Source organism: Epinephelus lanceolatus, chromosome 18 (assembly GCF_041903045.1).
Source record: "Epinephelus lanceolatus isolate andai-2023 chromosome 18, ASM4190304v1, whole genome shotgun sequence".
Taxonomy (NCBI): Eukaryota; Metazoa; Chordata; class Actinopteri; order Perciformes; family Serranidae; genus Epinephelus; species Epinephelus lanceolatus.
Genome location: NC_135751.1, coordinates 39,952,915 through 40,167,371, shown reverse-complemented (window position 1 = coordinate 40,167,371; position 214,457 = coordinate 39,952,915). Strand labels below are relative to the sequence as shown.

Genomic DNA, 214,457 nt, shown 5'->3' with positions numbered 1-214,457 from the left:
GTGAGAGAACTGAGAAAATAACATGTCCATCACCTTCATGTGCAAAGATCTGTGTCCAACCTGCCCACAGTTCAGTCTGTCAGGTGTACGCAGCTTGTTTGACAGGTGTTATGACACAGTTGGTCAGTCTGTCTGCTCGGCATCACATTCTGCTGCAATAAAAATGATTAAAGGTAGGGTCTGGAGGATTTTCCAGTTGCTGTTTGTAAACACACATTCAAATTCGGCCCCTCCTATCAGGCTCAACTCTCCCGGGTGTACGGAGCCCGGAGGTATGTAAGAAGGCTTCACAAAGGAGGTTCAGGCAACGCTCGGGCACGGCACCTGCGCTCTCTCATTGGCTGGGGAAATCTCCGCCCAGAAGCGGTCCGAGCTCACAAAAACATCAAAATACAGTTAAAAGGCAGGAGCTCTGCAAACGGAGTCACCACCACACATGAGTAGAAGCCCATAGGTGATGATTAAGCAGGATTTCATTTGTATATGTCTATATTATGTTTTGTTTGTAAATCCTCCAGATCCTACCTTTAAAGTCAGAAGAACAGACTGAAAACTTTATCTTAGGAGGTAACACTGATGTTGACACAGTTTTCCTTTGGAGAAATAATTTGCAGTTGGAAAAAAAAGGAATATATCACAATATATTTTATCGCAATATCCAGCATATTGCAATAATATTGTATCCTGACCTTGGTATTGTGACAATATCGTATCATGATAAGTATTTATATTTTTTAACTGCAGTCTATATTTATATTGTTTTCTTCTTTGCTGTTTTAAAGTGTTAGTTTGGATTCACCTAAGTCGCATAATAACACAAACCAACTGATCGAGGCGGTGGTAGACCAGCAGCTCCTGTGTTCAGCGAAGTAGAATTACTGTTTTTGTCGAAGGAGTCTGGCTTTGAAGAGAGCATAGATTTAAATTTAACTTTCAGTTTAGTTCCCGGTTGGAAAGAGCTGTCTGTCTGGGATGTAAAGAGCGTACCACTGGATAAATGAGACTTGATTTATACTGCACGAGTTCTGTGAGAGTTTGTAAAAGGATGTTGTGATGTAGTTTTGCTGTTGACTTCAGTACATCAAGAATTTCTCGGTTTTTGGAGTCATCATTAACCATGGAGGCATGCGAGAAAAATGAAGTTTTCTTTACGAATTCAACCTAACACAGGGTGAGTAATGGATATACAAATGGTGATTCAGGAGTGGAGTATTCCTTTAAGGCATCAGTTACAATCAGACCCAGATGGTTTTCAGCAGCAATGTAGAATGTGGAATATCTGTAGTAGTGTTGTCACGATACCAAAATCTTTGTTTCGGTACCAATACCAATATGAATTTTGATACTTTTCGATACTCTTCGGTACTTTTCCTAAGGAAAATCCTTTTGGATACAAACCTTTAGAACAATAAATAGTAGGGGTGTAATGGTACCAAAAAAATCATGGTTCGGTCAGTGCCTCGGTACGGACGTCACGGTTTGGTAACTCAAATGTCCCACCAAGTTTGTGTTGTCTCGTGTTGTCTCCCTTTGCGAGGCAGACTTTCTCTTGTCTTTTTTCATGTGCGCCAGCTGCGAATGTTGATACAGGTGTTGTCATACACACCACTTGCGCAATCTCTGCTCCAATAGGAACAAGAAAGGCGTTTGTGTGCATAAATGAGTAAAATAAATTAACTAAATTAATGAATTGAATCAATTTCAAAGTACCGGTATTTTCCAAATGCAGTATAGTACCGTTTGGAATACTCTAGTACCGCGGTACTATTTTAGTACTGGTATACCGTGCAACACTAATCTGTAGACATGTTATCAGAATTCAGATTCAGTGTGGGCCAGGTCATCTTATTCAAACAACGATAACACACCTGTAGATGATCATTTTACTTTTACATTTGATGCATTAATTACGCATGTTGCTAATGATACTTAAACAAAAATCAAATGCAGGATGTTTTTAATTAACATCAATTTAAAGACACTATAAAAAAGTGTATTTTGAAGAAGAATAATCCAGGTTGTAGCAGGTTTGTTTTCTCACTTTTTATGAGAAAACAAAACCTTAAAGGGACAGTTCACCCTCAGATCAAAAACCACATTTATCCTCTTACCTGTAGTGCTGTATATCAGTTTAGATTGTTTTGATGTGAGCTGCAGAGTGTTGGAGATATCAGCCGTAGAGATGTCTGCCTTCTCCGAGGACTGAACTACACTCACACACTCACACTGCATCTCTGTGCAGAAGGAAGCGTGCATCTACTCATGGACGAGAGGCTCGTGCTTGTGCCAGCATGAGATGTGAACATGAATGGTGTTCTCTTGAGCTGAGCTGCAACGTTAACTAGCTCACAGGCCAGTGGTGTGTTGTAGTTATGATGGGCCCCAGTGCGCCCTAGTTACTGGTTATGAAGCACACACACACACACACACACACAGAGATTTAGGCGTATATGTATATATTTTACTGCCACTTTCATGTTATATCCACTTGCAGATGTGCCCAGCTGGTCAGTCTTGAGAGATTTTGCGCCTAAACTAGCCGCTGTAAATCGCATCGTCTTGTTACATGCCACCATATTACCCAGCAGTCATCGTTACATATCTGTGTATGACAAGAACTACGAAAGAAAACAGGAAATTACTTAGTTAATAAGTTATAGATTGATACTACATTACAAAAACAGAAAATCATGATGGAGATGAGTTTGCCTTTTTAGGGCATTTATAGAAAATCGCACCATTTATGATTTAAGATGAGCTCCTCTTTGAACATGGGCGTATTTCCAGGTGGCAAGCAGGCCCCTCCACCCCATGGGCCCCAGTGCAACTGACCTTCCTGCACTGTCTGTGTTTACACCCCTGTCACAGGCGCTAGGTGAGCTAGCAGCAGATGCATGCTCCCTTCTGCTACGCTTGGCAGGTGTAATTTGGTAGAAAAAAAGGTTCCTTCATGAAAAGAGACACTGCTGTTGAGTTTTATTTGGCGCTTTGAGCACCACAAGCCGAGTGTCATCTAGCTCCATTATATTGGAGAGACGGCCGATATCTCACTCACACCCAAACAATCCAGACTGATTCATAGCACTACAGGTAAGAGGGAAAGGTACGGACTCAATCACAAACTCAGATGACTCAATAAGATATAAGATATTTTTCACTGAGCAATGCTTCCAGTTTTAGAAGCTGATCATATGTTTTATTGGAAAAATAACCAGAGACGTGCAAACTAACTGATCTCTAGCTGTCAGATAAACGTGGTGGAGTGAAATATGCACTCGTAGAAGTATAAAGTAGAGTGGAACAGAAACACTGAAGCAAAGTACCTAAAGATCGAGGTACATGTGTGTGTGTGGGAGTTTGTTCTCTGCCCTGTGGCCCCTGCCCACTGATGGACCAACTTGGTGTTTCTGTATTACCACCCCCCCCCTCAGGAAACGACTTATTGTGCAACCACATTGTGTTTTCACCTCAGACAAACTATTGTGACACTGCCACTGACACTATTGTTATTGTCAGTGCATGAACACAAGTGGAACATTTTGGTTTAATGGTTACGGAGGCTCGCCTGGCACTCACACGATCTGCCATTGTATTGTTACAATGAGCTGAATTTACATTCCACCACACAGCACTGAATGGTTGAACCGGCTCCTCTGGCCAGAGTGTAATCATATTATGTAACTGAAGTGCGTGTTTTGATTCATCTCCATCACAAACAGGAGAGCGTGTCGTGTTGGCAGGCACGGAGCATGGACGAGGCTCACGCACATTAAACTGTTTTGTTATGTCACTCCTGTGATTTAAACACCATCCTTTAGGTAATTGAGGAGCAGGCTTTTGAATAACAGTTGAATGAATCTCTCACACAGACAGAGATCGTTTCAAATCTTGCAGGCAGCTCCCATTTAGTTGCAGGGAGAAAAGCAGCGTGTAAATTGCTGCTTTGCAAAGACAAAAGCAACTGTGCAGTTTGGATTGTGAGATAGCAATCTTCCTCCAGACACAGGGTCAAAGTCTGCTCAGTGTCTCAGTAAATTTGTGGTACAGTGCATTATCTACAGGGAGATTTAAAAGTGCCTGAATGGATGCCTCGAAGGCTGATGTCTGCTGCGGATGTCTTTATTATCGCCTTTATATCAAAGGCTGTACTCTGTTCTGCATGGCCCTGAGAGCTGTGTGTGTGTGTGTGTGTGTGTGTGTGTGTGTGTGTGTGTGAGTGTGAGAATGTTCAGGAAACTTCTTTCACAATCATCTTCTCCCAAAAAGATGCAGGCAGCATGTTTTGCATCATGCTATTACAGTAACAGTTGTGTGTTTGGTGCATACAATTCCACTAATCGCAGCAATTATTCTGTATAATTGGATTGTTTTGTGTCCTTGAAGGATGTTGAGGACTTTTCACCTTTGATGCTGCACTAATTATTTGTTCTCCTGTTTATCCATGCTCCAGTTTGTTGAGCACACTCAATAACTCTCTGTCTCAATTATGCTAAGTGGCCGTTTTTTTTTTTGGTTTTTTTGGCTGGTTCTTGATTGAGATTCTGTGTTATTCTTTTACAACCCAGTCCCCAGAATAAATGTTTCTGCAAACTAAGCATGTGTTACATTTGTATGTTATTATTTATTTATTTTATTTTATTTTATTTTATTTTATTTTATATATTCATTTAAGTTAGAAGGGTCAGTGTACATTAATGAACATTTGCATGTAATGCCGGATTATAGCTCCAGGCTAATTTTCATCCGTAGTCCCTTGGCAGGTTGATCTTACAGAGAGTAAGAGTAAAAACGCATCAGTAACAGATACACTGAAACTTTACTTTATTTTCTAACAGTGCTGTGATAAATGTGTGGTTAAGTTTAAGCACAAAAAACACTTGGATATCGTTATGAAAAGATTGTGCTTTGGCTTAAAATGCATACTTTTTGTGACACTATCCTGGCAGGAAACATAGCAATGTCTTTGTTAAAACAACTGCTTTTTGAGGCACTTTCCCTGCTGAAACGCAGCAATGTCACGGTAAAAAACAACTGCTTGTCATGCCCCTATCCCGGCAGGAAATGCAGCCATGTCATAGTAAAAAGCTACAATTTTTTGTGGCACTATCTCAGCTGAAAACAAAGCAACATCATGGTAAAAAAACAACTGCTTTTCATGCCTCTGTCCCGGCTGGAAGTGTAGCGATGTCATGGTAAAATCAACCGCTTTTGATGCTCCTATCCCGGCAGGAAACGCATCCATGTCACAGTAAAAAGCTACCATTTTTGGCGGCACTATCGCAGCTGGAAATGCAGCAATGTCATGGTGAAAAACAATTGCTTTTCATGCCACTATCCTGGCAGGAAATGCAGTGATGTCACACTTAAAAAATAATAGCTTTGGTGACTCTGCCTTGGCTGGAAATGCAGCAAAGCATTGGCAAAACAAAACACCTTTTGGGACACCATCCTGGCATAAAAAATAGCGATATCTTAGTAAAAAGATTAAAGCTTTTGATGGGCCATTTTTGTCTGGAAACACAGCAATGTCTCAGGCAAAACAACCCCTTATTGTGACACTATCCCGGCTGGAAATTCAGTGATGTCTTGGTAAAATCAACCGCTTTTGACGCCCATGTCCTGGCAGGAAACGCTGCCATGTCACAGTAAAAGGCAACCACTTTTGGTGGCACTATCCCAGCTGCAAATGCAGCGATGTCTTGGTAAAAACAACTGCTTTTTAAGGCACTTTCTTAGCTGGAAAATCAGCAATATCACAGTAAATATACAACTGCTTTTCATACCCCAATCCTGGCAGAAAATGTAGTGCTTTTTTGGTTAAAACAACCACTTTTTGTGGCACTATTCCTACTGTAAAAGCAGTGACGTCTTGGTTCTATCCCCAGAGGAAACCCAGCAATGTCATGGTAAAAAATAACTGCTTTTGTCGCCCCTATCCCAGCAAGAAATGCAACAATGTCTTGGAAAAAAAACAACAACAGTTTTTGGTGGCACTATCCCAGCAGGAAACACAGCAACGGGTGGCTAAAAAACACTCACATTTGGTAACGAAAAAGCTGCTGGAATTGTAGCAATGACTCACTGGAAAACAACCAAATTTGATGTTTATTGGTCTCAAACAGAGGTCTGCAGCTTGGCAGGAGTCTCATCTTGGTGTCTCCACCATCCATCATCCCCTCCACCTCCTAATGACAGTCAGCTCGTATACTACATCACCCCAGAAACACTGATATGATACGTATGAAACGTACAAATGTAACTTGTCCATGGTTTGCAGAAATGTACATTTTACATTTGTACAATTTTTAGTTTTATCCTCTTATGTTATTTTGTGTTTTCCGCCCTTCATTCTTCACACCTACACCCTGCACCATCAGAGGGTAACCCCCGGACGCGGAGCCTTTATAGTTGAGCTAAATATGGATCGCCATTCCTTTGCACCTCTTTGTTTCCATCTTTAGCTGGAGGAGACGAACAGCACTGAAGGAGCAGAGGCATTGGCCGTGAACTTGGATCCCCCTCCCCCCATAAACACACACACACACACTGTCTCCGCATCACTCCCTCTCTTTTTGCACCCCATCCTTATCCCCACCCTACCCAACGTTTTCCCCCTTCCAGCTATGTCTGCAAGCGTTCCCATGGCAACTGTCGCACTGCCTGCCTAGCAACAGGCTTTCTCCTTTCACTGGAAAAAAAGGGGGGGAACAGAATGGGGGTTGTGGGGGTTGTGTGCGTGTTTTTTTTTTATTTTTTTGTGGGTGAGGACAGTAGTGTAACAGCAGCATGTTGCAGTAGATTCATTAAATCTCTTCTTCTCTCCTCTCCACACCTGCAGCGTCTGCCTGGCCTCTTACTACCTTTCCATTTCACCACAGGCTTCTGTAATTTACTCAGAGTCTCTGTGTGCTTGGAAAATCTGATTTTGGGGGGGAATTGTTGCCAAAATTAGTCTTTATAATCTTAAATTGAAGGGGGCTTACACGCAGGTAATGTAATTACAGTGTACATCTATTTTTGTCTCACAGCAGATTTGAAAAGTAAGAATAAATGTGTTTTATGCACAAGCAGATGAGATCACGTCTGTAATAATGAAATGATGAAACATGATTATTTCTCAGTACAAAGAAGCAGTGACCTGAAATTAAGGACATCTGTATTGTGTCAAATGCTTATTTTCTCCACATTCAACTGCCATTTTTACACCTCAGCTTCTATGTGCAAACAGTCATGTAGATAATACACGTGCACTGTTGCTGAATTTAACTTCACTCATCACCATGCCAACTAACCTGCAGGAACAATAAAAACTGCAGTGATCCATAGCATGATTAATATGATGTGGTAGATGGTGAAACACAGACACCGGGGCGCCACAGTGATGCCGAAGGTGTTGTCTTTGCTGCCCCCTGCTGATGCCAAAGCAGCATTCATTTTGAAAAATAAATTCCCAAATGAAGCAAAGGAAACCTGTGGTATCAGAAAGTTAATCCAAATTGTATTGAAACTTGCACCATGATGATGTATGTGCACTGACAACACATTGCAACACGCCCCATCAGATTCATCTATACATTCCTCTCTGACATGAATTTCCCTCCAGCTGTTATGATTAAAGCTCAGTAATAGGACTGTTGAGTAACAGCAGACACACCCACTGCCTCTGTCTCTGCCTCTGTCTCTGTCTGTGTCTGTGTCTGTCCGTCAGGCTGTGACGACTGTGGGAGAGAAACCTGACAAGTTTTCATTTCAGTTGTCAGCACTTGTCAGCCAAACTTCACCCTCATGTTGTTCTCTCATTATCTGTTATTTGGGGAATTATATGCCGGCTCAAATGAGCAGTTATTTGTGTTGGCTTTAGATGTTTTATTGCAGTATACTATTATGTATGTTGCATAACAGTGAGGCATTGTTTCGTCGGTGTTTAAAGGGGCATCACAGTGATTCAGTGCTGCACATCTATTCACAAGGGGCCAATTTTGTAAAATAAGAGTCGTTGAAATCAAAGCAGCAGATGCTAAAATATCCGGACTCTCATTCCCCAGTGTGAGTCAAACACTTAAACACTACACTTCCCATAATACAGCTCAGTGGCACCGTTCATTAAACCCCCACTGCCTTCTAAATGCCACCTTCTGAATAAATCCTCACATTTGACAGTGCTGCTGTAACAGTTTAACTTTCCGCTAACTGCTAACAGCTAACAGCTAACTGGAAGCTTCGAGTTCACAGCAAAACATTTCCAGCACTTCCTGCCTGAGACGAGTGCTTCAGAATAAAAGCACCAGTGGTTGCCCGTTGATTTATGTTATGACAATATTTTATGTAACTTTATTATAACAGTACTTTATATAGCTAACTTTTTTACAGCAGTACTTTAAGTATATCGTAACTGTATTTTATTTGATTTTACTATAACAGAACTATATTATATAATACTTTAACTTTATTAGACCTATACTTCTAAATTACTGTTAAAATAAAGTTAAAGTTCATTTAACTTTATAAGAACAGTAATTTATTTAACTTTAACTTTTTTTATAACAGTATTTTATTATTACAGTACTTTCTAACTTTTTTCTGACAGTACTTAATTTATTTTTTATTATAACAGTGTTAAACAGACTTTTATTTCCCCTTTTTACTTTTTAATTTCACTTTATTATGTCTTTCTTATAACATTATTTTTTATTGTAATTGCGGTTTATTTAGTAGTTAAGTATTTCAGTAGTCCAAATAAGTTAAGAGGAGATTTCAGTATATTGAGATATATATTGTGTTTTGAAATATTGCTTTAAGATTTTGCGGTAGTATTTATCTACCAGATTGCTCAGCCCAGGTTTCTACTTGTGTCAGATAAACCAAACTTCACATGTAAAATGAGAGGCTTTAAGTTTCCTCCAGTAATAACCAGCTCACCACCACGATGTTGAATCTGTCAAATTGATTTATTTTTAATATGAAAATGTACAGAAAGACAGCAGACGTTAAATTCTCATCATCACCACCTCAGTACAGATAACACGGCAGCAATAACACGTACTGAATGCATGAACAGAGACTGAAGTGAAACACCCAAAGCAGAACATGTTACAGTGTCTTTGCTAAAAAAATAAAAAGCTGCTTCTTGACATAATCGTGCGACACATAACAAGAGATGAGAAACAAGCGTATTATATAGTGTTGTGTGCGATTCAGAACAAACCAGGACTGGTGGAGGTTTGACAGCGAATAGTTTTATTCCTGTGTGTTTACTGTCTGTCTGCTTGTGTTTACAGCCTCCAGCACACCTGCCTCAGCAGCTGGAAACATGCACAGTAAGTCAAACCACTCACAAACTGCAAACACCTCCTGCGTCGTGACGTGTTCGCAAACTGCTGGCTGACTTCCAGTTGAATTTAACGTGGCTGCAGAACCACCAAAACCTGTTTCTGTTAATGATGTGAGGAGATTAAGTGAAGCTTGAGTTGTAATGGTGTGATGTAAACAGTTTGTGTTTGTGTGTAGTCGTCACAGTGCATGGAAACTATTAATACTACTACAGATAAGACTCCCTGTCTGAGCAACATTAACTGGAGGTGAGATTAAGTAGTTGTTGAACAGCAGGTGATGAGATGAATGTTTATAGACATTTAATACAATATCATACAGTATCTGAAATAAAAACAACATGTTGTTAAAAGTTCGTTAGATTTAAAGGTTGATCAGTCCTGGCGAACGTCTGTGCTCAGTCCAGCACTCCTGTTTTTGCACTCAGCAAAAGTTTGTCTGTAAAGTCCAGACACTCGCAGCCCTGTTCCTTAGTTGACTTTGGCCATGAGCTGCTCTGTGAAAAGCTTCTTCAGCTGAGCCACCTCCTCACTCAGAGAGTTGAGCTGAGACTTCAGGTGAGTGTTCTCGTGCTTATACTGGACCTCAGTCTGTCCTTGCGTGGCAGGAGGCTGGACACTGTAGGCGTTGTACTGAGGGGACTGTCTCCCCTTCCTGCCTTCCTCCCCCTCCAGCTGCTGCAGCCAGGAGCCGGTGCAGTGCCCCGCCGCCGTTTCAACCCCGCTCAGTCCTTTAAGGGACTCTCGCTGAGCTTCCCGTCCTGCTGTGGACAGCACAGGGCTGCGTCTGGCGCTGCTGTTGTCCCCTGCAGCATCCACCGCGTCCCCGCAACCGGGCGTCTTGAAGCGCAGCTTGTGAGGAAGGTTTTTCATCGGCTCAGCGTGGTCCAGCTTTCCCACAGTGGGTCCTGCGGTGACATCAGCAGGGGAGTGATGGAGGTCATAGCCGAGCTCCTCTGCTCTGTGTGGTGACAGCTTCCCGTGGTCGCTCAGCCGGTCCTCGAAGAAAATCGGACTGCCCACGCTGGAGCCACCTGGCGTGGAGAACCCAGAGTCCTCTGATATGTTACCAGCCTCCCTGGACGCCTTGGTGCTCAGATGGCCTGTCTGGTTGCTGGGGTGTGAGGCTGCAGAGCTGGGGAGACCTCCATCGCCTCTGTGGAGGTAATAGTGAGGAGTCAGGGTTTGAGCGGCGTGGTGAGGAGCTGTGGTGAGGGGCAGAATCGGGGCGTTGGAGGGGTCTTTGACCAGCCCGAAGCGGAACTTCAGAGCCAACAGCTCTGCTCTCAGACGAGCGTTCTCCTCCAGCAGAGCCAAAACGCGGCTCTCCAGGACCATGTCATTCACACGCCGCTTCTCCCGCGAACGCTTCGCCGCCTCGTTGTTCTTCCTCCTCTTGTCCCAGTAGCCCTCGTCCTTCTTATCAACAGGGATGAACTCCCGCTTGCGTCGGATGCTGGAAGAAGGACTCTCTTTGCGTTTGACGGCAGAGCTGCGACCCAGCAGGGAGCGGGCCAACATGCTGCTGGAGGTCAGGATGGACACAGCTTCATCTGTGAAAGACATTGGCCCTCCTCCTCCTCCTCCTCCTCCTCCTGCTCCGCCTCCACCTGGACTCACTGCTGCAGTTGACTCCAGAGTCTGGAGCACAGCCACGTCCTGCTGCCCCCTCATCTGCTGGGACTCTTCCTCGTACATCTCGCCTGTCAGGGGGGTGGAGTGAGTCTCTCCTCTGTGCTCTGTGCTGCTCGGCGCTCTCTGGACTCTGACAGTCTCTGGATGCAGCAACAGTGCCACCTAGTGATCACAGTGACACCACAGGAGGGATTTAGTTGTTATGCAAGAGCCATTACAACACAGTATTATGTAACCCCATTACATCTCTCCAATAAAACGGGAGCAACTTGTACCATAACCTCACAAACCTCATTATACGTTCAATATGGGACACAATGCTTGTTGTTAATGCAGTGGGCCATACCAGAGCTCTGGCATCACTATGAGCTCACAGCACCAGCTTTAAACACAAGGTGACATAAATACTGATCACAATCTGACATGAATCTATAAATAGCCTAACCTACATTCGTATTTACGACATAAAAACAAACATTTATGGGTTTAAATTTATGAGCGTGTCTTGTCCCTTGTTATCTTCCAACTGTCATCTTTGTTGGGCAGACTTGAGTAATGTTTCCGGTCTGTTTTAGTTGCTTCATCAGCACTGACCCACATGTCTGACGGGGACACGCTGATCTCCTGGCTGCTTTTACTTTTATCTAACCTGACCTCACTCTGCTGCTCTTCTTCACCACCAGTTTTTTTGTAGTTTTATTATCCCTGAACAAGGTGCAACTTCTGTCCTGTGGTACTTTATTTTTACCTATATTTAAGTTTTTTCTGTATAGGTCTGCAGTAACGTGATAAAAGCAAAGGCATGAGGAAATAAAATGCTGTTTAAGTGTAAAAGTTATTCCCAAATCAGGTTAAAATCACAACTGAATGCATGTCTACAAATGTGTTCAAACACTTGTAGTTGTAAGTGATATTTAATATAGTTTTAAACACACAGGCTTTATAGATTATTTTGGATTTAAAGTTCTAAGAGAACATGCATCATATTTCATGTTGTTTTGTTCAGCGAAATTACACTAAAGTGATTGAAAACAAATAAACAAACAAAACTTGAATCAAAAACATGGAAGTAATAATATTACTGATTATTTACCTGTGACGAAGGGTGGGTTTGGTGCGCGCGAGTCCTCGTCCCTCGTCCCTCCAAACGTGTCCGTGTGTGTTTGTCCGGTCTCGTCTCCCTCTCTGCTTTTAATGCTGCAGATCCACTCAGCGCTGTTACTTCATATTATGATCGGCGTGGCGCACCTCCACTCTGCTCCACTTGGAAAAACCGCAGCTCCTATTTGTAACGTTGAGTTCAGCTCAGGACGGTCCCTATCCTCACTTGAACCAGCAGCGGGGCCCTTTTTGTGTGCGCGTCTCTGGGACCGCCTCTCTCTGTGACACCCCCCCCCCCCCCCACTCCTGCCCTCATCATCCAGAGGAAAGCTCTCGCATAACATGGCAGTTCATCATCACCGCCACTGCCATCATCATCATCATCATCATCATCATCATCATCTTCATCTGACCTCCCTGGCCCCGCCCCCTGTGACAGGATAATCTTCTCACAACAATTAGGTAATGTTGCGCCTGTCTTTGTCCCTCAGGCATGGAGAGGCTCTTCCTGTGAGGCAACCGTGGAAGATAAGTTTATGACTCACTTTGTAAAGTGTAAAAAATGTTGTTGTTTTTTTTTTACCTCTTTAGAAACTCCAAAACACACTTAAGCCACCTTATCATTCTTCCTCTTCAGAATTCAGCCACAGAAAATGATGCATTGCGTCTGTTAGTCCTGTTTGGTCTCAGAAAATATGTTGCTATTCAGTGGATTTTCCTCTCCTGTATATCTGTGATTGTTGGTGACAGAACTTTTTATGCAGCACTACCCTTCCTAAATCCCGAATATGTCTATATTGATTGCTGTTTTTGATTTAAAAAAAATATATTATTTGTTTCTTTTTTTTGTTTGCACTCGTATAAAACTGCATAAAATCCCATTAATGAAAAAATAAAATGTTTCAGGAGAGGTCAAGAAGCTGCCGACTTAAGCAGGATATTTACTTGTGTGGCAGAACCTACCCCAATGCCTGCGCACGTCCCCTACACCGATGTGAGCCTTTATATGTGTGCGGTGGTGTGTCTGTGTCACTCTGCAGTTACACCTCCAAAACACTAGTCAGCTGTGATTCAAAACACACATTAAACATGTCTTAATAGAGACAATTTCAAACACAAGTACACAAATCAGCTTCACTATAACTCGCAGCATTCACAGACAAACACTTGTCTTTATCTGGACACATTTTCCCCACAAATACAACATGCTAATGTTATTAGCACAAGCCTATGGCATTTTACCTTGTATAAATTAGCCTAGCAGCTAGCAGACTTTTCCTCTTCTCATATGAAGCCAGGGACAACAGCAACATTTAACAAAGGTAACGTTACAAAATTCAGCTCCATTACAGCTCACAAGGTTCACTGACAAAACAACTGTCTTACACTAAACACGTTTTCCAAACAAATATAACATGCTAACGTTATTAGCACAATTCTATGGCATTTTACATTGTATAAATTAGCCTAGCGACTAGCAGAGATTTCCTCTGCTCATATGAAGCCAGGATAAATCACACACAAGACTTAAAAAGCTATTTTTGTGGAGGCTTTATTGTCTTCACAATTTATTGTTTCTTATCTGTGAAATTAAAGTAAATAAAAGCTTTGTTTCCACTGAGGGAAATGGTTTCAGCTCACAGAGACAGACAGGAGGTCTGCGTCACTGTGATGTGTAGTTACATGTCTGGGGAGGTGCACGTCAGACTACGCCACAGGTACAGCATCGATTCAATGCAGAAGTATAAATTCCACCTTATACAACTGACCTCAACTTGAGGAGAAAAACAAACAGTTACAAGAGAGGAGAAAAACTTAAAAGAACTAAAGTAAGATAAATGACAACAAGAAGCGCGTTACTGGAGTCTTAACAGTTTGTTCATAAACAGAGACATAAACATAAGTAACAATCAAATGTAGGATAATACAGTGTGTACATGCCTTTGTGGATGACTGACGCTACAATAGAATAAAGCTCATTGAGGTATATAAAAGCAAACATCCTGTGGGTTCACAAAACGAGTCTCCCATTCATTGACTGTTGAGCAGCTCCAGACATTACACCCAATGACATCACAAGTTTGAGACTGACCTCTCTGGTTTCTGGTTTTGAGAGAAACAGCAGACACATGTTCACAAATATTGATTAAACTCTCCTCGGCCATGGAAATAACTAACTGGAATTCTTAGTTTAAGTGGTGTTCCCCTTTAACAAATTATCTTGAAAAGGTCTTAAAAGCATTAAAGGTCTAGTGTGTAGCATTTAGTGGCATCCAGTGGCGCCAGCAGGATTATATTTCATAGTATGCACAGGAACTGCCCACCCACTTGTAGGGTTCATTTAACGCTTAGGTTCCCACGCATCATGAACTCAACATTAAGGTCATTAGCCTTCAAGCTGTCAGTGTCATCCTGAGATGCTGAGGTACCACATACCGAGGATATTTGCTCCTGAGACAAAACATCTAAGTATTCTGAGCATGCACAGCAGTCACTGATGAGGGTAGCTGCAGCATGAGATTCCTCCCGGGGCTAATTGCTTTGCAAAGCAGGTGGATCCTGGACATGTAGCTGGCTGCTAGCCTTTTCTTCACTGCTGAGGCTTGTTCGCTTTCTTACTTCAAAAGCCTGAAAAATGCTCAACTGTATACATTTGCTCATTTCTAACTACTTTTGCTTGCTAACACACAAGACAAGCAACACAGTATTGCCAGCTTCACTATAACTCGCAGCATTCACAGACAAACACTTGTCTTTATCTGGACACATTTTCCCCACAAATACAACATGCTAACGTTATTAGCACAAGCCTATGGCATTTTACATTGTATAAATTAGCCTAGCAGCTAGCAGACTTTTCCTCTACCCATATAAAACCAGGGACAACAGCAACATTTAACAAAGGTAACGTTACAAAATTCAGCTCCATTACAACTCACAAGGTTCATTGACAAAACAACTGTCTTATACTAAACATGTTTTCCAAACAAATACAACATGCTAACGTTATTAGCACAAGCCTGTTGCATTTTACATTGTATAAATTAGCCTAGTGAATAGCGAGTTTTCCTCTGCTCATATGAAGCCAGGATAAATCACACACAAGACTTAAAATTATATTTTAGTGGAGGCTTTATTGTCTTCACAATTTATTGTTTCTTATCTGTGAAATTAAAGTAAATCAAAGCTTTGTTTCCACTGAGGGAAATGGTTTCAGCTTACTTAAAGGAGGTCTGCGTCGCCGTGACATGTAGTTACATTTCTGGGATGGTGCACGTCAGGCTATGGCATAGGTACGGCATCGATTTGAGGAAGAAGTATAAATCCCCCAATACAATGTGTTTCGGCTGTGCAGCACATAGATATGCTAAGGGGTGCCCTGTGTGTCACAATGAGACGCCGAGGGAGGTGACAAAGTGTAGGTATTTAATGACCTGTGAATGAGAATGAGGTGTATAAAACATGACTTTTTTGGTGTAATAACAGTGGTCATTTACATGTTTTGTTCATCAGATCTGCAAGCTCAGTTTGTGGCATTACCTTTCTACATTTTAGATTTTAATAAGATCAGAAGGAAATTAAAATTTAAAGGCAAAAAATGGCAGATTTTGCAATTATAATTTGTACAACATTGGGACTGCATTTGATAAGGAAGAAAAGCCAATATTAAGAAATCACAAGTTTTAATATACAAATTGTAAAACATGGAATCAAAACAATCCAACTAACACACACACAGCAGAGGATTGCTTGTTGCTCAGGACTTGGAGGTGACAGAGTGCATACACATGACACAGAGTTCAGTAGGTGGGGAAGACAGGAGGTGCCTGAGGGGCCTAACAGGCTAATCCGGTATGTATGTATGTATGGTATGTATGTTACAAGCAGGCTCGAGGAGTTTTGGAGGATATGTTGTGAAAAGTGCCTCCTTCCAACACCACACAGTCATTTCCAGGGAAACAGGACTCATAAATAATGTTCTCAAGGCAACATAAAGATTCAATGAGGCCAGAATGCTGCCTGGAGCGCTGCTGCGTCAGTCTGGAACCCTGCAAAATTATGCAACGATAACATATAGCTCACAGCACATAATAATGCGTAATGAATAATAATTGGATAACTGGTCTGCTGGTTTTGACAGCACGTCCATGGTTCAGATAGTATTATCCTGTGCATTACACAACATCTGACTCATGATGTGTGACTGGTCCTCTGTAGTGCCTTTGAGTTGAGAAGATAACACCTATACTGTGTGTGTGTGTGTGTGTGTGTGTTTGCTGATAGCCTGCAAACACTTAGAGATGTATGCGGGGCAGCTGACAACATGTGTGCCGAATGTGAGAGCAGCATGAAGGCTTCGTCCCAAAGCCTCGGCTGACCTCTGTTTTTACTGTGCACAGGAGGCAATGAACTGCATGTACTGTATCATATCACATCAACCCTCTGAGCAAACATGCTCAAGTTGACAGTCAGATACACTCTGGACCCCTGGCCCCTTTGGCTCCTGATAGAGACAGGAGCCAGTGGCTGCACACAGTCACAGTGCAGTAGCTGCTCCGGACGAGGCTCTGTTAGTGTGGAATGTTCCACATAAATGTTGCATCATAGAAAGCACGCTTTCTGACTTTGGTTAAATTACATCACTTGTTATGTGCTGTTGTCAGTAATGACAGCAGGATAAGGCTGTTTGACTGTGTCTGTGTCAGATCAGTTTTTTTAATCAAAAGTTAAAGATAAAATGAAAAGTCTAAAATGACCTTTGGACAGAGACAGACAAGCTGTTGATAATGTAAGCAAATAAGCACATTTTCCAAAATGATGAACTTTTCCTTTAAAGGTTCTGCATGCAGCATTCAGAGCATTAATGTAGCAGCAAACATCTATTTGCTATGTAAAGATTAGAGCTGTAATCAACCAAAGGAAATCTTGGTCGATGGGGGAAAAAAATCTTCTCAGGTTATCTCAGATTAACGAAATCGTCGCAGCGCACTGAGTACTTTATGTGGTAGTATATTCCTGTCACAGGGCTCAACGTTAACACTTGTCCAGGGCAAGTTATCTCTCTGTTCGGGTGAGTGTCCCGAGTGAAATCTAAATGCGATCACCACTGTAATATTATCCGACAATAAAGTGCATATTGTAACACTTTTCCACCTGAGCTGCTTATGCGACTCCGTCTCCTGTTGAGAAGGACTGATGAGAAAACCCTGACATACTGGACACTAGAGAAGTCAACTTTGGGGTTGACGATGCCATATACAACATAACGTGACTACCATTAAATATCTCTGTAAGGCAGCATGCAAGAGAGAGAGACTTACTGTTTTTAGCCCAGAAGTTAATGTTGGCCATCGTGCTGCTCCAACAAGGGCTCTATTGCGATGGTTTCCTTTTCAGAAGCTTTGTAATCCAGCCTTGAACTGCAGAGTCTTTCTGGAGACTTAGTCAGATAAATCTATAGTGATAAATACGACACTGAATGTCTTCTTTTATTCATTTATTTTCTGGGGTTGCGGGGGGTCTGGAGCCTATCCCGGCTGACACTGGACGACCTGGACAGGTCACCAGTCTATCGCAGGGGTGACACATAGAGACAGACAACCATTCACACCTATGGGCAATTTCGAGTCACCAATCAACCTGTGGGAGGAAGACGGAGTACCCGGCCAAAACCCATGCCGACTCAGAGAGAACATGCAGACTCCGCACAGAAGGGAGGGGTTCGAATCAGGAACCCTCTTGCTGTGAGGCGACAGTGTTAACCACTGCACCACTGTGGGAAAAATGCTGCGCTTGTCACTGTCACCAGCCATCCAATCACAGAAGAGAGGGGGCGGGACAAACGCAGTGATTGTCCTACCAATGAGACCTTGGTCGGACAAAAGCATAACGACCAAACAATCGTCAGTTCGACCAGAACTTAGGCCCTAGTAAAGACAAAGTGGAGTAATGGCGTCCTGAGCAGAGAATGAAGTCGAATATCCCACTGGCGAGCTCATTGCAGCCACTTTGCATTGCACTCATAAGGCCATTCCAGCTGATCAGGCCTGTGTTGTTGGGGAAGCGTAGCACCCACCCTCCGGTTCCACCCTGGTCAACACTGTTAGGTCTGTCAGCACTGTTGCTGTTATGCAGCACAGTTTACGGAGTTAGTATCGTTAGCTGCTAGCTGTCGGCTCAGGCACCTCCATGTTGAGAACTGTGTCCAGACAACTTTGTCCAGACAGCTCCTTTAAATAAAAAAACCTGTACATGACCAGCAGATATCCGCTGGAAATGCAGCGACGTCTCCGTAAAAATCAACAGCTTTTCGTGGCACTGTCCCCAGTGCAAACACAGCGATGGGTTTCTAAAAAAACAAACACATTTGGTGGCTTAAAAGCTGCTGAAAACACGGGAGTGACTCCATTAAAAGTTTGTTGGTCTTGAACAGTGGTCTGCAGCTTGGCCAGAGTCTTGTCAGTTCACATACTACGTCACTTTAGAAATGTTTATAAGATACGTATAAAACATACAAATCTAAAGTATCCATGGTTTGCAGGAACATACAATACCAACATTTTTGCTCTGGTGACTCCAGCTGTTGGGGCTAACAACAGATTGTAAACGACAGCAGTTTAGCAACGTCACTGCAGAGGAGGACAGAGACTTACACCAGGCTGCATCGTGTACTGTATGTACTGTACATCCTCTGCGCCCACGACATCACGCTATACATGAAAGCAGCTTAAACTACATGCAGTGATGTGTCACTCAGGCTTTATGAACTTCCCGGCTCAATAAAATGGATCGCTGGCACAAACAGCAAACAAACTGTGCGCTGATAGTTGCATTTAATGGAGCGGGCCAATCTGCAGGCCAGGCTGCTGCCTTCAGGCACACTCACAAATAAGTGATTGGGAAATTACATCAGCGGAGTGTTGGCTTTGTCAGCCACTGGCACCTGCGGGTCTCGTAATCCAAAGAGCCAGAAGGCCCATTTGTATAAACAGACACTCAATTTAGCTGAGAGATGAACCTGGATGTTATTAAACTGTGAAACAGAAGATTTCATTGACTCAATAAAAGACTGAGGTCTCTCAGTTAAATATTTGAAATAACCAATATCACACAATGTAAAGTTGAGAGAAACTGACTCTCTACATTTTAGATTTTAGAAGTAAGTGAGAAGAATATAAAACAGAAGGTTTAATGATCACTTCTTGTGTTGAACGCGTGGATGTGTAGCCATTTTATACAAGAACATTTCTCACAAAATCACACTGTCCGTTTGATTTATGCAACAGGAAGTGGTCTTACACCATACATGTGGTTAACAGTTCAGCTTTTGAAATATGTGCATGTAACAGTTGAGAAAGTGGTTTTTACATAGAGTTCTTTGGAAATTAACAAAAAAGAAAAAAATGATAAAGAGGATCTTGACACAACACTCGTCTGCAAGACGGAGCAAAGATGGTATCGCAACATGACCTATATGACTGATGATGTTCATAAAAGATTTAAATTTAAAGTAAATGCATTACTGGATTCTTTTATCTGTAAATACTTCGGCATTGTTGCACTGACAGTTTAGTTTTTTATAATTTCATTACCTAATGCAAGCATCAGCAGGTCAGTCAGAACTGTGTCGCAACTGACTTAGTGGGAAAACAACATATAGAGAGGGGGAACCTCGTGAGTTCAACAAGTTCAGTCTGAATTCTTGACATTCTAGTTCAGCCTCTTATGGAACAGCTCACCTTGTAGCTCTGACCCTCAGGTGAGCGGGGCCAGATAAGCTGTAAACAGAGCATGTTGTCTCAACTGCAAAACACCTCTCAGGGGAGCTTGCAAATATTTAAAGGAAGACTTTAAGTCACTGTGACTGCCCAAACTTCTACACTGTAGATATACACAACATAAACGACAGAGTTTACAACATGTTCTCACACGCTGCTTTGTCAGTAGACATAGACATCAGAATATGTTAGGTAGCCTTCTGTATCTGTTTTGGACGTTCACAAACTGTGAATCAATTTATTGTTACACGCACTGTGTTTTGAAATGCATGCATTAGGGCCTAAAAGAGACCACAGAACGTCATCACACCGAACATGGATTTACAGCCTTGTGGCGATGTTGGAGTCATGTGACTGTGGTGTCGTTTGTTTATAGCGTAATGTTAGCTTACCTCTGACAATTTCAAAATTCGTGGTGTTTGTTTGTGAAGATTATATTGCTGAATAAATATAAAACATGTAAGTATCATAAACCTTAGTTTGCCACAAAACTTGTTCACGATAGTACCACTATAATTTTTAATATCATATGAAAACTTAATATCGTGATACTTGAGATATTTCGACTTGTTGACATAATGACGTCCTACTGTTACCCACGGCAACAACAAGCATGACTGAAAGCGAAATTATTCCTGACTCCTTGGTGGTTCCAAAAAGAGGAGCAGCTTCAGTAGTGTGGAATAAACTTTTCCTTCTCTTAGCGCTCAGAGGGAACTCATTCAGCGGCTCCTCTGGCAGCAGCACAGTGTCTCTCCTTCTCCTCTCTGATTCTGTCACAAACCTTTGGTGATGGAAACCTACGTGCATAAACTCCATATATGTGACTGTGTCATAACAGCCTGTCACAGGTTACAGCCTGATGGTTAGAGGAGAAATGGCAGAGCATAAAAACAGAGAAGGAAATCAGCTGTTGATTTATATATATAGATCCCAGGGGACATGTTTTGTATTTGGGAGCTGTTTAAATGTGTAATTTGTTGAACTATTAATATTGTGACAGAATCTGAATCTCACTCTGAGTTACTGTTGTTGTTCACAAACTAAAGAAATGAGAGATTGTTTTAGTTTTTACTGAATATTTGAAGCAAACTGTGAAACTATGTCACTAATTTAGCTCCAATTCTATTTTCTTAAATGAATAATATATTTGGTCATATCATCAAGAATATGATTATTGCAACAATACCCTGAAATATCGTGATATTATTTAAGAGCCACATCGCCCACCTCTATTCTGCAATAATCAAAGATCCAGTGGAAACATTCTATTGGCTTTTTGACGCGGGAACCAGCGCGACGTTAACTTCCACATCTGCCTACAACAAAACGTCATCCCTTCAGCACTCTATATGCACGGTGTAAGAATAAACCAACACATTTTACAGTAAGAAACGTTTTACTGTGAGAAACAATTAGCTTAAAGGCAACACAAAGGTAACAATTTCAGTTGTTCTTTGAGACAAACAAATTTTGCAGTCAAAAGTGTGTCCTAGCACATGTGTATTTACCTCCATCAGCATATCTAAGTATGTCCGTAAGCTCCGAAATTCTCATTTACATATACATTGCGACCGGTGTCTCATCATGTACGTGCACCATCTTGAAAATACAGGTACGTACAGGGACATACTTGAGAAATACGGAATTGCCTTTCGCGTTTTCACTTGTCGGTTTCTGGTTTCCGACTGCAGGTAGAGTGACGAAAAGCAGCAGCGAGCAGGCTAGTCACAAGTGCCGGTGCATTTGAAAAAAGGCAAAAAGGCAACGTGACCGGCAATTTCAAAAAACAAGGGTCAACATCGGGGTAGCCTTTCCCAGGTGGAGAGAGCTGCTGAAGGAGAATCACAGCTAACAGTGGCTAACAGCTGTTAGCGACCAGCACTGCAAACAGCGCCTCTAACAGCTGTTAGCGACGAGAGACAAGTCGTGATTGGTTTGTTTCGATTTACACCCGCCCCAACAGTGCTACATTGTAAACACAGCCAGCATGGTGAGGAGGGGGTTTGTCAACTCGTGTCGCTTGCGTCTGTGTAGGAGCCTGAATGAATACTCGTGAAGTATCGGATGACATGGTTTCATTAATGTTATCATAGCTTTTTGGTACACAGCGGCTACCGTTGTTGCAATACGCATTTGAAACAGTGAGGCGCTAGAGTGCACTATCCGTTTGATTGCAATATACGATCTCAACACTAGATGGGAGAAATTCCTACACAGTGCCCATTTAAAGTAACGCTGGGAGCGTGACCCAGAGAGAGAACAGCAGGGCAGCAGAACATGCGAAAATGGAAAATTTCTCTACAGACAAGCACACAGTTTAACAAATATGTTGGCTAATAATGTTTCCAGTAATTTATCATTTTAGAGCTAAAGCTATTAGTTGAATGGATTTGTTGTTTGTGCAACTAACATTTGAATTTTATTTTAATAGATGAATTGAGTCATTTTCCAAGCAAAACTATTGAACATTTACTTGTTCCACCTTTTTAAATATGAGGATTTGCATGATAGTAAACATCTTTGGGGTTTCGTCACGACAAGACACGTCATTTGTTTGACTAAAGGTTAGGCCTTTGGTCAAACAAATGCTCAGCTTTGCATATTCTCAACACCACAGACAACTTAAATAATTTTCTGAGAACTTTGTTAATTAATACGAAATCACACAGCTTTCAGGAGACTTCTAGATAATTACACGTACATTCCCCCGTACAGTATCAGCGACCATAGCTCTCTCTATTAATGCTTGTAAATCAATGGCAGATGTTGTAAAAGTTGTTTATAGCATGAACATGTATAAACTGCAGTCAGGATACTTTGCAGCCTCAGACTCTATCAGTTTTGCATCCTGGCTTTCTTCATAATTCGTCCGCTGTGGGATCTGCAGCAGTGGTGGGCAGCAGGATGGATATAAATATCCGTGCCCTGTTCTTGCCAAGTGGGTGGCACAGACAAGACTCACAGCAAGGCTGTTTACACCAGCTGACCGGCTTTACAAAAACAGCCACTGGGAGTCAGACAGATGAGCTGGGAGGTGTTAGCCAAAGTTGACGGGCACAGGCATGTTACGTAAAAGTGCCCTGCAGGAGGTGGTGGAGCTTAAAATACACTCAGAACTAGACCGCAGGGGAAGTCCGGAGAGCAGGACAGGGAAGGGAGGAGGCGGTCACTCCGCTGACACAGTTAGCTGCTACAGGAAGAAGGTCACATCAACAGCCGCGGATCACCTTCAGCTGAGTGTCACCTGTCACAACAGCACCACCCTCTCTGATTCTTTCTCCAGCTCCCGTTTGATTTCGCTTCGACACATGTTTTGAATGTTGCTCTTACATTTCCATCTCCTCTGTGCTTTACATGCAGTCTGATGTTTGTTTCAGAAAATCCTTTTGTCATGCTCGCCTCATTATGGCTCAGGAGAAAATCCCTCTGCAGTGACACAGTGTGCTGCACCAACATCAAGCTTACATGCCAGCTTGGCCTCATTTCACTGGCTATATAACGTTATCTAATGTGATAACACTCAGCGCGAGTCGACCGGCATTATGCAAGATAAGAGGAGCGGTCAGTAATATTAGGTATTAACAAATACAAATGGAGTTTCATAATTACCAAATCTAGCTCTGACCCCTGCACATGTTTATCACATCAAATCAGGTTATGTGTTGCTGCTGACCCTCCCTCTTCTACTCTTTTCTCTTGGCTCTGCTCCAACGCTTTCTACCATTACACAAACACACTGCCTTTTATACACACTGTTCTTGCAACATGTTTTGTGTCACTTTATGGCATGGCTGCAACAGTGAGGTGGGGGTGTGCGCTTATTTGCTTTCTTGAGATCTTAGCAGCCCAGTAGCCAGGAAAAAAATGTTTATGCTTCTGTAAACCATGAATGCATTACATTTGTATGTTGCATATGTATCATATCAACCTTTCTAAAGTGACGTAGCAATGAACTGACTTTATTATGGAGGAGGAGATAGCATGTCACCTAGGTGAGATGCCTGCCAAGCTGCAGACCACTGATCAGGACCAATAATCAACAAAACTGTGTTTTTTGCTGTGTTTCTTTCTTGAAAGGCATTTGCTTTTTGTACTGAGACATTCCTGCATTTCCTGCTGGAATGGTGCCACAAAAAGCAGTTGATTGTTAGCGAGTGGGGATAGTGCACCATAATGCTATTGTATTTCACAGAGATATCGCTGCCTTTCCTGCGGCGAACAAAAAGTGGTTGTTCTTAACCGAGACAGCTGTGTTTGCAGCTGGGTTAGTGTGACCAAAAGCAGTTAATTTTTTTACGGTGACATCCCTGGTTTTCTTGCTGGAATTGTGCCACTAAATGCGGTTGTTTTTTAGTGACTCATCACTGTTTTTCCAGCGGACATAGTGCAAAAGTTGCAGTTGTCAGCTGTGTTTCCAGCGGGGTTAGTATGACGAAAAGCATTTGTTTTTTTTTTACAAAGACATCGCCTGGTTTCCTGCTGGAATAGTGCCACGAAATGGGATTTTTTTTGTAGTGACCTGTCGCTGTGTTTCCATTTGATATAGTGCAATAAAAAGTGGTTGTTCTTTACGGAGACAGCTGTGTTTCCAGCAGGGTCAGTGTGAGGAAAAGCGTTTGATTTTGTTTCTGCTGGAATAGTGCCACAAAATGCGGTTGTTCTTTAGTGACCTGTCGCTGTTTTTCCAGTGGACATAGTGCAACAAAAAGCGGTTGTTCTTTACGGAGTCAGCTGTGTTTCCAGTGGGATTAGTATGATGAAAGCATTTGTTTTTTTACCAAGACATCGCCTGGTTTCCTGCTGAAATAGTACCACAAAATGTGGTTATGTTTTAGTGACCTGTCGCTGTTTTTCTCGCTGGCATAGTGCAACAAAAAGTGGTTGTTCTTAATGGAGGCAGCTGTGTCTCCGCCAGGGTCAGTGTGAGGAAAAGCATTTGTTTTTTTTACTGAGTCATCACCTGGTTTCCTTGCTGGAATAGTGCCATGAAATGGGGTTGTTCTTCAGTGACCCATAGCTGTTTTTCCAGTGGACATATTGCAACAAAAAGCGGTTGTTCTTTACAGAGTCAGCTGTGTTTCCAGTGGGATTAGTATGATGAAAAGCATTTGTTTTTTTACCAAGACATCGCCTGGTTTCCTGCTGAAATAGTACCACAAAATGTGGTTATGTTTTAGTGACCTGTCGCTGTTTTTCTCGCTGGCATAGTGCAACAAAAAGTGGTTGTTCTTAATGGAGGCAGCTGTGTTTCCTGCGAGGTTAGTTTGAGGAAAAGCATTTGTTTTTACAGAGACATCGCCTGGTTTCCTGCTTGAATAGTGCCACGAAATGCAGTTGTTTTTTTTAGTGACCTTTCGTTGTTTTTTTAGCGGACATACTGTAGTGCAACAAAAAGCTGTTGTCATTTACTAAGACATAGCTGGTTTTCCGTCTGATTGTGTCATAAAAAGGGGTTGTTTTCTTTACGGAGACATCGCTGTGTTTCCTCCCAGGATACCAAAAGCAGTAGTTTTTTTGTAGTGACCTGTCGCAGTTTTTCCAACGGGGATAATGCAACAGAAAGTGGTTGTTTTTTACAGTGACATTGCTGCATTTCTAGCTGTGATAGTGCCAAAACGTGATCTTTTCCAAACCAATACCAAGTGTTTTTTGTGCCTAAATATAACCACACATTAACCACAGCATTGTTGAAACATGTTTCAGCCTATCTGCTTCATAATATTGTGAAAACGTAACATATCCCTGGCTTTCAGAAATGTACAACGCCAACATTTATTCTGGTAATTGGAATGGATTTAGATGTGAAGCTATACATCAGAAACTGGTTAGCTTAGCATAGCATAAAGACTGGAACCAATACATGGTTTAAACAAACAAGATAAAACATGATCATTTTAACACAGACTTGTGGACAAAGTTAGGCTACCAGTTTCCCCCTTTTTCCAGTCTTTATGCTCGGCTAAGCTAACTGGCTGCTTGTGGTTGCTTCATGTTTATCGTACAAACATATGAGTGGTGTCAGTCTTCTTGTCTCAGCAAGAAAGCAAATAAGTGTATTTCATAAGCGTCAAGCTATTTATTTAAATGTCAAGTAAGATTTTTTTGGCCAAATCTGCTGCTTTGCTTCCAGGTTTAAATCTGGAAAAGTGTGTAAAAAGCACCAAATTTAGCTGTCTTGATAATTATTTTTTGCTTGGCTGGTGACTAAGAAAACTGCGGTTAAAAAGAGAGCTGTGCTCATGTTATGAATCACCGCTCCCCTGAGACATGTATGCAGAAACACATTTATGTAACAGCCTGTCTATACCACAGACACACAGTGGAGCCTCCATCCAAAGCTCATACACATGAGAGATGTATTGCGGTAGCTATAAATAGGCTATGACTCAGTTTGTTTGACTTGGGGGGCTGTTTCATAACAAGCAGAGCGTGTGCGTGTGTGGCATGCGGTTATATGTTTATTGATAATTTGTTGTTGGTGCAGTCTGTAATATACGCTCTCCTAACAAATGCTCCAGTCATTTCCTCGGATTACTGCATCAGTCATGACCTCAGTCTGCTCCATCAGCCAGGTGATGCTTTCTTTATCTGGGAAACCACAAGCAGGTAACCTCCATAACACCGAGCCAACACAGACCCTGCTGTCTGCTCTGTAATCAGACAAAAATTTCAGCATCATTAGAGCGTTGGCCCGCAACACACATTAGAGGAAACATTTGGAAATGCACTCAGACCGACTGTGAGGCAGAAGCCAAGAGCCTCAGACCTGCTTTCCTCATGCTTCTATTCTTGGGCTCTGAAATACGTCACGCTGTTTCCAAAGCAACCACTTTTGATCGTTTGAGGTGGGGGGTGGCTTATGAAATGCTCATAAAACAAATTACGTATATTGGAGGGGACGTGTCTCGGGGGAATGTGCAAGGATTAATCAAAATAACAGGAAAATGTGAGCAACATGCAAACAACTGTGGAAAGAATAACAACACTGACAGGGTTTAATTGTTACAAAATGTAATCAAGCAGATAGAGTTTGCTTTCTGCAACCAAATGTCCTCTCTGATTTGTCATGCTAAGTGACACCAGGACAGGATGGAGCTGTATCCCGAGGTGGTCCAGAGGAGTGAGTATCCAGACTCTATGTGACATAATGGTGATAGGTTTGTTTGTTTTTTTTTTCTGTTGACCCAGAATTCAGAGCAGCCGCAGCACGCTCCAGTCGGCTGCCCTCCCTGTTGTGTCCCTGTGTGCCTGTTACAGGCACTATTGATATGCAAATAAACAAGAACAAAGATAATGAATTTTATTTGCAAGTCATTTATCTTAAAGCAGAGATAAGTGTTTGTTTTTAGATAAAGAAAAACGTAAAACTTAAACAGCAAAAATAAGGAAAACTGCGATTAAGAATAAGGGACTGTATAAAAACTATTGTGGGGGGTGGGACTCTTAACTGAATCATATACTATAAAAAACAAAAACAAAATCCATCTCAGTGTTATCAATATTTATTCTCGACTCTCTCCTTGACCTAGGAAAATCATAATACCCTCCCTCTCAAAATAACAACATGGCATGCTCTATCAAAATCAGTCATGTGTCGCAGTGGCTCATTTCTACATTTATGACAACATCTTGATTTTTGGTCATCTGGGGTTTTGTTTGATTTTAAATTAAGTCTCAGCTTTTTATCGCCAAATTCAGACAATAAATACAACTTTAAATCTTGTAAAGGCATGATGATAAGCTCGATGTGAATTTACTCAGCACCACTCCCCCTCCTGTTATCTCCCTAAAATGATAAATGAAAGGCTAATATGTTTTTCCACCAAAATAAGCATGTGTACGCCAGTTTTTCAAACATGGAAAAACCTGCTGAAAACAGGTGATAGACCTGTCCATTTTTCTTCTGGTGTGTCATGTTCGACGTCACCAACAGGCTGGAATCAGGTTGGTAAACAGTAGATAGCAGCATGGAGGCCAGTTAAAATGTCACAGTGGTTACTAGGGATGGGTCACGATTTTCGAATTTCGAATAGTCGTTTTATTTTTGAAAAATCGATTTTTTAATGCGACTATTACTATTCGCCGTCTTATTTCCCCCCCTTTATTTGACATGCAATTCAGCTCCTGACTGCACGAGAGCAGTATAGGATTGCCACAGCGGTGTGAGATGGGCTACCAGCTAGTTTGATGCTCTTCTACAAACAGGAGAAACATGCAGAGACTACTACTCCGCGAGGAATGTCCGCAGTCATTCGGGCTTCCATTAGGGTGACCATATTTTGATTTCCAAAAAAGAGGACACTCGGCCGGCCACGAGATAGCCTACTTAAATGACACTCGCAGTTTATTCAAAGATGCCTTATAATTTTAATATATTTAAAATTTATATGTATGGATAGAAAATTCAGTTATATTACAAAATAATATCTCTCAAAGACAGAAATTCAGATAGGCCCCAATAGGGGACACATACACACACTAGAGTGTGGCGATCCAAGCCCAATGATACCTGACGGGTCGGGCCGGGTTTGGTCAAAAATGTAGCTATAAATTGTATTTGGGCTCAGGTCAGATTCGGTCAGCTTTCAGCGAAAATGTAGTATAAAAAATAATAAAATAAAATATAAAATAAATAAAATCCTATTGTCTGTCCTGTTTATTGCTTGGGCACTGTTATTTACGTGACACCACCTGAACATAACACACACAGACACACATTGGCTGTTTGTTTCTACCTCTCCCCTCTCTGGAAGTCTCGGACCTCCAGCCGCCCGCCTCCGCCTTGATTAAACGCTGAAAATAAAATAAAAGAGGGAGACAGGTTTTTCCTATTTTATCTTATTTAGTTTTATTTCTCCCTCTCCTCTCGCTGGAAGCGTCGGACCTCCCGCCTCCCGCTCCCATCTCAAACATGGAGGTCTCCCTCTCCGCAGCTGAGCACCCACGGTGCACGCCCGGCCTGTTAAATAGCCTGTAACCATAACAACTGTGTGACACAAACTCAGTGCTTTGGTCATTAAATAATGTCACGCTTGGTTCCAGTTTAGACAGAAATATGCTGCCCGTGCCGCACTCTAACGGCCAATTTCCACCAGATGCGTTCTGGCTCCGTCTCAGCTCCGGCACTCCGGAGCCCTCCGGAACAGATACGCAGGACTTCTATTTTTGCTGGACGCTGGAGCACAACGCAGCAATTCAGCACAGAGCAGATCGTGCGGGGCAGGAAGTCATGCACAGAAACACAATAAAACATCCGGTTAATTTTCAAAATAAAATACACAGTGTTCACAGCGGATCATATTTCCCTGCACTACACCTTAAAAACTACACAATGGGCAGAGGCAGGCCTGAAGTCAACAGGTCAGAGGTTTTCAGACGTCATTTCACCCCGTGAACACCATGGACGAGGAGATATTAATCATGGCAGTGCACCGAGATGTCTTCCAGCGGAGCTGCACCGCACCGCACAGCAAACGCAGCCGGTGGGTATTGACGGACGGTGGAGCACGCAGCGGACAACCAGCGCTGCCATTCCCCGCAACAGGGGGGCACGATTATTCAAAAAATTGTTGAATAGTTGCCACGATTTTCGAATAGTGTTTTTGCTTGTGCTGCCCATCCCTAGTGGTTACTTCTTTTTCATATCTATCTCAAACTTGGGGCTGACTCATTTGGATCGATGTTCGAGTGCTGCTGATGGAGACAGATTGTATTTTCTGGCGGCCTGTTTTTGCCAGCATTGCACTGGCAAAGGGGCTAAAATTAGCATGTCCCCACAGGTGTTGTATTTCCATCACATCAGAGCCGGAGCTAATAAATACCTGCGACTCCTGCAGAGTCATTTGACCTGGGATTGAATGCCCATTAGAACCATTCCTCTTATTTAAAATACCGAGATGTTACCAGGTGTTGCCAATGGCAACCTACTTCAGCTAGTTTTAGGCAGCTTAGTGTTGCACATCAAAACATGAATGTATGTGGGCATGCTTCACATTGTTAGCATGGTTAGATTCTTCTTACATTCTTCTTTGCTCAGTTTATTTTCCTGAATCCATGAACACTACAATGTAATTCATTCAGATTTAGTGACATGGTTACGTTAAACAAGATAGACAAAAAAAGTGCTGACTCCCTACAACTGAACCAGTCCTCAAGTTCAAATATGTGATTATTGATTTATTTCCCTCTCATCTGTCCATTACTAACTGTGTATGCTATCTTTATTCCATCAAACAGACCTCAGTTTGAATGACATACATAGTATTTTCTCATCCTCCTGAACCGTGTTGTTGGGTATGCTTGTTTTGGTTACCTTGCTGGCAACAAAATAAAAGTGACCTCCAAGCTTTTCTGGGTATTTCTCACCCTGGGCAGCCCCCGGAGTACGATATGTGCTCTAACTTTGGGGCCCTTTTCTCAAACTCATGGCTCAGTGTCAGTAATGTGACGTATTTGCTTGATATCTGAAGAACAAAAACAGCACTGATGTAATTAGAAAGCGAAGAATCTTCTCTTTTCAAGCAGTGCAAAACACTCAAAATGGATTTCAGAGTTAATGTGACAAAAAATGACATTTATGAAAAACATAACAAAGTCTCTAACTTTTAACTAAGCTGCTAAATAGCAACGAATGAGCTCTGTGGCTGCTGACAGATTTGAACACTACTATAATTTCCATTCAACTGCTGCTAAATAAAAATAAATATGAATTAGGTCAGCGGATGCTTTAGCTCGATGTCTCAAAATGAAAGCCATCTTTGTGATGTAACTATTTGACCGTATCTCAAATGGTGAGTGTATGTAAAAAAAGTTCTCTAAAAAAACCTCCCCTCTCTGACCCCGTCTTCCTCTAATAATTTCCACACAGCCACTAAGATGTAAAACGAACTGCAGCCAAGGCAATAAAACCGAGTTCATGAAAGTGTATTTTGAGCAAAGATTTAAGAGATTTGGCAAGTCAGGCAGTGCTTTGTCAGACGGAGTCTTTGTTTGTCCTCATGACTGAAAATTTACTGTAACTGAACAATGTTATCAGCATCGGTTATTAAAGATAACTCTGTGTGCTCTCAAATAACAACAGAAGCTGCTGTTTTATATGTGTAAACACACCATCTATCTCGTTCAGGCACCGATGTACGCAGTCGCCGTCCAAATGACTTTAATTCATAACAGTTATAAATCCCAGCGTGAGGAGTTTCGATGTCATAACACACACATAACACATCTGATTTGGTGTCAGGAGGGCAGACGGCTCGGATAGAAGGGGCTCGGGGCTATTGAATTATTCAATTTGAAAACAAAGGGTGTTTTGAGGAGGAGAGCACGGCCATAGCTGGTTATGTAAAGCATGCTGTGCGGTTGCATAATCTGTTCATAATCAGAGGGTAATACAGATATAGATGGCCCAGTTTCCACCTTGTTCATTCTAGCATGACAGTGGCACAGTGTCCTGAGTGCTCAGGTTCACCAGGGGCAGCCTTGGCAGAAGGTTTGATGATGTTGAACTTCAGCCATGACAACAGCGCTTGACGGTCACTTCCCATAAAAAGACAATGCTGCTTACTTTTTTTTTTGGACAGATGTTAAGGTTGTTTCTGGCGTGAGTCATAATTTTTTTTTGTTCGATAATCTCCCTGAAACCGTTCGCTGTGTCCGAGCACAGTATACATAGTACAGCCCCTCTGAGCCATGCCACACAGATTACATCCAAAGTAGACATGCAACATTAGAAACAATGCCTTTATATCTCCTCATGCTGCCCAGGCTCTTTGTGTGTATAATCCTTCAGTGTGCCACCCCCAAATCACACAGGATGCTCATGTCTCCCTTTTGTTTGTCTTCCTTTTGTGATCCTTGTTTTTGCAGCAGATACTGTTATGGAGGTAGGCTGTGGGGATGTCAACAAATACTGTTACATTATGTGGGTATGATGAACAGATACTGCAGTGCTTTTAGAAATCTGTGCATCTTATAACTTTGGATCTTGGCTCATAATCATCAGATTTTTCTATGTATAAAGTAGTTAATGCAGATTTGCCAAAATGTCACCAAATAGAGGAAGAAAAAACAGAAGAAAGAAAACAGGCGCCGGTAGTTTTCAGGTTCATGTTCAAACATTCAAGAAATTCATCCTCCATAACCTTTTATTAGTTTTCACCAGCGCAGTGCAGCAGGTCTTGTTGTTACCCCATGATCCAATATTGCAGACTGGCACTTTGAGTTGACTGTAAATGGGAAAATGTGGAGCTAAAGTTAGGGGCCGTCTCAAAATCTCATCATAAAAAGCCTTAAAATCTTCTAGGATGAGGACTAAAGCTGCAATCACGCATCCTCAGCTGAACTTGCACAGGGGACGCTTGGATATGTTTAGCCCCGTTTCCACTGAGCAGTTCAGTTCAGTTCGCATTATTTCTGTTTCCACAGTGAAAAGTTGTGGATGGTACCAATAGAACTGTTCTGCACTGTCCCCATGTGTGGTCCCCCCTCTGTTGGGGTACCTAGCACACAGATCTGGTACTAAAAGGTGGAGCTGTGAACACTGCAGTCTGATTGGTCAGTAGAGGACAGTCACTCTGCTCAGGGCTGAGTTGTGTCTGGTTTTGAGGCTCATGTAACCACTGTTCATACTGTGGAGAGTTTTATTAGTAAAGTGTAACTATAAAATGAAAGGGTGTTTTGCTGCCTCTCACAGCAGCTGGAGTCTGAGAAAAAATAACTTCATTCACTGGGCCGACTGCCGGCAACTTTTAAGGTGGACCGTTAACTTGTAATGTTACTCAATGCATGAGTTGACGAAGGAATCGCTAGGGTCTAGGTACCATGTCTGAAGGGTTACTGTTGGTTCCAGAGGTACTGTACTGAAAGTGTTTGGCTTGCATTAAGTACATTTGTTTATGTGTCTGTTCCAAACCCGCCTCCTGACAGGAGTTAAATCAGCTGATAAACTTGCTTGTGTTGTTGAGATTTGGGAGTTATGTGCGTTTGCTCCGACGTTGTTGTTTGTTTGAAAGCATGTCTATTGATGACGAGCACTCAGTCTCTTAAATTGTGATAAAACTCTTGCATACTGACATTCTTACTGTGTGAATGTAATGTCAAACTTCCCAATCTGGCTCTAGTTTTGTCCCCTGGGCAGTTTGAAAAGTTTTGACAATAGTAATACAGGATCAGTTTGAGACTCCATGGTTGTTCCTTTGTTTATAAAAGTCTTTCTCTGTTAGCTGCTACATCCTGCTGCGATCATGGTCTTTACAAAAGAAGACGCATAAATTCTTCTACAAGGCAAAAGCCTTTAATTTCACAACATGAAGAGGGTCTTGTTGAGTCTCGTGCTTCTATGTCTTACTAAAGTCAGGTACTCTGAAATCTGTTGTTCAAAGTTTACAGCATCTCCTTTTCAAGTCTGCATTAAAAAGAGTAGAACATAGATGATAGAGGCATAATGATCCTGCAGGTAAGTCTGGCTCGATTGTGAAGCAGTTCCTGAGTTTCTTATGATAATACAGAAGGATTTACTTCTAAATATTAATATTCTGTTACAGTTAGGGAAGCTAGAGTCACTTCATTTTGCTTTCAGTAGCCTGATACTCGTTAACCGGTACCTTAACCAGTTTAGTTTTGAGGATAGACACAAAATAACATGGTGATCCCTTGAGTGAGCTATCCATTTAGAGGTTGTGAAATTTTCCGTTACCTTCGCTGACAGACAGCCGGCTAGCTGCGCTAACATGCAGAAACATGGTGCCCACTGTCCACCCTCTGGTAAACTAAAGTTAGCCTTGGCTACTCTGACTGCACACCACCAGCTTGGTAGCGGCGCCACTCATTTGGCAATTAAGGCTGGAAACACCAGCCTATGGTGGTAGGACAGCGCTGAAAACATGTTGCCAACCCTCTAGTCTCCACCCAGGCCGCCCCAGTGAGTAAGTGGTTTTGTTTAGGGCCCCAAAACCCCTTTAGCATTGCTAACTATGTTAGCACTCCTAGCTGTGGTGACCATACACTGTATATGTACATGTCAGCTTCCCAAAAGTGAAGCTGAAATGTCTCAATTGCCCCCTGGTGGCTGGCTGCAGCATAGGTCCCCTCCTTATCAGTGAACGGGACATGGGACAAACTAAAAACTCAAAGTACACATCAAACATATTTTTCCCGAAGATGATTTCTGTCCTTTAACTTAGGTTTTATCACGCTGCTGTTTATTCAAGTGTACGTTTTTCTAATAAGTTTGGTTTTAAGTAGTTATTTAATGCTATAAAACGGGGATTTTAACATGATTTACAATTGTATGAGGCAGCTGGTGGGCTCATATTCAGCAGCGCTACTTGCGATTGGTTGGACAGGTGTATGGGCAGGACATTTGATACTGTGGAGACTCCGGCTCCAAATTACGTCACCAGAGTAAGATGGCAGCAGCTGCATCTGGGATATTTTAGCTTTGCTTCTATACAGTGAGAGTAAGTGGAGATGCTTATTAATCAGCGCATGGTGCTGACATGGCTAACGGTGCTAACAGAGCTAACATAGTTAACAATGCTAAAGGGGTTTTGTAGCTCAAAATTAAGCCACATTCACCGTAGCAACCTGAGGGTGGGCAAACGTTTTCACAGCAGCACTGTCCCACCATCATGGTTTAGGTGCCGCTAGCTAACTCCCACCTGACCCTGGTGCAATAAACTGAAGACTGGCAAAAGTAACCCAAAGACCAACGTGTGTAACCGCTCAAAAATATTCTCAGTGGTTAACTGATTAATGGTTAACTGTTTCCTTCCCTGGTTACAACCATAGTCATGAAACATTAACAAAGATGTTGCAACATGGCGTCTAATTAATGCTCATGATGTGAAGGTCAGAAGCCAGTCAGAGGAAAAACTTTCCACAGTAGGGAAGACTGTGTACTTTTCCTGACCTTGCATTTTTTAAATCTTTAATAAGTCTTAACTTAATCCTGATACAGGAACCATGCCGGCTGTATTTTCTAATGTTTACGTAACTTTCTATATGCTTTGATACAAAAAGACTTGACCGCATTTAACAAGTCATCCTTTCATTTTCATTCAGCACAAACATTAGTAACTGGTCATGCTTGTTTCATTCCCTTTAACAAAGAGGGAACTTTACAGGCTGTTGTATTGTCTGCAGTTTGTATGTATCTGACAGCCACTCTGTTGACAACATGTCTTGAAATGTCAGGCATTTTTGTTACAGACCTAATTCCCACCACAGCCCCCAGCACACTGAAAGCTCAGAGAGTGGTTATTGTCATCCTCATGGGAGGCTTCCTTTTTTGGTTTAACATTCACAGAGGATGTGATCTTCACTTTTATGTAATGCAGACTGCATCCTAATCCCAGCGGTGTTCCATACAGTGGATTGAAAGGATTTTCTTGAGAGTCAAGCGAGGATACTGTCATTCCTTTAAATCCTAAAATAGAATGGGAGGCAGTTCAGCGGCAGCCACAAGAGAGGCAAACCATGCAAAAAGGGGCTTTGAACACTTGGCTCAAAGAGCTTAACCCAAAGTGAACTGCACCCCTGATGCTCAAATCCAGCCGCCCAGCCGGCAGCCAAGGGACGGAGGGAAAATGTAAAAGATCAGAACCTCGTTCAGAGTGATCGATGAAGTGTTGTAGACCACTCTGCACCCTAAACTACTAAAGCAGCTTCACATTTTTCCTGCATTATTACACAAATTACGCAAGTATCTATAATTAAGGGAAGTTTTAGACTTTGGAAAATTAGTTAGCACTCAGCGCTGACAGGACCCGTGTCTCTCTCACACTCTGCCACCCTCATTACGAGAGGACGCATGCAGGAGTGTAATAATTATCCTAATCACTAACTGAGCACTTTCCTAAATCATCAATTATGCTTTCATGGAAGCAGATTTTGGTTTAAGTACCGGCTCCTTTTGTAAAGGCCAGAATTACAGAGTAGCTTGTGGTTAAGCCGTTGTGGCCCAGTCAGGAGGATATTCCACCCCAGTTTGCTTTGAACCTCGTCTCCCTCTTTTTATACAGTAGCTTTCTTTTGACTGAAAAGATGATCATCTTTGCAGAGCATTAGTGGACTGCAGAGTTTGTAGGGTCTATGTAGTCTATTTATATCAAATAGTTTGCAGAAACCAACCATTTCACTTTGACTCGTTCACAACTGCTCCTCAGACAAGTCTTCAGTGAAGCAATATCACACGAGGGAGTGTTTGAGGCCGTGTCCCTACAACAGAATCATATCCGTGCTGATATTTAGTACAACAGCACGACCTCGGGTGTGATATTGCTTTTATACAACAGTGCCGTTTATTAGTTAACAGTAATAAGAGCAACCAGTGTTTGATTACAACTGCACAAAAGCATGATCCTCATCACATAAGGTATATTGCTAGCAAAGCAGGAGATGGTCATGGCGAGCTTTAATTATGTTTAACATTAAAGAAATGCAGAGACTTTGCTGGCTGTGTTGTGCAAGCTAATGTCAAACATGATTAGAATGAGCCAGTGCATAAAAAACAAAAAACGGTTTTCTGGCAACATTATAGTAATGATAATAAAATAATTAACTTTATTTCTGTAGCACTTTTCTAAACCAGAGTTACAAAGTGCTTTACAGTGCAAGACCATACAGTATGAAAAGCACAGGAGTAAAAGAACATCATTCACAGAAATGCAAAATAAGAATTATACATATATATAAAATATAAACATGTACACACATACATACGTGTCTATGTAACCGGTGGACTCTAGTGATGTCTGCATTGTGTAGATACAAAGAGGCCCAGACCGTGGTTAACTTTGGAGGTGACATCCGTTTATTCCTCTCCTGACAACGAGCGGCAAAACAAAATCCTCCGTCATACCCAACCATACAAACTCGAGCCCTTACACAAATGAAGTGACACAAGATTATGTCAGCATAAAATGAACTTATAAACATATCTCAACAGCGCTAAAACATCGAAATTACCACAATGTGGCTTACCTCTCCCAGGGATCACAACAGCAAAAGGGGAGAGGTAAGGCAGGAGACACCCCTTTATAGGTGGGGCACCCCCAAAGGTGAATGTAGGCGTGCAGGAGTATCAAACGTTCCACATATTGACTATGGAGGCCTGAGCGTGTCGGGACTCAGCTGATTTGATGTTAAAGGGGAGTTTGTTCCATAACTTTGCTGCTAAAATAGTAAAAGCATGATCGCCCTTTGTTGTTAGCATGTCTGCAGCCAACTCGACTCAACAGCACTGACTAATGTTTTCACTTAAAACGATCACTTTTACGAAGGTTTATTGATTCATTTGTGAACTGACTTGTTCTTCCTGTTCACAGCTGTAATCCACCTGTGTCTCCTTTCATGGTGACGTTCAGGAGAAAATCTGTGCCACGATATTCTGCCACCCATCTCCCATCTGTTTCTACATTCTGTTAGCACATAAGATTGCACCAAGGTTACACCACTAAGATTATATTTTATAACTCTGTCCAAAGGTAATCAAAACTGCAAACTAGCAGCTCACTGTTAACACAATATTTCCCTTTAATTTAATGCACACAAAACCTGAGTTACAAAAACAACAAATCACTGTTTCACGGGGGCTCCACTGGTTACTAGCAACTTGTCATGTACTTTTTTGTTTTCATAATTCATTGATTATTGATGCTGTTCCATACCCATATATACAACATGTGGCCAAAAGTATGTAGACACCCCTGTCATGATGTGTACATTATGTCTGGAGTTGTTTTTTCATAGTTTGGGCCCCTTGGTTCAGTTTAAGTGATCGAATGTTAATTTTTAGACAATAGTGAGCTTCCAACTTTGTGTCAACAGTTTGTGTGTGTCAGTGTGCCCATGCACAGCTTCATGAGGAAATGGCTTTCCCAGTTTGGTTTTGGAAGAACGTGACTGTTCTGCACAGAGCCCTGACCTCAACCCCATCCTACACCTTAAGGATAAACTGGAACACTGACTGTAAGCCAGACTTGATCACCCAACACCAGTGTCGGACCTCACTGATGCTCTTGTGGCTGGACGGGAGCTAATCCCTGCAGCAGGTTCAAACATCTGAGGTGGAGGCTGTTATAGCATCAGATTGAGATCACTTAGGGGTGTGTTGCTCAGGTGTCCATATACTTTTGGCTATGTAGTGTATCAACGATGTAAGGTAAACCAAAGACATGACAGATTAACTGAGTGCTGTTAAAATAAATGGATTTTATAACAAGGTTTTCTGAGCAAATCCACAGTAAATCCTACATTTGCTGCTTATGAGCATCATGAATTTCAAATAAGCAACAATTTATATTACATGTTCGTAGATTTTCAAATAGCCTCGGTTATTCTGTAAAAGAAATTGTGCAAAAAAATATTTGAAGCTCATTTATAGAGACTTTCAGGGCTGATACGTGGAAGTACAAACATGCATAGTCTGAGTGGGCGGAAGTTTGCTGCAGAGATCAGCCTCTCATTGGGTGGAATGAGCCACCCGCTGAAGTCCCGCCCCACCACCTCCGGTTGTGTAGCAGTTTTCAACCGTTTTCAACACGTCCTTTACTGACTTTTGCGGTGTTTGATCTTGCAGGGATGTAGCCATTTTTCTGCCATGGTTCGCGTCCTGTAGGTGATATTTTTGTGGGCGTGTTACACCAAAACCTGTTTCCCCCCGGCAATATTTTTGCAAGCGCACCGTTGCTGTGGCATCGCCCAGAACAATTGTGATTGGTTGAAAGAAGTACAAGCAGCCAGGGCGTTTTTTCCTCCAATCTCAAAGTGAGAGTCGGCCCAGCCAGACCTTTCTTTTCTTGAGAAAGGTCTGGTGAGCGAGACTAAAACATGCATAGCTTCTGTGGAGCTGACATAATGTGTGGTCAAATTTGGCCACATTTCAAACGCATGAAGGAAACTGCTAATTTGCTTAAGTTCCTCAAAAATGAATTTCAAGAGAAAATCATTCTGCTTTCCAGAGAGTATGAGGTTACAACAGCTTAACCCAGAAGCTTTGAAAGCAGAAAACCCAAGGCAAAGAGACAACGAGCAATTGAGGCCATTCTGCAAACACACACCATCTTATCGTGCACGGCTTCTTTATATTATTGTTGACTGTTGTAATGTGGGATCATGGAATTAGACAAGTGAGTTTTCATTGTGCAAAAAGAAAGCGCTGGAGGGGGGGAGACGGGGGAGGAGGAGGAGGAGGGGAGAGGGAAATCGAATAGAAGGGTTTGTTGAGGACAATGGCTCAACTAAGCAAGGCCATCTGAGGTCTGTTTATTCTGTTCTTACCTCATGCTCCAACTACCCAATGTTTATCCATTCATTGCACTTCAGTAATTCAAGAAGAAGCATGGGCAAATCCAACACTCTGAGCACGTCCCTCCAATCTGAAGTTATGATGAAGTATGCACCCTTTCTGTAAACACAGGGCAGAGTGTTTCTTAACATGCTGTAACTCAGAGGTTCCAAAACTTCTTTAGTCTGATGAACCACACAAGTAGCCCGACATGTTCCGGATGTGTTTATTTCAATTGATTTCAAACTGGATTATGATTAACGCTTTTAATTATATAAGCATATTTATATTTTTTTCATATAATTAAAATGTTAGTGTTTAGGTTGGTTTTGTCAAGTTCACATTTCAACCATTTATACATTATTAATTTCAGCTTTTTATTTACTCTATTGATACATTAGCCTACATTTAGCTAACTATTTCAATTGTTTGTCCATTACTTTTAACAAACTGTTTTACGTCTTAATCCATTAGTTTTAGCTAGCAATTTTAATTGTTTATCCATTACTTTTAACAAACTATTTTAAGGCCTAATCCATTAGTTTTAGCTAGCTGTTTTAATTGTTTATCCATTACTTTTCACTAGGGATGGGCAGCACAAGCAAAAACCCTATTCGAAAATCATGGCAACTATTCGGCAATTTTTCAAATAATCGTTATCTAGAGTTATCTACAAGTTTACTGTACTGTTTGTCATCTACTCGCTTTCAAATGTCCGCCACGGACATTTACACAATGTCACGGATAAACATGAGTAAATGCATGAAAAAAAAAAACTTCACATATCACCTCTGATAATGGTTTATTCATTTAAAAACACATTGTGCACATTTAGCACACTATTTCATGTAGTTTTTATCTGCTGGAGGGGCGCCAAATAGAGAGTTGTCGCGCGACAGACGGGGGTTGTCGCGCTGCTCCCGCCGCTGTAATTGATTAACGGGGGGGGGGCGAGCTGCTACGGGACTCGCGCTGCAGACGTGTCGCGCCGCTGAGCCCGGCCGTACGGTCCCTCGCCGCCTCCTGCGTGCCTCGCTCTCAAATGACTGTGCATACTTGTTGTAGACTTGTGATACGCAAGCTTTGCCTCACAGAGTTTGCACTGCACCTCATTTTCGTTTATTTTGTCGAATTGTTCCACACAGAACTTTTTGATGACTGTAGTAGTCTCTGCATGTTTCTCCTGTTTGTAACTTTGTAAACTGTTTATCCACTACTTTTAGCTTACTAGCTAACAATAATAATGCTTATCCATTGCCTTTTCTCAACTGTCAGCTGTTTATTCATTAGTCTTAGCTAACTATTTTAACTGTTTATCTTACTTTTAGCTAATTGTGTTGTTTATCTGTGTTTTTAGCTACCTATCAACTGATCATTTATTTGTAGTTAACTTTTTTAACAGCATATCTACTTCTTTCACCTAATTAACTGTTTTTCTGTTAATCTTTTTTAACTTTTTAAACTTATTATCTACTACTTTTAGCTAATAACTTTATATCCATTACTTATAGCTAACTATTTTAATCACTTTAGCTAACTATCAACTGTTAAATTTCAACTAAGTCGGCTATTTCAACCATCTGTATCAGTATACTATACTTTAAGCTAACTATTTCAACCGCATTTCATTTTTAGCTAACTACTTCAGGCACTTATCCATTAATGTTAGCTCTATAGTTTACTTTAAGACAGCTATTTTAGCATTAATAATCAACTTTACTTTTAGCTACTTCACTGTTTATACTTTTACCGACTATTCAATCATTTATCCATATATAAGATATAACCACAACTACTATTAATAGTTAAATAACGTCATAATTCTTCTAACTGTTTGTCTTGAACCTCTCTGCTCACTTGTTAATTGTGCAGTCTCAGTTGCAACACACCTGGTGTTCAGGTGTCAGCTGACTCCATGTGGATTTAGATAAAAAAAATCAAATCTGGTCATTTCTCTCACAGTTTGGAATCACTGCTAAATCTTTCCTTTTTTTAAAACTGTAGCATCAAACATGTTTAGCCTTCCTGAGTGAGACTTCGCTGTGTGGAGTATGTGGAAGAGTTTAATTTGGAGCCAAGTAAGAGTTCCTTGATGATGGATCCTGACGATGGGAAGTAGTGTGGGTGGAAAGAATGAGTCATCCATCATCTGTCCATTGCATTCGGCTGCAGCCGTTGGTGCAGAGCAGAGTTGAGCCCTATCTCACATCGCTGAAGGAGCGGTGATGTCAGAGCTGTCACTGTTCTACTCTCTCATCAGCACCCACTCACAAAGCTCTTGGTATTTGTGTAATCAGGGCAGGCTGAAACACAATAATAGCACTGAGTGGCATGTATTGTCTTCATTTACCCCCCTCTGTCTCTGTATTGTTGGCCATATGTTGGCCCTATTTTCTAATAATTTTTTCCTCAACTGCCAATCTATTTTTAGCTGTTTTCTGGCAGGAAGCTCACATATAACTATGCCAAAAAGTTGGACTGAATGAACGATGAAAATTAACTTGTGTTTCCAAACATCCATCATCAACAGATTTGTTCCCGTCTCAAATTTCCTCCATAACACGCAGGGAAAGTTCGTTCCACTCTCGCTCTGTGTGTGTTCGTCTTATCCTGGTGATAAGTTGAGCAGAGTTTTGTTTCTTTGTCAGAACAACACAGCCCTAATGTGCTGTGTACATGACAGCCCTCATGAATGACTCAGACTGTAACATCTGAAGAAATTACCACCCACATGCTTTTGCTGAAAATGACGCAGATGTGCTCTTAAGCAACTTTTTTCTCTTCATGTTGTTCATGGAATTGATAAAAAATTTAGCTGCTGAATCCAGTTCTGTGAAGTGAGTGAGTCATCATTGGATAAATTACAAAGGTTACATAACTACTGTACTTTCTCAGCATATGTTTACCCTTTCTATCAACTGACTTCTTGGTATTTTATTAGCAATCCTAAACATGGATATGAGCAAACCTATATGTCTGGATAAACTGATATTGTGCTACACATTTGAGTCAAAAGATCTGGGGTTTATCGTCCTGCTAAAGATATGTCATTTATCTTTTGTGATGTTATTTTAAAACCTACCTTGAAATAACTGTTTACAGTAGAGCTTTCAATATTTGCATATCGAACATGTAATTTGATGCCCAGAGTCATGGCTAAGGACGAGTTGTTTTGATGTTGTCTTGGAATACAGTGTCTTGATTATTGAAGCTATGCTGCCCTCTTGTGGTGAATTACACTACATCTTTTCATCTGCACCAGATGTGATAACATGTATTGATGCCTCATGCTATCTACGTAAGTAGAATACTGTGACAAAGCATTGACCGCCTTTATTTAAAAAATAACATTTGATCAGTCATGTACCATTACCAAGATTACAGTTTACAACGGCATGACAAAATATTACATCATGTCCTCTGATGTCTATTCTAATGTCTTCTAAAGTCTTTAGATGTTAGATGAATACCTTAGAAGCTTAAATATACCACATGAACATACGGTGACAGACTGTTTTACCAGTCACCAGAGGAAAATGTTGGAATTGTGCATCTCTTCAAACCACGGATACATTTGTAAGTTTTATACGAATCATATCAGTGTTTCTAAAGTGACGCAGTGTATGAGCTGACTTTGTCATCAGGAGGTGGAGGGAGGATGGATGGTGGAAGGAGTGATGCCTGCCAAGCTGCAGACCTCTGTTTGCAACAAACAACAAAATTGGTTGTTTATTAGTGACTCATTGCTACAGTTTCAGCAACTTTATAGTCACCAAACGTGAGTGTTTTTTAGTGACTCGTTGCTGTGTTTCCAGCTGGGAAAGAGCCATGTTTTTTTTACCAAGACATCGCTGCTTTTACAGCTGAAATAGTGCCACAAAAAGTGGTTGTTTTTTTACCGTGACATCACTTGTTGTTTATTAGTGAATCCAGCAACTTTTAATCACCAAACATCTGCGTTTTTTAGCAACCTGTCACTCTTTTTCCACTGGAGATAGAGCCATGGAAAGCAGTTGTCAGTGGCTTCTCCAGCTGTGATTGTGCCACCAAAAGCCGTTATTTTTGCAAGATCGTTCCTTACCATGACCAACTGGTTTTTGTGCCTAAACCTAACCACACTTTACCCAAGTGTAATAACGTCCAAATGTAACATATCTGTGGTTTGCAGAAACATACGGTGCCAACATGTATTCTGGTGACTGGGTTGTATTACATAATGCTGTACAAATACAATAGACGTCTTCTACCCCACTCCAACACCTTAACTAACCACCCCATTCTCCCACTTCCACCAGTGGTGAAAGACGTACTCAGATCCTTTTACTTTACTAAAAGTACCAATACAGCAGTGAAAAACTACGGCATCACAGATACAAGTCAAGTCAAGTTCAAAATCCCACTTCAGCAAAATTATTATCATCAAAAAGTAGGTATTATAATATATATAATAAAAGGTATTGTATCAAAAGTAAAAAGTATAGTAAAAGTAAAATCAAAAGTACTTGTTCCAGAAAGAAAATGACCCCAGTAACTGACATATGACATCTTTAGATTGTTCATAATGATGCATCAATGATGATGTTTTAGCTTTTCAAGGTGGAGGAAGTTTAAACTACTTTACATACAGCTACAGTAGTATGAAGGGTCATGAGATAAATCTGAGGGTGGTGTGATGATGAATGGAGTTGGAAAGAAGAAAAAACAAAGTCCTCATGTACAAATTTTAATTCACATTTGGAATCTAATCTTTCTTTGAGTATGAAATATTGGAGGATTTTATCTCTTTGGGCCTTTTGTAAGAGGCCCTGTGGCTATTTTTGTAAGAAGTCACAATCACAATGCATTGTGTTTTATTAGCTCAGATGTTTTGTTTTAAAGTGAAATCTATGAATATCTTTTATCTCAAATTTGTTGTAACTCAGAGTGATGAGGCTGATGTGTCCTCACAGATCACACTGGGAGGTGTTGAAGACGTACAGTGTGTCCGACTCTAAATGCTGATGCTCAAATTGTCATAACAGCTCAAACGTAGGCCTTGGCTGTGTCTTCTGTCCGTGGGCTGTTGAGAACTGTAGCCAATTAACACTGGGAGATCCGAGCCAGGAAGGGCAGAGTGAAAGTCCTTCCTCCCTTGGCAGAGCCACTTGGCCTGACAGATGGTACTTAGACGGGCTAAGCTCTGTGCTCCTGTCTGCGGAGATTAGAAACCAAGCTCTCTCTCGTAAATGTGATGACAGATCAACTAAGTTTTCGTGAACTTTTTTTGATGCCCTCATTACTGAGTATTTCATGTTTAAATTTGGCATGACACAGTCTAGTCTAGTCAGTTATCAGGCTTATCCCCTGCCACTTAAGTTTACAATCTGTTTTTTTTTTTATCAATCCTGGAGGGTGCCAAAACAAGGACTGTATGTTTCATGTAGCATGGGGAAGCAATCTCTAGTACTACTTTTAGGACCTTTTAAATTAACAATGAACTGAAAGTGCTTTTGTTGACTAATCCTAAAACGGTAGTCTGGACAGGAACCCGAAGTTCTGGTGTCAAGGTGCTGCCCTTTAGTCGCCCGCCATCCTCCCCTCCTACCTCCTTCTAAGCCTATGCCTACTTCTGAGCCGGGGCTCAGCCTTGGAGATAGGGTGAGGAGCTAGGACATCCGGAGGGAGCTCGGAGTAGAGCTCCTTTGTGTTGAAAGGGGTCCGATGAGGTGGTTCGGGCATCTGATCAGGATTCTCCTGGGTGCTAGAAGTGTTACGAACAACAGGTAGGAGGCCCCGGGGCGGACCCAGAACACGCTGGTGGGATTATACAGCTCATCTGGCCTGGGAACGCCTCAGGGTCCTCCAGGAGGAGCTGGAAAGTGTTGCTGGGGAGAGGGACGTCTGGAGTACTATGCTCAGCCTATCGCCCTTGCAACCCAGCCCCGGATAAACGGATGAAAATGGATGGATGGATGGATGGATGGATGGTACAAAACAATGGTGATTTGTGGAAATAATCTTGTTGAACAAATTAGACTTCACTTATTGCTACAGGGCTTTTCTTTTCTTAATTTATTCAAAACCCAAAACAAAAGATCGGTTGGAATTTTGCAGTGGGAGCTCATAAAGGATGAAACGTACAAAATGACATCATCATTACATCATCGTATGCCAATTAAACCACCCATAAACAGTGTGACTACGGTAAAATAGCTGGTGTACATAACTCAGCTGACAGAGATTAAAAGACAAAATGATTACAGTGATACTTTCGCTTTATTTAGTGCTGAATAAACCTGATTTAAAGATATCAAAAAGGTATTTTTGACACAGATACAAAGCAGCATTAGAAGAGCCAGGAAGCATTAAAGCCGGAACTACATTCAGGGTTTTGATTACACTGATTAATCTGGGATTTGTGCAGCTCTAGCATTGCATATCATTGATACTCTATTTGTAGTGCTGAAGACATCAGGATGATCAATATCAGTTTGATGGCTTCCCGTTGATCAGGCCGGACTCCCAGCGCTGCCACAGAGGAGCCTTCTGACCTCCTGCTCTGTGAACCTTTGGCTCCTGCTGTGAGATGAGACAGAGAATAGAGCAGGATTAGTGAGAGATTAGCTCCCCTCTCTTGATCCTCTGAATTTGAGATCCATTTCAGATCTAATCCAAGCATTTGTATAACAAAAAGTATTGGGAAAATCTTTGATTTAATGTCTTTATTTTAGCCACTTTAGATTCAATACCCCATCGGCTACAATTACAATAACATATTCCAACTCTTTATGAGTGCTTTCTTAGGGATTTCACAATAATACATAACAATGGAAACTGTGAGATGCCAAGAAGAGTAATTTTTTTTTTATCATAATCCATCCTGTAGTGTTCCCCTGAATTAGCAATGATTTAACATGATAGCACACAGTGTTCTCACAAGTGTTGCACAATAAACACAGGTCTGAAATACGGATGGGAAAAACAAGACCGAAGCTATTTATAGTAATCAGACCTGGCACATCACCTGTGTCTGCTCAGATTTCATCTGGTCTTTCTTGGAGGGTGGCGGCCAAACCCGTTCCAGTTTCCCCCTGGACAGTTTCCTGACGTCTAAAGGACAGAAAGGAAAAAAAAGGAGCAGGATAATTTGAAGGGATTTGACTTCAGGCAGCAGTTTTCCATTAAACAATTAAGGATTTCACAGATTTAACCAGACTAATCCTGTTTTGTTTGTCTGCTCTAACGTAAGCACCAAACATTAGCATATTTGGCTAACTAGCTTACTACCCACAGTAGGGGAGTTACTTCCAAAGCTAGCAGCATTTTACACTACAGTATTCTCTGGGGTTACACTTTATGTATAGAAAAATAAAACAAAACAAAACAAGCACAAGTCTAATTGGCAGTTCCCAGATAGAACCAAAAAATAGCAGGTTTTCCTTGACATGAAGTGTGAACCATGACGACATTAATGGGCATGTCATATCCTACAGGTTAGAAAGAGAGGATGTAGAGAGCAACAACACTGAAGCCAGGAAAAAAAGTGTGCAGAGGTCGGCTGAAGAAACCCAATGCATGGTGACAATTTGGTCATCTCTTGAGTTTCAGGAAAAGCTAAAAGGTAGCACAAGAAAGAGTAAGGCCCTGATCACACAAGAAGCATTTTAGCAGCTGGAGGCACCTTTTTGTAATTGTTTTTAATGAGCATGAAGCTTTTTGCCCCTGGTTTTTGCGTTGTGACGTGTCTTGTGTTTCTGCGCTTTAGGCACTGGGCGTTATTGCTCAGCGATATTCGTGCTGAATGTTGGCAATGCAGGATGTGATGCACGGGGAAAACAAGATTGCTTTCTAATAAATATCTCGAAATATGATGCTATTGGTACATTTTCCATTTTTTTTTTTTGTTCCTTGCCTGTCTCCTAACTCACTGCCAGCCAGGCAGCCTCTGTCACGTGGGGCAGTTTGTATTTTCATGGTAAGGATCATATCATGTGAATGTTTTATTCCGCCATTCGCTTGCATCAAATGGAAGTGAACAGGAGGCAAATATTCCAACACACTTTTATATCTAAATACCAGAAAACAAAACAACATAGGCTATTTGACCACCCCCAAAACAACATACCTTCCTAATGGGCGCAGTTTTAAACATGTCATTACCATCATGAAATGGTAGCAGTTACACTGCAAAAGTTCGGGTTAGGTTTAGGCAGCAAAACTCAGTGGTTAGGTTTAAAAAACAACAACACATGATTTGGTTTAGAAAACTATGCAGTGTTGAAAGAAGTCAATGTTGACTTCGGGGCATGACAATGGTCTCCTGGGTAAAAGTCCTGTACTTGGCTGAACCATCCACCACCGACTTCTTTAAGGTTGATACAACATTACTCAGACTTATAGCTTTTCTACTACATCACCTCACTTCCTCCTCTGCTCTTGTAATAATTACTATGGCCTGTACATTGTAATTATTACACGGCTGTACAGTAAACGAAAGTATGAGTGATAAGCTAATTCAAGTTGACCTATATGGCCATTTTTTTTCGGAGAGAGCGGTCTGAATATTCACTGAAGTTAATTTTACGCATGTGTGACAGTGCCCTAAAGCTTGACAGGCATAGCAACAGTAACTAAGGTGGGTGGGGCATATCGTATGGTCAGTTTCAGCCTCTGTTTAATTGTCTTAGCAGTGCATTTAGCATGGTAAAACTTTAAGAAATGGGCGCTGCTTTGACATGAAGAAGGCTTTGATGTGACGTGATTTCAAACCTTGTTGTTATTCACTGTGTGTTTGACTCTATGAGGGTCACATTATGGAATGTCCTGTGGGATATCACAGTGTATCTGGGTTATACATTCTCATACAGTGTTGTGTCATGGCTGGTTAGGATAACACATAACAGCTTATTTGACCTTAAGAATGAGTCATTTCCTCCAGTTTAGCCCAGTTTTACCCCCAGACATATTATGTTGCTGTCACATGTAGCCTCATCATCTTCACCTTGGCTCACCCCCACACGTCATTATCCAGGCACTGTCGCTGAAAATATAACATGCTGCTACATAATGACACACTCCCTGGCTGGCTGAGCTGTTATGTCTGCCATCCATGCTCTCCTGCTGTGCAACAGCAGACGATAAAAAATGCACACAAACTATACTTTCAGTGAGACCTATCAACTGTCTGAAGTCATTTGTATTTACACAACACCATAAGCGAACCCAGACTGCCCCCGGCTCAAGCTGGAGTGCAGATAGTAGCCTTCATGTTGTCACTCAGCCCACTGGCATCTGCTGACTCAGATCAGGTCGCTGCTTGAGTGATGCGGTCTTAACCGCTTGTGACAGGGTTGACACTAAGTTGTCGATAAGACTCCTTGGATAACACTATGTGATGCTAATGCAGAGAGGCATTCATTAAAGTGCTCAGACTGACTGTCAGAAAGCTGCGATGTGCGATGAATAAAGATCTAAGCGACTCTTATTAGACATACTCATATTTACTAGATGCAGCTTAATAACCTGATTGAAATAATCCATAATGTTTTCATATTTTCCATTTATTTTTTCATAGCCTTGACAAAATGTGTCCCTGACGCAGACCAAAGGAAGACAACTCTAAGTCTGAAAGCACCCTGAAATGCAGTCTTGTGGGTTTGGCGCTGATGATTTCAGAGCTGTTTCTGGTTAAACAAAAAGGATTTTACTCTTTAACTCTGTAGGGATCCTTTCCATAAGTTGTCACCAACTTAAAATAACAATTGGAGCCTGTCAGTGGCAAACATGTGACAGTGCGCTCTAGGTGTATGGTAGCATTGGCCACCACTGTGTGAACTGGTGAATGTGGCATGTGGTCAGTGGTAAAGAACTTAAGCTGTGTTTCCACCAAGCAATACGATACAGTACAGTTCAGTTTGGTGCGTGTTTTTTTCTGTTTCCACAGTGAAAAGTTGTGGATGGTACCAACGGAGGCGTTCCTTAGCGTCCCCATGTTTGGTCCCCCCTCTGTTGGGGTACCTAGCACACAGATCTGGTACTAAAAGGTGGAGCTGTGAACACTGCAGTCTGATTGGTCAGTAGAGGACGGTCACTCTGCTCAGGGCTGAGTTGTGTCTGGTTTTGAGGCTCATGTAACCACTGTTCATACTGTGGAGAGTTTTATTAGTAAACTGTGACTATAAAATGAAAGGATGTTTTGCTGCCTCTCACAGCAGCTGGAGTCTGAGAAAAAATAACTTCATTCACTGGGCCGACTGCCGGCAACTTTTAAGGTGGAACGTTAACTTGTAATGTTAGTGAATTTTTGAATATCCCATGGAGAGAGATTCAAGATTCAATTCAAGATTCAAGATTCATCCCATCTCTCTCCAATATCCCATGGAGAGAGACTCTTACTGCAGCCTGTTTTATTTTGTTCTGAAAATGTTGGCATGCAGCCTCGTTCTGTGGACGATAAACCAGGTGCAGACTGATAAAGGAGGAAATACAGTGAGTGCTGGACGGAGCAGTGAGTGACAACAACCCCGCCCACATTTGCCGTGGTCGGAAGACAAGAAAGCTGCTATACAAGTCCACACGTCCATTTATCAGGTTGGAAAATACCCAACAATTTAGCCTCTGTGGTGCATATGGTCACAGGTAATACAAATACTCATCATCAGTGGTGGAACAAGTCCTCAGATCTACTTAAGTTAAAGTCGCAATGCAACAATGTAAATATACCGTAGTAAAAGTACAGAGAGAGGAACAAAAGTATATTTATTTTTGATGCATAAGTAAAAATAAAAGTGCTTTATTTGGAAAATGATATGCTCTTTGAGTGGTAAATTATACGTACAGTATATTAGACAAATGATACACTACTGATTCTTTAAATGTTTGCCTCTGAAATGTAGTGGAGTAGAAATATAAAGTGGCTTAAAATGGAAATACTCAAGTAAAATGCAAGTGCCTCAGAATTGTACTTAGGAGAAGTGCTTGAGTAAATACTCAGAGACCATGCAGACTGACCTGATTCGAGCGTTGGGTTGAATCGAGACTTATCTCCATCTTCACTGTTCTGCCTGTTCTCTCCGTACAGAGTGCATCTCTGTCTGCGCAGCTCCTCCTCTCTTTCTTTGGCCTCCCGGATGTCCTTCTCTACCTCTGGCTGCAGAGCCAGCGCTGGACGTAACTTGAAGAAGGGGTTTTGTTTGAGGATTGGAGATTCTATCCCCAGGTTTCCCTCCCTAGATTTGCTCCTGGTCTCCACAGCTGGCATAGAGACATCTGTGTTTATTGAGTCCATGCTTTTGTAGGGGCGTGTGTGTTTGTCTTGTTTTGCATAGGGGGCTAAACGTGTTTTGTCTCGAGAACCACCTGTTGGGCTCCTCGATCTTAAGATTTCAGGACTTTTCTCAGTCTCTTTACACAGCCTGAGGGAATGTGTTCTGGAAACGGGGCAACTTTTGTGTGAAAGCAACTCCAGGCTTCGAGTGCGCTCCAACACAGAAGGGTAAACATGACCTTTCATCAGTGAGGCAGGGGGTTTCCGGTTTCTTGTTGGGCCCCCCGTGTTATCCTGCTGGAAAGCCTCAAACAGCAGTTTGGTCTCCTTTAACTGACGGACTTCCCCTTTGCTGTACCCCCCTGGGATCTTCCCCTGGTTGACCAGCACCAGCTCTCTCTGAATCTCCTGACTTATCTCCTTCTTCATCTTCTGCTCGGAGAACTGCCAGTCAGTGCGCTGGTCTGGGTCGTCCTTAGAGGAAAGTGGCTCAAGCAAGATGTTGGTTTTAAAGGGAATCTCTAGCACATCTGGATTATCTGCGAGGTTGAAGACACCACCGGTTCTCTGCAGGCTCTGAATCGCCTGGGCTTCCTCGTGGATCTGCCTCTCCATGGAGGTCTCAGCGACTGAGAATCTGTGGCAGGTGGACACAAGGTGAGATGATGTTTGACGAGGGTCAATTGGAAGCAGATCTTCTGGTACACAGCTGTCTCTTTGATCACCATCAGAGTCTCCGCCCTCTGCTGCGGCAATTGCGTGATGCTCTGACTCTACGGGAAATGTAGACGAAGATTTTGTTTCAGCGTCCTTACTCTCATTCTTTTCATTCTCTTCCTTCTTCAGGTTCATCTTTGCTCCTTTATCCTCAGCACTGTGAATTCTACTCTCTTCCCTCCCATCCCCACCTGTCAGATCGGCCTCTCTTGCTTTCAGATCATCTACGTCAGTCCCAAGCATGCCCCTTGTCTCACCTCTTGTGTCTTCCTGTCGCAGCTGCACCAGTTGCAGGCGTTGAAGCAGTTCCGCACCTTGTTGGATATCAGTAGCTATTCTCCTGCTTCCATCCTCTTGCTCTTCGTTTGGAGCCATCTTTTCGTAGCCTTCAGAGATTGAGAGTTGGGACACTTGAGTTTCGATAGTTCCACTTTCTCTCCTCACCCAGTTATTCTTTGTCAGGGTGTAGTTCAAAGATCTGGTGTCAACATGCTCTTCATCATCATCATTGGACGCCTCTGTTGGGATCTCTGGTACCTGTGGCTGATTGGTTGCTGTGTCTGTCGTGTTTTGGCTGCATTCACAGAGCTCTGTTGGCCTGCAGGACTCAAAATCATCGTCACTCACATGGGGATTAGAAAGCTTTGGGGCATTTGTCTCCACATTGTCGTAGTCAACATCTTCTGTGGTTAGTTTTGAGTCTAGACGACCACAAATGTTGGATTTTGTTTTGTCTTCCTCTTTGTCAAAAAGCATCTCATTTTCAGAGTTTTCCTCATCGCCTGTAGGTTCCTGTTTTGGATATTGGTCACTCTCAGCTTCTGTGTTCCTCCAGTTCTTCTGCCCCTCATTCAAAATTGCAATATCCTCATGATTCTCATTTGACTCTTCGTCTCCAGTTGCGTTTTCCTGATTGTGTCTTCTGCATGGATCATAACATGCTTCCTCCATGGATGCTTGGTCTTGACGTTTTGATAGAGTGGAGTCCTGGTCTTTGGACAAAGATACAGTGTCCATAGACTCCTTGGATGCCTGCGCAGCACCTTCTATCACTTCATCCACGACCTTTTGTGCTGCCATTAAGTGCTTGTCACTGTGATGCCAGTCTAAGCCACTGGGATTAGCTTCAGCCTCTGTGGCGTCAGCTGCCCCTTCTGTAAGGGTCACAGTAGAATTATTCACCTCAGTATCTGTGCCGCCCTCTGCTGGCAGCAAAGGAGCCATGTAAGAAGGAGGAGGTGGGATGAAGACTTCATCTGCGCCTTCATCATCCATCACACTGTAGTACCTGGTGATCACTGCGGGGGCAGGGGGAGTGATTTCAGATTCATCTTGGGGCTTCTCACCACATGTCACCGATAGGCTCTCTGTGTGGTCTGTCACAGGGTGTGACTCCATCTTCATCCATAGACCACTGCCATCCTGTGAGACCAGACCTTGAGGGCTGGGTCTGGGATTTCTTGTTTCCATGGTTACGAGCTTATGAATCACTTAAGGGTGTTTCTTCTCTCCTCCCCTTTAAGGTCCTTTAAGTTAAAATATGAGACACAAGAAAAGTGTCACTGGCATTGATAATAAAAATCCTCTCTATCATTATAGTTTAATCATTATCATCTATTAATAAAAGTTGTAATGAAATACTGATGAGGACAGGTGATGAGCAGGTACCAAATTTGCTTTTACAAAACAGAACTCACTGTCAAGGACATATTTTTGAGCTGTGACATGATGGGCCCCTTTCTGTGCTGTATACTTTCATGTCCCACTTTTTGTGTGTGGTAATTTGATTAAACACAAATTAATTTAGGAATATGCAACATATATTCAATTAAATTCAATTAAATAGAACTTTTTTTTATCCCAAAGGAAATTCTTGTGCCAGAGAATGCTTCAAATTACACTAACAACAATTAACGTTCACAAACCAGCAACAACCAGAGCAACCAGTGGGTTCCCCTCGCTCAGGTCACACACTGGGCCTAGTTTTTGTAACAACAGAGTTTTAAATATCAGTCAAAACATACAAGATATAAAGTGTTCAAAGAGCAAAAAGCAAAAGCCAGTGCCTTACAGACTAACAACAGAAGTAAGATAAATAAAAGAGTTACCAAAAATGAACTACAATGGTGGAAAAACGCAGTTTGCGCCTGAATTTTTTTTTTTTTTTTATAATGTATATGATATTACAATGAGAGGTTACTAATGTCTTAAGTTAATATTTATTTTACTGTTAACAAATACTAATGCTATAATTGATGTTATTTTAACAGTTTTTAACAATATGCACACACATATTAAATTAAGTCTATGTTCATGGTTAATCATTTGTTTGTAAACCATCTATAAACATTATTTGGATCACCATGTAGGGTAGTAGTTTCAATACACAGTAATTACTAACCATTTAATAAGGTATTTTAATCAACAGTTGCAATTATATAGCAGTGTCCAAATGATGTTAATAGACAGTTTACAAACAATTCATTTACTATTACAAATACTTGACATAGTATAAAAAATGTTGTAATGTGTGCAACAATAAATAGTTAGAATAACATCAATTACAGCATAACTTATAACTAGTAAACATTCTTTATTATTATTTCATACTTAATAAAAGTTTAATTAACTATTGACCATTCATTAATGATGGCTATTACTGAAATTTTTTCTTAAAACCCATTTACGCAGTTTTCTCAAGGATTCCTACATTCACCAATGTTTTCTTATTTGTTTTTTTTCTTAGGTGAGAACAGAGTCGACACACACTCAAGAGCTCACTAACGCATATTTGAGGGCTGAAAAGTTTGTGCAAATTAATTGGTTATTGTGTTTTCTTCAATTCTACACTTGTGTAATATTATAGGATTTAAATAACATTTATATTTATATTATTTATAATATATTTTGCCTGATATAAGACAGGATTGTCAGTACACACTGTTTCCATCATTAATTTTATTTATTTTATTTATTTCACAGGGACAGTGCACAGCTGCTTAGCTGCGCCAGAGTTAGCTACAGTATAAGCTAATTTTCATCTGTAGTCCCTGGACATTATCATATAAAAAACACAATTACAAAACAGAACATATTTATGACACAACGGCTTCAGCAATAACAACAACACTGAGACACCACAACATCACTGTGTCCACTGTAACCGATTTCTTTGGGGAAGGGGCATTCGGTCTTTGATACCAATCACTAGAGACCAGTGGATCTAACGAAATGAATCTAATGTGTATGTTAGTCAACACACACACTGGTTTTGCTGGGATTTTAAGAGTGGAGCAGAGCAGAGTAAAACAAACTACCACGTTTGGTAACATTGAGGAGACGTGTTGATTTTGAACAGCCTCGATAGCAGCGTCTGTCTTGTCTATAGAGCTTGCTGTTGTTGTTACTACTGTTCATTGGTTGCAATGTACAAAGACATGGGATTCATCGTTATAAGAACTAAGGTGTGAACAATTCCGCAGTTTAAGAACATGTCATGATATTGAAGTAGACTTTTCTCAGTGCCTTTCTCGAAACAAAATTAATTAAAGAAAGCTATTCGCACATCCATCTGTCTCAGATGCAGGCACGTTGGAAACTATCACTTGAGTCATTGAACAAAAAAATCCTGCACACTGCTCCTGTTCAGCTTCACAGTTTATTAGTAACACTAATGTTTCGGTCCTCCTGGACCTTCGTCAAGACTGCTGCCACAACACTGAAGAAATACTTGGCAGCAGAGAAGTATACTGGATATTTAATCTGCAAACTCGATCTCCCAAAGGATTAAATGATGAGACACCACGGCATGTCATGCTCTAATGTATTTGGGATCTTAAGGGACCAATTTATATCACACGGCATAAGAGTTTACAATGTTGAACATTTGTAAATAGGCTTTATTGTGTAAGGAGCCTGAGGTTTTTCTTGTTCCCTTGTTCCTTGGTTTGTGGGGTAGGTGACATGTGGTGCACAGGCTGATGTCAGTTACTGAGAAACACACCCACACCTGTGCACACCTGTGAAATGGGTGGAGCAGTTTCTGTTTAAGCTCACTGTTGTTCACGGTGTTGAAGGTCCAGGAGGGCGTTAGTGTTCATAATAAATTGTGAAGCTAAACCTCAGAAGTGAAGCCGAGTGTTTACATCAGTGGATGTGTGTTTTGTCTGATCTTCTGCACACACACTAGGACGCAGGTGCATCTGCAGGTGACATGGTACACATGTTAATGCACCAACAAAGGCATCAAAGAATAAAACTGCAGGCTTGTAAACGTGGATGTAAACAATGCAGGTTTTTAAAGGAAGAGCAAGAAAAATGCTTGCAAATGTTTATGAGGACAGAAAAGCATTAAACACGTCTGTCAGGCCTCGAGGATACACAGTGTGTTTTGGTGGGTAAGACTCAATGTTATGTTACAAGAAAACTCCACAGGGCACCTTTAAGACCTTCACTTGGCAGTCGTGCTTTAATTATCTGTGTTCCCAAACAGTTTCTCAGTGACATGAACACAAACCAGTCGACATACAGTGAGCCTGCAGCTTCCACAGCCCCTGGACCCTGTTGGTTTAATCCAGCCTCACAGTTTCTCAAGATGTCTGTCACAAAGTCTGCTGCCTGAAGTCATCACGACTCTTTGGGGTGTGTCTGTGAATAATTGGGAGCTGCATCACTCTTCCTTTTATTTCCGCAGGGCGTACAGCTTCTGTGTTGTTTTGGTGACTTTTCTCCCCCGCTGTGACCTAGCACAGTCAATTCTGCTGACAAAGGGAAAGAGTAATCGGCTTTGCTCTGTCTGTTTTGGCACGCACACTGTGTACGGTATCTGCCAGCCCGGCCGGCCCCAGAGCCTCTCATCATCTCACCAGTTCGCCTGTCGAGAATTACGCTTTCCCATCATTCTGTCTGGTATAACAGACCTGAACTCATCAGGATAATGCCTGTTATCCGTGAGCCGCAGTGACTTGTACTGTTACTGTGATCAGACCTGGAACAACTATTCCTCTTTGACTGGTGTATTTACACTGACGCATTACACTGTGACACACTGTGATTGAATAGTTTATCACAACAAGTTCTCCTTAATGTGAAAATTATCCAGGTATTATCTGTTTCCTGAGCTGCAGGTTTAAATCTATGAGTCTATATTTACACCTGCATTCAGGAGCTTAATGCCAGCCACACCGCATTTCAGGATTACCAACAGCAGCAGCAGCACACTGTATATAAAGCTCAAGCAACAGGACATATTAATGCGCCTTAATGAGCTTAACCTGTTTATTCCATCCTCCTTTCAAGGAACATTTTCTATGCCGTTGTTAAACAGAAGGTTTATATAGATTATTTAAAATGCTATTTGAAAGGAGTCAAATACTTTTGAGTGACATGCAGTTTTATGATTCCATTATCCAATATTTAAGCACAGACGTGGTGCTGGCTGTGCGCTAGTACAACTTCAAACACTGTGTCATTAGTATGATTTATTTAACTATATTTTTAACTCGCTGTCAGCAGATAAAGCTCTGCTGTTACTATCAGGGAGATAAAGAGGTCATAGAAAAGCAAACAAAGGTAAACATGTGTAAAAAAGTCAGAGACCCACCTGACCACAGCGCTGCTGTCATGTCCTGTGCGTGATAGTACGAAGCGCAATGGAAATATGAACGATGCAGCTGATCTTCTTAGCACTTGTACCTTCCTGTCCTCTGTGTCATGTGAGCAAACAAAATCCTCTTCTACAGGGCGCTGTTCAGATGACCCACAGCAGCATCGTAGTGATACAACGGGATCTGCTTCAGTGTGTGACATGACAGAGGTGAATGGGCTGTTGGAAAGTGATGGAGAATATAATGTCATGATGGAAACCGAGGTGTGTAAGGAGTGTGACAGTCTCATACTGTTGTATAAACATCTACACACTATTAAACAAATCAGACACAAAGAACATATTGATTATATTCTGTATTCTTATAATCATATCGTCCAGCTTACATCCAATGAAATTAATCCATTTTATACCAAATTACAATGATAGAAATAATAAAACACTTAAGCAGATGCCGGCCTGTATCCAGGATTAAATTCCTCCAGTGTAACTCCACCTGCAATTAAACACTCTGACTAGCCGTATAAAAAGAAGTCATTAAAATGTTATTTTCCCACATTTTCTGTGGTCGTTAAACAGCTAAATTATATCTTTGGCAAATTTCATCTGCCTATACTATTGCATCAATGCATTTTCAAAGCCTTTACTACAGTGCCAGGAATATAATTCTGATGGGGAAATACTAAAATGAGTAATATACGCACATCATGTAGGTGCAAGGCTGTCAAAAAATGGCGCATGTGAAGAAAAAGTAACACCTGCACGCTAATGTTTCGAACCTACTTTGATCTTCATCAGGTCAAAATGTTTGAAAAGTTGACATCACATTTGTATTTACACGTGATTAACTATCTAAACCACACAGGGTGATAGAGCAACTACTGATAAGCAATTCACTAAAATATAAAGAAAAAAGTACACAGGGGAAAAACAGCAAAACAAAAAATTATTAAACGTATATCTTAATTTATGAGATATTAAATTATCCCATATTTCAGTTTACATCACCTGCGGTCAAAAATATATTGTATTAAGTTCGAGGCAAAACAGAAGAAATCTTAAAAACATATGTACAGAACTTGTGTCTATAACACCTTTCAAAAGTTAGTTAGGTCAATTCCCAAGATGGAAAAAGAAATCATGCCATCATGGAGCTTGTCAGCCTGTTGGTGCGCATTAAATAGCTGTGGTTACAGCTTTTCACACATTATGACTTGACGAAGATCCTAGTCAGATCAAAAAGCTGTCTTGAATAAATTTTGTTTGCAGCTTTTTCTCTATATATGAAGACATACTAAATCCTGCTCTTTTAATCTATGCTTCAAGCCTGAAAGAGTCCAGTTTAAGAGTATAATTTGACTTTCAGGAAAATAGGTTTCACTTTAGCATTCTTGCCAAGATATTTTTCATAAAATGGGGATCTAATAATTTAAAGCTTTTGACCAGGGATGTCAATGCTTGACCATTAATGCTGAGCATATTTTTGACCGGTTACGCATGTCGGCCTGTGGGTTAATTCACACAACACTTTTACTTCAAACAGGTCTGGTTGGAGCTAACGTTAGCTAATGCTACCGCTTATTCTGCGATTACTACTTCAAACACCGTCCTGACCCAACACTTGTTGTTGAAACATTGTGCCCGCTTTCCAGTCTTCCCCCAGGCGGCTCCCATGAGTAAGTGGCTCAGTTTTGTACCACAAACCTCCTTTAGCATTGTTAACTAGTGTTAGTTCTGTTAGCACAGTTTGCAGTGTCAGCACGGCTATTGGTGCTAACATAGGTAACAATGCTGTTATTGACTGTTAGCTCTGTTAGCACAGTTTGCAGTGTCAGCATTGCTAGTGGTGCTAACACAGTAGGTAACAATACTAAAGGGGCTTTGTGGCTCAAAATGAAGCAACTTGCTAACCGTGGGAACCTGAGGTGATACCGGTGGGTGGCTATCATGTTTCGCAGCAACGCTGTCCCACCATTAGGATGCAAATTTGCGAAGAAGGATACCTTACTCTGCCTTACTTTACCTCTGACTGGCTTACCCTGACGTTAACCTCAAACCTTAACCAATCCCGCTCCTGTTGCCTAAAACTAACCAATCCAACCAACGAAGGCAATGAGTACACTAGCCAATCATTGGGAGAGTAGGGCAGGTCATTCTCTCATCATCCTATGATTCGGAAATTTGTCACTGGTGTGGCTAACATTAATCATGAATGAGCTGATCTGCTAGCTAGCTCCTTCTTAATTAGGGTGGCACACAGTGCAGAGCATTCGAGGCTAACGTTAGCTAACCAGTGGAGACTGGAGGGTGGGCAGTAGGCACTGTGTTTCCCCATGTTAACGCAACAAGTCAGCTGTCTGTCATCAACTCCAGTGGCAAATAAAATAAAAGGCAAAACATTTACAGCACAAATTATTAAAATTTCACCACCTTTAACTGAATAGTGCTTTGAAACGCAGCGCTAACGCTAACTGAGTCAGTGAAGCACCTACTAAAAAGAAAGGCCTCTTTTAATTTCATGTCATTTTCTTTTTCTTGTGCAGTTAAATATTAACCAGTTAGTTATCAGTTAATGGGTGTCGGGCTATCAGAAGCAAAATGAACCGAAACTGACACCCTAATTTTGACACTAAAGTACATCTGAACCAGACTTAAAAAACATAACTTGTAAAATGCATATGAAATTGTAGAATGCAAACTCCTTAAATTAAACCGCCACATTCTCAGAAACAGCATTAGTTGAAACTAAGTGGTAGCTGCAGCCCTGAGTAGTAAGAAAGCACATTTTAAGAGTTTAAAAGGGTGTTACAAAGGTCACTCATTTTTTTACATTTTCAAATTAACACTAAACACATGAATCATGAATATGTTAATTGTTAATGATTACTGTTAGAAAAAAATATGCCCAAAGCTGTGAAATACACTTCTGCTGCTCTTTGGCTTTTTCTACTCTTTGAGCAAACAATATGAAACATATGGAATATTTTTGGCTGATAAGGCACAGAGACATTTGAGGTGAGAAGAATCTGCATGTTGAAATTCTCAGCTTTGTCCACCAGAGGGAGGAAGTGGATTTTAATAGTCCCTCAGAGCTGTTAGTCCACAGCTGCTGTAAAAGACCTACAACAAGATAAATGCCTTGCTCTTTGGCAGAGAAGTGATGGTGCCAAGAGCCAAAACACATTATAAGACTGCACCAGGTGGTGGTCTGTCACATCACTCACTACTGACACGATTAAGGCCGATGAAGGAGTCTCTTTCTTCAATCATTTCCTACATGACAGAGCAACACTGACAGGTCTTCCGCTTGGTGGTACCTCCTCCCTCTGCTGCAGCGGGTGGAGATAATTCATGCAGCCCCTTATCGCCTTCCTCTCCCTGGACTTTAACCCCGTTGCCATCCAGGGGAACTTCTTGAAACACTTTGGCCTCTTTCTCTACCTGAGGTGCAGCAGACGTTTCAGAGGCAGACGTCTCAGAAGCAGACGTTTCAGGTCCTATGACGTGTTCTTCTCCGTCCTCAGTGATCATCACTCGCTCCACAGTGATCATGCTGCTGTCACGGTCCTCCTGACTCTGAGCTTGGTCAGCGTCAGCGTATCCCAGGAACACAAGTGTGACGGGGCCTTCCTCCAACTTTAGATCCTCCACGTTCTCTACTTCTCCTGCAATGTCTCTGACCTCCACTCTGTCCTCTTTTTGATCCTCCTCGTTGCCCAAACTCACAGCACAGTCCTCTCCCTCCAGCTCAGCCTCAGAGTCGTAGCTTTTAGAGCTCTCTAACGGAGCATCGTCCTCCTTTGACACGTCATAATGGGTGGAAAAAGACAGGACTTTTTCCTGTGGGGCTGCATCTACATTCTCTATCTCCGGTTCATTCGGCGTGACTGTGACCTCATCCAGCAGTACTTTCATCCCGACCCCATCGACAATGCTCAAGATCTGCCCAAGCTCTTCAGTCGAGGGTTGACTCCCTGACCCACCGTAAGCATGGATGCTCTTCCTGCCATCATCGAAGACAGCGGTAGCCATCGGTGTAGCACCGGCCGGTTCAGACACAGGGGCCACTGACCTGACGATGGAAGCACCTGTCTTAGGGTCTCTCTCAACCTGCACAGCCACCATCCCCAGGACTGCAACACAGGAGAAATTATGGAGATAGAATATTATAATTGCAGTCCAGGACAATGAATGTATCATAGGTGTGTTTAAAAGGTGAGAGGTACAAAGGTTAATGCCAGGTCAGGATCAGAGCCGTGTGTAACTAATATGAGCCAGCACAATACATAGAGACACACTAAGTCAAACGCAGCCAGCTCTTTACTCCACACAGCCCTCCAACGGGCATAAAAAATTAACGAACAGAAATAACAAAGTGGGCTAAATATAACCTATAATCACCTCAGTCCCATCGTTAAGTCGTAGCCCGAGGGCAGAGCGACATTAAATAAAGGGGTCATCAGTTGCAGGAGGAGAATAGAGACACTAATGCAAATAACTTATTCTGTAGCCTAAATTCCTGCTTATCGAGTCGTATATTTAATATTTTCCACAGTAAAACATTTTGGTTCTGTTCCAGCACTGTTAAGTCCCATCGTCACAAAGGGCTGCAGTTAGAGTTCTGAGGACCTTTGAAAATTTACAGTGTTACAGGAGCTAATCTGAACTTTAGGGGACGTAAAACCACCAATTTCTGAGCCAAAAACACAAAATACATGAGCTCAGTGTTAGCTACAGTGTCAGTGATTCCTGTGCCTCACCTGATCGGCCGTCCTGCCCACTTTCATGAAACATCCTTTGTGCCATTTGTACAGAGACGTGATCCTCAGCTGCTGTATTCACTGAAAAAGAAAATGTATATGTTGGACTCTGTGTTTTTAAATTGAAGAAAATTTAAAATATATTCTTGCTCAGAAATTAGCAGATACTAGGGATGCATGATAATAGCAGCACGTCATCAGTATCGGCCGATATTGACTTTAAAATGAAAAAGAAACGGCCAACGTGCTTTTTCTTATTTTGCACAATGAATGAATATTACATGCGTTGAAAAGTATTGTAGTTCATGTGTCCATCTGCTGCTGGGCCATCACGATAAGAGTATGCATGTATAATATGATGTTAATTCAACTACAGAAGAGACTTGATGATCACTTAAATTAGGTGGGGAAAAAAGTGGATATATCGATATCAGTATCGGTTGCCAGTCAAATAAGTCCTTATATATCGGCATATCGGATATCGGCAAAAAATCCAATATCGTGCATCCCTAGTTTATGCCTCAGTATTAGTTCTAACTTGCTAATTATTTGGTGAAAATTGTGATCACCAGACAGGAGGAATTCAAGTTGTGTTCAGGGACACCGCCCCCTACAGTACATTAGTGTTCTCAACTTATGTACTGTGCACAAATGTGGGATGAACAAAACTGTGGCCGCTGATAGCACCATGAATTTCACATCACTTGCAGCCTCTATCTGCCCCGTCTCAGGTTCCCATAAGATATTACCGTAATGTTATTTCAGCAAAAACGCGCTCATGAAGTTTTGCAGCTGAGGGCAATTTGCCCTTTCGTAAATGAATTATCCATGTGACTAAATACAAGAACACAGGGGGCAGATCAATGGCAGAGAGAGTAAGAACAGCTTCAGCTCCTGACCGATGAGGTGCAGAGACTTCAGTTGCCACTAACTCTCTGAAGATCCTGTTGATTTCATCGTAACTGCATGTTGCCAGTAGTGCAAATCTCCGTCAATGGGACTGGTGTTGCAGTGACGCTCATTTGGATAGAAAAGAGCCAGTTTCGTGCCAAAGTTATGCACATTACCTGAGTTAAATACTTGGTGCAGTTTTGAATAATACTTTTCCCTTTTGTCTTGTTCATGCAGGTGTAGCAGCCCTAAAAGCAGAGCAGTCTGTCAGTGTTCAAGAGCTGCCATCTGATGACACTTTCCATGATGGAGCTGGTGAGCCTGCTTTCCTTTCTTCTATGTTTAAAGTAGAATAAAAATGTACAGTGGTTCTTCTTAAAAGGTGAAAAAGACAGATGTTCTGAATCACTTTATGGTGCAAAGAAGAAAAAGATGTTTTAATGTTTGCAGGGCTTTTGATGTGCATTTTAACAACGAAGGTGCCGTTCTTTTGCCTTTGAACTTCCTATCCACACAGGAAAGGATTAATAAATAAAACATATATCATATAAGTTGGGTGAAAGATCAGATTCCAGATGAGAGAAGCAAAACGTAGCTGATTTAGTGTTTTTGAAGAAAGTTAACAAACTGAATTAGCTGCATCATCATGATAAGTTACTGTCACATTTTTCACCATCGAAGGAGCGACTGCAGTGCCCAGTGATGAAGTTTTGAGCTAGTTAACGCCAAGTGTAACTCACTTTAAAGATCTTTTGTCATGTGACGAGGTCCAATCAATCACAGCCAACAGATATCTTTCCCTTCCTCCGTAAATATCAGTCTGATATATACGGAGAAGAAACTGTACATTTTAGTGCAGAGCTGCCAGAGCTTTACATCTGTCCCACAGAGTGCAGAGGTGCGACAGCCCGTTTTAATTAATATTATATTTCATTTATGCCAATATAACCCCCTAAATCCTACAATAGGCACATAGGTCAGAGACAAAATTAGAAAAGGAACAAAAGAGTAAAACAAAGCCCTGACAGTTTGGATAGACTTAATTCTGACATTGAATGACGTTTAGGAAAAGACAGTCATTGTTTACTGAAATATCAGTGACCATACTTAGTGTTGTTTCACATGCTTTCTGCCGTATGTCAGAGTCAGCTGTGTTGTTAAACTCTCACACCCTGTTTACTCCCAGTTTCTCTGTGCACATGTGGAAATGGGCTGAACTGGGTGGGGATAAACTTCTGCCCTTGCACAGCAGAGTGAGTCACATGCAGGCAGAATGTCAGTGATGTCGTCACAGTGAAAAGTAGAGCTGTTTCTCAGCTGCGGCTCCATTCTGTCATCCTGATTTAAATAACTATTCTTCACGCAAAGACTTAGTTATGGTAAATTATCATCCGTCAGCAGAGAATAGACTCTGGGCAGGCGCTGTCATGAGAGTGACAAAGAAGAGATAGAAGCTGATGGTAAGCTAATGATGATTACAGCCCAGCTGACTCCTTACCTTGTGCGTCCTCGTCAGTGCCAGCCTGCGGGCAAAGAAAGGAGACAATTTAAGTGCTCTCCATGGTCGGACACTTAAAACAGACACTGAGTCTGCAACTTTAAACACATGCCTCCCGTCCTCTCTGGAGCCCTCCCCAGCTTGTGCCCTGCCATGAATATTTCACAGTCATCATCAGAAGAGTGTTGAAGCAAGCGGAGTCCCATCATGGCCCAACAGCCATTTGAGTCCTGCTGGTGGTCGCTTGTGTTACACTGAGCTAAATGTGGGCGGTACAGTCAAGCAATACATTTGGTGGAGGGCTTGTATGAGGTACTTATCCATAGTCAGTGTGTTACCTACAGTAGATGGTTGGCATGCCTCCAGTTTGGAGAGGTGGGCGACTGGGCGGGGGTACCACCATGGAAGCTGAGCAATGTGCTGCTGTGGACGTATTTTAGCCACCTAAATAAATCAATTTAAGTTTAAGTGTACGCTATGTTTAGAATATTTTCACCACTTTACCATACTGTCAGACAGACCTTTCTGGAATCTATGCCCTTTTCAAAACCACACAGGAGTGGCTGGTCTATTGCTGCCTCCATCAATTAGCCTGTGTTATTATGTTTGGTGAATCGGTAAAATAGTGGTTCTTAAACATTTTTCAAATACACATATATTTTAGCCAAGTACCTTCGACCAGCGCAAAACAGTCAATATCAAACTGACTTTTCAGGTCACAGTGAACAGTTTACAGCCGTCAACATTTTTACTTTAAAAATAGTAATACTGCATATAAAGTCTGGTTTATTACATTTAAATTTAAATGTATTGAACTTAAATGGTGTTGAAATTGAAAGAGTATATGAAACAAAATTTTTGGGTGTGATTAAGGATCAGAAACTATGTTGGAGGCCACACATGGAACATATTAAACAGAAACTAGCTAAATCTATCGCTGCTCTTTATAAAACAAGGGAGTTGTTGAATAAGAAATGTTTGTATATATTGTATTGTTCACTTGTAATGCCATACATTAGCCTGGTGAAACCATCCTAATCTCGTGAGCTCATATTCTATTCCGCTCCGCAGATCAGTCTGGCCATGCAATCATAAAGGCGCATTCTGGCATCGGTTAAAGCTCACCGGGTCCATCACAACCGTTCATTACTTTGGGGCGGGTTATTTGAAATCACGTCATCAGAATAGGAGGGACTCAGTGAAAACCCAGTGGCTATTGTTGTTTCTCCGCTAGTTGCTCTCATGGAGGAGCAGGTCAGGGAAGCGACCAAGCTGGGAATCACAGCCATGCAACTCGGAGTCCACAGTGAGGAGGAAATCCGCAAAGACGGCAACACTCTTTCCCAGACATCGTCACAGCTCATCTTTGCTGCAGCTACAGTGGCGTTGTGCTAGCCTATGTCACACGTTTCGTTTACTCTGATTGGTTTTCCGTCTTTCCAATTGCGTGAAGGGGCACTTTGAGTGACAGCCGTTGATACCGCCCCTCAGGAATAGAGGAAATGTACACTCCGTGTCCAGACCCATTCGCGTTTTGCGAATTGGGTCTGGACAAGCCAGGCTAGCCATACATGTCCTACTGTGCAGAAATTTGGGGAAATGCATATAAAGCAAATATTGACCCTATAATTTAACTTCAGAAAAGAGCCCTTAGAGTAATACAAAAAGCAGGTTATCATGAATTTACTCATCAACTTCTAGCATCCCACACCTTAAAATTTCCAGACTTTGACTGTCGAGATATTTGACTAGATGATCATAGTTTACAAAAAATGTGATGCAGTGACGATTAGGGTTGCAGCAGTATACTGGTTTCAAGGTATACTGTGATATTAAAGTTTACGGGTATCATATTGTAAGCATTTGTTTGTCTATGATATTGAAAAAAAATGGTTTCAAGTTTCAGTTATAGTAATAAAATGTATGTTCACCAACAAAAGCTCCTCTGTTTCCATTCCTTCACGGGTCATTCTGACTAATCATATAATTATGTAACGATGAGGTTATTTTCTGAGACCGTTATCGTACCATGAAAATCTAACCCAGTTGCAACAATTTTGGTCGCAGTCTAGACCCCTTCAACTGATTTTTTCTTCTCTAAACTGTGGACGTGTCGGCCGCCATCTACTGCAGGTAAGCACTGACTGTGGATAAGTACCTCACATAACTCCACCTCAAAAGATCCAAACTATCTCTTTAAAGTTCACATACTGTGATGCATTTGCTGCAATGAAAGAAAAAATTAGGCTGATGTCAATGTATTAAATGATATTAAATATATAACATTCAAGATGCAAAACACACGCATTTACAGGAGTGTAATATTCCTAAAAACTTTATGACAACAAGGAGGACATTTGTTTCATTATTCACCAAATTCAGGATAAAATCCAGTTTAGATTTACTCATGCAGCGATAAATCATTATGTGGTAGCACTGTTCTCTATTTTTTTTATTCATGAAACATAATTCGAAGCGCTCACATCCCAGCTGTACGGGCTCGTAGATTATTTTCTGTTTGCTGTAATGTTTATTTATTTAACACTCGACTGCTTGGGATGTGGCAACAGGCCAACAGAACATGATTTGCATCTTTCGACCTCAGAGATCATTTTGCCCCCTATTTCATATTCTCCAATGCAGTAGTTTTGATTTTAAAAAGTCCAGCCTCTGAGGAGAGCTTTAGCTGAAGGGGAACATGGTGCTGTGTTTACTTACTCACTGCCTTCACTGCAGCTCAAATCAGAAAATATTTTGGGGCTATTTACTGTACGTCTCCAAATTTTCAGACCTCACATTGCAAGAAAACCTGGATATTGTCGTAAAGAATATGACACAACTCGCTTTATATTCAAGGCTGTTTTGTGGGTGTGTGAATTTATGGCACTCTAGAGACATCCGTCTGCCTGTCTCACCTGATCGTCGCTGTGTGTTCTGCCTTTGTCTGCGCCGTTGACGGATCTTTTGTTTTCTTCTTGGGAGGCTTATTCCTCTTCTCTGGCATCAGCTGCCTCCTCGTCCTCGTCCTCAGGCGTCTTTTGACTTTTGGCTTGTTCCCTGACAGTTCCCTGGTGCAGACATGATATTTGTTAACACAAAAAGATGCACATTAGAGCTCATGAAATAAATTATTCAGACCAGTGGACCAAGAAAAAAGAGACACTGTGAGTTGTGTGTTTATGTCCTTGGCTCTAATCCATCACATCAACTGTCACATGGCTGCCTCCTTATCTGATCTGGTCATGGTCGATATAGAAGTGTGTCTGTGGCGAAAATACTGTATTCCCCGCTTCATGGCAAATTATATCTTTAGAAATGGGTGTGTGAATGCTGCATATCTGTTATCTGTGTGCCAGCAGAGTGCAGACTAAGCAGACTTAAAACCACAAGTGTTACAGTGCCCCTCCATCAAGAGGGGCACTGTAACACTCAAACACTTCAAGGGTTTAAAATTGTGACACTTTCTCACTCTAACCTCATCACATATCGACGTTTGGTCATGGACTTTCCACATCAACATGTGACATGCAAGGTACCCTGGGTGTGTTGGTTGTTGGCGTTTTGGGACGCCGTGTCATTGTCTGTTTTGAAAATACACCTCCGTTTTCACAGGAAATGTACAGTTTCCATACAGTTTCTTTCAAAATAAAAGCACTACGTCAGTATAACAACGCAACAGACATTTTTTTTTCTTCAGCAACAAACACACATGGTTACATTCAACCAAAACATGCACGTGGTTGGGTCGCATAAAAAGAACAAGGTTTGACTTTACAATCATACAGGAAGTGCACACCGGCCTCCTGGGTGAAAGTCGGTGGTTGTTGGACTTTCACCCCTAATCCTACGCTGCTGTCCCGCCGCGTTATATCCTGACACCGCCGGGTGCCATTACACAATAACGGCGACCAGCTGCGTATCATGCCGACATAAAAGGACACCTTTTTTCGTTGGTGTCTGTCGCTGGAAGTAACTGCCCAAGCACCGGTATTTGACAACTCTCTGACATAGTTTTACAGCGTGTGATGTTCCTACTAAACGTGGCCAAAGTTCCAAATAATGAGGTATAAAATATTTAAGTAACCCCTGTCAGGCTCCAGACTGGATGTCTTTATTTGGTCATCTGCTCCAGGCACACTACTGCAGGTGTTTACATTACATACACTGCTACATGTAGCTACATGCTAACGTCAAGGAAATGTGGAATCTTGGTTGCTGATGTTGTTAATGTCTCCTGTCCTGAAGATTTGGGTTTAGATCACCAGTGACCCTGACATTAATGAGTTGCAAGCTGTCAAGATCGACAAGGATCGATATGTTAAGCTAACTTCAGTTTTGTAATTGTTCACTCCTTTGCCTCTGTAGAGTTTTTATTTACATGGGCATTTGTCTCTCATGTGTATTTATACATTTCTGATGATGAGCGACTGACAGGTGACAGATGGTTAGACCAGCAACTGCTGTATAAATGGCTATCCTTCCAAGATGGCGGCACCACTCCAGAATGCTTCCTGATTTCCATTGAAAGTATAATACATCCACATATTTCAGTCAGAACTCACTACTAGGGATGGGCAGCACAAGCAAAAACACTATTCGAAAATCATGGCAACTATTCGACGATTTTTCGAATAATCGCCCCAACTTTTTGATGACTGTAGTAGTCTCTGCATGTTTCTCCTGTTTGTAGAAGAGCATCAAACTAGCTGGTAGCCCATCTCACACTGCTGTAGCAATCCTATACTGCCCTCGTGCGGTTAGGAGCTGAATTGCATGTCAAATAAAGGGGGGGAATAAGACGGCGAATAGTAATAGTTGCATTAAAAAAATCGGTTTTTCAAAATAAAACAACTATTCGAAAATTTGAAAATCGTGACCCATCCCTACTCACTACATAAACATTTTTACATCAGTACGAATAGTATCCTAAGGCCTTTGCACACTGAGTCTGATGCGTTTTATTCGTTGTGAAAATTCACAATACGTGACAAAATTAAAAGATGCATTTCCTCCTTTGCCTCTCTCCACTCCACCTATCTGACTGTCACCACTCCCTCACTGTCTTTCATTTGGCACTGCAGCTGCATGAAGGGGCGGAGCTGCTCTGCACAACAACAACAAAAAAAAAGCTTTCAGGATCAGGACTAACCAAAGCAAATTAAACACTCTCTGTGTCTGGTTTTGGAAAGGTTAAAAAAAGACACCATCATCCAATTGTTTTGGATTCAGAGTATTGAGACCAGAAACCCAAAGCTTCACCGACCTGCTGTGCCCAGTGATGGATGCTAAGCTGTCATTGGACAGTCGCTGTTAGCGTCAGTTGTGTTAACAGAAAACAAGAGACATGACCAAAACAAACACATTGCACACCAAGCCTTCTGCCCGTGTTTACACAGAGCAGCAGCGATCATTCAGGGATCAGAACAACCAGCGAGCCACCTGGCAGCACTCCTCTGCCATTTTGGCTCCTTCACAGACCGAGCGAGGCCTGTGGTGCTGCCATTTTGGATCTTTGCGAGGATGAGTAAGGCCAGCAGACTGCTGTTGTCTGAGAGTGACAGTGAAAAGGTGTCACAGCTCTGTGCCACAGGCCCCTCGGCGCCAGTCACACTGCTCACGGAGCTAAGGTACAATCTGTCACTCACGCCTGGCTGTGGCTTGAGCCGCAGTGACAAACTGAAACCTGACAATGCCTTTTTTAAAAACACTTGAAGCTTTAAACTCTTGATTGATCCAACTCTGCACAGATCTGTGTGCATGTATGTATGTATGGGCTCAGTCTCAGTGGGTGGGACCAGGGAAACAAATAGCTGCAGTGGGGCTGCTGTGAACACCATCATCTACTCTGGGCCTAAGTAGCAGAAAGTGACAAATTCTGCCACAGAGATGAAAAAGGTGTTGTCGTATCTTCAGGCTAAAGTCATTCATCTGCAGCAGGGGGATGGTCTGTCCCTGCCGCGAGCGATGTGCTCACCCCGAGGCAACGGGTGGTTGGAGAAAGCACAAATGTGTTGCTCGCTGTTTGTGTGGGAGGCTGTTACAGCGTGCGCGATACAGCGCTGGCGTATAGACAACAAAGGTTGTTATGTTTTTATTTCAAAAGAGCATGTCCTGCAGGGAACAGTGAGTGTGATGCACAACAGCTCAGTGCAAAGAATCCTTAACGCATGTCAGAAAGATGTCCTTTTCTGCTTTTCTAGCATCACTTCCCTTCTTGCAGTTTCTCTCAGTTACTGACATCACATTCGTATTTTAAACGCTGGAACAGAGTTTTAATTCAATGTATTTCCACATGTAGGTCAGGTCAGTATAACAACAAGGGATCCCTGTGTGTGATGCAGGGAATCAGTGAGCTCTCTGCACATCACGCTCATGAAACTAAAAAACAACTTGTTTATATGAGTTAATCAGAGTCATAATGAAGTCCAAGTGACCCCGCCCTAAACACTAGAGCCGGGCGTCGGCTTTCAAGCAGCTCAGCTTGGCAGAAGTCACAACACATGACACGACAGGAGGGTGGGACACAGCAGCGGTCAGTTTCTAACATGAAGCAGCTGGGAAGGAGGAAAACAATGAAACTGAATGGGCGGATCCCAGCGTCCAGTTTTCACAGCATTTATAAGAAAAGAGACGTTTGTGTTAAAGGAATATTTAGACATTGGATTTGTGGCAGAGAGTTAGATGAGAGAGTTGATACCAATGTAGCAGGTGTTGGGAGGTGAAATCTGGTACCAAAGCTAGGCTAGCTGTTTCCCCCTGTTTCAACCCTTTATGCTAAGCTAAGCTAATCAAATGTTAGCTGTAGCTTCGTTTTTATTCAGTCCCTCCAGGATTTTGTGGGTTTGTTTGGGGCCTAAAATTTCTCATTTCACGGCAGCTTTTCTAAAAATATTGCGATGAACGTTGCAGTGTTTTCAGGCATTATTTTGTAAAGAAATTGCGCCATTGAAAAAGTGAAAATCGCAAAAGAAGTTGCTTTTTTTGTTGCTGTCGTTGGTATAATTCATTAAAAACCAAAGGCAACTTGTTTCACACCGCGTTTGAGACTTTTTATTTCTAAACTATTTTCTTTAACACACTCACACACAATTTGTCAAACAAACAGGGAAGCACTCCTGTATTACTTTGTGATTTAAATCACACTAACGTTACCACTAACCATGCACATCTAATCTAACTCGCCTTGATTCTTTTAGCATGCGTAATAGATGTGGATGGAACAGCTTCTGTTCCTGTGATTTGTCTTGTCTATTCAGGTGTTTCAGTTGTTCTCCAGGTGTGTTATGCACTAGAAGTGTTTGTATTATTTGTTGATAATTATAAGACGTTGATGCCACACGTGTTTGCAATCTTCTCAACCAGACACAAAGAAGTGAGTTTGATGACACATGGGAAACTACACTGATTGCTCAAATATACAGAAAAGTTGCTGTGATTGGAGAAGAAATCACGAGCATTGGTTAAACTCGTGTTAATTGTTACGACCGCACATCCTGGAGGAGCTGAATTATTGTATAGACATGACATCAATCCTCTCATCTAACTCTTGGTAACAGACAGAATAAGTGTGATTCCCAAAATGTCAAACTTTTCTTTAAATAGTTTGGAGCACCAAATGGAAAGACTTTGCTTCACTGAAAAACTTAAAACATTTAAGTCACTTAAATCACCTTTTTCTGGGCCGCCTTCAACCACTCCTCATCTGTCTCCCCCGTCAGCCTCTTCTCTTCTTCCTGCTGCCGACGCCTCTCCTGTGACAGAGGAAAAAGTTAAATCCTTGAAGAGGGAACGTGAGGAAAAAAGCAAAGACTCGTGGAGCGAGTTTCCTGTCTTCGTTGTTGAGGTGCGTCATCAAAGAGAGAGGTGATAAGTAGGCAGTTAAAGCGGAGGTAAACCAAAGAAAATCATACACCACAGCTGATAAGACAGGAGGGTAAAATCCACTGTGTCTACTTCAGGACCTCCACAGTGCCGTGCCTGCAGACCAACTCCCCTCACTTTCCTGCCACAGCTATCACAGAACATGAAAAAACTATTGAAAGTGACAGACTGTCTACTCTACCGTTAGATTTACATAAGTTGGAAGTCATGTCTGCAATCTAAAAGACACAAAAAAGACAATTTATTCAGTTCTCTAGGAACTTTATCACTACTCACCCCTCACTTAAAAGGAGTCTTCCTGCAAGTTATCTCTCAACAGCAGAGAAAACTTAATATTCCAAAGAGGTGAACTAAAACATCTGCTGTTTTTCTCCTTCTAACAACAGACAGAACTTGATCCAAGAACACTGTTCTTCTGGTGGTGGGTTACACCCGCTTTTTAATATAATTCCTCAGTAACACCCCTTTGCAGTCATGGTCCCTGAAGACAAGGACGTCTTCTGTGTGAACGCAGAGCACTGAGAGACACAGAGAGAGGGGGGGATATTTTTAGGATACGTGACCGACAGATTAAAGCGTGGAGATCCAGCTGGCAGAGCGCAGGGATGCCGAGAGAAATAGTTCAGTGACACAGCACATTGTATGCATGCTGACACTGTATCTGCAGTGTTAATGTAAGCCATAAACATGCCGAGGCCCACTCCAGGCCCTCGCTGGCTCTGCTGAAGTGGGTCACTTGTGTTCAGACTGATTTTATATTCGAGAGGTCAAGCAGGCTGCGCTCCGGCCCTCAAACCTTTCATTTCACAGATCAGTGGTTATTGGCCAGAAAAGTTAACTGGGGAATGTTCTTTGCTCGCTCACTTCAGGCGCTGCAGATCAAGTGAGACCGTTCCACCAAAGTGACGTGAAGCGATGTTGGTGTGGTGAGATTATTTTGACACGAGGTGAGAGTTCAAGTTGATTTAAGGCAGACTGAAGTGGACAGTGAAAGGGCAAAAGTAAAGACAGAAAGAAAGACACTCTCACCACGGTGGCTCGCAGCCTTTGCTGGTGCTTCTCTGCCTCGTCCATGTTGGACCTTGGAAGAAATATTAACATATATAAATATGTTAATTTTAAGAAAACATGGGAGAGCAGTCACCAAAATATACCAAACAGGGATGTTTGGACTCATAAAGTGAAGTAGTATAAAATGTTGTAATGCCAGTTTTCTGTTTCTGTGATGGATGCAGCCCGCTCTCATTCTGAAGTCGTCAGATAACGCCACTTTGTTGGTGATTTCATTTCACACACCAACACTAAGAGCCACATCTGGTGGCGCTATGATGCATCAGCATGGTACGTCAATTTGTAATGTGGCCAAACTGACCTTTTCGCCGTGTTATGATACACTGCCGGTCATCCGGATGGCACCTGTCCTGGCAGTACGATACGCAGACAGACGACATCAGGTAGAGACACTGGGTGCGGTTACGTGATGGCTTTTTATTCAGAATGAAATAAATCTGAATGAAATCATTTGGAATTAAAGTCTTTCCCGGTAGTTTACATGGGAAATATTCATTCTGAATGAGGGTTTACACAGGAGATCAGTTTAATCGCCTGTATTCAGGTCCGTGCAAGGTTTGAGGCAGGGGAGGTTTCTGATTGGATAGGGGGCGGGGCAGATGTTACGCGTTTACGTTTACCGGAAGAAAACACTGTAGTCCTCGCTCCGGATAACAAGATGCTTGACGACGCCATTCTTAGTGCCTTTTTCGGGCTTGTTTTGCTTATATTCTTGAAGCAGCAGTACGACAACAACCTTGTTCTGCTAATGCTTCATCTGTTGAGGAGGAGGAGGGAGGTAGAAGGTCGGAGAAGGGAGATAGAAGACCGTGCTGTGGAGAATGGAAACCGGTTTGTGCAACGAGTCCGACTGCTCTATCTCAGCCCGTTGCTATGCGCGCTATGTACGTCATGGCGCCAGAAGGGCAAGGAAACGAGCATGCGCAGAAAGACCGGAATGAACTTAAAGAGGAATGAGTGTATACAAGTGCGAAAAATTCTTTCATTCAGAATTAGAAACAGAATATTCCAGCCCCTTACATCGGATTGAATTTTCAATCACATTGGCCATTTTCATTCTGAATTAGGTGTTTACAAGATCACTTTTAATAGGAATGAACTTTCATTCCGAATGAAAAGGGAATTAAACTGTCCATGTAAACGCACTCACTGCCAATAATGACGTAAGCTGGAAAGTGGGTGTAAAGGGAGGTGGATGGATCTGACAAACCCTGGACTGTCATCCGAGAAGCTGGTGATCACTTCCTGTATGAATGTAGAGCAAAACCCATGAGGGTTTTTTAAACCTAACCACGTGCTTTTGTTGACAATGGTAGCAGCGTCCTGGAAAGTCAACAGCAGACGGATACTTAGCGCGTAATATCTTGATGTGAAAGGCCGTTGACAAAGCCGGGATATGTGACGATTTGGGATGAGAACTTGTTGGATTAAGTAAGTAAGTAAAATTTACTTATAAAGCGTTTTTCGCAGACAAAGGTCACAAAGTGCTTCACACACAAGACAGAAAACATAGGGACAAAGTGACTACGAGAGCCGCTTTGGTTAAAGTGCACAACTAGCAAACTATTTCTACACAGACAAAAAAAATACACAACAACAATAAACACAAAAAATAAATAAATACATAATAAAATAAACTAAAATCAGTTCAGGTGCACACAAGTTACCCAAACACCTGCAGGTGCGTCTTTAGCTGGCTTTTGAAAGAAACCAAAGATTAATGATACATTTTACAATTCTGGATACCCTCTCTAATACCACACTAAAAATCAAAAACAAGACAATAAATCCCCCGTACTTAAACATACACGTACTAGTACTAGTCTGAATGGGTTCACAAGATTTTGTGGGCGAGGAAACATATTAATATATTCACATATGTCTCCTCCATGGTTGTTTTTGTTTCCTAAGATGTGACGATTTTGGTAGACTGTTTGTCTGACTGTCTGCCCTTCCTCCACTGTGACTGGACATCAGGATAAAAAGTGACAGTGTTGAGTGCAGTGTCAAACCCAAAATTGAACATTACTCAACTGTCAGCAACTAAAAAGACTTAACATGTGCACATGATGATGAAGTTCTGATTCCCATCATTCCTTTGAACGGCGTGCTCTGGATCACCCACTTTTTCTCTGCACACATGCACGCCACAGAGATGAGAGGAAGAGTGTGATTCAGTGATAAGGCCTCACAGAGTTTACTGAAACAAAAAGGCTAAGAGAGGCGAAGACTCTGCCAGCACTCAGTATCTCAGAGCTGATCAGCGCGCCATAATAATGAGGAGGTAAATTAAAGGAATTATCGATCGCTGGAGGAGCACTCACTGAGACAAAGAGGAGGAGGAGTGATAAAGAGACTCTACTGTACTCCATAGATATTGATCACTGCACAGATTAAATATCGAAGCCTCTGCCAGGACCTGCCTCAGTTTAGACAGGCTGAGTGGGCAGCAGACAGCTGTGGATAGATATAGCTCACATTCCTCACAAAGTTGCACTCTGAACTCTCTTCATGTGGCGGTGAAGTGCACGCCAGCTCCACCTGTTGAAATCCTGTTGTCATACCTGCCGTGGCCCCGGGACCCGAGAGACAAAAGGGAAAGAACCTGAAGAAGAGAAACAAGTGAAAGAAAGAAGAAGAGATGATATTAAATGCAGATCACACTGTGAAGTGTAACGAAGTGATTCTTTAACCAGGTTATTATCTATTCAATTTAATTTTCTCCACAGACATTAGTGTATGCGCAGAAGCCTAATATAAAAGTAATGCTCCTCGGTTAATAATCCTGTGACAGACTTCCTGCGTGCGCGTTACATCAAAGCCTCTCACTGCAGAGCACCGTCTCTTTGAAGTCAGTGGACTTAAAAACCCCCTGAGATGTATAATAATTTACCATTAATGACTGTTTGTTAGTTCACCAGAGATAAGAGAAGATCTGCTGCAGGCCCCACTCAGTGTTTCCTGATGAGTCAATGTGCCGCCCAGTTAGAGAACACTAACTTCAGATCTCCATTTCATATCTGAAAATGAGCTTTTGGTGTGTTTCTGACCCAGCATGATAACTTCGGCTGTGAGGACAGGATGATATGGATTAGATATCACTGTGCAGGGGACGGGTCCTCAGTGGGAATAAGTATCGCATTAGGGTAATTACACAATGGGTGACTACAATACAGCGTACAGGTTTGGTTCACTACCTTTTTGACTTGTTTTCTTGTGACCCTTTTACAATATAGCGTATTTATGGATCCAGCATTTGATTAAAAAAATAGTGCTGACTATGAAAATGTTGAAAGAAATCATAATGTGGTGTGGCAGCAAATCTTTTTGATTCATAGCAATCCTGTTAAGTGCCAAAAACTGCAGTTTGTTGAATGGCCACTTGAGGCAGGCTCCAAGAGTGAGTCAATCCCCATACACCTCCATGTTAAAATGCTCAACTTTACAGCAGAAATAAACATGTTTACAGCCTGGTACAAAAAATATAGCTAATTTCCCCTTTCATGACAACTGAACGTGGGGTGAAGGGCGTGGTCACTTTGAGTGACAGGTGGCGCCATCACGGGTGGCTAATTAACCGCTGGCTATCTGCTGGGAGTCATCTCAGCTAATTCACAAGTCATTGAACCTGACCTCTCAGCCGTGTTTGTGCCTTTTGGATATTTTGTTTCGTGAGGGAGCTGGCACCAAGCGGGATCATGAGCAGGAGCAGCCAACACCACAGGGCTAGCCGAAGTAGCATAGCTTGTTAGCCTTAGCTAACTTAGCAGCTTTGAGCGAGCTGGGCGTGTTTAAGCAACCAGGCTTCATTTGGCCTGCCTCTTTGCCCATTTATGATTGGCTGGGAGTTGGGCGGAGTCAGGCACTGCCAAGATGGCGACAGCCACAACTTTGAGCTTCAAACCCGTTCCTCAGAAACCAGTGGGTGAAGTCACGGTGACTGCATCCATATTTTTATACAGTCTATGCTCAGGACACATTCTTTACTTTTTTGACTGCTTCAGTGGGTCCCAACACTGAAGTTAAGCTGTGGCAACTGTGGCTCAGAGGTGGAGGAGGTCGTCCAATAATCAGAGGATTGGCAATACGATCCCCGGCTCCTCCATTCCACATGTTGAAGTATCCTTGGGCAAGATACTGATCCCCACATTGCACCTGATGGTTGTTCCATCTGTGCGTGAGTGCATGTGAATGGTTACTGAATAGAAGGTGACATGTGACATGTAGTGTAAAAGCGCTTTGAGTGGTTGGAAGACTAGAAAGGCGCTATACAAGTGCAGTCCCTTTACCATTTAAGGAAGGAACCATTGGTGTACTGCAATAAGGGTTGGGTATTGTTTGGGGTTTTTCCAATAGTGATGCTGAAACAACACTTTTTAAACGGCACTGGTGCCTAAATGCCACCTGAAGAGGTTCTTTAAAGAAAATAAAGCACAATACGTCAGTCAACAACATCAAAGAACAGCTTTTTTTCTATTGCAAAAGCAAATTTGAACTTTTAATTGAATGATACATTAATTTTGAATAGTTTAAAGTATACTTAAATATGTAAATATTAATAAATACAAAACACTATTAACAATTTTACCTAATAAATAAACCGTTCTTGTTTAACGGCACTCGGCAGAAACACAGTGTGACAACGACAAAAGTAAAGGTCTGAGTGAGGTGGACAGGAGGGGTGGCGGACGGGTCCAACAACTACCGACTTTCACACAGGAAGACAGTGTTTGCCTCCCATAAAACTGTAAAGCCAAACCCTGTTCTTTATTGTGGAAGAAAAAAATATGTCATTTCGAGGTGTTGTACCAACGTAGTGTATTTATTTTGAAAGAGACTGTATGCAAACTGTACTTTTTCTGTGAAAACAGAAGTGTATTGTCAAACAGACAATGCATGTAACAGGCTGAGGTTGACACGGTGTCCCAGAACGTCAACGTCACAACCCAGTTTTGGTGGAACAGTCCCCGCTGGAACAGCAGCGATATCTTGGTAAAAAAAAAACAAAAAAAAACGACACTTTTGGTGGCAAAGAACAGTGGTTTGTAGCTTGGCAGGTGTCCTGCCTAGGTGTCACGCCATCCACCATCCCCACCGACGCCTGATGACAAAGTCAACTATTAGAGCTCTGTGCATCGACCCGATCTGTGGGCTGGGTTGGGCTGTAATTTCCCCACTATCCTCAGGCACGGACGGGTCGAGCTCTTCATAATAGACCTGCTATGGAACCAACTACTTATCACACCTAGGTGACGGCGCCACTGGCCACACACATGTGAGTTGTTGACGGTGACATGTGTGTGTCGGCTTCGTCGAGTGTACCAAGTGCAGCACGATGCTGGTATATGACAGCAAAAAGACGGCGACCTTGACAGTTAAGAGGCACATGACGAAAGCTTGCCATGGAAAGAAAGACGAGAGTGAGCCTTCAATGTTTGTATCCTTAAAAAATGTCGGGTTTAAACCGGGCTGGGGGTCATAATTACAGTTGAAGGGACAGGCAAGGCTCAGACAGAACATGCACGGGCTTGGGTGGGGTCGGGCTGGATTTTTTGGGCCCGATCTAAGCTCTATACATACGTCACTATAGCAATGTCGATATGATATGTACAAATGTAAAGTTGCAAAAACACACACTGCTGATATTTTTTCTGGTGACTGGGCTGTTTATAGTTATACTACTTTCTATGTAGTTTGTACAACTGGTTTATTGTTCATATAAACATAATAACATTCATACTGTTCTCCTCCGTATCGCCATATTGTTCATTCTGTGTGCATCTGTTAGGATCATTCATTTATATTTATATATGTCTTTAAGCACTTTGCTGCTGTTTGCTCTCTCTCGTTAGCTTGTGAGCTGCATTTTGTTGTCTCGCTTGACTCTGTGCAATGACAATAAAATTCAAATCCCACAAATCCCTGCTGCCAGGCTCTAAAATCTGGAGGAAAGCCTTCCCAGAAGAGTGGAGGCTGTTATAGCAGCAGATTAATACCCATGGTTTTGGATTGCATGGGTGTAGTGTTCAGGGGATATACAAGGTAGAAGTCCCGAGTCAAAGTGGAGCTGAGCAGAGCCGGAGTTAGAGGAGTAGCAGCAGGAGGATGAGTTGTAGCAGGAGTGACAGTGTGGAAGTGTTACTTTATAGTCTCACAAACAGAACTTTGTCAGTGAAAGCCAAGTGATTCGATACAAAGACCAAAGCACAGCAGAGATGAAAGGAAACACAAAGATCAAGACAAATTAGATCCGCGACACACAACAACATCCGCAGAGTCCACAGGTGGGAATTTGTGCGCGGAGTCTTTGTGACATATGAAGGAGGAATAATGAGGAGCTGAAGGAGGAGCACTGCTGGGACTTTCTGCTTGTTTGAATGTTTGGTTGAAAGAAGCTCAGTGAGAAACACAAGGTCACTGACAACCCCAGGGGAACTGCTATCTCCTCATGACAGCCGCCTCAGCCCATACATGCACACACACACACATATGCAACAACACCAAACAGCAGCGCTGCCTCAGAGTGAGAGAATATGGATATGATACTGTATGTGAGGTAGGTGTGTAGCCTGGAGGTTAATGAGATAAGAAACAGCTGACGGGGGTGGTTGATGTTTTGTTGGCAGTGTGGCCGGAGTTTCACAGACACCATTATTGTGGTATCTGTGGAAACAGGCTGATATGATGGATGTTAATCATTTGAGACCATATGTATCATTTCCTCTGGACGCACAGAGACAGTGAGACCGATGAGACCGATGACAAGGAAGGCACCGACTAACAGAGCGAGGATGAAGAGGTTTGGAGCATGAAAATGAAGAAAGGCAAACAGATGTGGACTGAATTCCACGGAGGTTTGTGACCCAGGAGGAATCCTCACGGTCAGAAGGACAGAACAGAAAGTCTCTCTGTGCATCACATGAGGCACATTTAGAGCTGCAGCCGTTTGGGAGGCTGCTGATGTGTTTCATGACATAACTGGACGTGAACAACACAGATGTAAAAGCAGGTTTCTGAGACCCAATACAGTCAATAAATCAAAGTATATATAACCAGTGTTTTGGGTGCCTGTTGGAAAAAGAGGAAACACATCTTGTATCAGTGCTTACAGGCTCCACAGGTCTTCGACATGCTCCACTCAGTAGCATGACACACAAGTTGACAGTGTTGCATTCCGTCTGGAAGTTATATAACTTGTGGTGGGAATGGATTTGTTACTGAAAGCTGGCAGACCTTGACAGATGGTGGAAAAGTAACTGAAACGTTTAAAATATTTGCAGAAAGCGGCGTCCTGAAACTTTCATATAGGAAGAGTCAGGATCTGGTGTATTGGAGAGAGGGCCTTCCCCAGCCCAGTCACCAGAGGAAAATGTTGGCATTGTTCGCCCATCACTTACGCCTCAGAGCGCTGCTGTCCTCCTTCATTCTTTGGTTACATCCTGTATTGATTACTGGAATTCTGTCCTCTTTGGTCTCCCTCTCAAGTGTCTCCATAAACTCCAATTACCAGAACCCCCTCCATATCCTCCTGAAACTCTGTGTCCTCACATGAGGACATCATGTTTTGGGTTTACTTGACCTTAAACTTCCTTTTGTTTAACTCAGACCTGTTGTCCTTGTTCGTGGACACTTTTTTGTGCCATCTAGTGGTAGTAAGAGCACAATACACTTATCCATGTGAAAACAAGATGGCAGCCATCTCTGCCAAGTCAGTCTGCAGCCGATCGTTTTATGTTTTAATAAGGCTTAAAGTCATGCACAGATAAGAGCGAGCCGCTTTGAGTGACAGACTGTATGCTGATGATGTCCTCGGCTTCTCAGTCAGATCCACCCCTCGCTTCTCCATAGCTCCACCCTCTCACCCAAATATGGTCACTACTGGCTCCAAAAAAGACAAGGCAGTGACAGCTGACACACCGAACTTGAGGCTTCAGAATGGGAGTCCACAAATCAATGGGTGACATCACGATAGCTACGTCTATTATTTTCACAGTCTATGGTGCAAACAGGTGAATTTGGTGCTCAAGGAATTTAATGTTCAATGCCATTATGAGACCAATCACTGCTGCACTGGTGAAGAATGCAGATGTACAGCTGAACAGTTTCAACAAGACTTCACTGCCCAACAGTCTTCTTGTGAAAAGTAGTGAAGATGTAGCACAGGCAAGCTATGTGCTAGCTCACTAAATTACTAAGCATGATAATCAGTTCAGTGATGGAGAGTTTGTGCAGGACAGCTTGGTGACAATGTCAGACATTGTATGCACCTGTGTGGCACTCAGTCGTTGAGGGTGCTCTCACACCTGCCCTGTTTGGTTCAATGCAGTCAAACTCAGGTTCGTTTGCCCCCTCAGTGTGGGTTGTTTGGGCAGGTGTGAACACAGCAGTCACACTCAGGTGTGCACCAAAACAACCGGACTGAGACCTTCTTGAAGAGGTGGTCTCAGTCCGGTTACAAAGGAACTCTGGTGCGGTTGGTTTGTGGTGAGAAGGTGTTCGGACCTGGATGTGAAGCAGCTGCAGTCACATGACACATTGTTTGGGTTAAACATGAGCATGATAGGCCTAGTCCACACGAGCACGGGTATTTTTAAAACCGAACTTTTTTTGCCTCCAGTTTTTAAAAAAATCTGCATCCATACGAGCGGTGTAATAAAAATACCAAAAAAAAAAAATTCCACTATCAAGCAATGTAATACACATGCCAAAGCAGTAGGTGGCAATATAACTCCTAACTGTAAGGTCATTGTAGCCAATCAGAAGGCAGTAAAAAGTCATTACCGGAAAAACAACAACAAGCGTACTATTATGCAGCAGGAGCGGTCTCCGTAATAGCACACTCTTGCGCCTCTCTTGCTGGATGTGGTTGAGTAGCGTTAGTTGTATGATACAGCCACAAAGTGCTGATATGCTGCTAAATAGCAGCAGTATTTTGTTTAGATCCATCCTCAAATCGTCTCTCGCACACACTGGATCGGGTAATAACACAGCTGTTTTCTGTTTACGTCGCACACTGTGACGTCATACAATGGAGACAAGACAAAATAACTCCAGTTATCCTGTCCATACATGACTGCTGACACCGGACTTTTCCAAAAAGTTCACCCTGGACTCCGGTTACAAATAACTCCGGTTACAGGGGCCCAAAACTGCGGTTACATGTGGATGAAAGGCCAAACCGTGAGCAAAGTGTCACGGTTTTATAAATACCCGGGTTGGTGTGGACAGCCCCTTACAGTCCTGGAGGATTATTAATGTGCACCTCCTCCTGTACTGCCTTAATATGCACATTCAGCACATCCAATGCATCAAAACATTGTTTTCTAGTTGGAGCCGCGCCAGCAATATAGTCCACGATGAGCAGCGCTAAAATCAACCTGCGTAGTTGTCCCTCCATTGTGACATTAGAAAGTGTCACATTTATCTTGCAAGTGTACTCTTCTTCGACGTTTGCTTTACTTCCTGGATTTTTCCCACATGGAAATTCTGACCAATCAAGAGCAGCTTTCTCACACAAGGCATTTGATCTGGTCCTCTTGTAAATGCTGCCGTGAGAACACGAACCAACTCTAGGCAATTATACAACTTTGGAACAACATGAGTCCCTGATTCAGACCAAAGCAAGACGACTCTAGGTCTGACAGCAGCCTGAGACTTTGAGCTTCCTTGGTATGTAGAATAAATATAACATGTAAAGTACAGAGATACTAATTCAAAAGATGAGTGTTAATATAACACACAGAAACAGGTGTGAAGATGTTAATGTATCGTGTAGTGTCAACAGGGTGTGGGAGTGAGGTGCCCGGGGCCCAGCTGATGCTGTCATGCATTAATCAGTAAAGAACAATACTCCTCTTCTATTTCAACACAGCTGAAGGACATGTTGCTAATTTATACATTATAAACAGGCAAAGCAGAGAATGTCAGCGTCTCATTTATAAACACAGTTAGTTAAACTGTAAACTTCAAAAAGAATTTACCCCTCACCATTAAAACACAGATGCAGGAAGCCTTCACCTTCCTCTCAGGGCCGGCGCTCTCCATCTCTGTTGGTTTTAATGTTTTCATACGTACTTTTCTATATAAAGACAGCCGGAAGCTGCTGGCTCGTAGACAGTGAAAATGTTTACTGAGACTTCTGACGCACAGTTAAAAGTGCACACAGAGCAGAAGAACACAACAGCAGGAGCACTGCAACATGCAGATAGGTAGGAAATGCGTTTCATGCTCAGCGCTCGCTCAGGCAGCGTTTGATGTTGACATTAACAATTGGAATCAAGAAAAATGATTATATGCCTTCCTCTGCTGGAGCTTGTGGAAGTTCTTGTAAATTGCAAGGGAGGTAAAATAAATGTGGGATATTCTGATATTTAAAATGTCTCTGTGGCCATGTCAGTGCCCGGTCATGACTTCTCTCTGGTTGGGTGGGAAATGCATTTTGTGCGAGCCAAAGAAAACGCAGATTCATGGATTTCAAAGTCTGTATTAGTTACGAGAGGGTGGCATCTTATCTTCTCCAACCTTATCTTCTCTCAGGGGGTTCAAAATGGCCTTTTACAGCTGTCACTTCCTTTTAAGGCGCGACTCACAGTGTTCAGGTCTGGTGAGAAGTGACGAGAGTGGGTGTGAAGTGTTTGAGCATCGGTGGTACACAAGACACGAGGCACTGTTTGCTTCTGGTTTCAGAAGGACAACTATAACACAAGTACCTGCTGTTCTTAAGAGGGAAAAGATATGATGATGAGAAACACATTTTTCAGAGTAGAGCTTCAGTGATTAGGGTGTGTCCATATTGCATTTTTGTTTGGCAGAAATGTGGTGGCAGGTTTCATTTTGACATTTACTGACAAAACTTTCAATCAGGAAAATAATGGGCTGATAATAATAATTAAAAAAAATATTAGTTTCAGCCCGACTCCAGAGCAGCAGGATCCTGAATATATGGTCATTAGGGCACAGAAAGGAATCTTGTATTCTGTTTCAACATTTTAAAAAGCAAAAACTGTGCCAACACAACCACGTGCCTTAATCATGTGCTGTTTAACATTCTCCTCAAACTGGAATCCCAGATATGCAGACCTGATTGAAATCAAGATCCCCAGTGGCTATAGCCAATATTTTTATAATAATCAAATGACTGTGTGATGTGAAAGGCGTTGCTTGTAGTGGCAAACCCACAGAGAGATATCTCGCCGTTATAGCTCCTCTCACAGTCTCCTCTTCTCAGAAAACAGAAGCTTGTGAGAAGTGACGGTGCCTCAGAAAAAGCCACAGTAGCCCTCTCCAAAGAGTGCAGGAGAAAGGCTCTGATGAGAGTAGCAGTGTGTATCACATAACACACAGTCATCTGACCCATTAATAATGTAAAGTATTGATTGGAGCAGTTTTATATTTAAAACCAGTCCAGCTGGGACATCACAATTATTACATAACACGCCTGAATGTACAATCAATCAAGCGATCATTTATTCTTCTCACGACAGGTCCAGTGAGATGTGACCTCATCAGCTCCTTCAACAGGTGCAAGTCAGTTTAGTCATTTTCTGACTCTTGTTACATCGTTAGCTGCTTTATAGTCGTCCATGTCTCCAGACTGGCTGCTGTGTGTGTGTGTTTATGGCATCCCAGATGGTTCTGGTAATCCATGGTTTCTGGTTGGGAATGATTTAACTGAAGTGTCTGGTACAGTTGCTTCTGTTGTTTCTACAAATTAAATCCACCATGTGTCCTCTCCAGATTCTGATTGGCTCTGTCTCTTGCATCACTGGAGGCATGCAGGGTAGCTTGTATACATTGACCTCAACAAGACAGCTGCATGGACGCTCCTACCAAATGCAGGCAGTGCTGCTCTACAGCCGCCTCTGAACAGCATATAGCTGTGATCCAGGGTGTTTAGTGCCCTTGTGGTGATTAAGTACCACCAAGATTGAAGGGATAGTGCACCCAAAAATGAAAAGTCAGCCATTATCTACTCACCCATATGCCGAGGGAGGCTCGGGTGAAGTTTTAGAGTCCTCACAACTCTTGCGGAGATCCAAGGGGAGAGGAGGTAGCAACACATCTCCACCTAATGGAGGCTGACGGCGCCCCAGATTTAAACGTCCAGAAACACATAATCGAAACCACAAAATATCTCCATACTGCTCGTCTGTAAAAATAGAGGCTAAAAATAGAGTTCAAATGACGTTTTTCCAAACAACTTTTTATATCGGGGCTTCAGGACACTTGGATCACTACGGACGAGCAGTATGGAGATATTTTAGTAGCTGGGTTTATGTATTTTTACCGTGTAACAAAAGCCTTGGTTTTCAACAGCGCTGTATGGACGCATCTCTGAACAGGAAGTAGGTGATGGACTGTGTTATTTTATTCACTCTCTCTCATAGTTGGATGGTATTTTTGTCGAGTTAAGTGTGTCCAGTGTTGGTTGATTTTTCGGCAAAGCGGGTTTCTCTGGATGGTGGTGTGTGAGGTGAGCCCTCATGTTCATAGTATCCCCAGAGTAGTTTATTTGCACATGACACTGCTTGCAAATCACTTGTGTCATATCCAAGTCCTTCTTTCCTTCTGTGTTAAAAAAGTCCAAATTAAGTCCAGACGTTTGATTTAAACACCGACGGCACATTTCTGAATTCTTTCTCCGGTGCCTCCATCTTTGTTTTAATGAACGTCCTGCCAAATGCTGCTGACTGTGACCTCTGCTGGTGGCGTACATGTATCGATACAATTTCGCCAAAATATCGCGATACCATGCTGTATCAATTTTTCCCTGACCCCTACCGAAGAGTGACTGGTAGCCACATGACACCAATGTCCATTGCCAAGCACAAAAAGCACCACCAAGACTTGCAAAGTGGACACAAGAGCATATATTTAGCCAAAATTTAGTGGAGCTGACTGGAGACGTCCACACTTATGTCTCAGGCATGCCTAGATTTTTAGGGGATTGGCAATAAATCCCAATATTGTATATAATGGAAACTAAAGGGCGAGAAAGCACAACAACAGGACTTTAAATACATTAATAATGTTATGTCAGGTGTCAGTTACTGTCACGTATAAAACAATGACGTAGCTCAAGCTAAACTGCATCAGCCCTGGAGTCCAAAGATGACCTCAGAAACACAGGAAATGGATCTCATCTTACAGTACATCACCATAAAACAAAGAATATTGTGTTTGGCACAAAAACCAACATGACCCATTTTTACAGCGTGAGTAATGAGTCAGTGTGCAGCAGTAACGGCATAGTTTTAGCGTCACGTCCACGGTGGATGTCATTTGTCAGCACTGCCAGCTTCCTCTCAGCTGATACCAGAGAGCCTCGGAGAGGGGGGGGGGGGGGGGGAGGGGGTTGACTCAGATCAATGTGCTCTGTGTCAGGGACTTCCCTGTGGCGCGCACACACACATGCATGTACACAACACACTCTTGCATTCATTCAATAATTCAGGTATTCTAGTGAGGCCACATTTCTTCCTCTCATCATCCAGTCTGTTTGTTGGTCTGCATATACTCATCCATACATTTACATCACATCCTCCTCATGCAGGTACTCGTGCTCTGTCTTGTTTCATGTGAGTGTTCTGTCTTTACTTGATGCTCGGAGGTCCTCCTCTACTGTCAGATGGGTTTATCTGTATATAGTTGTCATCTTGAGGCACAGATTGTGAGCCATCGTGTGTGTCTGCTCCCTTCAAAGGCCTGCGTGCAGCCTGATGTCAGTGTGACTTACTTCATCATTGGCTCAAATCAGCATCAAAGCCCCGGCAGACGAGGCTGCTGCTGCAGATGGCTGCTGTGTGCTCGGTCGCCTTGTTTGTCTGAGCGGCTCTGTCAAGTGCTTGTTAATTAGAAAGAAGGGACGCCCATGCTTCCCAGCAGGGTGAGTGCTGCCCCGCACGGCCTTCAGTATTTAACCCCTCCCCCTGTTCAAACAACACATCAGTGAATTATGATGTTGCTCACTGTTGCACGCTGCGTGCTGAGTACATTTCTCGCTCTCTCTGTTTTCACTTGCTCCCCTGTGCACACTAAAACTTTCTCAAAGCACTCCTCTGTGAGCATGCCTCGACGCTCTGATGCTCTCTCTGTTTTGCTAGAAAGAAAAATGATGTATTATCTAGAATGTGTCTCAAATCCTGCAGCCAGCACAGAGCTGAGGGGCAGCTGTGGGGAGTGGTGAAGCTGCGGTTGGTCCTTCTGTGCAGGGGTGTAGGTTTTGTTTCAACATTAGAGGGGACACATGTGTAAAGCGGGATTTTGCAGTGACGCAGACCTCCTGTCTGTTTCTGTAAGCTGAAACCATTTCCCTCAGTGGAAACAAAGCTTTGATTTACTTTAATTTCACAGATAAGAAACAATAAATTGTGAAGACAATAAAGCCTCCACTAAAATAGCATTTTAAGTCTTGTGTGTGATTTATCCTGGCTTCATATGAGCAGAGGAAATCTCTGCTCATCGCTAGGCTAATTTATACAACGTGAAATGCCATAGGCTTGTGCTAATAACGTTAGCATGTTGTATTTGTTTGGAAAACGTGTTTAGTATAAGACAGTTGTTTTGTCAGTGAACCTCGTGAGCTGTAATGGAGCTGAATTTTGTAACGTTACCTTTGTTAAATGTTGCTGTTGTCCCTGGCTTCATATGAGGAGAGGAAAAGTCTGCTAGCTGCTAGGCTAATTTATACAATGTAAAATGCCATAGACTTGTGCTAATAACATTAGCATGTTGCATTTGTGGGGAAAATGTGTCCAGATAAAGACAAGTGTTTGTCTGTGAATGCTGCGAGTTATAGTGAAGCTGATTTGTGTACTTGTGATTGAAACTGTCTCTATTAAGACATGTTTAATGTGTGTTTAATGTGTGTTATGTTTTACTGATGTTTTGGAGGTGTAACTGCAGAGTGACACAGACACACCACCGCAAAGTATAAATGCTCACAACAGCATAGGCTCTGCATAGAACCGACACACATGCATAAATCCCGCATAACGGAGTGTTTAAGGATCCTCCACCCGAGATCTTTAAGCATGAAACACGTAGTTCCCTGCATTATGGTGAATTTTCATGCACCAGTTTATGGTGTAAAAGTCCTCTGCTGCTTTCATGTTTTTATTGTATATTACTGAGGGGTGTGCGTCCCCTGCATCCCCCTTGAAATATACACCTCTGCATCTAATGGCTGAATAAGAATGGATGTGCATTGACAAAATCCATGCATACAAAAAAAGGCAAGTGTGACACAGAAAAGAGGAAATGACACATGTGAGGGAGTAAATCTGGCAATAAAACATTATTAATTTAGGTTGTTACCTGATTTAACTGTTCCTAATTTTTGGCACTTCACACAGGGATCTATAACATGCTTATCTAAGGTGCTTTTATGTACTTAATTTTAATTAATTACCTCTGTGCGCTGTGTATTTTTATTTTCCAGTGTTTGTTTTTTCATTCGAGAGCTACAAATCGTATGAATGCTTTAAACATTCATCTGTCAGCGTCCTTTTGTTTCAAGCAGAAGTGTGTAACTTCTTATATGGATCAAAGAAATGAGACAGGCTTTCGTGACTTTTGATGGGATTGTTACTTTAAAATCATACAACACAGGTATGGCCCCATATCTTAGTTATATATACTTACATATGTTTTGAAAGCCCTGACAAAGACCTGCAGTGCTTGAGTGGTTCCTGTTGATCCTGTTGTTTCCTGTTCTCTACAACCACCCGACACTTTTATATATAGAGCAATCAGTCGTCTCCTTTTTCTAGTGTTTTTGCAGAGAAGTTGCTGTGAAATTGCAAGGTCGCACAGAATTCACAAGGACTGGTTAAATTTGAGTTAATTGTTACAATCCCAACATCCTGGAGGAGCTGGTTAATGATGTTGTATATATTTTGTTCCCCCTGGACAGCGTGAGGCCGGCTCTTACTCACAAACTGTTGACTCCAGCCTCTGCAGTTTGACACTAGCTGCTGTCTCAGCTTCAGCTGCTGCACAGCAGACTTAAGCACGTTTGTGTGTGTGGTGTAAGAGCTCACACACTTAACGTGGTATGGCAGTGTGTTAAAGTAGTGGTGTCATAACTGATGCTGGGATCACCATGTTCACTCGCTCCTCTCTCTGCATCACCTCAGGCGGGCCATTATTCAAATGTTGCCACAGTTGGGTTCCATGTTCGTGCCTCCTCTGCTGTGACATGCCAACCGTGGCAAATTGAGCTCGGTCCAATAAGTGAACTAATATAAAGATAATGAGTGTGTAGAACAGATGAATACAACACTCTGCAATGATCTTGTAAAGCTCATAAAATCAGTTTCGATTATAGGAGGGATTGTTCAGCACTGCACTGAGGCAGGCAGATGTGTCCAGTAAAGTAGGCGACTGTCAATGACTGAAATATTAAGCAAAGTGATGTGTAGCTAAAGTCCTGTGACCGGTTGCATGAAGCTTCTTAATTTAAGATTGTCCTTAAAAATTAACTTAAAGGTCCAGTGTGTAAAATGGGTTGAAAACAGTGACATCAGTGGTCAAATTCTAGATTGCAGGGCTCACTCACTCACCCCTCCCGTCGGGTAAATGACGGTGGCCTCGTAGGGACAAAAAGCCTTGCGCAGACACGAGTTTTTCAGGAGTAGGTCTATCTAGCGACGAGGTTAATGTTTATTTAGAAATCTAAACCATGTTACGATATTGTAATGAATCCCTCACGAACAGGAGACCAGAGGAGCGTTCGGGAAAAAGGCCCGTTTATTTGAGCACTCCAAAAACTCCGGTAACACTCCAGGGGGTAAAAGACTCCGTCCCAAACTGTGACTCTTCTAGCGTAACAGACACACTCCATACACACATTCTCGTTTACAATACCAAGCGGGTACCCCCCTCCCCTCTCTGCTCCACCAATCTCCAGCCCACACACTGACTGACAGCGTAGCCGGTAAACAGAGCTCAGCTGTTTATTTAGCCTAGCAATATCTCCGGACTATAGCAGCTGCAATGGACGACTTTGAACGCGATTTTGAAGAGTTTCTTGTAGCGGACACAGACCCAGAGCCATACCTGTTTGAGCCGGAGCATACAGATGAGGAACTTGGGTGCTGAGCGGGCGAGAAGAGAGGCTGAATCCTCCGCTCCCATTTTGCTGCACAGAATGGGATTCGGTGCTACTGCTGCCATCGTTGGGGAGATATATCATCAGGAGGAAAAGCGCCGCAGAGAGTGCATCACAAGGAGTGAAGTTGCGTCTTCTTTTCCTCGCAGATGACGGTTCGGGTTCATTCTCTCCTGTTGCGTGGTAAGTGTGGTCCATTCCCAAACTTTATAACTAAAAAAACTTCCACTACTCTCTGTCGACGAACTACTAACACTCTCTGCTGTTTCCTCCTCCTTCTTCCTTCCTTCCGCTGTCTTCTTCGTTGGTTTATTTATACACGCGAAACGCGTTCTCTGGCTGGCTGGATTGTCCGCTCATTCTGCCTTACATACATGGCGGCGCAAGATGGCGACCTCTCTAAAGCAAGGCCCTTGCTCTATATATATATAAAAGCATAATTATAAGGCTACGAAAACCAAACAAATTTTATTTTATAGCCATTATACACTTACATAAACATATTAATGGGTAGAATATTAAGATTCAGATTCAGATTTTACAATAAACCATGCCAAATATTACACACTGGCCCTTGTAGGTTTCCTTAGAAAAAAATCTATTGAGCAAATTCTTGATAGATATTCAGACTGTTCTCATGCACTGTTTGTACGTACACATACAATAGTAATGCACCACGATTTATATGTAACCCTCATAATTATGAGGTAGTAATTTGTGTATATCTCATATAATTGTGAAAAGCTGTGGTCACGTGAAGGATGCACTAACGGGAGCAAAGCAGGACGTAGTATAACGAGCGAAAGTCAGCATTACGAGGCAGCTTGGGGAGGTGGAAGGATCAAACAAACACAGGACTTTCCCTGGTGTTGGGTTTCTTGTGTGAAACCAAGTGAACTTTGATTTAATTTTCAGGTAATTTGTCACTGTTTTTCTTTTCCTTAACCAAACCTACATGAAACTTTACACAAAGTACATAACTTGACAATGCCCAACCGTTATTCTTTTCCTTAACCTAACCTGTGTAATGTTACTAAACCTAACCCAAGCACATGTACTTGCCTCAGGGTGCTTTCACACCTGTCCTGTTTGGTTTGGTTCAATCAAACTTTTTTGTTTGTTTGTTTGCCCCCTCAGTGCGGTTCATTTGGGCAGGTGTGAACACAGCAGTCACACTCAGGTGTGCACCAAAACAACCGGACTGAGACCTTCTTGAAGAGGTGGTCTCAGTCCGGTTCCAAAGGAACTCTGGTGCAGTTGGTTTGTGGTGAGAAGGTGTTCCGACCTGGATGTGAAGCAACTGCAGTCACATGACACATTGTTTGGGTTAAACATGAGCATGTTACAGTCCTGGAGGATTATTAATGTGCACCTCCTCCTGTACTGCCTTAATATGCACATTCAGCACATCCAATGCATCAAAACATTGTTTTCTAGTTGGAGCCGCGCCTCGTTTTCAAACTGTATGGTTTGACTAAAATGAACAATGACAGCAATATAGTCCACGATGAGCAGCGCTAAAATCAACCTGCGTAGTTGTCCCTCCATTGTGACATTACAAAGTGTCACATTTATCTTGCAAGTGTACTCTTCTTCAACGTTTGCTTTACTTCCTGGATTTTTCCCACATGGAAATTCTGACCAATCAAGAGCAGCTTTCTCACACAAGGCATTTGATCTGGTCCTCTTGTAAATGCTGCCGTGAGAACACGAACCAACTCTAGGCAATTATACAACTTTGTGACAACATGAGTCCCTGATTCAGACCAGAGGAGACCACTCTAGGGCTGACAGCAGCCTAAATCTAACCTACGTAACTTTTCATGAGGTATGTAACTTGACGATGCCTAACCCTGATTCTTTTCCTAAACCTAACCAATGTAGCGTTATTAAACCAGGGTTTTCCACACATTCATGTATTTATGGCGGGCTGCCACAATTAAAACACCTGCCACCCCATTTTGATTTTCAGTTTTAAGTGTTGCAACTGTCGCAAACAGTTTCCTTAGCTCAGGAAATAAAAACTCCTTAGGTGAAATCCTTACAAGAAGAACTTCATGCAACCAGCAACAAGTTTGAATGTCAACATTATTTATCCAGATCATTTTAATTATCGTATGCCTTTTTACACAAGTTGTACATTCTAAAAATGTGCACCTTCTTGAGTCACATACTTTACTTTTTTTTAGCTCCTAAAAATAACCATGGCTTTGGTCAGAACAAGCTGACCTCTGCAGGACTGAATGCATCTCATATGCCGGCTCAGTGCTCACAATCCTCCTAATCTTTGTGCCTCCTCTGCTCCGTCTTTTTTGGATTCAGCTGAACTCTCTGAATGCATAATGACAACCATGAGGACCTGGCACCCAGACTTGACTGTCACATTATTATTAATCACACAAAAGCCTGTGAATTTTCTTTCAATTGATCTCTGGATTGACAATCAATACACAATGTTGCAGAAAATGAATGCTGGTGGAGCTTGTTATTTTTATCTTTGCTATTAAGACACAGCTGTGATGTAGCATTAGTTCTCACTAGATTTAAACCACACTGCCTCCAATCAAGCTAAAATAATAAGTGTAATCAGTGTTAGTCAGTAATGTATCAATAACTGTAATAACCATGTGGATGGTGACATTAAAATAATAATATATGAAAGAACATTTTGTCAGCAGCACATTAAAAAGACTGCCTGAGAGAATCGGAGTTCAGCAGATGAGCTCAACAGTCTGATCTCACTTTTCTGTAATAGTCTGACCTCCCCACCTCACACTCAGCTGTTTTCCAGACATCAGTCCACTCAATCAAGTCATAAGCAGATCTGACTGTAAAATATACAACAACAACAACAACAACTAAAGCTGATTAACACAAATACAATCAGACATCTGCTGCATGTTTGAGCAAACATGTGACAAATACTCTGTCACTCAGTGAAGACCTCGGTGAAGCTATTTTGGCACGTAGCTGACATCAGCACTGACCTCTGACCCTCCTTTTTAAAGCTGCATACTGGGACAAGAAGAACCAGGGTGGACGTTACCATCAGGGAAGGAATCTGCCTGGGGCCCTAAACTAAGAGAGCCCCTAATGACTATAATTAAACAGACAGTTTTTATTATAAAACACAAAAAAACTGCATGTTTCTGATATGAATGTAATGATTAAATGATATATTTTGGTGGTTTGAGTTGAAGGTGTGAGAAAGAATAGTATCAGTAACATTGTTAACACTGTGCTACATTACAGAGAAATACAAACCGTACTAATTGAACCTTCATTAATATAGGCCTATATTTTATCTCCAAGTGCACGTCACACACTGAGCGAGCCGCCTGTTAATGACGCTGTGGGCTAATGGGCATGTAGCTACTTCCATGTTTCAGATGATACGTCATGGCAGAAAATGTGATAAAATTGTGCATTTTTGTGCAGGTTAGGATTGCAACCACAACTGACTGTTGTACATATGTTATGTACAGGAGCAGAACACACACACACACTGCAGGACGGGTGGTGGTGGTCAGAAATCCAGCGTGAGCGGGATCAAGAAGATGGTCCCATGCAGGGCTCTAATCACAACGAAGACGACAACATGCTGATGCTAAACAGGTATGAAGTTAACCCTTTTCGCCACCTTAGTTGAGCATTTTTCTTACGCCAGGAACACCTCACTCTGCAGAGTCAGCATTCTACTGCTAGTTAGCTGTGTTTCATTAGCATTGAGAAGACTTGGGTCTGAATCAGCTAAACTATTCCAGTCAGTGTTAGCAACAACAACCTTGGCGAGCACTGATTTTCTGGCACCATGAGTGTTGTCTCAATATCAGCTAGTTTTGATCCAGCTTCATAAACAGAAATGATCACCCAAGCTAAACAGGCAGAAGAAGTCTTCTGTCCACCTCTGCTCTCTGGAGTGTAGATTTCTTTGCATGAAAATGACCAGCACGAACCCTGTACCATCTGTTGTCCATGGCAGGACAGTGTTGGCTTAGCCTGAGTCACGTTTGTGGAAAGAGTGCTGTGATAGACTTCTGTCACATGCCGTGACCTCTTCTTATAGAGTCAGGAGACCCAGCTTCATTTGAGTCTGACAGAAGAAGAACTTTTGGCAAACGTTCCTGCAGTTGGCTGAGCTGACCACATGGAATATGGGATAATATTAAGATCATTAAAACCAATCAGGCAAAGAGTAGGAATAAGGGAGGCCTTGTGTCTAGATTTGCCCAGGGCCCCTGAATCTCTAAATCCGCCCTTGCAAAGACCACGCAAAGCTTGTTTAACTGTATACAACACAATCATCTGTCTCTTTATTGTCATACAACAAGGTGTCTTTACCCGTACAGAAAGAGAGCCTTCAAAGTCATCTCAGCTTTAATCATCCATCTCCCATTTGCTTGCCGCTGAATAAAGCCCATCTTTGTGCTAAGACGCTATAAGCCTACCCTACCTCTCCATGGGATATTTCCCTCCTGCTGAAGGAAATCAAAGCACTGCTGCAGCCTACACGTTACAATCACACGCACACAGTCACCCACATTCTTCAAAGGAAACATATGATTCCACCAAATGTGCACACGCACTGATCCACCCACAGAGGGACGCGGCATGCTGACACTTAACCAGCTTAGAGCGCGGGCATGCAGCATGCACCGAGGCTGATAGACGTGACACACATGAGGGGTAATTATGCAGCATTGTCTCTCTGTCCTCCCACTCCCACTGCAGATTGAGCTGTGTCTTACTCTATCTGGCAGCGCTGCTTAATTCTTGTTTATTCAACATGGGACATGGAGTGCTGGGGTCACACACACACGCACACACACACTGATCTGTGAAGGAGTGTGTCTGTATGTATTGTAGCGCTGCACTGTGCTGCAGGCTGCCTGTGAGCTAAATCCACACACAGCAGCATCGCTCCAGGTAGAGAGATAAACAAGAGGCCGTGTTTAGGCTCAACAACTCTCTTCTGTTTCATATTTACTTCATGTCCATGTCTGAGGCTTCACTTCCTCTCCTCTGCCCTTCACATGTCCCCCGAGAGCGGCCATGTTCCTACAGTCAGATCTAATGGGTTCACACTGCATGAAAAAGGATTACCTTTTACTGAAGGTCAATATATGGCGCTAATTGCACTTTAATGGGGATTAAGGGAGCATATATAACAAGCATGTGTTAGCACATTAAATTCCATATGCTGCACATTGCTGATGACCATACCATCCATTTATAAATGTCCTACTTTCAGGTCATTTCAATGTGGTATGGTCATTAAACTGTAGAGGCTTGTTTCATAAAGATAATCAATAAAAGTAAATATGTAGTCCACCTATTTGATGTCCAGGTGTTGAGCCATACTTTACTTTGTGATTCACTCATATGATGTTTGGAAATATTGGGTTTGAATGTTGGTTTTGCTCGGAGCAAAAATTGCATTCTTCCAGGTAGATAGTATATGTCTGTGTGATCATCAAAATGCCTTTGAAGTAACATTCAAAGAACCTGCTGCTCCTAACAAGCTCACGCTATGTGACTGGCTCGCAGAGTAAACTAAGGACTTTCAGAAGAAAATGTTGGCGCTGTACATTTCTGCAAACCACAGATACATTTGTATGTTTCATGTCTCACATTAACATTTTACAAAGTGGCGTAGTATATGAGCTGACTGTCATCAGGAGGTGGAGGGGAGGGTGAGATGCTAACCAAGGTGCAGACCACAGTTTGAGACCAACAAACAATAAAACCAGTTGTTTTTTAGTGACTTGTAGCTGTTTTTCCACTGAAATGTGCCATGAAAAGCAGGTATGTTTTATCCAGACCTGTAACTCTACAATTCCAGTGACCATGCACGTTATTCATGTATATTTCCCTTTTAGAGGTTTGTGGTTTCCTAGTAAAGTTTTATTCTGCCTGCCACAGACACCAGTTCTCTTTTGGGTTGTTAGAAATCTGATCCTTTAACTGCTTCAGCTGGCAATAAAATGTGAAAGAGGGAGAACTATTTTGGGCAATAGCAAAGGTATTTCTGGCCTCTGCTGATGCGCCTTCTTTAAATAGCCCTCAGTGTCTGTGTTCGTCAGATCACTTCATATTTCTACTTCATTTATATTTCCACTTCACTTACTCTGCCTTGCTTCCTGTTTTAAGATGTAAGACAAACTACCATTGAGCGCCCTGTTAGAGCCTTAACTCCATCGTGCAGCACAGCGCTCAGTCACACAGGCCCTTAACCTCCAGAAACCTGGGATCCATTTAAGAAAATCATCTCACTCCTCAGCCCTGAGCTCATTAAAACATACAAATAGCTGGCAACTGGCCTGACCCATTTTTTTTGATTCAGGCTTGGTTTAAACACTGTTCTAGAGAGACACGAGGTGCAGAGGGGTTATCCAGCTAAAGGTTTAATTAGGTTAATTAAATGTAGGGAGGAAGAATAAACCTATTATCCAATCGCTTTCCGAATGGGAATGATCTCTGTGGCCATTACATTTTTTTTTTTTACCACAAAAATACTGACCGTCCATCCATCCTTTTTTATCTGAGTATCCGGGGCCGGGTCACAGCGGCAGCAAACTCAGCAAGGTATTCTAGACGTCCTTCTCCCCGGCAACGTTTTCCAGCTCCCAGATCCCGAGGCCAGATGAGATGTATAATCCCTCCAGCAGATTCTGGGTCTACCACAGGGCCTCCTACCAGTTGGACGTACCCAGAAAACCTCTGCCCAGGAGGATCCTGATCAGATGTCCGAACCACCTCAACTGGTTCCTTCCAGCATGAAGGAGCAGCGGCTCTACTCCGAGCTCCCTCCTGATGTCTGAGCTTTGCACTCTATCTATAAGGCTGAGCCCAGACACCCCATTTCCGCTTGTATCCACGACCTCATTGTTTTAGTCACTACCAGAAGCTCATGGACATATGATGGTTGGAATGTAGATGGACCAGTAAATCAATAGCTTTGCCCTCCAGCTCAGCTCCTTCTTCACCACGACAGTCCAGTGCAACCCCTGCATCACTGCTAATGCTGCATCAAACTTCCTGTCCATCTAATGTTATGTATTAATTGTTTTATTGTGAATTTGTGAATAGAGATAGAGAACTTGGATGACGAACTGAGCACTCTGTGTCTCCACTGCAGCTTCATTTTATCTGTATTTTACAGATTTGTATATTGTAGGGCTGACCCAAAAAATTCGAAGCTTCGTTCAATGGCATGGGATTCGATTGTTAAAAAAAAAAAAAAAAAAAAAAATCAAATATTTGGCCTTTTTTTCCTCCCATTTTTTGGGGGGGGGCCTTGAACGCAACACCATCTCCGACAAGGAAATAGAAAGCCTGACGTGCAATGAATGGAGACCTATTATCCTGCTTGAACACAGACGACTAAATTCTTTCAACAATGTGACTCAAAATAATGATTAAATAGATTTTATTGATGTAAGATAATATGCTGATGGTGACATTTTCCACTGGTCCGCTGCGCTCTGAGTCTGGTGTCAGTGACACATGCTGCTCTGACTCGCGCATCTGTCTGCTTGCGCTGCAGTGCGCACCGAGGGTTTTAATTTTTAGTATTAAATCAAAACTTAAACACTACTTATCAGCAACCAGAAGTGTTTTTTCGTTTGTGAATATTTTTATCTTAATTCTAGGGTTGCAAGAAACTACTTTTTTGCCATAATTTGTAAGTTATTAACTTTTTTTGACTCGATTTAAAGTCGATCTGAGCTCCCAAGCTTCGATTTTCAAAAATGAAGTCGAAGGTCAGCCCTAGTACTTTGTTGCTGTGGTACCATATTTTGGGACCCATAACACATTTCTCAGAGGATAAATATGGAGTCCCTCAAGGGTGAGTCCTGGGTCCACTGCTGTTCACTTTGAACACATTACCTCAAGGCCACAAAACACAGACATACAGCTGATGTTGTCACAGTTACACTGATCCTTGTCCTCTGGAGACCTTAACATTATTAAATTAGAATTGTGCACTCCATTGAATGCAGATCTCTCCACCAGGTGGCAACACAGCTGCTGGAGCTAATTGTTGCCACTCTATGCAATACGTATGGCGCAGCTTCTCCCAGTGGAATTGTTTGTCTCAGCCAAGATAGCAGTGAAGCTAACAAAAACAGGGAATATTTTCCATCTCGTGTCATGCTAAACTTAAATAGATCATAACATATTGGATATGGAATTAATCTGCAGATGCTTCAGTTTAAAATGAAACCAAACTTTTTTATGGATGTCAGTTTTGGTGTCACGACGAAGGCCAAAACTCTGAGGAGTCACCAGTCAGTGATGTTAGAAAAAGATGACTAAAACAAGACTTTTCAACAATTGCAAATCACCGCTACCACAAGCGGTCCTTGAACATACAGTCATAAGCGTGCATAGAAAATATTAGGTTGATTGGTTCAGTAGTATTTGAGATTAGCGTGGACAAAAAGATACACACATGATGACCAAACACGTGAAAAACTGGTTGAATTAATCATAAACATAAATAATTTTGTGTCCTACAACTTCTTGCAGCTCAATGAGGATGTAACCAAAATTCTTGTCATTAGTTTCAAAAGTCTGCAGCAAGTCCACATTTAGCCTCTGTCTGTCCCTGGGATGCACCACACAGGTCAGAAATCTGGGTTTTATCCTTGATCCTGACCTTAATTTCAGAGCCACATCACCAGCAGCTCAGTACTACATCATTTTTATCACTGAGCTAGAGTGGGCTCTGATCGCACATTCAACATCTGAATGTGTGGACAGTGTTTCCATAAATGTTGATTAATGAGTCCTGCACTGACCATATCTGCACTGCAGGCTTCCCCCTCATAACTGGGTCACCTGATGAGAGAGTAATGGGTCTGTGGGACAGAGAGCCTCATAAATTATGCAGAGTGAGAGAACGGTGAAAGACAAAGAAAGAGGTAGATGTATGACCGTGACAAGCAGCTGGGGGAGTGCAGGAGAGATCGAGTGTCTGAGACTATAATCCATATTCTTTGTTGGTCTGCAATGAGTCGAAAAGCGACGGCTTTGTTATCTGCGAATAAAACCAAACAACAAAATCAGGGCAGAGGTTTTGTGTCCCAGTGATGCTATCCATCATGCTACAAAGCTGATTCACGGGTCGGAAACTGACAGCTCATTGTGTGCTGCAGGCCTTTGCAATACTTGGGTCTTTTTTCAGCACGTCAGCCTGCGTCTTCTTGAACCATTTAAAGCCACATGATGGACATCCACAGCCTGGGAGGTTTGGCTGGGGCACAACACAAATAGGTGGGGGCATTTCAGATTAATACTGAATGCAAAACTGAGTCGTGCAATTGTCTGAGAAACAATCAGCTTCCTCAACACAGGAAATAACACATCGGAGCACAGCAAGGTGGAGAAGAGAAGTGATAATTGAGTTGATGCCTGAGCATCACCGGCGCAAACAGAAACTCACCTCCACCAGTTCAAATTAAATTACACCTGCTGCAAAAACTGGTTGAAACAACACATAGGCTATTTATAGTGAAGAAAGCAGTCAAAGTGAACTGTGGATCATTTTAGGGTCGACATCACAGTGACGTCAGTTTGTTAGCTGGAGGTAAACCTGCCTCTCCTCCACAGGGCTGTAGGCAACATGGGAGTTGTTGTAGGGATGAATAAGGTTATGTGTATTAAGGGTTATCATGTCCACCTCATCAGAAACTGGGGAGGGATTAAGAGGAATATTGGATTTCTCTGCAACGCTAACTTTTTAGCACATTAGCTAACGTTAGCTTCCATAGCAAAACAAAGTGTGGTCCTCCTTTGTAAGATTGGCTTCCTGTGACATCATCCATCCACTGAGTGAGAGCATACGGGTCGGCCAGCCTGGTCCCGTTGGTCAGTGTTTACTTATTCAAGTAACACTGGCGGTCCCAGAGAGTGAGTGACCTGACATGGTGCGTTGGTAAATTCAGTCTGACGCTCTACACTAAAATGAGAGCCCTGTTGATGGAAGAAACGCAGCGTTATATTTCTACATGAATGAACCAACGGTTAAGTTAATCACACATTCACTCCGCTCGGCGCTCTGCTGCTCCGTCTCCACAGACAGTGTCCAGAGTGCGCTCTGCCACTCTGAGAGAGTATTTCTGAATTCACTACTCGCATCATCTTCCTCCATTGTCTAAAACAAACCAACAGAACTTGCTACGCAGGGCTAGCCTCAGGAGAAGTTACCACAGCACATGACATAGACATAGACGCATCTAATTGTGATGAAATTTGTTGCCAACTTTTTTCATAATCAGTTTCACTCCATTTAATCGATTAGTTGTTGCAGAACTACGTGAAATGTGATAATTCACACACTAAGATGGTAAACAGGGAAAACATTGTATTGCATTCCACATCCTCAGAAATGAATGCCACAAGTCTGCAAAATGTAATTATGCACATGGACGATGGAGGCAGTTTATCAGGCCAGCAGCACACTCTTAACAACCACGGCCGCAGTGGCAGAACTTTTTTACAATGACATGATGCCACTTTTTTGGCCATGCCTTCAACACTAAGTGGAGTAATCTCCATTTACATCTTACAAAATCAAAACTTATCAAGGAAGATATTCCAGCGTCGGCTACAGATGATTTAGACCTGAATTGCCCTGAAGTGGATGTACTCTCTAATCCTCCAGGGACACACAAAGTATTCAGGCAATGTGAAGAATGCAGCTTATATCACAGCTGCTCGGCTAAATGTACCCGCTGATAGAAGCAGCATATCATTAGCCTCACTGGAACATTTTATGCTGCATTTTCTTTTAATTTGTCACCCATCTGTTGCTCAGCTATGACAGACCTGAGTTTTAAATTAACTTTACAAACAAGTGTTTCTAGTGAACTGACCTCAAACTCTCAGTTACCATTTATATAAAGTGGGATATTTATAGATAAGAAAGGATGTGGAAGTTGCTCTCTCTGTAATGAATGTGAAAACCACTGAGTATAAAACACTGGCGACAGCTAACCGAGCTTCTACCACCATCTCCTACCACTCTGTTACTTAGTGCACTTGACATTTGGCCTCACAACCCCATTATGCACTTGAGTGTGCCTGGCCAGCTATAACTAATAGGCATTATACATTAAAGAGCTGTGGGCAGTTCAAGTGTGATAGTTCAGATCCTGCCTCATTTTCAGTTAGATGCCCGTTCAGAGGATTTCATGGTGACCTACAGCCCACCACTTTGAACTGCCCGTGTAAAGCCCCGACACGGCAGGAGCATTTTTAAAGATTCTGTCCAGATGGAGCGTGAAGAACTGCTCCCTTCATCTCTCTCCTGCTCCCACCCCATGCTCTCCTCATCCTCTGCCCCCACCGCTGCGTGTCCTACCTAATGAGGCGCTCCGCTTCAGCATGTGGGTGTCTTATAGTGAGTCTCAGCAGCCTCGGGCGCCAATCTGGATGCTTGTAACACTGTCAAACCCTCAGCGTGCTGCGGATTTCACTCTGTCTCTCCGGCTGATGCCTGCACACGGCTCCAACATGCAGACACATACAAACACATACAGCGTCAGCACACACACACACACACTCCTCATATCTCGCCCACAGCTCTTTAAGAAGATAAATAATTGCTTCCCTTACATTGCATTTCCATGTAGGGAATCCTCTTTGTACAGTCCATGATAAGACAAAGATACTATCGCCCTTAACTGGTGAGGTATGTGGACTGTCAACAAACTGATATGAGTCTTTATAAAGCTTCGGTTTATCTCAGCTGTTTCACTGTGTGGTATTGATCTTTTCATCTAACTTTCAACACAAACACAATTAAATGCATCTCCCAAAATATTCTTTAAAATCTATTATGAACTTTTTATCTCTCAGTCCTTATTAAAAGCCACATGTTGTAAGCATCATCTTGCCTCCAATATTCATGTAAGCACAACAGTTTATGTTAAAGGGATAGTTTGTGTTACCCACAGTAGATGTCAGTCGGCATGCCTCAAGTGTGGAGAAGCAGACAGGAGTACCGCCACAGAAGCTAAGCAACATACTGCTGTGGACGGGGAAAACAGCAAAACGTATTTTAAGACACCTAAAACATCAGTTTAAAGGCCTTTGCACAACAAGTCTGTAATTTTCGACTGAAATTGTTGCACATTTAAAAGTAAATATGATCTCATGTTGTGTCAATCACATCATGTCATTAAAGTTTTCAGAACAGGTTCGATTTTCTGTGTTTTTTGCATCTGCCAAGTCTAGAGAAAGTTGTTCGACATGAAGAAAGTGTGGTGTAACCTGCGGGACACATTCATCTACAACAAGGGAGAGGAACAAGACACACAGCATCATAACTCAGAGAGCCTACTTTTAGTACGTCAGTCATATTCAGGTGCGTGATGATGAGGAGGAGTTATGGAGGTTGAGGGCCGCACACAGACAGAACGAAAGTGTGGAGACAGACGAAGGGCAGCTCAGCCCTGTAAGGTAGTTGTGGTGCCAAATGCAAGACACATGGGCAACAAGTGGGGACAACTAGGAAGGTACCTCCAGTGGAGAGAAGCAAGAGAGCAAATGTGTCTCTCCATTTCGTCTCATTTTGCAAATTTTTGCAATGAATAGAAAAATCGAAAACATCAAACTCTCTGTGAAAGTCTTCTGTGCACAGATGTGCAAAGACCATTAGTGTGTTCTATACTGAGACTGTTTTCGCCACTTCACATCACTGTCAGACGGCTGTTTCTCACGGGGAACTGAAGCCATGATATCGCTCTCTTCAAGGCCAGACTCCATTGAGAAAATCACAAATTTAACACCGCTGAGCGCAGCAGCTGCTGGTCTTCTGCTGCCTTGATCCGTTAATTAATTTGTGTTACTGTGTGACTTAGGTGTATAAAAGGGTTAGATCAGATTCACCAATATCACACAATAGCCCCTTTTTCACCACAGGAACTTTTTTAAATTTACCCAGAATTTTGAAAAGCCTCGGCGCATTTCCACCAAAATTACCCGGGGTAAAAACTTTCCCTCAACCCCAAACGTTCCCTGAATAAGGTACCTAGTAGGGGGGTAGGACTTTTCAGATTACCCGGAATTCTTGAGGGGCAGGGCTGTGTGCTGAGGAACACTGATCAGTGGAACACTCACTTGCAGCGTTCAGCACTTCCTGGCACGGGCAGCCGCTGCAAACTTTATTTCATTTCTACAGGCTTCACTTCGTTTGTGTTTTGATGGAGGATGAGTACCGAAACTCGGTACTAAATTAGCCCCGGGGCTAAATGATCAAAGACCATAGTATTTATAAGCGCTAACGGTATCGGTTCTCCTCTGCGCTGTGTGCCGGCGCTGAACTCCTCCACATACACACACACACACACGCCAACGCGACACAGTAACTGGTGAACAGCCGAGCAGTCACGGTGGAAACGAAGTGAAGATAACTCGAAAATTACTCGAGTTGACGGCAGCTACACTCGTTACTGTAAGTGACATTAACCCTTGGCGAGTAAGAAGCCAATACTTTATCAATACATGTGTTCAGCAAACACGAACATGTAAACATGTAGACCAACAGCTCCAGTGTTCAGCGAGCTTAAATTACTTTATTTATGTTATTTTTCTGAATGCAGTCTGGTGACATTGACAAGAGCTGAACGGCCTCCTTGTAGGAAAGCGTTTCCTGCAGCAAGGTCAAGTGGTGAATAAATTCTAACTCATAAAAATATGTTTTGCTTTTGTCACCGTCTGCAACAGTACCTAACTTAGCTTCTGTGTCTATACTCCAGTCTGCTTCTCCAAACTGGGGGTGTGCTGACCTTCATCTTTGTAATACACTGACTATGGATAAGTGTCTCATACAACGCCACCTCATAAGACCTGAACTATCCCTTTAAAGATGAAAGATGTTACTGAAAATCTATTTTAAAACGGGTTCCTGAGTGTCAGCCACACATCTTCTTCCCTGATGCCAACTTAATCACTATTTTTAACCCTGTTAAGTGAAGCTGCCGATGGATTGAGGAGAGAGGAAGAAAGCTGGTGAACACAGGCAGCAGCAGGAGCAGCATGTTTCTAAAGTTAGAGAGAGCCAAAAAGGTGGCAGCAGTGATGAGGATGATGACAGTGATGCTGATAAGTGGTGGTGGTGGTGGTGGTGGGCCTGAGCTGCAGCTACCAACTTTAATAAAAGCAACCAGACTAAACGGGCCTCTTTGTGCCTTGAGTGACAGACAGAGTGTCCCACAGCAATTTGTCTCCGAAACAGTCGGGTCATATTAACTCTGTGCTGCTGGCATGGACTGTTGTTGTTAGTGGGGTGTCCACTGGTGGGGATGCATCATAAGTCAGCCATGAATGACTTGTTGTTCACTGTGTGGTCTCAACTGCTTATAAAGCAGCTATTTTAGTTGCAGACTGTAGTTTGATTTGCACCACCAGTCTTGTATGTGTACAAGAATATATCCAGAAATGTTGGACTCCATTACACATTTATTCCTTTTATACTGTTTTCATCTTTGACAGGACATTCTTGCCTCCCACCTCTGTCCCCAAAATGTAAACTTTTAAAGTTTGAATTATTATCGAAGCAGGTTGTGTGTTTGTACAACAGTAACTTCATTTCCCTCCGGCATGCGTTAGTTGGAATAAATAGTCCAGAGGTTTGAGTGGCTTGTCAGAGTTCTTGTTGTGCTGGAAGTAGAGATGGATTTCGTAATGACACGTTGTCAGAAAGTTCACAAAATAATTTGTTGTTTAGCAGGAATAAACAGTAATGAATGTGTCTTACCTTTCACAGCTTGCAGGTTGTAGAGTTCACAGATATAAAATATTCAGTTTTGCAAACAGGATGCATATGATTAGCACAAATCTGTGCATCTAGTAGTCTCAGAGGTTGGTGTTTCCTTCATTATTCAGAGCCCAAACTGACCATAAATTCACACAGTGAGAGGTGGGAAAGACTTTTGCCTAGCAGGTGTGGGTAACTGGGGCAGACCAGACCAGTGGCGCTGCAGACTCCTGTCATTAAAGGGGAGTTACACCCTTTTCTCAAAATCCATATGTGTCATTCCTATGGTCTAAGACATTCCAAAAATATTCATAGAAATGAACAAGTCTTTCCCAAAGTGCTAAAACTCATTTTGCAGTTGAAGGTCAGGGGGACCTCTGACACTCTGGACCCTCGGGCTTGTGCTTGGTGGGCCGTTCAGTAATCCATTATGTTCGTAGCGTGGCAATTCTGTGAGAACCATGTCTCTCTAAAAAGTCAACTTTTCATGGTGTCAGAAAAACAGCTGTTTTCAGCTTTGTGACGATGCGTTTTCCAGCTGATCCAAGAGGGTTTTTAAAGATTTTTTTAGCTCAAGAAGTAGGAGAATTTTCTCAACACATAAAGGAACACTTCATCCCTCAGTTTATCACAAACACTCAACAACATCTCATCTGGAGATACACTATATGGACACAGGTTTTCGGAACGCCTGACCATTACACCAACAGGGACTGTAGTGACATTATATTCAAATACATCTTCTTTGATATGGAGTTAGTCCCCCTTTTGCAGCTATAACAGCTTCCACTCTTCTTGAACGTCTTTCCACAAGATTTTGGAGTGTTTCTGTGTGAATATGTGCCCATTCATTCTTGTAGCAGTCATGAGGTCAGGCACTGATGGACCGCTGGACGAGAAGGCCTGGCTCACAATCTCTGTTCCAGTTCATCCCAAAGGTGCTCGATGGGGTTGAGGTCAAGGCTCATCAAACCATGTCTTTACAGTCCTTGCTCTGTGCACTGGGGCACCGTTATGTTGGGATAGAAAAGGGCCTTCTTCAAACTGTTGCCACAAAGTTGGAAGCAAAGCATTGTCCAAAATGTCTTGGTATGCTGAAGCATTAAGACTGTCCTTCACTGGAGATGAGGGGCCGAGCCCAAACCCTGAAAAACAGCCCCATACCATTGTACCTCCTCTACCAAACTTCACAGTTTGTGCAATGCAGTCAGGCAGGTAACGCTCTCCTGGTATCCGCCAAACCCAGACTCGCCTATCTGACTGCCAAACAGAGAAGAGTGATTCGTCACTCCACAGAACACGTTTTCACTGCTCCACAGTCCAGTGTCGGTGTGTTTTACGCCACTCCATCTGATGCTTGGCATTGGACTTGTTGATGTGAGGCTTGCATGCAGCTGCTCAGCCATGGAAACCCGTCATGAACCTCCTGCTGCACAGTTTTTGTGCCAGTGGAAACTTGGAACTCTTCAGCTGCGGAATCAGCAGAGCATCGGCGACTTTTACGCACTGTGCGCCTTAGCAGTCATTGACCCCGCTCTGTGATTTTACATGGTCTTCCACTTCATGGCTAAGTGGCTGTTGTTCCTAAACGCTTCCACTTTCTAATAACATCACTTACAGGTGACTGTGGAATATCCAGCAGGGATGAGATTTCATGAACCATCTTTTGCAAAGGTGGCGTCCTATCACAGTCATGCTTGAAGTCACTGAGCTCTTCAGAACGCCCCATTTTGAATCACAAATGTTTGCAAATGGAGACCGCATGGCTAGGTGCTTGATTTTATACACCTGCGGCAACGGGTCTGATTGAAACACCTGAATTCAATAATTAACAGGTGTGGCCAAATACTTTTGTCCATATAGTGTACATGGTTTTTATTGGACAGGAAGGGGATTAAAAAAAATATGATCTGAAAAATAACTAAAGCTTTCAGATGAATGCAGTGGAGTAGAAGGTGCAACATTTACCTCTGAGATGTAGTGGAGTAGAAATATCAAGGGGCATAAAATGGAAATACTTCAGTACAAGTACCATAAATTTCAGTACAATAGGCTACTTGAGTAAATGTACTGAGTTACATATCACACTGAAAAGCCTCCACAACAAGTAAAAGTCTTGCATTTAATTTGTCACATAAAGGAAACTACAGCAGTATTATAAGCAAAATGTACCCAGGACCAAATGTATTGATCATGCAGGATGGTACTTTACCAAGTTTATGGATGATTTAAATTTAAGCAGCATATTTAATGTTGTGGCTGTTTGAGAATTTTAACTACTACGGTATACTACAGGTAGTTAAATCAATAAAAATGCATCATATTTATAAGCTCGTGATATGTTTTGTGTGTAAAATCTCAATCTAAAAGTAACAACTGAAACTGTCCCTCTAGAATATAGTAGAATGGGAAGTCACAAAAAATCCTGTCTCAGCTCTTCAACTTGTGCATTGCAGTTTAGTCCTTTTTTGCCTCTTCTTATGTCGTTGACTGCTTTACAGTCGTCCACATTTCCAGACTGGCTGCAGCGTGTGTGTTTATGGCATCCCAGATGGTTCTGGTAATCCATGATTTCTGGTTGTGGAACGATTTAACTGTTGTTTCTGGTACAGTTGCTTCTACTGATGATGGTGTCCTGGAACCTGTTCCAGCCTCTGATTGGCTCTGTCTCTTGCATCACTGGGTCATGCTTCATAGTTTGTTCACATATCATGACCTCAACAAGATGGAAATTCTACAAAGTCTACAGAAATTGTAGGCAGGTAGTGTACAGTGTGGTTTTAGAGCTTTTTGCTTCAAAGAACGACAAACAATCTGCGCAGTGAGACTGAACCAAAACAGTGAAGTGGTTGCAAAACCCCAACAAATAGCATAAATCAGTCTCACAGAGATGCTTTAAAATTGTGTAGAGTTCAGTGCAATCAGGTGATAATTTGTGGATTCATTGCAAGCGGCAGCCTCCAGGGCTGAAATATGATCCAACAGGGAAGTGCCAAAAACTGCAGTTCCTCCAATGACCACTTGAGGCTGGCTCCAACAGTGAGTTAATTCCCATAGACTCCCATGTTAAAATGCTGAACTTTACAGCACAAATAAACATGTTTACAGCCTGGTACAAAAACAGTTTTGGTCTAAATAGCTAATTTGAAAATTTGTGACAAGAGTACAGGGGGTGAATTTTAATATAGCTAATCTTTTTAAATTTTATTAAGGCTTAAAGTTGCACTTAAATATGGTGGGGCCTGTACAGAATCTTAATAGATTGTTAATAGATTGGCAAATTACTTTTGTTCTCTGATTGAATTTTCCAAGATTTTTTTTAAAGTATTCATGATTGAATAAAATATCTGATTCAAAGTTTCTACTAAAATCTACTAAGTAGTTCATTTAGCCTGCTTTAGGTAATTTTAGGTTTATTTTTGTTCAAAAACAGTTGTTATCATAAATGAATATTGTGTATCACATTATGAGCAGAAGAAAAAAAACATTCTGCAGATTTTCATTTTGAATCACAGCTGAAAACAACTGCTAAAAGCCAACCCTTGCTCCACCACTGCTCGAACCCAGGCTCTAAGGAAGGTTGCTCCTGCTACGTCCAATTTTTCCCAGTGGCCATTTTCAGTATTGCAGTGAAAAACTCCCCTGCAGCCTGAAAGGCATTTTCCCCTTAGCCCACCATTATAAAAGAGACATCAGAAAAACTGTTGACATTACACCTCGAATTGCAAACAAGGTCAATTATGACTCTTTACATTTTGAATTTTTGTTCCATGGAGGTTTTATATTTGTAAAACTTTCCTGTAGCCAAGAAAAATTATTTAAAACACACTACTGCACATATTCAGTGAGTCACATATCCTGGAAGTCAACCTGTTGACTGGTGTATGCGCCAAGTGAGACACTCCATTAGAATAAATATGGGCGCCATCTTGGCATCTGCTATCTTATTATTATACATCTATGTTCCTCTCCTCCAAATATGGTCACCTCTGGCTCCAAAAAACAAAAGAAAGCGATGGCTGAACTCAAGGCTTCAGTACTAAAGTCCACAAATCAATGGGTGACGTCATGGTAGCTACGTCCATTATTTTATACGGACTATGAGTGACCCCTCTCACATTACACACTGATATTGTAACGACTTTTACTGTAAAGAAACTGATTTTAGACACTTCAGTGTTGGCTGGTGGGTTTAAATATTAAGTCCCAGTCTGAGCAGGGCTGTGTCGTCAGCCTAATTTGCCAAATGTGATTTATTTTCATGCAGGTTTGCTACCTGTCACTTACATTACTTTGCACTGTCATCCGATGGAAACGAGCCTCCCTGTCACCAGCCTGGAGTCGCCTCCATTTACATCTCATTACGAAACGATCGCCGCTCTACCTCCATGTTCTCTGCTCCAGGACCCCATCTGGTGTGTTCACAATAACATGCATCATTTCCCCCCCGTGCCTGAGGGGGTTTATAGCAAGCCTACATGACCAAGGGACCACTCCGCTGTGTAAATGGGTGGGGGTGATAATAGCCAACTGCAGCAGGGAATCAAATCACATGAGATGGAATTTATTTTCCAATCACAATAAAAGAGGGGAACACCTGCTGTCGCCCCCCCCCCCCCCGCCTCCTCTCTGTGATATCTGCAGAGCCTCGCCCCCACATGCTGTTATGTTTATGGTCTGTCAGTGATGGCATTTGTCCATACATTCCTTATGAAGCAGCACATCTCTATGATAAAACAGAGACCTGGGAGAGGAGACAGAGTTATGAAACAATTTCCTGAAGAGAAATAGTTGAATTAAATGAGACTCTTGAGGAAACCACTCCTTGTGTTTTATGTGTCGGCACTTGAGCTGCTACAAATAGTCAGATATCTGAGTGATTCTGTTTGATGGCGTCTTTACTTTCTTACAATAGTCCCGTCCTATTTAAGCTGAAGTTTGCATCGGTCATGTTTGCATACCGTCACTTTATAGTACGTAAGTGTTCAGTTTCTGTCACATATCCACACCTGGACTTGTATCTACAGATTATTAAAAGTACTGTACAAACAACACTGAGTGTTAACACCGACAGACATGATGTAATAGGGATGATCTTGTTTAAAAACTACGAGCTTTGTCGAGTGTTAAACTGGCAGCATTAGCACAGGATCAAGTGGGAGGTGCAGACAAAGGAGAAAGCACAGTGTAGGAATGTGGTCCTTTGTTGTCGAGCTGATTAATGATTTGCCCCCGTAGACCACAGCTGGAGCTCCTGGCATAATGATACAGGGCCATATGGGGGGTTGCGAATGGAGAGCTGTGCAGGGATTGTGTGTGTTGGTAATAAGTGGGGGGTTAAGGTGTGTTTAAATGATGATATTGGACATTAGGGTTGTGTGCTCCTGTGCCTGATTTTGTCTCCTCCAGTCTAGACTGTTTGTGTGATGGATGTTGTGTGTGTGGCTGCGAGGTTTAGAGGTTATTCTCTTAGCTTTTACCAAAAGAAACAGTTTGACATTTTTGGTGTTAGATGAGAGGATGAATTAATCTCACATCTGTAGAGTAAATATGAAGCTTAAGAGCAAATTTACAATAACTTCCAGGTAGAAAACCCCTGCATCATGTGCATACAGTACGATCTTACCATTACTCTTTCAAAATAAAAGCACTACATTGGCACAACACCGAGAATTGACGTTTTTCTTCAACAAACACACATGGTTGGGTTTAGGATAAAAAAAAAAGGGGGTTGGCTTTTGAATCTTATGGGCCGTGAACACCGCTGTCTTGGGTGAAAGTTGGTGATAGTTGGACCCATCCACCACCTCTCCTGCCTGCCCCAGTCAGACTTTCGCCACCTTAACTTTCATCTTTCTCCCATCATGTTTTCCCCTGACGCCACCAGGTGCTGTTAAACTATAAGGGCAACCGGCCGCGTATCATGCTGACGTTAAAGGACGCCTTTTTTTGTTGGTTCCTGGCGCCACAAGTCACTGCCCAAGTGCCGGATTTCAACAACTTCGGAGTGAGACAAGCTCATCAAACAGCACCCTGGTTGCAACAGTGTGACATTTTCATGGTGCGATTAATGTCTCAGAAAATATCACGGTGGTACAGAATTATTATCATTATCAGTCAGAATGACCCTTAAAGGAATGAAAACTAGTTTTTAATCATTTATTCCTAACCATAACCAAGTGTATTTTGTGCCTTATCCTAACCACATAAAGCATCAGCTTTCAACATGTCCGCTCAACAATATTTTGCATATGTAATGTAACCGTGGTTTGCAGAAACGTACACTTCCAACATTTTTTCTGGCAATTTTGTTGTTGCCCTGCAGTCTCTTTGGGTGCTGCTGATGCCGGATATTGACGACCATCACCACCTTATTGTGACTGTTTTCATCGTGATCCGCAATAAAACCATATATCCTCCTAGTCCTACTTAAAACAAATGCCTAAGCTAAAGTAATCATTAAACAGCTGAAATATTTAATTGAAACTACATACAATAAGTTGTGTTTGATAACATCCAGTTTGAAATAAATTCAAGTGAACCCATTGGAACATTATGCATCTTTAAAGTGTTTTATTCTTAACACATCTGTGCCTCAGGCTCGTCGTCTCAACTTCAGACTCATCACATGTGGCAAAACTTCTCGCATGAATGCTCATCTGATGTTTAACTGACTCTGAATTGATCATGTGAATTATTTAAATGAGGCATGCAGTAAAGGTAAAGGAAGTCACCCAGCTGTACGGGGGTCCTGTGGATGCTTGTATTCATGCATACACGCAGTGCACATTTACAGTATACAAGCATGACTGGACTTGCATGAACGAGTTAATGTGTTAATGCATACAGTATCTATAACTTCCATCCCATTGACTAAATGTGTTTTGTGTGCATGAGGTTTCCGTGGTAACAACAAAATCACAAGGCTAGCAATGCTCAGCAAGACGTCTTTTGTATCCTACTGCCCTCTTTTTCTTTCTCTTGCCCTCCTGTATCCTTCAATCCTATAAATATATCCTACATCCTCCTCTCTGACTTTTATCTTTCCTTCAGTGAAGGGCAGAGTTTGGGGGGGTTTCCGTCGTAGATGTGAGGATGGTGCGATCAGCCAGAGAGGGGGATGGACAGAGAGATGGAGCAGGGTATATGGCCGCGAGGAGAGTAGACCCATGGGACACAGGTCCAATGTGCTGTAAACCATAACGGCCCCATAACAGGCAGATTTCTCATTTCCACAATGCTCAGGCCATATCTCATCTGCGCCTTGACAATCCCACAGAGACCTATACGAGGCAGGACAGCTCACTCAGCACTGGAGGAGGGGAAGCTGGACTGAGTGAGGTGGTAATTTGGAAGGAAGGAAGGGGAATGGCGATGAATGTCAGGGAATGATTATTTAGGGACAAGGCCCAAAAAACTGAGATGTGATTCCCTTCCGACTCGAGGATTAGGATTGTGAGCGTTAACTGATTTTTACATTTGAGCCGTGTGGATTTCCTTTTCTTGATCAACGATTTCACCACCACAAGAAAAGAAGCCACTGGCAGTTATCAGTGTTTTTTCCCTTTTTTCTTGATGTATTATTGTTCATAAAATATAGATCAGACACTGTGTGCACATAAAAAAGGCTAGTGGCTATTAATGTCTCTGAGGTAATGCTATATTAATGAGGAGTGGGCAGGGCAGAAGCCACCAGCAGCTTGGCGAGCAGAAATGCCTGATGGTAGCCTCTTGATTCATTGAGCACCTCTGGCTCTGTGAGCTACAGGAGTCAACCTGTCCTCCTGTTATTGTGTGCTTTATAAAAGGAGATAACACAGTGTGTTGGGAATGATGAGGTCCATCATTTTTCTTTAATGTGTCATGTTCCATAGCTCATCCAGTGACTTAAAGGGGCAATTCGTTTCTCAGTCTAGATTCTTTTGGTTATCAAGTGTTGGAGATATCGGCCGTAGAGATGTCGGCCTTCTCTCCAATATAATGGCTCTAGATTGCAATCGGCTTGTGGTTTGCAAAGTGCCAAGTCCCAAATTAGTATTATTATGTTTTGTTTTGTTTTTAAACTCAACAGCAATATCTCTTTCCAGAAACCATGACCCAGTTACTCAGGATCTATTTTCTTTCTACTGAACTACACACACCAATCGTATCACCACACAGGAGGAGGCACGTGTCTATTGCTAGTTCACCTAGCACCGCTGAGCTAGCTAACGTTAGAGCTCAGCCAAGGAAGACGCCATTAATGTCTACATCTTGCGCTGTCAAGAGCATGAGCCTGGCGTCCAGGAGTAGATGCACATTTCCTTCTGCGTGTTGTTAAGGTTGGTGGGTGTAGAAAGACAAAGATTTAAGATCAAGCTTACATTAGGGAGCAGTCACACCAAGATGAAACGCCAGAAACGCGACGCCATTGTTTTCCTATGATATGGCGCATCTGACCGGCGTTCAAGCATCTTTTTAGATGGGTGTTTTTGTAGATGCTTCTTTTTAAACACGCATTTTTAGACACGTGTAGACGCTGAAAAGTTAAAATATATTCAGCTTTTTGAGCGTCAGATGCCAGTAGCTAGCGCATTGAATAAGCGCTTCCAGCATTTCAAGCGTCTTTGAAGCGTCCGCATCTCTAGCGTCTCATTTCTGTGTGATCGCCCCCATGTCATACCATGTCAGAGTTAGACATGGTACCTCCATGTCAACCTCTTTGTAGTAAAACTAAAAGAAATATTTTTTTTAAGGTCAAACAAACTAATATGTGGCCAAATAAATCAATCTCTAATTCCTCCCATTGTACAAAAACAAAGCCAAGATATCCCAGATATGGGCGCTGCCATCTTGATCTGGTGACATCATTTGGAGCCAGAGCCTGCACAGTAGCAATCTCCGCAATATCTAGTTCCCACCCATAGTGCCATTAAACATGAGCACACCAATTTGCACAAACAGCTGTCAATCATGTGGTCAAATCAACATTTTTATAGCATCACATAACCAATTAAAACCAGACTTATCAGAAAAATGAGAAAAATGTCTTCCACTGAATATATTTTGAAGCCTCGAATTTGGTATTTTGGCCATTGCCATCAATGCTAATGCCAGTGCTAAGAACCAGTTTAACAAAATGTTCTTACTGGAAAAACGAACATCTTCTTCAAGGGTCTTTTAATACAGCCAAACGCTGAAGAAGTCTTTCAGCTGCCAAGACATTACAATTAACTTTAATGAAGTAAAAAACACACTGAAATACCGACGGGGGGTTATGCCATGATGAGGTTACATCACCAGCCTTGTCACAGTGGTAGCGACTTGTCAGCAGATGGCACCCACCTGTCACCCAGCAGTCACACCCTTAATTATGCATAACTTTAAGCTATAATAGCATGTGAATGGATGAGTTATATAAAAAGTCAACTCCCACACAGCTGTCATGAGCAGGAACTTTAAAGACCAAAACCATTTTTGTACCAGGCTGTAACCATCTTTATTTCTGCTGTTAAGTTGTGCATTTTAACATGGGAATCAATGGGGACTGAAGGTGCTGACACACCAGGCCGACGGTCGGCTGCTGGCCAATGTCGGGCCGTCGGTGAGCGTCTGTCGCCCTAGTTTTTGCGGTGTGTCCCGCACCGTTGGCACTCGTCAGACCCCTATCGGCGGTTTTTGGCTGATTGAGCATGTTGAATCGGCGGTGGAGTTTGTCAGTGAGAGAGATCACTCTGATTGGCTGTTCAGGTTTTATTTCCTCGCCCCTGTAGCAAGTGAATCTCCCTGTAGTGAAACCGGGGCTAACCAGTGCTTCCTCCTCAGGCAACGGAGAGCCAGGGCTAGCTGGATGCGGCTAGCGGAGCGTTAGCCACAGCATGACCAGACGGAAGCACAGCCAGTTAGCCTCCGCTAGTCTCTGAGCTAGCCCCGGCTCTCCGTTTGGATCCAACCGGAGCACCGAGCCCTGGTTTGCTATTCAGGTTAAAGTGGGAAGAAGCAGCGGGTTTATCGGGCAGCTGAGTGAAGTGGAGCCTGAGGAGGAAACACCAGGACCGTCTGGATGTAATAGTCCGTGGAGATGCTGCGGTGCTCGGCTGCACAGATAGGAAACCCCTCGGCTGACAGGATGTACCACTCTCTTTGAAAACCTTTTTTCTTCTTCTTTTTGGTTTATAACAGCAGCAGGCAACCGCTACCTTCTTTATCTCATGCATTCCTCGGACTTCCGGTTTCCGTTTTTGAGTTATTTCCTCTCACGCAGGCGCAGAACGTAGTGCTACTTGGCCGTCAGATGTAGTCTTTGTAGTGTGTTCAAATGCAACTGACACAGGACAACGTGAGGCGACGTGAGACAACGTAACCGTTGGCTTTCGTCGCCGCTAGTTCTTTGATGTCGGTTTGGTGTGTCCGCACCTTGACACTTGGAGCCAGCCTCAAGTGGTCATCAGAGGAACTGCAGTTTGGCAACACTGGTTTCATTTTGCAGCCTTGGAGGTTGCAGCTTGGTGCCAGTTCCTCCAGTGGTTGTTGAGATATTTCAAGCTGGACCACAGTGATGGATCAGCCAACGAGCACTGCCATCCAAAGAACCGTGCAGCCGAGCATGACCTAAACTCTTTCATCCAGTATAGACACATCCTCGTCTTTTGTCATTACTGCTATAAACACTGGTCTCCTCTCTGCAGCTGTCAGCATTGCATTGCCTCCACCCTCCACACAGGAGTAGTGCGTCAGAACTGGCATAGTTTTAAATAGCAGGGTGTGTGCCCTCAGCAGTCTCACAGCAGAAGATGATGTATTGTTTTAATAGCTAATTCTGCCTCCTCTATATCTCCCCATGACCACGGATGTTTTGACACACTGTTCCGTCTCAGCTCCATCTTTCATCCTGCACGACTCCAAACTTTCATTCACCTTCTGCACTGACACATTTCGCTGTAGCTACACATGCACTGACCGTCCAGCCAGTCTGACCACCCTCTGTGTCTCTGTTCCCTGCTCTGCCCTGTGATGTTACATATGCTCCAGGAGTGTCAGATCAATAGCCATGTATCATTAACCCACATCCAGGGTGTGCTGAGCTGGAGGCAGGCAGCCAAGCAGCCTTACACACACACACACACACACACACTGACATGTGCTGCCTTCTTTTTTCCCCCTAGTCTGCAGCATCCCTCCTTCTTTCCTCCAATGTTTGGGTCAGGTTCATGTCCTCTATGTCCATTCACGAAGAGGAGGAGAGGAAAGAGGGAAGTGTGGAGAAGAGGGGGGAGAGCGGAGGGAGGAGTGGATGGATGGAGGGAGATAAGGGGAGGGATGGACAGAGGGAGAAAGAAGGGGAGGGATGGAGAGGGAAAACAAGCTTTGAATACAAATGAGCTGACACACATAATGCATGCCCTCCCTTCCTCTCTCTCTCTTGCTCTCGATCACTGTCTCTTCCTCTCTCTCTCTCTCACACACACACACGCATGCACTCTTACTCCCTCACACACATGTTCTTGCACTCTCCCCCTCTCCTCCGTGTCTCCTCATTGGACCGAGCGCTGCTCAGGAGGTAATTTCAGCCACTTAATTTATTAGTCATCGCTGGTTGTTGGAACAAGCTAATTAAAAGGAGTGTGCGTGTAAAGTGTGTGTGTGTGTGTGTGTGTGTGTGGAAGATTTTGGAGACGCTGCCGCCGTCTCTCACGCTTCACTGTGGACCAGGAAGGAGCAGGGCAGAGTAGGGGGAAGAGAGAAGAAGAGGAGGAAGAGAGGAGAGACAGACAGCCGGGTGGAAGGAGATTTTCACACCACTTTACCATCATCTGATCTGACATGGCCACCGCATAGGAATCTGGTGCCACGGCAACCGTCAGCTCGGCGACGAGGTATCAGGGGTAAGGAGGGAGGGAAGGATGAATGGATGGACGGATGGCAGGTTTCCTCCCGTCTCCTTCATGCCGGGGTGATTTGAACTGCCTGGGGTGCCGTAACGGAGCAGTCGTGTTGTGGACGTCACTGTTTTGCATTTTCTGCTTTAAGTGGATGTGTTGTGATGTGCTTCTTCCCCGGGTCTTTGAGTGTGTGCCTGTGGGTGTGTGTTGTGGTGGGGGGAGTGTCTCTCTGTGTGTTTTGCGGTGGTATTCCCCAAACAGAAGCCCTAATTATCCAGCACTGGGTAAATCCTATTATGGATTTACGCTCCTTCTTGACTTGGTCCTATTAATAGCAGGCAGGGAATGCCGTGTAGTAAGAGGAGTGGGATGTTTGTTGTTTGTTCGTGACTCCTCTCAGGTGTCGGGATAGGTGTATTGTTTGTGGTTGTAGCCCGTGTGTGCACAAGAAGTACGGCTTCCTGCACTGCATGTAAAATAGACGCCTGAGTATGATGAAGCATGGGGTCTGAGTTGAAGGAAATCGGTGTGACAATGTCAGGGCAAAAATGCCCACACTGAACACACACATACACACACACAAAAAAAATCCAAAGCAGTATGAGAGCTGAGGGATGTGAGGCTCTGCTCAGATCGACAGTGACAGCACTGGGCTGCAGGTAAATGGTAAAAAAAAAAGATAATTTCCATTACTGGAAACACTGAAAAATGCTCTGCAGTCAAAGTCTTGAATATTTAGTTTATGAGAGAGTTATCTGTGTGGATGTCGCACACACAGACAGAAGACTGACAGTTGGTATTTTAACGCTGCATCGCTGCTGCACCTTCTCTCATGTTGCTGCTGCATGGATGTGGATTTATGCATTGAAGGAAACGGGAAGAGCATTGTTTGTCAAGGCAGAAATAACTGTAAAATCAAGCATGATCCAGATCCCAATTAGCCTTCGTGTGTGTGTGTGTGTGTGTGTGTGTTTGTATGTGTGTGCGTGCTGACATGCACAGTGTACTGCATGTCCTGGGGCAGGGTGGTGGACTGCAGAGGCAGGAGAGAGGACATATGGCTGCCTGGGTCTCTACCCTTTTGACTGGAGTCCTCAGGAGGCAGCAGGGGATTTAAATGTCCTGCTCTCCACGATGTGTGTGTGTGTACGTGCATCAGTTAGTGTGTGTGTGACTGTGCTAATTCAACTTTCCCCTCTGCAGCTCGCTTTGCTCCTCTCATCTCCACCATTTTGATTTCAGTTCCCTCATGTTTTTATTCTGATTGGTGTGTTGTGTGTGTGTGTGTGTGTGTGTGTGTGTGTGTGTGAGTGATTGTCTCCTTAGCTTTAGTCTCCGTCTTTCTTTGTTCAGCACATCAAACTACACACAGCTGTCTCATCCAGCAGCATCTGTCGCTGTTGACAGGTTGGTTTGGTTCTCTCTGATTGATAGATTGATTATCAGATTAGGCCCCTTTTGGCTTGGCCCCCACTAATCAGATCAAAACCAGCTGGACCGCCTCTTCCTTCCACATAGTCACTCACACATCAATGCATTTACAGCAGCATTTGGCAGTAACATTTTACTTATGTTGCAGTAATGTGATTACGTCTCAGCAGCTGATATCGGTTTGTGTCTCTGTGCTCAGCGGACTAACTGGACCAGGATCTGTTACCTTAGAGCAGGGGTTGGAGATGCAAGTAGGGCATTCAGCCTCCACCTATATAGGACAAATGGAACTTCCAGGAATTAACCTGTCCCTTTTAACCTTAGCTATAAGGACGGGACTTCTGAAGTGCTGCCTGGAGCCACTTGGCTAACATTAAGCCAACTGTTGGTGGTTGATGGTCAGGAGGTCATCCTTATTTTGCCACCAGTCATCAAATGCTTTGTCAGTGATTTCGGCATCAGACACCAGCGGCAAAAGCCACCTTTTACAGAGTTATTATAGGCCGCCAGCAGCTGGACGGCACCTGTCGCGGCTATTTAATATGCAGACGGGTGGCATGAGTTCATATGTGGTGGCATGGCACCTGTTGCAGGGGTATAATACACCTGTGGATGGCGTCAGTTTGAAACATAGCCAGGAAAGACTTAATATGAGGAGCTGGAAAGTCCCTATAGGGTGGGCGTAAGGGGTGGCAGATGGGTCCAACAAATCCTGGTCTTTAACCTGAGAGGCCAGTGTTCACTTCCTGTTTTGATGTAGAGCTAAACCGTGATGTTTTTTTGTAAACCTAACCACACGCTTTTGTTGACGTCCCTGCAGTGGTTGCGACGTTCTGGAACGTCAAGCACCAAGCAAGTAATTTGTAGACATGAAAGTCGAGTGGCAAAGTGGTGATATGTGACCACTCAGGATGAGAAGGTGTTGGATGTTCCCAGGGTCCTTCATGGGGTTGGAAATTAGCACCAGCCACCAACCAAATGCTGATGAAATACGCAAGTGGCTGTGAGATTTGCTTCACTCACCAGCCAAAATAACAATGGTAATCTACTGAGATGAACAAAAAGTTAATCTTGAACCCTGGTCTAGTGTCTCTTGATATAAGCTAGCACTGGCTAGCTAAACAGTAAAGATTGCAATAGAGCGAAGGGATATGGACATTTTAAATGCGGTTTGAATTAGGGCTGGGCAATATATCAGTTATATCAGTATCGTGATATGAAATTAGATATTGTCTTAGATGTTCGATGCCGTAATGTAGTAAGTGTTGTCTTCCTGGTGTTAACAGCTGTGTTACAGTGCTGCATGATGTCATTTTCTGATCTTACCAGACTGTTGATTATGATTTGCCTTTACCCACTTAGTGGTTATATCCACATCACTGATTGGTATTTATCAAAAATCTCATCTCAGTGCCAGTAGTCAACCCTACAACCACTATAGTCTCAATATTGATATTGAAGTATTTGGTCAGTAGTATCAGTGCAGTTGATTTTCTCCACATCACCCAGTCCAACTTTGGATGGTAAAAATGTGTTAAACCACTGTGGAGATATCAGTGTGTCTAAAGTCACGCTAAATTGTCTTGCCAAGAAATTTGAAGGCGCAGATTTCGAGAAGTATCAATAGACTAAAAGCTGCTGGTGGGTGATTTTGATGTTGATCCACGGAAACACATTGAACATTTGACCTAGGGAATAAACATTGCTGAGAACATAAAAGGTCATTAAATACCTCCAAGTCGTAAGCTAGCTTGTTAAGCCACAATGTCTTGTTTTCTATTTCTACACAGGTTTAAGGTCCAGTGTAAAGAATTTAGAAGCATTTATTGGCAGATATGTTATATAATATTTGTAACTATGTTTCTATTAGTTTAAAATCACCTGAAAATAAGAATCATTGTGTTTTTGTTACCTTAGAGTGAGCCATTTATATCTACATACAGCACAGGTTGTCTTCCACGTCATCCACCATGTTGCTCTACAGTAGCCCAGTGTGGAGGAGCCAAACACTGGCTCTATATAGGGCCATTTGTGTTTTTGTGCCTGCCATTGTCATTCTCCGACACGCTTGGCTCACAGTAGAAGTTTCAGTTCTGCAACCTCACCCAGGGGTGGAAATCCCGGGGGGAACGGGGGGACATGACTCTTCCCTCAGTAAAGCTGTCCCCCCCTAGAATCATTTGAGACACAATTAATAATTTTTGAACAATGCAGTAGCATGTATTGAAAGCACAATGTAAGCGGTGTCACTCACACAGATACAGTTTAACTTACACAAGTTACAACACATCCCATTTACTGTTCCAACAAGCCCCAGGCCCAGGCTGATAATATAAACTGTCTGCAACATTTCTCCTGTGTTGTTCAAAAGCCTACTCAATTACGAGTGCTGCTAAGCTAAAAGCTAATGATTAAGCTCAGAGTTTAGTGATAGAAAGGACAGGAGAGAAAGAAGAGGAAGAGGACAGGACAAGAGCAGTCAGTGGCAGAGCAATGGGTACCTGTCTGTAGGCTCTCCACCTGTCAGTGAGACAAACATCAAAGACGTGCAGACGAGGAGCGGTCATTACGCGCGACTATTACGCATGGTTGTGACGGAGCGCAGCAGCAGATCTCACAGCACACTGTTTATAAACCAGTTTACCAGTTTAATTGCAGGAAATGTTTAGTTTTAGTTTTAGTTTAGTTAGTATAGACATTCACTCTGCCTGTTGGAGAGATAGAGAGAAGATTAAAGCATCAAATTGCGGTAAAAGATGCTGTATAAAAGACAGGCTACAACTTTTTTTCCTTGTCCCCCCCTGGAATTATTCTCTAAAATTTTACTGTTTATTGTCCCCCCCAACTATGAAATTGGATTTTCGCCCCTGACCTCACCGCTAGTTGTGGGCAGCAGAAATAAGCTGTAAACGCAACAGTTGACACATGATAGCCTTTTAAGTGGATATAATAAACCTGTGAGCAAACAGTTGTTTAATTACACATCCAGCAGTTAAAGAGCAACATTATCATTTATTTTGAATCCTGTTTGTATCCACCTGGCGAATGCAAGTCAAGTATTCACCCTCTTTTAGCTCCGTTTTTGGTCTCTACCACAGACTGATCCACTGGCATGTGGGCCGTCCCTGTCTTGGGTTTTTGGAGCCAGAAGCAATGAGAAGTTTCCATATTTGAATGAGAGGGTTCAACTGGGGAAGACCGAGGGAGGAATCTGACTCTTAAGGCTCATTTATATGCCCTTTATTTATAAAAATATATACGTCTGTTTCAAACGTCAACGTCACTGCCCTCATACTTCCATGGGTCCTCTATGATAGTACAGATACAGCCAACAGATGGCACTAGAAGGCAGAGTCAAAGGTTTCTGACAACAACAAACATGATGATGCTGGAGGAAGTCATAATATTGTACCTTTAAACAGAGGCAGTGTTGTAGACTGCAGTGGTCTGTGCGGCCATTATATACATCCTGACATGTGGCTGGAGAATTCTCTTCACTGTTCTCACTATAGTTTTTTGAAACCCACAGATAGTGCAGCTTGGACATATCATCAGTGATGAACCCAGGGTCAGAGGGTGTTTCGGGTCTTAGATCATCATGCACCCTCACCCAGGTGACCCAGACGTGGGTGATCACTCCCTGGCTTGTGTCCAAGCAGCGTGCTACACCGTGGATCTGCCCTCTTGATCCACAGCCACCTGATGTTTCTGGTGGCTTTCCTCTCCTGCAACCCTCTGATGCCGAGGAGTGCCTGGTGCACAGAGTGCCCTGGGAAACCTCTGCAGCCCACCGTGATTGGCTCACAGCGGGCCTCTAAAAGCTCACTGTATTTGGCCGTCTTTTGCTCATGGGCCTCGTCCAGCCGGCCTTCCCAGGGGACGAAAATATTACGATAAATTACTATATATTAGCACAATTATTTAAATGTCTTCATCGTCTTCTGTGGTCGTATCTCGCTTGAACTGCACTACAGTGCCTCTGTGATTTCAGATGTTGCTGCTTCGTTTCGTCCGTATCTGGAAACTTCCAGAAAACGTGCACAAATACGACAAAATGAACGCAGATTACAGACAGAAGGCTCTGTCCATCTTTGTATCTAACGCTGAGCATAAATAAGCCCTCAGATTATTGTAATGCCTCGCAGACGGCTTGTCAAGTAAAGAAAATTAGCCATAGACACCAAAACGGTTTTTGTACCAGGCTGTAAACATGTTTATTTCTGTTGTAAAGTTAACATCTATCGGGACTGACTCACTCTTGGAGCCAGCCTCAAGTGGCTGTTTGAGAAATGGCAGATTTTGGCACTTCCATGTTCATTTTTCAGCCCTGGTGGTTGCTGCTTGGTCTCTACGAACTCCTGAGGAAAGTATCTGTCTCTTTAGCTGCGAAATGCTCCACTATGTTCAGAAGTGAGTCTGACTCTTTCTGTCTGCTGTTTGGTGCTGAGCAGTTGGTATTTTCAGTTTTTTCTCTGAAAACAGCTTCATGCTGTGGCCAAAAATGACACTTAGGAGCAAAGAGAGAACCAAAAAAGTAAAGTGTGAGTTGGACAGATGAACAAGAGCTGAAGCTCAGTAAAAAGCTCTGTAAAGACGAGGAGAGCAGCAGATTCGGTTCTATAGGTTCATTACTATAAGTAACACCTTTGACACTGTCACATTGTTTTAACATTGTCGCCTGACACATTGTTATTCTAAAAATATTGATTATAGCGGCTTTAAACTCTGGAGATGAATATGTCTGGAAGAGCTTTGCTAGTAACAGCACCAAAGTAATGAGTAATTGATTATATTTTTTAAGTAACTTGCCCAAGTCTGATTTTAATGCTCCCGACCTCATACGAGGACAGTTGCTTTAAGATCTGTAGAGGCCTCTAACTCAGTTTCCATGTTCTGCATACAGAGCAGCAGCCAGATTTTCTCATACTAATTAAGCTGCAAACTTGTCACCTAAATCAGCGCTCAGAACGCTTCCGAGAAAATTTCACTTACACCAAATGTGCGTGGGACAGCTCAGAAGTCTGCACACACCCCAGGAGAAAACAGGCTTTATAATTCCCATTGTTTAGGTGGAATCATCCCTGGTTTGGTGTCCCACTTATCTGTTATTAATCATCAAAAGCTTCCCCGCCTCATCTGTGGCCACCCGAGTGGTTTCTCCCATAACATAGTTTGATCTTCAGGAGATCTGCCACCACCAACCCACAGCTCAAGCGTGTACTTTCTCAGTCGGTGGCCCAAACTGTGGGTGAGAGCCTCTTTGTGCTGCCTCCCACTGAGGGAATGAAACACAGAGTAACACTTCCCATCAGCCTCTAGTGGAGAAGAAACAGGAACGATTCCTCCCTCTGTCTCTCTGTTTTTCTTTCCCTCACTGTTGGGTTCCTTTACCTGGGGCTTCTGCTTGTTCACCCTGACAGCTACTTTTTTTTTTTTTTTTTTTTTTTTGACAAGTCTCACACATACTCGCTGTACACATGCACACACACAGAGTCCAACCAAGCCTCTCTAAAAGCAGTCTTGGTTGGCACATTGCGTTGTTCTGAGGGCTGCTAAGAGCTTGGCTTCATGCCTTATTCATCCCTCAGGCCTATTCTTTCCACTAGCGTAGAAGGAATTAGGAGGAGGAAAGCTCTCTAGCACATAACACACCACTCACCAGCAGAATAGAGGTCAACCTGACAACTTCTTAGAAACAAAAAAATCGTTTTTTTCTATCTCTCCTGTCCTCTCTGTATATTGAGTGTGTGTGTGTGTTTAAAACCTGTCCAACATGTCAAGTCTCTGAAGAGGGAGTTTCTGTTCTAAGTTCAGCAGTGTGATGGATAAAAACCTGAAGACCAACACTAAACTTAGCCGAGAACTCTTACTTTTACTTTTGAGACTGTTTGCAAAGTGTAACACTGAGGATCGGTCGTGTGTATGTGTGTGTAACTGTTTGTCCACAGCCAATCTCACATACTACTAGACCCATCAGCCTAAATACTTCTGAGCACATTTATGACTTTATACTCAAGGGTCTCTTTTGGTTTTGGTGATGTACAGTTTTTTGCAAAACCTGTTTTATTGCATGTTTTATACAGACGCTTTTACTGTTAGTAAACAGTATGATGTTTTTTGTTGGGCGGGGCTTAGCTGGAGGCAAAACAGTTCTCCACAGATATTACCCAGCAAGCAATAGTTGTGATTTAAATTTAGTCTAGCTACATGTAACCCAAATCTAGCCAATTTAATTTTGAAATTGATTAAATGTAATTTTGGCCATTGCAGATGGTGTACGGTATGATATTCAATCACATATGGAGAGTCAACAGTAATTTAAATATGTTTATCTCCATTTTTTGGACATGGTCTCTACATAGCCGTATAATTGATGACGTCTACACTTTGGCTATGGTTAGACGTCTACCAAATTTTCACTGACAGCCCAAATTCAGCCGTGATTTAACCTAGACGTCAGGTCTTCATGTAGACGGCTATTAGACGTTTATTAAACCAAAAAATGCTTGCTGGGTAGCTAGCTGCACGTTCTGTTGGCTTGTTTAAGACAATGGAGGAAGATGATGTGAATGGTGCATTCAGAAATACTCATTCTGAGTGTGGGAGCGCACTCTGACACAAACTGGAGCGTTGATAAATTAGGAGCGCTGTCTGAACGTACCATTGGGTTATCCAGAGCAGCGCACTCTGGACACTCTGTCTGTGGAGACGGAGCAGCAGAGCGCCGAGCGGAGTGAATGTGTGATTAACTTAACCGTTGGTTCATTCATGTAGAAATATAACGCTGCGTTTCTTCCACCAACAGGGCTCTCATTTTAGTGTAGAGCGTCAGACTGAATTTACCAACGCACCATGTCAGGTCACTCACTCTCCGGGACCGCCAGTGTTACTTGAATAAGTAAACACTGACCAACGGGACCAGACTGGCCGACCCGTATGCTCTCACTCAGTGGATGGATGATGTCACAGGAAGCCAATCTTACAAAGGAGGACCACACTTTGTTTTGCTATGGAAGCTAACGTTAGCTAATGTGCTAAAAAGTTAGCGTTGCAGAGAAATCCAATATTCCTCTTAATCCCTCCCCAGTTTCTGATGAGGTGGACATGATAACCCTTAATACACATAACGTTATTCATCCCTACAACAGGAAATACTTTTTCCCTAACCTGATATGAAGTGTGCGCTGCACATGTGAGCATTTTTGATGATGGCCTCCGTCCAGTCCTTTGGTCTTATCACATTTAACCATAGTTGTCTTTGTTTTTGTTGACGGGCAGTGGCGGCTGGTTTTGAGCCATGACTCCTTCTATTCTGGCTCCCAATAACACAACAAGACAAACACATTTTAACACTCCTATGGAGCCTACAGCCCTGTGGGGGAGAGGCAGCTGCACCTCCAGATAATAAAATGAAATCTTTATGATGTCGGCCCCAAAAGGGTCTGCTGTCATTGACTGCTGGTTGGGGCCCTGAGTCCTAAACAAAATCATATAGCAAAAGGCATTTCTAGCAGTCAGAGAGGCTAAAAATAAGCCTTACACAGTCTCATGCAGGCCACATTTTGGCCTTTTGTTGTGGCTTAGTACTGACATCTATAGAAAAGTTGGTCTCATTTTGAACCAGAGCATCTGCAGGTTAATTCCATACCTGATATGTTATGATAATTAAATTTAGGAATGATACGAGATGAAAAAATCCCTGTTTCTGTTACCTTTGCTGCCATCTTGACTGTAAACCCTGGGTTCCACCTGCTCACTCTGGCCCCACTATCATCTCTTCTTTGTTTTGAAGGGGAGAAAGAAATTGCATCCATGTTTCCCTCACATGCATCTTTGTCCTTCCCACCAGGGATGCATGTAGAGACACCAGGAAACCATGCAAGCAGAGAGTAAACAAGGAAATGTGTTCGAAGAAATGAGACATCGTTTCCTTTGAAGCGCCACGTGAAGCGTCGCCCGTTTCTGATAACAGCTGTCAGTCGGCTTTATTAACAGCTGGAGAGACTTTTGATGGAGTTTGAGTCTGCAGACGTGTGCCCTGTGCTCAGTCTAATAAAGCAGCAACGTTCTCACTGGCAGAGCAACAGTGGGCTGTTTTCTCTCTGTTTAACACCTGCACATGAACAACAACCTGCACTCTGTATTTATAATATGTAGGGTATGTACTGTGTCCCGATTAGAGGCGCAGAATGCATTTATATCATTCATTCATTATCTGCATCTGTATTTATTGATATTCTGGTAGGGAATTCATCATTAAATAACCCAGGATATGATTGTGGCGTCTTTTTAACACTGAAAATGATTTATTAGACTAAATGTTTCAGGGAAAATTGAAATTATGCAACTCATCAACCCGACGCTCAGGAATCAGCCTCACATGTAACTGAATGGAAACAAGCATGAATGATGTAAAAAATGTTATTTGCTGACAGACACACTCTCTTTGACTTTGTCTTTGTGTTAAATGTTAATGGGGGAAATAACACGTTGTGAAAAGGAAAGCCTTTATAAAAAATGAAGAAAGTTTTCTGTCTTTTGTTGTTTAGACCTGCAGTTTTCACAACTGATGAAAACAAATAAAAAGTAATACTTGGGAGTGACACACTTGAGTTTAATCTCATATCTGTCTTCACTCCGGTATGATGAGCTGTATCAGATCAGTCCGATTCACTACAGCGTCAGATCAATACAATACGGGGGCATGTCTGCTGATAAAAGACTTCCGTAAAGGCTGCTATCATGTATCGTCACTCATCGTTCCTTAGAGCACAAATAAGAGCTTTGGGACGGTGTTAATGATTGCGTACTAGAACGACTTCCGGTTAAAAGCAAAGAGCATGGAAATGACAAATGAGAGACTTAGGATGTACTCAGAGTGTCAGAGGTTTGTCTCCATATAACCTGTCTACTCTGGTTACACCTTGATGATGTAACTTGCATTTTGTTTCCCCTTCATTCCACCACTGTCACAGGCCCCCAGACACTCCTGGTGGAGATCATCTCACTACTGAGTTTTCTCTTGTCTTCTTATTTTTCTTCCATTTAAATGTCCGTGGTGGCGAGGAGGAAGGCGGAGGGCACACTGTGCTTTGAGGTTCTGGCTAATGTTAGGTACATAAAGTTAAACTTGATTTAGCCGCAGCTGTGAGCCTTTGGCTTTGGTTAGCAGAAGGCTAAACTATTAGCAGTGTTTTCCCTCCATCTCTGAAACACTTTGCTGATGTTGAGACGTGTTTTGTTTCATTTATTGTCAGACTCTGTTTTAGGGTGCTTTCACACCTGCCCTGTTTGGTTTGGTGCAGTCAAACTCAGGTTGGTTTGCCCCCTCAGTGCGGTTCGTTTGGGCAGGTGTGAACACAGCAGTCACACTCAGGTGTGCACCAAAACAACCGGACTGAGACCTTCTTGAAGAGGTGGTCTCAGTCCGGTTCCAAAGGAACTCTGGTGCGGTTGGTTTGTGGTGAGAAGGTGTTCTGACCTGGATGTGAAGCAACTGCAGTCACATGACACATTGTTTGGGTTAAACATGAGCATGTTACAGTCCTGGAGGATTATTAATGTGCACCTCCTCCTGTACTGCCTTAATATGCACATTCAGCACATCCAATGCATCAAAACATTGTTTTCTAGTTGGAGCCGCGCCTCGTTTTCAAACTGTATGGTTTGACTAAAATGAACAATGACAGCAATATAGTCCACGATGAGCAGCGCTAAAATCAACCTGCGTAGTTGTCCCTCCATTGTGACATTAGAAAGTGTCACATTTATCTTGCAAGTGTACTCTTCTTCAACGTTTGCTTTACTTCCTGGATTTTTCCCACATGGAAATTCTGACCAATCAAGAGCAGCTTTCTCACACAAGGCATTTGATCTGGTCCTCTTGTAAATGCTGCCGTGAGAACACCAACCAACTCTAGGCAATTATACAACTTTGGAACAACATGAGTCCCTGATTCAGACCAAAGGAGACCACTCTAGGGCTGACAGCATCCTGAGACTCTTTCTGATAAGTTTGCCCTCCTTTCTTTGGGCTGCTTTGCAGTGTAGGTTTTGTTGCCGATGCTGGATTCTCCGCCATTGAATCAGGCTTTCACGTGCACACACATCTGCATTTGTAGAACAGCCAGTAAGAGCACCCTCTCTCTGAAATGATCTGTGATTGGCCAAAGTCTCTCATCACAGCCTAGATTTTCTTCAGTCCAGAGTCTAAAAACAGAGTCAAGAGGAGGTGTAGAAGTCTAGTTTTCTCTCAGTCCACAATATGCTTAATGTTTACGGTGGGATTTTTGCCCAATGATGTCGAAAGAAATCTGCCTGCCCCAGCTTCAAAGTGAAAATACACTCAGTCACAGTGGCTCATGCCAAATAATATATATTGCAGTCTAAAGGAATGGTTCGATGTTTGGGGAAATATGCTTTGGTGGATTACGCGCTAATGTCTCAGCTGGTTAGCTTAGCATAAAGGCTGGAAACAGGGGGAAATAGTTGGCTCTGGTTCTTTCCAGTGGTAACAAAATCCACCTACCAGCACCACCATTAAAACGTTATCAAAGCAATATCACATGAGAGGGAATACTGTCGTACTGAATATCACCACAGTTATAATTTAGTTGTTGGCACAGGGCTGCAGGCCACAGTGTACGTTTGTGGATGTTTTTCAGATTAAACAGTGTTTCAGTGTGTGGTTGGTAAATGATTATGCCTGGATGTTATATTGAGTCGTATTAAATAAAATGCGAAGCACAGACAGGCAGATAATGACACAGTTTTCAGAATGTATCTGAGTGATTTTTTTCTTACTCTGAGGGCAGCTTTGATGCATGATGCATCAAAATCCAGAATAAGTAAAGCGATTTCAGAGATGCATCAGTAAACTGTAGAAAGCATATAGCCCACAGTGCTAAGAAATGAGTTCACTTTTTGTGCATGTTTTAAATATTTATGGATGTAGCGTATGCAGTAGATAAACAATTGTATCACAGAAACAATGTGCTGAAGAAAATAAAATAAATCAGCTAACAGCAGTGTGGCTGTGCAGAAAGAAATATAAGACATCAAGGAAAGCCCCACATCTATCCAAAGCTCATTTGTCCTGATTGGATTCCACTTAATCTCACACTGTGGACTTGACCTCAGGTTGGCCAGCTGACTAACCGGCCTCGCCCTCTTTCTTTCAGGATAAGGAGACAGAGAGCTGGACAGAGGGACGCTCAGAGAAACAGAGAGAGGGATGGCAGTGGAGGAGAAGCCGGGTGTGAAGAGCAGCAGCTCCATCGTCCCCTGCTTCCTGTTTGTGGAGGTAAGATCAGCACAGACGCTGGAAGGAGATGTTGGCATTGTACGTTTCTGCAAACCACAGATGTGTTACATTTGTACATTTCATACGGATCATATCAGCGTTTCGAAAATGGCGGAGTATATAAGCTGACTTGGGGAGGTGGAGGAGATGGTGGATGGTGTGACACCTTCCAAGCTACAGACCACTGCAGACCACAGTTTAAGTCCAACAAACAACAACATAGGTTGGTTTTTAGCAAGCCACTGTGTTTGCCACCGATCATTGGTGATAGTGCCACAAACAGCTTTTGCTTTTTACCAAGACATCGCTGTGTTTCCAGCAGACACTGTGCCACCAAAACTGGGTAATTTAAGCCAAAATATGATCTTTTCAAAGGCCAATAAATTATCAGTCAAAAGTAGGAAATTTGTATTATTATTTATTATTCCGTTAGTAAGACTATAGCTGATAAATAGAGCCGATAATACAAAGCCAAACTGCTTTCACTGACTTAATGACACAGCATCTACACCTCCAATGAACACAGAGAAGAAGAAGGAGAGTCAAGCACAGCATGCTAACTAGAGAGCCAAACATGTTGTCACCAGAGTGGACAATTTTCACAGTTTTATAGGAAGACAACACGATTGTGCCAAAGGTCAGATCCCTTTCTGTTGCTGCCATTACGCTGGTTAGATGCAACTCTGAAGGACCGTCCCCAGAGCTGCTGCCTTCCTGATGAATAGTCAGTTTAAAATCTGCTAGGTTAGCTTGAGCTAACACTGAGCTGTTAAATGGTCCCAACAAACCACACCGACACCAAAACGGCTCAACTGAGTTGTTAAACCTGTTAATAACCCCCAGTAATGTTAGCTGTGTGATGCTAACAGTTATGTAACATACAGTGTCTGTGGTTTGTAGAAACGTACAGTGTCAACATTACTCTGGTGTTTAATTTGGGTAAGAAACGTGAATGAGCTGTTTTTTTCTTTCACACTGTGTCTGTGAATGAAGCCTGAGGATTCAGGTATTTTTTTAAATGAATGTGTGATGAGACCTTGACAAAACTGAGAGCAGACAAGAGCTCCTTCACAAGTACCTTTATCCTGTTGGCGTAAAATAATAGTGAGCGCAGAGCCAGGAGGTGTTTGCTGATCATATCTTTGTTGGCTATTTCCTGTTTCTCTGGGCTTTGACTCGTGATTTATCTCTGCGACTACCTGTCCTGTCAGCCAGGAAACACCTCTGTGGCTCTGAGATTTGACTCTCCATCCAACCCCCCCCAACTTGATGCACTTTCCTCTGCTCCAATCTCTACTATCTCTGCCACAGCGGTAAATATTTCAGGCTGAACAGTAGAGTTTAGGACAGCTCAGCAAACACGCTCTCTGTTGCTGACATTCCCACTCGGTGTCACACATCCTGCCCTGCTCCAGCACCAGGGGCAGCTGAGGCTCTGCAAAGTGGCTGCAGTTGTTTTGTGGCACGTTGAACATTTTCCAGCGTATTTGTGAATTGCATGATTCATTGAGGTGGTTGCGAATGTCACAGCACAGACAGAGTGGATTTTCAGCAGCTGCACTGTGGGCTTTGGAGCTGTGTTGTACAGATCATGCCAAAGGTCATCGTCTATGGCAGACCGAGAAACACACTAATGCACCACACACACACACACACACACACACCATTTCATCCCTTGTGGAAAGCATGCTCTACATTGTTTGTGAGAGCAGTCAGACAGATGACTCAGAGGGCAACGGAAGTCCCAGGGCCTTCACCAAATTGTAACTGAGGTGGAGAAAAGCATGAACGGGTGAAGTAATCAGACTGTCTGTAATCCAATTAGACAAACCAAGCAGTCCAGAAGCTCACTGGCTTCAAGTAAGTCAACCATCAGCTCTTCAGCTGGAGCAGCCCGTGCATTCAGAGCACTGTTCTGTAACAGATTCAGAGCGGAGAGGCTGTTTGCATCGTTGCTTGCAGGTGCATCATGATGTGATGCAGATGTTACATCACGTTGGATTTACATGTTTGCGCAAATCAAACTGTATTTTACTGTAAATATTTTGCACTGCAGGGCTCAACAATGACTGCATGAGGCAAGTAAAACGCCACATTGGGCTAGTACATCTATCAACCCACTTGCCTAGTTGGATTGGTGGTAAAAAAAGAATTTTTTCGGAGCTGATAGCTATGGAGGGGGCCTTCTTCCTTACTTCTCATGTCTGTTGAGAATTGCACATGCCTAGTACTAATCGGGAACTCATGACAAAATGGAGTAACAGGTAAAACCCTATGGTCAGGACAGGTTTTTATTTCATATTTCTTAAAGGGAGTTTGACGTAACATTTTCCACCAGGGGCAGGATGGGAAATAATCTCAAAGAGAATCTAGTTGTAGTCCTGTAAATTTTGACCCTGCAAGATCCCCAGTCTTTGCAAAATCGAAGCGTGTGACTAAAAACTCACATTCGTCACATATGAGAGGGCGTTGCATTTTAGTTTTGGCCCAATCCCAATTCGTATCTTAACCCTCAATCTTAACTTTCAAGCTCAACCCTCAAACTCACTAGCCCTTAAAAGTGTTAGGGCTATCCTGAGACTTCAGACTGTGGGGGGCAGCAGTACGCCAAAGCTCCGTCCAGTCTTTCAGTTCAAAAGAAGAAGAAGAAGAAGAAGGTACATAACGGTGCAAACGTTTCACGTATATTGATAAAACTTAACAACATTACCACTAAGAAAAATTATATTTCGTAACGTTAACTGAACGACAGCTAATGTTATGGTTTGTGTGCACCGCGACAGCTAACGTTAACGTTACTATCGATCGTTACCGAAAAAATGTGTTCGTGTTTATGCTACAAAGAGGTCTAAAATCCATAAAATGACATTTAACTAAGATATTACAATGCTTATCGTAATTTAAACTCATATTTGCAAGGAAAATACTCACAGTTATAACTCTTCTTTTTTCCGCTTTCCTGCACGGATTTTTGAGATTGAGGGTGAAGATAGGAATTGGGATTGGGCCTTAGTCTTTTCACATCCTCTAGTGTGTGGTCAGCTTTAACCAGAAGCAAAGACACTGAGGTGAAAGAGACACTCGTGTTATAAAAACACCTGGAAGTTAGTTACTGTAGTTTGGCCGTTAACCAACACAGTCAGCAGTTGCCGCAGCAGCTGTGACACACATGGAGGCAATTAGGATACTTTGCAACGGATTGCTTCGATTTGCGTCACTATTGTTATTCCTTCCCACAGTCATAACTCACTCAGATCTGAACACACAGACATGATACACATACATTTCCTGAGGATATCATCATCTCAGATGTCTGTCGGAAATAAAAGCCATATATCAACTTAGAAATAATATAAAGAAAACTTGTAACTTCAAAGCTCCCCAGAGATTCATCTAGTTTTTAAGTTTTCTTTCAACTCTAGGTAAACAGTGATGGTTGTCTTTGCATCCATGGGTTCATTGCAAATAATACCTGCTAATAGCTAATACAGCATACTTTTAATAGTGCCAGTTGTTGAAATGTTAACATATTTGAAGCAAAACATAGTATTTGTTAAACAGTACATCTGCCGTCTTGTCAAAATCCAGCAATTCCTGCACACAATCAGTACATTTACATAGCGTAAACTGAAATTGGATATGGGGTTTAAATCAGTGGTTGCAGGTCCTTCCATCAAAAAGTGTTTATATGTGTGTTTGAAATGTGTGATGGAGGTTATTGCTCTAATGTAGTTTGTGATCTTGTTCAAGATTTTAGCTCAAGTGTGACAAAATGATCTCTGACTGTAATTGGTTTCGTAAGGTGGTACAGGAATAAGTGCATGTGACATTGATCTAGTGATGCGCTGTTGCCTTGTGTTGTGACTTGGAAGTGGAGCACTGAGTGTAGGATTGGAGTTGTTGTTCAGGATCTGAAAATAGAATTTAATGAGTAGATTTTTGAGAAGTCAGGGTGTGAGAGTGTGAGAGTGTGGTGCAGTGATGAGTCCAAAGAAGAGGTTACCATGGATCTTGTAAGCTCTGTTGTATAGTCATGCTGTTGGTTCAGTGGTTTCCTTTGTGGTGAGGGACCAAATCTGGAGATGGTAGAATATTGTTGAGAGAATGATTGCATGTCAAAAGCAGTAGGGGTGAGATATGGCCTGATCTTGTTGTAGACATACAGTTTCTGGTTGAGCTTCTTTGTTAGATTCTGAATGTGGTGTCAATAAGTGAGATGTGAGTCAAGGAATACTCTACTTTCTGTTATGTTAAGTGTTTGATTTGCAAAATGAACAGGGTCAGACATAGATATTGTTTTTAGGAGACTGAAAATATATACATTCTGTTTTCTTGACATCGATAGTTAGAAGATTACATTTCAGCCAGTCATGTAAGGGGTTAAGACCACATGATAGTTTCAAATTTAAGACATCAGGGTTTGGATCAGAAAGAAAAATTACAGTGTCATCGCCATATAGTAAGCAATTAGAATTTTCGCACACATTAGGAAGTTCATTGATGTAAAGGAGAAAAAGAGGAGGCCCCAAAATGCTGCCTTATGGAACTCCCATATTACTAGTTAGAGATGTTACCTGATTGAATTGGGAGTCGAATTCCTCCTGCATGAATACAGTCAATCAGACCCAAACTGGCCGAGGCGCTCTGAGCATGCTCCACAGTTTCCGCCCTGGGCTGTGACCCGGAGGTAGAATACCATTAAATGCGTAACAGAAGAAGTCAGTAACACCATGGTGAAATCTACAGCTAGAGCCGTGTGTTTTTTAACAGATGAGAAGACACAGTTCACGCTGTGTCTCCTCATACAGAGCTGTAAAGTTGTCCACCATGGTACCAGTTTGCCACTAGCTAACCGCAGCTAACTTGTTTGGTCTGTGATGTCCAATGCTAACAAGCTGAAAGGGGGCAGATCACTACCTATTGTAGAGGAGTCTGACATACCTCGTTCAATAAATCAATTCCCCTCATGTGCTTGTATACTGGGACAAAGATAGAAGTCCAATTAAATGTCCTAGTCGAGCTGTAACTGCAGCTCAACTTAATGTGCATGTAAATGTACTGACCGTTCTGTAGTTGTCTGCCAGTAAATGTGTCATGAACTGAGAGGGAAGCTGCTGGTATATTTACCTGAACACCTCAGCGAGTCTTCACTGTCCACCTACACTACTGTACCTCTGTGTGTCTGGCCCCAAAGGACGGACCATCATACAATAGTTACACTAACCCGCCCCGCCCATGTGAGTGTGTCTGTGGAGCACTGGTCCCTTTGGTTATAATACACTGTAAAAGCTCTCCATTAGGCCACTCCGCCATATGCCTCCCACACATCAGCTCTCAGCCCTGAGGTCTCAGTCAATTCCCTCGCTAACTCTACATCTGTGTGTGTGTGGTAGAGAGTATTTCTATCTATTTGCACTGGGATGGAGAACCCGGGCAGGCAATCAGGGCCAGGGAAAAGAGGCCAGCAGCTGTTACCTGTAATGGAAAGCAGTGGTTTGTTTCTGCTGGTAGAGACGACAGCATGAATGTGTGCATGGAAGCTGGGCAAAGAGCAGGTATACCTACAGCATACATTAATGTAATATAGATGCATATATTGGTGAGAATAGGTGACAGGTGAATGATTTAAATCTTGTTTAAATTGCGTCGTAAATCACACAGTTTGCCAAACCCTGCCACAAGGAGTTACTGGTGTATGAAATGCCTTTATTGTCTGTGATCAAGTCCTATATTTTTTAAACTATGATAAACTCATCACATCTTTTGCCTTCATCCAGGCACAGTCTCACTTTTTCTTCCTCTCCTTGCAGTTCTTGTGCTCACACATGAGGAAATGTGGAACTAAGCATGTTAAACTACCCTCACGTTTTCTACCGACTGTGCTTATTATTCAGTGTTTAGTGCCATTTCTCTGAAGGGTGAAAATATTAAAAGGCAGGCAGTCTAATTTACTATGAAAACACAAGTGTAAACAGTCCTGAAATATTGTTACGCATTTAGATATAATCTGGCAACTCGACTCATGTTGATGCAAGTTGGAAATCAGGCCACTGAGTCACAGTGTGAACTGGGTTTGGAGGAGCTGATCTCATTACTGATGCTGTTGCTATGCAGACAACAACATCACAGTTTCCTCTCTTTCTATTGTAACATACTCATTTTCATTTAGGCAGTAAGGTTTTTGCAGAACAATGGTTTCTAATGTAAATCTGGAGTACAATATTAGATGATGCCTTCATATTAGAAAGATACGGCCCCTCCATTACACAGCTTTACGTCCATTAATTGTCTTGCCTGAAGTTAGCGTCTTTGAAGTCACCTCATGTTCAGTTAAGAGCTTAAATACTATGATGAGGACGGCAGAATATAGTTTATCATTAGCAGACAAATGAGAGTTTTCTGAAGCATTGACGTCACTGGATATGGAGGCAAATAAGAGACATAAGTGTTTGCATTTTAACAGCTACTGAATACTTAATATTAAGATTGTAACACCCCTGAAATTATAGTATTGAAATATTTTACTTTGAAAATCATGTCCCAGATTTTTTTTTTCCTGAATTCAACTCTTTGAAATTAAAATTTGAAATTTTTTAAAGATATTTTTTTGGGCCATTTTGCCTTTAATTGATAGGACAGTTAAGTGTGAAGGGGGGGAGAGAGAGAGGGAGTGACATGCACCAAAGGGCCACAGGCTGGAGTCGGACCCGGGCCGCTGTGGCAGCAGCCTTGTATATGAGGCGCCTGCTCTACCACTAAGCCAGCAGCGCCCCGAAAAATTTGGAAATTTTTTAATTTGCGGTTTCAGAAGCTGAGGTTTTGTTTTTTTTGTTGAATGTTTGCAAATTCAGATCCAAAAATTCAAGTTTCAAAATTAAAAAAGAAAAAAAAAACTTTAAGGTCACTCAAATTCAAATGGTCAAATTTAGATCTTAAAATTCTACTTAAAAGTTTGAGTTTCAATTTTCCGTGCTCCGATAGGCCAGAAGTTAGTTCAGCTGTTCGGATGTAGCTATTTGAATTTTTTCGAACTTTCTGGGATATTTTTGGATCTGAATTTGACTAATAGAATTTGAGCTGAATCTAATTTTATTTTTTAATTTTGAAACTTGAATTTTTGGATTTTCTGAATTTTATAGAAAATTGAAAAACTAACTGAATAAAATAATACATTAATAACATTCAGCTTTTGAAATTTCAAATGAACAATTTTCATATTTTAACTTCAGAGAGTTGAATTAGGAACAAATAAATTCAGATAAATGATTTACAAAGTGAAATATTTTAATGAATTCAGTGGTATTCACATTCAAGTATTAAGCATTCAGTGGCTGTTTAAATCCAAATACTAATGTCTTTTATTTGCTTCCATACTGTGAGGGAAAATCACAAACTGAAGGGGTGAAAACAATGAAGTGAAAATGGTGGAGTTTGACATCTGTGCTGTGAAGTCAGTGTGAAGTACAGTCAGCTACACAGCACTGACATTATTCATTTTGCACTGTTACTCTCCGATAAGCCATCTTCAATAATTTCATGCATCTTCTCTCTTTGAATACTCTGTGCATGTTCTGTTGCTGCCGTCCAGAAATAAAGGTGTTACTGAGCGTGTGTACTATTTCACACCAACACCCTGTTTCACACAGCCAGACACAAGGAACCACCTTGGATAGGTTGCCAGTCTGTTGCCACAAACACGTCCACAATCACACCCCGAGAGGCAATTCAGAGAACCCAGATCCCCAACATAACATCACCTACATGTGTGCCATGCATCCACGATGCAAATGTTGCTGTTAATCACAACATTACATTGATTATTGGCTGCGAGGTGCTTTAGTTGTCGGTGCTGCCAAATACAGCGAGAAGGATTCAGGTTCGATTCCTGGGCCTTTCTGCATCCTGTGACCCAGGAGCTTATGCTGTTTAATTTCTGGACACTTCAAGCTGCCCACAGCCAGCATGTGAAACATGGTCCGTCTGTGTGTGTTAACTCTGCCATAGGGACATGAGCGTGCCCCTTGTCTCTGTGTATGCAGGGCCACGTTCTGTTCCACGAGACTCAGACAGTAAACAGAAAAACTAAATTAAAAACCAATAAATGATTCACATAAGAAAACAATGAAAGACGATGATTGACGGGCTGTAACACGCTGAGTAACCCTGGCTCTCGCTGCAGCGCCTGATCTGCTTTATGAAACGTACAGAGCAGTGTACTATTAATAAGTTGATATTAGAGAAAGGCACTCCGGAGTGCACTGACAAATGTGTGCGAGGGAAGTTGGTCAGTAGCTGCGTACTGATCAGCAATGGAAGGGAAAGTGATGCGAGAAAATAATTGATATATTTAAAACACAGAGATACACATGCGTTACATACAGAAGAATAGTTTGACATTTTGGGGGAATTAGCTTCTTCCTGTTCTTGCTCACATCTCTTGCTGAGTGATACGAGAACATTAAAACCACTCTTGTGTGTGCATGGTGAATATTAGGAGTGTAATAATCCATTGATCTGCATCATTGAAACAATTCAGTGATCAACAATCCAATATCATCAATGCAAAATGAAAACATCTGTCCCTATCTTAAGCTTTAACGCCCAGTCTAGACCAGAGATTCACAACGAGACAAAATGAAACAAGTAACTACTTGCAATGCACCGTTCTGCAACGTTCTAAAAAGCTGCCAGTTCACACCAATGCAACAAGATGAGACGGTGTATCATCTCTGTGCAACGACTCTCTGTACTTCCATTCTGATTTGCAGCTTTTCAGGCTTACTTTGTGGCTGAATATATATACAAAGATACCCTGAAATATTTTGCTATTCTTTGAGGGCCATATCGCCGACCCCTATTGGCAGACTTTGTGATATCAGCAAATATCATCATCCAACCTCTGTTTCCAGTCTTTTGGCTAAGTAGAGCTAAGTGCTACCTGGCTTCACCATCATAATGAGCAGATGTGACAGTGGCACAGATTGTCTTCACCTGACTCTCTACGAAAAGCAAACATATTTCCTAAAATGTCGAACTGTTCCTTTAAGCAACAGTAAACAGAGAGTTGAGGCGATTCATCCCTGGCCTGTAATGAGGAAAGGTGTGAGACTGCCCATCAAACACGTCCCTCCACACCCTCAGCATTGTGTGTGTGTGTATGTGTGTGTGTGCTAAATGTGACAATGATCCATACCAAGCCAGGAGGACCTGCTCTTTTATTTAGCCCCACACCTCATCAGCAGTTACCATGGAAACCAATCAGCCAGACTCATTCTCCATCTCTGCTCTCTTTCTTCTGACTCCTTTCATCCTGCCAGCCCTAATCACAAGTCACAACCTTTTCTATCAGTGCTACCCACTCAGCCATCTTGTTCTGCTTGTCTCCTCCATTTTGCTCCATCATTTCCCATTTTTCAGCAGGATTCCCCGCCAGCTCGTCTTTTGTCTCCAATTTCGGGGCAGATCTTTCCCGGCCTTTCAGAGCGGCGCAGATATCGGCATCACCTTTCATTAATCTCTGATTAATCCTGTTTTAATGCGTACAAATGTGAGTCATCATCTTTGCTCCCCATCTAATCCAATTCTGTAAAAGCTGATGATACAATGAAATGAATTATTTAACCTTTTTACCCGGGGAAGCAAAGTAAATCAGCAGTCAGACAGTTTTTCTGTTTGCTGTGCGGAGGGAAGAAACTCTCTCCACCTTCACCCTAATACAGAAAATATAATTATCCTCTGCCATCTGGAACACACAAGCAAATTTGCAGTTAAAAAGTAATTTCTGTTTAAAGCTAATCTGCTGTGTGCTTCAGTGAAGAGGTGTAATGGAGAACGCAGCAAAGAGTCTCTGATTAGGCACTTATCCAGACCAGTGGAGGGGCGAACATAAAGCCCCATCCCACCACTGTAAATACTTTTCACTGCAGCTCTTGTCTCAGCTCTGCAGGCGGCTGCCACCCTCATGACCTGGGCTCAGATTTAGCACTGGCTGTGGTATGATTTGATACATATAAGATTTTTATCAGCCTAGATTTGCAATTTGGGCCTTTACATATCATCATATTAGGGACCGTGCAAAATTATTAGAGAGGGAGGAGGTATCATGAAAGATGGAGGGCTATGGATCTTTGCTGAAGGGAGGGCAGCGAGACTTTTCTTAAAAGAACAGGGGAGGTTCTTGTTTTATTTTTCTCAACCTGGTTTTATATTTTAATTCAGCCTTCCCTTGTGAATTTTTAATTATGTTTTTTAAAAGTATACAGCGCAGGAATTGTGGTTTACTGCTTGTAAACAAAATTGCAGTTCCACGATATCACGGTATTACAGAATTTATATTATTATCACTCCGAATCACCCATAAAGGAATGAAAATGTAAGGGTTATTTTTGGTTGAACAAACATTTTATTGCTATAATTCAGGGGTGTCAAACATACGGCCCGAGGGCCAGAATCGACCCACCAAAGGGTCCAATCCGGCCCACTATAGGTGACTTTGCACACCTGATATTGAAGCAGTTGTGGAGGCTAAGTGGTGCAGCTTTCAGGAGCAGGTTAAATGAGCATCATACTTCATGTAAAATGCTGCCTCTGAGGCTTTTCCACCCCGACCACAACACAGCTCTCTGAAAAAAACAATAAATACTTCCTGTGGCAATGTTTAAAGATATTGAACACCGTGAAAACTTTTGTCAACCAGCAGCTTCAGTGAGAACGAATCTGTATCAGACTTCGATTTAAAACACTTTGAGTGGAACCCTGCAGCTGAGGAACAGCCAAACATTTAGATATGTAGATGGTTTGTGAGGCGCGGATAACTTAAGCTGCTTTTTCAATAGCTTCCAATTTAGTTTGGCGTGGTGATGCCAGCATTACTGCAAAGGAGTGGAAATGTATGGACAAATGTAGTGACAGCGAATCGTAGACTGAATGTGGAAAAACTGAAACATATTGCTGAAATAACACTTTTTTCTCAAGATATCTCAGGCTGTCCATCATCTGTTATTAGATAGATAAATGCTTTTAAAATGTACTTATGCTTCTTTACACTGAAAGAAAATGAAAGAGAAAAGTTAACACAGAAAATTAAACTAATATGTACTTATATATTTGTATTTAAGTGTATATAATATTAATAAAAGTTAAACTATATAAAAAACAAAAATATATTTTCCTACAGTTGCTGAGTTGTGAGATTTATTGTTGAAAATGTAACACATTTACACTCTCCCGTTCTTCTCTGCATATTTGAAATGATAAAAATAACTATAATAACTTTATTTACATGGCACTTATCTAAACAAGGTTACAAAGAGCTTCACAAAATGCAAGAATATAAAACAATAAAATTCAATTACAATGATAAAAACAATGTTAAGAGAGTCAAAGAGCACAAAATGAAATCAAACACAGAAGAGTAGACACGTTCCTATAGAAATGTTTGAAGCAATGATTTAAAAACAGGTAAAGTGCTTTTAAGTTAGCGAGTTTCAGCTTGAGGATCTCAGGTTACGACTCAGCGGGAGTCTGAAGCTCAGTTATACATCTTGGGGGCTGAACCATGTTGAGCCTTAAAAGTAAAGGTGACTGACACCAGTGGAAGGAGGCGAGAATTGGGGTGATACGGGACCTGCGGTTGGTCCCAGTTAACATCGAGCAGCAGCATTCAGCCCCAGCTGAGGATTTACTAAGGTGTGTGAACAGAAGATCACAGAGGTCAAGACACAGACAGACAAAGGCATGAATAAGACTTTCTAGGTCAGAAAGAGACACCACTGATTTAACTTTGGTAACATTTCCTTGGAGGAAGTACCAGGATTTAATGAGATTGATGACATGTGGTTTAAAGTTCAGATGAGAATCAAATGTGGCACCGAAATTTCTGGCTGTAGATTTTATATTAGTTGCCAGTGGACCAATAAACCATTTTAATTTGCTTGTGATCGGGGCCAAAGATTATTATTTCTGTCTTGGTGGAGTTTAGCTGCAGAAAATTACAAGTCACTGATAGCAGTTAAGCACTCCATTAAACTGCTAAGGCAGCTGAGATTATGAAAAGCCTCATATATGTCTTCAAAGACCAATAAATGAGTCCATATTTCACAGTTCTTGTTTATCCAACAGAAAAATATTAACAATCCTTAACCGGTGCTTATGGCTTTAAACAAACATTTACAAAATGGAGGTTGGAGAGGCACCAAAGGTCGGTTCTTGTGGAATAAATAATATTAATGTATGGAGGTATCCATGCTAATGTGCTGCAGTTATTGCAGACAAGAGAAGGGTCAACTAAAATATTAATAATGCTAAAAACATGCACTTGTTTTTATAAAATGAAAGATCAAACTCTTCTCCAATATTCTTCTTTTCTAAATAAAGTTTTGTGTGTGTGTGTGTGTGTGTCAAAGTCTTTAAAGTGTCATTATGAGTTAGGGTGACTGTTTTATAAGATTTAATTACCTCCTGTCTCAAACTCTGAATCTCCCCTGTTACACATCCGCTATTATGTATCCCCTATTGGGTTAGTGTGGGTGTGATCGTTTCCTTTGCCATCATCTAAATTAAACCACATTTGAGCGGCCAATGTCTTAATCCTCCACTGTTTTCCCTGAGGTCCCTGTCTTGGAAACATGAAATGTGTGGATGGATATTAATCTTATGGAGGGAACATTGGTGTGGGTTTCAGTGGGGACGCAGGGGACACGTCCCCCTCAATATTTAGAACATGTACATTTGTCCCCCACCCCGAGTAAAGACATGAAAGTAGGAGAGGACTTTTATTTGGACAAAGTTAAAGACATTCACACATTTACTGAACATGTCTCCCTGGCCTCCACCTGCAAAATGTTTCTCAAAGAGACTTAATATTACTACAAAAAAACATAGAACAGCTACTTACACATGCAAAACAGCTGCAAAAAGACAGACAGAGGCTCACACGACTATGAAAAGAAGCAAAACAATCAAAAAGACACACAATGATTTCAAAGGGAGGCAAAGCAACTTCAGAGAGTCTTAAATGACTGCAAAGAGACAAAATTACCATTTAAAGGCACAAACTACTACAGTACGAGGAGATGGAAAATGAGTACAAAATGACACAAACGAATAGATACAAAACAACCACAGAGATGCAAAATTAATACAGAGCAACACAAAAAACTACAGAGATGTAAAATTACCACAAAAACAACAAAACAACCACAAAGCGATGCAAAATTATTACAAAAGACACTGAACAACTGCAGAGAGACACAAATAACACAAAGACCACAAAACAACTACGAAGAGATGACAAATGACCACAAAAAGACACAAAACTAATACAGAGATGCAAAAAGACCACAAAGAGGCAAAATGAATTCAAAAAGACAAACAAATTAAAAAACACAGAGAATGACCACAAACAACACAAAACAGCTACAAAAAGATGCACAATGACTACAAAACAATACAAAACTACAAAAACATGCACAGTGACTACAAAACAATACAAAACAACAAAACTACAAAAAGATGTGCAATGACTACAAAACAATACAAAACAACAAAACTACAAAAAGATGCACAATGACTACAAAACAATACAAAACTACAAAAAAAAAGAAACAGTGACTACAAAACAATACAAAACAACAAAACTACAAAAATATGCACAATGACTACAAAACAAAACAAAACTACAAAAAGATGCACAGTGACTATAAAACAATACAAAACAAAACTACAAAAAGATGTGCAATGACTACAAAACAATACAAAACAACAAAACTACAAAAAGATGCACAATGACTACAAAACAATACAAAACTACAAAAAGATGCACAGTGACTACAAAACAATACAAAACAACAAAACTACAAAAATATGCGCAATGACTACAAAACAAAACAAAACAAAACTACAAAAAGACGTGCTATGACTACAAAACAATACAAAACAACAAAACTACAAAAATATGCACAATGGCTACAAAACAAAAGTACAAAACTACAAAAAGATGTGCAATGACTACAAAAAATACAAAACAACAAAACTACGAAGAGATGCAAAATGACCAGAGGGACCCAAATCAATTACAAAGTGACACAAAATAACGACAAAAAGACAAAACAACTACAGAGATGCAAAATGATGACAAAAGGACACAAAACAACGACGAAGAGACACAAAATGACAACAACAAAATACTACTGCAAAGAGATGAGAAATGACCACAAAAGTCCAAATTCAGTAATTTACAGTTTTCTTGTTGGAGGGAGTGTGGTGTGGCTTCTGCAGGCCATGTTCATGTCTTTTGGTCTTGTCCATATATTGTATCCTTCTGGAAAGAAGGGCGTCACTTAATTGCTGAGACGATGGACATAACTCTTGATTTCTCATTTACCTGTTTTTATCTTGGAAAAATTCCTGAAGGTCTCAGGAAAAGGGACATATACCTCTTGAAGATCTTCATGGTGGCTAGTAAAAAAGCAATAACCAAATGTTGGCTACAGCGAAACCCTCCTGCCATGAGACTGTTGACCAACATTATAAACTCGTGGAATGGAGAAAATGACTTTTACATTGAGGCTTCAAAGGAGCAAGGATATGAATACTAGGAAAAATGGGATTGTTACATGCCGCACAAAGACTCTTAATAACCCCTACACATCTCAGTATGTCTGTGTGTTTATGTACTGTACCTGGGCCTATTTTGTTTTTGTTTATTTGTTTTTTATTGATACTGTACCAGCCGTTTTGTGTTTGAACAACAAAAATAAAAATAAAGTATTAAAAAAAAAAACAGAAACACAAAATGAGAACAAGACAAAACTACTACAAACTTCTCTACAAACAGAGAAGATGCAAAATGACCAGAAAAAAGACAAAACAACTACAGAGAGATACAAAATAAACACAAAAGTACTGCACAGAGATGAAAAATGAACACAGAGATACACTTAACAACAAAAAAGAGATGCAAAATGTCAACTAAATCAATTAAACAACTACAGAGACGCAAAATGACCTCTAAACTTAACAACTATAAAGAGACACAATTTTTTTTTTTTTAAAAAAGATGTAAAATAACCAGAAAGAGACACAAATCAACTATAAAGAGACACAAAACGACCACAAAAAGGGCAAAACAACCACAGATGACAAATTACTTCAAAAAAGAGACTCAAGATGACTACAAAGAGACACTACATGAACATATAAGCAGCTCTAAAGTCTGTGTGTCTTGTTCCTGTGTAGGAGAGGTGGTGGGGCCTTTCACGTGTCTGTGCTGCCCAGGGTTCCACTGTCTCATAATCTCCCAATCCACCCATTTACTGGATTTACACCAGAACTTGCAGAAAAGGCACAAACTGGTGCATAAAAAATCACCAGGCCTTTGGACAGGAACAAATGATCCTGCAGACATTGCTATATGTTAAGTGCTCTTACAGCAAAACCGTGGACAAATGGTGAAACCTGTGGTGTTGCTTTTCTTCTCCAACCGTTTCTGCAGAAGTTTCTATAAACTTGTATTCCTGTTCCCCTGCTGTAATGTAGGAAGGAGAGTGTCCAGCAGAGGGCGCCGCTGTAACGCAGCTGAAGCTCCCTCACCACACACAGCTCCACTGTTTGCAACTTGCTTTGAGCTTTTGAATGTTTCACATAGTTTTGAACCTGATCTATCAACAGGTGTTTTGACACAAGCATCACTTTTTTTATTCCTTATTTTTCTCACTTAATTCACTCTGACACTTGGGGGGGGGGGGGTAATTTCTCTCACAAGTGTCAGCACGCACACACACATACACACACACAGTCTCACAGCCTCATTAACACCTGAGCGACATGCTGAGATTAGACCCAACACATCAGCAACGTGTCTGTTCCTGCCTCCTCCGTCTTTATAAATAGGCCAGTGTGATTGATGGTGGGTAACACGCTGGTAACTTCACACCTCACAGGAAGTCTCCTCAGTCTCGCCAACAAAGACCCCTCCCCACCCAGACGTTCTCAAAAAGATATCAGGGTTCATTAAACGTACATAAAGACAAACATACAGGCTAAAACATGAGCATGTACAGAGTCTCTGTCTGAGGTGTGATCAAGCAAATTAAATCAGATGTAACAAGATAAGGTTTTTCTTTGGTTTCCAGCTGGTGAACTTCACAAGCAGGAGCGACTGCTTTAAATTGACGCTGTGATGCAGAACGAGCCTGAGAGACTTTCAGACCTGCACACTGATGAATAATAAGCTGTGTCCCCTTTTTCTCTTCATATCACCAAAGCTTTTTGTCTTTTGCCTCACGCCTGTCTTGTCACCTTCCAAGTATTTCCTCTGGTCTTAACTTAGCTTTTACACACAATAATTCTGTCGGCTCATCATCTCACAGCTGTGTTTGTTATCAGTTTGGTGGTTTTGCTGCAGGTCAATGGGGAAACTGTAGATGTGCACTGCATGCTGGGACCTTAGTAACCTTTGGGCTCGTGAAATCTTTTCATATCAGTTAGAGAACAATTTAAAAAACAGTCAAATTATTGAAGTTTGACATTTCGATATTATGAGATTGTCACCTACGCCGCCGCCTACTACATGATGTATTTATGATTAAATGCTCCCACAGCTTAAAGTGGCAATCTGAAAGGTTTCAGTCCTGCTTGACTGGGCAACACTGTGAGAAGTAGTTCTTCTGACTTTGGTGTGTTCATGAGCTTTTACTTTTTAATGTAGAAACAACACGGACGTTACAGAGAAGATGTTTGATATTATATTGCTCAAAGCTTGGAGTGTCTAACGCCAGAGGATCTCATCCGGCCCCTCGAATGACTGTAGGAATGAGATCATTGTACCTATGATATCCTTGTCTGCCTGTTTCATCAGCTACAAACGTTTCTTTGACGCTTCAAATAGAAGTTTCTCACTGTGAGTACCAACACCACTTACTTCAAAAAATACTTGTTCGCCATGTTCTGAACAGACACATTATAAACTCTGTGACTTTGTATTAATACAAAGGACGCATTCACACCAGGATAGTCCAGGGGACTCTGTTCAATTGGGCGGGGAGTGCCGAAAAATTTCACACCTTCATTTGGTTCGGTTCACTTTCACACTGCACTTTTTAAAGCGGACCAAACCGCCTGGACAACGTCAGGCAGTTACAACAGCTGCTCATTTGGGGGTGGTATTGCCTGAAACAACCACTGACCAGGAAGAAGAGAAGCATGAGGAAGAAGAAAACCCAGCTCATTGATTGGCCAGGAGCGAAAACAGAAATCCATCCCCTTCAGCGGCTTACTTACTTACTTATGCCTTACACCTCTTTTGGGGTATAGACCATCAACAAGGGACCTCCGGATTGCCCGATCGCTGGCTTTCTTTTCTATCTGCGACCAGGTGTATCCCATCTTCTTGATGTCTTCCTGCAGATCCCTTCGCCAGGTGTTTCTTGGCTGACGACCTCTCTTTCTCTTCCCTTGAGGATTCCACGTCAGAGCCTGGCTGGTGATGTTTAGTCTCTATATACAGACTCTACATTCAGTGAATGTAGAGTCTGTAGGCAAACCCCAGAGATCTTGCCTCCGGAAGAAGAGCGGAAGAGCCCTGGTTTCTGGTTGTAGGCTGTTTGTAGTCCGCGTGATATTGAGCAATCACGTTTGAGCCAGCTGCAGTTGTTGCCAGGTTAAACGGTCTGTGCGGTGAACTAACGAGGCGGAACATAATTGGCGTCACTGCAAATTCTGAATCCATCGCAATGGTTCAGCATATTTACTTTATATATAAACGGAAGTCTGAAACGGAAATTTGCCTCCTCCGCCCAAATCAAACCAGAATGCCAAAAAATCAGGGGTCTGCCCCCAGAGGCTGTATCGCCGTCTGCTGGAAGTCAGACGCCGAATACAGCCGATGGGTTCTGAGAATGGGTGATGTTTGACATTGGTTTTCGAAGAGTGTGCCCTATCCATTTCCATCTTCTTCGTCCGATTTCAGCCGGCTTGGTCAACACAAAAATAATGGAGCAATAGTCCTCTGACCATATGTCAATAACCGCCTGCACCTCCTCACGACTCCACGTCTGCCCACGAGACATTTTCCAACTTTTTCTTTTTTACCTCTACTTCCCCCGGTTTTGCGCTGTTAGCTTTGTTTTTTTTCCTACCCAAAATGCACTGCACTCTATGTCACTTCCTCTCTTTTGATTCACTGGAAAGTCCGTTTGCATGTCCCACTGTAAGCGACCAGGGTTCATTTGCAAGTGAACCGAGACCCCTAGTTTTCAAGCGAACCAGGATTCGCTCGTTTGGCACCAGAGTTCGAATGAGCGTTACACAACTCCAAACGATCCGTGGAAGCTGACCAGGGTTCATTTAAAGCGGACCAAATAGCGCCAGTGTGAATGCGTCGTAAGTCACATTTAATTCTGGAGCGTATAAACCTAACAGAAAAGTATTGGCACTCACCTCTTTTTATTTTTAAATCTTGCCAGTGTACGTGTGAGCCTGTCGAGTGCTCAAAGTGTCTCAGTTTCATCAGTGATGGACTGCAAGTGACTGATGTTAGATGAGAGTGAGATAAAGTCACAAAGCTATGACAAAGTTTAAATGTCCTTGTCCTAATGTTGATGGATAGCGAATTATGTTGGATTACTGTTTATTTATGTGCATATTTGGGATTTTGGGGTATATCTTTGAATACTGTCATGGACTTCAATAACCATGGCAACGATCAAACATTCAAAGCATTTGGGTTATTGCAAAAATAAAAGCCAACCCGTGTTTGCCAGTTAAATGCTAGACTCACAAGTCAGTCTTTAGACGCTTTGCTTAACTAAAGACTGATGACTTTCTCCCTGATTTTGTGTTTAGATGGGCGGATACAATTTCAGAGTTTAAAAAAACTCCCTACGTTGCAGAACCAATAGTAAATCTGCAGGGCGGTCCTTCGGTGGCTCGCTGAACTCTTGTGCTTGTAAACATAGTCCGACCAGAAACACGTGTAGCGGTACAAAATGGCTCAGCCGCGCTCACAGAAAACACGTCAAAGTTCAGTGGATGTTTGTCGCGTTTGCGGTGACACATTCTCGCCAACTAAAAGAAACAAACATAATCTTTTACAAGGCCATGACTCATCCGTCCGACCGGACTATAGAGGGAAAATATCTTTTCCAGCGGATATCTTAGTTACAACATGATTGAGCTAGCAAAGCAGTTTTGTGTTGCTATGTGTGGTATTTATTCAGTTTTGGGAAATCATGATGTCTAGAAAGCATCAGTGGCTGCAGCTGACAGGGACAGCTAACAGCAGCAGCAAAGCTAACATCAGGACGTCATCTGTTAAAAGCCTCCCATTGTCGGATACGACATGAAACTACTCCAGTTAGCTCAATCATGTTGTAACTAAGACATCCGCTGGAAAAAATATTTTCTTCACGGATGAGCACACGTTTGATAAAACAGAGTTTAATCTCTCAGCATCCATTTTCAAGCTCTCAAGCTGTGTGTTTGTTTCCTTGCGGACGAGAAAAGGGGGAGCGCACATTTCCGAGAAGGCGTGTCCTTTTCAAAAATGCAAGAGGCGTTGCTTTGTTGGCGGCCATTTTTGCCGGTGTGTTAAACACACTTTAGAAAGGAGTGTCCCCAGACTATCAGAAGTGGAGATCTCTGATTGTCTGGGGGTGAGACTAGTTAAATGCTTTTAATGTGGAGCCGCAGCAGCAGTTTGCATTAGTAGGAACGTAATACAGCATTTTTCCCATGAATGTCGCCCCGACACAGAGTCCATAATACTGCAAATATAGCAGCGATAAATAATGACTTAAGAGATATTTATTTAAAAGAAAATCTTCAAGACGTCTCAAACTTGAGGCATGTCTTGGATTAGCTCTTAACGTGAGTCTGTTTTTCTTCTGAGCAGCCATTGCTCTTGTCGTCCAGGAAGTGTATGTTACACAGGGCCTTGAGATCATATCCTTGGGATAATGTCAGTAAATTTAAGTATAATGAAGACCTCACTTATTCGGTGTGAATGTGCTGCACGAAACACAGACGTCGGAGGGTAATTTTTAAATCACATGATGTCCCCTCATAATACTAGAGCAGTGTGAATAGAGCTAAATAAAGTAACTGCTCCTTTGCATAGTGCTCTGTGCTCTGGCTACCTCCCTGACATTACTCATTAATGAGGAGCGAGTAACACACAGATTGCAAACTGTATGACTTGGCAGACAAAGGAGTTTGAGCTCGGGGCAGGTACCAGTTATAGCTGTTTTGCTGCAGTGTAATCTCTGTAATGTCCGTGCACAGGGTTTCCCCGTGGTGCTCTGTGCACTGCAGGGGTGTGAATGTGACCGCACTGAGGACATGCAGAGAGGTGGAGCCCGAAAACACTGTGTTGAAAGAACAGTGAAAGGCAGTGAACATGATGGCTGGCAGGAAATGAAGTGAGAGCAACAGGAGAGGTGTTTTTAAAAAAGGGGAAAGAGAGCCGGACTGGAGGATGATTAAAGCAACGCTCCTCTCTTTTCTCTTCTTCCCACTGGGCTCTACTTTCCCTTCAGCCCCACTCTGACACAAATACTGTATAAAAGCTCCCACTCTTTCTTTCTTTACATGTCTGCTCTCACCTCACCTGCCCAGAAACACACACACAGTCAGTCAGCTGAAAGCATGTAGGCCAAAACTCTCCACTGCCAGCGCTCCTCTTCTCCCTTTCCTTTCATTCCCTCACCCCGTCTCACCCGGCTCCCATCATCCTCCCACCCTTTCTCGCCCCCTAAACACCTCCTGTTCTCCCTCATCTTCTTTCTTCTCCCTCCCTTGCTGCTGGGACTACAACAGCTCTCTGAATGCACCATTGCTTCTGCTGCTCTCTGACTCCAGCTCCCTAACTACTCCCTGTAAACTTTTATAGACGATGAAACACTCCTCTCACTCTGTCTCTCTTATTCTCATTCATTTGTAAACAAGTGACAAAGCTCTCAGGGTCATTTTCATGTGGAAGCCATTTATTCAGCCCACAAAGCCCATTAATCACGTCCTCCTCTGTCAAAATACCAGAATAGATTGGGCGCACAAGCCGGCTCCAAACATTATTGTTTTAATGTAGCTGTTTGTCATCATTTGAGCAAGATATCAATAGAGAGAGTGATGGTGTGTTAGAAGGAGGGAGGAGAAGGAGGGAGGAGGCAGACAACAGATGCAGAGTTTTCCAGACCTTATACATTACTGTTTAAATTCAATAAGAGATCCCATTACAAAGTCATACAGGCTCAGAAATAATACCATTTTATTGAAACCAATGCCATTATTGATTCTGCATATCAGCCCCCATCTTCAGTGACTCTCCTATTGGTTCCTGATCAGTTTTCTGTGTGGAAAAACAGCGTACTGTAGCTACCCAGTGATGGCAGTGTCGGCAGCCGGAGTCGAGGCAGCTGATTTGGCCCGATTCTGGGGTGACATTCATGCCGAGTTTCAGCCGAGTCAGGCACCCGGACGTGGCCCAGCTAATTTCATCCAGCATGGTTAGGGTTAGTCAGATCCTGGGCCTGGTCATTTTGGCTACCTGGGTCTCAAATGGATGAAATGAGAGAATATTTGAACAGCGTTTGTTTTTCTTTACATTTTCTAAGTCAAAAAAAATCTGCTGAGCCTGCCTGCGTGGTGCTAATGATATGAGAACAGAATATTTCAACACGTTGTCAACATCTATGTTTATGAAAACAAAAACAAGAACGAACGTGAAACAGAGATGCATCTCAGTAAAAGGCGTCAACCTGTGGAACAGTTTTGATAGTGAAATGAAACTGTGTAACTCACTAAAGATTTTCAAAAATATGTATAAATGCAAGATCATAAATAATTATAAAACAGTGGTATAAGCACATTATATATATGTGTTGCAAATTATGGACAAAATCATGTGTTTGTATGTCTATGGATGTGTGTGTGTATATGTACATATGAATGTGTATATATGAGTGTAAATGTGTGCATATGTATGTATATGTATGTATGTATGTATGTACAGTATATATCAGTGTATATAAAGGTGGGCGTATATGCATTAGTTTGGTGTATGTGTGGATGATTGTATGTACGTGTGTAAAGATGAATTTCGATGCTGCTAAGCTGAGACTAGGTCAGTTTGAGCAACATTTTATTTTTTATTTTTTTTTTGTTTGTTTCATTCTCTAATATTTTCTTTTGCACTGTAGTGGGTCTTTGACATTGTGTTAAAAGGGTAGACAAAATAAGCCCTGGCTTCAGTCTGCACCTTTTGGTCTTTGTTTGGCCTATATGTAAGATGTTGTATTGACTATTGTTTTTTGGAATAATATGACCAAATAAACTAGTCAAATCAAATCAAACGTTCTCATTCCAAGTCGTCACATATCGCCGCTTTGTCGGTGGACTTTCACGTTCATATATTACATGTTACATATCCTCTTGATGCTGCAACCAATGCTGGGATGTCAACAAAAGCATGTGGTTAGGTTTGGAAAAATATTTATAAGGGAAGCAAACAGCGAGCTCCCAGGTGACCCATCACTGGCCCTAGCACCCACCCTATAGGGACTTTTCCTGCTTGTTACAGTACATCATCACTGGTGGTGTATCATCATGTATCATCATTTTTAAAGATTTTTTTGGAGGCATTTTAGCCTTTAATCGATAGGACAGACGAGCATGAAAGGGGAGAGAGAGGACTCGAACCTGGGCCGCTGCAGCAACAGCCTTGTACATGGGGCGTCTGCTCTACCACTAAGCCACCGACGCCCCCCATTGATGAATTAAGTGCATCATAAAGAATATGGCAGTAGAGACATGCTTGTTTTTCTTGAGAGACCACTATGTTTGATTAGTTGTCGTTTTATTGTGGATCTTTGTACATTGTATATGTTGTATTTGTTGCATTTTAATGTGTGTTGATTGGCTGCTACCTCGGCCATGCAGGTCTCTTGCTGTGGTCTCTGGGTTACAAACTGATGTCACCCAACGGCATATCATACCGTCACAAAAGGTGTCAGTGTCTTACGCCAAAATCACAAAGCGGAATGAAATTGGGCTGGATATTTATCCTCAGTATCATGTGCTGCTCAGTTGGGAAGCAGAGGCATTCGTGCGTAGAGTGTCAAATACATGGCGTTTCTGGAGTTTAAGTCCATTTTGTGTAGAGAGATGTTTCAGCATATTGCTGGTGTTTCCATCCTTACTTTAAATTACTTACAAGCAGCTCTGTTGTCATCTTTCTTTGTGAGATGAAGCCACGCTTTAGACCACATCTCCTTCTCCAACACCGCTCCTTTTTGTTGCAAGTTTCCAGCAGTGTGGACGCATAAGTTTGACGTCATTGTTTCGCAGTCACAAATGTCGGAAAAACATGGCGGCATCGATAAAAGGAGTCGATAAGCTCGGAGGCATATGATGCATATGGATTAGATAATTTGGGGTTCTTAACTGAAACCGGTTCTGTATTTCCATCCTTGTTCAAAAATCAAAATAGTATGGACGGGGTGCCAAACATCAATTAGAATATACCAGTATTTTAGCAACATATAATGAAATTTAAAGGATGGCATCAGGTATCATCAGACTACGGCAGAACCTAAAGCCTTTGAAACTTCCAGTGAGCCACTCTGAGCTGATCTATTTCAGACAAATCAATAATAAGATAGTGTCTACAGATCGATAAATGAGTACCTGCTGGATCATTAGCTTGTACTTACTTGCACTCTTAGTTGTACTCCACTGCAGTGACTGCACAAGTATGAAACATTAATCTGACCAAAGGTTTTAATGCAGCTGCAGAGGGATTGCACTTGTATGTTTTAGGTAAGGATATCTCTGCCTGCATAATAAATACAGTGATGAACAACGGGATAAAAGAACCACATTTGGGTCTTTAAATCAAGACTACTGTAAGTCGTAGAAGGTGTTTCAGACTTGAGGTTTGTAGACTACACTAGTGCAGCCACACTGAAATTTTATTACTAATTAGTTACACTACTTGTTACTGTAACAAACTGGTCCTGACTACTACCAAAATGAAACAGGAGCACTTCTATGACTGGAAACAGTCTGAGCATTGTTGTCAAATTAATTTCCCACAATTTTGGGGCTAATTCACACAGACATACGGCGTGTCTGCTTCACGAACTGGGTCCTTGTTTTGTTTCTGTCTCCCAGTCTGCTCAGTCCAAGCCTCAGCAGGGAGCCTCTCTTGTATTTAGAATGACAGATTAGAGATCGGCACAGACCACTGAGCTATTCCAGCTCCTGCTGCGAAGCTGTAATTAGCACTGACCGCCTGTCAGTTTCCAGTTCACACAAAATAACCCACATTAGGACGACAGAAGTTTCCTGTTTGTAGAACCGTGTCGGGGCTTTGCCTCTGTGTAATGGAAGGTAGAGAAGACACAGGAAGTGGGAGTACGCTGTGTGTGTGTGTGTGTGTGTGTGTGTGGGCGGGGTTGGTGGTGGTTCTGGCAAAGTGATGGTTGGTAGGAGGATTTTGGCTTCAAACCTGGTGGAGCAAACAGAATCCAGCTCACTATACAACATGGCGAGGTCACAGTACTACTAAGATCAAACATGTTTTTTTCTGGAATATGTAGCAGAGGAAACCAGAGACACACAGGTTGGTTAATAATTAATCATGTTGTTGTAGTGTGCAGTTTGTCGGAGCGTGGAGTGTCTCTGCTTTAACACTGAAGGACTTTATTCTTGAGCATAAGTCATGTCATGTTTATAGTGTTGACTGCACAACAGATGAAGCAGAAAAGCTGCAGTAAACACAAATAAATACACGCTACACACAGGACATGTAGTATAATACGTATATGTATAATTCTTATGACTGTTTCTTGATCTGCCAGCACACACATTTAATTAAAGGACATTTTGAGAAATATGCTCATTTGCTGAGGGTTAGATTAAAAGATTGATGCCACTCTCATGTCTGTACGCTAAATATGTACATCCCATTGTTCCGACCATATTAAACTCATTGTTCCCAAGTCCGTTCCGAAATCATCATGATGCCCTGTGGTTAAGGTCTGGTTAGGTTCAGGCAAAAAACCACTTGGTTAGGGTCAGGAAAAGATCATGGTGTGGGTTAAAATGAAAAAGAAAGTGACAAACACACAAGCCGTGAGCCTGCTCCGCCTTAAGCCTTTCCCAGCTGACCCAGAGCCGGTCGCGGCGCACCATCAAGGTAGAAATACGCCCGCCGGGAGCCGTTCAGCACCGCGGACAGTCGGACTAATGGGCTGTCGGACCAATGACATGGACCCGTTACTTTGTGACCTCCCATTTTGAAGCTTGTCTGTGGCATTTCTGTTGTCGCCATCTTGGATTTTTGGAGCAAGATATGATCATATTTGGAGAGGAGGGTGGAGATAACCCTAACACTAGCTGCTAGCGTAGTTAAAACAATACATTTACAGATATGTTTAACTGTGCTAATGCTAATTTTGGCAGGCAAAAAAACATTTAAACAAAATGTACTTGCGGAAAACTGAATGTCCAATTGTTAGAAGGTCTTTTAGTGCAACCAAAACTGATTAAGACTTTATTAGGGGCCGTACACATGCTCGCGAGGTCAGGCGCTGGGTGCTACTATTGTGTCTTTTCTGTGCCAGCTTTGAGGAGCATGGTGGCAGGTTGTGTCTGAGGTTGGTAAGCAACCTCAACAAGCGCTGTATCACAGCCTGTTTACCTGAAATCCTGAGTGCAGAGCTGATCTTCTTCCAGGAGCTGTTTTTGTGCAGGCCTATTGTCTGTGGGACAGATATAAATCTCTGGCAGCCCTGCACTAACATGATCAACTTTTCCATATTTATCACAGACTGATATACGGACTAAGGGAAAGATATTTGTCGGCTGTGATTGGTTGTTCCTTGTCACATGACATGCGGTGCACGCTGCGTTCCAAAAGTTGAACTCAGAAACAATAAATCAGAAACAAAACAATCAATTTGAGGGCGCAAAAAACACAGCATATGTACGACCCCTTCGGCGACCAAGGTCAGAGGTAGTTAGAGGTGGCTGTGGGTAAAGCACGTCATCCACTAATCAGACGATAGGTGGTTCGATCCCCAGCTCCTCTAGTCCTTATGTCAAAGTATCCTGGGGCAAGATACTGAACCCCAAACTGCTCCTGATGTCTGTTCCATCGGTGTGTGAGTGTGAGAATGGTTACTGAGTAGGAAGTGGCACGATGTATGGTAGCCTTGGCCACCAGTGTGTGTGAATGTGTGTGTGAATGGGTGAATGTGACATGTAGCGTAAAAGTGCTCTGAGTGGTTGGAAGACTAGAAAGGCGCTATACAAGTGTCGTTCATTTACCAGTTACCAAAACATTGACTGCTGAAATAGTGACAGCTAAACCGACACTCTGTGAACCTTTATTTTGGGGGTGAATAATGTCCCTTCATCATGCATAGTTCAGGTATTGCATTTCTAAATGTCGCGGTGTTATTTCTGTTTAAAAAGGTGATTCAGCGCCCCCTATCCAACGAAGGCGTTAACATAGAATTATACAAAATAAGCAACAAACTGTACATGGAAATAAGATTAGTTGGACTATGTTCACAGAAGGTAAAAAACACTTTACCTCTGTCCCTTATAATTTTGACATAAGAAATCCCACTAAATTATTAGGGAAATAAACTTTGATTTTAAGTTGCCAGAAAAAACAAAACTTAAGAAGTGTGCCCTGGTCCTCACCACTCCTCCAACAGCCAATTAAAAAACCACAGTGTCGTTTCTTCACTTCAGTTTCAGTTCAGTTGAAGTGGCACAAACCAGCAAAAAATGTGGAATCAAATCAAGCTGTGTCAAAGCTGCTCCAAAAATAGAGGAAATGCTGAACGCACTTACACTCAGCTCAAACCACCAGAGATCATCAGGGTGGTTCAACATTACACAACTACCCATAACCACTCTACAGTCAGTCACAGAGACACGCAGGGAGCGGCCAAAAACACACACACACACTTACACACAAACAACAGAGAGCTACAAGCTTGCCTTCGCTAACTGAGCAGGAATGGTGTCTTACTTTATTTTCACATTGAACCAGAGTGAATCACAGTCACCTGTGATGCTGTCAGCACTGTGGATATGGAGAGAAGCCTGAGTAGAAATAAGTCAGGAAAAGAGGACACGAGGAAAATGGAGCAGAGGAGGAGGTGGTAAAGTTTTTGGGCCACCACCCAGAGCTTTGCACCTGTTCCCTTTCACCCCTCTTCTGTCGTCTTTTACCTCCACCACACAATTACACCCTGTCTCCTTCCTCCTCCTCTCTCTTTGTATTGCCTCGTCACTCTCGCCTCTTTCTGTCCGTCCTCTGTCTCTGATTTTCTCCCTTTTTCAGTCTTTCTCATCTCCTCTTTCCTCCCTCCACCATCCTTTAACAATCCCCTCCTCTTTACATCTCCTCGGGGCTTCGTCCTCCTCCCCCAGGACCCCCGTCATGCTGGCCAGGTGCAGTGTAGCGTGTGTTGATGGCAGGCCTCTTAATGGACAGCATGTGTCTAACGGTGGACCCCTGTGCCTCGCTGTCCTTCTGCTCTAAATCCTCCGTCCGTAAAACACAAAACTGCTCTTTCAGGGAACATGGCTTTAACAGCGCCGAGGGACACGACTGGACCTCCAGAGAAAGCGATAGAGAGAGCGAACGACACAGACGGACAGATGGACGGACAGAGTGACCCCTTGTTAGAGCTTTGTTTTATATTCTGCAGAGATCTATCTGATAAAAGTGCAAAATGTCACATTTTAGCATGAATGATAAATCATTTTTTATCTTTATTTCAAGTATGATCAAATATGATTATCATTGAGAAAGCTGGTGGCTGCTCTGCAGAGTTTGTGCCTCTGGTTTAAACTTTGTGACAGTGTGATTTATTTACAGCACCAAACAGGAAGAGGGCAGTGTACCTCCAGCACAAACTGAGCTCAACCTCTATGTAATTGTGGTTGTAAGTGGAGTTACTGAGAGGCTAATGGGAAAATCCACTTTCCAAATGTTTACTCTCTTCAGTAAACAACAAAACAAAAAGCACTGATTGATGCCAGGATGAAGGGCAGAATCCTTTTTGCAAGAAAAAGCAGATGGGTCTCTGGCAGGGCTGAACGTAGGTTGAACTTATTGCTGGTACTCCTACCTCAACCTTCATCGCTTCATATTGTCCTCCTCCTGCCCCCAGCTTCATGTGTCCCTGAACACAAGCTCTAAGTTTTTTAAAGCAAGAAATTAGAAACATTTTACATGTACAGCAAATGATTTCTTTAAATGGACTAAGTGTCACAGAACAGACTGAATCACCGTGACGTGACATTGTGATTCGGTCTGTAATTTCTGAATTTCTGAATCTTTACCAAACTTTCAGAATCATGTTAAATGAGGAGAAAATTACAACTTAATTCATCGACACCAACTGAACAGTTTAGTCTCGGTCTTTGAATTTTAGGCACATAAAAAAAAACAGTTTTCTAAGAGTGAAGTTACTGAATATTTGGGGACACTACACTGTATAACAGAGAATACATTTTCCAATGAAAACTCTCCCACATTATGCAAAAGCACATTTTCCCAAATTAAGTGTTGGAGACCACTGATGTGTAAAGTGATTTTGGGGACACTACACTTAATAAGAGCAAAGTTACTGAATATTTTTCCCAATAAATATTCACTAAAATTATACAAAAGCGTTTTTTCCCCCAAACTAAGTGTTGTAGTAAAACCTGATCGAGACCATTAATGTGTGAAGTGGTTTTTGGGGACATGATGAAAGTGAAGTTATTGAATATTTTGTTGTATCTCGTAAGTGTGCAGACGGTCCCTGAACACGGTGGACGGCTCATTAAGATGAAAATTAGATTGTGGCTCGTTGTCTGTCTCACTACACTTGGTAAGAGGCATCTTTTGTGTTTCACTTACGAACTTTTGATCTGGGAAGTTTGAGTCTCTGATTATCTTTTCAACTTTAGTGAACTTTTTAGTTAGGCAGCTGCTGTCCCCTCTCCGTACTACGCTCTGGGACTGAATCTTTTAGTAGTAGTGGACCGTCCCAGTTTCCTTTCACCTGTGGGGTCTGGGTATTGTAGTCTTTAATTTTGAGAGACACCAACTTTAGCAATAACACTGGTGTAAGACTAAGTCTACCAGCATATTTATGTTTACCATATTGATGCATGTTTTGAAAGAGACTGTATGCAAACTGTACATTTCCTGTGAAAACAGAAGTGTATTTTGGACAACCAACACACGCAGGGTACCTTGGACGACATATGTGGACGTGGAAAGTCCATGACCAAACGTGGACATGTGACGAGGTCAGTGAGGATTGTTGGGCAGGGAGGCATCAACGAGAGACACAGTCAGGTTGCATTGACCATTCTTTTTTAATCTGTCTCTTGTATGTCACCTAAGCTATGGAACTAAAACATTTAATAGCATTTTGATGCCTTCATTAGCCTGTAGGTGTGTACGGTTCACTCTATAATACATTTAGTGTGCCTGCGCTGTCCTTTGCAGACGTAACCAGGTGACAACATTCAGGTCGAGTGGACGTGAGATATGCAGGTATCAAATTTTCCTTTTTAGATAATTGTGATTAGAAATAACACGGTGAACAGTATTGTCACAATATTGTACAAGTGCTTTATTATGTCATTACTTTGAGCCTGGAGCCTTTTCACCAAATGTGATATTGATAAGCAGCTTTCATAAGAATTATTTGGGGGCCATCTTATAACGCAGTGTCCAGTGCTCATCATACATTCTCGAGCTTGACAGCCCTGCTGTGGTTACTTGGCCTCCATGTTACCCACAGGAAGGCTCACCTTTGTGGCTAATCAAAGTGAAACTGCTAACGAAGACAGGAGCGCTGTGCTGTGTTAATGGTGCCCTCTGAAAACAATAATAGTTGCAGTGATGACATGAAAAGAAATTGTTTGGTGCTTGGACACTTGAAGACACACACAGCAGAAGGTAGCATTTGGGCTTCAGACTGCTGTACTGCATGTGCTGTGCTGGCTAGATGTCAGATGTACATTTTAGTCAGACTTAAGCTGCCTTACAGTCAGAAAGTCAGAGTTCGGAGTTGACCTCCAGGTGTTCCAGGTGCACAACAACTAACCCAAAAACATGGCTAACCCTGGCAAACTAATGTTTGTTTAGTAAGTGTACGAACAACAGAACTCTAATCGGCCTCCTTGCACATATAAACAAAACTGAGGCATTTTTAATTTTTTAGATAAGATAACTTTTAGAGATTGTTTACTGTAACCAGCTGCATGATAACATTGGCAGTGTGTTTTGACATCCGTTTACATGCAGAACAAGTTATATGATCACGAAAACAAACATGGTTAGGCGTCACTATATTACGTACTTAATGTAAAGTTACGTAGGTTAGGTTTAGGAAAGTAAAATTTGTAGAATTAGGTTTAGGAAAGTAAATATAGTTTGGCATTTGGCATTGTTACATATGTCACTTTACGTATGTAACGTAAAGTAGGGAATTAGAGTATTATATAATTAGTAAGGAAATTATAGTTACGTAAGTTAGGGTTAGGAAAAGAAACAAGGGTGTCGTCACGTTACGTACTTAACCTGAAGTTACCAACATTACGTTCAGGAAATTAGAGTTACATAGGTTAGGTTTAGGGAAAACAAACTTGTTTGGGCATCATCACATTATGTACTTAATGTAAAGTTATGACTTAGCGTAAAGTTACGTAGGTTATGTTTAGGGTATTAGAGTTACGTAGGTTACACTTAGGAAAGTAAAGTTTGTAGATTTATGTTTAGAAAAAGGAACATTGTTGAGCGTCATCACGTTACGTACCTAATCTAAAGTTACAAAGATTACGCTCAGCAAATTAGAGTTACATAGGTTACACTTAGGAAAGTAAAATTCGTAGATTTATGTTTAGAAAAAGGAACATGGTTTAGTGTCATCACGTTACGTACCTAATCTAAAGTTACGAAGATTATGTTCAGGAAATTAGAGTTACGCAGGTTAGACTTAGGAAAGTAAAGTTCGTAGATTTATGTTTAGAAAAAGGAACATGGTTGAGTGTCATCACGTTACGTACCTAATCTAAAGTTACGAAGATTACGCTCAGCAAATTAGAGTTACGTAGGTTAGACTTAGGAAAGTAAAGTTCGTAGATTTATGTTTAGAAAAAGAAACATGGTTGGGTGTTGTTACGTTACATACCTAAAGTAAAGTTACATAGGTTTTCTTTTCAGGAAATTAAAGTTCCATACTTAATGTTAAATTGTCCACTTAATCAGCATAATCTGACAACGTTAAAATAACTCAAAGCTCACTTGGTTTCACACGGGACACAAACATCGGCCTCCTCAGGGAAAGATGTTTGTTTTAGCCATCCACGACCTCATTTCATTCTTCATACTACTTCCTTCTTTACTCTCGTCAGTGCTTGGTCACGTGATCGTAGCTTTCGTAATTACATGGGTTATATATGAATCACTGGCTCATGATTACGTGGGTTATGTACGAATTCTGGTGCATTACTTGACATACTAACAGTGCATGAAAACAGCCTGTGTTGTTTAACATCAGACAACTGCTTCTTCATGAAGTCGGGGTAGATAGATTTTCCCAAGTTTACAAGTAGGAATTTCGACTTTTAGTGGTCTTCCATTTTACTTTTTCATGTAGGAGGTCAGATTGTCGAGTTTGGAATTGTCTGAAATGTAGTGTTAAATAACAGTTAAGTAGTCATCTCATGAAAACCTGTCAACCACTGTGCATGTCCAAAGCTTGTTTCTAATGTCTTTTAATTGTCAAAATCAACTCCAACACATTTTCTGTGTTTATAATAAATATCATGTGTACAGTATGAATATGTAGATTTAAAACAGAATCATAAGTGGCTAAAAATGCACAAAGTATTACCTCAGCCTCTCTGCTGTACTGGTACACATCACTCACCCAGATTTAGGTGCACGTTCATCATATAAAGTATGAATACAGTTCATCAAATATGGCTAACCTTGTAAAGCTGTCCGTCCCTGTTTATGAAGAAAAAGATGGATGGTTTGGATTTGTGCAGAGATGGCAGGTTTTCTATCCAGGTTAAAGGAGGGAGGGAGAGTGGATATATTTAAAGAACTGCGCTGAGCACACTGTGGTAGGTCCTTCACACGCCGTCGGCTGTTGCTGTTCCCTGGACTCGTTCCCACAGCGTTCCCAAAATGCTCCTCATCTATCTGTGCCGTGTTTTCAGTCGTCTTGATGTCACGGCTGTTGTAAACTCTTACTGCCTCTTGGCGTCACAGTCACCACGGCCGGGCACAGTTGATGTTGAAATTCAGAGACACAGATATGAAATATTCAGCAAAAGTTAAAACATTTTTGTATGTTGGAGGGCAGGGAGAGAGGTGGAGGAAGAGGAGAGGGGCGGATGGGGAATAAAGAAACAACTGAGACCAAAAGAGGGTAAAATAATAATGGAGGAACAGAAGGAGGAGAGGCAGAGGCTTTGAACTGAGGAACATGGAGCAGTTGAGAGGGAAACACACAGTGACATATCTATCGTCATACATGTAGATATCAGGTAAAACTGGACTGTCATCTGAGAAAGGGCAGGATCTTATCCTGTGGTGCCGTTGGGAATGTGATGGTGCACAAAGGGCGAGTACCCGCTGAATACTGCGCCCTTTCAGAGAGAGATAATGAAAGTGAGGAAACATTCTTTGACTCGGGTTGTCAGATGTGAGGTTTTAAGACTTTCTTTGCCGTGTCACATGAAACAAGCTCTGCCTCTCACATGTTTTCCTCATCATTTCTCCTGTGTGTTCATACTGAACTAAAGGAGCCAATTAAGACTCAGTGGTAATGTTCTTTAGTGCAACCAAACGCTGAACAAGACTTTTTTAGATGACAAAATTAAAATAAACTTTCATGAACTGAAAACACACTGAAATAGACACAGCTAGGGCTATGCCGATACAGCTGGAGTCACGCCATAGTTACGTTACCTAAGCAACATTGACACTGTGGTAGCAACTTGTCAACAGATGGCACCCACCTGTCACTCAGAGTGGCTAAGCGCTTAATTAAGTGTAACTTTAAGGCATGTGAGTCATATAAAGATTCACTACTGTGCAGTTGTCATGCATGTTGAAATTAGCTGTAGGGAACAAAACGGCTTTTTGTACCAGGCTGTGAACATGTTTATTTCTGCTGTAAAGTTGGACATTTTAACATGGGGGTCTGTGGGGATGGACTCGCTCTTGGAGCCAGTTTCTAGTGGCCATTAGAGGAACTGCAGTTTTTGACACTTAAGCTTTGGCTTCATTTTTCAACCCCACTGTCAACACACAATCTAAAATATGACAGCTATGACTTGACAACTGCTGTTTCTGTTAAGGAAACTGTGGGTTTCTAACCTTGCAGATGGCAGCTCTTTACTTTGAAAATTAAAATATCCAGCTGATTAAAACCAAATCTGAGTTCATTCAGATTTAGACCCACTTAGTGTGATTTCACACCTGCCCCGTTTGGTTCGGTTCAATCAAACTCAGATTCGTTTGCCCCCTCAGCGCGGTTCGTTTGGGCAGGTGTGAACACAGCAATCACACTCAGGTGTGCACCAAAACAACCAGACCGAGACCTTCTCGAAGAGGTGGTCTCAGTCCGGTTACAAAGGAACTCTGGTGCGGTTGGTTTGTGGTGAGAAGTATGGTTTGACTAAAATGAACAATGACAGCAATATAGTCCACGATGAGCAGCGCTAAAATCAACCTGCGTAGTTGTCCCTCCATTGTGACATTAGAAAGTGTCACATTTATCTTGCAAGTGCACTCTTCTTCAACGTTTGCTTTACTTCCTGGATTTTTCCCACATGGAAATTCTGACCAATCAAGAGCAGCTTTCTCACACAAGGCATTTGATCTGGTCCTCTTGTAAATGCTGCCGTGAGAACACGAACCAACTGTAGGCAATTATACAACTTTGGAACAACATGAGTCCCTGATTCAGGCCAAAGGAGAGGACTCTAAAATGCGTATTTATCTTGCCAGAATGCAGTTGACATAGTGAAATTGTGGGGGCTTTGGAAAGCATCATATTTTCTGCATGTCTAATATGAAAAACCTTATTCAGGAAGTAATAATAACTCGTCATAGAAGAGAAAATATAGTAGAATAAAGTCTAATCAGTTGTAAGTACATGCATTAGATTGCTGACCGCTGTCTTTTCATCATAGTAAATCAGTCCTGAAGACCAGATGAGCCCTCCTCTTATCCCCGATGAGCACTTTTCATACTGACTCAGAAATCAATCATCTCATTTCCTGCAGGACTTGTTGCACGGATCCACAGCATGTGGAAGGAACTGAAGCTTATTCCGAGTATCTGAAAGAAATTGATTCTGTTTTATGTCAGTACATAATGTGGCGAGCTGTGGTGATAATCTGACAGGTATTAAATATATTTTCAAAGCTCTGATATGAAGGCAGGCTCGAAGGGAGATGATGACATCTTTTTAGAAGGTTGAGGATAGAAGAAGACACTCGTCAGTCTTGGCACATTCTCCACGTGTCTCCTTGTGACAGCTCCAAATTTGCTTTCACCTTGACAAGCTGCAGTTTTCTTCTATTAAACTGTCTTTCCATCTCCATCCTTAAATAGGTCAGAGAGGGAGGGGTTCTTTACTCTGAAGGCTGAACCCTTCTCTATTAATGGCAGCTCTTTGTCGATGAGAGGTCAAGAGATAATAAAAAAAGGGAAGGGAAGAATGCAGGAGTCTCTGGAGCTCTGTTCACAGTTGGTATTGCCATACGTCTTGAGTGATCAGATCACAAGTGGACAGCTCTAACTACAGGTGTTGCTGCACCCAATGCATCCTTGATGTGTCCTGAGATCCTATCGCTCAGACCACATTCGGATGTGGTCTGGATCGCATACAGCCCAATCAGACAAAGTACTTTATAGCAGCTAGCTAGTCAGCTTATAGTGGCTGTTGCCGAATACCCAAAGCCATATAAAGCTCACACATCGCTCCTATTAAAAATGATTTTACCTTGCCACAATTTGCAAGTTCTTGGTCGGACAAAGAGCTGCACCACATCGAAGCGCAGCCTGTTGAGCTGATGTCCTCTGTGTGGGCTGAAACACGTACTCAATCGTGTACCAACAGCATCATTTTCAACATGAGTGCATCAAACATCTTGGACGATTTGGTTTGCCTGGAACACACCAAGGAATAGACCCAAACTGTATTTTTCATTCTTTTAAATTTACCTGCACTCCGATGTCTTTGCAAACTTCTTCTTCTGCTTCTTCTTTTTCTAATTTCGTGCAGACTAGGCGTGGGAAGTGCAACAGCAATGCCTGGAAATGATGTATGTGTTTATTGCATACAGAGCGGGAAAGTTAGATCTGATCACGTGTGGTTACTGTAGACGCATGTGGAGACACATTCTTATGCCAGATGTGAACAGACAGGCTCAGAGCTGCCCACTTGTGATTGGGTCACCTAAGACTCATGTTAATAGCAGGTTTAAATGAGGGCAAAGGTGAAAGTGGGTTCAAAAAGGTGCTAAAAAGAGGGCAGGGGTCTGTAAGGAGGTTGTCAGGGTGAGACAGGACAGCCAACAGCTGGCTAATCTGTGTATTACCACTGATAGAGGTATGCACATGGACTCATGTTTGGTATTGTGGAAGTAGCTCAGCACCATTTTCCAGCATATTAAAGCAGCATAAATACACTCAGTCTTTTGTTATGTTACGCTTGAGTGCATGCTGCTTTTTGTAGTTTCCTGCACAGTGTGACCTAAAATGGGGCGGTGAGAAAAATCCAGAATCACAGAGGATGATTCACCAAAAAAAGAAATGCTTCTCTCAGCTGGACATGTGAGTTTACAGGTTAAAGTTCAACAACATGAACTCTGACCTGCAGATTTGCAGGAGCTCGAGGCAAAATCACATCTCCAGGATTCTTGAATGCCCTTTTCATGGTTCTGAGAGAAAATTAAGGAGGCATGAAAACAGCTGAACTCCACTCAAAGTGTTCTGCTGATTTTAAGGCAGCGTTGTGAATTACTGGTGTTCCTTCAGTGTAACAGTCACAAGCATGAGTCAGAGCCAGTCACAATACGCTGGATAAATGCAGGGGAGGAGCACCTCGGTATTAAACAGGAAAACAAGGGAAAGCTTCATGAGTCACACACATCAAACACCCCCTCTCGCCCAAAGCAAACTCACTAAAGAGCTGCCGTCAGGTGTGTATGCAACCCCTCACCTCCAACATGCACATGCAGAAAATACACACACAGCGATACCTGCTGGTATATGTGTTTAATGTTGGGTCAGAACGTGTCATATGAACACCAGCCTTTCAAAAAGACTGGTGTCTACGAACTAAGTTTTGACGTGGAAGCACTAAAAGTACAGAATATTATATACCTGATTCCTCAGTCACTTCCTCACCATGACAACCACAGATAGCGAAACACATCTCTCTCAAGGGAGGCGCAGATGAAGGCTGATTAGATACAAATAAAGAAACACAGCAAGTAAAAAAAAAAAACAGTCTATAAATAAAAAATAAATAGAACGTGTGTGTGTGTGTGTGTGCGCGCGCACATGTGATACGTGGGTGGGTGTTTGGTTGCGCTTGTACATATTTACAGTGCTTGTACTGTATGTTTTAGTGCATGCCATGTGCGAGTGTTTGTGCCATGTGGAGCCACGTTTTCGGTCAAAGTGATGTGACTTTAGCTGAACATCCCAGAGGGCCTCAGACTTTCACACTCAGCCTCTTCTCTCTGTCCTCACACACCATTTCATCCGTTCATTCAGGAGAACATTGGAAGAAAAAGCGAATCTGAAAGTAAAAAAATATTTTTTCTGTGCAAGAATTTTTCTGCGGGTGCTCCGGCTTCCTCCCACAGTCCAAAGACATGCAGGTTAATTGGTGACTCTAAATTGTCCGTAGGTGTGAATGTGAGTGTGAATGGTTGTCTGTCTCTATGTGTCAGCCCTGTGATAGTCTGGTGACCTGTCCAGGGTGAACCCTGCCTCTCACCCAGTGTCAGCTGGGATAGGCTCCAGCCAGCAGCAACCCTCAACAGGATAAGCAGTTACAGAAAAGGAATGACTAAATAAATGGTCCATCCTCACATTAACCACAGTGTTGTTTAGGCTTGTGTGGTGTCTTGTTTTTGTTTTCATACCTTTCTAGAACTTCACCTGGTTACACAGCATATGACGGTATTTGTGTGTGGCACTTTTGCGGTTCTTTGCTGTATGTCATCTCCACTCTCTTTCCCCCTTTCATATTAAAGCCCTATTCAGACGGGATTAGTTTTACATAGGGACGTGGGGTAAAGTAATAATTACCAGAGATCTTAGTCCCGTCCGAATGTGCCATGTCAGTAATCATTACCGCACGATGTCAGTAAAGATTACCGCGACCTTTACCTTCTGCAAAAGGGTCCCGGAAAATCACCTCAGGTAATACTAATCCTGTGCGAATAGACCAGCAGTAAATATGTGTGTTAGGGCTGTCAAAAAAAATTCAAAGTTTGAAATATATTCGAATATATATATATTTTTTATAAGTTCAAACCTAAATTTGATCATTCGAATATCATTAATAATTAATTAATACTATCAATAATGTTGTATATCACGGCGAATCCCATTCAGGTGGAGATGGCTCGCACACAAGCCGGGCCAGAGAGGGACGCAGCGACGGAGGGAGAGGCCCCGACGGAGGAGCCCGCTGCGCCAACACCACCCACTGCGCTGTCCGCGATGTGCGACCTGTTCAGGGAGACATACAGGCAGAGTGTTGCACCTGCTGCCTCCCTGCCTACCCTTTTTGAAGAAGAGATGAAACGTTACCAGAATGAGACACCACTACGAGCCGACCAGGATCCACTCTTGTGGTGGAAAACTACGCACTGAAGTATCCAAACATTGCTCAGATAGCGAGGCAGAAGTTGGTCATAACTGGCACTATAGTGAGGTCAGAACGGGTGTTTTCATCCGAGTGTCACGTTCATACTGCGTCAGCAAAAAGCATCTTATTTATTGTAAAAAAATAAATAAATAAAATAAAATAAAAAATAAAAAAATTCTAATATTACTCGAACTCTACTAAATGCAACGTCATACGCACATGACGACAGGAGGGGACGGCAGTGCGTGAATGGATTTACCGCTCCCACTTGTGGTAGTTTTACTGTCTTATCCTTTACTGTGCGAACTGGCCATTAATATTACGACCTGTGGTAACGTGACATTACCCCACGTGCCCATGTAAAACTAATCCAGTCCAAATAATGCTTAAGTCTGTCCCATCAAATAAAGGTAAAAAAGCCCCTAAAAAAATCTAGTCTGTTCTGTCTCTCTGCTGTTAACAGTACTGTGACATACAACTTGCAGTCAGTGTAGCTTACTGTTGCACTAGACCAGAGGTCGGCAACCTTCACTAGCAAAAGAGCCATTTTTGCCTAAAAATAATTTTAAAAAAACCTTTCCAGAGCCACTAAACAAATTGAACACTACAATGAAGGTGACACAGACTATTAAATCTATTCATCATTATGTTTAACCACCAGGTGGCACTGCAGTGGGCTATTTATGATTATCAGGAACTTTAACATGGCAGAGTTGGCAGTAAAAGCAAACAAATCTCTTCACGTGCAGTATAATTCTGTTCTTTCCATTACGTTTCCTTTTTTGGATTTGGAATCCAGAGCAAAGCTAGGGAGCCTCAAGACTTCTGTAGCCACAGCTATTAATCAGTCCCTCCAGGATCTCGCAGCAAAAAAACGTTGAATTTGCAGCCAATCTTGTCAAAATTGCGATGGAAATTGCGGCATTTTTATGGGATATTTTGCGGGAAATTGCGGCAAATTACAAAAATTGTGGCTAATCAAGAAAGGAGAAAAAAATTCTACTTTATTTTAAAATTACTATCTCCAAAAAAATAAGTCATGTAATCACTTGCTGTAATAATCATACTGAATATTACAAAAATAGCTGCACAGGTTTTTATAGTTCTCTTCTTTAGTTTTATTTAATTAGTTTCAAAACATGGACTCCAATAACGTTGCAAAATATCCTGAGTGAATATTGTCGCTCTCAAACCAGACAATGTGACTGTACAACAACATGTCAGCTACATCTTCATTTAATACATTCAACACATATTGTATGCATTTACACAGTGCAAATTCTTATGTCAATACAGAGCGTTTCTCCAGACTGCTATGTCATTAGCGCATTTGATGATGCATCTGATGACGTTTCAAATGACGTTGCATGTGCAACGACTTCCGGTCGGCCGGAAAATGCGAAAAAAAATGTGGTACTTCTGAAAAATTTCAAGACCCTGAAAATATTGCAGACTTTTGTTGAATTTGCGTTAATTATTGTGATAGCAAAATCGCGATTTCTGGTCAGACTGATTAAGATTTTTCACAACGTAGAGGAAAAGGCACCGGGCTGAAGACGACCGACCTGTATTTTAGTTGCAGAAATGTTAAAACTTTGTTAATTGGTGTAGAGGCACATTTTTACAATTAGAGAATGTCAGAATCACTTCAGGCCGACAGCACTGATTAATAAAAATTTAAATGTGAAAAAAAAAAAAAAACAACTTAATTTCCATATGATTTTTTTTTTTTTTTTTTGGTCAAAGCCGAAGGGAGCCACTGGAGAGAGGCTCAAGAGTCACATGTGGCTCCAGAGCCACAGGCTGCCTACCCATGCACTAGACTGACCTCTGTTACTAGTGTTAATAGTGTAATAGAGGTTAATAGTGTCTGTGTTTTTGATGGTATTGAAAATACTGTCAGACTTTTTTAATACCCTCGTATATCGTAATATCGTGATACCGCCCAAGCTAGCCGTTACTAGCTACATAGTAATGTACAAATGTGACATATCTGTGGTTTGCAGAAATGCACAATGATTCAGGTTTTTTTCCTGGTGATTGGGTCGAGTGTTGTGTTCTAACGCAAAGCTTAAAGTAGTAGAGTACAGGGACATCGCTGTGTCTCCAGCTGGGATAGTGCCACGGAAAATGTGGTTGTTTTTTCCCAAGATATGTATATGATATATTTTTCTGGTACATAATAATGAACAAATTTGATGATCCATAATTTGCAGAAATGTACAGTGCCAACATTTATTCTTGCATTTGGGTTGAATCTGTATTCATGAACTCTCAGAGGATTTTATCTCTGTTCTTCTCAGAGTTTTGGTCTCTTTCAGCTCATTGTTTTGGTTTTTACAGCCCACAACTTCACTGTTTTAGTCTTTGTGCTGTTATCAACTTCATTTCAAGCAGCAGGCAGCTGTCTTCAGTGAAAAGCCCTAATAAACTCACTGTACATGACCTGCACAGCATCAAACAGCAGGCAGATGAAGTTGGGAGCTATGCAGTGAACAAACGGGAGCTTTTACCAGCTAAAGAACCAAATATTTTCCCGAGGAGTTGGTGGAAATCAGGGGCCTCATTTATAAAACTCTGTGGAAAATCTAGACTAAATGTTTGCATACGTACAAATAAGGAAATGTACATATGCCAAAAAATATACTGATTGATAAAACAATGCGTGAACCTGCCTGTGCGCAATAAATCTCAAATCAATCTGAAATTGTCCGCACATGGACCAGCTTCATATCCCGCCGTCTGCACGCCCACACTCAACCTTAAATGGTGAATGCAAAGCACCTCATTAATGCTGATGCACAGACACGAGCTGGCTGATCGGTGGTTCTTTACGGTAAATCATAGCAATGAAGGACGGAAAGGAAAACCAAAAAAACAAATATTCCTGACGCAGAAATCGAGGTGCTTGTAGGTAAGCTGGAGGTTTAAAAGCACAGGGCCTCTCGTTTGGTGGGCAGTGAGGTCACAAACTAAAGATAAGGCAGAAATAGAAAAAAAAAGGTCAGATCTAAAGATGGGTGTCAAAAAATGAGAATTGCACCCTGATGTCTTTGCTAATTTACACAATTCGTATGTGCAGATGATGAAGATGTGCTGGATGAGGAGTACCGCAGTGACTCCAGGTCGCTCTGTGTTCCTGACAGCACTCTCTTGTTCCCTGCAGCCATTTTACGCATAAAAACTATGTAAAAACTAAAATGGTAGCTGGTGATAGGTGCTATGAATAAAGTTCTGGCTCATACTCACATCTAATTTCCACAATCTGGCTTCAGTTCACTACCTCGCCACCTGTGCTGCCAATTTCCTGTCTTCAAAATGTGCGCACGCATGGGTCAGAGTTACTTTAATTCTTTAATAACCGCACATTTCCTCGTCTAGGTTTAATTTATAAATCCCATTTAATGTGTAGAGAGTGGCATACACACATTTCAAGCCCTTTTCTGTGCGTACACAGTGGTTGTAAATGAAGCCCCAGAGCTGTGGACACAACACTGGCATGGTTTCACTTTCAAAGTTTATATAGCAAAGTTAGCAAACAGATGCGTATTTACACATCCAGCAGATGCAGAGCAACATTAGCATTCATCTAGAGTTGTGCTTCTGTCCATTTGCCCAGTATTCATGAGTCTCCATCAAGTCATGAGAAAAATATCTGGCTCCTTAGCAGCTTCACGCTCCACCATGTTCACCAGCTAGTTGCTTATTTTGTGCGCCTAACATTTGGTGCTGAGCAGGTAGAGCAGAGTGGACGACTCTCCAGACTCCATATTTAACACCACCTCCTTAAGTGTTAAATACTCACTGCTCACAAACACACGGGTGTTGAAGTCAGTGGAAGTATTTTCGGCATTAAACTTTTCAGCAGAGACGTCAGCTGATGGTGAGAACCACATGTGAGAAACACACACTCTCCTGTGCACATGGTGTCACCACACACATTCATGTATTACACACAGTATCTGCAAATACACCCACAGCTCGACTGTAGTAGATTTCATGAGTGCTGGCAGCGTAAAGGCTGCTCCCCCTTTCTCTCCCTCCCTCCCACCTCCCTCTATCTCTCTCCTCTCTCCATCTCTCTCCCTCGCTCCCTGTGCAATTCTTTGTTTTTGCTGCTTGTGCCGCCGCGGAGCTCTTTTATTCAGTTTTTTGTTCATCTCTTGAAGAGAGAAGCCTCCTCCTGCAGATTTCCTTTTCTCTCTCTTGTCGTATTATCTCTAACTCTGTCCCTTTCTCTCGGTCTGTATTTCCTATGCATCTCCCCGTGGCTGAGGGGAACAGGGACTTGACTCTCCCCTCTTCCTCTCCTCCTGCTCCTCCTCCGCCTCTCCCTCCTCTGCTTCACCTCTCGTCCTCTCACTTCCTAACGGAGGGATAATGTTCTATTTCCAGCTGGTGATCATGGCTGGGACGGTGCTGCTGGCTTACTACTTCGAGTACACGGACACCTTCCCCGTGCACATCCAGGGCTTCTTCTGCTACGACAAGACCTTCTCTAAGCCCTACCCCGGTCCGGACGACACCAGCAAGATCCCGCCCGTGCTCATCTACTCACTCGTCACAGCCATCCCCACCCTCACGGTAAGAGTTGTATTTATAAGTGTGGAAGCAAGGGTCAAGGGTGTTTGAAGTGCATGAGAGAAGCGTGTCAGTGGGTGTGTTTGTGTGGGAAAAAGGATGGAGCTTTAATAGAAAGTTGTCAGAGTTGAGGTGTTTGAATTGTTTGTGCTGTGAGTGTTGTTTGTTTTCTACTTTGTATGATTTGTGCGTTGTTGCAGTCTTGTGATGAATCATCTCTGGTGTGTGTGCTGCACCACTGATAAAGTGAGCAGATTGGCAAGCTGCATGGAGGTTGCCCCCTCCAGCCTTGACAGGCAGGTGTGTGTGCGTGTGTGTGTGGAGGGAAAACAGAAACAAGAATCAACTCGGACCACACAGAGACGTAATGGGAATGGTCAGGCAGGTCATTAGAGAAAGAGAAGCAGACAGAAGAGCAGTGAAAAAGAGAAACAGTAGAGAAAGCAGCCGAAAGAAACAGTGCAGAAGTTGGAGTGGAGGCAGAGTGATAATGGCAGGCAGCAGATGCTTACTGAAAAAAAAAAAATACTCAAGATGATAGGTGAGAAGACGAGACAATGAGCACAAAGGAAGACAATTTGGAGGAGGGGGCTTGCTCTGGGTTTTTGTGTGTGTGTGACGCGTGTGTGTGTGTGAGGTTAGCGCTCGAACCCCAAGTGAGACGCAAGGCAGTGAGCGTGAAATGCATAACACCTGGCACTGACTGGGAGCACAGACACAGACCTCAACAGCTTTACATCCCCAACAGACCACAAAAAGACACCACAGACAGAGCCAGCCTGCAGCCACAACGCAGAGCAGACTAATAACCTGATTACACACACAGACAAAACCACAGCCTGCACCTCCTGCACAGACAAGAGGATCTGACACTTAGACACACAGATCTGTGTGCAGCAGTTGATGGTGAGGAGAAAGGTCGTAGCCAACACGTCCTCATACCTGAGCGCCAGAATAGGTGATTTACCAGTGACTTAAAACCACACATATGACCTCTGAGAGCACCAGAGACAGGCGCACGGACTAACACTTGCAGTTATAAACACGTGGTTAAAGTTGTGAACAGCCGCAGTTAGACACCATGAACACATGCACTGCAGCCAGTCTGGAAACACAAACATCAGGCTGCTTTCACACCAAATCAGGCATTGCTGCAAGACAATATGACCTCCTATTGTTTGAATGTGGGTAGTGGGTCTAGGCTGTGGTGACGTGGATGCAGGGGATGCCTGCAGCAAAAAGTTGCAACAGAGACAGGCAACCATTCACACTCACATTCACACCTACGGACAATTTAGAGTCACCAATTAACCTGCATGTCTTTGGACTGTGGGAGGAAGCTGGAGCACCTGGAGGAAACCCACGCTGACACGGGGAGAACATGCAAACTCTGCACAGAAGGGCTCCCCCACCCTGGGTTCATACCAGAAACCATCTTGCTTTGAGGTGACAATGCTAACCACTGCACCACCGTGCTGCTCGCGTTTAAGTTTATATTCATATTTTGTTCTTACTCCAATAGCCACTTTAATAAACATAAATAAATAAAGTAATTCCCTTATTTTTGTGATTTAAAATAGTCTGAAGCTCAATTCTGAGACTGGTCTGTCAATAGCTTTCCAATAAATAATAAATAAAGCAACGTCTAATCAATTCATGTCAATTTCAGGTTTTAAAATACTAACTTCCTGGTTAGACCCCACCCATTTCTGTATCAGAGCATGCCCCCTACCAGTATGGATACAGATAATTTAGTTGATTGAACAGATACAGATAATGGTGCACTCGCTCATCACTATGAAACTGAATCAACTTTTGGAGAAACACAACGGGACAACACGCTGCAGTCGCCAATCACATAACCGGCGATCAGACCGGAAGATGCCTGCAGCTCACAGGAACAAGCAAAAGATGTAAGATGTGTGGCAGTAAAGATACTCCAGTAATAATACTCCAAAGGAATTCTACACATCTTTTGAGGCAACATAAACAAACTCACTGAAGACAAATACTCATTTGCTGGGATCAGATTTGGCTGTGGATAGTTGGTCTCCACCCTCCACTTCGCTACAAATTAGCCATTTAAGTGACACTCTGAAACTAGTCGGTGAGGTTTATAAACTTCACGACATGATGTCAGCTAAGTACACGATGTAAGGTAACTTGTGCACAGCGTTAGACAGTAGCGATGTTACAAATTTTAACTACATTTCTCAGGAGCGTGGTGGTGACGTCACTACTTTCTGAGCTAGATAGCTTTTCAGTAGTGTCCATAAAAGTTCCAAGCTCTCTCCCAGGAAAAGCTCTGAAGTGCAGCGGTCTGTTTTTTCTGCAGACGTTTGGATAAAAGTCAAGATAACAGAATTGAGGATAAGTCATGTGACTGACGCCAGTGCCACACCAAAGCATGTAGGTGAGGGAAGCACTTCCTGTATGACATCACATACTAATCCTCCAGTTTATTCTGCATGCTGCTTCGCTGTTGGCTTCTCTTTGTAAGACCTGCCCTACTCTGCCTCTGATTGGCTACACTGCACTTCTTGATGCATCTCTCACGTCTCGCCAATAGACTGTAAATATATAGTAAATATTTAGAGGATTTGCAGTGGACACAAAAGAAATGGACACAACAAGGTCCAAGAGAAGAGCTGAGAGACAGAGGACAGTTTGAAGAAGGACAAGAGGAGATATAGGGACATGCTGTAAAAGATATGTTTTAATTTCAGTCTGTTATTTTCATTACCTCCGCCAAGGAGGTTATGTTTTCGCCGGCGTTGGTCTGTTTGTCTGTTTTTTCAGGAAAGGTTGATAATGGGACAAGTAACAGATGATAAAATTTTGGTGGTGATTGGTTAAAGCGAAGTGGATAAAATAATAAAATGGCGAGAAGTCCGAGCTGCTTGGCGGAGGTCTGCGCTCTCCGAGTGCTTTTCTAGTTGTTTATGTTACTGTCTTTTATTTATCATGGTTTTATTGACTGAAAAATATATTTTGAAACTCTGTTTTTGAATTAGTGACAGAGCCAGAGAGCCGACTGGAAGAGGATGAGACAGAGACATGCATAAAAGTAGCTTTGCAAGTAGTGAGCTACTTTTTCCATTTCCTCGTAGCTTAGCTTGCTGCATTCCTCTGGAGATAGCTTCAGTGTAGTGAAACTTCATTTTGTGAAGTGTATCTTGAAAGAAGAGAACTTGACACAGCATCCCAGAACAACAACAGCCAACACACCCAGGGTACCTTGCATGTGGTATGAGGACATGGAAAGTCCGTGACCAAATGTCAATATGTGACGAGGTCAGAGTGAGAGTGTGTTGCTGTGAGCATGACCATAATGATCCCCTAACCTTGACAAAGTACTTACTTTAACCCAAACCACCGTGTTTCCCGTCTAACCAGGTCGTGTTTGTGCTTAAGCTGAACTAAACCCTAACATAGCATTTTCACATCCAGGGTTGGAAATTAGCACCAGACAAATGCTGATAACATATTCAAATGGCTGCTGGATTAGCTTCACTCTCCAGCCAAAAAATCACAATGGTAATCTACTGAGTCGCAGGAAGATTTTGGATCCCGCCAGCCGCAGTGGCAGATGGACAAAAAAGTTAATTTCCAACCCTGGTCACATCATAAAACAGATTTATTTTGCAGCTGTGACGGTTTTTGAAGGCACTCACAGATGATGCTGTGCTGCAGACGGAGGCATCGGATCAGACGGTGCTGCTGTGTGTCTTTGTTCGAGGGCTCGGACAAAGGTGTATTTTTGCTTTTAATTTTGAGGTCTTGTTGGTTTCATGCAGAGAGCAGTAAGTCTGTGTCTCAGGGGAGGGTTCCAAGAAATTACTAATACAACAATTAGATACTGGACTCAGTGCATTGTTCATCCTGATAATGTGGTTTAATTTCTTACAGTTAAATTAAAAACCTGCACCATCGCTTCATTAATGTTTATCTCACTGATATATTCAGCAGTTGTACACTTTTGTGCAAAGCTACACTAATCCAGAGCCAGCAGACCTTTAAAGCTGCCCTATCCGAGGCTAAGTGACTTTAGAAGTTGATCTGGGTCAGAGCACATTACTTACACCAGCTAGTCTGCCCTAACCTGTGCTGACAGAGGCTTTGCAGTGTGTGTGTGTGTGTGTGTGTGTGTGTATGTGTGTGTAACAAGCAGCAAGGTAAATTGCAGCAGTAACTCCCTGCGATAGCACCAGTCTGCTTCAAATATACTTTGCCATTTGCCTCTGGTTCCCGAGGAGCCTGATCTCTTTTTATCCGGTGCTGCTGCAGCAAATCAGAGCCTCCAGTTCGGTGATAAAGTGGCTGGACAGCACAAAAGCCGGACATCTTTAATACAAAAAGAGTTGTGAGCTTTTATATGGTCTCAGGTAAGAGCTTTGGATCTTTCAACTCTGTCTTTATAGTGCTGAATACAGAAACCCCGCCTGGCCGAGTCACTGAAGGTATCAGCCAGACAAATATCTGGGTCAGTGCCAGAGTCCTCCAAGCCCAAAAGAGGGCACTCAAGTCTCACTGACAGCTCCCAGCAGGGCCCCAACATCTAATTAAAATCATCAATCACCTTTTGAAGTTTCAGCACAAGGAGCCAATCCACTGCTTAGAGACTGAAACACAAGATTAGGGAGCTGACATCTTCTCACCTCAGTCCGTTAGTCACATTTGTAGTATGTGTGTACATGTGCCTTTTTATAACTTTGCTGGATGTGTATATTCCTCCTGCAGTGTAACAAGAGATATGGGGAGATACTTACATTATTCAGAGTCTCCTTTTATACGGCAACAAACTCAAATTCGAGAGTCCTGAGTAATTAGTATCCACAGCTACAGTGACAAGGACACGATCCCTCACCTGCTCTCCACCATGAACACTGCTGACTGACGTTTGCTAATCCTGCTGCCTGTAGTTATTGTTGCTACGCCCGTCAAGCTTTCTGTTTATAGTGATAACTGTGGCAGTTTACCTCTGAAAATACATGGTCGCTTTTGAAACAGCAGGTTCTTGATTTCAAACAGAGGTAAACAAAAGCTGGAGGCACTTAGGTACAAGGTTTATTGACCTGATAGAAAGGTCTGTCTCTTTGAAGTTTACTTTGGAGTATCTTGTGTGTGTGTGTGTAGTGTATTTACTAGAGTTTTCACTTTGCACTTTATTTTGTTATATATGTACAGAGAGACTAATAATATTTATTTATTTTTACATCCAGTGATTTTACACAGCCATCTTGATGCCCTCTCAGCAGCATCAGTGATGTTCCTGATGGCTCTCTAGCTGTGCGGTCCTCTGATCCCCAGTAACTTGAGGGTCCTGTAGAGCGACTGGCCAGCAGATCCTCAGCAGTCGACTTTCATGTGGTAGCATTAGGTCTTCCATCCATTGCTTCAGCATTCGCCTGAGAGCTCCTCGTACTTGTTGTTCTTCCTCTGAATCTTCCCAGGGTGCAGCAGGACCACCTGCCTTGATGATTCTGACACCAGAACCATGTCAGGCCTGAGCATGGTCACAGTACCCAGTATTCATTCTCTTTATGTACATGTTTTGCCCTTTTTTGAGCTGCAGCCAGCAGCTTTCCCCACTGATTGGCAGGCACAGATTTTGCCCTAGGATGCTGATATTTGGCGTGGAGGTCAAGTGTGTGTAAAGGTGTATGATTCAAAGAGTCAGTCAGTACAAAGTCCTGTTGGTAGTTGACCTCAATGTAAGCTTGATTAAACTTGTTTTCTCAGACTTCTCGAACTCAACAGGAGTAAAATGTGACGTCTCGGCTAAAGGGAAATATTATATAGGCTAATATTTCTGACTGTATAAAAAAAACATCAGTCCAGAATTTATTTAGTCCAGGGCAGGAGAAGAATATATGACTCAAATTACAAGAAGAGGCGTGGCTCCTGTCACACTGGTCCACAATCTTATTATATAATGATGAAAACTGTGTGTGTGTGTGTGTGTTCCACGTTTTTCTCCTCACTGACTTGGTCAATCCATGTGAAATTTGGCACAGTGGTAGAGGGTCATGGGAGGATGTGAATGAAGCAATATTACATCAGTTGGCCAAAGGGGGGCGCTATAGCAACTGACTGAAATGTCAAACTTTGAATGGGCATATCTCATGCCCCGTATGTGGTAGAGACATGAAACTTTGCACAGAGATGCCTCTCCTCATGAGGAACACATTTGCCTCAAGAACCCATAACTTCCGCTTATATAGATTTTCCGCCATTTTGAATTTTTTGAAAAACACTTCAAATGGATCTCTTCCTAGGAAGTTTGAGCGATCTGCATGAAACTGGGTGAACATAATCTAGGGACCAATATCTAAAGTTCCCTCTTGGCAAAAGTTGGAAAACTTACTAAAACTGAGCTTCTATAAGGCAATGAATATTGCGGAGGGCGTGGCTCATCACATAAAGGTGTATAACATCTCAAGGGTTTCACCCATCACCACGCAACTTTGTAGGCATATGACCACACATAATCTGAGGGGACCCCTCCATTATTGACCCCATCAAACAAAATGGGGGCGCTAGAGAGCTCATTTCTTATCTAGGCCTAACCGCCATATGGATTTTTACTAAACTTGGTAGATATGTAGAACAGGACGCCTCAAGGTGACTGGAGAAATTTAACTCTAATTGGCACCTGGGTGGCGCTATAACAACAGAAAAATGCTTCAAAATGGCTAAAATGTGACCGATCGCTGTGGCTCCCCCTGTGGACCAATGTTGTTGTTGTTTCTAATTTTTGGTATGACTAAGTCATGGTATGGTATGCTGTACATAATCACAGAAACTGTCAGTCAGTCATTCTGTCTGTCCCACGTTTTTCTACTCATTGACGTGGTCAATCTATGTGAAACTGTACGTGGGCAACTGTGCACTCAATGGGTGTGGACTAATATTAGGTTATTTTTCAGATAGTCGAGATTTGCTATGATGGACTCTGTGTAATACCTTGAGTTGTAGAAGCTGCAGCCTGGCTCGAGGAGTAGTTGAGTGTATATTATTGACAGCTTTGTCCCACCATTGATTTGTCAAATTTGCCCCAGCTGATCATCCAACACTGTAACACCACATATATGACAGAAAAAAGAAAAAGCGTAATAGGTCCCCTTTAAGCTTCTGCAAACAATGAATTTGTGCTGAATTACATTAATTCATCATAAGATCAGAGATTTACCTGAACCGTTAAAACAAGTCACACATTTCTCTGTTTGCATTCAAAACATTCATTTAAATGTTTGTTTAGAGAAGAAATCAAGAACATTTTGAAAATCCATTTCCCTTTTAATGCTTGTACGATTCAGTCAGATTTCAGTGAAAGGCAGCAGCCGCAGTGACACTGGAAATTCTCCACACAGCCACACACTTGAGTTCGGTTCATTTTGAGGGCATCTTGAAAGTTTGCCTAATGGAGCTTGTAAGCCAGTTAAGTCTGAGATGAATTAGCTTATCTAGCACAGATTCAATCTGACAGTGTGTGTGCAGATGTGTGTTCGTGCTCCTCTGTGAATCCCTCCTTTGATCTGTGTTTTTTTTGTCATCCTCTCTCTCGTAACCTCTGCTGCGTGTCCTCTCTCCACAACCTTCCTTACGCTGCTGCGTCTCATCCATGCTGACCTTTTTGCCTTCATGTTCTATTCATCACCATTCCTCTGTTGCCTGTGCAATTTTCGCCTCATCTGTGTTTAGTCCTCCTTTTTTTCTCTTGCTAGAAATCTGCTGTATTCCCAACTTAAATCTGATAGCACTTTTTACAACTGTTCCTCCTGTTTACCCCGTCCACCGTCTGTGGGTTTTCCAAGATTGTCTCCATGCTCATCAACACCTCCTCTGCCTTTTCAGACACGTTATGCCTTGCCCTTTCTGACCTCTCCTCACACCTGTTGTTTGTCTCACCTTCCAATTAACACATGTCTGCTGTGAACTGTGATCTTCTCAGCTTGTCTGTTCTGCAATCTGTGGCTGCAGTGATAATCACACAGACTCCAACTGCACAGGAAGGCATCAAAATTCAGTTCCTCTGTCCCACTTCCTGCTCTTTTCCTCAGATAAAAAGGAAGAAGTCTTTAATGTGACTGAAGTCATACTGAGATAAAAGGCACACGCAGGGAGAAACAAATACTTATTTTAATAAATAGGAAAAATGTCAGCTTTCAGCTTTGTTCTTACTCATCCAGTTCAGTTCCAGGTGAAGCCCACATGTAGAGTTAAGACACTGCTGTGGAGAACACCAGGCAGGCTCAGTTTAGCTTCAGATGACAAATATGTCACAATATCACAACTTATAAGTCCACTGATGCTTTATAAATATAAACTCAATCATGAGCAATCAATAACACCACCTTATTACTCATTTAATTCTGTAATAATGATGTGAGTATTGATTAATGACTCACTTGTGAGGGAGTTGTAAATTTTTCATGATCTGGCAACCCAAAACTTGTTCTTTGGCTCAATGGCTTATAATTGACTTTTCATTTATTAGTACATGATTTATTATCACAGATAAAGCCACTGGCTACACCTTAAAACCCATTTATAAAAAACAGTTTTGGTCTCTGTAGCTAATTTCCCCCTCCATTACAACTTTACTGGGGCTTAAAGGGGAACTAATGTTGTTTTCAACCTGGGCCCTATTTTCCAATCTACTTTTGTCTAAATGAGTGATAGGATGTTCAATATGTGACATGTCTCCAGTACGAAGCTAGGGCTGACCTGCCTGCAGCCCGTGAGCGTGCGCTATATTAAATAATAGGGCACTCAGACAGCGTCAAACAACGTCAAAATACGTCCACTAAAAGTGCATTTTTTTCACACAGATAGGCTCGGATTGTTAGTATAATTATCTGACAACATAACGGAAAGGAGAAATGAACGTGTGTGTTTACCTTTAGCTGGATTCAGACATGTTCCTCTGCCTGTTGCTGCTCCCTCTCTCTCCTCGTCCGCTCTTCAGTTTCAATGAGCTCTGCGTCCATGTACGTCTGTGTACCCCTTGTTCAAATAAATACGGGCGCTCATCAAATTCAAATGGCTCATCCAGATCCAGTTGGTCAAAATTGTTGTTTGACGCTGTCTGAGTGCCCTATTATTTAATATAGCGCGCGCTCACAGGCTGCAGGCAGGTCAGCCCTAGCTTTGTACTGGAGACATGTCACATATTGAACATCCTATCACTCATTTAGACAAAAGTAGATCGGAAAATAGGGCCCAGGTTGAAAAAAACATTATTTCCCCTTTAAGTTATGCATAAGTAAGTGGTTAAGTGGCGTGGTCACTTGTAGTGACAGGTGGGTGCCATCAGATCATAAGTCACTACCATAGTGACAACATTGTTTAGGTAACATAACCATGGCGTAACCCCAGATTCACGGAGTATCCACCTTATTTTCAAACACGGAAGTAAATAGTGATCAACTTCCGTGTTTTTGTGCGTGACTTCCAGTCAGCCGCTTTCCCTCATGCTTTCCCTTACCGGAGCTAACGGTGCAAGCTATTTTTTTTCAATTTTCAATTGTTTATGTTAGTCAATCAGTCAGTTAGTTAGTCTGTGTATTTTATATAGATAACTGTGCCCACGTTTCCGTTATCCGGTAATTGCCGGTAAAAATAATTCCTTCTAAATGCGGATAAATCACATGTCAATCAAAAATTATGAACCCAAAAAGCACAATCTATCCCGAGTGAGACAAACTGCTTGATCCCCGTCTCCAGTGTACCAGCAGAGAACCTGCAGAACCGAATCAGCGAAAAAACACACCGGGCTACACAGCCTCTCTACCTGAGCAGCTCAAGCTGCGGCTCGCACCCTCGACATACAGACACACAGACGGTGCGTCTGCATGCCAGCCAAACATGTGCGCAACTGTGATAAATAAATATGTGAGGTGTACGCTGCTTGTCTTTTGTTTTTCCTTTTCTTTCTTTCTTTCTGTCAGCGACATACACTCCTAACACAGGACGGGTTGTTTTAATTGACTGAGTTGATCATTAAGCCATAGTGATGCGCGGATCGGCTCTGATAGCACCCGAATCAGCATGTACGCATCAACCATCCAGCCGTTACAACATGATTGAGCTAGCAAAGCAGTTTTGTGTTGCTATGTGTGGTATTTATTCAGTTATAGGAAATCACGATGTCTAGAAAGCATCAGTGGCTGCAGCTGACAGGGACAGCTAACACTAGCAGCAAAGCTAACATCAGGACATCATCTGTTAAAAGCCTCCCGTTGTCGGATACGACATGAAACTACTCCAGTTAGCTCAATCATGTTGTAACTAAGACATCCGCTGGAAAAAATATTTTTTCAGGGACCGTTTATTGAGTTATTACAGACACTGCTAACGGCTAACGGCTAACGGTTAGCCCAGCTAATCTACGATACCCTTGTTACAAAACATGCACACAGAAATAGTAATGTTTGTTCAATCATTGTGTTTATAGACTTTACAAACATCAGATTAGTCTAAATGGTGATATAGTGACGTGAAAAATGTGATATATATATATATATATATATATATATATATATATATATATATATATATATATATATATATATATATTTATATGGCTAAACTCAACAAGGTAAACAACAAGGCGATTCCCATTTACACAGTGGTCAAGAGTGCTGGACCGGAAGCGTCGCACAAAAAAACGGAAGCTGGTTGCGTTCTCTTTTGCCTCCATGTTTCCATGAAAAATAAGGTGAATAGGCTCAGCCTGTTGCTATTTTAGCGTCTTTTCAGTTAATGTTCAGTAAACGGTCTCCTAAAAAATTTTTGTTCAGCGTTAGCAATATCACAGTTTACCATAGCGGTAAATGCACCATGCTAACCAAGCTAGCTGCTAGTGTCAGTGTTATCTCCACCCTCTCTGCCAAATATGGTCACTTCTGGCTCCAAAAACCCAGGAAGGCGATGGCCAAAACACCAAACTAGAGGCCCAAAATAGGAGTTCACAAACCAAAGGGTGACGTCACAGTGATTATGTCATTATGTTTATACAGTCTATGGGCGAGCCACGGAGTCAAAACAAGCAGCACAGTCACCAGAAGAAAATGTTAATATTGTGCTTTTCTGCAAACCACAAACACCTTACATCTGTACATTTCATACGTACCATATTAGTGTTTCTAAAGTGACGTAGTATGACAGTTTGTGATCAAAGGAGGAGGGGATACCGAGGCACGGTACCTGCCAAGCTGCGGGGGCAGTACTAACCATTAACAAGTCAGTCAGAATAGAAAGATAAAGTGCAACAAGAAATTGACATGCCAAAAAAACAACCGGTTTTATTGTGTGTTGGTCTGCAGGTGTCTTGCCTTTGAGTCACACCATCCACCCTCCCCTCCACCTATCATGACAAACCAGCTTATATATTAAGTCACTTTAGAAATGCTCGTACAATGCTGACATTTTCTTCTGGCAACTTGGCTGAATTAACGATGACCAGCAGTCAGTAAAGCTCAAACGTGGGTTGAATATGATTCTGCATTTTTTGCATTTGTCCCATGTTTCACCCCACAGCACATTTCAGACACCCTGTACATGTTTAACTGACTGTCACAGAAGTGTCCTGTCAGTGTCCTCCCATCCTCAGCCGTGATGTCACTGGACTGACATTAAACTGTGCTACGCCTCACCCACAGGAACTGTGACCTCACACCAGCCCTAACAGAAAACTCTCACATTCATGCACAGTTGCACAGACATGGATCAGTGCCTTTCTGTCTCTTTCTCTTTTAATATTTTGCCTTTTAGTCCTCTTTACTGTCTGTTTTCTGCATGTCATAATTCCTTTGCAAATATACATACATACACACAATCTAGGCCAGTGTGCTGCTAACCCAGGTTAATGAGACAGATGGCAGGGTGGGCTCCATGGTGGGAGAGGGGGGCATGGGTTGCTGTGACGCTGGCTGCGACGGGTGAAGGCTTTCTCTCCTCTGCCCCTTGACTTCTGTTCATCATTCTGCGATGGAAAGGGAAATGAGAAGAGCATGTGATAACAGCAGAGACAATGTTAATGCAGAATGAAAGTTGTGCTATCGGAAAAAATAGATGTACATAGCAGACCTGCTGCCCATCGCGAAATAAAATGATGAAATCAGGGCTGAGAGAGAAAAAGCCCAAGAGAAACTAATAGGGATTCTATTCATGGAAGGAAGAGGTACGTGTTGTTTTCCTCACCACACATTAAAGTGGCTTTATCTGCTCTGCCTATCAGTGGGGCTGATATCCCTATTGAAGGATAATTTACCACAGTCTGCACACTTTCCTCTCTGCCTGGAACACAATCATGGCTCTGATCTAACTGCTCACGATAATAATCACCCGCACCGAGCAGCCAGCGTAGGATTGCATGACCACGCCTTTTTAATATTAGCATCATCAAACAGTCTCCTTGTTCCTTCACATTTTCTTTTCCTGTCACCTTAAAGGGATGATTTGGATTCTCTGAAGTGGGCTTCAGTGTATTAGCTACAGTAGATGTCAGTCAGCACGCCCCCAGTTTGGAGAAGCAGGCAGGAGTACCACCACATAAGCTAAGCAATGTTCTGCTGTGGAGCAGGGAAATGTATTTTAGACACTAAGAAGATCAATGTCAGCTTAAGTGAACGCTATATTAGGGCTATTTTTACCACTTCACTTTCCAACGGGGCAACTGAAGCTGTTTCTATGCTATCATCAAAGCAACCAGACTCCTTTAACAAAAACAATAATTTATCTCACAGAACACTGGAGCTGCTGGTCTACCACTGCCTCAATCCCATTTTCGGAATGTTTTTATTTAATTCAAACTTCCACTGTACGAGTGAATTGTCTGCGATGTATAGCCAAAGCTCACGACAAATGTGCTCACACTGTACAATAAAATAAACAATTAAAGGGCCCGTCCGCCCCTGTGAACCATTCTGACTATTGACAATTGTCAGTAAAGATTCGTTTTAAAGCTCACGAGGCAGGTAAAAGTTTGTTTGACAGAGGTCCCAAAAAAGGCTAAAAGGCTCCAGTGTGTAGGAATTTACTTTAGTGTATAATCACCTACAAACACGAATCATTGTGTTTTAGAGACCTTAAAATGAGCTGTTTATATTTAAATAGGGAGCGCATCCTCGTCTATGGCCATGTTGCACTGCCATGTTTCTACAGTAGCCCAGAACAGACACTGGCTCTAGATAGGGCCATTCTCGTTTTCTCATCAGCCATTGTAGTAAGAAGCCCTGCTGCTGCAAGCAGTGCAGGAAAAACGCAGATTTTTTTCAACGTGAAACTAGTTTACTCAGTGGTTTTACTGGTTTTAAATCACTTGGTCTGTTTGTTTTGGAGAGGAAGAGACCTCTGTGGATAATTCAGCTCCTGGTATTAACCTCCTGAACAACGAACACTTAAGGAATCCTAAGTTGGAAACGTTTCAGCTGGTTGCGATTTGCAGTTCTCAGCACTAGATGCCACTAAATCCCCCTAAATCCAACACACTGGACCTTCAAAAGGTCCATGTTCTGAATTCCCCCCTCTGTCTGTCAATATTAATTCATTTTAATTCTATTCAAATAGTTTTATTGGCATGAACAAATCTATGTTATTGCCACGCATAAAGTAAATAAATAAATACATATACATATTTAATCTACAGGTGTTGTGTACAGGTTCTATATCATACAGCTGCAGCCCATTTTTGATTACAGTATAATAAAGCACCCTGCATTTATTTATTTATTTATTTAATTGCAAGTAAAATACATATTAGTTGTTGTCCTTCAGGCTGTGGCATGCAGATACATATTAAGCTGCCAAAGTGAGCTGCTGTCCCTTCACCTACAGTAGGAGACCTGCCAGTTTCTGTTGTGGGGTTAATGATAGAAAGTTTGGGATTTTCTTGGCTTTTTCTCCAAAATGGAAATCTCTGACTGAGACACACACAAAAACTTTAGCAAGTTTGCATCACAAACATACTAGCGAGGTATTCATTGTACGATTGAATGAGTAAGAAGAAAGGCACTGACTTTGCTCTGCTTCAAACATGCCTGATAATAGTTGACCAAAATTTCTGACATCCGAGTATCCAGTGGTCGGTCAGGAGTAGGTGATTGGGCCATGATCAGTCCCCCCACAAGAGCACAGCAAATGACGCCTGAGGAAGCTGAAATTCGGTCCTTCTCTTAAAATTAGTTGTGTAGCTCAAAAATCAGGTCAGAAATTGCACAGTGCATGCCCAGCTTTAGTTTGTAACTGATGTGGATATTTTTAGGTGTCTAAAAGTTGTTTTTCTGCTGCACGCATCCGAAGCAGTGCATTGCTCAGCTTCCGAGTCAGTACTCCTGTCTGCTTCTCCAAACTGGGGGCGTGTTGACTGACATCTACTGTATGTAATACACTGGCTATGAATAAATACCTCATACAACCAAGCCTCAAAAAATCCGAACTATCCCTTTAACCAGTTCCTCTCTTTCACTCTGCGTTCACAGTGGAGCTGCCTGCTCCATGAACCATTTTGCTGTTGGGCCTGAGGCGGGTGTTGCATCACCCTGATTGGCTACAGAGCACACAGAGCGAGAGAGATCGACAGAGAGAGAGAGAGTGTTTATGCCTTCCCGTTTGCCTATCTAGTGGTTTCGGCAGAAGTCACCCATTCCTGTGAAATGAGATTAGACCGAACAGTGGTTGTCGTTTCTGCTTCTTAGCTTTGATCCATTTTTCAGTCAGGCAGAGAGGAGAGACACCTCAGGGGTCCTGTGCGGCTGGTGGATTGCCACGCTTCACTCAGCACCTCAGAGATCTCTGACGAATGCCAGCGCCCAATCTGCATTCACAACAGGGGACCATCCCAGCTCGCCACCCTCTATTCTTACATCTCTGCGTTTGGCCACTGAAGCAAATTCTGTGTTTTTTCTGTGTGTAGCTGTGGACATGTCTCTCACACTCGCACGAGTCCCCTGCAGAACATCACTCCGCTCTGTGACGAGTCGAGGAGATAAAACAGATGGATGAGTGTCTGAGGTTGAAGGTTTTCCCATGATCTTTAAAATGATTACTTCACAAGAACATTTCTCTAGTTTTCCAGATGTCTTGTCATTAATTAAGTTTGTTTTTAAACACAGAGCCTCAGATGATTAGTCATGAAATGTGTATTTTAATTCTCAGATGTTTCATATTCATCAGAATCCGTGATGTCTTTTACAAGAACAGTCAGCGTGAAGTGTTTTTCTGTGTTAACAGTTTTGATATGTCTGAGTTATTGGAGCAGATGTCCGTCTGCACAGTGCTCACTTGAGGTTATTACTGTGTGCACTGGCAGTGAAGAAGCTGTTGAATGCAGCCATTTTGGTATGTTGTTCTGTTGAGACGTTTCGTGGTAACATTAGGGCGAACTTGTGTACTTGATGCTTCTGTTGAAGGCTGCTCTGCACTCTGATTTGTGGATGGAGGCCCGCACGCCTGATTAAGCCACTTGTTGAACAGCCTGCGTTCACACATTCACTCGAGGCGCTTCAAGGTCAGACTTTGTATGTGACTGCAACATTTCCATGGTAATGTTACAGGATGAGATTTATAAGATTTCAGTCCTGCTTGAGTTTGCTCCACCTGTGGTTCATGGTGGTAACAGAAAGTGCAGTTCAATACGACAGCAAACACTTGAGCAGATATTTGATCAGAAATGCAACTTCACAATAAAAGTTTCACTAGTTTAATGCTTTTAATGTGAAGTCACACAACTATTAAAACATTTACGCCTAGCGTCCACACGACTCCAGCATTTTCCAAACCCTAAAACGGAGACCTTTGAAACACTGCTGACCCTGTTTTTGTTTCTTAGGGTGCTTTCACACCTGACCTGTTGGGTTCGGTTAAAACGAACTCAGGTTCCTTTGCGCTGTTAGTGCGGTTCATTTGAGCGGTCAATAAAACCCCGGTGCGGACCAAACAACCAAACCAAGACTGCTCAAAAAGGTGGGTCTCAGTCCTCTTCTGGTGCGGTTCGTTTGTGGTGTGAAAGAAAACGAACCAACCACAGGATATTATGACAGCAGATATGTGAGTTCAGCTTCAACAGCCACGTATATCCCATAACCTACTTATACTAATGCATACATGTAACCATGGTAACACATATGCACATAAGTGTGGGTATTTCCCCTGATTAAAAAGCTGTTAAAATTGCCGCCATTGTATTCAACTCCGTACTTTGTCTGTTCATTATTTCCATTAAAAAGTGTGTGACAGTATGAAGCCCTGAATCTTTACTGTACAAGATGCCTTCCTTCACCCTGTCTATGTTAGTCATTATTCATAAGATGCTATTGATTTGCATTCTAATAATAGCCTCCTAATAATGCTTACAATCAGTTATTTCTCCATTAGCTCTTTGTGAAACTACAGAACACAAATATAAACAGTTTAGAAGCATTACAGTGCTGCTGCATGAACGTCTGTCAGTCACCAGAATTTCCCCACATGGGTCCTGATGATGCAGGATGACGAACGCCAAAACTGTCCAATCAACTTCATATTTACGCCTTTTGGTTCATTTGCAAAAGGTCACTGGGAACAGGAACCAAACCAAAACTAAAATGCAACAATCGATCATGTTTTTTCCCTCAGGTGCGACCGAATGAACCGAACCACAGGTGTGAATCCACCCTTGGTTTGTAACCATGAAGTTGCATTTTAGTCTGGATGACCATGAATGGAGACTTTTGAAAACACACGTGTTTGCTTCCAAATATGGTCTTAGTTGTTATGTTGTGTTGAGTAAAAACATTACGGCTATGTCTAAATACCTTTTGTGGCTTCATCCTTCATGTGGTGGTACTCCTTTCCCATTGGCTGTTATCACTGACAGTGTGGCTGTATTTGCTTTGTAACAACTCCCAACACGTTTTCTGCCCCCTGGACCTCCTCATACTCATGTGTAACATTCAGTAACAGTTCCATCGTTGTTGGTCCAAGCAAACAAATCTCTGGTCTTGTTTTATTTTGGTATTTTCTCTTTGGTAATTAAGCAACCAACTGCAGAATACACAATCTCCTTCCTGTTTATCATCAGCACAGCCGTGCCCAGTGTACATGAACACTCATGTGATCTGTGTTTTCAGGCGTGTTAGTGTGGATGTGGCCTGAGAGAGGGCGATTTGAATCCAGCATGAGAATGGCGGACTCCGCCAGTAACCATGAAATCTACATTATAAAGAGGTGGATACAGAATGTCTAGTAAATACACTGAATGGTGAATTCTGAAAAAATGCAGACCATAAGTGGTATCAAAAATGACACTGAGCTGATGTCGTGCAAATCCTGAGGATTGTAACGTTAATGAAAGTTGGAAAAGCTGTTTTTTCTGAAGCCAACAAACCAAAACCAAAACACACAGCCTGAAAATCGCAGGTTCATTCAGCTTTTCCTGGGAAAAGTGAGCAGAGTTTTCAGCAAATTCCCAGTATTCAACCCTGGTCCTTTCACTGACGCAGGTACGTGCATCAGATGAGCCTGTGGTTAGTGGCTGACCCCAACTCTGTGATCAAGAGCAGCCGTTCTTAAATTGATCTTAAATTGATACACATCAGGTCACAGACCCCCATTTGATAAGATTTCGCTTCAGGGCACTCAGGTTGAAAGTTTTTTGTTGTTGTTGTTGTTGTTGTTGAATTTGATTAAGACCAGATTTCTATAGTTGTTAACTGCAGTTGAGGAGGTAAGTGTGGAGGTCATGACACCTATGATCAGAGACGGCACTCTTATGACTCTTTCGGGAGAAACACACGGGGCACGGATATCTTTTTTAAATGTATTTATTTATTTAATCCATGCAGGTAAAAGCCACATGGAACTGTGTAAAAACAAAAACAAGTGCATTCTGTTTCAAAATAATTAAAGTGTATACCTCATTGTGCCAAGGGCACCTCTTTCTTTCTTAACACTTTTGCCTTCATGACACATCACATCCTTGCCCCATGTCTTCCGACTGTCACTCACCTCTAGAATGAATTAAACTGTGAAAATAAACTATCACCCATTTTTCTGGAGACCCCCTGGAACTCCATCAAACATCTGAGGGGCCCGGACCCCTGCTCGAGACTCACTGATCAAGAGGATTACAGAATAAATGATTAAAAGCAAAAGATGTGACAGGACAAAGACAAAGGGAGAACCAAACAGAATAATAGAGACACAGTGAGACATTAAACAGCTTGCAGTCCCATTGATGCAGCTTTTTAAGGAATGTAACAGAGCAGATTTAGGAGGGGGGCGAGCAATTGGACAGGATAAAAATGGAAGAGGAAAGACAAAGAATTCATAACCTACTTTTCCTTCCAGAGGGACGAAACAATAAAAGGTGAAAGAGGAAAAGAAAGGGATTAGTGATGCTGCAACACAGCGATGAAGAGGTTTTACTTTGGTAAGAGGATGAATCTATGCTCCTGAGAACACACCAGTGTAATACTATATACATACGCATGGGCATCGGGACAGATTCTCAGCAGGATAAATGTGGTTACGATGTGCGATCACACTTTACTCAATGGAACGAGGGTGTTGCTGCGTGTGTATGTGATATTGTGATCTGTATGCATGTGTATGCATGGGTGGGCGTGCTCAGTACATGCAGTAAGTTCTGTGTGAAGTGCCCTGTGATCCTGTGAATGCATCTGTGTTTGCATCGATGTGTTGTGTGCCTGTCAACTGTTCTTTTCTCAGTCATCATCATCATCATGTCAGGAGATTGGAGCACATGCTGTCGTGTGTTTTCAGTCATTTTCCTGTTAGCATCTATTGCACGCAGGCAAAATCCTGGTGAGAAGCACATGTGAGTAAAGGTGATGCTGATCCTGATGCACTCAGACAGGTGCCGTGTCTTCCGTATCATCCATTAGCCAAAATCTCACGTATACACTGCTTTGCAGAGATTGAGGTCGCTGCGATGATGACAGATAATGGGATACTAGTGACAGCTAGGCATCTCTTTGTACTTTACACATGAATAACCCTCCCAATCTTGGCAGAAGCATTAGGTCTTACGGCTGCTGAGCTGCGCTTCTCAGAAATGGGTTGGGCTGAACAATACAAGAGATGCAGCTACATTAGGCGCCAGAGAAAGACTCTGATGACTGCTGAATAATTTACCTCTGAGTGATCATTCTTCCTGCCATTTAAAGTTAAGCGTTCACTGCAGATGGCAGGCTCTCACCTCTGAGCTCGGCTGTTTGGAACGGCCATAAAGACTTTTACTTTCAGACGTGGTCAGATGACACTTCAGCCCAGTCGCTAGAAGAAAATGTTGGTACTGTGCGTTTCTGCAAACCGCAAGTTCATCACACTCATAAGTTTCCGTGGCGATTGCCCTAAAATTTCAAAAAATAAGTGGTCAAATATGTACTGTTGTGTTTACATTTCATTGACTGAATATACGCTAGAACATGTTCAACTTTTGTTCAGAATCAGCTACTTATCACAGGTCACTGACGTGACTTTCCTCTCATTCATTCCCGTAGCGTCACAGTGCATTAAACAGTGTCGAAGCTCAGCGTCCAAAGACTTCAATGGGGAAGCATAGAGTGGGTTGTTCCACTGCAGCGAAACTAGACAGTCATTGGATAAATGCTCGGTTTTGTCCCGCCCATCGGACGCTCAGCGTCTCTGGGGGTCTATGGGGCAGTGGGCCGGCCTCGGCTGGCCTGGACGCTGGGCTTCTGCATGATGATTGGATGATCTGTCTGAGGCTGAATCCCTTTTTGATTGACAGTGAAATGAGCGAATCAGTGATCTTGAAATATAAAGCACCACCGGAGCATTTTTCAAGTTTCATTCCATTGTTCCGAGTTGATCTGGAGACTTTTCCAATCCTCTTAGTGACTTTTTCTTTGTCAAAAACGACTAGCGACAAATCTAGCATCTTCTTCTGGTGTTATTGGAGACTGTACTCGTGTTTGGAGACTCTGACTTCTGTCGCTCTGCAGTTACTGTCCCCAACGAGCAGCGGGTGCTGCTGTGAGCCCCTCCATCGTCCCAAAGCACTCACAGGCGGTCACACTAGCCTCGCGCAGCAGCCCCAGCTAGCTAGCGAGCTAGCAAGCTGCACATAATGGCAGACAATTTCAATATTGTCGACCGGATTTTGGCGAAGCCATTTGATAGTCTTCCTTACGAGGAGAAACTTAGAGTTAAACAGCAGGACAGATCAACACCTCAGATTGATTTGGTGCAAAGGGTGGGGAAAAGTAACAGGTCTTTTCAGCTATCCTGGTATGACAAAGTAAGCTGGCTGACTGGAAGTGCTGTGACAAATAAAATGTACTGTTGGTCATGCCTCTTGATGAAACCATCTAAGCAGCCTAGCTCTGCTGGCCATTGAGAGGACACTGGTCAAGTCCCTGGAAAAGACGCCTAGTTGGTACGACAGGGTCACAGATCATTTTCTTGAAAAGCAATGGAGGGTAGAATTTACATATAAATAAATGGACACATTTTATGATGTAGGCCGAAAATGAGCTTCCCCTCCTTGAAAGACCAGCAGCCGCCACTGATAAGTTTTACACATATCATATAAACATTTATAGAGCAGTGAAGCATATGAGCTGACTTTGTCATCAAGAGGTGGAGGGATTGTTGGGTGCAGTGACATCTAGACAAGACAACTGCCAAGCTGCAGATCACTGTTGTTTTATAGGAAATTATCACTGTGTTTCCACTATGGATAGTGCCACAAAAAATAGTTGTTATTAACCGAGCCATCGCTGCGTTTTCTGTTGGGATAGTTGCACGGAAAGCTGTTTTTTTTTTATCAAGGCATCAGTGCGTTTTCAGGCAGGATGGTTCCAAAAAAAGATGTCGTTTTTTACCGAGATAGTGCTGCATTTCCTTTCATGATCGTGCCACAAAAGCAGTTGTTTTTCATCGAGACATCACTTTGTTTCCCGGCAGGATAGTGCCACAAAAAATGGTTGTTTTTTTACCAACACATTTCCAGGATGGATATTGCCATGGAAAGCTGTTGTTTTTTACCAAGCCATTGTCGCATTGTCTGCTGGAATAGTGTTGTGATCTTAGGTTGGCTTATAGTTTGATTCCTGTTTTACATGACGTCACTCTCCTCATATGTCTTGTCTTACTTCCTACCCTTTTCTGTTTCCCTGTTTTCCCTGCACACCTGTCTCATATTAGTCTTTTACTCCACCCTAATGTTATCTACCACACCCTCACTGTCTTTATTGTCAGCCAGTCCCTGTGTTTCCCTCCTTGTGCCCATGCCCGCCCACTCCAGCTGTGTCTCGTTCTTGTAATTAGTTCTCTGTGTACATGTTCCCGTGTCTCTGCCTTTGTTCTTTGTCAGGTCATCTTGTCTTCGTGGTGTCATTCCCTGTTTCAGTTTCCCTGCCGGTGTTGTTCTTTTGTGTCTCTTGTTAGGTTGCTTCCCCGTGTTCATCACGTCATCCTGGTTTATTTTCAGTTTAGTTTTGGTGCTTCTCTTGTACTGTGAGTTACGTCTGCCAGCATCTTCGGTTTCATTGCCTGCCTGATTTGGATGTGTTTTACAAGCTGCATTAAAGCTCACTTTTTGTTTAACCCACCTGCCTGCTGCTGCTCTGCATTTGGGTCTTCTGCTAAACTGAAACCTTAACAAAAAGTACAACAAAAAGTTGGGTTTTTTAAAATTATTTCTACGGAGATCTCACTGCATTTTGCATTTTTTTAAAGCCCACTTTTTAAGCGATTAAAACAGAGTAGTAGACCTTTGTGTAGTTGGCTTCCTGCAGCACTGGTCCATTTTATGTAAAGGCTCAGAGTCAAGCATACATTATATTTCTATCTGTTGTCTTCTTTTGATTTTTGCCACTTTATTGCACCACTAACATGACTAAACAGAGTCCGTCGCCATTTGCAGAAGGGGATACTAATGAAAGCAATCAAAGCGCTCTGCTGCAGTGCCATCGTTCAGGTTTATTCCAAGATGCTTGATTCGTCCTTGAAGCTTTATCGACATAATTACCACATGATGATGGCACGACAGGCTGGTTGTCTCCTGTCTGTAGACGAGGCGTTAAAGTACAGGAAACACACTTGTAAAGCTGGTGTTACACAGTAATTAAATCCTGCAGATTGGCCATTAACTTTAAAGGAGCTTGTTACAGCCATGATCATGTCGAGAATGAGAACTCATCCTGACTTTATTTTTCCTCCAGCCTCTGAATGTGCATATCTAATGGTTTATAAAATTATATGTCAAATAATTACATATAAATATGGAATCTTATTTCCTCTTTATTCCCTTGCTCCCACTGCTTCTCTGTCATCTCCACAATCCTCTTCAGTCATCTCTTCACCCTGAGTGAAACATCCCCTTTCATTGTCCTCTAATTGACACGTATTCATAAAGAGGGTCGGTCTGAATGCACTCTCACATTTGACTCATACCCACTGACACAAATCGAGATCTGATTACTTACACACACAGAGCAGAATCCTCCAGCTTCCTTGTGCGGACGAAATGAGTTCCGCGCTCGTGACGTCATCTGTGCATGCACGCACAGTTAATCAGGTCTCATGTGTGTATTAATGTTTCATTCTTTGACTCCTTTCTCTTGTTCTGCTCCTAAATCATGCATGTGAGTACGCATGTAACACACGTCTTTGTCTACACTCGTTTTTTTCTCCCCCTAATCTCGAAGCTCGTCCTGCTATTTCTAGAAATCAACACGAAGCCGTGTTTCATCATTCTGCATTGTCAGAGTGTGGACTGGATGAGCACTTGAATTTCAAGGAATTATAATCCGCCCGTCCCTAAACTGCAGCGACAACCTCGTCATATTTAACTCTGAGTCCTTGGCGGAGGCAGGGAGCCGGAGCCGCTGCAGTGGAGGGAGATAATTTAGGAATGTTGGTTGAAATAATGCGCTACATGATTCACATGGATGCCATCCACGCATGAATAATTCATTCCTGCAGTATTTCCCCCAGCCTCATCACTCTCCCTCCTCCCCATACGCTTCCTCTCTTTCTTTACTCCTCAACTTTTCTTTTGTTGTTCTCCGACTCTCACTCTTTCACACTCTCCAGCTCTCATCTCTGAGGACGCAGGTTTGGATTCAGATGTAATTGCAAACTCTTAGGAAATTATCAGTGTATAAAGAATAAGACTCTGTCAGTCTCTCGCTGCAACACGAGTGAGCTTTAATAACTTTTTAGCTGTGATTCAATCGGTCTGGAACTGAAGTGCATTGTGGGTCCAGTCACCATGTTTGAGGTATTCTGCATTTTCTGTGCGTTCTCTGTATGATAAAGATAGCGCTACATAACTTCAGGATAATTAAGTAATAATATTGTATGAGAAAGGTGGTAAAATTAGATCATTTTTTAAACAAGATAGTTGGTAATGTCCAAAAAACTGTGTACTAATATCCTCGTAAGAGGTTTGAGGCAGCACTGCAGGGTCAGCACTCCAACTTTTAGCTGTCAGGTGTTAACAGTTCACCCTTTTTTCCCCTTTAAGGGCGGTGGCCTTGTGGGTAACCTGTGGGGTCCATGTCATTGGTCCGACAGCCCATTGATCCAACAGCCCATTGGTCCGACAGCCCATTAGTCCGACGGTCCGCGGTGCTGAACGGCTCCCGGCGGGCGTATTTCTACCTTGATGGTGCGCCGCGACCGGCTCTGGGTCAGCTGGGAAAGGCTTGAGGTGGAGCAGGCTCACGGCTTATGTGTTTGTCACTTTCTTTTTCATTTTAACCCACACCATGATCTTTTCCTGACCCTAACCAAGTGGTTTTTGTGCCTAAACCTAACCAGACCTTAACCACAGGGCATCATGATGATTTTGGAACGGACTTCGGAACAATGGGTTTAATATGGTCGGAACAATGGGCAGTTCCCAACCTGTGAGGGTGTGAGGTGTACAGTGTGTACAGAGGGAAGCAGCTCTCTTGGTGTGTCATGGTGAAGACAGCAGGCAGAAAAGAGTGATGACAGACAGCAGAATTAAGTGTCTGGATAAGCTCAGGGCTACATCAACAACCAGACCGAGACCTTCTTGAAGAGGTGGTCTCAGTCCGGTTCCAAAGGAACTCTGGTGCGGTTGGTTTGTGGTGAGAAGGTGTTCCGACCTGGATGTGAAGCAACTGCAGTCACATGACACATTGTTTGGGTTAAACATGAGCATGTTACAGTCCTGGAGGATTATTAATGTGCACCTCCTCCTGTACTGCCTTAATATGCACATTCAGCACATCCAATGCATCAAAACATTGTTTTCTAGTTGGAGCCGCGCCTCGTTTTCAAACTGTATGCTTTGACTAAAATGAACAATGACAGCAATATAGTCCACGATGAGCAGCGCTAAAATCAACCTGCGTAGTTGTCCCTCCATTGTGACATTAGAAAGTGTCACATTTATCTTGCAAGTGTACTCTTCTTCAACGTTTGCTTTACTTCCTGGATTTTTCCCACATGGAAATTCTGACCAATCAAGAGCAGCTTTCTCCACACAAGGCATTTGATCTGGTCCTCTTGTAAATGCTGCCGTGAGAACACCAACCAACTTTAGACAATTATACAACTTTGGAACAACATGAGTCCCTGATTCAGACCAGTGGAGACCACTCTAGGTCTTTAAAAACCCAGTTTGATTGCTACAAACATGGCTGCAAATGTCCCGACCAGTTTTTGTTACGCATTGGCAGCTGTTTCACCTACAGGTGCCACGCCCTCCACCATCCCCTTCTCCACCTGATATTTATCTTAGTTTACATGTAATCTGAACTTCACATTTCAGTTGAATTTTATCTATAATATCACAAATCACAGTTTGCCTCAGAGGGCTCGTATGTGAAACATACAAATGTAATTAATATATTCATTGTTTGCAGAAATGTGCAACACCAACATTTTATTCTGTCGACTGGCTGATAGAAGTGGTGGAGTTGGGTGTTTTTATTTTGACAGCTGTCGGGGACTCTATAACTGGCTGTCTTCAGAGGCCGATCACAGATTCACAGAATAAATATTCATATTCAATAACAGTATAGTACAACTCCATGCTTCCAAAGAGGCCTCACAGCCACTGCTTTACAGCTTCGCCTCAGGCAAAATGTTCAAGAGCACTTGTCCATGAGTGACAGCACACTACCATTATCTCACACTTTGTGGTGTACACATGCTCAAACCCTCCACAGCCAGGCAGTCCCCATGGAAACAGCCGCTACGCTGTCTTTAATTGCCCCATAAAGGGTCGTCCACAGTGTGACGGTGCCCCTAACATCTCTGATATGAAGCTACTGATTAAACCCCCTCAGCTTTGATTTCATGCTCGTATTAGTGTTTCGAGTGTTGCCATGGAACACCCATCAGGGTCGTATTTCACTAATGGAAGAAAGCACTCGGCTGGGCACGCACTTCACAGCACTGCTGCACCGACCGGGCCCCTGCATGCTATTAACTCATCTGACTTGGCTGGACCTGCTTGGAGAAGCCCAGAAGCTTTCGACTCCACTGAAACATTTTCATCTCTTTTGTCTCTCCGCTTCTCTCTCTGTAGCTCTTTCACTTCCTCCTGCGCTCCCTCCTCAGACAGCAGCGCTTCACACATTGTCACTGTGGGGGATAAATGGGGGATTATGTCAAATATGGAGAGAGGAAGAACGAGGTTTATGGGTTTGTGGAACACGGTCAGCGTTAAAGTGGGTCCCACTACTGTCACAGCAGAGCATGGAAACTGTCAGGATGATTTAAGATAAAGCAAATCTCTGTCATAGATAATTACTCATGGAAGGAGCTAAGTTTTAGTCAGTGCCAGCTTCTCTGAGTGCTGCAGGCTCTTATACGGAGGAGACTCACAGTTGCAGTCCATTAAGGGATCATCAGTCTGGAGAGGCACCGCTGTTCACACTCACAGGGAGTGAATTGAGCACAATCACCTGACCAAAAACCTCTGCCACAATCCTGATGCTCCTCTCAGAGAGCACAATAACACAGCAGGCACCCAGCGACAATGGCTGCTATTTTTGATCACAGAAAATTTCTAGACTGCAGTGAGATTACATCTCTGTGCGACCGCAGCCAGGAGTCCATGCTTAATAAAACAGATGATGATTAAGTCTAATTAGATTCATTTGCACTGAGAGCTCTGAGATCATTAGTAATGCAAAGAAGTGTGAGCAGCACAGGGTCAGTCCTGCTACAGTTTATCATCCTGGTCAAATGATTCCTCCGTGTGGAGCTGTATGAGTTCATTGTCTTCCTCCTTTATGTGAGCTACCTATGGAATATACTAGATATTATATGATCTGTTTATTTTCAATGCAGGATTGGTTTGACATCTGCTTTATTTCAGCGCTATTTATTTCTGCCTGTGCCGCTGTTATTAAAAATAAAGTCACGCTACCAGTTTGGAGAAACAGTAGGAGTGCCGACACGATGTGATGCACTGCTGTGAATGGGGGCAGCATCAAACGTATTTGAACCACCTTAAAAAATAAATATATTAGTTTAAGAGTACGCTATTGTTAAAAAACCTTCCCCCCTGTACCTTGCTGTGTCACAACCCTCTCAGACAGGGAAGTGAAGCCATTATATCACGCTCTTGAAAGCCAGACTCCATTGAGAAAAACAGTGATTTGACATCACTGAACACAGGAGTTGATGGCTTGATCAGGTAGTTTCTAGAGCTGCCCCTAACTAAGAATTTTCCTAGTCGCCCAACAGTCATCATCACGGTCCATTAGTCGACATGTCGTCTGCACAATATGAATGTAATGATTAAATGATATATTTTGGTGGTTTGAGTTGAAGGTGTGAGAAAGAATAGTATCAGTAACATTGTTAACACTGTGCTACATTACAGAGAAATACAAACCGTACTAATGAACCTTCATTAATATAGGCCTATATTTTATCTCCAAGTGCACGTCACACACTGAGCGAGCCGCCTGTTAATGACGGTGTGGGCTAATGGGCATGTAGCTACTTCCATGTTTCAGATGATACGTCATGTTTGTAGTCGACCAATGAAGATGAGTTTACATATCACCTTGGGTTCGTCCTTCACCTTCTCAAAATGATCCCACACTTTGGATTTCCTGCCCGACATGTTATTAACTAGCCTGTGGAATAACCGCAGGTACCAGCCCTGGAAATTAACCTGACTCCTGTCTGACTGCTGAGCGTGGACACTTCCTGTGTCTGTCCTTTCAGATTAAAGTCCCACATGGTCCAGTCATATAGGTTTGGATTTATTTTGACAAGGTGCAGCTCCTAATGGTATGGAAGCGCATTGCATTCACTTGACAAATTAAAAAAAAAAAATCTGTTCTATTGAGAATTTTTTTCTGTTTTTCGGAGTAATTGTTTTTATTTTTCTGTTTTTCTGAGTATTTTTTCCATGTTAAGAGAGCAATCAAACAACAGACGCTTTCATTCCTTTCTTGAGAGCTGGATATAATGGAAGCAAACATGACCCGCTTGTTTAGTTTAATCCAGTTTTACTTTGTTTTGGGTTTGAGACACTGGGAGATACTCTTGTCTTTAAGTCATATAGATGGTGTTATCATTAGCTTGTAGACTTTACGCAGGCACCTTACTTGAATCACCACGTAGCCAGCCTGAATGCATTTCAGATGCATCATCTTGTATCCATGGAGTTTGCCATATGTGTCCAACTGATTCTGGAGAACACTGCAATGTCCAACAGATCTGAATGGGCTTTTCGTCTGAACAACCACAAAGTCTTAAGGTGCTATCAAGAAAGGAATGAAAGCGTCTCTATTGCTCTCTTAACTCAGAAAAAAATACTCCGAAAAAACAGGAAAAAAATTACCACGATAAACAGAAAAAATTACACCGAAAAACAAAACAAAAAATACCATGAAAAACAGAAAAAAAATTAACATGATAAACAGAAAAAAAATTACCATGATAAACAGAAAAAAAAATACACCGAAAAACAAAACAAAAAAATACCACGGAAAACAGAAAAAACATTACCATGAAAAAAAATTACCATGAAAAACAGAAAAAAAATTACTCCGAAAAACAGAAAGAAAAGTTACCATGAAAAACAGAAAAAAAAAATTACCACTAAGAACAGAAAAAATTACACCAAAAAACAAAACAAAAAACTTACCACGAAAACAGAAAAAATTACACCGAAAAACAGAAAAATAAAAAATTACTCCAAAAAACAGAAAAAATTACTCAATAAAACTTTTTTTTTTTAATTTGTCAAATGAATGCAATACGCTTCAGTATGATTGAGTTTCACATTTTGTTTTGTATATTTCTGCTACTAAGCAACCAATGAAATCTTGCCAACTAATGACCTTTCCAGCCGACTAACGTTTGGTCCGCTATTGGGGGGCAGCCCTAATATATTACTTCTGTGAGTTAGCTGCTAACTGCTATCAATTACTTTTTAAATCTCCCGCGATGGATTGCGTGCATAATATGTTGTCAAAACCTCACACCTATGCCACCCATGATCCTCCCTGCCTTCTTCCTGTTTATATAGACATCATTTAGGCACTGTTGCTACATCTGACGCCTGCTTGAAGGCGAGACAACTCTGTCCCTTCATTCTGCGATAATACCTTTTATACACAACAGTGAGGCGGCATAACAGTTTAAAATTCTCCCCTTAAAGGGACAGTGTCAACGGGGCTCGAGTCAAGCCATGCCAGCAAATATGTGAGGGATAGGTTGAAGCATGTGGGAGCATGACTGCAGCACAGTTGGTAATATGACGAGATAAATTCAGTGAACCACGTGTACCAACAAATGGTATTGTTTGTATGTAAATGACTGTTTTAACCACCAGTTCTGTGTTTTCTTTTTGTGCACAGATTCTTGTTGGAGAGCTGTGTGCCTTTTTCACCAAGGCAGAGGGAACCCAGGAGAAGACCATAGTGACTGCAGACTGCTGCTACTTCAACCCCCTGCTGAGACGTATAATACGCTTCCTAGGTGAACACACCGCTTTGTGTAACGCAGCCCCCTCTGTTCTCTACAGGCCTGTGAAAGGGCATTTTTGTGTCTTGGTGTGTGGTTCTGACAGAGAGAGAGCAACACAAGAGCCAAAAGATCAAAGCAACATGAAAGAAAAGGTTGACTTGTAAGAACGTGACCTGCTACACCTCTGAGTTTGTCAACCAGAGCTTGTAGCTGTTAATTGGATGATAAACTGCGATATAATCTGTGAGGTAAGATATTCAGGATCATGGCAGGAAGACACTTGTGAATATTAAGTAGCCTGCTCATTTACATGTTGGGCTGAATCAGCTGAAGTGGAGGCTTCTTGTTGCAATTTCACACCTCAGCTGATAATAATGTGTTGGGGCTATTTTAGGAAGCAGAAACTTATTATCACCTGTTTCATCTCGTAGTGCTGTTACGTGTTCTCTGTCTAACATCTGATGTGCTTTTCGTCATCCTCTGATAAATAACTTTCCTACCCTCACCCCCTAACTCTCCTCCCCAGGTGTCTATGCCTTCGGCCTGTTCACCACCACCATCTTCGCCAATGCGGGCCAGGTGGTTACAGGAAACCAGACGCCTCACTTCCTGTCTGCCTGCCGCCCAAACTACACAGCGTTAGGCTGCCAGTCCACCATGCAGTACATCGCAGAGCGCCGCGCCTGCACAGGCAACCCGCTGATCGTCATGTCTGCGAGGAAGTCCTTCCCGTCCAAGGACGCAGCGCTCAGCGTCTACTCCGCAGTGTACACAGTGGTAGGTTAGAGCATGCTGGAGGTGATACTTTGTGCTTCTGTTCATGTAAGCTGCAAATTTAAATCATATTCAATTGAAGAGGGCTGATCCTGTGCCAATGTTTTCACTTTTACTCACTGATTCGCTTTTCTTGCTCAGAACCAGCGTTGTTGAGTGTTAGATACCAGACTGATACCACTCTCATGCCTATGTCGTAAACATGAAGCTACAGCCAATTAGCTTAGCTTAGCACAAAAACTTGTTTGTTTAATCCATACAAACTAGTCCATACCCACTGAGTGCACAGTTGCCCACGTACAGTTTCACATGGTGTGTGTTTGGGATACAGGTCATAGGAAGTTGCAGATTAAATAGTCAACTAAACCCATTAAGAAGAGCAATGTATTCAGACAGAGTTTTTGTGAATTTGATAGTATGATTGCTTTATTGAAAGTACAGTAGTACCATTGCCAATAGAGGGATAGTTAGTGGGCTAAAACTGTACATTAGTTAAAGATAGTTAAAGTGTTTACATGTTGTATTGACTTAAAAGTGGAGCGCACTGGTAGTTCACATGGGAAAGGTGCAGCTAGCCCTTGTTGCAGCAGCATACCATACCATGACTTAGTCATACCAAAAATTAGAAAAACACCAACATTGGTCCACAGGGGGAGCCACAGCGATCGGTCGCTTTTTAGCCATTTTGAAGCATTTTTCTGTTGTTATAGCGCCACCCAGTTGCCAATTAGAGTTAAATTTCTCCAGTCACCTTGAGGCGTCCTGTTCTACATATCTACCAAGTTTAGTAAAAATCCATATGGCGGTTAGGCCTAGATAAGAAATGAGCTCTCTAGCGCCCCCATTTTGTTTGATGGGGTCAATAATGGAGGGGTCCCCTCAGATTATGTGTGGTCATATGCCTACAAAGTTGCGTGGTGATGGGTGAAACCCTTGAGATGTTATACACCTTTATGTGATGAGCCACGCCCTCCGCAATATTCATTGCCTTATAGAAGCTCAGTTTTAGTAAGTTTTCCAACTTTTGCCAAGAGGGAACTTTAGATATTGGTCCCTAGATTATTTTCACCCAGTTTCATGCAGATCGCTCAAACTTCCTAGGAAGAGATCCATTTGAAGTGTTTTTCAAAAAATTCAAAATGGCGGAAAATCTATATAAGCGGAAGTTATGGGTTCTTGAGGCAAATGTGTTCCTCATGAGGAGAGGCATCTCTGTGCAAAGGTTTTGCCTCCCTAGATGTAGCACTAAGCGTTACAGATTATCCTTTGTTCTGTCTGCTATCACTTATCTTAACCAGCGGTGACCACTAATGTCCATGATTTATCCCTGACAGCGTGCGATACCTGATACTGTGTGTTATGTATTGTACTGTCTGTTTTGTTTTACTTACGCCTTCTGTCTGTATCCCAAATTCCCCCCCAGGGACATTAAAGTTTTACCTTACCTTAGTCTCATTCACCCAGTCACACAAACATAACCAAGGCGCCACCTGCTACTTAGTTTTAAACATTCAAACACCCTTACACACCAATTTGGCGTTCAGTATCTTGCCCAAGAATACTTTAACATGCAGACTGGAGGAGCCCGGATCGACTCGCCCATCTTGCGATTAGTGGACAACCCGCTCTACCTCCTGAGCCACAGCCACCCAAAGCATGAGGTGGGCTTTACAACAGTTTCAGATGCCGGTAGATGTTGTGGGAACAGTGAGACACTGACAAATGCAGAGAAAAGGCTGATATAAGTGGTATTCAATTATGACAAATCACCCCATTGTTCCAATACTAATTGGTGAGTGGTCAGGTGAATCTCTCTGGTGAGTGCAATGCTGTTAACTTTGCAGATAAATAACTACCTAGTTAGCTGTTGGGCTGTGAGGGAGCTACAGAGTATGTCAGCATACTTTCCTGTAGGCAACTGTTTTTGAGGGAGACAGAGACCAAGACCTCATGTAAGGGGGGACATGGGGGAGATTACAGGAGATTAGTTTGTGTGTGTTCTTCCGTTAATAATATTTGATTGCCCAGTAGTGGACAGAGCCCCACTCCACAAGCTGTTTTGCCTGACACGCTTTGCCAAAGTGTTTTTAAAGTGTTTGTGCCTGTAGCAGTGTGACCCGGCCATAGAGGTGCTGGGGAGTGGATTTTGTTTGCTTTAGGCTGCTGTCAGCCCTAGAGTCGTCTCCTTTCCAAAGTTGTATAATTGCCTAGAGTTGGTTCGTGTTCTCACGGCAGCATTTACAAGAGGACCAGATCAAATGCCTTGTGTGAGAAAGCTGCTCTTGATTGGTCAGAATTTCCATGTGGGAAAAATCCAGGAAGTAAAGCAAACGTTGAAGAAGAGTACACTTGCAAGATAAATGTGACACTTTCTAATGTCACAATGGAGGGACAACTACGCAGGTTGATTTTAGCGCTGCTCATCGTGGACTATATTGCTGTCATTGTTCATTTTAGTCAAACCATACAGTTTGAAAACGAGGCGCGGCTCCAACTAGAAAACAATGTTTTGATGCATTGGATGTGCTGAATGTGCATATTAAGGCAGTACAGGAGGAGGTGCACATTAATAATCCTCCAGGACTGTAACATGCTCATGTTTAACCCAAACAATGTGTCATGTGACTGCAGTTGCTTCACATCCAGGTCGGAACACCTTCTCACCACAAACCAACCGCACCAGAGTTCCTTTGGAACCGGACTGAGACCACCTCTTCAAGAAGGTCTCGGTCTGGTTGTTTTGGTGCACACCTGAGTGTGATCGCTGTGTTCACACCTGCCCAAATGAACCGCACTGAGGGGGAACTTGAGTTTGATTAAACCGAACCAAACAGGGCAGGTGTGAAAGCATCCTTTGACTGTTTTCCCATGTCTCCAGTCTTTATGCTAAGCTAACCTGTCGCTGGCTGTAGCTTCACAGACATGAGAGTGGTGTCAGTCGTCTTACTGAACTCTCGGCAAGAAAACAAAGAAGTATTTTACAAAAATGTCAAACTTTAGATTGGATAGATTTTGTCAAATTGAACAGGGTGAGTTTACAAACTTTTGTGAAATTAGACTGAAAAAAACTTTATCGATCACAGATTGGAGCTACATTAGAGAGGAGTGCTGTGTATCTGATATTTGAGCCCCACACATTATCCCTGCTGATTCAGCTTACCTTAAATCCAGTGGTGAGGCTGGAAGTGATGAATCATGAGCAATATAAAACTTTGCATCTGTGGTCGGACTGAACGTGAAGCAAATATTCACCCTGATAGGATGTTTTTACAGGCTGTTTATGCCACAAACACTTAACCAGGATTTCAGCTGTAGCTATCGAGCAACTTAAACTCCATATCTTTGTGTTTTATTACTCCAGAGCTCCCTCCTTTCCTTCTTACCTCAGTACGTTAATTAATTCATCATCATAAAGCCTCACTAGAAATAAAACTTTGCTAATGTTGGAGCGTTTTTCAAATTTAGCTGATGCTCCGTCACTTTAATTCGTGCCAACTAAATCAAACAAGTTTGCATCCTCCCATATCTCTGCATTTACTTTATTTGCAATTTCACTGCCTCTAAAATTCTGTTTGTGTTCATGCTGAACTGTAAAAGAAAGATTTTGTGGTTGTAATTCTACTTTGTTGAGATAATTGTTAAGCTTGTTAAGCTTTAAGCAGCCAGTGAGAAGACTGCTTTCTGATTCTGTCAGGTTATAATGATGCGTACACGCCTGTGTGTCTTGTGTTGCTTCCTTTTGTTTGTTGTACCCTACTGTGCTCGCCCCTCCTCCGTGCATCCTCTGCAGATGTACGTGACACTGGTGTTCAAGACCAAAGGCACGCGGCTGACCAAGCCCACCATCAGCCTCACGCTGCTCTGCCTGGCCATGCTGGTAGGCGTGGTCAGGGTGGCTGAGTACCGCAACCACTGGGGGGACGTCCTGGCGGGATTCTTCACCGGGGGAGCCATCGCTGTGTTCCTGGTAAGAAACTGGAGCAATGTTTTCCCCCTAGGTCAATGTTAAGTGCATGTTTCACGCTTACTGATGAAATCTGCACCCTCAGATTTATGGTCAAGGCAGATTTCTTGACTTTACACATTGATACATCCACAGTGGCTGAACGGATTTTTACCATTCAAGCTGCATTTGGATCGTCTGTATCTCTTCGTTCTTTTGCAATTTGAACTGCGAAGGTAGCTCTGACCAATCTCCTCCAATGTTGGTTTATATCAAGAGATACATGCTGAAATATTTGTAAATCCGTTAAATCACCAGGAAGTGTGTGAAAATTTAAAAGATGGACAGAGAGCAAAAGCTTGACCGTCTTGTCATGCTTAGTCACAGTTGCTAAGCTGTTTTTGGACTGTCGCAGTGGAGTGCAGGGTTTAGCAAAGGGTCAGTTCTCCTAATTTCTTTCTTTCTTTCTCTCTAACTCGTTCACCTGCTCTCTATCTCCAGGTGACTTGTGTGATTAACAACTTCCAGCAGATGCTGCCGAGTCCTCCTCCACTGCGACCCCAGCGCCCTGAGTCCGTGCTGGGCATGCCGATGGTGACGCTGCCCTGTGTGGAGAGTCCACTCGAAAAGTTAAGTGGCCCTCAGGTAAGGGGCGGGGGTGGGTGTGAGGCACGCCTGCGCTCACAAAACAGGGGCTGAGATACACACCCCTTGTCTCTTACCTGAATCCGTTGTCCTCCTTCTTTCCCTGAAAAGAACAAATCCCTCAAACATGCATGCACCGAGCCCCACCTGCACCAACAAAAACATCCAAGTGAATCCTTTAAATCTCTAAGCCTTGTTGTGGGCTGATAGGAGCGCAGCTGAGATTTGTTCTGTATGAAATGAGCCGGCGTTTTATTTCAGCCAGAGGAGAGAACAAATTGTAGTGTGAATGTTTGCTCCTAAACTCCACAGTGTTACACTTTTCCTTCTTATCAGGGATTTAGAGAGTCACTTATCTGTTTGAGGTGAGTCAGCGGTTTGGCTGACACACTCCAGGTGTAATTTACCATTCTGATACAATGCAGAGCAGTTGGCTGGAGGAGAACTATGAATTCAGCTGAAGGTCTCCTCAACAGTTCAACGGTGCTGCATTTTTCTAAGGATATCGTGGCGAGTAGGGCTGACATGAATGCTTCAAAGCTTTGATGACTTCAGTGGTAGTTAACGTCCAAATCAGTGTTTGAATACTCCGTGTAGGGATGTACCGATTTGTCAGCTGAACATCAGTATCGGCTGATGTTCGCCTCAAGGACTGCCATCAGTGTATCAGCGAATAAGATGACATTCACTGATCGCAGTAGCCGATGTTTTTCAGTTGTGTCACATTAATTTCGCACAGGCTAAAAAGCATCTTCCCCTGGGACACCCTCAGGACGAAAGGACACAGTAAATTTACTATCGACACCTTTTTGTTTCCTCTGATAATAGGACATTAAAAACAACACATCCTGAGCTCCAAATTCCCCAGACTCCAATCTGAACAAAAATTCGTGGGACATGTCGATGCCCCAGAGGTACCCCCAATCCATGATGGGGCCTTCTTTGATTGGACTCTGCTCTGACCTGTCGAGGCATGGACTCAAGACCTTTGGGAGTGTCCTTTAATGTCTGGCACCAGGGCACTGGTGGATCCTTTGGGTCCTGTAGGTTGTTAGGTGGAGTACCAGCACATCCCACGGATGCTCGATCAGATTGGGATCTGGGGAAGCCAGGTCGACACCTTGAGCTTTTTGTAGCTGCAGACATCAATATAACATCAAAAGACGGTGGACTCTCACATTGGAAGGACGTTAAATTTTGGTTGGAATGAAAACTGGGTTGACAATATTTTAAATGTCCAATGACGTGAGGACGTTGATATTTTGAAGACACTGGGTTTTGTTCTTCATATTTATGACTAAATGTCATTATTCTACGTCAAGATGACGTTGGTATGAGACATTTGGAGGACTTTGCATTTTGGTTAGTAAACTTAAAACCAACAAAATATCAACATCATCAGTATTCTGCGTCAAATTGACATTGGCATTAGATGTCCTGACATTGACTTTTCATCACCTGACGTCACAACCTAAATTCAACCAGATATCAATGTTTAATGATGTTGGTGGCCAATCGGGATGTTGGGATGTTATTGTAGGTGCAACGACTGAAAACTGATGTTTCAAAAAAGAGAGAAGTCTAACTAACCCCCACTGAAGCTTCGATTAATCGCTGATATTTCACACTGAGGTCTCGGGTATTCGGGACAGCCCTCATCTCGGGCGGAGCAGCAGTGTAGCTCGAGTCCACATCCAAGTGTTTAGGAAAATGTCTTGCGTCCTCTGTGGTCTGTCACCGTCACTAACCCTCACCTGACTGCCTCTTTTCCTCTGTCTCCCACCTTGCCTCTCTCCTCTCAATCTGCTCCCTTGTCCCTCACTCTCCTCCAGCATCCTGCACTCTCCTCCTCCTCCCCACCTTACAACACCTACGTCCAACCATTCTAACCAACTTTAAAATCTTTTTTGCCCGTCATCGTCACTCCTCACTATCTCCGTCATCTGTTGCCTTATTTCTGTTTTGGCTCTGTTGCCCCTGTTTCTCCTCCTCCTCCTCCTCCTCCTCCTCCTCCTCCTCCCCGCCCCTCATCCCGTGCATTGCTCTTGATTATTCTTTTCTTCACTTTTCTCTCTTCTCCTTCGCCTCCTCTCTGCCCCGTCCTCTCTCTTTCTCACTCCTCTCTTTCCCCTGCAGACTCCGCGGGGATCTCCGTTCACCGAGATCACATGACCATCAGCCCTATCGGTTCCCCGCCACCCCCGATGTCCTCATACCGTCTCGCTCCATTTCCAGCGAAGTCTAGACCAGCCGGAGCAGCACTCGCCGCACTGCGCCGCCCATCCGGCTGGGCGGTACGCAACGCTGCACCGCTCCTATTCCACCCAGGTCTAGACCTTCCCTGATAAAGCACACACATAAACACACTTCCTGTTGCCCTCTCAACCCCCAGGGAACCGATAGGTAAACTCTTCAAAGACTGAACATTCAATACAGAGTCAGGTTTCTTTTTTCATTTTGAATATTCGACTTAAAGACGTTTTTTTTTTTTGTATGAACTCGATCATCTTCAGTGGCGTGCTCTGTACGGAAAAACACATCGACCACTGAGAATGTCCATCGCTTTAACAACAGTATGAACGAGTTTTCACCTGTTTGAAGGAGGCTAAACGTGACGGTGAACTCCCTGTACGACTCCCAGGATGCAGCTTTGATGTCTGCTGTCAGGAGGTTGCCATGTTGGACCAAAGAAACCCGCTGAAGGACGTGTGCTGCTGAGATTTACCCGTAAAAACATCCTTTTAGCAAGCCATACGCACACACACACACACACACACACACTCTCCGCTGGTCTTTTTCTCACCCTCTCTCTTTATCTCTTCTCATTCACACACACACACACACGCACGCACACACACACAGCAGTCTGACTAGCAGTGCCCTTGTCAGCTCCGCATGAGGTTTACTCGGATCAAAGAATCCATTTCATATCTCTCAGCAGAAGCACCAGACAAAAGCAAACAGGATGAAAGTACAGACATCTTCACTTGGCTATCTTCGTCATGTTTTCCTCTCTCAGAGGGTTGCAGCTTCGCCAAAAACTGATGTGAAATACAAACACATTTGATAAGACAAAGCCAAGCGCCCGACTGCAGGTGGCACAACAGTGAGCCAAATAAAGTGCATCACATTCAGGAGCAAATATTTGTTCAGTTTTGTATTCTTTTGAGACGAGGAGCCTTCATACAAAACGCCTCCTGTGATGCCAACAGAATTTTTTGTTTCTTGCTTTGTTTTTATTTCAGGCGTCGCTCACCCTGAGGTGGAATTCCTCTCTTGCCGAATCTTGAAAAGATTTGCTACAAACTGGCCAAGTCATGTAATTATTGTGATTATTTTCTGAGATTTTATTAATAGATTTATTTATTGACATGTATATACGATGTGGTTGCCATAAGCGCTCCATGTGGCGTGACAGTTTTGCTGATTTTTGATTTGCACACTCCCTCATGTTTTTTTATTCTCCCTCCTCCTCCAGCATCTTTTTACAACCTGTTTAGTTCTTCACTGTGTTTTCTTGACTATAAAAGCATCACTGTGCTGTGAAATGTTTCCCTCTGCTGGACGACACACACACACACACACACACACACACACACACACACACACACACACACGACTAAAGTCCTGTTTTACAGAGCACACAAATATCCAAACGTACTCAAAAGCACACACGCACAATCACTTATATCCCCTATAGATGTTACTGTACGTCCTTTTACCTTCCATCCACTTTCTAACACTGAACCTGTTTGTATGATATTGTACATAACTCTTTTTTGTATTGAGAGTGTGATTTTTACACAAGCATCACCAACACTCAGCGTAGATATCGAGGGAAATCTGTATAATAGCGATAGAGAACAGTGTGTATGAAGGTGCTGAACCGCTCTGAACCAACACTGGATCAGTTGGAAAACACCCAGATAACTTTAAATAAAACTACTGAATTTGTCCTCTGGATGAAGTTTAGACTGGGAGAGTTGTTTACTCATAGTTTATAAGTTACTATGTGTTCATGAGGTTATGAACTCGAAGCCCTCTCTGTTTTGGATCCTCATGTTTGCATAAATAGTGTGTGTGAATCACTTTTCCCTCATTTGTTGTCAAATCTTCAGATCATGGTCTTTTGTCAGCTCACAGTGAACAGAAATACAACATGTTACAGCTGCACTAACACTGCGTCCACACATGTCTGTGTCACTCTGCAGTTACACCTTCAAAACACTAGTCGGCTGTGGGGTTTCTGTAAAGTGTTGTAAAGTTTAGTTGATTCAAAACACACATTAAACACACATTAAACATGTCTTAATAGAGACAATGTCAAACACAAGTATGCAAATCAGCTTCACTATAACTCGCAGCATTCACAGACAAACACTTGTCTTTATCTGGACACATTTTCCCCACAAATACAACATGCTAACGTTATTAGCACAAGCCTATGGCATTTTACATTGTATAAATTAGCCTAGCAGCTAGCGGACTTTTCCTCTCCTCATATGAAGCCAGGGACAACAGCAACATTTAACAAAGGTAACGCTACAAAATTCAGCTCCATTACAACTCACAAGGTTCACTGACAAAACAACTGTCTTATACTAAACATGTTTTCCAAACAAATACAACATGCTAACGTTATTAGCACAAGCCTGTGGCATTTTACATTGTATAAATTAGCCTAGCGACTAGCAGAGATTTCCTCTGCTCATATGAAGCCAGGATAAATCACACACAAGACTTAAAATGCTATTTTAGTGGAGGCTTTATTGTCTTCACAATTTATTGTTTCTTAACTGTGACATTAAAGTAAATCAAAGTTTAGTCCAGTAGTGGAAGGAAAAGCACATAAATTCAGATTTTCTTTTCTGAAAATTCAGTTAAAACCAACTGCTGACATATGATGACTTTATAAAGTTGTGGCTAACTAGTTATCAGGCAGTTGCCTATTTACACATCCAGCAGACACAGCGGAACATCAACATTCATTTGGAGTCGTGTTTCTGGACACCTGATGAACGTGTTAGCAGTGTTCAATCTGAGTCCTTTCCCACCGACTCCTCACAAACATATCTGCCTCTGTAGCTGCTAAATTCTGCACTATATTCACCAACTGTTAGCTAACTGTGTCTGTCAGCTGTTTGGTGCTTGGCAGCCACCGTACAGTGGTTTATCACAGCTTTTTTCACAGCTGCCACTGCTGCTACAAATACTGTAGTAAAACCGAAACGATGAGCTGTCACATTACACATGGTCATTTGATTCATTATTAATATGACAATAATTATTTTTGCAGCTTTAAGAGTTTGAAACTAATGCTGCATTGACTTGCTCCTCTGGTCCCTTCTCCTGAGTTGGGAAGTCGTTCTTCCGTCTTTAGCGAGTTCATGAGCTTCTAAGTGGTAATGTGGAAACTACATGGACGCTACGAAGATGTGTTGTATTTTGTTGCTCAGGGCATTTAACCAACGAGTTATTAACTGTTTACAGTTTTTATGTGACAACAAAGATTCACATATTCATGAGTTCCCTAAAACTGCTAAGATATTGCTTCACCTGATTGTTATCAGGGATAATGCTAATAATTAACTTTTGTAACTGATCAATGTCCCTCCATGTGGACAGCAACTCAAATTACATGTGAGCAAAACATTGATAATATGTGAACTGAAGGGTTTTTACATCACTTAAAATGTACTTTCGTCTGCAATGTTTCTGCTTATATGGCATCATTTTTGTTGACTTTTCGGGATATTGTTCAAACATGCAGGGGTTTGTGTCATTAGCACTTTATAAATAATAACAATGGCACAACACGTCAATAACAATCCTTTACTATCTGATCTCGCAGCCCCTGGACCTAATTGTTTTCCCAATTAGTGGACATTTACAGCCGCTGTTTTCTGTCTTTGAGTTAGCCGCTAACTGCTATCGGCTACTTTTTAAATTTCCAGCAGTGGGTCACACATATAACACGTCATCAAACCATCACACCGGTCCTGCTGCCCATCTTGTTTATACAGAAATCGTTTCGGCACTGTTACTACCTCTGTTCCCAGCTCAGAGGAGAGACAACTCTTTCCCCCTATTCCACAATCATATCTTATACATAGTTAACGATGAGGCGGCACAACGGCACAATATTCCCACCTTGAACAGGCAGTGTAAAAGCGGCTTGTGTCAGCCCTGTGATAGTCTGGCGACCTGTCCCGGATGTACCCAACCTCTCGCCCAAAGTCAGCTGGGAAACACTCTCCTCCTGCAACCCTGAACAGGACAAGCAGTTATGGATGATGAATGAATGAATGAAGGAGGGATTTTTCTTGTAAGCACAAGATCGACTGAATAGGAAATAGGAACAGGAAATACATTTGGCTGTGAGCTGACATGAGACCATGAACATGTTTCGACAGAAACAGTTAAGTTCGTTCTGTATTCTGCATTCATGTCCACAGTTGTTTTTTTTTTTCACAATAAAAAAGTATCATCTTTTGGGAGGTCTTACTTGGTACTGTTTTAATATTTCTACCAAGCCACGACCGTGTGCAGCACAGCCATCAAGGGTGTGTGTTGAATAATCATCATCCAGTGTTTGCTCTGCTGTCTCATGTGAGAACGATTCACTGAGCATCTTGAACTTCACAAAGAAATCATAAAGCTGTTGACAGTCAGTGAGCTCCGAGTCAGGACACATGTACCACGTACCTGCAACGTTGTGAATCTGAATCAGACTCATGACCTTTGCTGCAGGACACGTCTTTGTTTCCTTCATCGCTGTCCAGTCTTTAATGTCCCCATGAAGCAGAAATGCCTTAAAATAATCTCAATGGAAATCAGAATACTAAGTACATTACATATTCAGCTTGTAAATGTGTGTGTATGCCAGCTTCTCATTGTGGACAGTAACTCTTGACCGATGCAGTCAGTCAGTCAGAATCAGTGTTCACTGTGTGAGCGCTGCTTTAGTACCAGAAATGTTTGAACGAGACACAAACACCAAAAGAAACCAGCCGTGCAGAAGGAGCCAGGTTCTCTTCAGGTCAGAATATGTTCTCCTCTGGTTCCACTGTCAACGCCACAGCTTTACTTTCCAGTAAAGTCTGTAGAAACTCATGTTTTGAATCAAAGAACAAACACGCAGCGTTTGATTGACATGTGAATAAAAAGCACCAGTCTCCTTCAGATCTGCAGCTCTGAGTGAGAAACACGTCTCCTTTGATCCTGTTGCAGCAAACCCTCTGTTTTGTAAAGATTTGTGTGATGAGAACAATAAATGGATATTGCAATAAGAAAAGCTGCCTGTGTTTGTTTTGTTACAGCGTTCACAGTCGTTCAGTGAGATTCTGTGTGCGCTGGTGTTTATGTGGGCTGGTGTGTTGATCTACTAACAAGTGTGTGTCTTCTTTCCACCATGAGAGGAGATTTTACAGTCACTGTTTGCTGGGTTTTTTTGTCCAATCAGACTGAAGGTGGGTTCATAAAGACTGATGCTGCGTTCACATGGAATCCGACAGACGATAAACCGGATATCATTTAGTGGATGAGAGCAGGACGGTGAAATTAGTAGGCCTGCCTCCTAGTCGTCCAATAGTCGTCATTTAGGACCATTAGTCGACTAGTCGCCCACATGTTTACGATATTAAGTTAATTATTAGATTAGATATTTTGGATTTGGATTTTGGGGATTCAGAATGCTGCCGCGAGGGTCCTGACAAAAACTAGGAAACATGACCACATTACTCCTGCTCTAAAATCCTTACGCTGGCCACCTGTCACTCAGAGAATTGGTTTCAAGATCTTGCTGCTTGTGTGTAAATCACTCATGCTTGTGACATGAGAACCTTCTTGGACCCTGAGGACATCTGGGGCCGACGACTGACCGTCCCAAGAGTCATGGTGCGTTCGTTTTGTACTCGGAGGTCGGAAGTCGGAAGTGGGAATGACGTCACCTCCGAGTTGACGACAGTTTTTGCATTCTAGTTGACGACGGTGGACAAGTCGGAAAAAAACATGGACGCCCACAAGAAAGCCTTTGTTGCCCTTGCACTTTCGGAGTATAGACAGCTTCAAAACCATCATGCACTCCAACTGATGAACTGAGGCTGACCTAATGTAAAACAAATAAGATAAAATTGCTATAAACAGTACTTTAGCAGAGTGTTTACTCACTATGTATGTGACTGGCAGCCATCTTGAATTCGTAAGTCGGAGTTGATGCAGTTGCTCCGAGTTTCCGAGTTGGAAATCCGATCTTAGGGTGCATTCAAGTTCCTTCCGACTGGGAGCTGTGAATTTCCGACCTCTGAGTACAAAATGAACGCACCATCAGAACAAATCATAGTGGAGCAGCGTTTAATTATCAC

At 42.4% G+C, this 214,457-nt stretch overlaps 4 protein-coding genes across 14 annotated transcripts; 1 reads left to right on the top strand and 3 right to left on the bottom strand.

Moving 5' to 3' along the window:
- Nucleotides 1-8,929: 8,929 nt before the first annotated feature.
- Nucleotides 8,930-12,230, bottom strand: nfil3-6 (nuclear factor, interleukin 3 regulated, member 6). The gene is made up of 2 exons (XM_033643720.2): nucleotides 12,058-12,230; nucleotides 8,930-11,126 (listed from the first exon to the last, which is right to left on the bottom strand). The coding sequence occupies exon 2, from the start codon at nucleotides 11,025-11,027 to the stop codon at nucleotides 9,801-9,803; it is 1,227 nt and encodes a 408-aa protein (XP_033499611.1). The 5' UTR covers nucleotides 11,028-11,126; nucleotides 12,058-12,230; the 3' UTR covers nucleotides 8,930-9,800.
- Nucleotides 12,231-26,948: 14,718 nt separating this feature from the next.
- plppr2a (phospholipid phosphatase related 2a) lies at nucleotides 26,949-213,388 on the top strand. Of its 9 annotated transcripts, XM_033645929.2 has the most exons (10): nucleotides 26,949-26,966; nucleotides 62,587-62,664; nucleotides 93,395-93,524; nucleotides 129,149-129,270; nucleotides 171,597-171,785; nucleotides 200,624-200,744; nucleotides 201,259-201,509; nucleotides 205,297-205,473; nucleotides 205,951-206,078; nucleotides 208,231-213,388. In XM_033645929.2, exons 4-10 carry the CDS (start codon nucleotides 129,202-129,204, stop codon nucleotides 208,337-208,339), a joined length of 1,044 nt encoding a protein of 347 aa, XP_033501820.1. In that variant the 5' UTR covers nucleotides 26,949-26,966; nucleotides 62,587-62,664; nucleotides 93,395-93,524; nucleotides 129,149-129,201; the 3' UTR covers nucleotides 208,340-213,388. The 9 variants fall into 9 exon arrangements, with proteins under 9 accessions (XP_033501820.1, XP_033501821.1, XP_033501817.1 ...); XM_033645930.2 differs by lacking the exons at nucleotides 26,949-26,966; nucleotides 62,587-62,664; nucleotides 93,395-93,524 and adding an exon at nucleotides 116,108-116,215; XM_033645926.2 differs by lacking the exons at nucleotides 26,949-26,966; nucleotides 62,587-62,664; nucleotides 93,395-93,524 and adding an exon at nucleotides 116,123-116,531.
- LOC144458576 (uncharacterized) lies at nucleotides 45,212-56,931 on the bottom strand. Of its 2 annotated transcripts, none has more exons than XM_078161078.1 (4): nucleotides 56,696-56,931; nucleotides 50,121-52,619; nucleotides 46,135-46,220; nucleotides 45,212-45,689 (listed from the first exon to the last, which is right to left on the bottom strand). In XM_078161078.1, exons 2-4 carry the CDS (start codon nucleotides 52,561-52,563, stop codon nucleotides 45,597-45,599), a joined length of 2,622 nt encoding a protein of 873 aa, XP_078017204.1. In that variant the 5' UTR covers nucleotides 52,564-52,619; nucleotides 56,696-56,931; the 3' UTR covers nucleotides 45,212-45,596. The 2 variants fall into 2 exon arrangements, with proteins under 2 accessions (XP_078017204.1, XP_078017205.1); XM_078161079.1 differs by having other exon boundaries at nucleotides 45,212-45,686.
- LOC117268717 (uncharacterized) lies at nucleotides 57,040-72,219 on the bottom strand. Of its 2 annotated transcripts, XM_078161081.1 has the most exons (6): nucleotides 72,005-72,219; nucleotides 71,518-71,598; nucleotides 66,763-66,915; nucleotides 63,848-63,872; nucleotides 61,459-61,539; nucleotides 57,040-60,831 (listed from the first exon to the last, which is right to left on the bottom strand). In XM_078161081.1, exons 5-6 carry the CDS (start codon nucleotides 61,502-61,504, stop codon nucleotides 59,972-59,974), a joined length of 906 nt encoding a protein of 301 aa, XP_078017207.1. In that variant the 5' UTR covers nucleotides 61,505-61,539; nucleotides 63,848-63,872; nucleotides 66,763-66,915; nucleotides 71,518-71,598; nucleotides 72,005-72,219; the 3' UTR covers nucleotides 57,040-59,971. The 2 variants fall into 2 exon arrangements, with proteins under 2 accessions (XP_078017207.1, XP_078017208.1); XM_078161082.1 differs by lacking the exons at nucleotides 71,518-71,598; nucleotides 72,005-72,219 and having other exon boundaries at nucleotides 66,763-67,128.
- Nucleotides 213,389-214,457: the final 1,069 nt, after the last annotated feature.

Coding starts and splice junctions, on each gene's coding strand:
- nfil3-6 (XM_033643720.2), bottom strand. CDS start 11,027: ATGTACGAGGAAGAGTCCCAGCAGATGAGGGGGCAGCAGGACGTGGCT.
- LOC144458576 (XM_078161078.1), bottom strand. CDS start 52,563: ATGGAAACAAGAAATCCCAGACCCAGCCCTCAAGGTCTGGTCTCACAG. Junction 46,221..50,120: donor CAACCCAACGCTCGAATCAG/GTCAGTCTGCAT, acceptor TCTGTCCTTTAG/ACGTCAGGAAACTGTCCAGG. Junction 45,690..46,134: donor TGAAATCTGAGCAGACACAG/GTGATGTGCCAG, acceptor CTCATCTCACAG/CAGGAGCCAAAGGTTCACAG.
- LOC117268717 (XM_078161081.1), bottom strand. CDS start 61,504: ATGGCACAAAGGATGTTTCATGAAAGTGGGCAGGACGGCCGATCAG. Junction 60,832..61,458: donor TGGGCAGGACGGCCGATCAG/GTGAGGCACAGG, acceptor CCTGTGTTGCAG/TCCTGGGGATGGTGGCTGTG.
- plppr2a (XM_033645929.2), top strand. CDS start 129,202: ATGGCAGTGGAGGAGAAGCCGGGTGTGAAGAGCAGCAGCTCCATCGTC. Junction 129,271..171,596: donor CCTGCTTCCTGTTTGTGGAG/GTAAGATCAGCA, acceptor TTCTATTTCCAG/CTGGTGATCATGGCTGGGAC. Junction 200,745..201,258: donor ACGTATAATACGCTTCCTAG/GTGAACACACCG, acceptor TCTCCTCCCCAG/GTGTCTATGCCTTCGGCCTG.